Source organism: Acartia tonsa, chromosome 2, assembly GCF_053477335.1.
Source record: "Acartia tonsa isolate MP-2025a chromosome 2, ASM5347733v1, whole genome shotgun sequence".
In the NCBI taxonomy this organism is placed as follows: Eukaryota; Metazoa; Arthropoda; class Copepoda; order Calanoida; family Acartiidae; genus Acartia; species Acartia tonsa.
The window spans coordinates 51,080,098-51,368,455 of NC_137261.1; the positions used below are offsets into that span (position 1 = coordinate 51,080,098).

At 32.6% G+C, this 288,358-nt stretch overlaps 14 protein-coding genes and 1 long non-coding RNA gene across 17 annotated transcripts; 10 read left to right on the top strand and 5 right to left on the bottom strand.

Annotated features, from left to right (window-relative positions):
- Positions 1 to 498: 498 nt before the first annotated feature.
- On the top strand, positions 499 to 19,146 carry LOC145312854 (neuronal acetylcholine receptor subunit beta-3-like). The gene is made up of 12 exons (XM_080152090.1): positions 499 to 616; positions 892 to 948; positions 1,775 to 1,875; positions 6,050 to 6,115; positions 6,805 to 6,856; positions 7,137 to 7,171; positions 7,771 to 7,840; positions 11,669 to 11,716; positions 15,517 to 15,588; positions 16,012 to 16,091; positions 18,370 to 18,412; positions 19,007 to 19,146. The coding sequence occupies exons 1-12, from the start codon at positions 545 to 547 to the stop codon at positions 19,082 to 19,084; spliced, it is 774 nt and encodes a 257-aa protein (XP_080008216.1). The 5' UTR covers positions 499 to 544; the 3' UTR covers positions 19,085 to 19,146.
- A 2,317-nt stretch (positions 19,147 to 21,463) lies between these two features.
- On the bottom strand, positions 21,464 to 41,245 carry vap (RAS p21 protein activator vap). Its single transcript, XM_080151234.1, has 26 exons — positions 40,786 to 41,245; positions 39,524 to 39,567; positions 36,639 to 36,788; positions 36,016 to 36,123; positions 35,530 to 35,639; positions 34,963 to 35,157; positions 34,415 to 34,491; positions 33,814 to 33,899; positions 33,369 to 33,525; positions 33,074 to 33,235; positions 32,409 to 32,608; positions 31,856 to 31,964; positions 31,381 to 31,497; positions 29,393 to 29,563; positions 28,962 to 29,086; positions 28,123 to 28,299; positions 27,656 to 27,746; positions 27,250 to 27,311; positions 26,923 to 27,068; positions 26,337 to 26,503; positions 25,796 to 25,933; positions 25,204 to 25,372; positions 24,427 to 24,596; positions 23,957 to 24,024; positions 23,229 to 23,347; positions 21,464 to 22,888 (listed from the first exon to the last, which is right to left on the bottom strand). Exons 1-22 carry the CDS (start codon positions 40,813 to 40,815, stop codon positions 25,301 to 25,303), a joined length of 2,694 nt encoding a protein of 897 aa, XP_080007360.1. The 5' UTR covers positions 40,816 to 41,245; the 3' UTR covers positions 21,464 to 22,888; positions 23,229 to 23,347; positions 23,957 to 24,024; positions 24,427 to 24,596; positions 25,204 to 25,300.
- Positions 41,246 to 43,118: 1,873 nt separating this feature from the next.
- On the top strand, positions 43,119 to 45,379 carry LOC145312104 (putative gluconokinase). Its single transcript, XM_080151244.1, has 4 exons — positions 43,119 to 43,187; positions 43,612 to 43,702; positions 44,717 to 44,785; positions 45,286 to 45,379. The coding sequence occupies exons 1-4, from the start codon at positions 43,157 to 43,159 to the stop codon at positions 45,356 to 45,358; spliced, it is 264 nt and encodes an 87-aa protein (XP_080007370.1). The 5' UTR covers positions 43,119 to 43,156; the 3' UTR covers positions 45,359 to 45,379.
- A 57-nt stretch (positions 45,380 to 45,436) lies between these two features.
- On the top strand, positions 45,437 to 47,162 carry LOC145312107 (uncharacterized). Its single transcript, XR_013876902.1, has 3 exons — positions 45,437 to 45,549; positions 46,172 to 46,283; positions 46,686 to 47,162. It is a non-coding gene; the product is annotated as an uncharacterized LOC145312107 (long non-coding RNA).
- On the bottom strand, positions 47,072 to 111,964 carry Mmp1 (Matrix metalloproteinase 1). The gene is made up of 19 exons (XM_080151245.1): positions 111,856 to 111,964; positions 102,565 to 102,684; positions 80,120 to 80,191; positions 77,963 to 78,063; positions 77,422 to 77,486; positions 76,372 to 76,441; positions 75,590 to 75,626; positions 73,454 to 73,521; positions 72,416 to 72,551; positions 69,952 to 70,065; positions 69,341 to 69,447; positions 67,609 to 67,727; positions 67,225 to 67,305; positions 66,727 to 66,796; positions 66,216 to 66,339; positions 65,609 to 65,670; positions 64,760 to 64,880; positions 48,161 to 48,236; positions 47,072 to 47,206 (listed from the first exon to the last, which is right to left on the bottom strand). The coding sequence occupies exons 1-19, from the start codon at positions 111,862 to 111,864 to the stop codon at positions 47,199 to 47,201; spliced, it is 1,560 nt and encodes a 519-aa protein (XP_080007371.1). The 5' UTR covers positions 111,865 to 111,964; the 3' UTR covers positions 47,072 to 47,198.
- LOC145312106 (RISC-loading complex subunit TARBP2-like) lies at positions 49,273 to 54,445 on the top strand. Its single transcript, XM_080151246.1, has 8 exons — positions 49,273 to 50,440; positions 50,799 to 50,844; positions 51,298 to 51,443; positions 51,865 to 51,932; positions 52,084 to 52,117; positions 52,991 to 53,055; positions 53,877 to 53,934; positions 54,296 to 54,445. Exons 1-8 carry the CDS (start codon positions 50,369 to 50,371, stop codon positions 54,389 to 54,391), a joined length of 585 nt encoding a protein of 194 aa, XP_080007372.1. The 5' UTR covers positions 49,273 to 50,368; the 3' UTR covers positions 54,392 to 54,445.
- LOC145312335 (putative tyramine receptor 2) lies at positions 82,100 to 96,619 on the bottom strand. Its single transcript, XM_080151579.1, has 11 exons — positions 96,390 to 96,619; positions 95,679 to 95,783; positions 95,149 to 95,263; positions 93,586 to 93,713; positions 93,414 to 93,421; positions 93,190 to 93,284; positions 90,981 to 91,173; positions 89,984 to 90,149; positions 89,201 to 89,473; positions 87,249 to 87,329; positions 82,100 to 82,571 (listed from the first exon to the last, which is right to left on the bottom strand). The coding sequence occupies exons 1-11, from the start codon at positions 96,507 to 96,509 to the stop codon at positions 82,179 to 82,181; spliced, it is 1,677 nt and encodes a 558-aa protein (XP_080007705.1). The 5' UTR covers positions 96,510 to 96,619; the 3' UTR covers positions 82,100 to 82,178.
- Positions 111,965 to 121,851: 9,887 nt separating the features above from the next.
- On the top strand, positions 121,852 to 123,794 carry LOC145312855 (uncharacterized). Its single transcript, XM_080152091.1, has 2 exons — positions 121,852 to 123,523; positions 123,735 to 123,794. The coding sequence occupies exon 1, from the start codon at positions 122,216 to 122,218 to the stop codon at positions 122,801 to 122,803; it is 588 nt and encodes a 195-aa protein (XP_080008217.1). The 5' UTR covers positions 121,852 to 122,215; the 3' UTR covers positions 122,804 to 123,523; positions 123,735 to 123,794.
- Positions 123,795 to 131,857: 8,063 nt separating this feature from the next.
- LOC145312856 (uncharacterized) lies at positions 131,858 to 133,271 on the top strand. Its single transcript, XM_080152092.1, has 2 exons — positions 131,858 to 132,175; positions 132,719 to 133,271. The coding sequence occupies exons 1-2, from the start codon at positions 132,012 to 132,014 to the stop codon at positions 132,972 to 132,974; spliced, it is 420 nt and encodes a 139-aa protein (XP_080008218.1). The 5' UTR covers positions 131,858 to 132,011; the 3' UTR covers positions 132,975 to 133,271.
- LOC145312601 (uncharacterized) lies at positions 133,122 to 135,279 on the top strand. The gene is made up of 7 exons (XM_080151858.1): positions 133,122 to 133,236; positions 133,507 to 133,560; positions 133,696 to 133,754; positions 133,837 to 133,962; positions 134,175 to 134,502; positions 134,629 to 134,768; positions 134,887 to 135,279. Exons 1-7 carry the CDS (start codon positions 133,122 to 133,124, stop codon positions 135,178 to 135,180), a joined length of 1,116 nt encoding a protein of 371 aa, XP_080007984.1. The 3' UTR covers positions 135,181 to 135,279.
- A 94-nt stretch (positions 135,280 to 135,373) lies between these two features.
- LOC145312857 (uncharacterized) lies at positions 135,374 to 136,939 on the top strand. Its single transcript, XM_080152093.1, has 2 exons — positions 135,374 to 135,899; positions 135,996 to 136,939. Exons 1-2 carry the CDS (start codon positions 135,437 to 135,439, stop codon positions 136,616 to 136,618), a joined length of 1,086 nt encoding a protein of 361 aa, XP_080008219.1. The 5' UTR covers positions 135,374 to 135,436; the 3' UTR covers positions 136,619 to 136,939.
- A 15,968-nt stretch (positions 136,940 to 152,907) lies between these two features.
- Positions 152,908 to 156,971, top strand: LOC145312099 (uncharacterized). 3 transcript variants are annotated; one of them, XM_080151236.1, is made up of 7 exons: positions 152,908 to 153,040; positions 153,946 to 154,030; positions 154,764 to 154,880; positions 155,176 to 155,313; positions 156,123 to 156,308; positions 156,514 to 156,610; positions 156,945 to 156,971. In XM_080151236.1, the coding sequence occupies exons 3-5, from the start codon at positions 154,843 to 154,845 to the stop codon at positions 156,262 to 156,264; spliced, it is 318 nt and encodes a 105-aa protein (XP_080007362.1). In that variant the 5' UTR covers positions 152,908 to 153,040; positions 153,946 to 154,030; positions 154,764 to 154,842; the 3' UTR covers positions 156,265 to 156,308; positions 156,514 to 156,610; positions 156,945 to 156,971. The 3 variants fall into 3 exon arrangements, with proteins under 3 accessions (XP_080007362.1, XP_080007363.1, XP_080007361.1); XM_080151237.1 differs by lacking the exon at positions 154,764 to 154,880; XM_080151235.1 differs by lacking the exons at positions 152,908 to 153,040; positions 153,946 to 154,030 and adding an exon at positions 154,375 to 154,549.
- Positions 156,972 to 171,810: 14,839 nt separating this feature from the next.
- On the bottom strand, positions 171,811 to 175,884 carry LOC145312108 (arginine kinase-like). Its single transcript, XM_080151247.1, has 3 exons — positions 175,730 to 175,884; positions 172,553 to 173,496; positions 171,811 to 172,445 (listed from the first exon to the last, which is right to left on the bottom strand). Exons 2-3 carry the CDS (start codon positions 173,487 to 173,489, stop codon positions 172,315 to 172,317), a joined length of 1,068 nt encoding a protein of 355 aa, XP_080007373.1. The 5' UTR covers positions 173,490 to 173,496; positions 175,730 to 175,884; the 3' UTR covers positions 171,811 to 172,314.
- Positions 175,885 to 184,708: 8,824 nt separating this feature from the next.
- Positions 184,709 to 213,310, bottom strand: LOC145312110 (arginine kinase-like). The gene is made up of 12 exons (XM_080151248.1): positions 213,136 to 213,310; positions 212,701 to 212,806; positions 193,806 to 193,887; positions 192,402 to 192,532; positions 191,999 to 192,177; positions 191,589 to 191,655; positions 191,172 to 191,277; positions 190,341 to 190,506; positions 189,881 to 189,976; positions 189,503 to 189,631; positions 187,342 to 187,403; positions 184,709 to 185,834 (listed from the first exon to the last, which is right to left on the bottom strand). Exons 1-12 carry the CDS (start codon positions 213,152 to 213,154, stop codon positions 185,682 to 185,684), a joined length of 1,296 nt encoding a protein of 431 aa, XP_080007374.1. The 5' UTR covers positions 213,155 to 213,310; the 3' UTR covers positions 184,709 to 185,681.
- Positions 213,311 to 257,546: 44,236 nt separating this feature from the next.
- Positions 257,547 to 262,930, top strand: LOC145312100 (uncharacterized). The gene is made up of 3 exons (XM_080151238.1): positions 257,547 to 259,002; positions 260,525 to 260,882; positions 261,144 to 262,930. The coding sequence occupies exons 1-3, from the start codon at positions 257,713 to 257,715 to the stop codon at positions 261,665 to 261,667; spliced, it is 2,172 nt and encodes a 723-aa protein (XP_080007364.1). The 5' UTR covers positions 257,547 to 257,712; the 3' UTR covers positions 261,668 to 262,930.
- The last annotated feature ends 25,428 nt before the right edge of the window (positions 262,931 to 288,358 follow it).

Here is a 288,358-nt window from a genome sequence, read left to right on the forward strand (position 1 = left end):
TTCAAAATAAGTTTAGCTAGCTATCTGTAGAAGTAGGTATAGCATTACGAACAGACAGGCGTTAAAAAGTTTAGAGTTGATGCAAATAAGTCATAGAAATCGCACCATCACAAACTTAGGGCGAAACCGCTAGTTTAAAATAATTGAAAGGAAATGTTTTACAGGTCAACCAGTTTGAGAGAAATTAATTTTTGTAAAAGAATTTAAATCAAATATGACCAGTTTTTCATTTATATAGTCCATAGTGCACTCCATAGTATAAACTATTTGTTTCAAATAGATAGCTTCCAATTAAGATATTCACAATTGAATAGAAATAAGGAAAAATACAAATATATTGAAAAGTATACCATTTAAAAGAAAAATTATTAAACTAAATTTTTTTTAATCTTTTACCAAATTAAAATTAAATTAGTTTTTCTTTCATTGTATGCAAATTTATTTGCAGAAAAAATGGATAAAAAATCTGGAGCTATTGCACCATTGTGCATTTATTTTGAATTTGTGTATTTCAGTATTAGATTTGCATTGATCAGCAGGAACTATGTTAAATATATTTGTGTTGATATTTATATGCCTAGGCATAGCTAGGGCAGATGATAGCCCTATTTCACAGGTAACACAATAATTTATTTGCAAATTTTAAAGAAAGCCTGCAGGAAATACACCGCTCTACCTGCTGAAAGACTGCCACAAGTAGAACCAATACCCAAATTTAAAGCCTCCAACAAAAAAAGTTATAGACATCTTACAATGACATTTTAGAAGGTTGAAAAAAAATATTCATGTAAAAATTGTAAAGATTTTTTCAGCAGTCATAGCGGTGTATTTCCTTCAGGCTTCCTTTTTTATATAATTTTTAATTTATTTAAGTATTACTTTTTATTTTAGTTGAGACAAGCAGTGTTCTTTGGATATGACAAAAACGTGATTCCAATAACAATAGTGGTAAACATATATTTGTTTCAAATTTTAACCAACTGAAATAATCTAGGGGGGGACTGGTCATTGGGTTGTTTATTACACGAGGCTCGAAAGTTTATGATAACATTTTTTATTTGTTGACTTTTGACTTTAACATTGTATAGGCTTGGCAAGCGTCAAAGTACACCAGTGGCTCCACAACCCTTAAAGGGTTATGCCAACTATCTGGTACAATGTTGCATGGAGTTTTTTCTTGTAAAATGTCATTTTGTATCCTATATGAACTTGACTTGGCAACTAGGTGGAGACGCAGTTCAGTCAATTCCATGCTAGGTACCTATAAAATATGTTATTATGCAATCATTATTATCGTGCCCAAATCGGAATTATGAAGAAACTTAACCAGAAGAACCAAAGCAAAGATACTGCAATATAACCTTTAAATATCATATATTAAATAAAAATATGTTGTACCTTTGAGAAAAATAAATCTTATCTTATCTTATCTTTAAACTGCTAAAATAATTGGTTTGTAAAAATTTAACTAACAGAGGAAGAGGTTCCTTTGCAGTTTTCAATGAAGCATTTTAAGTCCTTTGCGTGTGATTTTTTTTATCGGGGCAGGGTAGGTACAACTAGAGAAATATCCATAGAAATATTCCAATATATCTTTTTTTCAAATTAATTTTCTAATTGAAATAAATTTTATTTGGTACAACAGAAACATTCAATAATTATCCGCCAATAATTTTCATCTACAGAGATGTAATTTTCTGTATCATAATTAAGGGTTTATTGTCAATATCTTTTCCCTTAAAATCCCCTCAAAAAAGTGATGTTTAATGTAAAGAATGAAACAGATATCGAGCCTATCCAAGTCCGCCTGGCACTGGCTCCAAAATGGATGGACATGGACAGTAATGGAATTCTCAGCATTATTTTCTGGCTCAGGTGATCTATTATTATAAATCTACTAGCGTATACTCCTCTAGGGGCATCTTAGGTGGGAGAGGGAAAGGAAAAGGTAAAAATCTTTTTGGGATGTCATATCTTATTTTAAGGGTGAAGATACCCTCCTCAAAACAGTTTTTAAAAACCCTACCTTGGACATATGTGAAGGAGAAGCATACCGGTTCAGCAGTTAACGAGATCCTTTGATACAGACAAAAAACTTAATACTATATAAAATAGGATTATCGTTTTGACCTTTGTGTGACAATTATAGAGTATCCACTAGTTGTTGGGGAGGCTTTGGTGCTGCAACATTTATAGTAAGAGTATGGGGAATACCTTCCCCGAATCAAGCGCAATTAAAGGGTTGGTTGTCCGAAATAGTTGGGATGTTCCTAAAAAAAATTAGAATTGTATTCTTTTAGCAATCAAAAGTATATTACAATATTATAGACAGCATTTTTAGACCTTTTTGAATGTTAAATTTTAGTTAATGTTATTGAAATCATCATCATCATCATCAGACGCATCTCTCTTTTTGACTGTGAAGGCCAGAGAATACGGACACCTTGTTCCTCCATGAATTCCTGCTGTCTTTGGCAAGTTTTTCAGCTTCTCCCCATGTTAATTCCAAATTAAAGAGGTCCTTTTCAGTGCTCCGCCTCCAGGTCATTTTTGGTTGTCCCCGATTACGTTTACCAGTGGTGGGGTTCCATTTTAAGCACTTTTTTGGAAACCTATTTTGTTCCATTCTGAGCACATGTCCTAGCCACCTTAGTCTTTTATATTTCACTTCTGCTTCAATACTATTGCACTTGGTCTTATACAGCTCATGGTTTGATATTTTGTTTGGCCAGAATATTTTGCAAATTCTTCTTAGGCAGCTATTGTGAAATGCATTAAGTTGATTTGTTTCAGTTTTCACAGTTCTCCAGCATTCAGCTCCATAGAGAAGAACTGATTTCACATTACTGTTGTAAAGTCTGATTTTTGTTTTCAGAGCAAGTTTCTTTGAATTCCAAACGTTGTGTAGACTGTTGAAAGCAACCCTAGCCTTATCAATCCTGGTTTTAATATCAGCTTTTGAGCCATTTTCACTGCTGATAACACTCCCCAGATAGGTGAATTTGTTGCTTTGTTTCAATTGTTCACCATTTATTGTTATACTTTGATCATGGTTTGTAGGTATATTCATAATTTCAGTCTTCTTGACATTAACAAAGAGCCCGACTTGTCCTGCATATTTGACTAGTCTATCTGTCTTGGCTTGTAGATGTTTAATTGTTTCTGAAATCAGTGCCAGGTCATCAGCAAAGTCCAGATCTTCTAGGTGTCCTAGTATGCCCAGCTGGAGACCACGTTTTTTGTCCTCTGTGGTTTTCTTCATCACCCAGTCAATGACCAATATAAATAGAATAGGTGATAAAATGCATCCCTGTCTAACTCCAGTGCTTATTTTAAAGAAATCAGATGTCTTATTGTTTCCAACTGAAACACAGGCTTGGAAGTTGTCATAAAATTTAGTTATCATAATTATCATCTTTTCTGGTATACCATAACTTCTTAGTATTTTCCAGAGTGTTTGTCTGTGTATAGAGTCAAAGGCCTTAGAGAAATCAACAAAATTTACGTGAAGTGGCTTGTTAAATTCAACACATTGTTCAATAACTGTCCTAAGGGTGAAAATTTGGTCAACACAGCCCCTTCCAGCACGGAATCCAGCTTGTTCTTCTCTCAGTTTATTGTCAATTTTCTCATCAATTCTGTTTAAAATAACTTTACATAGGACCTTGCTTAGGATAGAAAGCAGCATAATTCCTCTCCAATTATCACAATTGTTCAAATCTCCCTTCTTAGGTAGTTTTATGATTATACCTTTAGACCAGTCCGTTGGTATCTTTTCTTGCCTCCAAATTTTATCAAAAAGATCAGTTAGAGTCCTAGCAGAAAGATCTATGTCTGCCTTAAGCATTTCGGCAGTTATTAAGTCAGGTCCTGGTGCTTTGTCATTCTTTAGGCTATGTATAGCAGCTTTAACTTCTTGAATAGTTGGTGGTCTTATATCTATGTCTATTTCATGTCCTGGTTCTGGTTCAGCAGTAATTTCTGGTTCAGGTCTGTTCAACACTTCTTCAAAATGTGATTTCCACCTTTCAGCAATTGCTTTTTCTGTAGTGAGTAATTTACCATCTTTAGCCTTGATAGTTTCACCACTCTTTTTGCTATATTTGCCACTTAATTGCTTGGTTATGTTGTATACTGTTTTCATGTTACCAAAGTCAGCTGCTCTCTGGGCCTTTTCAGCCAGATTGTCAATGTAATCTCTCTTGTCTTTCCTTGTGCACTTTTTGACTTCTTTGTCTTTAGCAGTATATTCCGCTTTTAAATTGCTCATGTCAGCCAAATGTTGAGCATTATGGATTTTGTTTTTGAGCTTCTTTCTCTCTTCTATTTTGATCCATGTTTCTTCAGAGATCCAGTCCTTTTTCTCTGGTTTCTTGTGTCCTAGGATTTCCTTAGCAGTAGATTGAAAGTTTTCTTTAATTGAAGTCCATGTGATCTCAGTCTCTTCATTTAGGTCCTCTAAGACTTGAAATCTATTTCTGAGTTTTAAGACAAATTCATTCTTTATCACAGGGTCCTTTAATCTTGAAGAATCATATTGTCTACTAATCTCACTCTTTTTATCATGGCCAGTACGCTTTAGCTTTAATTTAATCTTACTGACAACTAGTTCATGGTCACTAAATATGTCGGCTCCTCTATAGCTCCTACAGTCTTGCATTGAATTGACCCATTTTCTATTGATCATAATGTGGTCAATCATGTTTCTTGTTTATTGAAATCATCCATTCCTTAAAAAATCCTTTACAGGCAACCTTATAACTACCATTATATAAGGGTTTATCATACTTTTGATCTATAATAAACCTCAGAAGGACACGTACTTTCTTCCCAAAATTTCTTTCTTTATGAAAATTTTCTTTAAAAAAACATAGAAAAGCAAATATAGAATTATGATAGGAACAAAAAATAATCTTTAACATTAATTTAATTTGTTGGGGGAGCTTAGAATTGGTCCTGGGTAGGTTAAAAACTAGGATCAATTGTACTTGAATATCCATGATGTCCACAAGAGTAGATGAATATCTAAAGAATTAGTCATGTGTCGTTAAATATCCACAACTGCAATCAATAGTAGTACTATATCCACTTGGACATTCAGAAACAGTTCAGCCATAAAAGTATAGATTTGAAACAGAAAAAAATCTCTTAATAGGGGTAGGGGGTTTGTTCCGCCCATCCCCTCTGGGATCATTGGCCCATGGAGATTAAAGGCAAAATAACTACCTTAGAAAACAGGGAGAGGGGGGACAATGGGCTGTTTATTACACTAGTCACTTAAGTTTTATAATAACGTTTTCTTATTCGCTGGGTTAACACCTTAGCGATTTTAGTGAATTAGGATTGGTTGTTTAATTAAGTTTAGTGTTCAAACGTTTCAACCATTAATGCTAATCAACAGAAGGGGTAATATTGTGTATAATTAATTCTATCTTTTTACATTCCTTATTTGCAAAACGACAGTCAACTCAAGGATTTCTCAGAATTTATAAGTCCAACTAAAAATACATTTCTGTCAATAATTGTTTTTCTTACAGACAAAAAATGCATCAGAAAAAATCAAATATAAAAAAACTTTGATATAAAAATAATTTTATCTACTGTGGATTACATTGGCTGTATCAGCTTTTCCATTATGGTTTCAAAACCGATTATTACACGTTGGATTAGAACCGGTTCTCAGCCATACTGAAAAAAATGTATATCATAATATTACAGACAATTTTCACCGAATATTATAATAAAGATCATAAAATCAAATACCAGTTTTGTTAGACTGGGATTACAGCCCATCAAGGATAACAAACCTGGTTTTAATCTTTAATTTATCATATTGATAACCGCGGAAACTGTCTATGATACGATGCACTAGATAATTATTATGCCATGGTCAGTTCATTTATCAAGTAGGAGAGGAGGGAATGGAATGATTTAGCCAGCTACAAGCTTCACTTTATTAGAGTACATGGATATCTGGTGCAACACTCACGTAATAATATAACCATTATCAAATATTCTTTTATAATTCTGACCTTATATTTATGTTTAGGTTAACCTGGAATGATCACAGGCTTACTTGGGACCCGGAGGACCATATGGACATCTCAACCTTCAGGTAAACATAATTTCTTAATTACATCCTTATTTAAAAGTAACATGATGTTTATGTTTCTTTCTGTAAGTAGCAAAGGATTTATCGAAGCGCTGAATCCTTATAGTTCTCCTTATAAAGCTTCGTAATTGTTTTTGGCATGCTACCTTCTTCCTCCAAAGTAAAATAGTAATGTCAAAACAGTGTTTGAAAGTGCCGCTAGCTGTCTCTAGGGACGTAGTAATATGTATTTCAACAATAAAGCTTGTCATTCTAGCTTGGGCTTTTTCGTGCATTTGAATAGTAACTGTAATTTGTTTGGGTAGCCAGGCTACTTTTTAATTCACTTTGTCTAGCTGTCGGTCAGTCCGTCCTTAACGCTTTTGGGGAAATGTGATTTTCTCCACTGCAATTTAAGATAGACAACTGAAATTTTTAATGAAGATTTTTTGTATCAATGAGCATCAAGTTTAAAATTTACTTTCTCCGTCAGTCTGTCGGTCTTTCATAAAAGACATTTAAATATTTTTTATTATCATTGGTTTCGTGATTTCTATGAATTTTTGCATATTTATCAACTAAACATTTTCTATGTGATTCAGTTTGTCCTTCCATGAATGTTTAATGCTTCGATACTTATGGATGTGGTCATCCTTGTTAATTTAATTATCTATTCTGCTTCTAACCTATACATATTTTATGTTTTTTTTCAGAATCACCCCAAGTGAACTCTGGAAGCCTGATGTTGCTATTTTCAATAAACAGGTAGAAAATAAAAAAAATAACATTTCATCAATTGATTTATAATTGCTTGTAGCTGGCTAAAACAATGATCTCTCTCATTCTCCCACCCCCTCCTCTTCTACTGGATATACGAGCTGACTAATAAATGAGAAATAGCAACCCAAATTGGAGACAATTTTTCCCTTTCATTATATCAACGTATATTCTACATCCATGATTCTATCAAAGATGACTTTAAAGTCAAATAAGCAAAAGTTTATTTTTCTGCAATTATTTCTAAATCCAACTTTAAATTTTTCAGGATTTGGAGAATGGAATTTTAGCTGCAAAGCCAAAGTTTGTTTTAAATCTTGAAATAAAAATCTACAATTAAGACGATAACATATGTAGATGCCAGATCTAAGTTTCAAATAAATTGAACATACGTACATCACTTTTACTTAGAAGCTACGCTTCCGAGATAGTGGTAGTCTAAATATATATCTATATATATTCATGACAAGCACACACTCACCTTGACATGCAAACTTCATGCAATTATCTTAAGCTCACACTCTAATTAACATGATGCAAGGCATACCTTTTCAAGCCAATAAACATGTCCTTTTTAGGCCTATTTTCAAGTAAAATACTTACATATATTCACACTACCACATAAATATTCTTAATATATGGAAATCCATTTAGCAATAATTTTTGTTATTACAGTTATATTTTAGATAGTATTATAGATAGTTTTTTGGGGACATTAATATAAAAATATAAAATAAAATTGTGTTAGTCCGGGCCTTATGATTTGATTTAAATATTAGTGGAAAATTGTCTGTAATACAATGCAATACATGATTTTTCAGTATGGCCAAGAACCAGTTATCATCCAGCGAAAATTAATTGGTTTCTAAGCCATACTTGAAATCGATTTATTTTGAAACTAGGAGTACAGATGTTAATGTGCATGTCCACAGCAACGGAAATATTCTCTGGATTCCTCCTGTCTCTCATAAGGTAAGGAATATGAATGGATGTAGAGTAGAATATATGTAGATATTAGGAAAGGTTAATATTGTCGTCAATATAGCTTACTATCATAGAACTCATTTAATGGTCAGTTCGTTCATCCAGTAGGAGGGGAGGGGATGGGGTCGGAAGGTAAATTGGGGGTAATAAAGTTTGAGGGGGTAAACATTAAGAGATATAAGTTTTCCGGAATTTTAATGTAGGGAGTAGATTTGAAATCTGCATCAAATTTTAAGGATTTTTTATAAAATTCGTTTTTTGTAAAATTCTTTATCTAAAAGCGAAAATACATTTTAAGTTAATTAATTTTGACCAATAGGATAGGTGGATTTTAAACTACCTGCGCTCTAATTGGTTGAATGATGTACGACATCCAATCAGAGCGCAGATTTTTTAAATCCACCAATCACAGATGCCAAAATTAATTAACTTAATTTGTATTTCCGCTTTTAGATAAAGAATTATACAAAAAACGAATTTTATAAAAAATCCTTAAAATTTGATGCAGATTTCAAATCTACTCCCTACATTACAATTCCGGAAAACTTATATCTTTTAATGTAAACATCTAATTATCCTACAATTGGAGTCCATTGGAGATGGGTTTAGTATTACTTTAGGCCAAATTAAAGTAAAATTCGGTACAGGTTTGCCATCCAGGAGTTAGGCATTAATAATAATAATACCATCTAGACCCCCTCTTTAATTTCAATTTTCGTCAAAAATAAAAGGTTTGAAAGGGGGTTCTGTGCTCTCTGGGAACATTGAGAGAAAGCACCAAGTGCATTGTCTTATTATGCAACACTCATTCTTTTATACAATATGAAAAAAAAATATTTTGTCAAAAAGATTGACATATTATTTAAATTAGCCAAAAACTGAAACTTTTTTGTGTGCTAGTGACATATTCCTCATTATGAATGCATTACAGCTCTGTAATCAAAAACATTGAAGAAAAAAAGTTGCTAATTATATAAAAGAAATTTAATTGAAAGTAAGCAAAGTTTTTGTGAGTTTAGGAACTTTATGTTTCTTTTCATCTGTAACACTCAACAAAGATTTGCAAACAATAACATCAAATTCAATTTTACAACATAGAAAAATTTCATTTCAATCAAATTTTCCAATTTTGAACAAAATATTGACATTGTCCATGAGTAGCGAAGCATTAATCAGGCTAGTAATGTTTTATATCAGTGGTGGACATTTGCAAGGGCAAGAGGGGGGAGAGGAGCCTTGAGAGGAAAAAATGGGAGAAAGCGATTCGCACAAATTTTGTATTTTAAACTTTAGAAACTGATTTATTGGGGACTTTGGTCATTTTACAGGGGTGATTTTTCTTGGGAGAGTGGAGGTACCTTCCTTAAAATAGTTGAAAACCTTCCATAAACCTATAAGAAGCTTCACTAGATAGCTACTTACACACATACAGATATTCTGTTACTTTTTTTATAAAGATTGAACAATATGCCATATTCAGTAAAAGAAATGTTTTTTTTTAAGAAAAGCAGGGACAAGGGAAGTTCTTTCTGATCAACAATTCTATTAAAATCACGCAACTAATTCACGAAACCTTTAAAAGTTTTGAATGTTTGGGATGATTCAACTATTATAAAAAAGGGTTTATAGTAAAGTAGATAAGAGTTTAAATTTGCTAAATCTCATCACTAAACCTCACTATTAGATAAGAAATTAGCAGACCGTTTTTCAAAACAAACAAAAGAATTCTTACCAAACAATTCAAAAGTAGGGAGATTAAAAAAATATTTTTAATTACTTCGTAAAATTTAAATCTTTAATTTTTTTTCTTTTCCATAATATTTGTAACTGATTAAAGACAAAAAACAAAATATTTTAATAAATTTTTACTTTGATGCATTTTCAAACACTTTTATTAACCCCTTAAAGCAAGTTAAGACAAAAGTTTCATATTGATTCAATGATTAAAATACATCTTACTTTAAAGCTCAAAAATAAAATTCCTTGTTCATTACTTATTAAAACAAGGATGACAACATTCATAAGCGAAGCGCTGAAATTGAAGGACAAACATACATTAACTCTAGTAGAGTGTCAGAACTGAATATTAATGCAAATGTCTACAAAATTGTGAGTAAATTTGTTGCAAAACTGATTAAATACATGTTACTGTTTAAGGACATAATGACGTTTTTAGGACTTTATTATAGAGATGCTTCGCTTATAACACTTTACCTTGTTGTAATAGGAATCAGTATTCAAAAAATCTGATGACTAGGATAATTTTAACATACAAAAATTTGTTGTAAAAAAGGTAAAAAATAAGCCTGTTTTAAATGAACGAATGAACTTTCTGGTAACGATTATAGAGTTGCTGCGCTTTCTAAGTGGTACCTAACAGCTATAGGAATTAGCATGTAAAGTTTGAATTGATAGGACAATTCCAACCTTTTTAAATTAATGGAAACAGCTAACTGTAATGGAAAGACGTACGGACTTACGGACCGACCATAATTATAGAAAAGCTTCGCTTTTAAAAAATAAATAAACATAAAATACTAAATTCTATTTGACGAACACCTTAATAACAAATAAGCATAAAAAATATATATATTGGTTCCTTACCACAAAGTTGCCTATTAGGCACTGATCCCCCTCCTTATTAAGATTATATCTTTTGGTTTCCTTAATGCTATACCAAAAGGACCCCCGCCCCTTTGATCGTTTACAATTTGTTTTAAGTTAATGGTGGGGAAAGGGGGGATTCTGTGCTCTACAAGGCACTTTGGGGAAAATTACCCATTTTTAAATTCTGTAATAAGTTTGTAAATTGTTAATATTCGAGAAGATTAGTTGTTTTTATGTTCAATATTGCAGGACATGATAAATCATTTTATGATTTCAGGGAAGCTCCTTATTTACATTTCCTAATTCGACACTTCCCTCCAACTTGTTTCGCAATTAGAGGCAAGATGTTGTCAAGAAATACCAAATTAAACCACAACATATATTATAAAATTTAGGATTTGGAAAAGAATAGTTATGTAGTTCAGAATTTTATTGATAGGTGTCGTAAAAACTTTTTTTATGTAAAATTTTTTGATGAGATAAATATCTAAACAATCTTAAATATTTTTGAAAATATTACAGCTATCCACTCTTTGGGATTTTCAATAAATTTTATTCACTTTTAAACATATAATTTACGAGTATTCTATGATTTAGATAAAATATGTAAAAAGCATTATTAAACTCGTTCATCTCAAAACTAAACATGGAACTAATCTCTGACTATCATTTTTGCATGGCTTGTAGTAAAGTGAGCAAAAACTAATAAAATAATGCTTGAGATTCTTATCAAATTCTGCCAAAAGTTGCATACTCTCATCATCTAGTTTTAACTGGAAATCTATGAAATCAGCTCTAAAGCATTGTTTGCCAGAATAGCCTTTCCTTGTCCCTGAAGAAAAAAAATGTTTTTTTTAACACATATTAAAATCATTTTATTCTGCACAATGTGTATGTATATTGTATATATCAAGGACGAGTTGATGCAAAGCAAGCAAGATTGCGTGGGAACTGTATGTAGACTTGATTTTATTAATAGACATAATATATCTAAATGGTCCATCGGACCCCAAATTTGTTGAATATAAATAGTCAATTACAGCACACGTTTATTTTATATTTGTTACACACGATTCTTTCTAATAATACCATCGACGAGGATATAATCTCCCGACAGTTACAAATTGAACTATTCATAGCTGACTCACATAGAATGCCTATTGGCTGATTTAGAGTGTGTCTCTAGATCATCTCTATTGTTTATTCTAGGTGCTCTGTGAAGGTGTCGACTATGACAACTGGCCCTGGGGAGTTCAGGTTCTTGCTGCAGGAGCACAGCTACTCTATAAATAGGGAATATACATATGTATACCCGTTGGTATGTGTGTCACTCCGACACGACGTAAAATAACTTTAGATTACAAGTTTTTGGAATTTTTTATTCATTCTACTTTCTGTTTTTTTTATTCTGGAGAACAGTGTATTGCTCGTTTTACTATCGTTAACTAAATTGAGGGTATACAATAGGGTGGGTCGATTTTGGACATTTTTTTTCTGAGGCCAAAGCGGGGATCTGCACTCAATTTATATAGATATAATACACCTCTGGATGATTTAAAATTTATCCTAAGTCTTTAAACCGCTGACGACCAGACATTCAATTGTATAGCTATTTGTAAATGGGAGTCAAAAATTTATTGAATCAGAACTATGGCTTCATGGTGCTCCCTGGAAATGCCTTGAGGAGCTGAGTCAGGAACTTTTGTCCGTTTCAAAAAATCTCGTTCCTAGCCTGAGAAAATCTAAAAAACCTCTACAAATTGGACAATTCTCAATAAACCTTAAAATTTTTTGGTTTTTTAGGGATTTCTAAGGCTAGGAACGAGATATTTTGAAACGGACAAAAGTTCCTGATTCAGCTCCTCAAGGCCTTTCCAGGGAGCACCATGAAGTCATAGTTCTGATTCAAAAATTTTTTTGAATGTCGTCTTTGCATACTAATAAGTAATGAATTATATTTTTAAGTGGTCGTGTTCTAAAACTCAAATTTTTAAAATTCTTCTTCGGTCAGAAATGTTTTTGAGGTTAATTTTATCTGTTGCATATACCCGCTTTGTCTAATTCCGATATGAACCCACCCTAGTATACAATATACATCCATTTATCGTCTATTGTCTTATCCCTATTTCAAAAAAAAATTGTATCTTTTTTTATCATTTACTAAGTACATTTGCGATTACTTTTCACGGTTGGACCCTCAGATGTCAAAACTTTATTTTAGTGTTTGGCCAAAATGACTTAGCAATTGTATCTGTAAGTACGTCTAATAACACCCTTTGCTATTTTTAAAATCCTAGAAAATTTTTTTTGCAAGAAAATTGCATAAATTCGCAACGTTTTTAGAACCACTACATAACTCGAGTTTTAAAACTTTTTATATAAAATCCTTTTTACAAAAAATATCAATAATTACTTAGAATTAAACCTGAAAGAAAAAAAATCTCATTACACGTGTTAATTTGCATGTTTTAGGTCTTTTTTTGAGGAAAGTATAACTTCACATTTTTGACAATAATATGTTTTTTTAACATTTCAAAGTAAAATATAATAAAACTAAAACGATTTTTCTTGAATTATCAGTTGAAAATTTCATCAAACATGCAATTTAAGTGATGAAAATTTAATAAAATCATTTTTTGAATGTTTAGAATTACCAATTTTCTACATTTAAAACAAAATGTTAACAAAATTTAAAATCATTTTAACATATAACTTCAAAAATCAATAACATTTTATAAAAAGATGTTTCAAAAAATAAATCATTAAAAGGTATTAAAATGCATTTGAAATTACTTAAAATTAAAACGAGAACATCTTTTTACATTGTATTCTGTGTAATAGAGTTTAAATGACATGATTAGTGAATGAAATATTTCCTAAACTCATTAAGCCTTTTTGTGACTATATTAAAAACAATTTATTTTGTTTTATATTGTATTTTTATTCAAATATTTAACAAAATTTTCCCTACATCAATAAAATAAAGTCAGTTTTTTACTGTTTCCAGGTTTTTCTTTATAATTATAACAATTAAATATAATATAAATCTTCATTATCTTTTATTTGAATTATCATACACATTAAAATGTAAAGTATAAGCTAGAATAGCACTTTTTTCAACGAATATTTTAATGACATTATATCAAAATAATTCCTCTTAAATATCACACAACATATGATTGGGAAGTATAGCCATTTCTTGGAGGTATAATATTTACAAAAATACCATTAATTCTGTTTTTATCAGAAGTTAAAAAAATTGAACAATTCTAAAACAATGGTTGGCTGTCTAGATATTGAGTACACTAAGACTACGGCTCTGTTCTATTGAAATAACGTTGCAAAAAGAGGGGTTCTGAAAGTAATCTACCTAATTTTTTTTAAAGAACCAACAAGTACTATCAGTATCTTTTTTCTTGTAATCTAGCAGACAATCAAATCATAACACAATTTTCATGATAAAATATTCAGGTTTCTACTTCACATTCTAAAAAATATACTGATCAATAAAATGTTCAAAATTTTACTTTGTACTAATTGAAAAAATATGTTGTAATTATTATTTTAAAGTTACATTTTTATCCCTGACAAAATCATAGACGACTTTTAAAGGCATCTTATCTAAACTTTTTGAAGAAAAACTTAAAAGCGTTAATTAAGTATGAAAACTATTTTCTTCGATTTTTCTGAAGTTATTATCGCATTCTATGGGTTTTTTATTATCATTTACTTATATCGAAAGTGCCAAACATTGTACCCTAACTTATTCATTTAATAAAAAACTAACCGTGTTTTATTTACTAAGTATATTTGCGATTACTTTTATTTAATGAAATCTTCCAATTTTTAACATGTACAAAACGGCCTGCTTAATTGCTTCAAGATCCATGTCAGATCTATATAGGAAATAAATGTCTATAAACGAGCTCAAGTTTTCCAAGGAATATATGATTAAAACTCATAGTGCTCCAATAATCCATAATAAACTCTCATTGCTCAGAACGATAAGACCCATTATTTAACTTTATTAAAAATAAATTCATTTTTTTCATTTCATGTTGCTATTTACCTTATATTGATGTATTTAATTTCTAATCATAAAAAAGAAAATTTAAATTTATAATATGATAAATGTAAGAAAACTATGTTTTAAAAGAATTCGATTGTGGCGACATTTTGTGTGTTCAAATATTAAACTAAAATTGTAATCATCATCATTAACCCTTTGGTGATGGTAATGTAAAGAAAAAATATAATTTAAAAAAATCTTTTAAAAATCATTTAAATTATTAAATATTTACTTTCTTTTAGATAGTAATGCCGGGTGAGGAAAATAGATTTATTGAGAAATAGATATGCATATAGAAAACTAGCCAATAGGGAGATAATTATATCGAGCCAACTCTAGTTTAATGAAATCTTCCAATTTTTAACATGTACAAAACGGCCTGCTTAATTGCTTCAAGATCCATGTCAGATCTATATAGGAAATAAATGTCTATAAACGAGCTCAAGTTTTCCAAGGAATATATGATTAAAACTCATAGTGCTCCAATAATCCATAATAAACTCTCATTGCCCAGAACGATAAGACCCATTATTTTACTTTATTAAAAATAAATTCATTTTTTTCATTTCATGTTGCTATTTACCTTATATTGATGTATTTAATTTCTAATCATAAAAAAGAAAATTTAAATTTATAATATGATAAATTTAAGAAAACTATGTTTTAAAAGAATTCGATTGTGGCGACATTTTGTGTGTTTAAATATTAAACTAAAATTGTAATCATCATCATTAACCCTTTGGTGATGGTAATGTAAAGAAAAAAATATAATATAAAAAAAATCTTTTAAAAATCATTTAAATTATTAAATATTTACTTTCTTTTAGATAGTAATGCCGGGTGAGGAAAATAGATTTATTGAGAAATAGATATGCATATAGAAAACTAGCCAATAGGGAGATAATTATATCGAGCCAACTCTAGTATATTATATACATAGATTATTAATGTATGCTTTTCCAATTTGAAACTGTGAAAATGTATTTAGGAATGCAGTCTTGAGTTCGGATCCTGGTCTTTTAATGCTGAACAATATGATTTAGATTTCTATGATGATGAGGTATAATAAGTACTATGTTAGCTATTTTGTAAATTCAACTACCATACAACACAAGGAACAATTAAATTAGAAATATTACTGTTGAGTTGGATGTTATACAATCGTCTACGCCCCTAGAAGCTTCTATGACACTGGCCGCAGCGCTCGTCCCCCTGGCCTGACTAGCCGCAGCGCTCAGTCCCCTAGCCTATAACCTAACCTATTTGTAAAAAAAATATCGTTCTCGGCCAGTGTCATAGTTTTTTTTTAGTGGAGAGGGGGGTGGGTACTAAAATTTAATAAAAATCTAAAGAGACCTATTAGAAGTTACCCTGTAAAGGAGAACCATATTATTTCAACGGTTAACGAGATCCTTTGTTACAGACAGACCGATACCCTGTTACTTTCATATAAAGATTATTATTAATCTAAAATTCTGCACAGGCAAGTATGGATCTGAAGCAGTTTGGAGACTACAATCAGTTTAAAATTCTCGAGCAAAGTGCTGAAAGAATTGAGAAAAGGTAAAAATTTAAAACTTCATAGATATTTAATGTTCTTATTTTTAAAAACAAGAATGACAATATCCATAAAAGAGAAGCTCTAATATCAGAAAAAAGGACAAAGAAGGTGTATCAACTTTTTTGCTTTTTATTTAAGATAGCTAGCCGGTTCTTTTAGTAAGTAGTAGATGTAAAATTTTTCATAGAATTCAGATATGCAATCGGTTTTTTTGTAGACCTCTTATTTTTAAAGTAATTTAAATTTTTTAAAAAAATAATTAAGTCGGTTTAAGGTACTAAAACGCAACAAAATAAAAGAAGAAAATGGCCAGTATGAACAAAAATAGTAAGATCTTTAATTTGACACCTTACTTTTAAAATTCTGTTGAGTAATTATTGAAGAAATCAATTTTTTTAACCTCGGTTTAATCAAAACTTTAAAGTAAAATATAATCTCCCACAGGCATAAAAAATATGGGTTCATATATATCTTTAGAATCAGAAAAATATTACGAATCCATTGTAAGCAAAATTGAAAAAAGTAAAAAAATAAAAATAATAAAAATGGCCTAACGTATTATTTTTTACAGGTAACACTTAATTGTAACTATTAAACTAGCGAATCACAAGTCTCAAAAATTGACTAATCGGGAAGCTTAACCTCAAAACCTCAACCAATAGAATTGGCAAAAAAAAAGGATAATGTTCATAGAATATATACAATAGATACTACAATGAAAATAGTGATACTTACATAACATGTAAAGAACGAAAAATTATGAACAAATATGCTTCAATCTGTTTATAAACTTCAAAACAATGCAGTTAAAAATGCTTTATTGTTTCTTGTGTTTAAAAAATATCTGTTACATTGTATGTATATTTATTTAGGTTTATTTCAAGTTTCAAGTTTTCAAGTTGTTCAACCCTTTAAAGCCGAAAATTATGATTCTTAAAATAAACTTATATTTTTTTATTATAGTTTTATAAAACTTTTTCAATTTAGCTTACAATGGATTCATAATATTTTTCTAATTCTAAAGTTATATATGAACCCATATTTTTTATGCCTGTGGAAGATTATATTTTACTTCAAAGTTTTGATTAAACCGAGGTTAAAAAAATTGATTTTTTCAATAATTACTCAACATAATTTTAAAAGAATAAAGGTACTAAGAAAGAGAGGGAATGTCTGATTGAGCCAATAGTAGAATCGCATCGGAATTTACATTGGATCTCATTGGTTGAAATTATGTACACATTTTCCTACGAAGGCATGTTTTTTTTCATTTCATACATACATAAAAGTCAGCTGTTAACAGTATATTTTCTTAGTAGAAAGCTTTGCGGAATCAGAATTAATTGCCCAAAAATTTCGTTTACAATTTGAAAGCTTGAAACAAAGTTGGATTCTTAAAAAAAAAGTTAGGCTGGCAACTCGCTGGTGAGACAAAATTATTTTTGTGAAAAATCCTCCAAAATCGAATAAAAAAATTTACAAAAATGAAATAAAATCTTAAGAGGGTTATTAACATATGATTTTGTTTAATTTTTGTAGATTTTTAATGTGCTTTTGGATGATTTTTCACAAAAATAATTTTGCCTCACTATCGAATAGCGAGTCTATCATTTTTTAAGAATCCACATCAGCTTGAGTCGAAAGTAAACAATACTTTTGTCTGCTAGGAATGTTCTCTCTTAGATTTGACGAAAAAAGGGTTCAGAATATTCTTCTACTCTTCTATTTCTATTTTTAAAAGTAAGGTGTCAAATTAAAGATCTTACTATTTTTGTTCACACTGGCCATTTTCTTCTTTTATTTTGTTGCGTTTTAGTACCTTAAAACCGACTTAATTATTTTTTTAAAAAACTTAAATTACTTATAAAATAAGAGGTCTACAAAAAAACCGATTGCATATCTGAATTCTATGAAAAATTTTACATCTACTAGGTACTTACTGAAAGAACCGGCTAGCTATCTTAAATAAAAAGCAAAAAAGTTGATACATCTTCTTTACAAAAATCTTGTAAAGTGTAATAACATTAATTAGTGGGTCTAAACAAAATTGTACACCAATTTGTTGCAAAATTACTTAATTAATACAGGATACAGTAAAAGGACATAATTTTATTTTAATGATTTGATTATAGATATGCCTCGCTTATAATATTGCACTTTGCTGTCCAAGGAATCATTATTTCAAAAGTCAGATAAATAGAATCTTACAAAAACTTATTGTCAAAAAAGTTAAAAATTAAAGAGACCCTAAAACTTCCTGTCATTAATTTTTTGTTGTAGATATGAAGGGGTAGATGAACCATATGTTAGTCTTAAATTTACCATCAGGAATTACATTTTAATATCTTTTAAAACTAATTTCACAAAAATTATGAGATTAATTCAAATTTTTAGTTTGTCCCAACTTTTTTACCAGTGATTTATCTACAAAAAGGGAAATTTGGTTTATTTGCAATTGAGGGTGTACAATACATCAATGCATTGTCAATTGTCTTATCCCTTAAGATCCCTGCTAATTGTTAAAAAGTTAGCTGGTTCAATTTTAACAATTAGACCATATTGCAAATAGTTATTCTTTATTTATAGTAGCGAAGCTACTCTATAATTCACTTTGTCTATCCCTCCGTCATGTTAGTCCGTTACATTATGGGGGAAATGTGATTTTCTCGGCTGCAGTTAAAGATCAGCTAAAATTTTTACTGAAGATTCCTATGACATAAGCGCGTCTAATCTATACTTTGATTTGTCCGTTTGTCGGTCATGCTTAAAAAAATGTAAACGTTATTCTTCGTGATTTAAAAAGATACTATTATCCATTTTTTCTCTGTAACTTACTTTGTCTGTTTGTCAATTTAATGTTTTTGTGCTTCGCTACTTACATATATTGTCATCTTTGTTTATGAATGAAATGTACTAAATCAGGCTGCAAAGAAAATATTTAGTGGACCAAAATCTTGGAAGAATAAACAACCCTGAATGGAACTCGGCAGAATAAATAAATCTGTACATTTCTAAATAATCTTATTTTTGGTAGATTTTTGTTTAAAATTAAATAAATACTCATATTATTTATGTTTTGTTTCTATGTTGAAATTATATAAATCTATAAAAACAAAATCTGATTAAATGTTTTGGATGCTTTCCTTCACAGAACCTGTCGAACACCGAACACCCACCCCCTTAAATTTGAAATAAATACGAGTTTAGGTTTGTTTTAAATGTCAAGTTTATTCTGGGGTCCCTAACCCTGTACCCATCATAACCTTACTAACCCTGATAGGGGTGTATATTTTGCACAAGATTCATTTTTTTCCCTGTTGCAATTTTTTTTATTTTTTCCCCTCCTAGATTTTTCAAGCAAGGAAGGGGATAAAATGGAAAAATATTTTCAGTCCTCATTATTTTATTCATCTTATGTCCCCTTCCACATATTTTTATTAGGGTAACGTGGGGTAATTCCGGTCAATTTTTTTCTTCAACTTAAATAAAAACATACTTCCCAAAAACTTTTTCCGGTTTTTAAGAGTGCAAATGAACGATATGGCAATAACGAAGAAGCCTGTCTTGGTCCCATTAAGATCTCGCAACTAGAAGTCTGTCAAAAATCGGTTTAAAGGGCGGCGGTTGGCCTATACCGGAATTACCCCACCGGTGGGGCTATTCCGGTCAGTTGACTTTGGGGGGGTGGAACACCCCCTTAAAATATTTTTTTTTTAAATATTAAACTATGATTAGAAAGCTGAGGTCATTAGCTTTCTAACAGTACTAGTCGCATGCAGATCAGACAATTTTTTGACAACATTTTCCCCATTTTAAAAAAGTCGGTAAAATCGCAAAAAAAAACATCAATTTTTTTCATGCAAACTTTTAAAAAAAAATCATACTTTTTATTATATGATTAGGTTTTTTTAAGCTTTATACATAAATTAGAGGCAATTTCTGATTCGCAGGTCTTGGAATTTCTTGAAAAAAGTGATTTTTTCCCAAAAAATTTTTAATTTTAAAAATCCTGCCAGTTTTGACAGCAGTTTTTGATACAATTTTTCTTGTCTCAAATTGGCTAGGATTGACCTACAAGGGTGGTTAAGGTGTCTAAAGATGCAAAATTACATGCCTGACAATTAACTCGAAATGATATGGGGTCTAACTCTAATATTTCAACACATTTTATGCAACAGGAATTTTGAAAATGCAAAATTTTGAATATGTACTCTAAATCTTGGAGATAGAACCCATATCCTGGGGAGTTTTTGTTAGGACATGCAAAGAGCTTTCTATAGACACCTTAAACACCTTTCTAGCTTAATCCTAGCCGATTTGACATAAAAAATCCAAACCGCGCAAAAATCGCGAACACCCTCTTATACGAAAAAGATGCAAGAGTTTCATATGGAATTTAAAATCTTCTAGCGGTCTTTCTATTAGACATACCCCTTCTTACATGAGCCAATGCAGCTGATACATCTTCAGGCAAATATTTAAGGCGTTCCTTTGGGTGATATACTCTTCCCATTACTATAAAAATGTGTCTGAAAAATTTTAAATGTCTTTACAATTTGAAAAGCTTAGGCAACAAAACATGTATAATACAAGCAGTAAAATGACTAATAATGTACATCTAACAACAGGCAAGGGAAGGTTAAAGCCTTTGTCATGCATTGGGGTTGTTCATGCTTCCAGATCACCTGAAAAAAACATTAGGGTATAATATATTTATAAATATAGTAATAAAAAAAAAGTAAAAAAAGTGACCGGAATTGACCATATTTTTGAGACGAAAAAAAAATTATGAAAAAATCAAGTTAGAACAACGCCTCCAATTGCAAACGATAAATGAATGCCATATCTTTCATTTTACAAAAACCCGCGGGTCAATAGGACTTACCATTTTTTCACAATTTTAGGCTGAACATGGCCTATTTTGAAAATTTTTTTTTGCAAATTTTTTGCAACTTTTTGAGGGCAAAAAAATCATAGAAGGAGTGATCTGACAAAAATTTTCTGAAGTAAGAAATGAAAGTATAGGCAATAAACTACAACTTTGCTTTTCTGAAGATCTCTCGCAAACGTTTAGAACACCGTTAAAAAACGGTTTTAAAAAAGTTGGTCGAGTGACCGGAATTAGACCCCCCTACCGCATTTACCCCACGTTACCCTAGTTTTTTTCACCAAAAAGGGGAGAAAAATGGGAAGAAATGCTTTCAGTCCTGTTAATTTTTACACCCCCCCCCCCCAACCACATATTTTTAAATTTTTTAAGGGGCATACAAATGACAACAAAACTCTTAATTTTTTTTGAATTGGCGGAAGAAGTGAAGACTAAATGCCTTTTTTTTCTTCAAAATGCATAAAAAAAAAGATTTTATTTATAAACTTTGAGTAGAAACTTTATTTGCAAGGTTAGTATAATAATAATAATATTAATAGTAGCAACAGCTAAAGGGATTTTTTTCAACTAAGCTTTACACAATCATTAAGTATTACAAACATTTTTGGTTCATTGAAATAAAACGAAGTTGCGGATTTCATCTTATTTTATTTTTTACAGTAGCTTTTGAAAGGTTATTTTAGGTTTAAGTAAATGTTAATGATTGCCCCGCAAGGTTAGAAAAAATGCTCCACAGGGAATAAAAATAGGAGAAAAGCTACTGTGAAAATGCGTCGAAACCCGCAACTTTGTTTTCTTTCAATGATCCACATTTTTTAATGTAAAATATCAACCCCTAAAAAGACAAATATTTTGGAAGGAATTCAATTCTGGGTTGTTTGAGTCTATCCCCAAATATAAAATAATATTTATTTAAAATACGAAAACTGAAAACAATCTGTTCATGATTGTTTGGAAGCAAAAATCCCCTATTCACTATTATATACCGAAAACATTAAATGTCGTCTTTTCTCGGAGACAAATTTTCTCTGCATGTATTTTTTCAAATTCCAACATGGTTTTCTTTAAAGAAGAATGCAGGGGTGTATATTTTCAAACCTTTTAAAATTTTTTTTACCCCCACTCACCCCACTCTCTAATTCTTACTAGGGTTTGGCCGAATATCCGGTCTGGCCAATTATCCTGCCGAATATCCGGTCATTTTCAATATACGGCAGGATACCGGATATTAAAACTATCAGGTTACATGATATCCGGCTGATTTTTGACGCCGGATATCCGGTAATTTGCCGGATATCGAACGTTGGCCAGATATCCGGTCGGAAACGGATATCCGGGTTTAAAAATCAGCCAGATATCCGGTATCCGGCCAAAAAAGTATCCGGCCCAACCCTAAAATTTCTTACCCCAATTTATGAAGTAAAATAAAAATATTTTCTTATTTTTAATCTCTTACAAAACCCCACCCCCTGGGGTGTGGGAGAATACAATTATGAAAATATACACACCACCAAAAAAAAGCTTAAGGAATTTTACTTCCAAACTATCACAATCGTACTAAGACTCAATATTTATTCACTAACTTGGTGAACATTTAATTTTATCCACGGCAAAAACCGGTTTTCCATGTAAATTAAAACGGTAAAATGGTAATAATCGTACAAAATAACAAGAGCACTCAAAACTAGAAAGACTTTCAATGATTGAAGAATATAAATAATAGATTCAGATTACAACAGGTTTTTAAAAAAAGTTTAATACAACAGTAGAAATACATCAACTAGGCGCATCATGATTTTTAACAGAGGTGGGCATAGGTTTATCATCCTTAAACATTTAATACAACTTGAACATTTTTGTTTTAGAAATAAGAAGTCCATAAAGGAAGAGAGAATCATCTATTTAGAGATCCTGTAAAACAAAGCTTTATTACAGTTAGAAATTCCCTAAAAGATTTCTTATTAACAGGTATTAATAACTTCTAAGAAGCAATTTTAGTTTACTAGAATGTTTTAAAAGGGAACTATGCATGAACGAGAGCAAATGATTTTAATTACCTTTTATCAGTAAACCTGCGTACTTTTTTTTGTGAAAATATGCAAAGTTTAATTATTTTAGCCGATATAAACATATAAAACATAAAGCTAGTATATTCAACAAAAAAAAATCAGGTTCACTGCTGGAAAGTGCTTAAAATCACTTGCTCTTGTTCGTGCCTAGTCCCTTGAACTAGGTTAACACTTTGATTTACAGGATTTCATAATGGTTCCATCCCTTCATAATGTTCATAAATATAAAAAAAAAGAGTATTAAATGTTGAGATATGAAGTTTAAAAATTTAGACTAGACTCTCATAGTTAATATTAATGGCTTTAGTAATTAAGTTTTTATGGCAAATATGTGTTTAGTATAAATGTATTCATAATAATTATACATGATACTTTAGATTTTAAATAAGAATTTTGATTTTTCATTTAAATTAACATACTTTCCAGAATAGCTATAAAACCGATTAATTTCCGCTGAATTAGAATTTAACAGGGTGGAAGCCACACTGAAAAATCATGTATAGCATCGTATTACAGTCAATTTTTCACGAAAATTAAAATGAAAATCATAGAAATTTTGTTCGCCCGGGGCTAACAAAACTGGTCAGTCACACATAATTTTTCATTTTAATATCCGCGAAAAGCTGTATATAATACAATGCATAAAAAACTATTCTCAATCTTATGAATTTTTGGTTAATGACATATTGAGAAAAAGCATTTTTGAGTAAAAAAATGAATTATCTAATTTCAGAAAGTAAATGCTACATTTTATACACCTAAAGAAAACACAACATAATGACATAACTTGTAGTAATATTATTTTACTTTTTTCAAATTTAACTTTACAATTGACAATTTTCATTTATGCTAAGCTAATGCATAGTTTATTATATCTAAAAAAAATGTCATGAAAAAAATACAAAAGTACCAAAAAAACTGGATTGATAAATAAAAAAACAACAACATGTATGTAAGTTAATAATAATGGAATGGTTACTGGTTAATATTTGAATTGTATAAAATACTAATATTTATTAAAGCATTTTGATCTTATGGAAGATCTGGTAAAAACTAGTTTATTTCTTATACATTTATTAGTTTATTTTAATGTCTTTTGTTAAAAACTGATAAAAAATATTTAACTATTTTGATTTTCAATTGTATGTAAGCTTTAAAACCCAAAGTTTAGAGTACAAATAGAATTCAGATGTATTTGTGAAATGATAAATGAAAAAGAAACCTATAACTACCTGTATACATAAAAATAATATAATAATGAATAAATAATGTTTAATTTAATTATCTGAGACAGGGACAATAATTCTAAAAAAAACCCAGATCTTATAGACAATTTCATTTGCTTTCAAGATATTGTTGGATTTTTTGGAAAATCTTTACCTATATCATTTTACACATATTTTTTATCGAATAATTGTCCCTATCCCTGATATAAAAAGTGTCTATTCAATGATGATCCCTAGAATCCCTGGCACAGAAGAGCAGATCCAGATCATTGCTTTGTGGCCACTGTTGCCACACTGTGGACAGCTCGTCACCTCGAGCTATACCTGAATTCAAACATTAGAGTAAAACACCAGAGTAAAAAAGGGTTAAGTAACTGTATTTCCCTATCGCAATCACCTTTTACCGACTCTCAATTTCGTCTTTGAAAATAATCTAATGGTAACAGGAATAGTAACAAAGCCAAGTAGCAGAAAATAATTTACTTGCAGACGAAAAAAGATCATTAAAAATTGGAAGGAGGTAGTTATCTGTATATACATCTATACTAGGTAAAGATCTGTTAATTAAACATTGTCAAAGTTAGCACTACCTATGGAATTGTTATTTATTGCATCGTATTATAGATAGCTTTTCGCGTATATTAAAATGAAAAATTATAACATTAACCACTCAGCGTTAACATAATTTTAATTTTCTGATATTTATTTCAATATTCCAGGAAGTGTCTGGAATACATGATATTTCAGTATGGCTGAGAACCGGTACTAATCCAGCGGATATCAATCGGTTTCGAAGCCATACTAAAATTGTTTACTAAATAAATAGATTCAAAAGATATCAGATGTCTAGGATTTTAGTAGGTACCTACAATAGAAATGGAAAAAACTGTAGTATAAAAAGCGGTTTTTAAAATTAAATCGTATTGTTTACCTGGAAGGGCACTGGCCTCTCCCGAGTCCCATGCAGCCAGGGTATCTCCCTGCCTGCGCCCCGCCACCTTGGACTGGTGGCAGGGCGTGGCGTTCTGTTAGCTGGCGCTGATCATTTCAGAATATTTTTGTTTGTGTTTAGTCAACATTTCTGTTACTGTTACCAGGGTCTAAATAAAAAAATGATTAATGAAATAAAAGGAAAAATTATCGTCAATTCATGTTGCTATTTCCCCTGCCATTTATACGTCAGTTCGTTCATCCAGTACGAAGGGTGGGGATGGGGTATCTTTATTTAAGCCCGCTACAAGTGTTACTTCGTATAAGGTAATCAGGTGTAAGATTCAAGTAATAATAAATCCATTTGTAAAGGATCTTAAGGGATAAGACAATTGATTATAATTTCATGATAAACATAATTACCACTTTTTTAATTAAGAATCTTTGGTTGAAAAGTAATGACTGCAGTGCTAACCAACCAATCACGATTCCATTAAAGTTTTTAAGGCAGCGAATAGGCTAGACAAAAATTTGGGTACCAGCGTAATTTGTAGCCCAATGTTTTCTCCATCTCTGAATAAAAAAATCAGTACCTTTACAGAATTCAGCTCCCTGCTGATGTCCCCTAGTTCTGACAGATGAGTTTCACAGACGTGGTGGACTGTTGCCAGGTCCCGGGCAGGATCACCCTTCACGCGGTCCTCGTCAGGGTAAGGCTTCTCACGTACACTCTAAAAAATTATTCTACTTGACAAAACATATAACAATATGTGAACTTGTGAAGCTAAACAAATATAAAAGTAATAACTTGTATGATACTTGCGACTAGAGGCACTTGAGTCCCCCCCCCCCTCTACCATACTTTTAATTTTAGTGTTTTAAAGTAAAAGTTAAAAAAATTGGGGGGTTCTTTTTCTATTGGCGATTGGCATTGGCAGAGGGAAAGGACATACCCCCTTTCTTTCCTATTTTAAATCAATTCTAAAATAGAAAATTTGAGAGATAGAATAAACGAATCTAAGGAGCCAAAATTACCATTCATCCAGAGCTGTCCGTTACGGACGTACCTACTGATTATATTAAATAGAAAAGCCTCGCTTTAAATAACCAAATAAGATTACAACTGACACATACCGAAAGATGATCCAGAAAGACAATCATTCTCTCTTTGTTTTTGAGTATGAATGGGTTGACAACCTCCATGTAGGGCTCCTTGCCGCCGAACTCGATGAGGTTGGCAAGGTTCTGCAGGCACTTGGCTATCATGACTAGGGACCGTTGCGCAGCAGGAGGAACAGGATCTACAGCAAATGAAATTCAATAATGAATCAGGGGTGTATATTTTCCAACCTAGTTGGATTTAATTTTCCCCATCCCTTCTCTAGATATTTTTTTTACTAAAATTATAAAGTTAAAATGTGGAATTATTCCTTAATTTTTGAATTTTAGTTATTTTATTAAGCAAAGACGACATCATCCGTTGTAGCAAAACACAAAAATCAAGCATAATTTTTTTGGCATTATAGACGGACAGACGGAATGAGTTTTTTTTTAGGAAATCAAAAATCTGGTAAATCAAACATTTTCTATAGAATAAAACAAATCATGTTTTTATTTTCTTTATAAAAAATAAGTTTTTTTTTCTCCCCAAATCATTTAGTTGGATCAAATCACTACCTTAAATGATAACATAATCAGTAAATTATTTATATCTCCTTACCTGAGAGTAAACCAAACTGTCTGGGATTTACAATGGCCGGACAAAGAAGCCGCAGGAAAATGAATCCGGAGACAACTCTGGTCTTGACCAACCTGTCCGCTGGCCACCTGTTCTGCACATCCTTCTGTAAACTGGCACATATATACCTAAATAAGAATAAGATTCGTTTCATAAGGTCCCTTGGCTCATACGAATGATGATGCACAAAATTACCCCTTCCAAAAATTACTCAAATTTTCAAAATTGAAAAAAAAATTCTAAGGGGATAAATGAATTATGTGCAGAATATTCATTATTATAAAAAAGGTTTTAATTTGTATATAATACCTCAAAGTTCTTGGACAAGCCTCTGATGACATAAAGATTGACTCGGTTATATCATCCAAAACCTAAACATTAAACAATGGATGTAGTAGGTAGGATCTACGATATACGTGGATGATATATTGACAGGATAACAATGTCGTCAATTTAGTTTGATAATAAAGGCCTTATTTATTGGTGAGTTAGTTCATTCAGTAGGAGAGGAGGGATGATGTAAAGAGGGTGGCTTGGGGGAATCGTTATTTAAGCCAGCTTTGAGCATCACACTTTATTAGAGTACACATAAAACGAAGTAATAGGTATGCGACGGATTAGAACCAGTTGTCAGCCGTACTGAAAAATTATAGAAAATATCAGCAAATAAAACTTTATAATTCTATAATACGATGCGATAAATAAGTATTCTTACCTGTAACAGAAACTCTGCGTTAGAACAAGCCTCTGTAGGAGACTCAATCATATTAGGATTTAATTCACAGCTTTGCTTTGTCTCCAAAATTCTAAAATAATACATAGGTTGTAATAGGGAAGGTGGGTGAGTCAGTTTTTGAAACCAACCCTAAAACACATAGAATTTCAAGCAAAAAGAAAAATACCTAACATGGCAGTTGCTTTAATGAGATACAATATGGAACTGCGGAGAAACGACGGTAGTACTGACGCTTCCGCCGAAAAAAAACCACCGTGTCTCCAAAATGCTTTGTTTGTTTTTTCTTTTGTCAATTAAATTAGACCATTTTAAAAATATGAGACAAACTTATTTACCCAGAAAAAAAATGCCGTGTAACCAAAAACATCGCCATTTTTGGTCAATATTGTGTAGTTATTAACAAAAATTACCTAAGTATTTTAAAAATTTACAATAAAAAACCCTACCTATGAATAGTTGGAAATAGTGCAGTATGAAGAAAATCTTGGCAAACACTCTTCATGTACAGATCCATGAGAGCCGTGGTGAGGCTGGCGCCACGGAACAAGGTAGAGGTCTCCTCCTCCCGCTCTATCTCCAGCCGTGCCAGGGAGGTCATCAGGTCCGCCTCCCGTTTCTCAAACCTGACAAAAATTATTGGCTGAAAAGTTTTGAAATGACTTAAGATTGGATCCAACGAATCTAAGTTCAATATAAGGTCCTAAAGTTTTGGGGCTAACGAATCAGATAACGTAGTTTTACAATACGAAGACTAACAACATAAATATTACAAAATAACTATAACCAAAAATTGCATTATAAAGTTAAATCATTTATGCATAGATCTCGTAAAACACGGTTTTTAATACAATGGCCACAACCTCTAGAGAGGGTCTAGTATCTATACCTGAATATTAGTGCAGTGGAGCTCTATCCTTATGTGTAAATGTCTGCAAGAGTGACAACAACCTCTAGAGAGGGTCTAGTATATCTATACCTGAATATTCTTAGTAGAGCAGAGGCTAGTAGAGCTCTATCCTTAAGTGTAAATATATCTGCTAGAGTGACCACAACCTCTAGAGAGGGTCTAGTATCTATACCTGAATATTCTTAGTAGAGCAGAGGCTAGTAGAGCTCTATCCTTATGTGTAAATATATCTGCTAGAGTGACCACAACCTCTAGAGAGGGTCTAGTATCTATACCTGAATATTCTTAGTAGAGCAGAGGCTAGTAGAGCTCTATCCTTATGTGTAAATATATCTGCTAGAGTGACCACAACCTCTAGATAGGGTCTAGTATATATACCTGAATATTCTAAGTAGAGCAGAGGCTAGTAGAGCTCTATCCTTATGTGTAAATATATCTGCTAGAGTGACCACAACCTCTAGAGACTGGTCCAAGATCAACTCTTTCAATGGGGAATATTCGTCCTAAAAAAATATTTCAATTTTTACATGGAGTTCAAAAAGCATTTTATTTAGCGGCTCTAAATCTTCTTCATTTCCGCAAGATACAAACCAGTTTTATATTGTCAACTGAAAGATTTTTCTACTTTTAGTTAATTAAGCCTGTGTTTATTAAGATAAGGGATAAGACCATGGACAAACTTTGTATACAACTCCAATAATAATAAAACAAAATTTTACCTTCTGTATATTGTTTAAAATTTAGACACAGCAGTCCCATGTCCCCTCCCCTCCCTCATTTCAGTCTGAGCTAAATATATAAATAATGACCTGTGGCATAATAAGGTCATGAAGGTACTTGGTTCTGATCCTGATGGTGCCCCAGTCCCCGATGGGAGTGACTCCGGACAGAGAGTACCAGTTCTCTGTCTCCTCTCCGCTCCTTAGCCCGGAGAGGTCAAGGATCTTCTCTGCAACCTCGGTGTCTTTACCCCGCTTCGCCTGAAAATAAGGAAAATGAATCAAAAACCATTGTAGATTTAGGATTGATTAGCCACAGTTTCTTATTGCTTGGATCTAGATCGTCAAGAAGTAGGTCAAGATACTTAATATATAGCTACAAGGGCCAGCTGAAGCTCTAGCTCATTATGACTTGACTTGCTATCTCTTTGAAGCTTCTCATTATTACTTCATCCTTGCCGATTATTGCAGGTGTCCGAATTAAGTAACCAAATGACGCTCACTGCAAAAGAGATAATATTTACCTTATTATATACAGTAACAGCTACAATGAGAACATCTGGTGGAATATTATGAAACTAATATTTACCTTATTATATACAGTAACATCTACAGTTAGGACATCTGGTGGAATATTACAGGGGTGTATATTATGCACAAGATTTATTTTTTTCCCCTGCTACAAATTTTTTTATTTTTTCCCCCCCTAGATTTTTCTTAAAAAGTAGGGGGGAAAATAGAAAAATATTTAAAGAACTCTATATTTTATTTATTTTATCCCTCCTACCACACATTTTTTTAGTTTTTTTTAACCAAGAAGGGGGGCGAAATGGAAAAAATGTTTTCAGTTTTCTTAATTTTTACATTTTTTTCCCCTCCAACCACTTATTTTTTATTCCCCCCCCCCCCTGAGCAGGGGATCCCATGCAGAATATACACCCCTGGAATATTATGAAACTAATATTTACCTTGTTATATACAGTAACAGCTACAGTGAGGACATTTGGTGGAATATTATGAAACTAATATTTACCTTATTATAACAGTAACAGCTACAGTGAGGACATTTGGTGGAATATTATGAAACTAATATTTACCTTATTATAACAGTAACAGCTACGGTGAGGACATCTGGTGGAGGTATTTTCCTCTTAGTATTATTTTTAGCGATTTCGAAAATTTGAGTAACCCCCCCCCCCCCCCCCCCCCGACAACAAAATAATAATTTAAGTAAACTATTATTAGGTTGGACAGGAAGGATGGGAGGGTATATAGAGAGCAAGACATGAGCCTTGCCTCCTTAGTCTACCATGGCAACCAGTTTAGAAACCCAGTTCCGCACTACAAGCCAGTCAATGGTAAACTAACATTACAAACTGTCACTACTACTGTTTATATACCCTCCCTCCCTCCCTTCCAGTCGAACATTCTGCTCTGGTATTCGCTAATAAAATCCAACCAATAACAGCCACTCTTATTGGTACTCAAATTTTCAAATCGATAAAAAATTTTCTAAGAGGATAACGCCCTGGTGGAATATTATAAAACTAATATATACCTTATTAAATACAGTAACAGCTACGGTGAGGATATCTGGTGGAATATTATGAAACTAATATTTATCTTATTATATACAGTAACAGTTACAGTGAGGACATCTGGTGGAATATTATGAAACTAATATTTACCTTATATACAGTAACAGCTTCAGAGAGGACATCTGGTGGAATATTATAAAACTAATATTTACCTTATTATATACAGTAACAGCTACGGTGAGGACATCTGGTGGGATATCATGAAACTAATATTTACCTTATTATATATAGTAACAGCTTACAGTGAGGATATCTGGTGGGATATTATGAAACTAATATTTACCTAATTATATACAGTAACAGCTTACAGTGAGGACATCTGGTGGAATATTATGAAACTAATATTTACCTAATTATATACAGTAACAGCTTACAGTGAGGACATCTGGTGGAATATTATGAAACTAATATTTACCTTATAATATACAGTAACAGCTACAGTGAGAACAACTGGTGGAATATTATGAAACTAATATTTACCTTATTATATACAGTAACAGCTACAGTGAGAACATCTGGTGGAATATCATCCAACTCAAATTCTTCATCATAAACAGGGTCAGGTCCGTTTTTCACTTTAGTTTTGGCAATACGAACCTATACAAATATTTGACATTAACTTCCTTGAAAAAATATAAGTGCAGATTTTTAATGTTACATCTTCTTTCAACAGGGTTTAGAAGAACACAATAGGTTTAGGAAATTGAGGATAAGGGCATGTTGCAAGAGTTAAGTAAAAGAAAATAAAAAACTCAACACTTTTTTTCAAATTAATTATAAAATAGGAAGGTGGGATTAGTGCTTGATAAGACACTTAATGGGAGACGCACCTAATTTTGAAACAAGTATGTAACCAACAGCAAAAGAAAGAAGATCAACAGAAACGTTTTTTAGACGAGTAAAAGTTATCCGAAATTTTAGAGAAGCTTTGATAAGAAAAAAAACTTTGTCTAACCTGATTATATGACACAACACAGTACGGGTTAGGCACAAGTTTCATCGGCAACCTGTGCGCCTCCGAGATGGACAGGGTCAGGCTACGCACCTCCCGCAATTTGGCAACTCTGTTTTGAGTAGTTTTTAATTGAATTGTACACTTGAACACGGAAAAATACAGGATTTGTTCTTTATTTTATTTGCAAACCAACCTAATTTTCTGTAGACGTTTAAAATATGTCATAAACCCATGATTGTCCATCAGAAACAATATCTAAGCAAGCAAGAATTTAGTTGTTTATATTTGAAATCCTTTCCTACCAGAATGTACAAACTTACTTACTAATGATGTGGCCGGATTGTTCCTACACTGTGAACTTTAGGTCCAAAATTGAAGGACTGATCACCTAGCTTCGTGCTTCGTGCTTAGCCTCTAAGGGCGGGCTGTGAAAGTTAAGAAAATAGCCTAAAACCATCCCACGACATACATAGCTAGAGCATTTTAGTTCTCAAGCATCAGAAAATAACCTTACTGCTTTATATTACAGGATTATCAAGATAAAACTACGCTCCTTGGTGATCTAACCATCTGTGGGACACAGAGCGGCTTGATGGCGGAGGCCCAATCCTCCAGCTCCGATGCCGAGTCCGCGGCCAGGTAGGTCGTGGTGGCCAGACACGGCAGCGCCCGCTCCACCAGCTGGAACACGTTGCGCTTGTCAAACAAGGACTCATGCACAGAATACATGTAGGCACATGAAAGATCAATCAGTCCTGATTTTAATGGCCTTTTGTTAACCAACTAATATTTTTTGTTACTGTAAAACCTTTCACAAAGACCAACAACTAGCGGCCAAAAAGACAAAACGTACATATTCCAGATATTATTTCTAGGAATATCAAAGTTACAATTCCAAAAACCACAAAAATGTAGATTTAAATATAATCAAGAATAACAATATCGTTACGATCTAAGCTTTACATATCAGATTGGCAGACAAAAGAACACTTACATTATAAGACTATACAGTGTTTATTTAATGGAGTTAATTAAGTATTTGTTCCATTAAAAACAAAAACACAAGTTGGCTTATTTATTCGTGCCTAATTGTACTCGGAGCCAACCAGAAAAGTTTTTAATCGTTTCCAACATTCAAAACATAAGTAGCGGACTTGCGAACCGATACTAAACGAAAAAAAGCTTCGCTATTGTAAGATATTGATTGAAAAAGACCATTCCTTTAGGCTTTGTTCTCTTGGGATGCTCATAGATGTACATATGACAATCTGCTCCCTCTTGCTTCAGTACAAAGTATTGAGACTTCCATTTCTCTTTCTGATCTTTCTTCTTGTTGAGGAAGCCTTGCATTTTCACACCCTTCTGCTTCTTAGGGTCAGCCTGAAAACAAAAAATAATATTTATCAAAAAGGAAAACAATAATATAAATATTTATTAGGTAGCTAAGTAGTAAGTGTTTGTTTGTTTGTCCGTTAAGATCACGATTAATTTGCCCAATTTATAAAACTAGTACCTGTTCCCTACACTCCCTGAGCGAGGCATATATTTTCTCTGCCGCAGATTCCTCTGGTTCCTCTTGGCGGGTGGGGAAGCTGCCGTCATCCTCGCAGCTCTGCTTCTTCACGTGACTACCCAGGGTGAATCCTTCCACAATCTGCTCAGTTTTATACCTGGGTAAAAAGATATGTTCTGTAAAAAAAGCATTTTTTTATTCATCTTAATTAATTTTATTGAGTAATAATGTTTTCCTATAATTATTTATAAGTAACAGAATGTTCGTTTGTGGTTGTGTATGTACTATAAGATCTCAATAACCACTAGGCCGACAGAAATCACCACTAGAAAGGTTCCCCTCCTAAAATATTAACAATCAGTTAAGTATTTTTTATATGGAATTTTATTTAAGGCAATGGATCACTCAACACCCCTCCCCCCACTAAAAATATAAATAACTATACCTGTTGATGACAGCATCCAGACAATCAAATATTCTTCCTCCCATCACATATTTTACTCCCTTCTTCTCTATCCGAAATCTCTGGATCTAAAATATTAACAGTTTAAACAAGGATGAAAACATCAATATTCAAGAAGTAGCGAAAATCATAAATTGAAAAAAAATGTGACGTGAGATGCTTACTGTATACGAAATGGTATGTCTTTACACAAAATTAAATTTTAGCCGGTTCATAAGAGACAAAATTAATCACATTTTCACTATAGCGTTACGGACTGACATACAGACGAAAAGTAAATTATAGAGTAGGTAGGTATATTTTGACAATTGAATTCAAAAAAAAAAAAATTAAAGTAGGGAGGGGTGGTGGTAAAACATTGGACTGTAAATAAAACTGGTCCCCAAAGTTTTATAATCAAGATATCATTCATTTGCTCAATAACTCTGATTGGAAGCTACAATACAAACAGTCTCCTAATATTTCTGGGAACTATTCTAATCTAGTGGGTAATTTTGTTTTTCATACAAAGTTCATGAAATTTTAATGCCAACCAGAGTAATTTCAGGTCCGATGTCCCCTACCACCTGGAACTTTTGGCTACCTGATTGTTAATATGGAAGAAAAGTGAATAATCTCCAGGAGAGTTATCACTTGGCCGAACGAGGAAACTTCCAGGACCTAAAATTATAGGTTAGTACAATAAAATTTAGAAAAAATATGAATATAACTGAATATTGTAGGTACAAGATTAGTTTTCATAATAGCGTTTTTTTGAAATAAAAAAGATTTCTTTTGTGCATAGTACAAAAAAAAAAAAAATATAAGCCTTTTTTTATTTAAACCAACTTAACTTATGGAGAGATTTTATTTATGTAAAAACAAAATATTCTTTTCGCAGACCATCAAGGGACATACAAATGACGAGAAACCACTGAACAAATGTTTACAATGTTCTTCATATATTTGTCCCCTATAGCATGACCGACAGACCGGCAGACCACGTGAGTTGTTTAGTGGGGTAAGTTGTTGTTAAGGGACATCTTCATCAAAGTAATCAGCTGTCTATCTTAAGGAGCTGCCGAGAAAATTATTTTTCTCAATAGTGTTACAGACGGACTGACATAAACAGAACATGAACTAATAATGCACCTGCTCTTACAAGCAACTCGACAGCCTCGCTCTTGGTTAAATTTCTGTGGAACCACGGGAACACCGCGTTAGGATCTATGTTCTCGTCCAGGTCAGAGAGCAAATCCTTGAAGACTAGACCCTGTTCTCCGGTCCTGTGGGCCGTCACCCACAGCCAACCGTCTCCGAGATCGTTGTGGATGAAGAATATGTCGCCTGAAAAGAATTTAATAAACTAAGAAAAACAAACTAGAACAATGAAGTCCATATGAAGACTATTAAAAGTAAAAAAGAAACCATCAAAGTTTGTAAAAATAATCACTCACAATTTTTATATAAACCTTACAGGTATGTTACTGTATGGTCCAAAAGTTAGAAAAATTCATCCAGTCTATGCTTGAGCAATAGCAAAATCATCAAAATATAATGCTTTTATTTATGTTACGAAAACTTGGTTGAAACGTTTTAAACTAACCAATCAAAACTGAGGAGGAGTAACCAACATATTAGTTAGACAAACGTCATTATCAAACTTAGGATACCAGTGTAATTAACAGCCAAAAGAACCATCCTTCTCAAATAAATTACCTTTTTGAAATGTTATTTCGTCGGTGTCTGGCATTTTTGTGTATGGAAGAATAGCGACCATCCTTTTCTTGTCATTGACAGGTTCCGCCGGTGGTACGGGATACTGTAACCTGCAATTAAGATTTAAAATATCAAGACATTCAATTACGGAATTTACTGACTGGAAATTACGAACATACTGTCAAAATTCAACACCCCAAACGACAAAAACATCGACAAGCTACAATTTTATCGGATTTAGATTCGATATATGTCAGAAAACCAATTTCTATGTCTTTTAATATTTCTGTTTTTGAGGTCGAAGAAGAAAAATCTGTATGCTTTGGATTCAAAGTATAGATTCAAAGTTGAAACTTATATATTTGGTATTCTAAATCTCTTTGTTTTGCATAGTTTAAGACATGAAACTTTTTGAAAATATTTGTACATCTCATGAAATACAAAATCGGATCCTAAATTCAATCCCCATCTCAAAATATATCTTACCTTTCATGTTTAAGAAGGTCTGAGATATGAGTATAGTATCCAATAAGATCTTGCAGTGAATCAAACTGGCGCCCACCAATGTAAAAATCTCCACATACAGCAGTTACCCTGTAAAAAGGTATATTTTTATTTAGGTACCTAGGTATGTTGGTTAAAATAAACTTATATTAGTAAGAGCATTTTATGTCTGTATGCAGTGTAACAAGGTCAAGCAATGGACGGTTAGACGATAAATACATGTACATCCCTCTTGATATTATAAAATTTCCCCTTTCCAAAATTTAAATTATAACAATGTAGATTCAACAACAATAAAATTTTTAATCCTACGAATAAGAGAAATAAAGAAATTTGGATGCCATTATAATATACAGCCAATTGTCTTCTCTCTCCTTGGAATTCTTTGCCACTTGAATTATTATAAGTCAAAATTTTTGGTATCTTAAATAGATTCTGTAGATTACAAACAGTTAAAACGTTTGGACACTTAACTTTCATGAACCAACCAATAAAAGTCCCCAAAGTTATTAAGCCAACTAATAATAAAACGGTATTATAAAACTTTGGGGACTATTGTAATAAATAATGTCCCCATCTCCCTCTCAGTGAATTATATAGTTTACCTGAAATGGTTGATGCCAGTCTTGCCAAAGTATGACAGGACATAGGATCCAGGTTTTCTATCACTTTCCCTGACAAGATAACTGCCATGTCTTTCTGCGAGGCGCAACCTCTCCTCTGACTCAAATCTGTCCAATCTTCCATGATACCACCTAAATATCATTTTTGTCATTCTTAAATTAAAGTAACAGGATATCTTTGTGTATGTATGTCTGAAGCGAAGGATTTCGCTGACTGCTTAACCAACGTATTTTTCCTGTTCTCCAGTAAGGTTTAAGGCAGAAGGTACCTAATACCTCCCAAGAAAAATTGCCCATAAAAAAATCTATTCCCTCCAAAAAATCTTTGTTTAGTACTCGATGAGTCGATTTTATGGAAAATTAATATAGCTCCCCTAAAGGTATATTACTATGATTCTACAACTTTCCCCCACCACCTATCAAATACAGAGCTCCTAGATGCGAAACTAATAATCAATGAAAAGAAAATATCTAAATTGAAAGTTGACAAATAGAAATTAGACAAAATAAATATTAACTAACATAGAAGATACCTATATGCAAACTATTTAAAATAGTATACTTTTGCTACATACCCAATTTTGGTCATTTGGCCATATATATGGCATAATTCTACGATTTTTTTTGTAGATTTTAATTTAAAACACCAATTTTAAAGAATAACTAAGAAGCTTGCAAGCTTAAAATGCATAGGTAATTAACCAAGGATCATAGGATGACAACATCAATAAAAGCGAAGCTCAAAGACTCCAGCTGTGAGGCAAAAGAACATAACCAAATATAGAGAAACAATGAAAATGCTAATTCTATGACCATAAGACTGATCACTGATGTTTGATTTCATGAAACCTACTATTCTGACATCCTAAATTAACATCACAAGATAAAGTTTACTAACCACGGATGTTCGACCTAAAGACTAACCAAAAATATAGGAAAGCTTTACTTTAATAATAGCGTGTAAATAGGTTAATATTATGTCTTTCATTATCTACTTTAAAATTATCCATAAAATTGTATTAAAAATACTTATTTTACAATTTTAAGTCAACATATTATTATTTTTTTGTGTCTTTGGTGTTAGTGCAGAATCTTTGTCATGTATTAGGTTATTTTTATCCTAAATAATAAAATATTTTGTTATAACCTCCTTTCAAAAAGGGGGAAAGACGTAAAATGTTAGTATTAAATAATATTGAACAAAATACAAAAAGCAAGTGGTTAGGCATATATAATAGAACACATCACAAATAACCTCATATTTGATTCAGTTAAAGTTGATACGGGCATTTCAGTTACTTTTTAACTAAAATCAAATGAATAGTTTAAAGATTTTTACTAAAGTCTTAAAGATTTTGACCAGACTAGGTACGTACCTAGTTTTTAAAACTTTGGACACCAATATAAAATAGAGTAGAAATTGTCTTGAACAAAGTATAACATGTAACAAAGTGGGACAAACAGATTAAGAGAGTGGGATTTAGGAAAACATGACGATAAAGCACTAAAAATAATTTTGAATTGGTGCAAGAAGTAAAAACTATATGCCTTTTTACAATACACCCTCCCTAGAGAATCTGGCTCTAGAAAATCTTAAATTTATGTGCTTAAAACTAAAACCTAAGGGGCTCTAGTTTACAAAATACAGTGTGGCCACAACCAAAAAAATACTGATACTGAAGAAAAAAAAGGAAATACTGAAAATACTGAATCCTAAAATAAGAAAAAATACTGAAATACTGAACATAAAAATATAAATACTGAATAAGTATTTTTTTATATGACTCCTCATTTCAAATTTTCATATATCATAGCTTTATTATTAGGGGGATATTTTGCCTTTTAATTTTGCCTAGAGCATAGACTCGACGTCCAACCTTTTATTTTGGGGTGGGGGTTAAATTTTTTAAAGGGGGGTAATTGGCTTTTCTTTTTTTGGGGGGGGGGGGAATGGAGCGCGAAGCGCGTCGCAAATTTTTTTTACCCCCCCAAAATTTTTACCTCGGGGGTAAAATTTGTTTGGGGGGGGGGGTTAATTACCCCCCATGAAATCTGTTGGCAGTGGTAAATTTTGTTTACTCCCCCCCAAAATTTACCCCCGGGGTAAAATTTTTTTTTTTGGGGGGGGGGGTAATTTAAATTTTATTAAATATTTAGTATTAAAAATGCGCGCGAAGCGCGCAAAAATTTTTTTTGTTAGAGATTTTTTATTTTTGGGGGGGGTATTTATTCCCTTAAAATTGTTTGCCTACGGGGTAAAATGAAAAAAATTTTAGGGGGGGTAATCGCTACTTTACCCCCCCCCCCCCTTGGACGTCTATGGTTAAGAGCATGCTAAAAAACTTTATCTTCAATAATTATGCAAAGTACTCACCTTAGATTATTCATTCTATTAATAGACAAAAAAAATATCTGAAAAAAATACTGTATAAAAGCATCTCAAATACCTAAAAAATTATATTTGAGATGAAATAGAAAAAAAATGTATATTACCATAAAAAAGCAAAATTAATGTACAAAGTTATAGGGTAATTTAAAGGAAAGTGAGGCGCGAAGCGCCGAAAAAAATCTGACATCAACTACCTACTTGAAAAAACATCTTATTTATGCAAAATTTTTTGGAATTTAAGAAATAATGAAAATACTGAATCATGAAAATTTCCAAAAACTGAAAAAAAAAAATAAAATTTTCAAATACTGAATATTCAGTATTTACTGAAAATACTGAACCCCCAATTTCCAAATACTGAAGAATACTGAATATTTTCAGTATACTAAAAAATGTGGCCACGCTGAAAATAAGATTAAATATTCGCAACTTATTATGTACCTAGGCACAATATAATTAAATAAAATGTACAACTTACTCTTTTTCTGAGGGCGCTGTCAATACTTCTGTTCGTTCATTTTCCTAAACGAAAAAGTAACTATCAAGAAAATATGTATCATCATAACAAAACAAACATAATACACAAAAGTAAAAGGATGTCTGTCTATCTTTAACTAAAGATCTTGCTGTTGGACCGATATTTAAGGTCCCGGAAAGATGTTAACTATTTGCGAGACCAGGGGGGGGGGGGGGGGGAAGTTCTGACACATTTGCGTAAACCTGGTGTATAGGCTTTATCTTTGGACTGAGAGGATAGGTTATTAGGGATAAAATCATTCTTATATGATAAATTTCCCCCAGATTTAAGCTTTTTTGGATAGGCCTCCAGGTTCCGGAGCTCCAGGCCTCCAGGTGGTCTCTGTACAGGTAAAAATTAAAAATAAGATTTTTTTTTGAAGAGTTAGAGGTTAACTTATAAAACAAAATATGCTTCTTTTTGATTGTTATTCACATATTTGAAGAAAAAACGTACATATTTTGTTTCATAAGCTGACATCTAACTCTTAAAAAAAAAAAAAAAATTTAATTTTTACCTGTAGAGAGACCACCTGGAGGCCTGGAGCTCCGAAACCTGGAGGCCTATCCAAAAAATCTTAAATCTGGGGGAAATTCATCATATAAGAATGATTTTATCCCTAATAACCTATCCTCTCAGTCTAAAGATGAAGCCTATACACCAGGTTTACGCAAATGTGTCAGAACTTCCCCCCCCCCCTTGTCCTTCCACAGAAACGTATACTTTTTCTTTTTAACACAAGACCTAAATATATGAGAGAGGGTTCAAACTCCCGCTTAGCCCCCAGATTGGGGGCCTCAGAGGGTGTATATAATTTGTTGGCAAATATAGGTGAAGGTCAGGGTTGTCTCGGACCGATAATAGTGTTTTATCCCGAACAAATTTAATCTATCAGTTTAAGGCCGCCTTTTATCAAACCATAAATAAGGGCAGTTTTACAGAGCATGTAAATCTTTAAGCTAATTTTTAAAGCAATGCCGGGTAGGTGAAAAAGGGAGGGGGAGGGGTGATTATTAGAGTGATGCACTGCGGTTCTAGAGACACCTTACGTCAGTTTGAATATATATATTTTTATAAGAGGCCGGGTAAATGTAAACATTCAAAGATTTGTACACTAATACCCTTGTAGGAAGGTTTAAACCCTTTTGGGCCATTGGTCCCTACCTTTAATAAAAAGTCAAGTGCAATTAAGTTCCCCCGTGATAAAGGTTGATAATAATTACCTGATCTTCCTCTAGCTCGTGGTTATCCATAATATTATTTTATAAGAATTTTAATGAAAATTACATCACACATACACCAACCCTAATTTCAAAACATTTTATCTAAAAGAAAACAAAAAATAAAGTTTATGGTCTGTCCGGCCGTAAAGATCTCACTAACCAATGAACCGCGCGATTGGGCTTTATATATGAGGAATGCTTAACATGATTCTTCTGCTAGTTTTAGGCTTTTCTATTTCTAGAAATAATTACAGAAAAGTCATCAAGAGATAGTTTTTATCCAATTGTAATAAAATATCAAAAACACAAAATATACAAATAAAATTTACCTACTTTTCAGCAGTTCCAACAAAAAAAAATATCTATAGATACAAAATAAATTTTAAAAATAACATCATTTTAATCGCCACAAAAACAGTTTTTTTTTATTTCATTCATCTTATTCTTTTGGGCTACACACACACACATCCACTCCCGTCCGGTTCCAATCAGATAATAAAGGGTTGTCAACTTTTTATGCCTGCTTAATTTTTTTTATAAATATTATTCTTTCATTAAAAGAGGCGGGATAGGTGGTGTGGAAGATTTCTCTTGAAAGGGTTTAAGTTACCTTCCTCAAAATAGATATAAAACTTCCCTGGACTTTTAAAAGCTATACGGCAAATTTGTACTACAAATTCCATAGATCAGTCCACTTAATGTATAACTTTTAATGTCCTACTGTTAGTGAGATCCTTCACTACAAACAGATAGACTGGCTGATATCCTGTTACTTAAGAAAATATCAGAGAACAAAAAATTGTCAACATATGACTCATTTTAACAATAAAATAAATTTTGGGAGAGAAGGCGGTCTCTCTGTTTTATTGTTTTTTTTTACTAGAGAGGTTTCGTGTTTTTCTACACTAAACATAAATTCCCATTAATAATAAGGAATAGGAAATAATAATTTTAACAGTAAGGGTAAGAATTGGACTGTACCCAAAGTTTTATAACACCCTGTTTTCTCATTGGATGACTGAAAAACTTTGCATTTTCATTGGCTGGTTCCAAAATACCAATAGCCAAACTTTTAAACTAATAATTTCATTATACAGAAGGGTAAGTTTGTTTATCATCGCCGGGGGTGAATATAAATTTATCGTCAATTGTCTTATTCATGATTATTCCTGCAAAAGGATTAATAAATATGTTCTAAAAAAAATGAAACATCATATAAAAGTGAAGCTCACAAAATAATATTAGACGTTGGTTAAAAAAATAGGATGTAAAGCTAAAGTTTTAAAACTCTGCCTCTAGCTTCGCCCCCAAGAGAGGGTTGAGGGTACACTTGAAAATTTAATAATAGTTAATTTAAAAATAGGGCCGTGAGCATATCTCCTCGAGTTATGGGGTTTAGTGTCCTGACGTTTCTAGACCATGTAAAACTTACAAGAAAATATTAACTTCAGCCTTTTGCTCATAGCCTATAAGGGTAAAATATTTTTCGTTTAGCTGAACCAAACCCGGTCCCAAGCTTTTTTAGATATGAAAATTACAAATTATTTTGCTTCGCTATACAATAATATGTATGTTGTGAGTTGCCATCCTTGTTAATTATAAAATATATGATATACAAAATGTAATTTAATATATCCATCTACAATATACAATATACATATAATAAAGGAAAAACATATGATTTTTAAATATAAACATATCATTTAAACACACATAAACAAGTTTGTTGCTTGTAAATATATTAGTTATTGAAAATAGAATAGTTATTTATAGCATCGTATTATAGAAAGCGTCTTCAGATATTAAATTGAAAATTAAAACCAGTTTAATTAGTCCCGAGTGGCTGAAAACTATGGCTAACAAAACTGGTATCAATTTTATGATTTTCATTCTAATAAGTAATATCTATCGAAAATTATATGTAATAAGATGCTGTATAACAGTATAATATGCTTTTTCAGTATGACTGAGGCCCGGTTCTAATCGGTTTCGAAGCCATACTGGAAACTTATACCAATTCATTTTTGTATTTAATGCATAATTACAGTTAAAACAAACTGAAGTTACGTGATAATTGTGAAAAAATCATTTCCAGTATGGCTTTGAAACCGATTAATATCCGCTGGATTAGAACCAGCCCTAAGCCACACTAATATCGTATTAATATTATAGCAAGTTTTCTATAAATATTAAAAAAAAAATCATAAAATTAATACCAGCTTTGTTAGCCCTGACATTCGGCCCCTCGGGGTTAACAAAAATGACTTAAATCTTATAATTCATGATTTTAATATTCGCAGAAAGCTGTCTATAATACGATGTATGCGATATATAACTATTATATACTGGAAATTTCTAGACTTATCTAAAAATGCCCAGAATAGTATTAATGGGCGTGTCAGGTACGTAGGAAGCTACTTTAGTGCCTATAAGAAATGACGTCATACTGGCCACCATTGGTCAATTAAAATGTATACTGGCCTGCCATTGGTAAATAGTATGTGTATTGGCTTATCATTAGTCATTTGTATAATATAAAGCGCTTTTTTATATGCACTATAAAAAGCTTCATTGGCGTGTCAGGTACATCCTTCATTTGAAACATATATCATGGAAAAGTCAATGGACGGTAAATTGATGTAAATCCGCGCCAATAATGATAAACACTCTAAAAAACTTTAGGGAATATCTATTGATTTGTTCAATATTTTCATCTATGAAATTTAATCTACATTAATTAAGGTTCTCCGTAATAGGAGATGCAGTATAAATCAAAACATCGTCGTTTATGTTTTATCCTTTAACTATTTTTACAATATTTTCTAGGTTGTGGAAAAACTACAATAGGAAACTCATTGGCTGCAGAACTAGGAGCAGAATTCCAGGATGGAGATTGGTTTCATACACAACATAACAGGTTTCAATTTATTTTCTTCTCAAATCTATTTTCTTTTGATTTTTTAAAACTAAAATATTATTTTCTAGTGTCGTAGCCACTATTAATATATTTCTGAAATAAAACAAGTAAAAGAATAGCTCCGACAGATGAAGATAGAGTTCCTTGTTCTACAGTATAACCTAACCTTACCTGGCATAGAGTAACAACAAATAAATATAAAAATACACACACCCTTATTTAAAATTTCATTAACTAAATCAAATTTTGAAACTAAAATAAATGGGGGGGGGGGGAGATACAACCCTCCACCTTCTTAAGGGCTAAATATATACAAACACACAGAAAACATCCTGTTACCTTTATATAAAAATGTATTTATGACTAGGGATAAGATTTGTAAAGGAATCTCTCTGATTGATGAGGACAGTGTTCTTTGGCTGCAAGCTATGGCGGCCTTCTGGGCTTCCCAGTACCCTATATATATAACCTAACAGAACCTGAACTAAATTAATAACAAACAAAAAGTATAACAAAACACTCCCTTATTTGAAATTTTATTAAAAAGATTTTTTATAGGGAGTTGGCTGTTTCTGGGGTAGAAAAGACACTTTGATTGAAATTACAGTTTTCATTTACAAAACTAAATTTAATGGGGGGATCGAACCCTCTACCTTCTAAATGGCAAAATAAAGACAGACATCCTCTTTCTTTCATATACAAATATATTTGAATAGGGATTAGATAATTAAAGGGATAGCTCTGACAGATGAAGATAGACTTCCTTGGTTACAAGCTCTGACCTGCGGGGCTACCCAGCACTCGTTATACTCTAATCTAATCTGTCCTATAGTAATAAACAAACAAAACGTAAAACCACACTCTATAGAGGTTGGGGGGAGGGGGCGAATTTTGCAATTTTTGCATTTCTTTTTTCAAAACTAATCCAACCCTTCACATTCTCCAAAGGCAAAATATATACAGACACACAGAAGACATCCTGTGACTTTCATATACAAATATATTTATGACTAGGAATAAGATGAGTAAAGGAATAGCTCTGACAGATGATGACAGACTACCTTGGTTGCAATCTCTAGCCAGGTACAATCTCTAAATTACACTGGTACCCAAAGTTTTAAAACAAGCTCTCTCTCTCTCATTTGTTAACTCAAAATCTTTGGCACTTTTATTAAATCCTGATGATTTGTTTTATCACGGAGTGTCCAAAATTTTTTACTAATAATTTTAATCTGGAGAAGGGGAAATTTTGTTTTAATCATTTGAGGTTTACTTCAATTTATCGTCCATTGTCTTATCTCTTGGTACACTGTTTTGAGACATCAGTATAGCTTTTCTTTCTATTTCTAACAAATTCATTCTTTGAGATGTTATAACGTTTGGTATTTGGGTAATACACTAAAGGCAAGGAAAATTATGTACATTAGTAGCGCAGCATTAAAAGTGAACTATAAAATGATGAAAAAAGAACAGTGAACTGTTATCTTTGCAGCGTTACTAGCTTATTTCATTAAATATATTTTACTTAAAAAAACATTTGAATAAACAAAAAAAACATGGGAATAAAGTTTTTAATTTTATAGAATTTTGGAAAGCAAAGAGAATGTGGTTTTGGCTTGTTCTGCGCTCAAATACACATACAGGCAGCAAATTTAGAATTTTTAGATTATCAAGGACAGGCAAAATTTAAACAAGTGGGGTAAAAATTATATAAGGGGGGGAGGGGGGGTATGTTTTTTTTCTCCTAGTCATGGGCAATACGTCCTAATTCAAAGCAAAAATATTAAAGCTAAATTTGCTTAAATAGAAATCTGCTTCGAGAGTGTGAACAAATAGTGAAAGATAAGGTTTGCATTTTTATATGCGTATCATCTCTATAAGTATCATCTAAGCCATTAGAGTATTTCATATGCGTATCATCTCTATAAGTATCTGCTTCCCTCACTGTTTCATTGACTGAATAAGTCCTTCGAAATTTTATACACCGCTTATTTAGTAAATACTTTAAAAGTTTAAAGCCATTAGAGTACATTAGTATATTTGTTAATTAACAACTCATTAACTTCTCAGATTTTTCCCTTTTATTTGAAGACAAAATAATTTAACTATTTTATCATTTTAAAATATATACGTTTATGCATCTATGCCCGTTTTCAGTATTGTTAGTTTTTAGAATTAAAGGATTTACTTACATAGTACAAATATTACTAGAGATAAAAAATATTTACAGAAAGCCTTTTCTGTATGCCTGTCCTTCGATCTGTCCCTCTGTCTGTGTGTCCTTCTCCGCCAGTCTATAGTTCTGCCTGTCTGTACTTTTGTCTGTCCTTCAGTCTGTGTGTCCTTTGTCTGCCTGGTCTTCTGTCTGTTTGTTCTTCTGTCTGTCTGTCATTCTGTGTCAATCTGTCTGTCTGTACTTCTGTCTACAGGCACAATTTATTCCTCCAAATAATATTGTCTTATACTCAGGTTCATTTTGTCCATCTGGTTGTTCCTGAGGCCGTCCTGCTGGAAAGATTGACCTCCAGACAAGAACACTACTTTCCACCACAGCTGCTGACATCGCAGCTCAGCTGTCTAGGTAAAATATTAACAGTAAAAGACGTAAAAAGTGATGGGGAAGTAGAAAGAAATTTGAAAAGAAAAGGGGAATTAATGAAAAAGCATTTATATGAGCGTTAAGTTATTATCATACCCCTGTAAATGAAGTCTTAACATTACAGACAGAATGAAAGAATGATATTAGAATTGTCCTATTGATCTCTGACTTGGCATGATTATTCAACAATCGTTTAAAACATGTTGATTTTTAACATTTTTGACCAAAATTTGTTATAAGACATTATTTGTCTTATTTATTTAATTTTTTGGAATAATGTTCTTTTGCTCTACAAGTGTTAATGTACAAATGTTTTAAGGGCTTCGCTTTTGTGGATGTTGTAATGCTTGTTTCTTCTATCATTCTAAACTGATTTAAATTTAGAAAGCCCCCGAGCTGACGAAGTCATCTATGCAATTGAGAATACCCAATCGGCAGAACAAATAGTTCAACTGATAATTCAAGCTTTAAATCAATAACACCAACATAATTTCACAAAATTACATATTTTATTTTCATGTGCTGCTTGTAAACGTAGAAAGCACTGTTTTTTACAATTTGGGTCGGACCGTTAGTCTGTGTTTACGTATAACCATCCGCCCACCGTCAATCTGTTTTTGTTATTTTAGGCATATTAGAATTGTTATATCGATTTCAAACTTGGCATTTTGATTCCTGTATTTGTTAGGTACACTAAGAGAGCGTAGCAAGTAACATTCATAATAAAGTCAATCGGTCCATTTTTAATATAACAAAACAAGAAAACTTAAAAAACAGATTTTATCTTTATTTAACTGTACATAACATAGAAATAATAATATATTTTGATTAATAATTGGTTAATATAATTTATTAATGTTTACGCATGTTTTTAACTCTCTTGTGATTATTCAACGATCAACTATCTGAAATTAATAAACATTTTTTAAAAGCGTAGCTTTTCTATAATAAAGGTCGGCCCGTCCATCTGTTACGGTTAGCTCTTTTCGCTAACTTATACATGTTAGGATTGTCCTATCGATTGCACTCTTTGCGCGATGATTCCTATAACAGTTAGGTACGATTTAGGAAGCGTAGCAACTTTATTATCGTCAATTTAAAACATGCTGATTTTCAACTTCATTGACAATTTTTTTTGTATGATATAATTATCCTATTCATCTGATTTTTTTTAATATGATTCCTAGGACAACAAGTTACAATATTATAAGCGAGGCATCTCTACATTCAAACCCTTAAAATGAAAAAATGTCCTTTTACTGTATCCTGTATTATATACTCAATTTTGCCACAAATTTATTTACAATTTTGTTTAGTCTTTTACATAAATATTTTACTTATTAAGTTCTGACACTCTACAAGAATTATTGTTCGTTTGTTTTCTCTGATTGTAAAGCATAATTTTTTTTAATGTTGTCATCCTTGTTTCATTGTCTGTATTATATATTTTTAGATGCATAGCATCTCTATAAATATCCCCTTCCCTCAATACAAATCATTAAATTATCAGACATTCGAATCTACCCCAGATATATGAATGCTTGTTTTTAAAAAGATTCTTTGAGTGTTAAAATTATAGTGAGTAAATTTCACAAAATGTTGAATCCCATCCTTTTTTAAAAATAACTTTTAACTAATGGGGGGAGGGGGTATTCTGTGCTACAATAGTTACTTTGAAGGAAACCGCTGTGATATGAAGCGCTGGAAAGTTTCATGTGTGACGTCATAAAAATATGTCTAAAAGGGAGGGAAAAGAGTATAAATGGTAAAGGAGGTCCCTAAAAAGATTGAATGGATAATAGAAGTATTTTTATGACGTCACACATGACACTTTCCAGCGCTTCTGTGATATTACTAACCTTGTGACTGAATACTCTGGCATCCAAACCACCAGTATCCGGCAGGGCGGGGAAATGAGGGGGTCCCTTCGTCAACCTACAACATAAGATCGAGTTTTATATTTAACCAACGGTTACGCCCCTAGAGGCCTCTTGGGATTGTTGAGTGGTAGACATCCTGTTACTTTATTACATCTAAGAAACTGCTGAAAAAGTAGCCTGAAACCTTCTCAATGCTTTAACATAAAGTAAATTAGCCTTAAACCATTTAGGGACCCCCTCAGATAACCAATTAAAGTTTTTAAAAGTAAAAGTAAAAATAGGGGGAAGGGGGTACTAATTTTTTCTAGGGGCAATTTCTCTTAGAAGGTTGGAGATAACCTCCCCCAAAATAGTCATAAACCTTCACTGTAAAGAAGAATTATACCGGATCAGTGATTAGCGAGACAAAAAAAGCTTACTACTTTATATTGTAGGATAATTTGACCCATTATCTCATAAACACCAAGTTAATTTCATAATATTTTGCTGAGTGATAATATTTAGTTATTGAATCGTTTTATAGACAGCTTTCCGCGGATATTACAATGAAAAATTAGAAGATTAAAACCAGTTTTGTTAGCCACGAGGGCCCAAAACTCGGGCTACAAAAACTGGTATTAATTTTATTATTTTTATTTTAATATTACCAGTAAATTGTCTGTAACACGATGCTATACATGATTTTTCAGTCTAGCTGAGAACTGGTTTTAATCCACTGGATATTTGTCGGTTTGGAAGCCATACTGGAAATTTGTTTAGTTTATGCTTAATTATCTGTAAAGCATATTGTAATATCAAACACACAACTTGGACTTTTTAAAAGCGAAGCTTTTCTATAATTAGGATAAGTCCAAATGCCCGTTACATATGGGGCTTATAGTTCATAAGGCCTATTAGAATTGTCCTAAATTACTTTAGGCATGATGATTCCTGTAACAGTGAGGTACAATTTAGAAATTTAAAAAGAAGTGTTGATTACCTGCCGATTTTTCGAATTTTAATTCCAAGAATTAAAAGTCTTATAATTTAAATATGTTCATATTGAGTGTGCCATAATTAAGTAATGTCAAGAAAGATTCATATTTTTTTTTAAATCGTGTAAATATTTAATGCTCTATATTTGTTAATATGTTCGTTTGTCAGACTGTCTGTCTTGTTGAGCTTTATTTTTATGTATGTTGTTATTCTTGTTTTAAATGATAAGCTCGTCATTTGAAACCTCATGTTAAGTTGTGAGTTAGTTACAATGCTTTAAATGTTCAGTTAACTAGTAAAAAATAATATATTATTATTTACATATAAAAATCTGTTCATTTGTATTATTAAATTTACTGCTTAAAATTGATGTACGGAAGTTTTAGTAAGGATAATAAAGTTGAATTGTTATTTATTGTTACAGGAATCATCATGCTAAATTTATAATAGATAGGACAATTCTAACATGCCTAAATTATGATATCCATTATGGATGTACCGACCCTTTGTAGAAAGCTTTGTATTAAAAATATTAAATACTAAACTTTTGCTTGTTAAACATTTTTTCTCCATTAAATAAAACGAAACTTTTCAAATATTAAAATCGATACGTAACACGTTCGTCCGTAACAGAGAGCTCTAATAGTTGACTTACTTAGCCATCTTATAATTGTCCTATCAATTTCAAACTTAACCTGATAATTATATCATAATTATCATATTTATCTTATTTTTGGAATACTTCTTCCTTCACACAATTTGTGCATAAAATTTTGTATAGACTTAAAAATTAACATTCTGTATATTCAATTCTGTTTGCGGAAGCTAGTAAAAGTGGCTACTTCAGATAATGACGTCAAAAAGATTAACCAATGAGAGGCCACTATAAATTTTACCATTGGTAAAATACAGTGTATACTGGCCCCTCATTGGTTAATTTTTGTGACGTCATAATCTGAGTCAGTCACTATTATTGAACCTAGTAATAGTGTCTAACTCTTTATCTTTGTGACGTAACAAAAATCCATCTCTTTTTTAGGGGTTTCCTTTCCCACCTCCCCACTCATCCTTCGATTTTTGTTACGTCACAAAGATAAAAAGTAAGACACTATTACTAGGTTCCTTTTATTAGCTTCTCGTTTGCGGTATCGTCTGACTTAAAAGCTATGCTTTTATGAATGTTGTCATCGCGGATTTTCTTGAGAATACAAGATGACAACAAACTATGTCGGTCAGCTGCAAGAGTTTTGTATGAAAAATGGACTAGGACAACCAGAATACAAAGTAAGATCTCCAGGGAGGGAAGGGACATTTGACTGTAAATAAATCTGCCAAAAAATATTTATTAACACGTTTTCTCATACGTTGATACTTTTAATAAATCATGTTTTGGTTGTACAAATCGGCAGAATCGAAAACCTACCACTCAAAATTCAAATTACACAAGCGGGACTTTTGTTTATGATAATTGAGGGTGTATTTCATTTTATCCCTGCTTTTTAAAAATGTATATATAAACACAGTGGCCGTAAATTAGACGGTTTCTTAGTAGCAGTTTACTATATTTCTACCCGAGCTATTAACTGTCAGTGTTGCATAAATTATGAACTTATTTTTCCTTGTTTTATTGTCTTTTTTTTAGGAAGAGTCATCCGAAGGTCCATCTCATTCACCCCAATTTGTGCAAAGTAACCTTTTATCCTTATATAAAAGTAATATGATGTTTGTCTGTCTATGTAATTGTTCCAAAGCTAACCGCTGGACCGATATGGTTCTACTTTACGATGAAGCTTCTTATAATTCGGGGAGGAGGTTTAGAACTCATTAAGGGAGGGATATATCCACACTTCCAAGATAAATCGGAATACTCGAAGAAATTGTTTTTTTACTGGTAAAACATTTGCTTTGGCATTTAAGTTAATAGGTTGATATTAAATAATCGGAACATGGAAAGAAAACGAAGTAGCGGGTTTCTTCGGTTTTGCATAGTAGCTTTTCTCCTATTTCTAGCTTCTGCAAGGGGGCTCTAACCCTACATTCACATACCTATCCTAAAATTACCTATCAAAAGCTACTTTGATAATACGACGAAACCCGCTACTTCGTTTTCTTTTCATGATCCAAATATTTTTTTGTGGTAGGTTGCCGTGTCGGGGCCGTGGTAGAAATAGGGGACAAATCCCCAAAGAAGAAGGAGAGTAACAAGTCGGCAGCTGCAAAATTATGGAACAGGCGGGATGAACTTCTCAAGCTGAAAGGCACTACTCTTGTTATGGATGTGGACGAAGTAAGTAAATAAAGTTTCCAGTATGGCTTCTCAGCAATAATGAAAAATCATGCATGGCTTCGTATTACAGATAATGCTCCACGAATATTAGAATAAAAATCATAAAATTCAGACCAGTTTTGTTAGCCTGGATTTTTGTCCTTAGAAATATTCATGTATCAAGTTTATTTTTGATGGATTTTAATTTTTCGGCTGAAAGCTTAAGACGATCTGTGTGATAATTGAAGTTTACATATCTTACAAACTAGTATGATGTGTCTGTTTGAATGGAATAGGTATCTTCTTTTTTTCTTTGGAAATTCATTTTTAATTTTACCTAGTTGTTTAAGGGTGTGTAAGATTTACAGGAAAGGACAGCTATTTCTTTGATTAAAAAAGGCCTCAGTTTTCAAAACTAATACTAATCTTGTTTTTTTGCTAGGTTTCCGAAGACTATACAGAAGAAGACAGACAAAGAATAGCTGTGCTCTCAGATATTTCAAACATAAGGTTGATTTTTATTCTTATTTTTATGTAAAGCTTTTAATATGCACTAGGAAAATAAAAGGGGGGAGGGGGATGAGATGTTTATAGTGGAGAGGAGAGGTGGGTTTTAAATATCACCCTAAAAAATAATTTTTTGATTATTTTTATATTTCAGAATAGAAACAATAACTAAAGAAGCAGCTAAAAAGGTAAAAAAGGGACATATTCTTTTAAAGAAATTTTATGTTGTATTTTTTTTATAGCATTAAATAAAATGGTAGTTGTTTTATTAGTTTTTTCTCAAACACTGAAAAATAGCATTTAGCGGTCAAGAATTATATTTAGATTTCAATGTCAAATATATTTGGTGGAAACACTTGCTTTATTAGTATTCTATGTTTTTTCTCGATGATCTTAAAGGATATGACAATGAATGATAAATTGATGTACATCCCCAATAATATTGTGGTAAAGTTTGACACTGCTTGTATGTACATTAGGATATATAAGTTGGAAGGAATTTTAATGTTAGGGGGAGATTTGAAATCTGCATCAAATTTTAAGGATTTTTTTTATAAAATTCGTTTTTTGTATAATTCTTTATCTAAAAGCGTAAATACAATTTAAGTTAATTAATTTTGACCAATAGGATAGTTGGATTAGAAACTGCGCTCTAATTGGGTGAATGATGTACGACACTTAAGCTTCTCCAATCAGAGCTCAGATAATTTTCAATCCACCAATCACAGATGTCAAAATTAATTAACTTAAATTGTATTTCCGCTTTTAGATAAAGAATTATACAAAAAACGAATGTTATAAAAAATCCTTAAAATTTGATGCAGTTTTCAAATCTCTCCCTAACATTAAAATTCCTTCTAACTTATATATCCTAATGTACATATCAACCAATGAAATTTGATAAGAACCCAAAGTTCTTGGGTCAATGAATGCGAGAGGATCTTTCTAAATTACTAGACCACGAGATCAATACAATAACCCACTGATCCAAGTCCCCCTTTATAATCAATTTATTTTGGCTTTATCACATTTAAACGTCATTATTTTCATTTTTTTTATAGGTTGCTAAATTTTATAAGGCTCTGCAAAATCAAGCTTCTTCCACACTAGAAAATATCAATATTAAGTATGTATTTTGAAAAATCCTTATACTAAAGTAACAGGATGTCTTTGTGTTTGTCTGTGTGTTTGTCTGTGTGTTTGAGTGTTTGTGTGTTTGTACCGAAGGATCTCGATAACTGCTGAATCAATCGGGTTCTCCTTAACAGGGTAGCTTCTCATATGTTCCGGGAAGGTTTATAACTATTTGGGGGGAGGGTACCACCACCCTCCCAAGAGAAATCGCCCCTAGAAAAAAATTACCCATCCCGAAAAAGAGACCTGAACGAAACATAAACCAATTATTTCTCTAATTAGATATTTTAAATAAAAAAACATTAAAAATGCCACTAGAGGCCTCTAAGGGCGTAGCCGCTAGTATAAGATAAATTAATAAAAATATAACAATCCTCAAATAAAAGTAGCAGAACGTCTATCTGTTTGTATGTATGATTTGCTATAGATTTTTTCTCAAATTTTTCTTACCTAAATTTATTGGTCATACAACCAATTTAGAAAACAGTTACCGTCTTATATCTGGATTTTTTGTCATATTTTAAACGATAATATATCAATTACAGTAAAAAATTATCCATCACTGCTAAATACGCCAAAATTAGAAAAGCACTTTGTAATATTGCAAAAGGTCACCTAATTATTTTGTCAATATAACAAATATACAGCAATATTTTTTTTCTACCTCCTTTGTCTCTGAAGAAGGACAGAAAGAAGAGGGAAATTAAATTTTTTTCTCCATATTGAATTAATAGAAAAATTGGAATACCCATTCCAGCTTGATTAAAATTACGACAATGCAACAAATAACTATTCTGTTGTTGTTTTTTCCAGTGAAGATTGGAACCTTATGGATAAGCTAAAAACTCTTGGTACATATATTGGGTTTCAGGTTAATACTGCTTTTTATAAAAACGAAGCTTTTCTATAATTAGGGTATGTCCGCACGTCCGTCCGTTCGTCTGATCAATTAAAGCATGTTGCAATATCCTATCGATTTCAAACTTAGCATGATGATTCATATAACAGTAGATTGACAACGCATAACAACTCTATAATCTTTATAATAGAAGTCCCTTAATCTATTTAAACATTTATACAAGGGGCCAAAGGACGGGCTAACAAAACTTGTATTCGTGGAAAGTTGTCTTTAATACGATGCTATACATGATTTATTAGTATGGCTGAGAACCGGTTCTAATCCAGCGGATATTAATCGGTTTCGAAGCCATATTGGAAAAGTTTTTTAAAAGGTATCAACGAGGAATGTAGAATGTGAAGAACTACCAGCTGACTACAAGCACACATGCACAATCAGGAAACAATACTTAAAAATAAAAAGCTTCTGAAAATATTTATGAATAAATTTATTATTACTTAGATCTAACACCAAATTATCATTTACTCTAATCACGGCTGGTTTTTTATTAAATGAATAAGTTAGGGTACAATGTTTGGCACTTTCGATATAAGTAAATGATAATAAAAAACCCATAGAATGCGATAATAACTTCAGAAAAATCGAAGAAAATAGTTTTCATACTTAATTAACGTTTTTAAGTTTTTCTTCAAAAAGTTTAGATAAGATGCCTTTAAAAGTCGTCTATGATTTTGTCAGGGATAAAAATGTAACTTTAAAATAAGAATTACAACATATTTTGTCAATTAGTACAAAGTAAAATTTTGAACATTTTATTGATCAGTATATTTTTTAAAATGTAAAGTAGAAACCTGAATATTTTATCATGAAAATTGTGTTATGATTTGATTGTCTGCTAGATTACAAGAAAAAAGATACTGACAGTACTTGTTGGTTCTTTAAAAAAAATTAGGTAGATTACTTTCAGAACCCCTCTTTTTGCAACGTTATTTTAATAGAACAGAGACGTAATCTTAGTGTACTCAATATCTAGACAGCCAACCATTGTTTTAGAATTGTTCAATTTTTTTAACTTCTGATAAAAACAGAATTAATGGTATTTTTGTAAATATTATACCTCCAAGAAATGACTATACTTCCCAATCATATGTTGTGTGATATTTAAGAGGAATTATTTTGATATAATGTCATTAAAATATTCGTTGAAAAAAGTGCTATTCTAGCTTATACTTTACATTTTAATGTGTATGATAATTCAAATAAAAGATAATGAAGATTTATATTATATTTAATTGTTATAATTATAAAGAAAAACCTGGAAACAGTAAAAAACTGACTTTATTTTATTGACGTAGGGAAAATTTTGTCAAATATTTGAATAAAAAAGCAATATAAAACAAAATAAATTATTTTTAATATAGTCACAAAAAGGCTTAATGAGTTTAGGAAATATTTCATTCACTAATCATGTCATTTAAACTCTATTACATAGAATACAGTGTAAAAAGATGTTCTCGTTTTAATTTTAAGTAATTTCAAATGCATTTTAATACCTTTTAATGATTTATTTTTTGAAACATCTTTTTATAAAATGTTAATGATTTTTGAAGTTATATGTTAAAATGTTTTTAAATTATGTTAACATTTTGTTTTAAATGTAGAAAATTGGTAATTCTAAACATTCTAAAAATGATTTTATTAAATTTTCATCACTTAAATTGCATGTTTGATGAAATTTTCAACTGATAATTCAAGAAAAATCGTTTAAGTTTTATTATATTTTACTTTGAAATGTTAAAAAAATATATTATTGTCAAAAATGTGGAAGTTATACTTTCCTCAAAAAAAGACCTAAAACATGCAAATTAACACGTGTAATGAGATTTTTTTTCTTTCAGGTTTAATTTTAAGTAATTATTGATATTTTTTGTAAAAAGGATTTTATATAAAAAGTTTTAAAACTCGAGTTATGTAGTGGTTCTAAAAAAGGTTGCGAATTTATGCAATTTTCTTGCAAAAAAAATTTTCTAGGATTTTAAAAATAGCAAAGGATGTTATTAGACGTACTTACAGATACAATTGCTAAGTCATTTTGGCCAAACACTAAAATAAAGTTTTGACATCTGAGGGCCCATACGTGTAATACTAATAAATTGAAACTTGTAGCTGGCTAAAATAATGATCCTCCCATCTTCTTTACACGATTCTCTACCCTCCTACTTGATGAACGAACTGCCCAATAAATGATGTCCATGTTAGCCAGCTAAATTGACGACAATAGTCTAAATATATATAATTTTCGGATCATGGAAAGAAAACAAAGTCATTCCTAATTAGGACAGAAGTCACTGGAAATTGGTCTAAGGAAGGCTACTTATGTCCTTCATCTAACAAAATCTAACTTAAGGGAGGTGACTTATGTCCTTTGTCTGACAAATTCTTACATTAGGAAGGCTGCTTATGTCCTTCAAGTTGCAAAACTTAGCTTTTCTGTCCTTCACATAGCAAAACCTCACAAAACATAGCATTTCTGTCATTCACATAGCAAATTCTTGCAAAACATAGCAAATTCTTGCAAAACATAGCATTTATGTCCTTCACATAGCAAATTCTTGCAAAACATAGCATTTATGTCCTTTGCATAGCAAATTCTTGCAAAACATAGCAAATTCTTGCAAAACATAGCATTTATGTCCTTCACATAGCAAATTCTTGCAAAACATAGCATTTATGTCCTTCACATAGCAAATTCTTGCAAAACATAGCAAATTCTTGGAAAACTTAGCATTTCTGTCCTTAACATAGCATTTTGGTCCTTCACATAGCAAAATCTCACAAAACATAGGTTTTTCTGACCTTTTTCTACCAGGAGATCAGAACTAAATCAGAACACACATAACAAGAGTTTTTACATAATACATTAAGATTATCAATTATGCATTTAACTCTGCATAAATTATGATAATTCATTATTATTACCCCTCCCCCCCCCTATTTAAAATTTACCCCTGCATAAATTATGATAATTTATGCTGAGTTAAATGTACTGTTTGAACTTCTATCTAACAGGATATGAGAACTTAATCAGAACACACATAACAAGAGTATTTACATAGTACATTCAGATTAACAATTATTCAATTGGCCCCTTTTTCAGTCCATCATATGACTTGGGAAGGAGGTTGAGGAGCATTTTATGCAGCCTTAATTCCACTACACTGTGGGCTAGAATTGAATCAAGACAAAAGTAAGTGCCGAGCCCTGGGACCTATGTATGGTGAAAATAGACATAAAACCATGATGATTCCAGGTAAAACCAAAATATTTCAGCGGGGTCTTTTTGTTTTATTTTAATTTTAAGTTCTGAAAAAAAAATGAAAAAAATATGAAAATCTTTAATAAAAAACAAACAAAAACTGTTTTTCTAAATTTTTTTTCACTAAAAGATACAAACAACTTATATACATACTATAAGCTTTAAAAAAATCAAAATTTTCAAATTTAGGACTGCCTTTCCAAGGTTAGAAGAAAAATCCTAACAACGAATTCTAACATATTTCTGATCAACATAGCAATAAAACGTCTTTTGCTAAATCTTTAACATCAAAATTAAATAGCACTTACTAAAGACTTTTTTTCATTTAAACTTATACTTTTTACATTATTTAACTTTTAAGATTGTGTTTTTTTAAAAGAAAGGTTGCGTGATTTTTTTTCTCATAATTGATTTATCTTAATATGCTGCATTATAAGTGACTGACATTGTAGGCTGTGATGGCTTAGAAAACTCAATACCAGTTTTGTTAGCCCAGGCCATCGGCCCCTCGGGGCCTACAAAACTAGTTTTAATCTTTTTATTTTTATTTTACTATCTGCTAAAAGCTGTCTATAATCCCATACAATAAATAACTATTAAACATACCAATTAAAGTGAAACAGGGATCTTAAGGGATAAGACAAAGGATGATAAATTGATTACTCCTTCTGTAGATTAATATTATTGGTTAAAAAGTTTGGACTTTGCATGTTTGAACCATCAAATCATTAATCAATTCATAAATTATCAATAAAACATACCAAGACTAATAGTATAAACCAAACAATCAAGATGAAAAATAAAGTTCCCAAAGTTTTTGAACCAATGAATGAGAAAATATTTATAAAGAACTTTGGGTACCGGCAAATTTTACATTCCAATGTCCCCTTGATCCATATTAAATCTACCATTTCATAAATTGAAGAATTTATTTATCAGTATAATTTAATTGTAAACAACAAAACAACAGAGGGAAGAAGGGGACATAAGAACTGTAAAGATTCTTAGAAATAGGAAAAGTTTTCTTTTGTGTGGACACTGCTAGTTTGAACCATCCAATTAAGATTTAATAAAAGACCAGTTAACTAATTAGATAACGTGTATATAAAAACTTTTGGTATTAGTATAATTTATAGTCACATGCCATACTCGGCGAGGGTGAGGTAATAAAGAGTAGCTCACTTGTGACAGCGGGTCAAGGTATAATATACTTGAGCGTGGAGCTTAATAGCCCTAGTGGCTAAACAAAAGTGTTTCATCCTTCTTCATTACTACTTAGGTCCAAACACTAAGAAACAATGGCTACACAAACAAATAAACAGTCACATTTTTCCTCCCTTCTTGCCGATTTGCATGTATTTATCATGTATAAAATCAATTATTTATCATACATTGGAGGTAGGGGGCTTTGGACTGTTTATAACACTAGTCTAAAAAGTTCTATAATAATAATTTATTATTCGTTGGCTTATATTTTATTAAAAATATTTTGTTTTGTTTATTCTAGGTTTTTTTTAAATGAAACTTATATGGAATGTGTCCCAGAAATAGAGAGGACAATTGACTGTTTAATAAACTAGTCTCTAAACTTTATAAAGACATTTCTTATTCTTTGACTTAACAACTATGGGTACTTTTGAATAGTTTTGTTTTTGTCTGTTTTCAGGGGAAATTTAATTTGTATAGCAGCTATTCAAGACAGACGGCTGCATTTTTTGTGAAGATTCCCTAAACAATTTACTTTGTATAACAGTCAAGGTCTATAAATATTAAAATTATAAAATACGCAAGAAAGGTTTCAGGATTTAAAGAAATTCTTTTTAAAACTGCTTGTCCATATTCCCATCTCATCCATGTTATTGATGTTGTCATCCTTGTTTCTTTCTTTCAGGGATCTTAAGGGATAAGACAAAGGACAATAAAGTGATACATGTAGATTTCCACAAATTATGACAAGGAAACTAACCATTTCTTATGTAAAATTATTGTTTGATTATATGTTTGTAAAATATTAGTTTGAAACCATTCCATTAATTTTAGTAAAAGTACACAATTTTTTTGAGCTAACGTGGGTACTGGTGTGATTTACATCCCAATGTCCCCTCCCTCTTATAATTAGCAAAATAAATTTTAAAACGGCATTCTGCTTTTCAAAACAGGATATTTAAATAATTTGTATGATAGAACAAAAGATCCTAAAACTCTAGACAAAAAGTAACAGGATGTCTTTCTGTCTATATATAAGTGTATGTTTAACGAAGGAGGGAGGGAGTGAACTGGACATAGAATTGTAAATCATATCCAAAGTTTTATAAACACATTTTCTTATCCTTTTGATAATTTATGAATTGATTAATGATTTGATGGTTCAAACATGCAAAGTCCAAACTTTTTAACCAATAATATTAATCTACAGAAGGAGTAATCAATTTATCATCCTTTGTCTTATCCCTTAAGATCCCTGTTTCACTTTAATTGGTATGTTTAATAGTTATTTATTGTATGGGATTATAGACAGCTTTTAGCAGATAGTAAAATAAAAATAAAAAGATTAAAACTAGTTTTGTAGGCCCCGAGGGGCCGATGGCCTGGGCTAACAAAACTGGTATTGAGTTTTCTAAGCCATCACAGCCTACAATGTCAGTCACTTATAATGCAGCATATTAAGATAAATCAATTATGAGAAAAAAAATCACGCAACCTTTCTTTTAAAAAAACACAATCTTAAAAGTTAAATAATGTAAAAAGTATAAGTTTAAATGAAAAAAAGTCTTTAGTAAGTGCTATTTATTTTTGATGTTAAAGATTTAGCAAAAGACTTTTTATTGCTATGTTGATCAGAAATATGTTAGAATTCATTGTTAGGATTTTTCTTCTAACCTTGGAAAGGCAGTCCTAAATTTGAAAATTTTGATTTTTTTAAAGCTTATAGTATGTATATAAGTTGTTTGTATCTTTTAGTGAAAAAAATTTTTGAAAAACAGTTTTTGTTTGTTTTTTATTAAAGAATTTCATATTTTTTTCATTTTTTTTTCAGAACTTAAAATTGAAATAAAACAAAAAGACCCCGCTGAAATATTTTGGTTTTACCTGGAATCATCATGGTTTTATGTCTATTTTCACCATACATAGGTCCCAGGGCTCGGCACTTACTTTTGTCTTGATTCAATTCTAGCCCACAGTGACTATGCTATGCCACTTTTCCTAAAAGTCGTCATAGCTGGCCTCTTTTGTGTCCATCATATGACATGGGAGGGGGTGCCATGTAGGAAAAGTGGCATTGCATTCTTGGGAATTTAGACTGCATAAAATGCTCCTCAACCTCCTTCCCATGTCATATGATGGACTGAAAAGGGGCCAGCTATGACGCCTTTTAGGCCCTAGAATGCAATGTCACTTTTCCTACATGGCACCATAGCTGGCCTCTTTTGTGTCACAACCTATGAATGTACTATGTAAATACTCTTGTTATGTGTGTTCTGATTAAGTTCTCATATCCTGTTAGATAGAAGTTCAAACAGTACATTTAACTCAGCATAAATTATCATAATTTATGCAGGGGTAAATTTTAAATAGGGGGGGAGGGGTAATAATAATGAATTATCATAATTTATGCAGAGCTAAATGCATAATTGATAATCTTAATGTATTAAGTAAAAACTCTTGTTATGTGTGTTCTGATTTAGTTCTGATCTCCTGGTAGAAAAAGGTCAGAAAAACCTATGTTTTGTGAGATTTTGCTATGTGAAGGACCAAAATGCTATGTTAAGGACAGAAATGCTATGTTAAGGACAGAAATGCTAAGTTTTTCAAGAATTTGCTATGTTTTGCAAGAATTTGCTATGTGAAGGACATAAATGCTATGTTTTGCAAGAATTTGCTATGTGAAGGACATAAATGCTATGTTTTGCAAGAATTTGCTATGTGAAGGACATAAATGCTATGTTTTGCAAGAATTTGCTATGTAAAGGACATAAATGCTATGTTTTGCAAGAATTTGCTATGTGAAGGACATAAATGCTATGTTTTGCAAGAATTTGCTATGTTTTGCAAGAATTTGCTATGTGAAGGACATAAATGCTATTTTTTGCAAGAATTTGCTATGTTTTGCAAGAATTTGCTATGTGAAGGACATAAATGCTATGTTTTGCAAGAATTTGCTATGTGAAGGACAGATAAACTATTTTATGCAAGATTTTGCTATGTGAAGGACCAAAAAGCTAGGTTTTGTGTGGTGAAGGGAGGCTACTTATGTCCTTCATCTTGCAAAATCTTTGTTAAGGGAGACAAGTTATGCCCTTCATCTAACAAATTCTCACATAAGGGAAGCTACTTATGTCCTTCCTAGGAAGGTGACTTCTGTCCTAATTAAGGAATGACTTTGTTTTCTTTCCATGATCCTAATTTTCTAATCAAAAGGCTTTATACTGAGAAAAAGTTTAAAATCATACACTACATTAAAACTAAAATACTGGCGTTGAAATATTAAAATCCCATCTTTCATCATTTTCAGGTTTTGGCAGTAAGTTTATTTAAGTATTGGGCTTAGCATTGCTGACTTTCCTGCTAATATTTATTTAAGTATTAAGCTTTACATTGCTGACTTTCCTTCTAATATTTATTTAAGTATTGGGCTTAGCATTGCTGACTTTCCAGCTAATATTTATTTAAGTATTGGGCTTAGCATTGCTGACTTTCCTGCTAATATTGCCTTTGCAGCTGCTGATACCGTCCAAATGGCTGAACAAAACGCTGCAAAGTAAGTTTTTTACTTGTTTTAAAGAAGCAGGATGTCTCTCTGTGTGTGGGAAGCTTATTAAAAGTACAAGATAGATTTATAACTATTTTGAGGGGGATTACCATTACCCTCCCAAAAAGCAACCACCAGAAAAATGACCCTCCCACAAATTCAAAGTGGAGCGTGATCTCTACCCCTTCTCTCAAGTGTCCCTAAAGGCCTTTAGATTTGCCATATAAAAGAAGCCAGATTTTTGCTATAAGTCTCTTTGTAACTAAAGATTTCGCGAACTGCTGAACAGATATGGTTCACCTTAATTTTTACTGGTTCTTGGTTTAAGCTTTGTTCCTGAAGGTGGAGAATCAATCTACAGCCCCCTCCCACCACTAAAACATTACACCCCCCCTCCCCCACAACAAAAAATAAGACGCCATGATGTTTTATTCAAAATAAATCATTGCATATTTTTTAAGGTGATATTAATTTTCAGGGCAGCTCTAATGTACATGAAGTTGATGACAAACACTTTGAAAGAAAAACTGCCTTCATCATAAAATCTCACCAATAATTATGTCATAACACTGCTTTAGCATTATGCCTTAAATTTATATATTTTATGTGATTAAATTAATATTGCTACCTTTTATTTAGTGGTGTGCACAATGACTCACCAAGGGTGTGTGAAACAATTAGGGGACGAAAAAAGGGAAAAACAAGCCCCATTTTTTTTTATTTTAGGAGTGCGTTGACACCCCTTACACACCCCTATTGCACGCCACTGCTTTGTTTGTTTTACATTTATTTATGATTTATGTTCCAACAGTTTTTGTTTAATTTTAAAAGAAGTTGTATCAACTTTTTTTCTTTTTATTTAAGATAGCTAGCCGGTCCTTTCAGTAAGTAGTAGATGTAAAATTTTTCATAGAATTCAGATATGCAATCGGTTTTTTTGTAGACCTCTTATTTTTAAAGTAATTTAAGTTTTTTAAAAAAATAATTAAGTCGGTTTTAAGGTACTAAAACGCAACAAAATAAAAGAAGAAAATGGCCAGTATGAACAAAAATAGTAAGATCTTTAATTTGACACCTTACTTTTAAAATTCTGTTGAGTAATTATTGAAAAAATCTATTTTTTTAACCTCGGTTTAATAAAAACTTTAGACCTAAATATTTTCCCAAACAGACATAAAAAACATGGGTTCATATATACCTTTAGAACCAGAAAAATATTACGAATCTATTCTAAGCAAAATTGAAAAAGTTTTATAAAACTATAATAAAAAAATAAGTTTATTTTAAGAATCATAATTTTCGGCTTTAAAGGGTTAGCTTGAATAAAACCTGAATAAAACCTAAACAAAAGACAATGCAATGTAGCAGATATTTTTTAAACACAAGAAACAATAATGTATTTTTAACTGCATTGTTTTGAAGTTTATAAACAGACTGATGCATATTTGTTCATAATTTTTCATTCTTTACATGTTCTTTGATATCACTATATTTATTGTAGTATCTATTGTATATATTGTATGAACGTTCTCCTTTTTTTCTGGCAATTCTATAGGTTAATTTTATAGATTAAGCTTCCCGATTCGTCAATTTTTGCGATTTGTGATTGGCTAGTTTAGTAGTTACAATTCTTAAAATAACTTTTTTATTTTTTCTATTTTTTATTACAATTTTTTTTAACTTTTTCAATTTTGCTTACAATGGATTCATATTATTTTTCTCATTCTAATGGTATATATGAACCCATATTTTTCATGTCTGTATGAGAAAATATTTAGGTTTAATGTTTTGATTAAACCGAGGTTAAAAAAATAGATTTTTTCAACAATTACTCAACAGAATTTTAAAAGTAAGGTGTCAAATTAAAGATCTTACTATTTTTGTTTATACTGGCTATTTTCTTCTTTTATTTTGTTGCGTTTTAGTACCTTAAAACCGACTTAATTATTTTTAAAAAAAACTTAAATTACTTAAAAAATAAGAGGTCTACAAAAAAACCGATTGCATATCTGAATTCTATGAAAAATTTTACATCTAATACTTACTGAAAGGACCGGCTAGCTATCTTAAATAAAAAGCAAAAAAGTTGATACAACTTCTTTTGTAAATAAACCATGTAACCTTAAAATTTTCCTGGACGGCTTCGAAATTATTAACTCTGTTGGATTAGAACCTTTTCTCACCCATGTATAGCAGCATCGTATTGCATTCAATTTTCCACAGAAAGCTGTCTATAACACGATGCCATATATAATAATCATCGCTATATTTGTCATTTAAGATATTGTGCATCTATTACAAAACTCGCTTTGTTTGTTCTTGCATATTTTTCTTTGCTTCGCTTCTTGTGCGTGTTGTTGTAATCATATGTAGTTTTTGATCAATCGATTAATAAAATCCTTATATAAAAGTAACAAGATATCTATCTGTCTGTAGAAAAAGATCTCGCTAACCGCTAAACCTATTTGGTCTTCCTTAACAATGAAGATTCTTATAGGTCTAGGACTGGTTTATAACTATTGTAATAGAGGGTACCAGCCACCATCCCCCATGTAGGTCTGTAGCCGCTAACAATGACAAAGACCAAATTACTGCAAAATTGTGTCAAAAATAATCCATTTGACGACATAAAAATGTGGGATTATCAATCTCTTTTTTATGAGTTTTCTTTCCCACTTCTCCTCTCACCTCTCTCATTTTTATGACGTCACATGGATAATTTTTTACACAATTTTGCAGCAATTTGGTCTTTGTCCTGACAATTAACTTACCTTAAAAGTTGCATCATTGAATCTATAATAAAGTCCGGCCTTGAAAAAGTATGTGTATCCGTTTCCATACTTGAGTGCATCATCAATATCGTCGGGTATACCTTCCCAGTTAGATATGGGCCTGCAAAAATGGATATAGTATTACTTGGATGTTGCACAAGATTTTCATGTACTCTGATTAAGTGATACTTGCAGCTGGCAAAATCAACGATGCCCCCATCCCCTACCTTTCTACTGAATGAACGAGCTGATTAATAAATGAGGTCCATATTAGCAAGCTAAATTGACGACAAAATTTCCCCTGTCAATATATCCATATATCTCCTATATCCATAATATTTAAGAAAGCATTTCTGATAAATTTATAAAGACTAGATGAACAATTCCTATTCCAATTCCAATTTGATCAATAGTAAAAGAGAGTTGTACAAATAATCCGAACATTTCGTCCAACTAGGTCTGTAGAATTAAGCTTTTTAAAAACAATGTCTCTGCTCGTATTGTGGGATTGAGTTATACGTGACTAATTAAAAACAAAAAACTGCTAGAAATTTCTAGAGACATATGCTAAGAAATTGCTTTAGTAAAAAGACATGAAAATAATATTATTTAGTATTTTTTAGGAATCTTAAAAGTAACCTGGATTTTGGACAGCTCCTGTGGCCGCCAATATTGATAGATCCAAAAAAAAAATTCATGAAAAGTTGCATATTTGAACTATTTGAAAAGTAACAGATTTTAACTTTTACTTTCTCTTTAACACAATTAAATTTAGAAAAGGGGAGGAGGTGTGGTTTAATAACCCCCCCCCCCCTTCCCCAAAATAAAGTTAATATGAATTATACTTACTTTGGATATGTATTTTTTACTGGTGGTGTAGAGTCTGGATCAAACTTCCAATACTTCTGACCCTAAAAAGTTTCATATAAAAGTAACAGGATGTGTGTGTGTGTGTGTGTCTGCCTGTAGCTCAGGATATCGCCTGCTGGTGCTGGACTGACATGATTCTCCTTTATAGTAAAGCTACTTTTAAGTACAGAGAAGGTTTATAACATTTTTTTAATTAACGGTAACTCCAAGAATTTCTTTTCTAATCGAAAAGAGTAATAGTAGAAATTAAGAGTCCAATAAATATTTGAAAAACAAGGATGACAACAGCAATAAAAGCAAAGATTAAAGATCATTAATTCGAATAAACCAACAGTAACATTTGTCAGCAAAATATAATTTTATTTAGATTCTGAAGAAAAAAATAAAAAGTTTGCTTGAATACAGCATGCATATTAAGGACATAATTACGTTTGATTAAGGAGATGCTTCGTTTAAAACATTTTGTCAAATCTTCAAAGGAATTATCATTAAGTTACATATCTTTCTTGTCTAAAATGTCAAACAATTGTCTAAAATATATTATTAAAGGAATCATTATACGTACTATCGATGTTTTAAAAATTACCTTGAAAAAGTAAACCTTTCCATTGCCGGACCATACAAAGGCTGCATCAATGTGGTTAGGAATACCTTCGAACCCTGCGGATATCAATTTGGGGTATCCGGGATCCTGCACCATATTTGAGAACCTTAAATTTATATAATTCGTTTTTAAAAAGTAACAGGATGTTTTTCAGTCTATATATGCTTCTTTCTTAGTGTAGCAAAGGATTTCGCTAAACGCTGATATGATATGCTTCTCCTATCCAGTGAACTTTTTATATTTTGGTCCAGGGAGGTTTCATGAAGGACATTACCTTCACCTTTTGGTGGGAAATTAGTCTGTACTATAGTTTGTAAACCCCAATCAAAATTTAGTGAAGGCACCAAAGTTTTCAAAGTATTCAAACCAAGGAATGTGAAAACATAATTTTAAAACTTTGGGTATCAATATAATTTATAGTCCAATGTTTAATTGTAGAAGGTGGCATAAACGTTATTGAACACACTTTATAATTTAAGAAAAACTTGCCTACCTCCAATAATATTTTCCTTTAAAGATGTAAGTTTTTCCATTAGACCATGTAAAAGCAGCGTCGAGGTTTCCTGATAAAGATTTATGAGATTTATTGGTGGCTTTCCTACCGGAAGAGGGGTAATTGATCATGTTTTTATTATTTAGGTTATATAAGGTACTGTTTTGCCTCTTATGTAAATTATAAATTTGTTAAAAACAGTGTTTCTAATGACCAATAATATACCAATGAAGACCCCCTAAGTTTTTAATCCAACAAATGAGATGTCGTGATTATAAACTTTGTGGGTTAGTAGAATTTACAGTCCAATCCAATGTCCCCTCCCTCCCTGTAAAACTCATATGGTAAAAGAGGGACCTTAAGTCGCTAATTTAAGTCAATTGGCCAACATTCTTATAAGCATGTTGTTTTTATTCACATTGTTTATTTAACTGTCATTAAACCGATGCCTTTTTTGGTAATTATAAGCCGTCGTTAGATTATCATTTTTTCATTTACCTGGAATATCCCAGTCGAGGGCAATAGACCTTGGATACCCTTCTGCAATGGCATCATTAGACAGCTTCCAATAAGCATCTCCTAGTTAGAAAAATATCTTTTGAACAATTTGATTTTCAATAAAATATTTTATCTAATATAATAATCATCTATCCTACAATTACAATCCTGTTATAAAAAGTAGAAGTTTTTTTTTCGTCTGAAGCGTCTCAATAACTACTAAAATTATTGACTTTTCCTTTTAAAAGAAGTTTTCCTTATCCAAGGATGGGTTTAGGCCGTTTTATTTTTGGATTTCATTCTTACCTTTGAATGTATAAGTATTACCATCATGAACAGTAACTATAGCATCAATGGTAGCATTATTACATAACTATTTCTCACCTTTGAATGTATAAGTATTACCATCATGAACAGTAACTATAGCATTAATGGTAGCATTGTTACATAACTCCTCTTGACTAATTGCCTCTTCTGTTGTTGGTATTGGAGATGGGGTTGTTCTAAAAGTCAACAAAATCAATTATTCATATAATTAGTGCAGCAGTAAAATTTTCTGTTTGAAATGGAATAAATTCAGGGATCGAATCATAGAATAAGGAGGAATAGAAATGAAAACCCTAAATATTTCTAGGAAATTTGAAGGAATCTTTGACTTGCGCAGTAAAGACAATAAAGCTAAAGTAGTAATCACAATGACTAGTTGGACAAAATTAAAAAAGTTTAATTTGGATTAAAACCTGATAGATACTGTTTAACATTTTTTTTGTGTTTAAAGGATTAGTCTTTAGAATAAATTGATATCATTTTCATTGGATAGCAGGTACTGTTTGACCCTTAAAACATTGTTGTCATACTGAGAAGACCACCACCGAAACACACCTCATATAGAAGTGGTTCCAGCATTTGATGCTTGTTCGTTTCATGATGAAAAGTTACTTGTTACTGTACACCTTGTTTTGAAAAGTATGATTGCCCACATTTATAATTTTTAAGTGTTAGCCAAATGGGTACAGCCCCTCCACTTCCCCTCCCCTACCTCAAGTTCATGTATGAATGTAGTTGCTAGTATGTATAATCAGCTGTTTGAAAACAGCATAGGAGCGAATCCTATCATATAAATGCTGGGACCAATAATTTTTGATAAAGTAAGTTGCTTACTTAATTAAAATTTTTAAGGCTTTGCACATAAAATTCGCTTTTAATCCATTGTGAATAGGGTAAAGAAAGGTTGATACACGGCTACAAGGCGTTTAGTAAATTATTGCAAAAGGAATTTATTTTGAATATTTTTTCAGAATAATTACTTAAATCATGTGATTTACTAACAGCCTTATAGCCGTTTTTGTCTTTCAAATGTTCCAATTTTAATTCAGGCTAGCCAGGCAGAATCTTCTACCTGGATTCTATTCTATACTTTATCTTCTTTGGATCGAATGGGATATGACTATGACCGATAAATTGATGTACATTCCCAATGATAAAACTCCTGTAGATTATGATCAGTGCAGTGGACACTCAACTAAGTGAATCAACCAATAAAAATTAAATAAAAATTCCAAAAGTGAACGAATAAAAAAACTTGTTTACAAAACTCTGGAGTAAATTTAATTTTCAAATTTTTTTTATCTATTTGTTAAATTTTATCATCTTTTAATTAAAAATGCTTAAATTCGCCATCAAACAAACTAGAAAATTGACTAAAATCGAGATAGCGAGTTGATATTACGTATTAGTTAAGGGAATTTACTATTTCGTCTTTGTATTCAATTGTCCTTATTTAATACTTATTGTCCTTAATGGCGACAATAAGTAGAACAAGCTCGAATGTAATGTTATGCTCTTCGTTGGGCAGTAAATGGGTTCGAATCTCAGCCCTAATCGCGTCATAAATTGTACCTAAAACAGGCGCAACACATTACAATGCACAGTTATGACTTCCAGCTAGAGGTCGTGTAATGAAGGAAATGGTTGGCCGCGATATTCGGGACGTTAGCTTAGTGCCTTGCTACCTTAATTAAAGGTCAAGTCATACTTTGTTATCAACCGTCAAAAGAGGTATAAATCAGGTATATAAACTCTTGTTATAAAGAAGCTGCGCTACTAAAAAGTTTACCCAAAAGATCTAGGCTGAAGGTGTATAGGAAGGATTGCCTTCTTGGGTTCAGGTTTAACTCCATACAAAGCCTGAATCCCCTTCTTGTCATCCTCGTGCAATATTATCTAAAAGTAATAAAAAATAAGTAGATATAGGATATACAAGGATATGATAACAGGGGAAAATATACCGTTAATTTATCTTGCTGATATGGAGGATCTAATTTATTGGTCAGTTCGTTTATTCAGTAGGAGGGGAGGGATTAGGTAAAGAGGGTTGACGAAAGGAATCAATGTAACTAGCTTCGAGTATTACTTTACTACAGTTCCGGAAAAGCTGGTGCAACATCTTGGAAATAATATATTGATTAATAATATATCAAAGACGATAACATCTGTAAGAAAGAGATGAACAAAATCATGGATGAAGAAACGGTCAAATTTTTCATGGGCTGGTACGCTCCCCCAAAATAGTTACGAACCTTCCCAGGAACTATGAGAAGTAAAGAGGAATCATATCGGTCCAATGGTTAGTGAGATCCTTCAGTACAAATACACACACAGACGCGCACAGATCCTGTTACTTTAATATAAGATTCAAATTATCTTCACTGCTAAAAGAAGGCATACCTGAGCTTCATACCCCTTGTAGAACGGAGCCATAAGAGCCGTGGGTATCTCTGAGTGGGACAGACCAAGACTGTGCCCAAACTCATGCGCCGCTGTCTGGTACAAGTTTGTTCCCTGTTTTGCAAGAAAATAAATCAGAGTATAATTTTTACAATTTTGTATAGTTTGATTAATCAATATCTAGCAATGGATATGGAATATACGTGAATTTTATGACAGGGGAAAAATTGTCGTTAATTTAGGTTGCTAACATGGACATCACTTATTGGTCAGTTCTATAATCTAGTAGGAGCATAAGGAATAGGGTAAATGGGGTGTGGATGGAAGATCGTACTTTAAAAAAAAATATGATCCAATCAATTTTATCTAAAATTGTCATGTCTGAATATAAATAGATTTACAAAACTGCGCGTTATTTGGGAAATACATTAATTGAATATATCACGATATTTTTATAAATAACACACGAAAACAATTTAGATAAAGAAATTGTGTCACTATAAATTACGCTTCAGTTCTTTAATTGTAGCTACTCTTGATTTCGATTGTTCGTTCCTAATTGCTAACACTTAGTCTGGAATGCTTTTGATAGATTTTTCTTCCATATTACCAGGGATTTAAAGAGATAAGACAATGGCCGACAAAATGATTTACATCCTCAATGATGATATTCAAAACAACCCCTTATGTAGATTACAACTAGTATTTAAAACGTTTGGACACTCAAGTTAATGAACCAACCAATCAAAATTTAATAAAAGTCTCCAAAGTTGTTGAATAAGAAAACGTTTTTATAAAACTTTTGGAACTGCTTTTCTGTTATCTTTGTTATTTATCTTAAAGATAAAGAATGTTTCATTTTTCAATTATCTTAGGGTATAAAACAAATGACGGTATATTTATGTAACTTTATAATTATGATAAACAAAACTACCTCTTTTCTAAATTAAAATCATTGGTTGAAAACTTTAAACTCTGCTAGTTTAATCAAGATTTCATAAAAGTACCCAAACAAATGAGTGAATGTATTTTAAAAACTTTGGGTACAAATATAATATACATTTAAATGTCCACTCTCTCGCTAGATAGGTGAATACACTCTGAATATACAATACATGTTTATAAACATCTTTATGACAGGGATCTAAAGGGATAAGACACTGGCCAATAAATTGATGTACATTCCCGATGATGATACACAAAATAACCCCTTATGTAGATTACTTATCAAACCAACCAATCAAAATTCAACAAAAGTCCCCCAAATAGTAAGCCAATGAATAAGAAACCGTTATTTTAAAACTTTGGGGACGAGAGCAATAAACAGCCTAATGTCCCCACACTCCCTGTTTTTTTTTGAGGTGCTTCAGAAACCTTACTATTATTATTATTGTACTTATTTTATAAACGTACAGTATAAAAGTCATCCATTCTCTTACTATTATTGTCTTCACACTAGTGGCTCCGCCCCTCATTTTATTATAATTTTATTTTAAAAAGCGAATTAATGTTTTGGATTATTTTACCCATCTCTATATCCTTCCACTTAATCAATCACAAATTTAAATCTACAAAAGGGGTAATTTTGTGCATCACAATTGGGGATGTAAATCAATTTATCGGCCATTGTCTTATCCCTTTAGATCTCAGATAATCAGATGTGTTAAATCATTAATAATAAGATCTTAAATGACATATGATAAACACATACAAATTACTAAAATAGCACGTTTAAAGGATTATGTATAAATATGTATGAATACTGATCAGAAATGCTCTCTTGTTTAGATTACCAACAAGAACCATCAAACTAACTATTAAAGGCCTTGTGACAGTCAAACTAACAATTAATATATCAAATCCTTTGTTTGTATATCTATAATACAAACTAGCTTGATGTCTGTCTGTCTGTTTGTCCGTCCGTCTGTCCCTTAAGATCTCGGTAACCACTGAACCGATCGGATTCTACTCTTCAGGGAATATACCTACTGGTCCTGTGGTGATTTTAGGCTATTTATTGGGGGGTGGGACACCCCAACTCCCCCAAAACAAAAATATCCCCCCCATTTTTTTTGTAGGAGATATCCTTGGTCCTTCTTATTTATATTTTTATACGAATTTCACCTTAAATTTTTTTATCATTTCTTGGGGCAAAGCCCCTAGAGGCTAGGGGCGAAGCCGCTAGTTGAACGTATAAACTGTTATCAAAAAAAGCTTTTCATAAGAACCGGGCATCTTAAGTTTTTGCAGGAGGGGGGGGGGGGGGACATTGGACTGTAAATTACACTGGTGCCTAAAGTATTTTAACAACGTTATCCTATTCACTTGCTCTTAAACTTTGGGTGATCTTTTATTAAGTTTTGATTGGTTGGTTTCAATATAGTAATATTCAAACTTATCACCCAATGATATGTTTAATAATTTAACTTCTTCTTATCCCTTAAGATCCCTGAGATGAACTTACCCTAGATTCATGCATGGTCCAAAAATCTCCGTTATCAAAATGCGCGTCTCCCCCATACACTGGAAAGTAGGCATGGGCCAGAGTACCGCCCTCGCCGTCAAAAGGATCACCGTCACCGTGTTCACCGTCTTCAAACCTAAAGGTCAAGAATTTTTTTTAAATGAACACTTTCTGCAGAAATAATGTTATCGTATCGTTGCTGCACTTTATTCCAATTCGTCCAATTTAAGGATTAATCATGTAATCTTTTTTCATGTACATATATTATCAAAAATTGACACACGGGAGCAATAACGGCACTTTAAAGATGATGTTTACTGTATAGGAGTATATTTACAATAAATTTTACGCATGGGATGGAGGATAGACAGACAATGTGAGTTATAGGGTAGTTTTAATATTCAAAGTGTTTAGTAAATAACTACTTAGCCTATGAGAGGACAATATGCACCATCAGATCTTATTTTAGTGCATCTCTTGACCAAATCTTGCTTAATTACTATGTATTGATTATAAGGTCACATGCAAAGGACAATCAACCTTTGTACGAACATTGTCTGGAAATGGTAATAAGTTGCGTCTGTTTTGGGCCGAGGCATTTCCCCATCTCTAACTATTTATGTCGCGATCCTGACAGAGCAGCAGTAGACATTACTTTAAACGTCTTTGCCTATGATGCGGTGTTTGGTCGAGATTCGAATCTATCACCTTCCTGACAACGAGCGGATCAGCTACGTGTTACGGACACACAGAAAACTGTCCCGAATTTGTATTAATTTTGAGGAACAAGACTCCAGTTACGTCATACTTTTTCTTTCCCGAAAAAGGGAAGCGGGGGGAAGAAAAAAGAGATGGGAGAAAAGGGGGTTTTCCCCATCTCTTTTGAAGAGATTTTCTTCCCCCCTTCCCTTTTTCAGGAAAGAAAAATATGACGTCACTGGAGTCTTGTTCCTCAAAATTAATACAAATTCGGGACAGTTTTCTGTGTGTCCGTGTTGCGACACAGTCGCGGGTTATACAATATACATAACTTGTTACCTGATTTCTATATGAACTCTTCCGGACCGTTCTTGTTTGAATGTTAAATCTGTTACATTTGACCAAACCTAGCATATTTATTTCTGTTATAATGGTCATGTCAACATTTTAGGTCTTGCTTATAAAGATGATTCGCTTATAAAATTGTGTCTAATGGTTTCAAGTAGCGTTGTCACATAAAACATTTTTTTATTTTTTTTCGTTGTCAAATTTGTTTACCTTCGGGTTTTACAATCATATTTAATGGGTGTAGAATTTACATGGATATTAATTAGGGTGGGTCGATTTTGGAAATTCACATTAGTAGGCATTGGCAAGGAATACTGGGCCAATATAAAACCCTGTTAAACTTGAAAGAGGTTTTTTAATCCAAAAACAACAGACGCGCGGGGGGTATAAAATGTGCCACCCCCTTATAAAATTAAAAATTGAAATTCCTTCAAACACAGGCATGTTGCATATCAAAATGACCGCATTAAAATGCTGATTATAAATCTGAAAACCGTTTCGAAAAATATTGATTCAGTCTGAAATGATTTTCAAATAACCTACTAAAATGAACAATTTTGACTAAATCAGCTGTTTTTCGGCACTTAATGAGATTTTATTCGAACTAGGAGCAATAGTTTTCAAAACGGTTTTCAGATTCGTAATCAGCATTTCAATGCGGTCATTTTGATATGCAACATGCCTGTGTTGGAAGGAATTTCAATTTTTGGTTTTATAAGGGGGTGGGCACTTTTTATACCACCCGCGCGCCGGCAGCCATAAGAGCCAAGTCACTTTTGAAACTTGAATGGGGCTTATCATACATATATATGACTTCCGCAACTTATAATAACAGTAAAATTTAAAAAAAAAGGGGGAAATGTACCCACCTTAACATTAATACAGAGGAAAAATTGTCGTCAATAAAGGTTGCTTTTTCTCCAGTCATTTTTTGTTTAGTCTTTTCATCTAGTAGGATTGGAAGTGAGGGGGTAAATGAGAGTGATGGGTGGGTCTCATTATTTTAAGGTTTACTTTATTAGAGTATGTGGTATGCTCCTTACTTTACCCAGCTATAGTGTAGCTTCGCTCCTTCAGCTCTATGTTAATTTTGTTGATCCCCTTGAGCTACGGGAGCAGCCGTTGTAAATACCCCCCAATCTAATTTATTATGTTGTTGTTTAGTTATCCAGCCCCAAATGTGTGTTTAATCATCTGCTGTCCCCTCACATATGCAGGGAGGGGATCAGCCCTAATTAATTATCATTTCTATGCATTATCTTTGCCATGTAATTATGATTCATATGTATCCCTAATTCCGTGTATTATCGATTGTTGTCCCATGTACATATTTAGTATATCTGTTACTTTACTCAAATAAACACCAACTTTGGAAATCTACCTTTAGTTAAATTGTTATGTATAAGATAAGCGAAGCTTATCTAAATTGAGGTTACACACATCTGCCTACAAATCCGTAACTCCGAACCCCTGAGGCTATAGCGGGGCCAACTCCCACAAGTACACGATAATCTGTTGTGAGATCCAAATAATAGTAAATCCATTTCTATTTATTATATCATTGGAATTTGACAGGTTTTAAATTGAAAACCGAGGTGATTTTCTCAAAGTGCCTAGCGAGCCCAGAAACACACCCCATTTATTCAAAACAAATTATTGAATGATAAATTTTAATCAGGTTAGGTTAGGTTATATTTGATAAAGGGTGACTATTAAAAAAATATCCCCCCTTTTATTTTCAACAATAAGTGTGTGTGTGGGTGGGGGGGGGGGCGGGGGGGGTGTTTCTGTGCTTGCTAGGCACCTATATTTTAGAAATATACCTGTCAAAACACGATAAATACTAAACAGGACAAGATAAGATAATAAATACTTTCAAGGAAATTATGAGCCAAGTGTTTACGAATGTTTATTAAACTTAATTTAAGGGGAAAGTAATTTTCCAAATGTAAACCCCGGGTAAAAAATCCGCCCCATAATGAACTGTCGACAAGAAAAATCAGAGCTATAACTATAATAAAGCTGAGAAAATCTCATTTCCCACAAAACTTTATTAATCGTCTGACTAAACGACTAACGGACAGACAAAGGGAATTATAAAGTAGATTCGCTTCTAAAAATCGCTACCATCAAAGCTTTTCCAATTTCTTCATCCACATCAGCACTAAATATTAATTATTAAGAGAATTATTAAGTAAGAGAATAAGGATCTTTTAGGGGTAATAATAGTTATTTATTTCATCGTATCAAAGACAGCTTTCCGCTGATATTAAAATAAAAATTACAAGATTGAAACCATTTTGTTAGTCCCAAAGCCTCAGGATAACAAAATTCTCAAAAAGCGGCCAAAATAAAATTTGATTTTTACCTTTTCCAGTATACCAAGACATGTGACTTTAAGGCTGTGCAAACCGCTTAAATGGGTATTTTAAAAAACCTGGGACTTTTTTAGCCTACCCGTGTATATAAATTTTCGGTGCTTTCCCTCAAATTTTCTAGCGAGAATAGAACCCCGCGGGGGAGGGGGCTAACCATGCAGGGCTAAATTATACCAAATAAAACATAGATTAACCTGACCTAACGCAAAACACATGAAAAACTAACAATCCCCCTAATTTTCAATTTATTAAAAAATAATTGACAAACCCCAAACTGTCCAGTTTTGAGCAAGACGATTCATGTGACGTCATATAAAAAGGGAAGGGGGGAAGAAAATCTCTTCCCTTTTCTCCCATCTCTTTTGAAGAGATTTTCTTCCCCCCTTTCCTTTTTCTTTCCCGAAACGTATATGACGTCACTGGAATCTTCTTGCTCAAAACTGGACAGTTTGGGGTTTGTCAAATAATTGAGTGGGGGGAGGGTACTTTGCTCGACAAGGAAATTTGAGGGAAACCGCCTATTTTTCTTACTGATCCATGCTGGAGAAGGAGGGATATTTGGAGATCTTGTATTTTATTTCATTCACTTTCCAGCGGGAACCTAAATTTAATATAATTTTCTATGTGCATTAGTAGCTTACATACTCTAAACTTACTTACACGCACCATGCCTTACACTCAAACATGTTTTATATACAATTAAATGGGTTTTTAAAAAGAGTACACATTTATAATACAGAGTAGAACGATGTCTGTCTGTCCGACTGTCTATCCGTCCTTCCGTCTGTCCCTTAAGATCTCGGTAACCAGTGAACCGATCGGATTCTACTCTTCAGGGAATATACCTACTGGTCTTTTGGTGGTTTTAGGCTATTTTCTTAAGGAGTGGGACACCCCAAACCCTCTCAAAAAAACAAAAAATCACCCTCAATTTATTTTCCGAAAAATTAGTGAAGGTACCTCTAATTTTTTTTATTTGTTTTTTTTTATTTTTTCTTATCTTTTTAAAATTACCTTTTTTTGATGCAAAGCCCCTAGAGGCTAGGGGCGAATCCGCTAGTCCTTATAATAAAGTAACAAGATCAATGTCTATAATAAATGATCTCCCTAACCGCTGAACCGATATGGTTCTCTTTTAATGTGTAGCTTTTCATGGGTCCTGAGCAGGTTTATAGCTATTTGTGGGGACGGTACCACCATACACCCGAGAGAAATCGCCAAAAATTACAAAATATTTTTCAATTCCAGCTAGGCGGCGCCATTGTATACTTGACTTCCCACACAAGGACGTCCAAAGGGGGTAAGGGGTAAAGGGGTGATTACCCCCCCCCCCACTCCAAATACAAATTACCCCCCACCCCACACAAAAAAAAATACAAAAAAAGCTTGGACGTCCTTGTTACTCCCAGTTTTTATTAAAAATACAAAAGTAGGGAGAGGGTCGACTACCCCCTCCCCCACTTACCTCTAAGCCTCTTGGGCCGTAGCCGCTAGTGAGGTAAAAGGATTTAGTAAAAAAATAATAATGCATAATGAAATTTGGTAGTAAAATCTACAAAAAAAAAACTAAATAAAATATACCTTGTAAAGCAAATCGTTTCTTCCTAACATGCACCTCCCTCCCAACCTTATCCTTGACTCCACATCTAAAAGTTAAAAAAAAATTTAGTAAAACTTAAAATCAATTATTTTTTTATATCAAATTTAATTCTACAACAACAGCAGAAACAAAAAGTTGGTGGGGAGGGGGGGGGCGGGGGTGATTAGATGATACCACAGAAAAAAAATTTGCCGTTTCACCAAATCCATAAAAAAAAACATGAAACTCTTAATTTTTAAAAAAACTAAAAATGAAGATACATTGAACAACAAAATGACCCCTGCTTTACGTCTTCAGATAGAAATATAAACATAAATGCCTGGAATAAGCAGATAAAAATTCACAGCTTAATTCCGCACAAAGTGGACATAAAACAATGATGACAACATTCATAAAAGCAAAGCTCATCAAATCATACAGCCCTGTAAAAATCCGCTTAAATCTATCCCAAAATTAATCAAATAAAAATTAAATTTTTTGGCTATAGAGAGCCTTGCTAATAGAATAATAGAATAAAATCACCTTGGCATATTCATAACTTGTATGGTTGAGGAATCCAGTTCTCCAGTTATTGGGATACCAGCAAATGATTGGAAATCCATCAAATAGTCGCGTAATCCATCCTTGGAAATCACAACAATACAATTAATCAGGGAGGGAGGGTACATTGGACTGTAAATTTTACTGGAACCTAATTTTTTTAAAACCCATTATTGGCTTTAAAACTGTGTACTTTTATTAAATCTTGTTTGGTTAGTTAAAACTAGCAGAGTCAAAACTTTCAAGATAACAATTTAATCAATAGAAGATGTAATTTTGTTTATCATAATTGGTAGTTTTGTTTCAATTTATCGTCCATTGTCTTATCCGTTAAGAATCCTGATATACTATATACATACATTCAAGCATCAAATCCATCATGAATATACAGGCTTTCTTTTGTTAAATGAAAAGATTCCTTCGATTTAACCCACTTATCCCTCAAATAAAATAATCATAACTAACAAAATATTTATATGAAACATTTGATAAAGAAAAAGCTGATAAAAAACCACCCCATACTTTTAAGATAATTCTTATGGTAAATATTTTGTTAATCCAAGCATTATTAGGTGTACTTAATTAAGCATACTTCATTATTATATACAGTGTTTTTATTAAGGCTAGGTTCTGATAGGTAAGACAATGGACGATAAATTGATGCTGATTAACAACCATACGCGGATAAAGGGGTGATTCTTCCCCTAAACTTTAAAACTTCTCATTTTACCCCATCAAAATTTTAAAAATACATTAGAATACCCCTACCAAAACTTTGAAACTCCTCACTTTACCCCCTTCAAAATAAAAGCTTGGAAGTTACTGTTTAGTTTACAACATAACCCATCTGTAGATTAAAATTATTGGTCGAAAGTAGCATATGTCCCCTCTCTTTCCCCTGTCATATTAAAGATATTTGAAGCTTAGTTAACTTTATTGGGGTCTTCTTGGAGGAGAGGATCTTTAAAAAAAGGCTGAAAACAGCGACATGTATCTATCTAAAAGGTGAGCAAACAAATACGGACATTTTCTAAATTATAATTGCGCGGCTTGTGTTATTAGTAGAAAAATACTATGAATACCGTTAAAACCGCAATGAACTTTATTTTTGGAAATATAAGAACAGTTCCTGTGCTCCAAATAGTTTAGGAGCTAGGGGGTAAAATTTCCCAAAAATTACTTGCAAGTTAAGTTTTTACTCAATTGGGACATTATACCACGTAGCTCCCAAACTATATGTAGCACAGGAACTGTTCTTGTTTTTCCAATGCGTAGTATTTTTCTACAATACACACAAGCCGCACCATTAGAATTTTGAAAATGTCCACATTTTATTTACTTGTATAATGATTTAGTATGATATTAAGACAATTATGTTGTAAAGTATTTTCTGAATTTTGAACATAATCATCCTCTTTTGTAATGTTTACATACATAAAGGATGGAATCAGAGAAGGAGGGGATATTGAACTGTAGAATGTAGATGTAATAAAAATTTTAAAACATGTGCATTTGTTGGCTTTAAACTTTTGATATTTTCATTAATCTCTTGATTGGTTTGTTTAAACCAGAGTGTCCAGACTTTTCATCCAATAATTTTAATCCACAAGAATTTATTCTAAATTCAATTTGGATGTATCCCATATAATCGATGATTGTCTAATCCCTTAAAATCCTTGTTATGGAATATGATATATAATATTACTCAAATATAAAGTAATGTTTTGATGCTAATTTATGAGAAAAATATAATCAAAATAAACACGTCATGAAGATTAGCGTAAAACAGCAGAGGGGATAGGGTTTAAATAACTGTATGTCCCCTTCCTGAGGACCATGTGTAGTCTTTCAATTGGGTCTTTAAAAATCAACCAATAGCGTCAGGAATATTGACACAGCCACAGCTACAAAAGAGCAGAAAGCAATTTGCTAGCAGACGAAAAAGGTCCTCAACAAGGGATCCCGGTAATTGTCTGGTTTGACATCTATACTTTAGCTTTATTTTATAAAGTGCCTGGAATAAAGGTATTATAATTTTGACAATTAACATTCTATCTGGAATAACAATCGAGAAATTCCCATTTCCAACAAAAGAACATTTCATTTTATGAGAACCTTTGCTAATAAAAAAACACTTACCCTTGATAAAAGATTGGCACTTTTAGTATGACTATGGGGGGTATCCATATATCCATATCTCATTAGATACATCTAGGTAAATATTTTAGTATGACTATAGGGGGTATCCATATATCCATATCTCATTAGATACATCTAGGTAAATATTTTAGTATTATATGGGGGTATCCATATATCCATATCTCATTAGATACATCTAGGTAAATATTTTAGTATTACTATGGGGGTATCCATATATCCATATCTTATTAGATACATCTAGGTAAATATTTTAGTATTACTATGTGGGGTATCCATATATCCATATCTCATTAGATACATCTAGGTAAATATTTTAGTATGACTATAGGGGGTATCCATATATCCATATCTCATTAGATACATCTAGGTAAATATTTTAGTATTATATGGGGGGAGTGTCCATATATCCATATCTCATTAGATACATCTAGGTAAATATTTTAGTATTATTATGGGGGGTATCCATTTATCCATATCTCATTAGATACATCTAGGTAAATATTTTAGTATTACTATGGGGGGTATCCATTTATCCATATCTCATTAGATACATCTAGGTAAATATTTTAGTATTACTATGGGGGGTATCCATAAATTCATATCTCATTAGATACATCTAGGTAAATATTTTAGTATTATATGGGGGGAGTGTCCATATATCCATATCTCATTAGATACATCTAGGTAAATTAATATGTGAAAACAAATAGTATAAAAAGGAGAAAACCCGAAAAAAAGAGAGAAAGCAGAAAATAATATTTTGTTTAAAACACTATATTTTGCTCGACATATCTTGATTATCATAAATAGATTATGTTTTATACAGAATAGAGTATGGCTCTGGGCACGCAGTTGTTGGTGCATTATTATCTAAAGACAGGCACAAACACTAATAGAATAGCTTTGCTACCAACAAGGACAAATATAATTATAAGTAAAAAAGAACATTGAACTTTTATATAAAAATTAAACTTTTTGGTTCTTCATAAAAAGTTTATATAACAAATAGTTGAGCCTAAATAAACTTATGTGTCAGAACATGTGTGTGATTGTAACAGTCTTAAAAGTTATGTATTATGTCCAAACAAACGGAAAGGCCATTACTCCAGAGTAGTTTTTATACTGATAATAGTTATTTCTCGCATCGTATTATAAACAGCTTTCCGCGGATATAGAATGTACAATTATAAGATTAAAACCAGTTTTTTTAGCCCGAGATGCCGAAGGCACGGGTTAAAAAAACTGGTTTTAATCTTATGATTGTACATTTTTATATTCGTAGAAAGCTGGATATAATACAATGCTAGACATAGTTTTTTCGTATGGATGAGTTCCTATCCAGCGGATTCGAATGAATACGAGAAAAAAACTTTAAATATTTTGAAGAATTCATATCTAGTATAATTTTATTTTAAAAATTTTGCAAGCAACCTTTCAAAAAAAAGTTATACATATGTATATCTAATTAAATAAATGTTTAATAAAATTTATTGTCTATTATATCTATTTAACAAGTGTAACATTTATATACATAGAGATTCAACAATATATTTCATACTATAAAAGTACTACAATATCACAATTCTTTATAAATCTTTGGATACATTTAATTTACACCAAGTTTAGGTAAATGTAATAAAACAAAGAACCAGGTGCGTGAACAGAGATTGCTGGTGGGAATGGGGGTTAAAAGGGGAATCCTAGAGGGGGATTTAAAAAGAGATAGTTGGTCTTATCATAGGGGTTACCACAATACTACAGTTAAAAATGATTCAAAATTATGTTAAACAAAATTGCTTGAATAAAAAATTAAAAAACAAATTTATATAAAAAAGGAAACATTTAGATAAAGATAAAGATTTATTTAGTTGATAAATTATATAATAACAAATGCACTAAAAATCTAAGTTTTTTTTCAATAAAAATAAATAAAAATATTTTATATAGAATATATTAAAATTTGGCACATTTTTTCAATTCTCCAATTGAACATTATAACTAGTTATTATTTTCTAATTGATTTCTCTGTAAAAATTAATTATACAGCAGCTTTAGCTGGAAATATAAGCCTTGCCATTCCATTTCTGATATCCTGATTCATAGACGCATAGATTATCGGATTAAGCCCTGAATTCAAATATCCAATCCAGGTTATAATATCTGCAACAAATGCATTGGTTTGTAGGAAATTTGAGATAGTTTTTGAATATGGCGACAAAAAGAACATGGCGGCAAAAGGCATCCAGCTGATGGCAAATGTTCCAATGATGACACCCATCATGAGTGTGATTCTTCTCTGCTTCTTCTCTTCAATTCTAAGCTTTCTTTGTGCGCGACACATTACTTTGTTCTTGCTACGCCTGAGGACGTGCTTGCTTTTTAGGAAGTTTTTCAGTTGGATGATTTCGTTCTCCTCCAAGCCTTCAACTCCCTAAATATAAAATAAAATTGGATATAATCAAACATTAGAATGTGATTTCTTTTGCATTATAATTCTATTTTAGACTCTGTCAAACCCTTTTATTTACTAAGTATATTTGCGATTACTTTTATTTAATGAAATCTTCCAATTTTTAACATGTACAAAACGGCCTGCTTAATTGCTTCAAGATCCATGTCAGATCTATATAGGAAATAAATGTCTATAAACGAGCTCAAGTTTTCCAAGGAATATATGATTAAAACTCATAGTGCTCCAATAATCCATAATAAACTCTCATTGCCCAGAACGATAAGACCCATTATTTTACTTTATTAAAAATAAATTCATTTTTTTCATTTCATGTTGCTATTTACCTTATATTGATGTATTTAATTTCTAATCATAAAAAAGAAAATTAATATTAATATAATATGATAAATTTAAGAAAACTATGTTTTAAAAGAATTCGATTGTGGCGACATTTTGTGTGTTCAAATATTAAACTAAAATTGTAATCATCATCATTAACCCTTTGGTGATGGTAATGTAAAGAAAAAATATAATTTAAAAAAATCTTTTAAAAATCATTTAAATTATTAAATATTTACTTTCTTTTAGATAGTAATGCCGGGTGAGGAAAATAGATTTATTGAGAAATAGATATGCATATAGAAAACTAGCCAATAGGGAGATAATTATATCGAGCCAACTCTAGTTATATCATAAAATCTACACATGAAAACCATTTAACAATGCCTAGTTTGACTCTTTGTACCTTGGTGTGTCCGTTTTGATATAAAGATTCGTATTACAACAAAGCAATTTCTATGCTTTACTTTGCCTATCTGTTTTTTAGCTGTTTTTAATAAAAATGTTTTTATTTCTGCCCTTTGCTACGTTCTATTGGATATTTTTTTCCTTAAGATAAATATTGCAAACAAAAAGGTAATGACCCTACATCTTTTGTCTATTGTATGAGAATGTACTACCTCAGGGAGGGATTGGACATTGGACTGTAAATTACACTGATACCCAAAGTTTTGGAAATTTTTTTGTCATGCGTTGGCTTTAAAACTTGTGTTTCTTTTATTAGATTTTGATTAGTTGGTTCAATCTAGCAGAATTTAAACGTTTCAACCAACACTTTAAATAAACAGTTATTTTTTTTTCATCTTCTTTGGGGATGTAAAACAATTTATTGTCAAATGTCTTATCCCTTAAGATCCTTACAAGTGTTCAGTGCTATACTATCTCTGTACAATATTATCTAATCAATACATTTTTTATCTTTTGTTCGTATATCAAATAATAGGAAATGAACTAAGAGGAAATTACATTGCAACTTTTATATAATATTTTTACATAGTTCCCGGAGTGGTTTTAGACTACTCTTTGTTAAAGCGAAGCTTTTCTATAATATGGATCAGTCCGTCCGTAATGGTTAGCTCTTTTCGTTAACTTAGACATATTAGAATTGTCCAATCAAATTAACACTTTGCATAATGATTCCTATAACAGTTTGTACGATCTAGAAAGCGTAGCAAATATTTTATCGTTACCAGAAAAGTCCGTAGCATAATTATCCAATAAATCAAATTTGTTTTAATAATGATACCTAGGACAACAGGGTACAACATTATATGTGAGGCATTTTTTAAAATGAAATTAATGTATAATTTCGTTTAGACGTGCAAATTGATATTCTGCTTATCAAGTTTTGACACTCTATTTAGAGCTTCGCTTTTATGGATGTTGTCATCCTTGTTTCATTAAAAGCTATAAATCTTTTTTTCTGCCTATCACGCTCTCTTGAAGCCTTTAAGGGCTGAGGGGGAAGTAATACTTGTTTTTAAGCAAAGCTATAAGAAAACAATATTTAATGCATTGCTGGTATAAATGGTATAAGATCATATCTTTAAACACATACATCAATGTGCAGTTAATGTTAGACTGTTTCAAAAACAAATATAAAAAAAATCTTGCAAATGTTTTCATGAAAAATATCCAAAATGTTTATGAAATTATATTAAAGTTTAACTACATTTTAAATTACTAGCGGCTTCGCCCCTAGCCTCTAGGGGCTTAGGCCCTATGAGGTTTGATAAAACCAAATTTTCGTATTTTGGATTTAAAAAGATTTTTTGGGGGGGGTTATTTTTCATTTTTAGGAGGGTTTGGGGGTGTCCCACCCCCCAAGAAAATAGTTCTAAACCTTCCCGGGACATATGAGAAGCTACCTTGTAAAGGAGAACCCGATCGGTTCAGCGGTTAGCGAGATCCAAACACAGACATCGTTCTACTTTGTATTATAGATAAAAATAAACTCTAAAGCACACAATGTCCTTTCGTCCGTTTTTTAAAAGCGAAGCTTTTCTATAATTAGGGTCGGTCCGTCCGTCCGTACGTCCGTCCGTCCGTCCGTCCGTCCGTCCGAGATAGATAGCTTTTATTTGTTAATTTAGGCATGTTAGAATTGTCCTATCGATTTCAAACTTTGCATGATGATTCCTGTAGTATTTTGGTACGATTTAGAAAGCGTAGCAACTCTATAATCATTACTAGAATGTCCGTACGTCCATTTTAAACATGTTGATTTTTCTATTTGTTAACAACAAATTTTCAAGTGTTCTAATTATCCGTTTGATCTGATTTTTGGTATATTGATTCCTGGGACAACAAAGAACAATATTATAAGCGAAGCAACTCTATAATCATGTCCAAAAATGTAAGTATGTCCATAAACATTATCCTGTTTTTAAGCAGTTTTTCAACAAATTTACTCACAATTTTGGTTCGACATTTATACATTTATGTTCCGATTTTTCAGTTCAGATACTATACAAGTGTTAATGTCCGTTTGTCCTACCGTTTCAGTACTTCGCTTTTATGGATGTTGTCATCCTTGTTACATTATGTAGGAGATATGGTTTACTCGGCTGTTGTTAAAATCATACAAATGATTTTAATAAAAATAATTATTCTCTACTCCTGTTAAAGTTAGACGGCTTTAGTCTTATGATTATCACTATGACAACAGCTCATCTATTTTATTAAAATACTATCCTTAAAGATAAGACAATGGAAATAATTTATTTTACGTCCTAATTAAGAAATAAAAATCCCGCTTCCTGTAGTTTTAGAGATTAAAACTAAAGTGTGAATACCGATAGTTTGAACCAACCAATCAAGATTTAGTGAACTATTTCAAGTCAACGAATGAGAAAAAGTGGGATCTACTGCAGTTCACGATAAAATATTGCTGGTAAGCAATATTTCGAAAAAAAATCTATGAATTTTGAAGGCTACTAGCTGCCAAACGGCTGAACGTACAGATCATGCCCGCATACTGTTTTAAGCGGCATGAGAAGGCCTACAAATAATCTTGAATACCCATAAATCAATAATGCATAATTATCTCGCAGTGCAGAGAAATGCGTGAAAAAGACCTATTTTACGCGTTTTTTCTTCAGTGAAGCTTTCCCAGTGCATAATTGGATCTTGGCTATTGCAGATTATTTGTAAGCCTTCTTATGCCATCCATATTAGAAATCACCTTATACCAACAACTAAATAAATTTTTTTAAATCACGAAACTTTTAAGTGATTTTCAGTTGTCATTGGTGGGCAATACTTAGTAAAATTGACAACATTTTTATCTGCTACCCAAATATTATTTTAGATTTATTTCGCTTGTTGGTTGTACCTTATTCATGGGTAGAATTGCGATTAAAGATCTCATGATGTCAAATGTTTTCTTAAAGTCAAAGATACCCAAATTCAACAACTATTTGGCAGCATTTTTGAACCAGTCTAATGTGCAATGTACATAATGTAAATGTGTCATTATATTTGTGGAAAGGGAATACACCATGGATCTTAAGGGATAAGACAATATACGATAAATTTATGTAAATACATCTCCAATGATGATAATCAAAATTACCCTTTCTATAGATTATGTTATTAGTTGTAAAGTTAAAAACACTGCTAGTTAGAGGCAACCCATCAAGCTTCAATAAAAGTACTCAAAGTTTTAGGAAGTTTTAAGACAGCTGATAAGAGAGCATGATCATAAATTATGAGAACCAACAAAAATTTGCAGTTCAATGTCCCCTCCATCCCTGGAAATATACATATGAAGTCTTAATAATATTGCATGCTATGACTATTATAGGATGCTATATTAATACATTATATGTTTATAAATAATGCAATATTTGTTTATAATGGTAGTTTTTGTACATCTTATTAATAAACATGATGTTAGAAAAAGTAATAAGAAAATACTTTTATTAAGTCTATGTGTAATTCAATTGTTTTTTTTTAATTTAAAAAAGGGTGTGGGGCCAGGGGCGTCCAAGCTTTTTTATTTGGGGGGGGGGGGAGATAAAATTATGAAAATAAAAATTTTGGGGGTGCGTACGGCACCAACAAGCTCATTTTGGGAGGAGGGGGGGGGGGGGTAATCTTTATTTTATAGATGCATTTTTTTCATTTGGGGGGGGGGGGGTAAAAATTAAAAATCCAAAATTTTGGGAGGGGATGGGTATTATTTTCTCATAGCCTTATTCCCCCCTCCCCCTTGGGCACCAATTCAAATAGTTGAAAAAGTGCCATGAACCATTTCAAAACGAGATTTTAGCAGACATCCTGCTACTTGTTTTTAAAATCATTTAAAATTTTGACCTGCAATTCATTTGTAGTGTCATTGTAATCAGTGGCGTCACCAGTTTTAAAACTTGAAATACTCTCTTGATCTGCTCCTCTCTAAAATACAACAAAAAAGTGAAAATTTAGTATTTATCGCCTCGTATTGTAGACATGTTTCTGCGCATATTAAAATGAAAATACAGAAATGGATATAGATTATACGTGGATATTATGACAGGGGAAATATTGTCGGCAATTTAGGTTGCTAACATGAACATCACTTATTGGTAAGTTCGTTCATCTAGTAGGAGGGGATGGAGGGGGGTACAGGAGGTAGATGCGAGGTATAGTTCTTTTAGCCAGCTACGAGTTAAATTGTAGAGTACATGAAAATCTAGTGTAAGATCCAAGTAATAATACTTCCATTCCCAGCATAAACATTTAACAAATATAATCAGGCTATTTGGGGAAGCTTTTTTGCCTTTTTTAGTTTTAAATCTCATAAACTCATAAAATAAATATAAATTAAATTATTAATTAAAATTATAATTATGTAATATTCTTTAATCATCTATTTTCTAAACTAAAAAATTACTTTATTAACTATTACATTATATTAAAATATAATAAAAATAAAGAATGTCAAAGTTCATTGATCCTACTTATTATCACTAATCCTTAAAGAAATCATAATTACTACGAAAACTTTTTTTAAAAATATTATAAAAATATTTAATTAAATTCTTTTTACTTTAAATAATTTGTTTTTATTACACCTTTTTAAGTAACGAAGTTTTTCCATATATAAAAGTAACACGATGTTTGTCTGTTTATATATACCTTTTTTTTATTAATTATAAAAATAAGTGCTGGGTCGCAATCATGATAAACAAAATTACTACCTTCTGTAGATTAAAATTAGTGGTTGAAACATTTGGACACTCAACTGCATAAACCAACAAATCAAAATTTAAAAAAGTCCCTCCCAGGCTGGGTCGTCTTCCCCTTCCCTCAAGATATAGCCGATAGTAATTATAAGAGTAAGAAGAACAGCCAATTAGAAAAATAAAAAAATAAAAAAGATTTTTTAATAGATATTTTGCTGTTGAAAAAAAGACTTGTAAGACGTAATTTTTTTAAGAACTTCGTATTATTTGTAGAATAAAATTTTTCTAGCAAAAATCTTTGTCTGCTAGAAATGAATCTTAAATTGGACAGATCATTGTGAATGACTAGCCATCTAGAGTAATAAGTCTATTATGGTAGATATCCCTTTGCATATGTGTATGACTAACCATCTGGAATAATAAGTCTATTAAAGTAGATATCTCTTTGCATATGTGTATGACTAACCATCTAGAATAATAAGTCTATTAAAGTAGATATATCTTTGCATATGTTTATGACTAACCATCTAGAGTAATAAGTCTATTAAAGTAGATATCTCTTTGCATATGTGTATGACTAACCATCTAGAGTAATAAATCTATTAAGGTATATATCTCTTTGCATATATGTGTATGACTAACCATCTAGAATAATAAGTCTATTTTGGTAAGTCTTTCATTGCATATGTAATCTATTCCCTTGACAGGTTAATTGTGGTATTGCCAAATATAATTTTCTTTTTCTCTTGCATCTACGTAATATGCATTTTGTACATTTTGTATAACCCAATTTTTTAATTAAAAAAAGAAAAAAAAAATTGGGAGGATATTTTTACGGGGTGGGGGGGGGGGGGTGGGATGTGATACCCTCCTCTAAAATAGTTATAAACTTTCCCAGGTCTTATGAAAATCTATGAGGACGAGGAGAACCATATCAGTCCAGGAGTTAGCGAGATCCTACGGTTCAAAGAAACAGACAGACAGACATCTTTATACTTTATACTTTATCAAAAGGAATTTAAAAAATAATGATGGGGGGTGTGTGGGGGGGGGTACTTTGCATCATCAGACAATTAAGGAAAAACATAAAAATAATCCTACCTGTGTATTACTGAACTGACTGAGCACCGTTACCGGCCTTCCCTCCACCGCAGGACAGGGTATCAGGTAGTCCTGGACGGGGGGATTTCCCTTACCCGCAGCTGCGGCAGGTATTTGATTTGGAAGTTTTTCAGTTTTGGCAGGTGTACATTGTACGCTGGTGCAGGCTGTTCCAGGTTCAACTAACTCCACCACATGTTGATCAACAAACTGCTGTTCTATAATTTTACAGGTGACTGGATTTGTAAAGCTGGTTATGGAGCAGTCTGCGTTCTGAAAATGTATTCATGTTTATGTCTTTTATAGACTGACAGCCTAAGTAAGTAATCTTAATTTATTTTATAGTTAAAATAATCAATTTAATTTCTAAGTCCGAAATCTATATAAGACAATAATATAGATAGATACAAGAGAAAAAAGTGATATCTGTTGATAAAATATAGATATTTTACAGCTTATTATTTTTTACCACATTATGAAAATAAACAACTAAAATAATACATTCATAAAAATACTTATACAACCAAATATGATTAAACACAATTTTATTTAAAGGTTTTTTGAGCATTTATGTAAAGCAGAATAGAAATAAATAGAAATCTCACAGCTTAGTTAACATTGATTAAAGGATGTTCGTTTACGGGGGTAGGGTATTCCTTCTTTTCCTACCCAAAAAAAAATTTACGTCCTTGCATCAAGTATACCATATAAGATAGCCTGTCATAAGATTTCATAAAACCCTTCTATTGAAAACATTCAGTACCCAGTCCAAATAAAACAAACCTGTGTCAATATAGTAGCACAAGTTGACCGGCGGGCTCCAGCATAGTTATCCTGCAGATCCTGGTGGCTTCCAGTCGTTGTTTGATCCTGGTGGCTGCCAGTGGTCGGGTGATCAAGGAAACCAGAATCGGGGGCTAAGGTTACAGGTTCAACTGTCAGATGAGTTCTGAAAAAAGTTATAATCATAAAAAAAATGTGTTTTTTCCTTCTAAAAGTAGGCGTCCGTGCGTAAATCTATTTTGCACTGTGTTTATTCTGTGAATGAAAATATTTAGAAACTTAATGAATAACAAAAATATCTGTAACTGAAATAAACACATAAGAAAAATACAAAAACAATAATAGCCACTCTAATTTTATATGTATATTAATATTATGATAATAAATATAGAACATTAGATGCCTAATATCTTAATTGGGCCAAAAGGAAAATAGAGAAAAAAAGCAATCCGACTATTTTAATGAATTATTGGTTAGAAAATGTACGAAAGGACAGTTATTTTTCATTTCATTCGTATAAATAAATAGTTGCATTTACTAGGAGAAGCTTTGGTTGGGGAAATCATAGCGTCCAAAAATTTCGTAACTTTGGATGATAAGCTAAAATAACCATCTAGGGTAATAAACCTATTATTATGATAATTGTAATATATATTGTTTATAAGTCAATATCATGAATGAATCAATTATTAAGTACAATTATGCAATATTAAGAATCATTCATTTTTTTCTCAACCCCTATATAAACAAAATCACCCTTTGGATCAAAATTATTGGTTTAAAGGTTTGAACCAACAAATCAAGATTTTTAAAAACTATGTAAATTTATAAGGAGTGTTTTAAAACTTTGGGTACCAGTATAATTTACAGTCCAATGTCCCCTTCCTGCTGTCTGTAGGTTAGTACGTCAGTAACACACTCACCTTGTATCATATTAGCGAGTGTTGCAACCATGAACGTCTGCCTATCGGTCAGTCTGTCATACAGTCACCCTCACCTTGAATTATTATTGTTCATATTAGCCAGAGCAGCAGCTGGACCTCCTCCTCCCCCTTTTGTGGCCACCTTGGCTCTCTTCATCCCCTTCTTGGCGAGGCTGATCTTCTCATTCTGCCTGGACCGCATCTTGAGGAATATGGCCGTGTACAAGCTGGTCAATACAACTGTAGGAACTATAAATGCCATGGTACCTGCAAATGGAAAATTATGGAGTAGGGTCGTTATTTTTTGGAGGGGGGATTGTGGATAAGTTTTAATAAGAGGGAAAGGTGCAAAAAAAAAGATGTTTACAACCACTAAAATGGTTACCCTGAGGATAAATATAATAAGTGTGATGTAGAAGCTAGTAAAAATGGCGGACTCAGATTATGACGTCAAAAAAAATTAACCAATGAGAGGCCACTATAAATTTTACCATTGGTCAATTACAGTGTATACTGGCCTCTCATTGGTTAATTTTTGACGTCATAATCTAAGTCAGCCACTTTTACTAGCTTCGTGATGTAACCTAACCTAGCCTAAGTTAAATAACATCAGAAAAAACTCCCTTACTGTATACATTATTAAAAATCAGGAGGGGTTTATGTGCTCGACTGAACACTTTGAGGGAGAACGCCATATTGATATCTTATTCTTAAATGCAAAACCATGAGAAGCAATATTGCCTGTGTAAATGGTAATAGAGCTATTCATTTAAAATTTGACGTCGTTTATCTAATGGATATAGAATATACGTGGATTTTATGACAGGGCAAAAATTGGCTTCAAGTTAGGTTACTAACAAGGAAGTCATTTATTGGCAAATTAGTTCATTCAGTAGGAGGAAAAGGTGGGGGGTAATAGGAAGTAATTCAGCCCGCTACGAGTTTCATTTTATTAAATTCCATGAAAATTTGGTGTAACATCCAAGTAATAATAAATCCATTATGTAATTCAATATTGAACAAGGAGGACAATATCCATAAAAGCGAAGCTCAACACATAAGATGACCAATTCATACTTATATTAAAAGATGTACGGAACTACTTTATATTTTATATTATTAGTCTGAACGAATAAATCTATTAATAAATTACTCAAATACAGGATACTTCATATGGAAATACTTACATTTCGAGACTATGTTATATGGATGCTTTGCTATTTTACACCTAATCGTTCTAAAAATCAATATATGGAAATACGGATTTTCTGATAATCAAATTTAACATCGATAGGACAATTCTAACATACCCAAAATTAAAAAAACGGATTTAAAAAGCATCGCTTTGAACAATCTAGGAATTTAAGAAATGTGTTGTACCTTACTGAAAATGTATCATCCTACATTGAGTGCATTTTTAAACTTCATATTCATCAATTAAAATAGTTTCAGGTAAACTATACAGGGAGTTAAGGGATAAGACAATTGGCGATAAATCATTGTACATCCCCAATGACAAAAGTGTCTCCTTTGTACACACCCAATCAGGGTTTAATTAAGGTAAATATAGTTTTTAAGCCTACGAAAATAAAACTTGGAGCACTAATATAATTTTGAATTTAATTTTCCCTCCTTTGCAAAAAAAACGTTCAAATCCAAGTTTAATGACATCATGGAGGGGACAATGGAAAATAAATCACATTGGTACCAAAATATTTTTTATAAAAATTTTATATTCTTTCGTTCTAATTACATCAAGAGAGGGGTAAGTTTCTGGTAGAATCCGTAAAGGTTATGTGTTATAAGTTAAAAACAGTAGTAGAACGATAAAAATTTATGTTAACTTTTTAAATTTTTTTTGTCTATAGTTCTTTTCAATAAGAAATACACATATTTAGTGAATATTATCGTTCTACTACTATTTTGAAGCCTTAAAACACACACCTTTACGGATTCCACCAGAAACCTACCCCTCTCTTTATCCTCAGATTGCTGTATACACTGAATTTGAAAGCAATTTGACTTTTACACGGCTTTTGATAGATACTTTAGACATAGGACATAAATATAAAAAACTGGCAGGGCTCTGAACTCTGAACACTTACTTAAACAAACTTAACCTAAAATAGAATTATCTCCACCCTTCCAAGAAAAATCGCGAATAGTACAAAAAGCCCCCATAAAATATTTTCTTTTAATGTTTAAAACTAGAAATTAAACTCGAGGGAAAACTTATTCCCTTACCCCTTCCCTAGAGGCCAATAGGGGCGTGGTCACTATTACCTGAATACAGAACATATCCAGCAGAAAGAGGATCTGTGGGTGTTGCACAATCTTCAACATGCTCTTCAACTGCTCGGGTCCAGGTAGAAAAATTTCTGATGGGGTTTATCCATTATATTTTTATTAAATTTAACAACGAATCAACGATAAAACGGTACCTACTGCTACTGTGTAAGGTGTATAAATCAATAGTAAGAACAAAAGGAATGCATTAGCCAATAAACAGGCTCAACTGATTAACATACAAAGTTAGAAACTTCAAGACAAAGGGTAGTTTATCAGTAGGGTGTTTGTATCAAAACGGCACAACCACTAATTTCAACTACAGAAGAGTTATAATAATTGGGGGTGTACTTCAATTTATCCCCCATTGTCTTATCCCTGGTTATAATGGACATATCCCTTCCTGATATTGATATACATGGGGAAGGAGATGGTGGCAGCTGTACACCATGCCAGCAGGATCATCAGGTTGGTGGCGCGGCTGCTAGTGTGCAGAGCGTACTGTACTGGCCGGTACACAGCTAGAAATAAGTAAAATGTTTAGGTGTTAAATAATTCTTGATTAACATTAAAGCTAAATTCTGTAATATGAGCATTGAATCCAGAAAAATAACTAAAAGTATTATATCAATAAAAAGCAAAGCACAAAAAAATCATGGACAAATGGTTAAAGTAAGCTAGAAAGCAGATGTTTAGTTGCTATAAAAATGTTTTTTTTTTTTTAAGCAAGACTGACAGACTGACGTACCAAGTAAATTATATACTTGATGATCATTTGTACAGGTAAGCATCACCAGAAATACCAGCTTTCTTAAATTGCAGCCGAAAAAAATCATACATGCTCTCTAGTTCAATAGACGGACTGACAGAAAGATAAGGTAAATCATAGAGTAGCTTTGCTAGAAAGATGAACAATGAATAGGGTCATTGTTTCGCGTAATTTTGACCTAATAAGCGCATTTGACTGAAAACTTGCACCCCACTTTACGGAATTACGCGAAAAAAATTACCCTCTAAGTAAGAATACAATTCATTACCTATAAACCTATCAATACTGATGCCAATAGGACTGTAAATAAAATGCATTACCTATAAACCTATCAATACTGATGCCAATAAGACTGTATATAGAAGCATTACCTATAAACCTATCAATACTGATGCCGATGAGACTGTATATAGAAGCATTACCTATAAACCTATCAATGCTGATGCCAATAAGACTGTATATAGAAGCATTACCTATAAACCTATCAATACTGATGCCAATAAGACTGTATATAGAAGCATTACCTATAAACCTATCAATACTGATGCCAATAAGACTGTATATAGAAGCATTACCTATAAACCTATCAATACTGATGCCGATGAGACTGTATATAGAAGCATTACCTATAAACCTATCAATGCTGATGCCAATAAGACTGTATATAGAAGCATTACCTATAAACCTATCAATACTGATGCCAATAAGACTGTATATAGAAGCATTACCTATAAACCTATCAATACTGATGCCAATAAGACTGTATATAGAAGCATTACCTATAAACCTATCAATACTGATGCCGATGAGACTGTATATAGAAGCATTACCTATAAACCTATCAATACTGATGCCAATAAGACTGTATATAGAAGCATTACCTATAAACCTATCAATACTGATGCCGATGAGACTGTATATAGAAGCATTACCTATAAACCTATCAATGCTGATGCCAATAAGACTGTATATAGAAGCATTACCTATAAACCTATCAATACTGATGCCGATGAGACTGTATATAGAAGCATTACCTATAAACCTATCAATACTGATGCCAATAAGACTGTATATAGAAGCATTACCTATAAACCTATCAATACTGATGCCGATGAGACTGTATATAGAAGCATTACCTATAAACCTATCAATACTGATGCCAATAAGACTGTATATAGAAGCATTACCTATAAACCTATCAATGCTGATGCCAATGAGACTGTATATAGAAGCAGATGAGAAGAGAACATCCAAGGTTACCCAGGTCTTACAGAACGTGGGGCCCCAGAACCATTTGCCAGCCTGCACGTACAAATTACAATTTCTAATTTTTTTTCTTCATATTTTGGCCTTAGTTACACTTACACCCACTTCCCCAATGACAATTTTATTTTCAAAAGGTAACGAATATTAGTTATTTATTGCATCGTATTATAGACAGCTTTCAGCGGATATTTGAAATGATTTATAAGATTGAAACCATTTTATTGTCCTTAGTTATCCCGGGCCTTCGGACCCCCAGTAGTAACAAAATTGTTATTCATTTGATGATTTTTATTTTAATATTTGTGGAATATTGTTTGTAATACAATGCTAAACATGATTTTTAGTATGTCTGAGAACCGGTTGTAATCCAGTGGATATTTTTCGGTTTCAAAGCCATAATTTACCATCCAATGTCCCCTCCCTCCCTAAATTGACTAATTGTAAATTATGCCTGAATTTTGACGACACTAGGAATCATGACAAACATGCCGACACAGAGGTCAGCCACGGCCAAAGAAATCAAGAACTTGTTGGATCTCACGGTTCGAGACCTCTCCTAGAAAATATATACATAATAGTTATTTATCACATCGTATTAAAGATAGATTTCCGCGGATATCAAAATAAAATAATAATTGTAAGATTGATTTTATATTTTTTTTATTTTAATATTCGTGGAAAAAGGTCTGTGATATGATGTTATACATAATTATTCAGTATGGCTGAGAACTGGTTCTAATCAAGCGGATATTACTCGGTTTCGTAGCCATACTGGAAACGTAATACTGAAATTAATTCTGATGATTCGCTTAATTTATGTAGCAAAGCAGCTCTATATAAGATAAATAAAAAAATGCGTATCACTGAATATATTTGTGAAACTACATTTCTTCGGAGTCTAAAAGATTTACTAAGCTGCTATATGGGATAGATTTCTGAAACTTATCTATATACCTCATAATTTTGTTTGTACGTTTTTTACATTTTAATACATTTTTAATATTTAAATATTTAGGAAGGGGGAGAGATTTTTTTCTTTTTCGATTCTCTTGGGAGGGCAGCGGTAGTTAAAATAGCCTTACCAGGACCTTAAAAGCTTTACTATAAAATTGGTTCAGCAGTTGGCGAGATCTTTCATTAACAAACTTTACCATAATTATACCTGTGAAGCTATGGATACAACTACCAGGATGTTGCCAAGGATAGTGGCCGCAGCCGCAAGGTACAGAACCATTATCAATAAATCCATTAAGATCTCCATGGTCAAACTATCACTTGTCATCTATTGTTTTATAAATTGATATCACTATTTCTTTTGTTTAAGAAAGCGTTAAGTCATCAGGAGGTTTCATTTTTGTCTCTTTTTGGATAACTATATTATTGTATCACTTGGGTAATTAAGAACAGCCCTCTTTTTATTTGTTAGAGGTTACCGGAGAACTGAATATGATAATCCAACTCGAAGGGGTAGTTATAATTAACCCCCCCCCCCCTACCCTCCCACTCCCTCTCTCTCTATTTCCGGAGGGTGAATTTATACTCCGAGAGAAGGGTAGGAGAAATATTTCCTAATTCTCTATCGTCGGAGGGTGAATACTCCGAGAGAGAAATATTTTCTAGGGTTGGAATGTTTGTGCGTATTTTTCGGGGAGGTTTCGCGGGCGTTTATACAACATTACAAAATAATTTTTAAGAAAAATAGTAAAACAAAATTATTATTTAGGTTCATAAACTGTTAATCTTAATATCAACAAAGACCATCACTTTAAATTTTAATATATTTTCTAAAACTCTAATAAATTTGCCATACTTAGGTTTGGTCAGACAGTAACAGATATCCCTCGTTAATTTAAGTTTGTTAGAATCTTCGTATCGTTTTAAACCTTTAAATCTGTAACAGTTAGATATAATTAAGAAATTATAGCAAGTTGAAAATTATTTCGAGAAAATCCATTTTAAACATGAAAAATGCTAATTTACTTTGAATAAAATGACAAAAAATTCCTTCAAAATGTGAAAACACCGAGTTTTGCGTTGTAAATCTAACTTTATCCAGGTTTCGGTAGTTTATTTTCCAGTATGGCTCCGAAACCGTTCTATTCCGCTGGATTATAACCGGTCCTGAACCTGACTGAAAAAAATCATTTATCCTAGCATGTTATAGATAATTTTCAACGAAAACTGAAATTAATCCTTGAGTTATTCTTAGGCTTATTGGCCCAGGCTTTCGGCCTATTTTCATTCTTTATCCACGGAAAATGTTTATAATACTATGCGATAATTAACTATTTAACAATGAAAATTTCACAAAAAAATTTAATTAATTATTATATTAAAAACGTGAGTTGATAATAATAAATGTATTATTATAATGATTGAATATGGTATTAAAAATTTCTACGTATTTGTTAATCAGGGTGTATTGACCTGACATTATTAATATTATTTTCATAGAAAGCTATTTTAAAGTCGTAATAAGTTAATTAAAAACTATGTTTTTAAGATTATTTTTAGAGGTTAGAGGCTACTCTCCATAATATTCACAAATAATAGGATGTTTTTTTTTTGTTTGAAAAATTCAGGATTCCAAATCATGTAGCTTTCTAAATCTTATTCGTTGGATTAAAATCTTTTGGGACTTTTATTAAATCTTAATTAGTTGGTACAAAATAGCACTGTCAAAAAATTGCCCACTAAAAATCTAAATCTACAAAGGGATTCAAGAGTTTGAAAAATATTATCAGAAAAGATATTCATGAAATAAGATATTTGTAATAGGGGTTAAAACAGGGATCTTAAGGGATAAGATTATGGACGTTAAATTTATATCCTTATACAAAAGTAACAGGATGTTTATGTGTCTTTGTGTTTGTACCGAAGGATCTCACTAACCGCTAAACCGATCGGGTTCTCCTTAACAGGGTAGCTTCTCATAGGTCCCGGGAAGTTTTATAACTATTTTGGGGGAGGGTACCACCACCACCCCAAGAGAAATAACCTCTAGAAAAAAATTACCCCTCCCAAAACAAATTTTTACTTTTTCTTTGAAAATCTAAAAAAATAAATTGGGTTATCAAATTCGACTCTCCCCTCCTGAAGTGTCCCTAGAGGCCTCTAGGGGCGTAGCTGCTATTACATAATGAAAATAACAAATTTATCCCTTCTATAGATTAGAAATATTGGTTAAAAAGTTCGATACTATTGGTTTAGAACTAACCTATTTAGTTTCAATAAAGAACCCAAAGTTTTTGATCCTACATGCTTATAAAACTTTGGGTACCAGTGTCATAAAAAGTCCAATGTCGCCTCCCTACCTGGAGTAAACTAACAAGATGTTATATAATTTGATAATCATAAGGTTAATCAACAAAATTGATTACGTGCACGAGAAATTAAACACCAGTAATAAAGGGATAGGAAAATATGTAAAAAAAGAAGATATTTTCAAAGTGTTTAATTATATTCCGAAGGGGCAATGCATATTTCATAAAAGTCCTCAACGTTTTTACGGTAACGAATAAAAGAACGTGGTTATAAAACTTCCTGGCTGTTTTTCCATTACATTCTCCCCTTTCTATTTTCGCCCTCTTTTCCATGTATTGGTGAAATTGAATAATTAAATTTACGCCTGAGAGTGTCAAAATTACATGACCTGGTACACTAACAATTCACTTTAATTCAATTAAATTTTGAAATAAATAACTTCCAACCCCTGCGGAGGCTCTAACCCTACGGTGATAATCCAACCTTTATTTAACCTAACCTAAACAAAGAGTCTAAAAAAGTATAAAATAACGTTTATGGTTTCAATGCATTAAGAGGAAACCCTACATTTTCATGAAAATTCATTTCACATTAAGTTAATTTTCAAAAAAGAGTTGTATTTTACAGGAATAGATATTTTATGGGAAAAAGTTGCTCTTTTCTATGTATTTTTAAAACAATTTACCTGAACCCGGAATCCTGGTCCAGCATTCAATATTTATCTGATTAAGTATCATCTTACATCCCTCATTCTCCCCTATCCTAGTAGCGAACCTACTCTATAATTGTGTGTATCCTTCTGTCAGTCTGTTTTTCAGCCCCGTTTAATATAAAATGTGATTTTCACGCCCACTATTCAAGATAGACGCTAAAATCAAGATAGAGATACTTATAATTTTGGTGACCTTTTGCTTACTTTTGCAAATATACCTTTTAAATCACATTGTCCGTTGATCTATCAACCCTGGTCTGCAATACAAAAATTTAATAGATGATGAATTTTATTATTTTCTCAACTAATATCACAGATAGAAGGCTTAATTTGATATGAAGATTCATGTGACTACTGAGAAGCTTTACAACTTTATTATGTCCGGATGTCTTAATGTTATACTCTTTTGCTAAGGCTTTGCTGTTCTTAATTATATTAGAAAGCTTTGCATGTTTTGGAAGTAGTTATACTTGTCATCTTAAATATTCTCTCGAGTGTCATTCAACAATTGGTATTAATATATATTAACAAAAGCGGCTGCTCTCCTAGCATCTAGGACACCTGTTTTTGAAGGAGTAAATAAGTAGAAAAATAACTTAAAACAAAACTTATATTCACAAATTAAGTAGCCTAAAACCATCCAGGGCCTATAAGAAGCTCAATCAATTCGGTATTTAACGAAATTTTAAGCAAAATGCAAAAAAAAATTACTACTTTATATAACAGGAAAACAAGGGTGACAACTAAGTAAGAGTAAAAAAATTTCCCTGAAGAGAATTTATCTCCTCAAAAAATTAATCTGTATTAGCACCCGATTAAATTAGCTTTTTATCAGTTATTATGCAGTAATTGTTTTTTAATCTGTTGTGATTTCTATCGAATGTAAAATGTAAACTTATTGTTATTTTATTTTAAACAGAGAGTTCTGATTAACTTAATTCTTAATTATAATAGAAAAAAAAAATTAATTGTTATAATATCGCATCGTATTATAGACGGTTTTCCGTGGAAAGTAAAATAAAAACAAGGATGACAACATCCATAAAAGCGAAGCACTGAAACGGTAGGACAAACGGACATTAACACTTGTATAGTGTCTAAACTGAATAATCAGAATATAAAAGTATAAGAGTCGAAGCAAAATTGTAAGTAAATTTGTTGAAAAACTGCTTGATACAGGATAATGTTTATAGACATACTTACATTTTTAGGACTTGACTATAGAGTTGCTTTGCTTATAATATTGTTTTTTGTTGTCCCAGGAACCAATATACTAAAAATCAGATCAAACGGATAATTAAATCACATAAAAATTTGTTGTTAAAAAAGTAGAAAACTGAACATATTTAAAATGGACATACGGACATTCTGGTAATGATTATAGAGTTGCTACGCTTTCTAAATCGTACCTAACTACTACAGGAATCATCATGCAAAGTTTGAAATCGATAGGACAATTGTAACATGCCTAAATTAACGAATAAAAGCTATCTATCTCGGACGGACGGACGGACGGACGAACGGACCGACCCTAATTATAGAAAAGTTTCGCTTTTAAAAATGAATTTAATTTCTTCCCTGGATGCTAACAAAATAAGTATCAATATTATTATTTTTATTTAATCATTTGTATAAAAAATTGGGGTATAGTCCTTTCCACGACATCCCTCCATAAGCAGCGATTCTTCGTATTTTTAAAATGGCTTTTTATAGGTTATTTTAGGTTAGGTTAGGTTATATTGTGTTAGGTGATTGCCCCACAGAATTATTCAGTATGGATGAGAACAGGTTCCGGATATTAATCTGTTTCAAGGCCTTACTGGAATATGAAAGTTAAACTACCAGAATGGTAGAAATGCAATGTAATTATGTAATGACCTTGTCCCCTATATGTAATCCTATTATTATTTGTTTATGTTATTATTATTATTCTGGCGATTTCTCTCAAAGTTTCTAGGGACCACGGGACCCCTCCCCTTGTCAAGTTTGGCGTAACCTTTAAGGGGGTGTAGAAAGCAACCCATAAAGGTCCTTGTCCAGTTAATTTTCCTCCCCCTCCACACACCCCACCTCCTAATTTTTAAATTATTTCGAAACTAAGGGAGGGGGGGGGGGGGGAGGGGCATTTTCAGTGCTCAAGAATTGATTTGAGGAAAATTACAATTATTCCTAATATGAATACGACCAAATATGTCAAAATATTGCATCTTATTATTCCCACATCACACACACATACACACACACAAAACACATGCATGCACCCCCCTTGATAATTAGTAGAAGCGCAGCTTATCTATAGTTTCAAATGACCGTCACTAAGCCCTTGCAAAATTATATGTCCATGTCTGTAAATGGTATTTTATCAGCATCTTTTAAATACAGAGCATAAAGTCTTTCATATGACATTCTATAAAATAATTCTGTAGAGAAAATATGATATTCTCGGTTGCTTTTTAAGTTAGACGTCTGAAGATTTTTTAATTGTTGGGCATCTACTCCAAAAATTAATTTGTGCTTGCCTACTTATGGAAGCAGTTATTCCTGTAACCTGTAACTGTTATTATTCACTACTTAATAACAAATAACAATATTCAATAACAAAGATATACAACATAAACAAGGAAAGTATTTAACAAAATATTTTTCATATTGTTATGAACTTAACAAAACATTTAATGGTTCATTTAGATTATCTCTTACGAGATCTTAGCTTACACACATTCATACAGACATCCTGTTACTTTAGTATAAAGAATGTTGATTTTGAAACTGATCATTTTAAAAAACATGACAAATAACTAGATATGAATTCTTCATTAAATATACAAAGTATAAAATATAAGGCACTTTCCCTTAAAGTGCCTGGTGAAACACAGAAATCCATTCCCCATGTTTTGAAAGAAATCGAAAATTGTTTGTTTATCACTTGAGGTCAGGTTAGGTTAGTTATTGTTGGGCACAGAGTAGCCCTGCAGGTTTAGGTTCTATAGGGGTTGGACATGAAGAAAAAAATGGTATCCCTTGCTTAAAATCCATTTTAAAAGATAAAAAGGGGAATGAGTTATTTATGTGCTCGCTAAGTACTTTTGGTTAAATCACTGATAATTATCATAAATAAGTAGATATAAATACTTCAATAAACAAAAATACGATAGTAAAACATACAAAAATACAGGTATAAAGAAGGTATTAAAATTTGGAGATACAGAAAGTGTCATGTGTGACGCCATAAAAATACGTCTTAAAAGGAAGGATGAGAGGAGAAGTGTAAGAGGAAACCCCTAAAAAAAGATGGATTAAGACGCATTTTTAAGACGTCACATATAACACTTTCCGTATATCCTATATTTTTGAAACTTACCATTGCCCCAGGAAGGTTACCATTATGGAGTCTGCTGTATGGGAAAGAATTTGATTGTTTGATAACTGATGCAAGGAAGCACAGGGTACATAACAGTTTTCTCCAGAAGGAAGAGCTCGACTAAAAAGAATAAAAAATATAGCCTTTTTTAGTAGATTTTTTTGGTAATAGTTATAACCGCATCGTATTATAGACATCTTTCCGAAAATATTAAATTGAAATTTTGAAGATTAAAACTATTTTTTTAGCCACGAAGGGGCCTAGGCTAACTAAACTGGTATTAATTTTATGATCAAGATTTAAATAATCGTGGAAAGTTGTCTGTGATTCGATGTTTTTCAATATGGCTGAGAACCGGTTCTAATCCTGCGGATATTAATCCGTTTGGAAGCCAAACTGATTTCTCTGATACAGGTTTTTACTTAGCATTGTAAATCTACTATGTATATCACGTGGTCTGTCGGTCTATCTTTACTGCTCTATAATTCAATTTTTAAAGATAATATTTGTTTTTTTTTGTGTGTAGATTCATAGGACTACAGACTTTACAACTTGTCTGTCAGATTATCTGTTATACTGTGTATGATACTCTGCTATATTATTAACGTTTCTAATCTACTTCCTTGGTTTTTTTTATATTCATAAGCTTCGCTACATTTGTATGTTGTCATCCTTTTTTCTAGAATTATCACCATTTCACCCGGCCCCTCCGGGGCCTTGCCGACACCTCACAAGCAGCGGTCAAATTGGACATCTCTGATAGTGGGAGGGGCGCGGCCCCTCTACAACCCCAAGCCCCAGTCAACTGTCTTGCCGGGAGATGTCTGCCTTCCCCTTGCTGAAGCTTACCCCACAAATATTCACCGAAACAGGGCTCCGCCCTCATCTCCCCGCACCCCCTTCTACCTAACCTATGTTATCATCTAATTGTGTATATATAGTAATAATCCTATTGTAAATGTATTCAGTTTAAAATATACCTTTTTAGTAGCAACTACTGTTAGTTACTTATTGATAGAATCTTTAACTCGAACTCGCGATTTGTAGGGTGAAACGCTTCACCTTACCACATAAACACCACATTTGGTAGAATCCATTTTTCTGCTTCTAGAACTATTCTACGCCCTCCCCCACCCCCTCTTCTCAATCATACATGGAAATTTATATCCAACCCATGCAAGGACTCTAAACGTGATGAATCTTTAGCTTTAGGCAAAAAAAGTATATTACAAAATTATATCATTCACTTGATTCCTAGAAGAATTAGGCAAAATATTACAATCAGAGCATCTATAACTAAAATGTAAGCATGTCCATTAGATATTTTCATGAAAATACCCTTTTTCGAATTTCAATCTTCTGCTAACCTAAAAAGTTACTTTAGGGGCCTAGAAATATATGTACAAAATTTCAGCTCTCTATCTCTACTGGCGACCTAGCGCCAGGCATGTAAAATATCAACAGATAACGGTAGCACGGTGGTTTTAACAATATCTCAGTAATGTGCAGGTTTTCAGCTCTTCTGCATATTTCAATTTAAACACATAAGGCCAAAGATATTATATCCCAAAAATCTTTTGTCAAAGTCTACTCTAGACCTAGCGCCAGTCAGTTTTCTAAAATCATGCATTTTATACCTGTGAAAAATGAAATCGCCAGCGCTAGGTGTAGAGTAGACTTTGACAAAAGATTTTTGGGATATCATATCTTCGGCCTTTTGTGTTTAAGTTGAAATATGCAGAACACCTAAATTCCCCTTCCAAGCCATTCTCTAAGCATTTTAATTTTTTTTGTAGAAATAACGGGATTTCAAAACTGCCTTTTGAAAAGGCCTAAAAAATATCTTTTTTTGTCCCTTTTTTCACTGTATATACAGGGTGTCCCTCATAAACTGGTTTTTTTTGAAACGCTTATTACTCCCTTAATATTTGAGCTATCTTAGTAAAATAAAAAGTATTTGGCAGCCTACTACTGACCATTTTATGGAGTAATGATGAAAAATCCACAAAATAAACAGGAAAAAATCTGCGAGGTATTACATAAGAGGTTCATTTTATTGAATATAGACTAACCCACAAGAAAATATTTCCTTTGTGAACTTTAAGATTAGTTAGGGTCCAAACAGCTGGAAGCTCAGACTTTCTAAGCACGAAAATAGAACAGACTTGACATAAAATACCAGAAATTCTCAATATTCAAGAATCTGAAGTGCAATATAAGTAAACAATATGTAAAAATAGGCATAATATTGATCTTCTTTGTTAATTTTTCATGTGAGCTTGCTTCAAATGCACACAAGAACCTGAAATATACCAGGTATTCTAATTAGACTACAATGCAAGTTCTTATAATGTCTGGAGTAAGTCTTTGTGATCCACCGTTTGACCACCAGCTGCTTTAAAAGTTAACTAAGGCATATTTTTCTTGTGGATTAGTCTTATAATCACTAAAATCAGCATGTTATGTATTACCTTGTAGATTTTTTTCTGTTAACTTTGCGGATTTTTCATCACTATATCATTAAATGGTCAGTAGTAGGCTGCCAAATACTTTTTATTTTACTAAGATAGTTGAAATATTAAGGGAGTAATAAGTGTTTCAAAAAAACCAGTTTACGAGGGACACCCTGTAGTTACAACTTATTAAGATATTATTTTCAGGTAAAAAAAAATTGGCGCTTCCAGCACCAAAACCGGCAAAAACAGGAAGTTAAACTTCTGAACCCCTACTTAACCCCATGACAAACCCCCCCTTTATCTTGACTCCTGTTACAGATAGAGACGTAAAACTTTTTTCTGGTTGTTCATGTGTATTTTTAGAGAATTACTTTTTCTAGTCATAGCGATCAGACCACTCCTTATCTGCTTTTTAGCGGCCAGCCGCTAAATATTAAAACAGCTGTAGAGCGGCCAATTTTAAAGCTAAGAAAACCAAATTTTATGACAAACTATTATTTTTTATAATAAAAAAATACCTTTTCTAACCATCACCGAAAAACGACAAATAACGGAAACCGCCAATTTAAAACGGCAGTTGGCGGCGCTAAATAATATTTTTATCTGTTTATAGTTACAACTTAAGAGACAACATTAATAAGTGATTAAATACAAACAAAAAATAGGATGACAACATCCATAAAGACAAAGCTCTAAGATCAGAAGTAAGGACAACTCTCTTGTAATTACTTTTGTAATATTTAATTAACCTTAGTAAAAAATAAGATGAAAATTATGTGTTCAGGTATGATCCAGCAGGATATAATCCTCCTAGTCTTCAAATAACTTTGAATGGCTCCAGTGTATTTACTTTTTTACTTATAGACTTAAAATTGTAAAATTAAACTTATCTTACATGCCTACATGACATATTAAATTTTTTTAAAATCAGCTGTTGTTTCCAGCTGACCGCAGCCAGTGGCGGCAGTCCATGTAAGCTTCAAATCAATTAAATTTTTTGATAAATATATATTTTATCAAATTTACATATTAATAAACATTTCAAGAAATAAGAAAATTACAGTCATTTAAGTTTTTATGTTTAAAAAGGACCTAAAAACAACGGATGTTTGATAAAGGGGATAAAGAAATATAAGACTTAATATGACTAATGATCTGATAATTCCTTATTAAATAGGAGGCCTTACATAATTTTAACCCGCTTGGTATAATATTAGTTAAGATAATTGGAAGAGACATTTAATGTTACATCCCCTCCTCCCAAACTGTTAAAAGACTGACTTATATCATGAATACCGTGGCTTCTATTACAGCTAGAGACCTTGAATTTTTTTTGTTAATTCTTGAGTAATAATAAACTTCCGTGAATAGTAAGGCCATGACTGTTTGGACACTCCTTGACCGATTTTTAACTGATTTTGTATTTCCTACCTGTAGTTTTGCCGTTTTTAAGCTGCCAGTAGCAGAATCTTAAAACAGCTCTAGACCAGCCAATTTTTGTATGTAGTCTTTATTGTGATCATAAACAGATAAAACTAGCGCCGCCAACCGCCATTTTACCGCCGAAATTGGCGGTTTCCGTTATTTGTCGTTTTCTGGCGATGGTCAGAAAAAGCATTTTTTTTGTTATGAAAAATAATTGCTCATCATAAAATTTGGTTTTCCTAGCTTTAAAATTGGCCACTCTACAGCTTTTTTAATATTTAGCGGCTGGCTGCTAAAAAGCGGATAAGGAGCAGTCTGACCGCTATGACTAGAAAAAGAAATTTAAGTAAAATACACATGAACCAACAGAAAAAAGTTTTACGTCTCTATCTGTAACAGGAGCTGAGATAGAGGGGGGGGGGTCTGTTATGGGGTTAAGTAGGGATACAGAAGTTTAACTGCCTGTTTTTGCCGGTTTGGGTGCTGGAAGCGCCAATTTTTTTTTAACTGAGAATAATATCTTAATAAGTTGTAACTATAAACAGATAAAAATATTATTTAGCACCGCCAACCACCGTTTTAAATTGGCGGTTTCCGTTATTTGTCGTTTTTCGGCGATGGTTAGAAAAGGTATTTTTTTATTATAAAAAATAATAGTTTGTCATAAAATTTGGTTTTCTTAGCTTTAAAATTGGCCGCTCTACAGCTGTTTTAATATTTAGCGGCTGGTCGCTAAAAAGCGGATAAGGAGCGGTCTGACCCCTATGACTAGAAAAAGTAATTCTCTAAAAATACACATGAACAACCAGAAAAAAGTTTTACGTCTCTATCTGTAACAGGAGCCGAGATAGAGGGTGGGTCTGTCAGGGGGTTAAGTAGGGGTTCAGAAGTTTAACTGCCTGTTTTTGCCGGTTTTGGTGCTGGAAGCGCTAATTTTTTTTTACCTGAAAATAATATCTTAATAAGTTGTAACTATATACAGTGAAAAAAGGGACAAAAAAAGATATTTTTTAGGCCTTTTCAAAAGGCAGTTTTGAAATCCCGTTATTCCAACAAAAAAAATTTAAATGCTTAGAAAATGGCTCGGAAGGTGAATTTAGGTGTTCTGCATATTTCAACTTAAACACATAAGGCCTAAGATATGATATCCCAAAAATCTTTTGTCAAAGTCTACTCTACACCTAGCGCTGGCGATTTCATTTTTCACAGGTATAAAATGCATGATTTTAGAAAACTGACTGGCGCTAGGTCTAGAGTAGACTTTGACAAAAGATTTTTTGGATATAATATCTTTGGCCTTATGTGTTTAAATTGAAATATGCAGAAGAGCTGAAAACCTGCACATTACTGAGATATTGTTAAAACCGCCGTGCTACCGTTATCTGTTGATATTTTACATGCCTGGCGCTAGGTCGCCAGTAGAGATAGAGAGCTGAAATTTTGTACATATATTTCTAGGCCCCTAAAGTAACTTTTTAGGTTAGCAGAAGATTGAAATTCGAAAAAGGGTATTTTCATGAAAAGATCTAATGTCCATATTAGGTTTTAAGTAATTTTGAGATAGATATATGAAGAGTTTTTGTTTTGATTTAAAAATCCAAATTGAATATTGAATATCAAATGCGCTGTTATTCTACATTTGTCAGTATGATTCACCGTCTGCTTTCTTGAGCTTCACTTTATGGATGTTGTCATTCTTTTGTATTAACATGATCCCATAAAACCTCTCTTTCTGTGTTTCATTTCAACAAAATAATAATTTTGCTTTCATGACGTATATGATGGTAAACGTATAGATTTATTTCCCTAGATGTTCAATCATAATGACAGACATAATAATCAGCCAAATTATAATAGAATTTCTAGCAGACATAGATTTTGGTTGATTTTTTATCTCATTTATATTATTCAATCCAATTTAACAAGAGACAAATAAGCTTTATTCTAAGAAATTCGTAGTTGACTATTTCTCGAATAAAGTGAAAAAAATAACTGCCAATTCGCTTACTAAACCACTGATTTTAATGGAATTTCTAGTATCACTTTGAAACCAATTGGTGAATAAGAACCGGTTCTCAGCCATACTAAAAAATTATGTCTAGCAGCGTATTATATCCAGTTTTCTATAAGTATAAAAATGTATAATCATAAGATTAAAAACATTTTTTTCGTCTGAATAAATGGTTTTAATCTTATTATTGTACATTTTTATATCCGCGGAAAGCTGTTCATAATACAATAATAACTATTCTGATGCTGAGATTCTATTGGTTCAATTAAGGAATTGTGGATCTAGACTTTCCATATTTATTGGTGAACGGTTAATGATTTGTAGCATGCAAATTATCTTAGTTTATTGCGAATTGTTTATCCCACAAATAATAAGAAATTACTTGTAAAATTTACGCATTTTCATATGTAATGAATGCTTTGTACTTTCTAGAAGTGAAGCTACTACAAGGTTTGTCCGTTCGTCAATAATAATAATATGATAAAAAATTGCCTAAAACCAACCCATGAAATTTATAGAGCTTCATTGAAAAGTACTCCCATTAAAACCAGCAATTTCCGAGATCTTAAGCTTAGCTAGAGGACCAGTTTATACAACATCCTTATAGCGGTTACCAAGATCTTAATATAGAGGCAGACATTGTTCCTTCTACTTTGATCATAGAAATAAGATTGCATAAATATAAATAAATAAATCCTTCTAAATGTCGTCATGAGTAGGCATGGAATGGAAAAATATAGTAGGAATAAGAAATAAGATTACGGAATGCATTTGTGAAACCGATTGATATCCGCTGGATTAGGACTGGTTCTCAGCCATAGTGAAAAATCATGTATAGCACCGCATTACAGACAATTTCCAAAATCAGTTCCGTGCTCAGGATTTTTCACGAAGCGCACACAATAATATTGACACCCCTCTCAATAAAAACTGCAAGGGTTTGCAAGCTTTTGGGAAGTATAGACCCTTGTCAGAGGGGATGTACTTATAGACTTGTGTATCAAACCTCATAAAATATATAAGGGGGGTGAATAACCCCTTGACCCCCTTCTGGACACCTTGGTTAAAAATGTTTAAATAAATCTTTTCCCTTGCGGTTCAAAAGGCATAGTTTTACAAGGATGACAATATACATAAAAGCAAAGCATAACAAAAAAGACGGAAAAATTATTGTAAAAATATAGATTTTAAATCGATAGGATGATTCTAAAAATCGTTACTGACGTACGGACCCTAAATTTTTTAAAGCTTCGATTTAACAAAAGAAAGGCACTTACAGATCTTAAGGGAAAAGACAATTGACCATTAACTGAAATATATCCCAAATGATGCTTAACAAAAATACCCTTTGTAATGTATAAGATAACGTAGGTACAAAACATTGAATACCAGTTTAATTTACAATCAACTGTCCCCTCCCTCCCTGCAGAAACTTAATGATATGCTTGTATTATATGATGGGAGTAAAACATAATTCTGTGTATGCAACTGCTTACGGTTTACTTTAGTAAGGAAGATGAAAATATTTCATTCCAGTAAGACTTCGAAATTGATTTATATCCAGTGAATTAGAACCGGTTCTCTGCCATACTGAAAAATTATGTGCAGCATCGTATTAGATCCAGTTTTCTACGAATATAAAAATGTATAATCATAGCCACGAGATGCAGATGGCACGGGCAAAAAAGGTTTTAATATTATGATTGTACATTTTTACATTTTTAAAAGAAAGTAAATAATTTCTAACTACCCAACTGCTATTTATCATTAAAAACTCGGAGACAATTTTCCTCAAGTGTCTTTTCGAGCTCAGAACCCCCATCACTTTTTAAATAAATTGAAAATATTAGGTGTTAGGAAATTCTTTTATTTTAGGTTAGTTCAGGTTAGGTTACATTGGGTTCTCGATAGCCCCTAGATAGGTTTAGGGCGCCTTTTGTATAGCCCCACAACGGTTATGCATATCAAACAAAGCTTTCCCTCTTATAATTGTAGAAATAAAAGAGTGATGGGGGTGTCTATTGCTCGATAGGCACTTTGAAGGAAGATACCAGCTCTGATTCACAAAGTAAAGATTCTTATTGACATTCTCATCTGGTTACAGAGACACAGTAGACCGAGAATATACGCAGGTTTATACAGTACAAGAACGATTAACTATGAAAATACTGCTTACAAAGTTTTATAGTTGGTTTTAAAAATATATTTTCTTTGTACATTAGTAAATAGACCCTCCTAAATATATTTGTACACTCTAAAAAACCCATACCGTCATACGTACAAAAATGTACAAAACTAACCCCTAAATTAGCCAATATCTACATACATCAATTCTTAATAACAATTAAACTTTTCAAGGAAGTAAAAGATACAAAAAAATTATTTGAAGCGAAAACGATGTCTATATTATCTAAAGTTGAAATTTAATGAAAGCTAAATTCCAATGAATATTTTTCCTGTATGGTTTCAAAACCGATTAATATCCGATGGATAAGAACTGGTTCCCTGCCTTATTGAAATATCATGTAAAACATCATATTACAGACAATTTTTCACGAAAAAAAAAAATAATAAAACAGGTTTTAATCTTGTTATTTTACATTTTAATATCCGTGAAAATCTGTCTATAATACGATGTGATAAATAACTATTAATAATAAATAAGTATAATTGGGAATTAAATTTTAAGATTATTCAATATTTATTGGTTCATGGATGTTGTTATCCTTGTTGTAACTTAGTTTGAATAATTATTTGAATATACAAATATAATTTTAACTAACAAACAACAATTAGCAAAATAATTATACCACAGGATGTGAAAATATTGATTGTTCTTATAGAAAAATTCTCTATTTTGCTTCTTTTGTTTTATAAAACCCAGGGAGGAAGGTGACAATGGACTGTTTATTACAGTGGTATCCAAAGTTTTATAACCCACTTATTACTCAGATACTTTGAGTACTTTTACTAAATTTTGATTGGTTTATACAAATCTAATCGTGTCCAAACGTTTCAACCAATAAAATAAATCAGCACTACACATGAAATATTTTAAACTATTAATGTTATTTATGGCATCGTATTACAGACCGTTTACCGCGGAGATAAAAATAAAAATAATAAAGTATATGTTTCATTTCTTTTCTGGTCACGCGGTGTCAAAGACCCGTTCCGACAAATAAAGTAAAAATTGTCTATAACATTGTATCTGATTGTCCTAGGAATCGATATTTTAAATGATCCGGAGAATATTATGATTATATCCCTTACGAATTGTTTTCAGAAAAAATTTGAAAAAGAACAATGTTAAAAATGGTGGACATTTAGACTTTCGGGTAATGATATAGAGTTGCTAGGCTATTAATTATACCTTATTGTTACAAGAATCATCCTTACCTTATTCATTTTGATGGTATTGCTGTGTTTTTGTTAATAATATGGCACAAGTGTAGAGTGTAGAATTTTGATTAGGGACTTTTTAGCTGCACATATTACATAGCTACTCTGAAACACAAGTGTAGAGTGTAGAATTCTGATTAGGGTCTTTTTAGCTGCACATATTACATAGCTACTCTGAAACACAAGTGTAGAGTGTAGAATTCTGATTAGGGTCTTTTTAGCTGCACATATTTCATAGCTACTCTGAAAGTAAATGTAGAATATGAATATACGTGGATATTATGACAAGGAAAAATTGTCGTCATTTTAGCTTGCTGACATGGACATCATTTATAGGTCAGTCAGGGGAGGTGATGGGGTAAAGGGGAGTGATGAGGGGGGGGAGGGCTCGTTATTTTAGCCTGCCACAAGTTAAACTTTATTAGAGCACATGATAATCTGGTGTAAGATCCAAGTAATAGAAAACCCATTACTCTAAAAAACAAGGATTATGACCTAATTTGAAGCTTCCAAAGAGAATATATGTGAATTGATTTGAAAAGTTAATCTATGATTGTATTTTGTATGTCTGTCGATAATGATAGGGATGACTAATTTTTTTAGTTTTATCCCTTCTTTAAATATAGAATTGTAAAAAGAAACTTTTGAAACAATTCAAGCAATTTGTGAATATTTCAATAGTTTCAACAACCATTTTATTATGGTTTTGATCAAAATTTTGAATTTGCACTATAATCATCTCTAGCAAGCAGAAATGCAGGGAGGGAGGAGAGATTGGTAAATTACACTGGTAACCAAAGTTTTATAACCTTGCTCTTATGAGTTGGCTTAAAAATTTTGGGTGCTCTTATGAATTCTTGACTAATTGATGGACTGGCTTTGTCAAAATTTTCATATATAATTTATCTATAGAAGAGGTATTTTTTAAAATCATCATCGGGGATGTACATTAATTTATCAGCTATTGTCTTTACTTCTTATCCCTGGAGAAATGATTAAAATTAATAATCTGATGATTGTAGACCACAGATATAATTTCTTTACAGACGTCAAAATTTATTTTTCTTTGAAATGATAATTCAATTTGAAGAATTATTTTTTATATATGATAGAGGTAAAATATATAGAGTTTTTTTTACAGTGAATTAGAAAATACTAGGTAAAAACCACTGTCCATCATTTTGACAGGTGAATAGTTATATATTACATCGTATTATAGACAGCTTTCCTGGAATATGAAAATTGAAAATTAAAAGATTGAAACCATTTTTATAAGCCACAATGGGCCGAATTAGTTTTTAGTACGGTTCTAATCCAGAGGCTATCAATCGGTTTCAAAGCCATACTTGAAAATGTTAGATTGAATAACATAGTATTTTTAAGTTTTTCTATTTGAAATCATTAAAATTAAAAAAAGAAAATTAAAAAGATAACCGATGAATAAATGTATAGGTAAAAATGCATAATCCAGACAACTACCTGCCCCAAGTCGCGGGGACCCTTTATTTCTGATAGCAAATTGCTGTGTTTATATTTCCGACACTATGAGATGATTTCAAAGAATCAATACAAAAACGGGACAGGGTCCATACCCTGTTGGTAGAGTTACATACAGTTCGTGCCCCCAATATTCTTTCACTATTGGCAGACCATTTTTCTAGAGGTCCTTGGGACCATACAAAAAAGGTATAGAAATTTAAACTATAATTGTAAATTTGTTAATGAAATTGTTTTTAAAAAAATATTTTTAAAAGTGCTTCTTTTAATTTATACATTTTTTCTATAGATCCTATTTGTTTTGTTTGCATGGAGTGTTAAACATAACTTATTGAAAGTTTCCTAGATGATTTAATTAACCCTCCTAATAATCTACTAGCAACTACGTCTTTAAAGGCCTTTAGGGGCAATTTAGGTAGAGGGGTGGAGGAGAAGTCGACCATTCTAATTTTCTATTTTAGTTTAAAAAAGAAAAAGTAAACTATTTGTAGGCATATTTTCTAAAGCCTATTTCCAAAAAATAGTTATACCTTTACAGGACCTATGAGAAACTACAATTTAAAGGAAAACCTTATCGGTTCGGCGGTTAGCGACTTTTATATAATGATTTATTATGTTGGAGGTGGAAGAACTCCCCCAACCCATTTTGGGGTTAAGCAACTTGTAATTTTAAAAGCTCATTTAAAATTCGAGGTAAAAAAACAAAAGGGGGCAAATTGAGGATTATAGTTAGAAAAATATTAAATGCTTGGTAAAATTTATCATCGTTTGATTAGAAAATATGCAGCCACTGAACCATCATAAATGCCGTAATAAGGAGGGAACTAAAGAAAATAAATATGAAGATAAATTTAATTGATGAATTGTTCCTTATATAAAAGTAACAGAGTCTGTGTGTGCCTGTGTTTTTCGAAGGGTTTCGCTAACCGCTGAACCGATATGGTTCTCCTTTACAATGTAGCTTGAGAAATCCTGGAAACTATTTTGAGGGAGGGTAACAACAATCTCTCAGGTGAAATCGAAAAATAAAAATGGGATGGGTCGAATCCCCCCCCCCCCCTTAAAGGTCGTATGTATTTGAAGATGGTACCACCACACTCCCAAGAGAAATCAATCCTGGAAAAAATTGACCACCCCCCTCCCCACCCCCACCCCAAAAAAATCAACATGTAATATAACTTAAACTAACCTGACCCAAAGAAATAAACTAACGACGGAAAAACTACCCCAACCCCTTATATTGAATTTATTTTTAAAAAGGGGGAGTTCAGTGTTCGACAAGGCGATTAAGGTAAATTGACTAAAATATTTTATACAAAAATGATATTGTACACCCTTGACCATTACAAAACAAAAGCAGAAATTATGTTGGAAAAGCACAAATTTTCATAAATATTTAGATGTCTTGCATTTTTGCAAACTAAGGGAGGAAGGGTACATTTGGCTGTTTATTGCACTAGTCCCCAAAGTTATATAATTGGGGTTTCTAATTCGTTGCTTTAACAACTTTGGGGGACATGAATTTAATTTTGATTGGTTGGTTCATTAAGTTAAGTGTCCAAACTTTTCAATTACTAATTGTAAGCTATAGAAGGGATAATTTTGTCTGATATAATTGAGGATGAACATTAATTTATCGGCTAATGTCTTATCCCTTTAGATCCCTGATTTAAACCACTCAGCTACAGAGAATTTCATTAATATATCATACAAAAAAAATGTTTTCCAAAAAACACTATTATTCAAAAGAAAAACTAGTTTAACTCTTAGAACTGTCATTTTTATATCTACTGAAAGCTGTCTGCGATAAATAAGTAACACGACCAATCCTGTAATGACTACAGAGTTGCGCTTTCTTAATTATACTGTTACAGGAATCATCACGCTAAGTTTAAAATCAATGGGACAATTCTAACATGCCTAAATTAACTTATGCGGATGCTTCGCTCTGATACATTTTTTTTGTACATTTACATTTATAATTCTTTTGTTGGCTAATCATATCAAAAATATCCTTTAATGCATTATTATTATTTCAAATATATTACTTTTTATTCTTCGAAGCTACTCTATAATTCGTATTGTCCGTCTGATTGAAAGGTTTAAGACAACACCCCTAAATATTTATTATCATCTACATTAGGGTGGGCCGATTTTGGAATTTCACATTATTAGACATTGGCAGGGGTTACTGGGCCAATATAAAACCCTGTGAAACTTGAAAGAGGTTTTTTAATCCAAAAACAACGGGCGCGCGGGGGGTATAAAATGTGCCCGCCCCCGTATAAAACCAAAAATTTAAATTCCTTCAAACACAGACATGTTGCATATTAAAATGACCGCATTGAAATGCTGATTACAGATCTGAAAACCGTTTTGAAAAATATTGATTCAGTCTGAAATGATTTTCAAATAACCTACCAAAATGAACAATTTTGACTAAATCAGCTGTTTTTAGGTACTTAATGAGATCTTATTCGAACTAGAAGCAATATTTTTCAAAACGGTTTTCAGATTCGTAATCACCATTTCAATACGGTCATTTTGATATGCAACATGCCTGTGTTTGAAGGAATTTCAATTTTTGGTTTTATAAGGGGGTGGGCACATTTTATACCCCCCGCGCGCCGGCAGCCATAATAGCCAAGTCACTTTTGAAACTTGAATGGGGCTTATCATACATATATATGACTTCCACAACTTATGATAACAGTAAAATCTAAAAAAAGGGGAAATGGGCCCACCCTAATCTACATATTATACATATGTAATCTTATTTTTCTGTTTTTCTTTTTTTTTGTACTTCGCTACTCATTTTCGTTATCGTCCTTGTTTCTTTTTCAGGGCTTAGCAGCCGCGCGTCAGCTGCCTGTAGTAATCCTAAGTGAAATCAACCTTTTACAATTCAAAACATCAGCTGGAAGTCTAAACCTGATCAAAATATGGAAATCCCTCTTTTAAACAAATTTTAAGCTTCAAAAACACCAAACGGGTTTAAATTATATTTTTAGTTGCTGCTGAAACGAGGCTGCCGAGCCCTGGTTTTTAAAAACAAAAACAACATCGCAAATAAAACACCGAAATTACTACTCTCAGCTTTTTTCAATTTGTGGTTTTCTTTTGGATTGCAAACAATTTATTTACAAAATTGGCATATTATTATTTGTTTGCAGGGTGGTTTAAAAGAATAAAAGTAACAGGATGTCTTCTGTGTATGTGTCTGTTGTGAAATACCTAGCTAACCGCTGAACCGATATGGTTCCCCTTCAGAATGAAGCTTCTTAGTATGTCAGAGGATGGTACCTTTAACAAAACTAAGGAAATCGCTCCTTAACCAACCAATCCCCAAAGATTATTTTTGTTACATCTACTACCCCCCCCCCTCCCCCCTCCGACTCCTTCCCTGAAGCAATATTTCGATATATCTTTAAAAATAAAGAGCTATTAAATAAACTATATTGCTAATTATAGTATTCAATTTCTTAAGTTTATTGTGTAATTTATTTATAATAAAGATTTTATTGTTTAAAGTCTGTTTATGTGACAAGAAAATTTACCATAATTGAAGCTTTCTAAATGGTAACATATTAGCAAATTAAACGGTTCAAATCATGGCCGGAGGGAGGAGACATTGGACTGTAAATTATACTTGTCCTCTAAGTTTCTTTAATTTGGTAGTCTTAAAAAGTTGAATTGGTAGCAAAAATTAAAAGTGTTCAAACGTCTCCACTGATTTTAATTTACAAAAGGGGCTATTTTGTTTATCATAAGTGGGTGTGTTTGTACAAAAACTTTCTTGTATCATCTTATCCCTAGAGGTCTCTGGTGTAGAAATAGCGAATTTAATTAAATTTCACGGTTCATTACAAAACTTAGATTCATTGACAACATTATGTTTTAAAAATCTTACTTCAAAATTGAAAATAATCTAGAAAATTTGATAATAATATACAGTCTGTTTTATATCCAATTATACTAAAGTAACAGGATGTCTCTCTGTCTAAGTGTTTGTCTGTCTGTTTATGTGTTTGTCTGTTTGTACCGAAGGATCTCGCTAACCGCTGAACCGATCGGGTTCTCCTTAACAGAGTAGCTTCTCATAAGTCCCAGGAAGGTTTATAACTATTTTGGGGGAAGGTACCACCACCCTCCCAAGGGTAATCACAAAAATCGAAGAAAAAAAATAAATATTCGTAGACTTATACGCAACTTATTGAGCGCAATATAAGATAGGTATCGTAGAGACGTGTACAAAAAACATTTAAAGTTCCACTAGAGGCCGCTAGTTTTATAAAAAGTATTACATTTTTCACCTAGATAATATAATCAGAGTAGAGATGAAGACTGTTCTAGATTTTTTATGATATAATTGTCCTATTCAACGAATTTTTGGAAAAATGATTTTTAGGAGGATTAATTATTAGGCACTAGGTTATGAGCAAAGCAAGTCTATAATCAAGACTTAGAATGTAAGTTAGTCCATATCATAAGCATCTTGTTTTCAAGTAAATTTGGGAATTTAGTTTAGACTTTGTTTTTATTGATGTTGTCATTCTTGTTTTATGTTAACAATGACTATCCCACTGAGATGATAAACAACTTGTTAATATAAATCAGACATATGTCTACTTGAAATCTATTCAATAGATCTTTGACGATGGAAATTTGAAACTCTCGGGTCAATATTTCTTTAATATTCCCCCTATTTTCTAACTGTCCAAAGTCGTTTATAATAATTAGGGAAAGGGTTGAATTTGGACAGGAAACCTAAATATTAAAATCTTTTCTAAATTTTTACGATCCTGAAAGTTAATATTTACTGATATTTTCCAATAAATTTTTTCGTTCCGTCAAAATTTGGAAAAATAGCCAATATGGCTGTCTAGAAAGAACACGAAACCTCTACACCTAATATTTTCTCAGTGTTTTTTTTTACTTTTTATACAATTTTTTTTAAAAATTAAATATTGATGAGTTTTTTATTTTTATAGAATGAATTATAAAAAAAATAATATTGGTTGATTGGTTTTTGCGATATCAGAACTCAGAACCATATCAGTTTTACTTTTAAACAATTCAATAAATATGAAAACTTTAAAAATTAAATATTGATGAGTTTTTTTTATTTTTTTAGAATGAATTATAAAAAAATAATATTGGTTGATTGGTTTTTGCGATATCAGAACCATATCAGTTTTACTTGTAAACAATTCAATAAATATGAAAACTTAGATATAAAATTTGTATAATAGATAAGACTCTTAAATAATTTATTCTCCCCTTTCTTTATTCCAAAAATCTCGATTTTTCTTTCATTGTCATATCCTAGTATTTATTATGTGTATTTGTATTGTCGTGTGAGTATGTGAGAGGGTTGTAAAGGATAGATAAATTACCACCCCCCCCCTCTCCCTCACATAGCTGTTAAGACTTAAGATTTTTTGTTTCAGGCTTTCAGCGTATCTACTCTATAATAATCCACCTTCCAAAGATCCAACACCCTACATTATCCAACCCTCCACCCTGCTTACTGTCTTCTACATTTCAACTCAACCATATATCAAACTTGCTAATATCATAAAGTGAAAGAAAAGTTAAAAAATAAACCACCAATAACCATTAAATAATGTATTAATCATTCTAACTCAAGTAATATGTACTAATTTATTATTTAACCTAACATACTAACAAAACAATAATCATAACTTTTTTTACTTTAATGAAATAAATAATCTAAATAAATAAATAAACTATGTTGACTTAAATAAAATGAAAATAAATATTTTTATTTTATTTGGATTGGAGTTAGTTTTGTAAATTGTAACGATTTGTCCTTGTTCTCTAAGGTCTCATATTTCCTGTATCATGAGTTGACCCTTAGCTTTATGCGGTCATAAATGTTCCCCCCCCCCCCAAAAAAAAAAACGCTTTTATCAATATACCTTGTATATTGGGGAATATTAACAAGGATTAAAACATCCATAAAAACTAGTACTGAAACTTTATGACAAACGGATACAGGAAGCAAATGCCTACATTACCAGAAATGAAAAAAGCTATCCGCTTTCTTACGGAGATTGACCAGCCCTAATTATAAAAAAGCTATTGTTCTGTAAGATTAAAACGATTTCTGAAACTGTATAACAAACGGATAATAACACTTAAATAGTTCAGAATAGTCGACAAATAGTCGACGGACAAACTGACCCTAATTATAGAAAATTATTGTTCTGTATGAAGATCTCATATTTCTCATGTGAGTTCAGTTAAGTTGACCCTTCCAGTTTCCCTTCCTTAATCAGGTGACATAAATTTTTCCTCCCCGCCCCCCCCCCCCAAAAAAAAAATATTGTACAGCGATTAAGCGAAGATATGTTAATTTTATTTACCATAAAAACGAGATTCAGATTTCAATTTGAGATCCTTGGTAGAGAGATATTAACAGACATCCTATTATTTTATTTTTTGGTTTTCAATGATAACTATGACATATATAGAGTAGACAGAACAGAAAAAGAGTAGTTTTTATTGCAAATCAAATATAATTTTTTTCATTTGTTTTTTATCCGTGGAGATTAACAGACATCCTATTATTTTATTCTTTGGTTTTCAATGATAACTATGATATATAGACAGAACAGAAATGTACAATCGTTTGATTATTAAAACCAGTTTTTTTAGCCCCGAGGAGCCGTTTAACTATGAAAGAAATAGATATCTGTCTTAAAGAACGAACGAATTAAAAAGTAAAAACTTTGTATATTTGTTTTATTCAAAAAGAGTAGGTTTTATTGCAATTAGAGTCTTCCAACTAATTCACTTACAATTTTGCTTCATATCCGTGTCATGTTATTTAGTTGACCCTTTTTAAAAAATTTAAATTTCCCTTCCTTGCGAAAGAATGTTTTTAAAACTTAAAACATATGAAATGATATTATCAGATATTATCATCAATCTATAATATAATTGGCCAAAAAGCCTTCATAAAGTGTTATAAAGAGAATATAGTATCACTGAAGATATCTATATTCCAACTTTCAATATGTAACTTTGAAGCAATTTTGTTTGTTTTCTACATTACCGAATACTTTGTGAAATAAATTCGTCTCAAATGTAACTTTTCTTAAAAATAGGTTTTTAAAACTTGAAATATAATTTTTAACTTTTCTTACCAATGAATGATGAAAGTATAAATTTAAGAACAATTTGAAATATTTACCCTCTAACGGCTAATTTATTTACTATAATTTCATCGTATTAAATCCAAATTTAATCTTGTTTCTCCCCCCCCCCCATCCCAATTATTACCATACCATTACCAGGTTGGTTACGATATTATATATTTGTTTTTTATCCGTGGACCGTGTGACATGAAAGATTAAGCATCAAATCCTCCCCCCCTCCTCAAAGGGGAAATTAGCAGAATTCTTACATGTCTACCTAATAAAACATACATAAGTAGCGAAGCTCTAAAATTATGAATAATAAATAGACCATTTGGAACAATGTATGGTTGTCTTTTGAAGCATTAAGCTAATAGAAAAACGTTAAAACTTAAACAATTGAATTTACAATTACATAATCCTAAATTTGCCTAAACTTAAAATTGTTTATTAATTATTTCTTATCAGTTCAGCATTTTGATTATTATTATTGTCAACTGTCCTATCCCCTCCTAATATTTATGTTTTTCCCCCTTTTTTTTTTGGGGGGGGGGGGGGAGCTAAACAGATATCCTATTACCTCCTAATATTTATTACATACAACACCAACCCCAATTTTAGGGGGTTACATGGAGAAAATGTTAAAAATTATGAGATTTTTACAAATTACACCTCTAAATATATAAAGATAGAATATAGTCCACTGTCCTATCCCCTCCTAATATTTATGTTTTTCCCCCTTTTTTTTTGGGGGGGGGGGGGAGCGCGCATTACCACTCCGCCCATATTCATAATGAGCGGTGAAAATGGACAAAAAAATTGTAAAATACGTGATAAAACATTTATAACAATCTTTTTCTATATATAACAATATAGTGTATTTCCGTAAAAAGACTCGGACGGAGGGACGTATGGACATACCTTAATTATAGAGTAACAAGGATTCTTATAATTTCATTTTCACTATGTTTATATATATGAGAGGGGGGGGGGGGTCACGATTAATTTTTAACTTGGGGAGTGGGTAAGATTATAATTTATTATACTAGTGTAGTCTCACCCCTCCCCTATTTGAAGGTTGACCGTTACAACTTACGATACAAATATTGACCCCTCCCCCCCCCCCCCAAGAAATAAGTTAACAATTCAAAACATATGGAAAATAGGAATTAGCGAAGCTTTTCTATAATTTGTGTTGGTTATAAACGTCAGTTAGTATTACTATTTTATATAATTTATAGACAGAATACTTACTTATAATTATACTTATGCATTTATGTTAATGTTCCCCCCCCCCCCCAAGAAACAAAACAAAACAAAACATATGGAAAATTCAAAATACTAGGAATTAGCGAAGCTTTTCTATAATTTGTGTTGGTTATAGACGTCAGTATGTTAGTATTTATATAATTTATAGACAGAATACTTACTTATAATTTTGATTATACTAATGCATTTATGTTAATGTTTTGCTTTAATGGATATTGTCATCCTTGTTAAAAATATTTCACACATCCCATTCCCAACATTTCATATTTGAAGATATCTAGAATATTATAAATCTTAATAATTTCTTGGAAACCAACAACAAAGAAAAATTTGTAGGGGGTAATTAATGATTCCTTGAAATTTCATTTGCTTACAGACCTTTGAAGTGACAACATTTGAACATTTGTTTTATTTTTGCTATCGTTATTATGGCGGAACAAGGACAGAGAGTCAGAGTTGGGCGCAGGCGCAAGCCGGTAGCGATGGATGACTTGGTTCCTTACTTCCCCCGTACTCTTACCTGCACAGATCCAGAACCAAGTTTATACCCCGACCTGATGCCTGGATGGTACGCCCATTATCAGGTCCTACACAGATATTTTAAAGATATATCTAACCTGCTTTACAGGTCGGGGTTTCAGAGTGTTCGTAATATGCAGGCGATCAGACTATTTAGTGAAGGAATTGGTATATACCAATTCCTTCACCAAGCCCTTCCATCTTCTCAGCGTACACGCGAAGAAAATGAACTTGTTCTGCAGCAAATGGAAGCCAAATGCAACGGTTACCGTGACGACGTTATCCAGGCGTTAGCTGTCTATGACCGTGCGATTAATTTAGATGGCACAGTAGATCTATCATCAGATGAAGACGAATATCCCGATATCTCCGGCGATGTAAATCCATCTTCCGATGATGACGATATTGACGCCATCCTGGAAGTTCTGGAACACGAAGGTGGCGCGAGCGAAGGTGAAGGTGATGACTCTGATGAGTCAGTGATCATTATCGATTGATCATTGATGTTGCGTTGAGTTGAGATCGCATTCCTGTGAATATTTAGTTAGATTCCACATAAATAACTTGACATATATATGCTATAATAATAAAACTATGAAAAATAATTTTCTTATTTTTATTTAATTTAATTTGTAATTGCGATGCTGCTCTATAATTTGAATTATAATTGAAGAAGTAAGCTCTGTTTGTCTGTAGCTAAGGATCTCGCTAACCACTGAACCTATATGGTTCTCCTTTACAGTACAGCTTCGTATAGGTCCTTAGATGGTTTTAGGCTAGAGAGACGTTTGATATAGTTAAAGTTTAGTTAGGTCGTTAATTAATATATGTTTACGAAATACTTATGTTTCTGCCGTGATTATTTGTGTACTTATTTTAACTTTGAATTGAAGACATAAATTTAAAATTATCAATAGCTATAGTATTAACTTTAACAAACAAAAACATTTAAAGTGCCACTAGAGGCCTCTAGGGGCGTAGCCGCTAGTAAACTTATAAAGAAGTAAGCTCTGTTTGTCTGTAGCTAAGGATCTCGCTAACCACTGAACCTATATGGTTCTCCTTTACAGTACAGCTTCGTATAGGTCCTTAGATGGTTTTAGGCTATTTTTCTGCCCTTTCATATCCCTTCGAATATAGAGCCTCTAAATGCTAGGGGCGCAGCCGTTTGTATCCAAGGAAGAGAGACGTTTGATATAGTTATTTGATATACTTAGGTAGGTAGGTAGGTAGGTTCGAATATAGAGCCTCTAAATGCTAGGGGCGCAGCCGTTTGTATCCAAGGAAGAGAGACGTTTGATATAGTTATTTGATATACTTAGGTAGGTAGGTAGGTAGGTTCGAATATAGAGCCTCTAAATGCTAGGGGCGCAGCCGTTTGTATCCAAGGAAGAGAGACGTTTGATATAGTTATTTGATAAAACTTAGGTAGGTTAGGTAAGCGTTCCACGTATTTAAAATTATCAATAGCTATTTCTTGCATCGTTAACGAATAAAAGCTAACTATCTCGGACGAAAAATCAACATGTTTAAAATGGACGTACGGACATTCTGGTAATGATTATAGAGTTGCTACGCTTTCTAAATCGGACGGACCGACCATAAGAATGAATAAAAAAGTGTATTATTTCGAGTTTCTTATCACATTTATTTTTATCACGAATATGAATATGAAATGAAATGAATGAAATACAAAATGAAAATGAAACAATGAAATTGAAAAACAAAAAAAAAACAGACAGACAGACAGACAGACAGACATATTTACATTTAGAAATATAAAGTAGATTTGCTACTAAAAAATGAAAATGAAACAATGAAATTGAAAAAAAAATTAAATGAAAATATTAAAACTAAAGAAAAGGGGTAGTTTCACGAAATGCATTTGAACTTAATTTAGTGAACCGCATATTTTATCCTGGTTAAATGGGTAAACTACATTTATATGGCATATATTTGAAATGAATTCAATTTTCTACCACGTAGTTTTTAAAATATCAAGACCTTAAAATTGTCTTTTTTGTGATATATGCAATTTAAAAAGACGATTTTCAAGTCTTGACATTTTAAAAACTATGTGGTAGAAAATTGAAATTTTTTCAAATATATGCCATATAAATGTAGTTTAACCATTTAACCAGGATAAAATATGCGGTTCACTAAATTAAGTTTAAAATGCATTTCGTGAAACTACCCCTTTAAAAAATCTGCAAATTTAGTAAATAAAGTATAAATATATCAAAAATAGTATATACAAAATTTGAAAATACAAAATAGATTTTTACAATTTTTATCCCCCCCCCCACCAATAAAAATAACCGCGGGCGCTCGGCCCCCTAGCCATATAACCTAACCTAGCCTAACCTAATCCAGTCATTTAGTCGGGGGGGGGGAGGGGGGTATAAATTTGAGAAAAGCCTAACCTAATCCAGTCATTTAGTCGGGGGGGGGGGAGGGGGGATAACACCACAAAATAGAAAAATAGTTAAATAGTATATACAAATTGAAATAATATTGCAAAATTAACAATAATCAATTTGAATTCTATTATGAAATAATATTACAAAATTATAAATATTAATTTAAATAGAATTCAAATTGATTATTGTTGATATTGACTGTTGCGTGCGCACCTATAGTTAAATTAAAAATAGCCAGTACGACACGCTCACGACGCTCACGAGGTTCTTGCTGTGGGGGGGGCTGTTGGGGGGGCTGTTGGGGGGGCTGTTGGGGGGGCTGTTAGGGGGGCTCTTGGGGGGGGTTTGGAATGGGGTCTGGTTGTTGTGGGGGGTCCGGCTGTTGTTGCGGGGGCTGTGGTGCTTGATGGGGAGCCGGGCCCGGAGCAACACCAACATTGTTATGGTTCCCCATCTGGACAACCTGTTGAGCATGACCTTAATAAATTAAATCAAAATTAAAATTAAAATCTCTCAGGAGGGTGGTCGATAGATCGATGTACATCCCCAGTGATTTTCCCTTCTGTAGATTACAATTAGTTCCATAAAAGCCAAAAAAAATACATTTTAATTAAAGAGCCAAAAAAAATACATTTTAATTAAAGATCCAGCTTAGATTTTTTGACGCATTTTTTTGGAGCTTCTCTTTTATGCATGTTTTCATCCTTGTTTTATAATAATCATGTAAGCAATTCTGTATGATATTTACTATTAATTTAAATGGTTAATTTTTCAAAATCATAAAATATCTCAACGCAGGAGTCCCAATTATATATAATACCTTGTCCTCTTGGAGCATTACGGCGTCCTCGACGATTCCCATCAGGCTGGGGTTCAACAGGAACGGCAGCCACACCTTAATGAATTAAATCTTATTTATTATTTCAAAGTAAGGGGACTGGACAAACGCAGGAGTCCCAAACGTCGGAGTGGACAAACGCAGGAGTGTTAAATTAAAATATTAATTTTAAGTATTTCTGTACAGGTTAGGTTAGGTTAATATGTACAAGATATATAAGACTTGGAATAGGTAATAATAAAAATATGATTATATATAATACCTTGTCCTCTTGGTTGAACAACCCGTCCATGGCCATCATCAACAGCAACAGGAGGAACAGCTGCCACACCTTAATAAATTAAATCTTATTTATTATTTCAAAGTCCCAAACGTCGGAGTGGACAAACGCAGGAGTCCCAAACGTCGGAGTGGACAAACGCAGGAGTCCCAAACGTCGGAGTGGACAAACGCAGGAGTGTTAAAGTATTACAACAGCCACACCTTAATGAATTAAATCTTATACACTAAATAAATTTATTAACTTAGTCCTATAGTTTATACAAACGGACAGTTTAACTTTAAAAAAGTTTAAACTTTACTACAGTAATATAATTAAACTAAAGAGTAGCTATACTTAAAACAACGATGACAACATCCATAAAAGCGAAGCACTGAAACGGTAGGACAAACGGACATTAACACTTGTATAGTGTCTGAAGTGAATAATTTAAATATAAAGTATAAGAGTCGAAGCAAAATTGTAAGTAAATTTATTGGAAAACTGCTTCATACAGGATAACCGATAATGTTTATGGTTATACTTACATTTCTAGGACTTAATTATAGAGTTGCTTGCTTCGCTTATAATATTATTCTTTGTTGTCCAAGGAATCAATATACCAAAAACCAGATCAAACGGATAATTAGATCACATAAAATTTTGTTGTTATAAAAGTAGAAAAATCAACATGTTTAAAAGGGATTTACGGACATTCTGGTAATGATTATAGAGTTGCTTCGCTTTCTAAATCGTACGTAACTACATCATGCAAAGTTTGAAAGCGATAGGACAATTCTAACATGCCTAAAATTAACGAATAAAAGCTAACTATCTTTGACGAAAAATCAACATGTTTAAAATGGACGTACGGACATTCTGGTAATGATTATAGAGTTGCTACGCTTTCTAAATCGGACGGACCGACCATAATTATAGAAAAGCTTCGCTTTTAAAAAGGTAAATTAAAAGGTAAAAAGGAGAACCCGATCGGTTCATCGGTTAGCGAGATCCTTTAGTATAAAGATTATTTATTCATTATATTACACTTGGAATAACTAAAAATAAATAGAATTCAATATATATTATACCTGGGTCAAGTCGTTGACGTCGTTCAAGTATTCGCTGGCTCCTTCGTTTCGTGCTGCTGGGTCTAGATTTCATTATTCGTTCGGATATTTATACTGAAATAAATTATTAAGGTAATAAATAATAATTTAATAATTAGTATTTTTCATAATGCAAATGCAGATATAATTAATTTCAATTTCAATTCAATTTCAAAACGTTCACAATATAAGTATAAAAACACTGCAAAATCAAATATTAAAAAATAATTAACTTTATAAGTTTATTTTATGCGTATATAAAAACTAATTACGCATTTAAAAGAAAGAGAAAGGCGGTCAAAAGGTAGAGAAAGCCATTAAAATAAAGGGGTTGTATGCAAAAATGTAATTTCCTCATTACCTTCCGATAAGCCGCTGAAATTTATTTTGCCTTTTCTCGGCAGTTTTCGGCGGTTGCGCCGCCGTTTCTTCTCCCCTTAGTATCCAAGTAACTTGAAGTTGGCTGGCCCATCTCTCGTTCGTCGCCAACCTACAATTTAACTTTAAATTACAAATTTGTAAAATGTAAATTATCTTTATAAACCAACCTAATGCCGTAAAATCAATCTTCGAATAAACCAACCTAATGCCGTAAAATCAATCTTCGATATTTATTATTTAGAAAATGTTAAGATTTTTAATTTGTTAATACTAATAGTCTAATAGCATGAAAAAATTTTATCTTTACATACCCTTTAAAATAAGTGGCATCCGCATTTAGAGCCTAGAGGTCAATATCATCAAACATATATGGGTGGGGGAAAAGGGTTTTACATGTAAGTAACAGTTAACACCTTTATAGTCCCCCCCCCAAAATAAAGGGAAGGGCAATGGGCTGTTTATTTTACACTAGTCTCCCCCCCCTCCCCTATTTAAGAAGGGTTGCTATATGAAAAGAAAGGGTTGAACTTGATTTTGAATATAACCCCCCCCCCCCCAAAAAAAATACAAAGAATAATCCCTTTATTTATTTAAATTTTCCTTTATAAAAATTTTCCATAATATATATATGACACCTTTATTATAACCCCCCCCCCAAAAAAAAATACAAAGAATAATGAATAATCCCTTTATTTATTTAAATTTTCCTTTATAAAAATTTTCCACTAATGCTGGGTGACGGGAGAGAGTTTTTTTTTTAACTTTTAAGAAAGGTTTATATATATGACACCTTTATAAATTATAACCTTATATTATAATGGCCGATAAATTGATGTACACTCCCAATGATGATGCACAAAATTACCCCTTTTGTAAATAACAATTAATAGTTGAAACGTTTTTACACTCAACTTAATGAAGCAACCAAGTCCCAAAATTCCCCAAAATTGTTGAGCAAACCAAAAAGAAAACGTTGGTATAAAACTTTGTTTTTAAAAGATATGAAATGATACAGATATTCATCATATCATTATCATCAATCTATTCTATAATTGGCCAAAAAGCCTTCATAAAGTGACATCAAAGCTGACAATAAAAATGGTAATCCTTGAATGTTATGTAACTTCCAATATGTAACTATGAAGCAATTTTGTTTGTCTACATTACCGAATACTTTTTTAATTCTATTCATCTCAAATGTAACTTTTCTTAAAAATAGGTTTCTAAAACTTGAAATATAATTTTTAACTTTTCTTACCAATGAATGATGAAACTTAAGTATAAATTGAAAAACAATTTGAAATATCCAGCCTCTAACGGCTAATTTATTTACTAAAATTTCATCGTATTAAATCCAAATTAAATCTTGTTGGTTCCCCCCCCCCCCCTCCTCCTAACCATTACGTTATGATGGGTGGAGAAAAAAAGATTACATATAATTATATTCAAATAAGAAGTGTTGAAAAAGGGGGGTGGGGCAGGTTTCAAATAATCTTTAATCTTTTAATCTTTAATCTTTTACGGAGGGTAAATTAAGTGTTAAATTACCCCTTCTGCAGATTAAGCATCAAATCCTCCCCCCTCCTCAAGGGGAAATTAGGAGAATTCTTAGTCTTACATGTCATATAAATATTTTCCAACACATCCCATGATTTCCCTCGTACTTCGTAGTAATTGGATACGGATTATAGTTATACCCCCCCCCCCACACTTTCTTTTATGTGTGTTTATTTTATCCCTTACTATTCCAAAAAATAAAATTATGGGTGGAGTTACTGTTAAGTTGTTAACCCTTTTCTTCCCCCAATCATCCAATGTAAGCGGTAACCTGGCCATTTTCACCACCTTAGGCTTAAAGTCATAAAGTCATAATTAATATTAATCTTTTTATTTTAGTTTTAGTTCAGTTACAACATCGTTAGAGAATGGCTGAGCCTGACTCTAATAAAGTTATAGGTGACGATGATGACAACATGTCCGATGTTTCGGATGTTATTAATATTGACAGTGAGGTTGTCCAAGCTATGCCTGACTCTTCAGTTAAGCGTAGTTTGCGTGAACGTAAGACGATCGACGATGCAAGCATACCCGATTTTTTGGATGAGGTTGACCTTGATATGTTGGAGGAAAAGGAGGGTTTGGGGTCCCCCCCCAAAAAAATAACCCCCAGTGATAACATTAGGTAATAATAATATTTTCATTTTATATTTAATAATGTTATAAAAAAACTAAAAGGGGTAGTTTCACGAAGTTTATTTATTAAGCTCAAATGCATTTCGTGAAACTACCCCTTATAAAATTAGTGGGTTTCGTCGTATTTTTACTTGTTATTTACTATTAAGCTCAAATGCATACCCCTAATAAAATTATAATAAATGGGATTATGAAAAGTAGTGGGTTCCTTTGTATTTTTACAGTAACTTTTTATCTTAGGGTAGGTAAATGTTATTTATTTATTTAATTTTCAGTTGCACTCCAGGGTCGGTAATGTTGGAGGAAAAGGAGGGGTTGGGGACCCCCACAAAAAAAATAACCCCCAGTGATAACATTAGGTAATAATAATATTTTCATTTTATATTTAATAATGTTATAAAAAAACTAAAAGGGGTAGTTTCACGAAGTGCATCTACCCATGCTAAAAAAAGTATAGAAATGGGATTTTTACAGTAACTTTTTATTTATTAAGCTCAAATGCATTTCGTGAAACTACCCCTTATAAAATTAATGGGTTTCGTCGTATTTTTACTTTTTATTTACTATTAAGCTCAAATGCATACCCCTAATAAAATTATAATAAATGGGATTATGAAAAGTAGTGGGTTCCTTTGTATTTTTACAGTAACTTTTTATCTTAGGGTAGGTAAATGTTAAAAAAATATCCTTACTTACTTTTGGTCAGGTTAGGTTGGGTCGCATTGAGTAATCCATCCTCCGGGGCGAATTCCTTCCATGTTCAGCAACTCTCGGTGCTCTACACACCAAGAGAGGCCATTTTTTTTTAGAATATAATCCCAAATTTGGTAAATTTGGTGGGTTCTAAAAAGAACCAGAGAAATTGAAAATTTATTTATTTATTTAATTTCAGTTGCACTCCAGTGGCTTCAAAAATAGCTGATCCACAACGGAAGCGCATAATAACAAGGTTGTGTTCACCTCCAAGGGTCAAGAAAAGAAGAAAAGAGTCTTCTCCCCAATCGAGGTAAAAAAAACAAGTAGCCAAATAATTTTTTTTTTTATTTTGTCCAGAGGGCAAGGGAAAAATAATATTAATTAATAATTAAAATAATAGGCTATTTTTTTAAGGTCAAAACCTGACAGCCCAGAACCTGAAAATCCAACTTCACCCCCCAAACCTTCTCCCCAATCGAGGTAAAAAAAACAAGTAGCCAAATAATTTTTATATTTTGTCCAGAGGGCAAGGGAAAAATAATATTAATTAATAATTAAAATAATAGGCTATTTTTTTAAGGTCAAAACCTGACAGCCCAGAACCTGAAAATCCAACTTCACCCCCCAAACCTTCTCCCCAATCGAGGTAAAAAAAACAAGTAGCCAAATAATTTTTATATTTTGTCCAGAGGGCAAGGGAAAAATAATATTAATTAATAATTAAAATAATAGGCTATTTTTTTAAGGTCAAAACCTGACAGCCCAGAACCTGAAAATCCAACTTCACCCCCCAAACCTTCTCCCCAATCGAGGTAAAAAAAACAAGTAGCCAAATAATTTTTATATTTTGTCCAGAGGGCAAGGGAAAAATAATATTAATTAATTAATTAATTATTTTAAGGTCAAAACCAGCAAGCCCACAACCAGCTTCACAAACAACACCAGATACATCACCAATGCGCCCACTCAACGTAACGCCGCCGCCGTCTCCATCACCTACAAGTACAACAGCCACACCTAAAGCCGCAGCCACACCTAAAGCCGCAGCCACACCTACAACACCAGCTGGAGACACACCTTCTTCAGCACAGTCATCCCCAGCTGGAGAAAAGCCAAAAGGGAGAGGTGGCCGTAAAGCAGGATCCAAGAATAAACCCAAGATGAACAGTGACAGTACGGAACATATGTTCATCAAAGGTAAGCTTAAATTAGTATAATTAATATCAATAACATAGGTAGTAACATTAAAAATTTAATTGACAGGATGTCTATTTGTCTGTACTTAAATAAAATACATTATATTATATTTATAATTAATAACCATACAATCTCAACCGTAAATACATAAATTTCTAGAATACTAGTTTGTTTTACTTTACCTATATATTAAATTAACTGTTCTATTGATTACCTAGACTGCGTGGGTACAGTACAAGGGGACACACACTCGCTCTATGACCGCCTTGATGGGAAGAGGATAACATATAGTAATGGTGATAAGGTACAAACATAAATACTAAAAATAATAATAAAATGTAGAGGGGGGGGGGGGGCAATTCTTGATGGGAAGAGGATAACATATAGTAATGGTGATAAGGTACAAACATAAATACTAAAAATAATAATAAAATGTAGAGGGGGGGGGGGGGGCAAAAGTGACACTTTTTGAAAGCAAAACTAAAAGTCAAGAAAGGAACACAACTAAAAAAAGAGTTACAGGTGTGAGATTATTAAATAAAATGTTTAATAAAATTAAAATTACTTCAGGTTTATGTCTACTTGGTTAAAGTGCTTGAAGATCATGCTTACATGATCCCCAACTACCCTGGAAAGGGTAAGCATAAGACCCCGTGGGGGCGGGGGTGCAAATACTGTAACTTCAATACCTGGGATGGCACATACCACGTGAAAGAATACCCCACAGATGGAAAAGCAAGAGAGAAATTTATACTGCAAGAAACTAACCTTCTTAGGTAATAATATTAAGTTGACATAAAATAACATGATGTATTAACGCAACGTGCCGGAGCCGTATAATTTTGATGCGGCTCCGGCTCCGGGGAGCCGTATTTGGAAATACGGCTCCCGGCTCCGGCTCCAGCTCCGGCTCCTACCTTAAAATTAATATATCAATTTTTTTTCATTATTGAATTTGATAAAATAAGATAAATAATATAAAATATTTTGCTTTTATTTGATTAAAGCTATATAAAAGTAGAAGGATGTGTGTCTATTTGTTAAGTAACAATAGTTTTTCAGTTTATTATATGGAAATAGACCGTTGCCAAATTATAATATTACTTTAAAAAATCATTTTTACCTAGTCCGGAGCCGGAGCCGTTTTTAACAAAAAATACGGCTCCGGATCCGGCTCCACAAAAAATGTTGCTGCTCCCGGCTCCAGAACACTGGTATTAAGTATTCATAAACATTGATTAAAAATATATACTGACGGACAAGGTGAATTATAGAGTAGCTTTGCTAAAAAAAATAATATTAATTGCTTACCTGTTTAGGAGGTTTACCCGTCACTGGATCATTGACCACAGAGATGTTTACCGAGAGTATAGGAAGGGAGTGAACCTGGCCAGCTTTCAGAGGAAGTTTCAACAGGCCCAGGCAGATGCTGAAGTTATCCATGAAGTCAAAATATACGTCACTGCCCTAGAAGCGCTGCGCCACATAACAGGAAAACTGGTTAATAATGAAAGTTTCCTTCGCTTTATGGTAAATGTATGTTTAATATTTTTGATCATATTTGCTGTTATCTAATGTCTCATACCTATATTTTTTTAAACAAAATTAATTGAAAATGATTGCTAAAATCGAAATATATCTTCATGTCAGTTAGAATAGTGTATTTTTTAAAAATAGGTTGAAAAACATACTAACTTTAAAAAATTCGCTTTAAGGATAAGGATGCCAATGCCTTTGACCATCTCATCGCCAAGCAGGTCGGTTTACTTGAGAAAGGCAAGAAGCAGGATGCACCCACCAGCAAACAGCTTCATAACTGGCTGCAGGGGCAGCACAAGTATTACATGGAATCCTTCAAGAAGATTTTAGAAAATAAAGGTATTAATAACTATTAACTATTAAGTATTATAATTTATAAACTAAAACATTACTAAATAATTTCAAAATCTGAAAGAAATAACAAATGATTAATTTAAATTATCTTCACTTCCGCGGGTGTGTACATTGCCGAAATCGAAGGAAAGGTGCACACCTGCGGAAAAAATGTTAATATTTAATTATTTTAAATAACAAATAATTATAATCAATATTATCTTTGTTTCCGCAGGTTTGCACCTTTCCTTCGACTTCGGCAATGTTCACCACACCGACTTCATTGCAGGTAACCTAAATAAAATAAATAAACTATTATTATTTATTAATGCAATTACAACTGCAGCAGCTACATAACCTGAATTAAATAAAGTAAAGTAAACTATTATGAATGAATAATATAAAAGAATTACTAATTTTTCAGTAACTGCAAACTATACCGATGCAGACGGTCCCAAAGAATTGTTGCTCGCCTGTGAACAGGTATAAGTTTAAAATTAATTCTTAGAAATTTAGAATGACCACAAATACCTAAATGATAATTTGATTAATTACTTATGTTTAGATGCCTAAACCCGATGCTTCCGGCCGCAGCATCTACGAATATTTCGAAGAACTGTTGAAAAGGTTTGGGCTTGAGCATTATCAACTTCTCAGCTCCACATCCGACTCGGCTGCCAACTGTGTAAAGGTAATGAAAAATTATAAATTATAATTATAAAATCATAACTATTTAATAGTTTTTTCTCGCATCGTATTTTAAATGGCTTTCCGCAGATGTAAAATGTACAATTGTAAGATAAAACCAGTTTTTTTAGATGAATATTTGAATGAATACGAGAATTAATATTCTAAAACAATACCATTAGAAAGTAAATCATTAATTTATTTTTCATTCTTTAGTCCGTCAAGATACTCAATGAAGAGCACGGGAAAACCCCCACAGAGTATACAAGTTTCATGAACCATGAGGATGAAGATGAGGGAGTCAGTGATGATGATGATGATAGTGATAAGGAAGACACACCTGAGGCTGATAGTGAAGATGAAATCCCGTTGGATATGGTTATAGAAGATTTAGATGAGGTTGAGGATGGTGTTGTAGAAGCCGAAGGTGAGGGTCAGGATGGAGGTGAAGAAACCCTGGCAGGAACAAGACAAGGCGATGGCGGCATATCAAGTGCGATTTTCTACAGGTCCATCGCCATCAAAGATCCACAACAAAGAGAGGGTAAGTAAAGTTAAATTAAATTCATTCCCAAAAAATTCAATGAATTACATTTAATGATTTACAGGGGTAGTTTCACGAAATGCATTTAACTAAATTATATTAATTTATTAAATTATTTCTTTTCAGCAATCACAAATTTCGGGAAACTAATAGAAGAGAACATCCAGAAAACAATGATATGTGATGAGCAGAAATGTGGACTTATAGTGGGAGGTGTTTGCCTCAACCACCAAGTGGAGTTGGCGTTGAAGCAGGCTGCCAAAGTTGTAAGTAAATTAATTAAATGATTAATAGAACCAACTAAATAACTTATACAGTAACTTAAAAAGTTAAATAATAAATTATACAAAAACGTGAAAATTAACAAATATTATATTTTTTTAGAAAGGGAAGGGGTACAACAGAACCATAATTAACCTGGCAAAGCTGGTCAGTAAAATTATGAATAACAAGAAGCTGCGTCGCATTTTGGTAGAGAGTGGACAACGTATGCTTACCAGATACGTGGAGACGAGATGGAGCTCCAGAATGAACATGATAAAGCGGTTCTTAGAGTTGTTTGACAACAAACAACTACTTCAGAAGGTGAAAAAATCCGTGCAGGATCAGAAAGGTAAACCCAAAAAAGTTAATTATAATTTAAACAACAATTTAAAACTAACAAAATTACCAACTTAAATTTCTCTCTGTCCCTTAATTAAACAAAAGAGAAAGGTAACAAATAGAAGTTTATTAAAATTTAAACTAAATAAATTATTTCTTCTCTCGTTCCCTTAATTAAAAATTAGAACTGTATATATCAATAGAATTAATTTTTAATTTTTAATTTTTAATTTTTATTTTAGTCAACAAGAAGTATGACAATCTGTGGCCAACACCTGACCAGGTTCTTGCCCTCAGAGAAGTCCTGCAAGTGTTGGAGTGTGTGGATACCATGCTGACAATTCCCGCACAAGCCCATGAGGCCACAATCGTCCAGATGTTCACCATGCTGGATACGGTGTTCTTTACCCTACGGACAAGTATGCCTGGCAACTTATTCGCTAGACGTGTATTCAAGTTCCTTCACCTGAGAGTTAACAAGATTGTCCGTACTAATGCAGGCTGGCAAGTCTGTCTCTACCTACACCCCCTGTCACGCAGTCATTTGGAAATGATTGCGAGTGGCACACAAAGCTTTACGGTGACACAGGATGAAGCAAAAACAATTTTACAACAAGCACCCAAAAATTGTAGGTTGTTGGGTGAACGGCTACACCGAATCTCACTGAGAGCCAACCTAAGTCCTGAAGAAAAGGCAGATGAAGAGGCCGACCTGCGTAGAGCTAATGCGGATGCCGACAATGAGGATTCCGAAGCTGACGAGTACGAATCTCCAGAAACTGCACCTCCCACAGGTAAAGATATACAATATTAATTAAAATAGATAATAATAATAACATTAGTTAAATAATTCAATTATCATTTTTATTAATTATATTTATGTATTACAGGCATGATGACACCCATCCAAAAGATGTTATGGAACAAACAACAAGAGTTCAAAGAAATTCAGGCTCAAGCAGCAGCCAAGAAGAAAAAGAAAGAACAACGTGACAAACAGAAGGATCCCCTGGACGTCATGAAGAAACACCTGAAAGCTGGGCTGAAGGATTGGAATAACATAGAAGAATCCAAGTTGCATGCCTTGACATACGGTTACCAACGTGAAGTCGCTAAGATAAAGGAGGAAATTGCGAAAGTCAAAAAATCTAAGTCCAAGGATTTCGATGTTGAAGAACGCCAGAAACTGTACAAACAAGGAGCAATGACCGCAAGCCACAGGATGCTTACTGCCAGGTATGAACATGTTGCAGAGAAGATATGTTATCCACCTGGACTTGTCAGTTTGATGACCAACTTCAACAACTTACCTGTTTCTAATGCGAGGTGTGAGAGAATTTTCTCACACCTCAAATTAGTTTACTCATCGAGGCGCTATAACCTAGAGAAAGAAACCATCCACGCCATCATGTTCTTGAAGATGAACAAGCTAGTCCCCAAGAAGTCCCAAGCATTTTGGGATAGACAGGTAAAAGTTACCAAGAAGACAGCAACCAAGGAACTGGAAAAGTGAAATAATTTTTGTAAATATGTTTATCATATTAATTATGTTGGAAAGAAATAAAGTAGAAGTAAAAGTAAAACAAATAATTTAATGAAATAATTTTGTGTTTTTTAAATATCTGTATCATTACCATTATAAAATAAATGTTGTAATAAAACCCAAAAAACTGTTTATTGATATATTTATTTTTTTTGCAGTATTGTTATTTAATTTAACAAGGATGAATAATCAATAAGTAGCGAAGCCAAAAACATTACTCAAATCATACTTGTCTTGTGTCTTTATGCGTGGATGGTCTCTTGCTCGAGGTTCTAGAGTAAATAAGTTGGACATCAAATGAAAGTAAATACTAAATATCCAAAAATAAGTTTGAATTTCAATTAAAGGGTGATGGAAAAAAATAAAAATGCGTACTTGCCGCTTCGCTTATATTATTGTACATTCAAACATCAGTAAACCAAAAATCAGACCAATCGGATAATTAGGTCACATAAAAATTTGTTGTTAAAATGTAAAAAAAATACGGACATTAATGTCAGAACTGAATTATCAGAATGCGAATATATAAGAGTCTAAGCAAAATTGTAAGTAAATTTGTTTAAAAACAGCTTGATAATCAGGTTTAATATGAGCGTACATTTAAAACCGAGTTTCAACGCAAAAAAACGCGGAGCCGAATCTAGAAATACGGCTGCGGATGTGTGTATATTTGGTAACATATGGTTTTTAAGTTTAATTTAAGGAAATAGACCGTTAAATCATATTATTACTGTAAAAACTCACTTTTAACTAATGTGGAGCCGAGCCGTTCTGAACGACGTAAAAAAATGCACGGAAATTCTTTTCGAACACAGGGATTCAATATTTTTAGGTAAGACTTATCGATAAAACACACCCGATACTTTGTAATTTTGGAACGATATAAAAAAATAAAAAATAAACATAATTAAAAACAAAGTATGGAGCTTGCCGAATTATTCACAGTATAAAATCTGTGCGTTTAAAATTGAAATTACCAAAAGGCAAAATAAGAATAATTAAGTTATAACGAACAGACTTATCACTTTATATTTACAAATTATTACAAAATCCTTACCTTAATATACAGTAAATGATTATGTGTACTGCCTTCCGAAATAGAAAACATAGCCTATTATTTTGACGTGTATGTACTCTTATGACATTCACACAAAACAATAGACTACAATAATTTTTTTCGGACGACAGTACAGAATTAGATCTTCTTGTGTTGACACTTGACTTTGTTTCTTTCTTCTTTTTTTTATAACTATGCAAATAATATTTATCACTTTATTTTATTGTATTAATATAATTCCATTTGAAGTTTTCACATTGAATATTAAATTTTTTATTATTTTTCACTTTTCTTTGTATCTAACTAACGCGTAGTATGACGTGTCAATACACTCTGAAATTCAAATAAGGACTGAAGAACTATGTGTGTGTGCACGAGGTGCACGAGGTAGAAATGTACATGGGTAATTAGAAACTTCAATATAATTTATTTCGTTATATTTACATTTTTTAAAATAAGATTTTTTAATATGTTTTGACCACGGTAAATAATAAAAATTTGTTGGAGGAATTTTTGTGTATATATTTATCCCTGATATAACAGCATACACCGGAAACGGATGATATCAAATAACAGGGAATCTATAAATATATTGTTACAAATACAATTACAAACTATTATAAGTTAACTTTAACATATTTCATTATCGTTATATACTTTTTTTACGTAATGCAAAATTATCCTTTTTTAATATTAGGAAGAATTTTTATTTTACCCTGTAAAAAAAGCAATGAAAAAAGTAAGACGTCTAAAATGTCGTATTCTTAACAGGTAGACTTTTTGGAGTAAGGAAATTATGTCATCACATTAATTTCATAGAAAGAACCTAAAAGTCTAATATATCTAGTAAATTTTATTTCGGAATTGTTTAACGAACATACTTAATTTAAGATTGCGTGATTTATTTCGAAATAGAAATATAAAACGTAAAAATTTATTATTTTTCAAAATCTTCTATTTATTTACGAAGTACTTCGTATATAAATATTAAGAAATTTGAATATTTAGAAAAATAGAAATAGGGATGTATTTTTGAACGAAGGGAGAGGGGAATAAATATCCTATTTTTGAAATAGAATTCTTGCACACGTATATAAATATTCCCCAATTTCAATATTTTCATATCTCTAAATTCCCTTCCAAATTTTCTCGAAATACGATACGTTTAGGGTTTAGAATAGTTAATATTTTAAATATCTAGTAGACACATCATTGATATAAATCAATTAATTCTACCAGATTTCATAACAAAACAACTAATTCCATCATAAATAAAAGTTAATAAAGGGAAAGGTAGTTTGAGGGTAAAATCCGTAAAGGTTGTGTGTTTTAAGTTAAAAACAGTAGTAGAACGATAAAAATTTGTGTAAACTTTAAAAAAAAAAATTGTCTATAGATCTTTTCAATAAGAAATACACATATTTAGTGAATATTATCTACTACTATTTTTAAGCCTTAATACACACACTTTTACGGATTTTACCCGAAACCTACCTTTCCCTTTCTAAATAAATAGACTCTTACTTGAGGGCAGGGGATAGCAGTCGAACGTCCACTTTTTATTTTTTTTTTCAAGTGGCGATTTCTCTTGGGAGGGTGAAGATAACCTCCTCCAAAATAGTTAACAACCTTCCTTGGACATATATAAGAATCTACTGTTAAGGAGAACCATATTGGTTCAGTAGTTATAGAGATATCTTAAGCTACAGATAGAAACGCATCCTGTTACTTTTATATAAGAATTTATTTGTAGTTAAACATTCTTGTTTATCTTTTTTTTTTTGAAATCTTTGCTTTTTCTAACTCTTTTTATCTATTAGGTTTTTGTCTTTCTTATATGATCCATTTGTAATTGTAGTGTAGCTACTCTTAAAATTGAATATGTCTGTACTGTACGTCCATCCGAAAGTCTTTCACTAACGAAAAGGTCGTCGAGAATAAGTTCCTATATACATACACTCCCCCCCCCCCCCTCACATACACAATATTAAATCCATACCACGCTAATTTTGATTGAAATTGTTCTAGTTTTCTCTCTAGTGGTCAATTCCAGGGAGAGAGGGAGGGGACATTGGACTAGAAATTTTACCTCGTACCCAAAGTTTTACAACAATGATATCCTATTTGCTGCTTCCAAAACTGTTGCTACTTTTACTGAAGTCAATTCCAAACTAGTAGTGTATAAACTTTTCAACCAATAAATACAGAAGGAATAATTTTGTTTGTCGGTGTATAACAATTTATCATGAATTGTCTTATCCCCTTAGATCCCTGTGACAAATCTGCGTCATTTGGTGAGTTTATTATGTGAGTCCCTATTTACGAGATTTGTACAGTAAATTTGTATGCTTACCTCAAAGCACTTAGTCGAGTATCCAATCCCCCCTCCCTCCCCCTATATAATTTAACATCGCAGGTATAGGCTCTGCAGGGTCATACACAAAATAATAAACTACCTCCCCTTATTCATAATTTGTTTAAAAAATAAAGGGGTGGGGGTTTGAGTGATAGCATGGATACTTCATAATTTTAAGTTAATTTTACTATTTCAATCAAATAAAGTTTGTGTAAAAGAAATCCAAATTACTTCATTCTGCGGGTTCTCTTTCAAATTAGGAACTGACCCTTTAAAGCCAAACCTTATCTTAAATAAGCATAAAAATACGTTTTCTTTTTTTTCAATTTTTTGAGGAATTTGTACAATGTGTACAAATCTTTTAAATAAATGTTGACAACCATATGAGTCTGAAATGGTAATTGCCATTATGTCACTTGTGATTTAATAATTAGAGTATCTCTTACACCAGGGAGGCAGGCAGGGAGGGAGGGGACATTGGACTGTAAACTTATCATGGTATCCAAACTTTTATGAACACACTCTCTCATTCGTTGGCTTAGACACTTTAGTTTGTTGCTTCAAACTTTTCAACCAATAATTTAATTCACAGAAGGAACCATTTTGTTTATCATCATTGGAAATGTAAATATTTTATGATATATTGTCTTATCCCTCAAGATCCGTGTTTCAACATGCTCTCTTTGTGCCCTAGGGGCATTTTATGGTCTAAACATATAAATCTGAATTTAGGTTTCTTAGGGATAAGACAATGGACAATAAATTTTGATAGACCAAATTAATTAATACTGTTGGTTTAAAAGTGAAACTGAAGGTTTGTACCATCCAATCAAGATTTAATAAAAGTATCTAATTCTTTTATGCTTTTATAAAACTTTGAGTACCAATATAAATTACAGTCCAATGTCACCTCACTCCCTGATATAATGTTAGCTTAGGTTACTCATTACAATTAAGTTGAGTTACATTTTGGCTTAAAGCATATTTGCCTGTAAAATGCTCAAGAATAATAGATATAGAATATATGTGGATAATATGACAGGGGAAAATTTGTCGTCAATTATGGTTGCTAACATTGACAGCACTTATGGTTCAGTTGGTTTTCCATTAGGAGGGATGGATGGTGAAGATCATTATTTTAGCAAGCTACAAGATTCACTTTATTAGAGTACATGATAAGATAATCTGGTGTAATATCCAAGTAATTAAAAGTGTTGGACTCATTAAAATAGAAAAAATGAGTTATAGAGCAAATGACAACATGTCAAAAAAATACTCAAATAAAACTATCTTAAATAGTAGCCGAATAAATTACATTTTTTTCCTTAAATCATATTTGCAAAATAGATTAATAAAATAAAATATTTGCAAAGGGCTTTTATCTTAATCATAAGCCAAGAATATATCTTTTTCCCTTATAATGTTTATAAAATAAAGAAGAATGTATAAACAAGGATGACAACATCCATAAGTAGCGAAGCACAAAATTTCGTGGATGGGAAGAACCGTCATGGTTGTTTTCTTCAAACAACGGGAAATTTAATTTTGATATCTAAAACAGAAAAAATTTTGAAAATCGGATCATAAACACCAAAGATATGGGGAAAAATGTAAAAAAATTGAAAATAGCCAAAACCCTGCAAAAAGGCAGTCTGACCATTATTGTTGTTTTCTTAAAACGACGGGAAATTTAATTTTAACATCTTTAACTGAAAAAAAATTGAAAATTGGACTAAAAACACCAAAGATATGGGGGAAAATGTAAAAAATATATAAAATAGCCTAAAACCTGCAAAAAAGGCAGTCTGACCTTCATAGTTGTTTTCTTCAAACGACGGGAAATTTGATTTTGATATCTATAACTGAAAAAATTTTGAAAATCGGTTCATAAACACCAAAGATATGGTGGAAAATGTAAAAATAGCTAAAAACCTGCAAAAAGGCAGTCTGACCGTTATTGTTGTTTTTTCCAAACGACGGAAAATTTAATTTTGATATCTTTAACTGAAAGAATTTTGAAAATCGGACCATAAACACCAGAGATATGGGGGAAAATGTGGAAAATCTAAAAATAGCCTAAAACCTGCTAAAAAGCCGTCCGACCGCCAGTGATGTTTTATAGTTAATTGTGCTCCTTAATGATGGGAATGTTGTCAAAAAATTTCAGAATTCTATCTTTTATAGGAGCTGAGTAAATCCCATTTCCCCCATAGCGTTACGGACTGACGGACTGACGGACTGACGGACTGACTGACTGACTGACTGACGGACGGACAAAGTGAATTATAGAGTAGCTTCGCTACTAAAAATGAAAGGAGTGCTGTTTGTTCTAAATATAGTTGAGACCATATAGAATTGTAAATAATAGGTGATACATTTAATTTTGACATTTTCAACTTATACAAATAATATCTCATTCTTTATAAAGGTAAGCATTTCTATAATCACGGTTGGTACGTACGTAAGGATATATCTTTTTTATGATTTAGGCATGTTGGATTTGTTCTTTCGATTTTAAACTTTGCATGAAAGTTCGTGGAGCAATGAGGTACAATTTAGAAACGCCTCTTTTCTTTGACAACCTTAAGAAAGTCCGTACGTTTATTAGTAGCGAAGCTACTCTATAATTCACTTTGTCCGTCCGTCAGTCAGTCAGTCAGTCAGTCAGTCCGTCAGTCCGTCAGTCCGTCAGTCCGTAACGCTATGGGGGAAATGGGATTTACTCAGCTCCTATAAAAGATAGAATGCTGAAATTTTTTGACAGCAATCCCATTATTAAGGAGCACAATTGACTATAAAACATCACTGGCGTTCGGACCGATTTTTAGCAGGTTTTAGGCTATTTTTATATTTTTCACATTTATCTATATATCTTCAGTGTTTATGGTCCGATTTTCAAAAATTTTTCAGTTACAGATATCAAAATTAAATTTCCCGTTGTATAAAGGAACAACCATGAAGGCCAGACTGCCTCTTCAGCAGGTTTTAGGCTATTTTTATATTTTTCACATTTTTCTCCATATCTTCAGTGTTTATGGTCCGATTTTCAAAATTTTTTCAGTTATAGATATCAAAGTTAAATTTTCCGTCTTTTAAAGAAAACAACCATGACGGCCAGACTGCCTTTTTAGCAGGTTTTAGGCTGTTTTTTATATATTTAACATTTTTCTGCATATCTTCAGTGTTTATAGTCCAATTTTCCAAATTTTTTCAGTTATATATATCAAAATTAAATTTCCCGTCTTTTAAACAAAATAACCATGACGGCCAGACTGCCTTTTTAGCAGGTTTTAGGCTATTTTTTGGTCCGATTTTCAAAATTTTTTCAGTTATATATATCAAAATTAAATTTCCCGTCTTTTAAACAAAATAACCTTGACGGCCAGACTGCCTTTTTAGTAGGTTTTAGGCTATTTTTATATATTTAACACTTTTTTCCATATCTTCAGTGTATATGGTCCGATTTTCCAAATTTTTTAAGTTAAGGATTTAAAAATTAAATTTTTTGTCGTTTTAATAAAACAACCATGACGGCCAGAATGCCTTTTATCAGGTTTTTGGCTATTTTTATATGTTTTACATATTTCCCCATATCTTTGTTTATTTTGATGCAATTTTCAAACTTTTATGGGATATAAGTATCAAAATAATTTTTCCCATTGTTATGAGCATCTTTAATATAATTTACTTCATCATGCAAAATAAAACAAGGTTTCATGTTTATTTTATCCAATAAATCTATTCTTGATTTTAGTAAAAACCTTTTAAATCTACCTGTACGTATTCCAATCGACGATTTTTTGTGCTTCGCTACTTATGGATGTTGTCATCCTTGTTTTATTTTTAACTTCCATGACATTAACTTTGTGCATGTTCAAACTGTCTTGATTACTAGGACGACAAGGTCCAATGTTGTAAGTGAAGCTCTAAAAATGTAAGGATTTCCTTTAAAATACATCCTGTATATAAGCAATTATGCCACATTTTACTATAATTTAGTGCTTACACTCGTTAAATGTTTATATTAGCCTGTCTGACTGTCATATAGGTTGAGCTTTATTTTTGTGTGTGTTGTTATCCTTGTTTTTTTTACAGGGCTCTTGTCTTTAAACAATGATTATAATATTAAATATTACACATATATTTTTGTTTTGTTTTTTGACATGTTTGAAATAAGAAGTTCGCCAAAGGCTTCACTTTAGAATTATCAAATTTAATACTAAACACTTAATTTCAAACACGATTAGTTTTCATGAAAAAATGATGCCTTTTAAAAATAAAAAAGAGATTAGAGGCCTTTTGTGTACAAATATATCAACGTATAAGATTTAGCTAAATAGTTATTTATCGCATCCTATTATAGACAGCTTTCATAAGGAAATTGGCCAGGATATGCCAAAGTTAAAAATATATGACTTAAATTAAAGTAGGTATACATGGTATTTTCAAATTTTCGCCAAGGAAAAATGTGTTACAAGACAGACACTCGGACAGAAATTTTTTTTGGAGACCACCTTTCAAGAGGTTACAATGGCTGCCTAGAAGGTATTACACATTTTTTTTTGAATTGTTAGAAGAATTAAAAACTATAAGCCTTTTTCTGCAAAAGGCATAATAATGAATGCAATTTTGATAATACTAGTCCAATCTGTTTACGTTTACTCCGGTTCTTTATAACTATGGTTTATTCGCCTGTCCTTAGGTTACCTAACGTTGATTGGTACATTTTATAATCTTGTAAATGACAAGCATATTCATAGTCCGATTGTGTACAGTTCACATTATGTGCAAAAGATTTATGTAAACGTTAATTTTCTAAATGTACAAAAAAAAAGATTTTTAAAATAATATTTTGAGCACTATGAAATTTTTTTTTGGAATGGAGTGTTGTACTTCTCTTACCCCCTATAAATAGGCTAAAACCTGCCTTGGGTGATTACTAAACTTGTTGTTGCAAACTATTTCTATACTGATCATGCTATTAAATGTCAACAATTCAGCGTTTTATTAAAGGACACTCATAAAGTTTGTTAGTTAAGAAAGCACAAATTTCTTAGGAAAAATATCTGCAAAATACCTTGATGAATAAGGCAAATATACATCTATAATTATAAATTTCAGGGATCTAAAGAGATAGGACAATGGCCGTAAAATTTGATGTACATCCCCAATGATGATACACAAAATAACCCCTTCTGTAGATTAAAATTATGTTTGAATACCCATCTCAACGAACCAACCAATCAAAATTCACTAAAGTCCCCAAAGTTTTTAAGCAAACTAATAAGAAAACGTTATCATAAAACTTTGAGGCCTAGTGTTATAAACCACTAGTCCATTGTCCCCTCTCTCTCTGTATAAATTTACTTCTTGGCTTGTCCCTTTTATTATGACACTGTTAACCGAAGATATAAATCTAACTATCACTGTACTCTGTAAGAAGGTATACAACAAAACATATTGTTTATAACAACTCACTATAACAACTGAGAGCTTCTCAAAATTTATGAAGATTTCAACACACACACACACACACACACACACATACACACACAGCAAATAAAAATGCTTATACGCAAAGTTCCATTGAAGCAGGGCTTACATTGATGAAAAGCGTAGCTACTCTAACTTCAAACTCACTATGTTTGTCCGTCCTTCAACCGGTCCGTTCGTTTGTCCGTCAGTGAGTTAGTAGCTAACTTTTAACTAAAAAAACATTCAGTATACAATTTATTTAGTCCGTCTGTCGTGCAATAAAAGACAACATTTACAATATATGTTTATCATACCATTTTCTAATTTTCTATCATTCTTTTTGCACTTTTTCCTTTTGTCAGTGAATTTTTGCGCTGAGATACTAATGGAGGTTGACATCTTTTTTATAAATGGAGGGCAACGGAAAATTTTAACAAATTACTTGCTTCTACATAATTTAATAGTTATTTATCGCATTGTATTATAGAAAGTTTTACGCGAATAGTTAAATGAAAAAAAATATTCCAGTCATTTTGGCATCTTGATTTCTCAGTATGGCTTTGAACCGGTCCTAATTCTGCAGAAATTAGACGAAGCCCAAAATACACAACTTTTGCACCACGTCGTCTTCCTGTGACGTCATAAAATGAGGGAGATGAGAGGAGAAGTGGGAAAGGAAATCCCTAAAAAAGAGATGGAGAATATAACGTCACAGGAAGACGAAGTTGTACAAAAGTTATGTATTTTGTGTTTCGTCAGAAATTATTTTTTTATGATTTGATTATATAGATACTACACTTTGCTTTAAAAAGATAGATTTTCTTATTGGTTTTCTTAAAAAGTTAAAAAGCACCAAATGCCTCGCTGATTATCTAATTCCGTGGTTTCTTTTTAGACATAATTTCACTTTTAAACAGACATTACCTGCGCAGTCAAATATTTAGCTAAACTTAAATACAAAATTTTGAGAGATAATAATGTATATCTCCAATTAACAAAATTACCCCATCTGTAAATAAAATAATTTAACGAAACTGGCTACAGTTTTTTAGATAACAAATAAACAGGGAACGTGTTTTTTAAAATTTGGGTACTGATATGATTTACAGTACAATGTCCCCTCCCTCCTTGAATAATTTTAAATCAACTTTACATCCTCCGGGACTTAACAAGGATGTGACAACGCCAATAAAAGTGAAAATAGACAAATAGATATCCATCTTAAGGCTTGGTTTTAATTATATGATTGTGCTTAAACGTTTTATGACTCATTATAAAAAATATAAATATTTTATTTTAATTGCTGCGTAGATTATAGTCAATTTAAGAAAAGTAATTTTTTTAATCTACCCAACTTATCAATGATGTACTTTTTAATATTTTGGTTTTTAATGTTGATATTTATCAATATTCATCATATTTGTGGAATAATTTTATACTAATTCTGACCAAAAATGTTTCTTTTGCTTTTGTACAGTTTTCTTTTACTAGTAGCGAATCTAATTCACTCTATCCGTTCGAAATAGGTAAAATACATTTTCTCGACTGTTATTATAGATAGACACTTTTTTGTTATGATACTCCTACCAAAGATCTTTCAGCCTTGGTCTGTCAGTCTGTCGGTCATTCTTTTTCTTATTCTCCCTGAGCACTAAATATCTCCTCTAGAACTCAACACGTCGGTCTGTATATCCATGATTTTTTGAAGCTTCTTCCTTTTAAATATTAACGCAATTTTTTTTTTTAAATGATGTTGAAGCTACGAAACTTTTGAATATTTTCATCTCTGTAATTACATCGATTACCATAACTTCTTTGGTCATTTTCTCTTTGAAATTACGATTTAAAAAAAATAATATGAAACGTTTGAATGGCATTTGAATATTTGATTACTAAGATATTTATCTATAATACAAAGTAGAACGATGACTGTCTGTCTGTTGGTTTGTACCCAAGGATCTCGCTAACCGCTGAACCGATCGGGTTCTCCTTTACAGGGTAGCTTCTTATAGGTCCCGGTAAGGTTTATAGCTATTTTCTTGGGGAGTAGGACAACCCCAACTCCCCCTCCCATTTTTTATTTTATTTTATCTTTTAAATCTAAAATACGAAAAATAAGGTTGATCAAACCTCTTGGGGCAAAGGCCCTTGAGGCTAGGGGCGAAGCCGCTAGTAATGTAAAAGTGACTGCACCCCTATACAACAGAGGCTATACGACAACAACCAATCAAAAATAGTTTTTAACAAATACTGGTTCTATGTGAATTAATAGCGGCTGCTAATTGTTCTAAATGGAATTGTGGCTGCCGACCCTTAATTATTACTATGCTTTACAATATCTAAATATTTGTTATGTTAACTTCAATGTAATAAATTACAGATTTCTGTAATAAATTATATATTTAAATTGCATGATTTAAAGTTCCCATGCATTCCAGGGAGGGAGGGGACATTGGCTTTTTAAATTAAACTAGTACCTAAAGTATATGCTTATTGGATCTTGTTTGGTTGGTTCCAAACTTTACAATCAATAATTCTAATTTACAGAAGGATTGATTTTTTTGTTTTTTTTTCTTGTGGATTTATTACAATTTATCGCCCATTATCCTATCCCCTAATCTCTATGCATATATACGTGAAATACGTGTATGCATGCACTTTGTTTACTAAAATATACAAACATTATAATTTTTCAGACAGTGGGGGTAAATTTATTTTAGAAAGCTTATAAATAAGAATACGACAATTAAGGATACGACAATGGACGATAAATTGATTTTTATATTTCATTAGATGAAAAATCAATGTTTATAAGGTAGTTTGAACCATCCAATCAAATTTGGATTGGTGTTAACTTGACTTTTTCACATGAAGGCAGGGGACATTGGACTGAAGGCTATACTAGTACCCATTGTTTTGTAATCATACTATCTCTTTTGTTGGCTCAAAAACTTTGGATATTTTTCTTTAATTTTGATTGGTTGGTTTAATCTGGCAGAAAAAAATTTAAGGTAAATGAGATTGAGGGGTAATTTTGTTTAATATCAGTAGGGATGTGCAATAATTGCCTTTTCCCTTAATATCTCTGCTAAATAAAAACAATTTAACACATGAATAGGGTAAAGATATAAATTAGTATTTAAGTGGGAGGGGGGGGGGGGGCAGATAAAAAGGTCATCATTGCTACTAAACGTTGGCCCCCCATTTTGCTAAAAATCACAAAACCTTTACAAGTATTTTTTTAGAATTAATTTACTTGTTGGTAACAGCTACATATTACATAGATATACGAAACTGTGTGAATTGTCCGAAGATATGTTGAAAGCTGTGGTACATAGAGATAGTTTATGGTTGATTTCAATTCTTACGGGACAAACAACACTTAATATACAACAATGGATATATTATTACTTGGATATTACACCAGATTTTCATGTTCTCTAAGAAAGTCAAACACACAGCAGGCTAAAATAACGATTCCTACCTTCCACAAACTTTGCCACTCCCCTCCTTCGTCCTCCTACTGAATGAACAAACTGACCAACAAATGACAGGGGAGATAGCAACCTTATTTTTCCCCTGTCATATTATCCACGTATACAACTAGGTAACAATATGATAAGCAGTGGCATGCACAGCGATTCGTCAGGTGGGGGATAGGTGAGCGAAGTTCATTCGAAAATTTTGACATCCCCTTAATCTAAAAGTAAAATTCAAATATTTATACTAAGTGAGCCTTATGGTGTTTTGATGTAAATTACTTTAAAAACATGTCTATGTACACAAACAAGGATGACAACATCTATAAAAGCGAAGCAATAAAAAGATGGGTCAATCATTAAAACTTGTATAGTGTCAGAATTAACTGAATAATCAGAATATAAATGTATAAGGGTCGAAGCAAAATTGTAAGTAAATTTGTTGTCCCAGGAATCACTATACCAAAAATCAGATCATTCGGATAATTAGATCACATAAAAGTTTGTTGTTAAAAAAGTAGAAAAATCAACAAGTTTAAAATTGACGTACGGTGGGTCACCTCCGGGTTCCAGGGACAAATGTAATCCTTTATCACTACTTCACAGGACTACAATCTCTCACCAATGTCTCCTTTCCAGATCAGCGACGCATTAATCCCTGTTTGACAAGTATATCTAACCTTAGAATGGTGGTATTATTTTACACCGATCCTAAACCCAAATACACTTAAGAGATAGTCTTTTGTTTATAAGCCCTATTCCGAAAAATGGTACTAAGACATTACTGATAACTTTATACTGTTATTTAGTCTAAGTATTTTTTATTCCTAGGTAACTAACTTTGCCAACACTTTTGGACTGAAAGTATCTACTGTGATTACTAGAGTCATGCGAACATGACTACAATATTCCGTTCTGCTGCCTGTATCCCCGTGAGGCGTGAAGTTCTTTGTTAGGTACCTTTGTCAGGTAAGAAAATCACTAGACTAGCTCCGAACCGATCTTCCAGAGTATTAGCAAAGTAAAACTACCTTTAAGACGTGAACTTATTCAAAGTTCTAATCCGAAAATGTTAAATTGTCCGAATAGATAATGATCTCCAACTTTCCTGGACTTCAGAAGCATGGGGAGGATCCGGTTGTTAGTATCGGCCGTCAGATAGCGAGCTATCATCAACCGTTGGTAGCTGAGCTACCACCGTATCTCCCTATGTTATCCCTATTTAGCCCCGTAGTGACTTGCGACTTATGGTGATACACGCGCTATTTACCCCTTCAATTGGAGCTGTCCTTCCTGAAAAATTATCAGCCATTGTCAATCCTCTCAATTGTCCACCTGAGCGTGGCTGGGATAGGCGGGAATGCCCTGACAAATACAGGTGGTAGAACCACCCTGAGCGGTGACGCTGTATTTGCGGGACTTTACAGCCGCGGCTAATAACTTCTCGTCTTTAGGAAATGCACACTCTGATTGTTTATTCTAAAAATATTTATAGGAGTTCTCTTCAGAACAAAACTTGGAGATAACTATCCGTCCGGATGCCTAAGCTTTTTAGGCCCCAAGAAGGCCTTACCCTTAAATTTATCTCAATTGACCAACATCAAAATGATATTCTATAATTTATTTAACAAAGTATTATGAATTTTATCTAACAAAACTTTTTATTTTTTAGGTATGTTTTAAATGAAAAATCCTAAGTTTGAGCCGCCAGGACCCTCCAGAAATTCCAAAGCAAGAGAAGGGAGTCTTCCCTTAAATTTTAGAATTTTTGAAAAGAGTCAGTGTGATATAGTAATTCCGTATAACGACTGACTGTTTCTCTTTTCCAGGTTTACTTTTATAGGCCTGAAGCCTAAGGAAAAAAGGGAGGCAGAAAGGATGACTTTGACTTTTATGTTGATTTTTATGTTTTATTAGGAATTGGCGACCTGATTTTTAAGATTTTGCATTTAATAGTGTGTGTATATCTCAACTAAATTACAATATTCATTTCATAAATTAGCAAGATCACATTTTATTTTATTTTACATCAAGAATACATTAAACTATTGGTTTCAAATTAGTTTTTCTAGAAATATTTTTTCAATGTCCTCTTTAATTTTTACAAATTTTCATTCTTTTAATTTAGTTTTTTTTATCACGAAACCTCTAATTTTATGATTCTTGTGTTGTTTTACTAATGTTAATTTTTATTGACAAAATTTGCTAATAATTTTTTAGCTGTATTATGACCATTCTATTAAAAGGGTTATTGTCTAACATTTCATTATAGGGTCTTCGTTTTTTAAATCTTATTTCCCCATTTTAATAAATAGGTCTTTATACATGCTTTTTTTTCTTAAAAATTATATTAAATTGTTTTAGATTTGTCTAATTTTGATAATATTTTTATAGTCTTTTATTTTCATTAGAAAAAAATACATAATTTAAAGTATGGGTTGGATTTTTCCCTAGTAAAGCTACTCTACAAGTTATTCATAGAATCGGTTCAAGGGAAAAAGACGATCCATGTACCCCCCTCAAAAAGAAAAGCTCGATTATAACACGTTTCAAGAGGCTAAAAATGACCCGTGTTTCATACAGCCTTGTTTTTGAGGTGTTTTAAATCATAGAATATTATTTGTTTACTATTTTAATAATTTTTTTGTGTTTTTTGGCACAGACGAATTTTTTTATATAATATTATGGCTTTAAGACATGATTTTAAGTTATTTTTCAATTAATATCTTTATGTACTACATTAAAAGTTGAAGGCTCTTAAAAACTTATACCAAAACATTAATGTCGTCTTACCTACATTGGTGAGCGCACTAATTTATGGATGCCGCGCTAAAATTTGAGTAGTTCTTTTTTACCGCATGGCGACACTGTATAGGTTTTAGACTACAAGCTAAAAACATTTTTTAAACATAAAATAAGGAAATATACGAGTTAAAAGTTGCTTCTTTATGCTCACTTTAAAGTGAGAAATAGTAATAAGAAAAGCTAGTTCATTTGTTGCTATAATTTGTCATTTTCCCTAAAAATTGGTGATAAATTTTAATAAGAGCCTTCGTGATATGATAAATATGAAAATCTTAGTTTAATATAAACATTGTGAATATTTTAGATTTATCTTGCTTTATGTCGGGTGTTGTCATGGTGAAAATGTGCTTAGTTTTGAAATGATAAAGAATTGATTAAAGAAGAAACAAGCACACTATTACTGGTAAACTAAATTTTGTTTATGTTTTTTTAAAGCTATAATTTAATGTCTTTTCATGCGTCGACTATTTAGCAAGTTAAACCAAGAGGTTTTCATAGACAATGGACATTCGGCTTTGAAACCGATTAATATCCGCTGTATTTGAACCAGCTCTCACCCATTCTAAAAGTCATGAAATGCATCGTATTACAGACAACTTCCCACGAATATTAAAAAAAATTAATACCTTCAGCCCCTAGAGTTCAACAAAACTGGTTTTATTCTTATATATTTTCATTTTAATGTAAGAGAAAACCTGTCTATAACACGATGCGATAAATTATTCTTACATCATTATATTATTTGTCTATATATTTTTTATCTCTTAGATATTAATCCACTCCTATCGGGAAGAGTTAAAAAATAGAAAGACATTCCATTAATTAATTATCTTTTATACAAATTTGGTCATTTTATTACTGTTTTATTCAAAAGTTCGTTTTTTAAGGTCATTAATCTTATGCTACGTTTTTATTATATAATATTTAGTCCTTCCTTTATCTCTCACTAAACAGATGTTTTTTAGACTAAATTTTATATGTATTTTTAAAGAAACAATATTTTTAAAATGTTGTTTTCCATAAAATTGCAATCATATTCCTGCATTATGACCTGAACATAATTATTTATCAATGATTGAATTTTATGTGTTTTAAAAATTGGATTTATTCTTTTTTGATTAGATCTAAAAATTGAATTTCTTATTTTTTCAGGCCCTTTTGCAGTAGTTTGGCTGTTTTTTGTTCTTGATTGTAGTCGTAGTTTGGGCTCTCAATTTTTGGTAAGTATCAAATTTGTAACTTTTTTATTTTTGACCTTTAAAACACTAGTTTTACTATATTGAACTAATGTCAAGTGGACAAATATGATAGCCTCGTCATATTCATCTCCTTTCTACTAGTTGTACATTATATAACATTATGTGTGTTGAAAAAAATATAAGGTCCACATCAACTTCTTGGGAAATTGTTTTAAAGAGCAGTTGGGTTGTTTCAGTTTATTTGTTATGGGCCAAATATTTTTCCAACAATTACTTTTGTTATTTTATTTTATTTCCATATCTACCTAGTTATAGAGTAGTTTTATTTAAACTGTTATAGTTCTTTTTACGCGTTAGCAAAAGCTACATATTTTATTGATTTTATCCTATTTTATAAAGTAGTAAGCCTTTTTTGTCTGTAGCGAAAGATCTCGCTAACCGCTGAACCAATATGGTTCACCTTTACAATGAAGCTTCTTATATGTCTATGGAAGGTTGTAAACTATTATGGGTGAAAAGACCTCACACATTAATTGCCCCTAGAGGCTTCTAAGGGCGTAACCGCTAGTAGGTATATGAAGTATTTTACATTTATCTCATAGTCGGTTCTAATTTTGTAAAAATTACTTAGATCCTTTCAGATATAAATAATAAACTCTTAAAAAGTCCTTTTATAAAAAAAAATAGCTAAAAACCCGACTATACAGTCAAAAAGACCCTAAAGTTAGTTGCTATTGCATAAATTTCAAGCAATATCATATTCCCAGTTTTGTTCTCACTTATTAGTTTCAATCTCTCGATGTCATGAGTCATCAGAAAGTTCCCAAAAGAGGCATTACTTATTGAGAGATTGTCATAGAGTCTTAATTCTTTTATTATTAATACAAGTATAAGTTTCCCTGGTAGCCATACTGTTTTATATTTAGGAGGAATCCAGTCAAATCACCCCACGAAGACTGAGAGAAGGCTTCCCTAACAAGACTAAAGTTTAATAATTTAAAATATGTCAAGGTAAAGTCACGCAACCTATTTCTTCACCACAGAGCAAAAATTAAGTGTCGGAAATAATGTTAATTACTTACAAAACTTAAATTTATACTAAAATGTAATTGTTTAATGCAAAAGCCATTTTTATTTTCAAATTCATTTTTAGCAAAGAATATTTAATTTTGTAGAAAATGAAAATGAGAAAAATATTATCCAATCTATATATGTGATTAACCTATGACGCGCAAAAGGTTCAAATCTCTATATTCGTTGTATCAGTCTAACGTCGCCCGTCGGCCATCTTACTTAAAACCAAGGGAAAACAGTCTACATAAAAACTTAAAGAAAATTGTTATTTTTTAGTACAGAATACACATTTAAATCAATTCAAAGCATTTATAAAAACAATTTGAACTTTTTTATTTCCAATTTTAGTAGTTTTCAACAACTTATTTTGTTTCTTTTAAGAAAAGATTGGTTAAATTAACTATCGTGAAAAAGTTTTCAAAATGTAATATTAAACTGTCTTTGCGGAGATACAAGGTAAAACAAATATTAAAATAGTCAGTTCATTTTCCCAGCGAAGCCGTACATGCAAAGATTTCATTTAAACCAAAATTGAAGATATGATTCCATTGAATTCACTGTTCCTATTTAATTGTAAAGAACCAATAAATGGGTACCGTAACAGCCTCCAAGTTAACTTTAAAAGCATTGTAGTCCATTAAAAGTTTGGGCTTAATTTGATATTATCAAGGCCTGGAATTAGCTGAACCTAAGAAGAGTGGATCTGTCCTCCCCATCTCTAGTGGAGAACTTTGTTGGTGCCCCTCGTGATGGATCAGAAGGAAAGCCTGAGCACGAAGAACCATAGGTAAAATGTTGTTGATTGGTTAGCTACCTAATGAAATTTGGAATCAAAGTTATAGTGTAGATTGCGGCCTATCCAAATATCACCTAATTATGTAATTAAGTTTTTCATTCCTTGACTAATGAACCATTGGATTGTTTTAATGAAATGCACTATTCTGAAAAGCCCTAAATCGAAAAAAGACTTTAAAAAGAAATTAACAAAGCAATGCAAACTTTAGTATTTTATTTATGTATTATACTTTATTGTTTTATTTGTAGTTCATTTATAACAACCTAATTTTGTTATTTTATTTTAGGTTGTTTAGAACCGCTGTATTCCACCTGAATAAACGAGTATTGAAAGCTTCCCTGACTGCTCCACTGTCAGTTGTTCATTCTGGGACACCTGCCGCACTGCTACATCTCCAACTAGTGGGTTGTGGTACACATACAAAGTAAGTATATCATTGCATGTAATGGGTAAATTATGAATGGGAAATATATATTATTTGAGTGTTTTTCACCTAAATTTTTCAGCTCTCTGTTGGGTTTCCTATCCCTATTTCCCTGATAGTTAAAAAAAGAAAGTTTTTTAATATTCTTTACAGGGGAGAAAAAGGTTGATTGAAGATATCGAAACTTTTAAATGCCGTCTTCTTTTTTGAATATTTTTGTTAGGAAGAGATAAAAATGGACCATTTCAAAATATTTGAAGTCTTTAGTAGTTTAGTCTTTAACAGTCATTCGTTGATTTTTTGTCTCAAGTATGAGACTGATATGGTTCTCCCTTTTCGGATCCTAGGAAATTGATGATTACTAGCTGTTTTTTCTGGTGTTATCCTATAATAAAAGAGTTAGAAACCTGAAATAAAATTATTAATTATTATTATTGTTCCAATTAAAGTAGTAGAGTGTGTATCTATCTTAGCTTTACATTTTTTAAAAACATGGATATCTTGATTTAATTTAGGAGGTGGTGTGGTAGTGTTGTGGTCCAAAAAGCTGTTTTTTCTTCCAATTTTTAAAGATTATTGAGCAAAGAATAAAACGTTTTTTAGATTTATGCACTGCACACCGACGACAACGTGATTAGACACCTTGCCAAGTTTTTTACATCATAAGAGCAACATCCTCTTTCACTTTTAAATTATAGCTTTTTTAATGATACAATAGATATATGGAGTATTAGACCGATACTTAAAAGATTGATTTTTCTAAAATTGTATAGCTATTTTAATATTTTTTAATTGTTCTTATTTTTCAGTTGTTTTGAGAAAGAAGATGAGATTTTTTGGGATTTGTTTGGGCCGCTATTTATCCGCCAAGACAACCTACATGGAGCAGAGTGTTCCTGTCCTGGAACAAGGTTCCAAGAAGCGTGGTGTTTGCCGCTATTTGTGGGATGACGATGTAGGAGATCCTTTCTAATTTGGTTTTGTTATTTTATTTGGTAAGTTATAATTCTTTGATGAATTTTTAAGTATCGAACTCATATTTAATATTGGATAAGAGACTGTGTTTCTTCAAAACAACTAATAATTTTATCTTGTTGTTAATTTTAAAATAATGGTGTTTTAATTACAAAGTTTTTTGGTTTTTTACTATTGTCTTATTCATTATTGTCTCATTTTACAATTATTTTTTCTTTGTTTTAGATTATCATGTAGCTGTTTAGCTATTTGTTCTGCCGTTTTCTCACTTATTGGGCTTTGTTGTTGGTGTACAAAATTTACTTAAGATAGCAGTTATGAGGTAATGATATTATCATTTAGACTCAATTTAGATGGGTATTAATTTAAAATATTTTATTTATTCGTAATTTATGAGCTGTATAAGTTTTCATAGAATGATAAAAAAATTGGTTTATATTTATAATGGATTTTATGATGAGAAAAAAAGTATTCTGAACAAGAGTAGAATAGTACAGATATTTAGATCCTAAGATTTTTAGATGTAATGTTTAAGTGTGAATTTCTTTTGGCTTATTTTCTGTGTGCTTTTCTTTTTTAAATGATCTTATTTACAGCTTATATTTTGTAGAATATTTTTTAGCTTGATTTAATATTTATTTTTTCTGTTTTTTCAGTCATATCTACTCGGCTCCCAGTTTTAATACAACAACTGTGGTTCCAACATTGCATTGCTGATCAAGTAACTGGTGAAAGACCGCCCTATATTTGATTGCAGACGGAGTAGCCTGTACACTGATTTTCTAGGTAAGTGTTCCTTTTGCTTCTATTTTGGTCCTTTAGGGCCTATGGTGCTCCCATCCCTTTTTATAGGATCGTGAAGCTAAAAAAAGACCCCTTAATTATTTTTTGGGGGATAAGATACATGCATGCTTATTCTTATTTTAGGTGAAGCAAAAGATTAGGCTTTGTTTAATGCAAACAGAATATGTGACTGATATATTTATAATTAGATAGTTATTTGCTTAGCAAAATAACTTCTCCCCCTTTGCAAAAAAAAATTTCGCTCAATTGGAGGGGTTTTAAAATAAGTTAGAGATAAATTTGAGAGTGATTTTTATTAGCTGCTTTATTTTTCAGTTCATTTTGTTGGGAGTTGGGAGGGTGGTTTATATTTTTAAAAACTTAAATTTATTTTGTTAATATCATTCTGTATAAAACATATAAGGCATTATTTTCTGTCTTTCTATAGAGTAATTGACATAAGAGACATTGGCCTTTTGACTTATAGATTTAAGACAAGAGTGAAAGAAAGTGATAAAGAGAGGGGTCGAGAGAAAGAGAGAAAAAATTAATATCGCTTTTTTGTTTTATACTGATAGCTTTGGTGTTTTGTTTTTATTAAGGAGTGTCGTGTAAGGTGAAAAATCAAGGTGTGTGTAAAAAAAAATATTGATAAGTAAAGTTTTAGTTTATTTATGTTGATTTTATTTTTATGTTGTGTGAAATGTGCATGTGCCATCCAGCTTGTTTGATATTTTCTTAATTTAGAGTTTTTTGTAAGTTTGTTTTAATAGTGTTGTTTTATTTCAGCTGTTAGCTTTTTAGCTATCCAGGCTAGTGTATGTGTGTAACCGATTTGGTTAGAAGAAAAATAGGCAGCTGATTTCTGCTTTCTCATTTAATTTTTTCTCAGCTAAGTGGGCAGGTGTGTGCTTGTCGCTGTTTAGTCTGGTAGAGTGTACTCTACAACTAGCTAGGCTGTGTGTGTGTGTGTGCCTAGGTGGCACTGGTTGTGCGTGTAGTTTAGTGGCCTAGCAATGTGTACTCTACAGCTAACTAGGCTGTGTGTGTGTGTGCTTATTGTTAGATGTTGAATAATGTATTTTAGAGCTATATAGCCTGCGTGTGTGTTCCGCCTAAGTGGCTTGGGAAACAGCTGAGTTGTGGTGTGTAAAATTGCTGCTTTAAAACATATATGTGTAGTTTCCCATTTGTTTTTAAATGACCTTATATTTTTTTTGTTCATTTTAAAAGTTTAAAATTTTATGGCTTAGCAATTGTAACTTTTTATGTATAAATTTACAAGAAAGAAGATTTATAAGTGAAGTAAATATTTTAAATGTAGCAAAACAAGGATGACAACATCTATAAATAGCGAAACACAAAAAGGTCATTGATGGTAATATTTACAAGTAGATTTGTAGTGTATTTATTAATTGATTTATTGGGTAAAATAAACACTAAAACTTGTTTTTATTTATATAATGTTGTCGGTCAAAGTAACTTACATAAAGGATGCTCATAACTATGGGAAGAATTATTTTGATCATGATATCTTAAAGAGTTTTAAGACTGGTCCAAAAATACCAAAAATATGGGGGAAAATGTAAAAAATATAGAAATAGCCAAAAACCTGCAAAAAGGAAGTCTGATCGTCATGTCTGTTTTCTTTAAACAACAGGAAATTTTATTTTGCAACTAAAAAAAAATCTGGAAATCGTACCATAAACACTGAGGATATGTAAAGAAATGAAAAAATTACAAAAATAGCTTAAAACCTATTCTATTACGCAAAAATTTTGATTGTTTTTATGCGCACGAAAACGAATTTTTCCAATAATTGTCTATTATTTTGCCAAAAATTGACAGAAAAATTATTCGGCGTTTTTATCTTCCTATTTTAAAGAGAATAAGAAAAAAAATTTATTTTTAAGTCAAATCGATTTAAAAACTGCTTTCAAGAAATGTTATAAAGTAATTTAAGATTAAGTTGTTCTAAATCTTAGAAATTGTTATTATTTTATCTTAGGCTTGCGTGTGTGTGTTTAAATATTGCAAGTTGTAGTTTCAAAATACGCATTATTTAAATTAAAAACTAAAACAATTTTGATGAGGTCTGTTTTCTATCTTGACATGTGTCAACTTTTTTCAACACTATATTTATGCATTTACACAAAAATTTTAATTATATCATTTCGGAGCAAAGCATTTCCTTAATTTACTATCTATCAGTTTAATAATATTAGAACCCTCAGAAAAGTTTTTATCATATAAAGTTTTTCAAATTTTACTATAAAAATTCAATTTACTTTCCATAAACAACTAATTTCAAAAAATAAACTGCATTTAGAAATATTCTTTGTTTAGGCCAAAAATATACAAAAAAAACTCGCCATTTCATCTACACATCCTAAGAAATACATGTTTCAAAGCATAAAGGCCCTATTCTTTACACAATGATACAACTATTGGCTGCGCCCCTATAAGAATATTCTTAGGGAAAAGCTTAAACTCATATTTAGGTTCTTAAAACCTTTTACAATGCCATAGATGCTTAGTGCTGTAAAAAGTATGAACAATATTTTAATTAGCTTATAGAAGAACGAAAGGTTGTTAATAGTTAATCATTTTAGCTTGCCACAATGCTATCTCTTATTTTAACATCGACTACAGCTATGATTTTTATCTCTAATACTACCCAACTATTGTAAAAATTTGGACAAGATTTGCTATAAGACTACTGATATCAATGTGTGAAAAATTAGGAAAAAGTATAAAATTAAGATATTTTTTACAAATCTGAATACAATGTAAACAAGGAGTTTGATACTTTTGCTTGTGATATTTTTCTACCGGGCGCGCGTGACCCCCGTTGTCAAAAACCTTAGCTCAAAAATGTAATGATTTACATTAAAATTATGTATTTTTAACACACATGTCTAAAAATCAACACATGTGTTCGGAACTAGGTCATAAACCTCAGAATTTATAAATTCATTTTCATAAAAATTATTAGCTAAAATTAGGCTTATTTTCAGGGATCTTAAGGGATAAGACAATGGACGATAAATTTGTTGGACAATTTTGCTACATAAACACATAATTTATGGAAATTGGATTTAGTTAGACTTTTCTTATGGAAATTTTTATTTCTTTTGGGATTAAGTTCATGCTTATTTAATAAGGCCTTGTAATTTTGGATGACACATTTCTGTTCATAAATTTTGTCAACTATTAATTTATTATTGTGTGGTGTTTTCTTATTACTGCAAAAAAAATCTTAATAGCTTTATCTATTTAATTGTTATTAATTCTTGTATTTTATTTTTAGGTATTGTGTCTGTAATTGTATTTGGAGATTCGAAATTTGCTGAGAAAACTGAAACTGTGAACTGAAAAGAAGATGGCATTGGTGACAGCTGAGAAAATTTCGAAATTCTTACCAGTTTTACTCTCCATTGGGGCCTCCTGTAATATGCAGATGTACCGGATTTGTCTGCAGAAGTGTGAAGGGCTTGTGGATACTAATGGAGGTATAGAAGGTAGGAATTTGTTGTTTTAAGCAAAATTATACTATAACTAAATTGTGTGTTTTCTGCTGTTTTGTGGAGAGTTATTTTATAATTTTGATTGTATGTTCTTTTTTGCTACAAAACTAGATATGTCTGTATTTGTTACAGACTAGATAGCGTATCTGCTCTAGAACTAGAATTGTCGTCTGTTGAGCTTTTTAATATTCTATTTATTTATTTTATTAAGCACACATATTTGCCCTACTTTATAATTATAATGATGTTTATTCTTGTTCAAACTTTTTATTATTTTTTCTTGCCTTTTATAAATAAAACATTAAAGTAATGTATATAGAGCAATAAATAGTATATGTAACAACCACCCCTTCTCAAAGACCTTTTACACAACTTTTGGTAGGGTCTTTGAAATAAGCTGTATCATTCAAAAATGTAAATACAGCCGGGTGCTGGCAAAAGAACCAAGAGCAAATTGCAAACTAATGTTAACACAAGGACGCCCAAGCTTTTTACTTAGCATGGGGGTAAAATGAGGATTTCTATATGTTCAAAGGGAGTAATGTAAGGTATTTAGAAGCTTGAGGGGTGTAAGGGATAAATACACCATTACCCCTTTACTTGGACATCTATGTTTCAGTTATAATGATTTCTGCATTTTGCCTAGTTAATTTCGTTTTTGCTTTGTTTATATACTGTTCATTTGTTAAAGATTATTTTGAAATTTATCTATTGATCTCTTGAAACTGAAAATAACCCAATACTTGAAATAAGGACATAGTTAATTTGCCACCCCCACAAGGGAGAGCTCAACCATTTATGGGAAAATAATCGAAAACAACGTAAATATAGGCAAAAATTAAATTTTGGAACATCTGCAATATATTAGTTCTACATTTGTCGCTAGATGTCACTAAAAACTTGATAATTTTGATTTGCTACAAAGTATTCACACTATTAGGAAAAATGTCTTATTAATCACAAATAACTAGGTTTAAAAATGCAGTATTGTAAATCGGAAAAGATGATTATGAATATAATGGCAATTTTAGATACTTCACATAAGTTTAGACTGATATGACAATTTTTCACAAAAATTGTCCCTTTCTTTTTCAAAAAGCAGTAAAAAGCATTAAACAGCTATACTTAGAAAGCAAAATTTAATGGAATTATTTTTCGTCTGCAACGCTCTAGGTCTTTGCAATTGGAAATAAAATAATATGCTCTTTATACATTTATACTATAAATTTATTAATGAAACTCTGTGTCTCATTGTATAGTTCTAAGAATGGGATTTGGAGATTCTTAAAACGTTTGGATAATGACTATTTTATACCGTATCTTTTTAGCTAGATAAACCCTAATATAATTTAAGACATTAATTATTTTATTTAGGGTTTTTATTAGACTGTTGCTTACTTTAGAGTAAATCGATTTAATTGGCCTAAACTCCGGCTTTGTTTCAAGCTTATTCATACCAATCCTGTTAGTTCCGCGTTCAGTCATGGCAATGAGTAATAATCTCTCATTTGACATACTAATGTATGCAATGATAAAAAATAATAAGCCAAATGACGCAAGAGTACTACCAATCACCATACTTGTTAATAGAACTAACATGATTGTCATGAATTTATTTTGAGAAGGAAAGTCTTCAAGATATTGGAGCCATGATAAAGCCTTTGTGTTTCTGGCCCCATTTTTCATGCACAATGTACTTTTAAAATCTGATTTTTCTTTAATTCTATTGTTTTCAGATATGTTAGTGTTGTAAGAGGACTGTGCAGTTTTGCAGTAGTCAATTTTCTGCTCATCTAAATCCTCAGGGTAATTTTCTTTGCTTTCTATTTTATTGATGTTTGTCTGTTCGTCTATTTCCTCTTTTTGCCCCAAAATATTTTCTAAATCGACTTTGCCTATTTGTACCTCTGGGCATAGCAATTGTTGAGGCGAATTAACGGAAATTTTATTACTAGATAATTTTTCAATATTTTGACTTATTTTTTGATCCGTCGCGTATTTAGGGGTTTTACTAATATTATCCAATTTTGTGTTAGACACATTTTCTTTTATATTGGTAATTATTGGCGGATTAATTTTATCTATTGGATTATTAACAATAGAGTTTTCTATTATTTTAAAATCATTGTTTATAGACGAACAGTTTGATGTTGAAGTATTAGATGTTTGACTTTCCATTAATATATTTTCTATTAGCTTATTAGTATTATTACTATTTACACTATTTTGGGTATTATTATTGACATTATTTTGGGTAGTCGAACATTCTAGTACTTCAACATTCTTAATTTTTATATTTTCATTTTGATAATCAATATCTGAATTTTTCAGGTTTATCTGAATGGACAAAGAGATGTTGATTTTGGGACCAGTTTGATTTAATGGTGAGGTTTTCTCTAGAATAGGGGTGCCGGGTATGTCCCAAGAATCCGTAACTTGTGGTATTTTTACTTGTAATTGTATGTTTTTGCTTTCTTGAGAAATACTCGGCTGCCCTACTAGTTTTTTTCCATTGTTGGCGGGAATTTGCACGCCGACAATGGATGGTATAGTCTTGATACACCATAATTTAAGCAGCGTGGGCATTGTTCTTTGGAGAGAGTGACATTAGGGAAAGTGAAACACTCCTCACTACCATGGGTGTCAGAATTACACAATAGGCAAACTGTACTGTTAGCTTTTTCTTTATTCTTTTTATACCACCATTCCATATTTGCTTTTTTAACTGCTTCATCTGGATGTTTTAAACAGTATCTAGAATAGTGAGGCTTTTGGCAATGCTCACAAGTTTTTTCCTTTTCTACTTGGTTTACATTTGCATTTTTTTGTCTGTCTAATTTTCTTTTTCTCTCAATGGCTGAGTTATAAAAGCTTCTGTTATTGCTAAACCAACTTAAGATTGTCTCTTTAGAGAAGTTAGGAACATTTGTGGATGTCAAAAATGCAGATTGCAATAATGGTGGTACCAAATAGGTACATATTTTTTCCCTAAGTTTAGCCATTTGATTTTCATGACTATTTCCTGTTTTTTGCAACATGGCTGCCAAATATATTATTATTTTATTTGGTCTGTTTTCATCTTCAGCAGTGAATCTATAAGTGTAGAATTGTTTCTCATATTCATGTGAGTTGAGTAATTCTGCACCTATGGTAGTTAGGATCGATTTTACAAAATCCTGAGCACTAAGGGCATTAGGATCTATTTCTAGCATATCTAGTTTATTTCTTGATTCTTCATTAAAATAGTGAATAAGAATATTGTTGTAGGAACTATGAGTAAAGGGAATCTCATATTCCTCCAAATATTTAAAAGTGCTAAAAAAAGTATAAGGGTTAGTTTTTTCTCCATATTGGGGTGGGATTTTACCCAATATTTTGACTTGTCTGTGAATACGTTCGTGTTGACAACTGCCCCACACTAAATTATTTGGTATGAGATTAATTATTTTTGCTGTATTTAGGTCAGTGATAGATGTATTTTCATGAAGAAGAAGTTTGAGTTGCCACATTTGAGATTCAGATAAGATATTTCCAAGTAAGTTATTTTCTTGTCTTGTCTCTCTATTTTTGTTATTTCTATTGGTAGATGGAGTCCTTCTATCTAACTCTGTATCTGAAGAGCTAGAACTAGAGCTAGGACCACTACTATTACTACGTCTATTCATTCTCCTTGGCATAGAGAAATTTTGTCTGTCTTTATGCCTGTTTTCTCTGTCACTATCATCTCTTCTATGTTGTCTTTCTTTGTTAGACTTAGTTTTGTCTTTATCGTGTTTATAACGATTTTCATGTCTATCATGATGTTGTTCATGGCGTCTCTGGTCCTCATTGCCATGTGGGTTAAGTGGATCATACATTCTGTCAGGCCTTTTATTAGAATGTTTTTTACTTTTTTGTCTGTCAAAATCCTCACTATAATAGCTAGATTCTGACTCATAACCCGAAAAATCTGAAGTTGGTTTAATTACTTTTTTATTTTGGGGTTTATTTCCATTATTTTCTTGTTTTATTACTTGAATATTTGGCTCATTTTCATGTATGGGTGGAATGTCTTGTACATGTATTTGAGGCCTATGTAATATGCGATTTTGTCGCCTATTGCCTAAGACAAGCATTGCTGTTGCTGAGTGAATCTCAGGCCTAACATGAACACTAGGTATTTCCTCCAGTCTTAGATAATGATTTACTGCATTATTTAATCCAGGTTCATATTCTGGATTATAAGGTGGAGGATTTAAAATTTCATCTTCTAATTGATCAATAATAATATCATCCATTTTAGGTTATTGCTGTACTACACATGGAATGAGGCCTAAATCAAAGATAAATGGAGCACCATTGTGCGTGGCCTATGCTCTGCTGCACTACACATGGAATGATTGTTTGTCAATGAAGAGCTGTGCTTTTATGGATGCTTTACTGGTAAGACTTATTTAGTGGCCTTGAGCCAATATCCCACCTAAAGAAAAAAAGTTAAATCTTACCTGGGTTTATCCGTAGGTAACGGAACCAATTTTATGGGTCACCTCCGGGTTCCAGGGACAAATGTAATCCTTTATCACTACTTCACAGGACTACAATCTCTCACCAATGTCTCCTTTCCAGATCAGCGACGCATTAATCCCTGTTTGACAAGTATATCTAACCTTAGAATGGTGGTATTATTTTACACCGATCCTAAACCCAAATACACTTAAGAGATAGTCTTTTGTTTATAAGCCCTATTCCGAAAAATGGTACTAAGACATTACTGATAACTTTATACTGTTATTTAGTCTAAGTATTTTTTATTCCTAGGTAACTAACTTTGCCAACACTTTTGGACTGAAAGTATCTACTGTGATTACTAGAGTCATGCGAACATGACTACAATATTCCGTTCTGCTGCCTGTATCCCCGTGAGGCGTGAAGTTCTTTGTTAGGTACCTTTGTCAGGTAAGAAAATCACTAGACTAGCTCCGAACCGATCTTCCAGAGTATTAGCAAAGTAAAACTACCTTTAAGACGTGAACTTATTCAAAGTTCTAATCCGAAAATGTTAAATTGTCCGAATAGATAATGATCTCCAACTTTCCTGGACTTCAGAAGCATGGGGAGGATCCGGTTGTTAGTATCGGCTGTCAGATAGCGAGCTATCATCAACCGTTGGTAGCTGAGCTACCACCGTATCTCCCTATGTTATCCCTATTTAGCCCCGTAGTGACTTGCGACTTATGGTGATACACGCGCTATTTACCCCTTCAATTGGAGCTGTCCTTCCTGAAAAATTATCAGCCATTGTCAATCCTCTCAATTGTCCACCTGAGCGTGGCTGGGATAGGCGGGAATGCCCTGACAAATACAGGTGGTAGAACCACCCTGAGCGGTGACGCTGTATTTGCGGGACTTTACAGCCGCGGCTAATAACTTCTCGTCTTTAGGAAATGCACACTCTGATTGTTTATTCTAAAAATATTTATAGGAGTTCTCTTCAGAACAAAACTTGGAGATAACTATCCGTCCGGATGCCTAAGCTTTTTAGGCCCCAAGAAGGCCTTACCCTTAAATTTATCTCAATTGACCAACATCAAAATGATATTCTATAATTTATTTAACAAAGTATTATGAATTTTATCTAACAAAACTTTTTATTTTTTAGGTATGTTTTAAATGAAAAATCCTAAGTTTGAGCCGCCAGGACCCTCCAGAAATTCCAAAGCAAGAGAAGGGAGTCTTCCCTTAAATTTTAGAATTTTTGAAAAGAGTCAGTGTGATATAGTAATTCCGTATAACGACTGACTGTTTCTCTTTTCCAGGTTTACTTTTATAGGCCTGAAGCCTAAGGAAAAAAGGGAGGCAGAAAGGATGACTTTGACTTTTATGTTGATTTTTATGTTTTATTAGGAATTGGCGACCTGATTTTTAAGATTTTGCATTTAATAGTGTGTGTATATCTCAACTAAATTACAATATTCATTTCATAAATTAGCAAGATCACATTTTATTTTATTTTACATCAAGAATACATTAAACTATTGGTTTCAAATTAGTTTTTCTAGAAATATTTTTTCAATGTCCTCTTTAATTTTTACAAATTTTCATTCTTTTAATTTAGTTTTTTTTATCACGAAACCTCTAATTTTATGATTCTTGTGTTGTTTTACTAATGTTAATTTTTATTGACAAAATTTGCTAATAATTTTTTAGCTGTATTATGACCATTCTATTAAAAGGGTTATTGTCTAACATTTCATTATAGGGTCTTCGTTTTTTAAATCTTATTTCCCCATTTTAATAAATAGGTCTTTATACATGCTTTTTTTTCTTAAAAATTATATTAAATTGTTTTAGATTTGTCTAATTTTGATAATATTTTTATAGTCTTTTATTTTCATTAGAAAAAAATACATAATTTAAAGTATGGGTTGGATTTTTCCCTAGTAAAGCTACTCTACAAGTTATTCATAGAATCGGTTCAAGGGAAAAAGACGATCCAACGGACATTCTGGTAATGATTATAGTGTTGCTACGCTTTATAAATCGTACCTTACTACTACAGGAATCACCATGCAAAGTCCAATAAAATTACCATAAAATCACCATTAAAATCGATAGGACAATTCTAACATGCCTAAATTAACGAAAAAAAACTATCTGTCTTAGACGTACGGACGGACGGTCGGACCGCCCCTAATTATAGAAAAGCTTAGCTTTTAAAAATTATCCTGAATATCATATTTATTCTTCATAGGATTGAATCATATGTGATTAAATAAATAAATAAATTTTTTGTCTGCTAGAACATAACTCATAAGTAAATCTTTTTCTCGTATTCATTCGAATCCGGTGGATAGGAACCGGTTCTCATCCGTACGAAAAAACTATGTCTAGCACCGAATTATATCCAGCTTTCTACGAATATAAAAATGTAAAATCATAAGATTAAAACCAGTTTTTTTAGCCGGTGCCTTCGGTACCTCTGGGCTAAAAAAATAATTTTAATCTTATAATTGTACATTCTATATCCGCGGAAACCCGTTTATAATACGATGCGAGAAATAACTATTATTTTCCAAGTTCTAAAGAATATGTTTACACATCTAGTTTTAATTTGAGTTTCATGATCTTTTTACTTAATACAATTGTGTGTAAGTCTGATTTTTTAAAAGCGAAGCTTTTCTATAATTAGGGTCGGTCCGTCCGTCCGTCCGTACGTCCGTCCGTCCGTCACGGATAGCTTTTTTCGTTAATTTAGACATGTTAGAATTGTCCTATCGATTTTAAATTTTGCATGGTGATTCCATTAGTAGTTAGATACGATTTAGAAAGCGTAGCAACTCTATAATCATTACCAAAATGTCCGTACGTCCATTTTAAACATGTTGATTTTTTTACTTTTTTAAATAGCTTTTTTCGTTAATTTAGGCATGTTAGAACTGTCCTATTGATTTCAAATTTTGCATGGTGATTCCTGTAATAGTTAGGTACGAGTTAGAAAGCGTAGCAACTCTATAATCATTACCCGAATGTCCGTATGTCCATTTTAAACATGTTGATTTTTTTACATTTTTAACAACAAATTTGTATATGACCTAATTATCCGATTGGTCTGATTTTTGGTATACTGATTCCTGGGACAACAAAGTACAATATTAAAAGCGAAGCAACTTTATAATTAAGTCCTAAAAATGTAAGTATGTCCATAATCATTATCCTGTATCAAGCAGTTTTTCAACAACTTTACTTACAATTTTGCTTTGACTCTTATACATTCGCATTCTGATTATTCAGTTCTGACATTATACAAGTGTTAATGTTCGTTTGTCCTACCGTTTCAGAGCTTCGCTTTTATGGATGTTGTCATCCTTGTTTAAATTTTATTTTGTAGATGTACAATTTTATATTTTTATTAGGGAAAGAGGGAACATTTGGCTGTTTATTACACTAATCCCCAAGGTCTTATAATAACGTTTTCTTATTCGTTGGCTTCACAACTTTAAGGGCTTTTATTGAATTTTTATTGGTTCGTTCATTAACTAGAGTGTCTAAACGTTTCAACCACTTAGAAAATCTGTAGAAGGGTTAATTTTGTGTAAAATTTTTGGGGATGTAAATTAATTTATCGGCCATTGTCTTATCTCTTCATATTCCTGATTTTTATCTTGATTGTGATGTCTCATAATTCTAAGGAAAGTGTGCAATAATATAAGGAAAATATTCACTTGGAAATATTTCTTTTTAAACATTTTCACATGGGTGGCTACAGATTAATGTAAAACAATAGAGGGGGGAGGGTTTAAATAACAGTATGTCCAAACTCCAAAGCCCGTGGACCCTGGGCTGATCTTTGAATATCAGCCAATCGCATTAAATGTATCTACACAGCATAGTCGCTACAAAAGAGCAGAAAGCAATTTGTTAGCAGACGAAAAAGGTCTCCAACACTAGATCCAGTTGTATCTGATTTATACATCTATACTTATAGATTTATTGGCTACAGCTTGGAGTTACATTTTTCCCTCTAAGCCGCACGATTGCATTCAGCTTCAACATTATTAAAGACGAGTGAAAAAGTGCGGCTGCTTGCATATGATGCGTCTGATGGTGGCTTAGTTAGGTTGATAAAAGCTCAGAGTAGTTTTGGCTAAGAATGGCTTGATCAAAATTTAATAACTGCGGCTGAGGGTGGCTTGAACTAAGGCTTGAAGTGACTTAGTCTTCCTTATTCGTGAAAGTCCCACAGCTGGCACGGCTGCAGTTACAGCTTCTGCGAATCCTCACTGATAATCGCAAATAAAGCTTTTCTACAAGCGGCTGCCAGTAAAACATGCTTTAGCACCAAAATGTCATATTTAGAGATTTGTTGACAATAAAAGCAAAAAATTATAACTGTTCTTTTATAAAAAAAAAAGTGTCTGAAAACCTTAAAATTGTGTAAATTCATCGTTAAAATTTACACGTTAATTTAAATTAACGCGCAATATTGTTGGTTACAAACAATTCTGCTTAAAATATTAAGTTGTACGTTTGGTGCCAATGGCAAATCTCTGTTTTTAACAGCAAAGCTTTGCTACATCTATAGTACGTCCATCCATCTGTCCGTATGGATAGCCTATCTTTTTAATTTAATCTTTTTAATAAAAATTGTCTTAAAATTGTTAATTCATCGTTAAAATTTACACGTTAATTTAAATTAACGCGCAATATTGTTGGTTACAAACAATTCTGCTTAAAATATTAAGATGTACGTTTGGTGCCAATGGCAAAATCTTTGTTTTTAACAGTGAAGCTTTTCTACATCTTTGGTCTTTCTAGCCGCTCTTCTCTTTAATTTAAGCATTTAAGAACTGTCTCATCAGTTTTAAACGTGACGCTTTACATTTAGGTACAATTAAGGAAGCATTGAAACTCTATAATCATTAACAAAAAGTCAGTATGTTCATTTAAAATGTTTTGATTTTTTTACCTTTTTATAATTAATTTTTGAACGATTAAGCTCTATGTTACAAGCAAAGCATCTCTATCAGGAATAAGGTATAACCAACAAGAGAAATAAATCTATAATAATATTTGGGGGGCAAATGGAGAGGTCGTCAATTTTACGATGTGTTGCCCCCCAACGACAGCTGAAAAACACGTATAGGTTTCGTGATTTTTTTAGAATAAATTTCGTTATTGGTATAAGCTGCATCTCTATAGCCTCCGGCGTTGAAGTAATTTTGGGATTGATTTATAGGAAATTTTGTTTTGAAATGTGATATTACTCTACTTATTATTGTTCGTTGTCTGACCTTCTTATTTTTCTGTGCTTCGCTCCTTGTTGAGATGTTGTCATCCTTGTTTTTTACTAAAATTTATAGTTAAACAATTGTAGATTTGTTATTCTTCCGTACGTTTCCCAACCATCAATTCATCAAGGGACAGTTCATTTTAATGACACATAAAAAAAATAAGTTATAACATTATCAATATGCTAGCGGCTACGCCTCTTATGGATGGGACGAAGCCCAATCTGTGCCACTTTTGCACCACTTTTGATTCATGTGACGTCATAAAATGAGGGAGATGAGAGGAAAAGAAAAGAAACCCCTAATGGAGAATATGACGTCAAAAGTAGTACAGATTGGGCTTCGTCATGGATAGAAGGGTAAAAGTTGACCCTTCACCTTTTTTCAATTTGAGTTTTAAAACGAAAATCGCAGAGGGCTGAAATATAGAATCCCCCCTCCCCATCCCCTCCCCTCCTACTAGATAAAAGACTGACCAATAAACGAGTTCCATGTTAGCAATCTTAATTGACGACATGTTTATTCTACATCCAATATTTTGATTTTACTGTCCCTTTAAATGATTTGACCATATATCTTGCTGTTCAGTGTTCACCACTCTATCTTGTGGTCTGGGAATATGAATATACAATGTGTCACAATAATTAAGCTATTATTCATTTTTAGTAAAATTCCTATTACTTTTTCATCTGTGCCTTTAGATTTCGATAACTGCTAAACCGAATGTATTCTTTCTTTAGGTTTTAGCTTATTTTATCTTTAGATTTTAGTTTTAGAAAGGATATAGGCTATTTTTCTGTCTTTCTCTACCCCATGGAATACAGGCCCCCTTGAGGCGCAGCTAGAGCAATAATCCAGATGAAAATCGTTTTCATACAAGATGGAGCAACGGCTTATGACATTGTGCCTAATTCTCCTACAAATCACTAATATTACTAGATAATTAAAGCAAAAAAACAAATAGATCATATTTTTTATAGACTCGGCTTTTTCTGGTAATGATCAGTTGCTACGTTTTCAACTTTACGCCTATCTGTTACAGTAATCACCATGCCAAGTTTGAAAACAAAAGAATTATTCTTAATTATATCATATTAATTAATAAATGTTTTTTAGTACCAGTTCGGCTGTTTTAAAATCTCCATTTTGTAGAGACACCCTTTAAAAGCAAAATATTGTTGTTCTTTCTTATTGCTTATTCAAATCTTCAGTTACATAATTTTTGCCTATTTGTACAATTTAAGATGAAAAATGTATTTCTAAATTTTTTCTAATAATCATGATTTTTACTTATCGCCGCCGTTTTCATACTTTTTTTTCGTTTTAAAGATGCGGTTTATGTATGTAATTAAATAATATGTTTATTAAATTTAGATTTTATTATTTGATTTCTAGCTAGCATAATAAATTAGAACATCTACCATAAATAAATGAATAAAAACTAGTTTTGTGTTAACATTTATTATTTTTTGTAAACATTCACACAAAAACTAAAATTCCCAATCATACCCACATGGCTGGATTTACTCTGACAACACAAAAAAAGAATAAAATCTACATTCCTTCACAATTGCCAGTTTGATAAAACAAAATTGAAGCAAAGCTTGATAATGTGGCTGCAAGTAGGTAGAGTAGGCAACAAATTATGCAAATAAATAAAAGGAAAAAAGGGCCATTGTGAAGGCAACATATTCAATTTAAAATATAAACATGTAGTAGTTAAAATTACAACTATCAGATCAGAATTAAACCATGCCCGGATGGGTTGTGTACAATGTTTTTTGGAGACATTACATGATTAGACAAGATGTTTTTTTTGATGTTTTTTAAGATTTTTTTTGTACACTTCTCAAAAAGGATGAATAAAAAAATGAACTTCAAGCTGATACGGATGTTTCTTCAAGTCATGGAAGTGGCTGTGTAAGGTTGTTCAAGTTGCATTAAACAACTTACATACCGTGCTTCTTCTGGAGCTCAACGTCCTCCTTGTACAGGGTGTTGACACCGTCAATCATGACCTGGACAAGCTGGACCTCGGAGTAACCCAGACGGTGCTTGTTGGAAATATCGTAGGTGAAACCTGAATAACAAAAGGATAATCAGTTGCAGGATTCAAATATTGAAGTCTCAAAGTTGTGCTTGAATGAAATAGTAATAAAATGAATTTTAAAATTGTATGAAACTTACCAGTCTGGCCACCAGACTCGCCTCTGGTGCCTCTGGGCTGAACGGCCAGTTCCTCGCATCTAGCCTTCAGCTTGTCAACGCCCTCCTTGGTCCAGCCGGGGAGGTCAACGTGCACAGAGGCGCGCATACCAGTGCCAAGGTTGGTGGGGCAGGAGTGGATGTAGCCGTAGCGGGGATCCAGAGCGAAGTCCTTGCCGCACTCAGCCTTGACGGAGTCACCGACGGCCTTGATACCGCGGGACAGGCGCTCGAAGACACCCTTGACGTCACCGCCCTGCTGCATGGAGATAATTCTCAGCTGATCCTCCTCATTGACCCACAGAAGGAAGGTCTTGGCATCGTTGTGGAAGATACCTCTGCCCTCGGGCCAGTCACGCTCCATACCAGCGACCTCCAAGTTGCGGTCACCAGACATGAAGAGGAAGTGGTCATCGACCAGCTTCTGGCGGACACCCTCGTCCATGCCAGTCAGGGGGTAGTAGGTACCGGCAAGATCGCCAGACAGCTTGGAGAGAGCGGAGTTCATTAGCTTCTCAATGTCAATTCTCTGCTGCTTGGTGATGCCGGGGGACAGACCGAAGCCATCAATGTTGCGACCAACACGGATACGGGTGGATTTGACGGGAACATCGGAGTTGATGTTGCCGTTGACCTTGGTGGGGTCCATGTCGGAGGTGTGCTTGGCGTCAGCGGAGATGCCATGGTACTCCTGGATCAAAGGATCGAAGACAATGGCGAAGTCCTTGTAGGAGTCCCAGTCACCAGCATAGATACCGCAATGCTGGTTGTCGAACTCAATGGCGCAAGCGCAGGCCTTGGCAAGGGTGAAACCACAGGTCTTGGTCTCAATATCCTTGAGTTTGTCCCACTTTTCCTTGGTGACGTGCTTGGCCACCAGGGAGTGGGTAGACTTGATAGTGGGGAACTCACCGGACATAATGGACCTGAAACAGAAAAACAAATTTAAGATTTCAATAGCAGATACAAACATTTATGCAACACATGTAACAAAACATTTTTAAATGTCTCGCCAAACATTGATCTTGTGAAAAAGTGTCTGAACATCATTATAAATGAAAGTTAAAAGAGAACAAAGAAAAAAAGGCTGGTCAAATTTGAGTGACTAATTGTTAGTGTAACATTATAATTAAATTTCAATTAAAAATGCATTTTTTGTATTGTAATTTAAGTACATAAAAAGTTGTTGCAATTTAGAACTTGCAAAATGCTGCTAAAGTTAAAAGAAATATAAAATAATTTTTTTGTCATGTCTTAAGATTCTACAATTATATTTTTGTCAGTGTGTTAATTAATAGCATGACTTCAAAGTAAAGAATGTTTCAGGCCAAATACTTTTAACTACAAAACTATTTCCCCCTCCCCCTTTTATTATTATCATTAAGCTTTCCCTTATAATTGCCCCCTCCCCCCTCCCCCAAGTAACAATTTCCTTTTTCCCTATTGTATATTTGTAAAAGTACTGTGACTGTAGCTCATGGTACGGTAAGAATGCTCGGAGCTTTCCGGCTCATAGCAAACATATTTGTCCTGTCCAGGTTTTCGTACCCTGGCCACAATGGCCATGCGCTGGCCTATAGAATGGCTACTCACTCCCCCCCCCCCCTACATCATTTTTTGGCCATTTTTGAGTCACGCATTGGTCAAATAATTGTGCCTGGGAAATGAAAGTATTCAGAAAAAAAATGCGCAGCAACTTTTTACTTGCGGCCAAACTGTTTCCATAGGAGAGAAAAAAGCGGCTCAGTGCAGTTTTTAAAATTCTCACTCTTTCCTGACATTTAGGAGTTTTGAATTACAGAAAATCTTAAAAATGTCTTTTATATGCAAAATTTTAAGGATTTTTTTCCGCCTTAAAGGTTAAAATAAATGTATAAAGGTTTCCTGTAAAACTATTTCCTATTGAAATATTCCACAAAGTTAAAAAATGTTAATTAAAAGAATTTTGTGAAGATACTAAAGATCAAATTTAGGCTTCAAATATAAATAAATGTTTTCAAAAACTCTTTTTCCCCCTTCATCTAAAATTTGCTTACCTAAGGTAAATATTAAGATAAACATCAAATTTTAGTATCTAACCAAAATTGAAATGCATTTTTGAAATAATAATTCTAGAGGATTTTTGGAAAAACTGCCTTGTTGACTTTCAAAGTACATAAAAGCTAAACAAATGATGTTTTGTCACGTTGCTAATGAATTTTATGAAAAAATTTATGCCCAAAAGGTTATTTTGTTTGTTTACAAGATAATAATTACTTTTTCTGTCCATGTTTAACATAAGGATTAATATAATTTGCTTCAGTTAGTAACATGAGATGCAATAGCTGACAATTTTTCCTCATTTCTTAGAAATGCTTTCCCCTTTCTCAGAATTGGAAGGATTATGCTTTGTTGCACATTTCAAACGTGAGAAAAGTACAAAAAGAAATGAAAAACATTTTTTGTTAAGATCAATAAATGAAACTTTGAGCTTTAAATTGAAGATATTATGGTTTATATGATCAACAAAGATATTAATTTTTATAGTAAAAAGTTCTTTTAGTTCAGTTTTGAATTTTAAGCTCTTTTTCAATTATGTAAATGTTTAGAATTTAAGCTCAAGAAATGTAAATAAAAGTAAAATCTGTAGAACAATTGCAAGTTTTCCTAAAATCATCTTATAAACATATATTATAATTTGGGTATCATAAAGACTTAACTTACTACTACTAGCTATATGAAAGCTATGCTTCTGTTATCAAAAAGAACTTTTTACACGTAACACATTACTAATAATTGAATCACTTAATTGTCTTCTATAATAATTGAATATTAAGTAGATTTAGTAAAAGTTATAATAATTAAATAGATTTGTAGTATGTATTAATTAAATATTTTCTTTATTTAAATTAATACATATAAACGGGTTTGGAAAATGGTAAAAAATATAAAAATATAAAAAAAAACTTAACAAATAAAATATTTAAGTATATAAATAACTAAAAAATCAGAAAGGCTTTAACTTTACTGCTTCCTAAACAATTTACATATTATATAATCACTGTAATATTCAATTGTTGTTGTGTTGTATAATTATATATTATAGAATACAAGAAAATGTTTCAAGTATTATAAAGTGTTGTTCTATACAATTATTAGGTTAACTCTTAATGTGTTTACCTTTAGGAGGATGTGACTGGAGTGACTTTGCTAGCGGTCAGATTTACCTCATCGACACGCGAGCCATGCTAGCCTACACCCCACCTCCCCTCCCCTACAGTTGCATTCTTACATTCCTTTACATCACGACGCTCCCTCTTTTCCAAAGTATTTCCTTGAACCCCCAACATAATGTTACCCTAGTAATGCATGGCTTTCTAATTCTTATTGTGTCTTGCCCTCACCCTTTCCTTTTCTACTTCCTTTTAAATATATAGATAGCTTTCCCTTGGGTAAGATTATTGCCTATGAGAGTGGCCTACCAATATCCATAATACTTACTTCTTGCCCTGTGTGTGTGTGTGTGTGTTTTCTGAAAGCGCTTTCCCTTTTCAGTCAGATTCCCCCCTATTTTGTTCTGCTATAGCCAGCGGTCAATGAAGCCTGGAGTTGACAGGCTGTGGCTGATTCAGTTCCTGGTCAGCAAACCTTTCCACTTTTTTTTGACCTCACACTTTCTATCCCCTTTGTGTGTGTGTGTATGTGTGTATATGTGTGTTTGTGTGTGTGTGTGCATATGTGCATATGTGTGTTTGTGTGTGTTGTCTCTAAACGGAAAAATTTAGTGAGCTGCGGTCAATTCTCTTTTTTTCTCCTTACCTTTTTTTCACATAACTCTTGTTCCCTTTGCTTTAAATTTCTCCAAACTCTTTACTTTTCAAACAAGGATGACAACATCCATACAAACTAATTAACATATCAGACGATAAGACAAACGAACATTAACAAATGTAGTTAGAGTAACTAAGTTTAATTTTCAATATTGTCTGAATTCCGTATTCTAAACTTATTTAAATATGCCTAAAAAGGACATACTTACATTTTAGAAGTTGCTTTATCATCCTGGAAATCACCAATAAAAAATCAAGCGAATGGGATAGTTGTATCATTTAAAAATTGCAATAAAAAAGAACATACTTACTATCTGTTAATACTTATAGAGTTTCTACACACGTATGCCATACTGTTACAGGAATCAACATGCGTAGTACAACAATTCTAACATGCCTAATTTAATTACAAGATTTATCAGTTAAGGACGAACAGCCTGGCCCTAATTGTAGAAATGCTTCGCTACTAAAAAGAACTCTTATGGTCCATGTATTCAACAATTTTCCTTCCCTCCTCCTCCTTTCTTTGAATATTCTGTAACTTCAGGCATTTAGATTGCTTATACACAATGAGGCGTTTTTGACAAGCAAATAATTTATTTATATTTTTTTTAACAAATATTATGTATATGCTTCCTATTTGTATTTTTATTGTACAATTTGTTGTAATATTTGTATTCTAAAGAAGCAATTCTTTTCTATAATTCTGGTTGCTACATCACTAAAGCTAAAAATGCCTATTTTTCTATTTTAAAGTTTAGCTTACATGATAGACAAACGGACAAAGAACAGATATAGTATAGATTCTTATGTAAAAATATACTTCTTTCTAAAATGGCAGTAGAGAAAATCACGTTTTCCCCTGGCTACTGTTTCTAACGGAAAGACAAACAGACAGATGGACATTTGAAGTTATAGAATAGCAATCAATTTCACATACAAAAATACAAATTTATATATGGATTTTAGAAATGCAGCTACTCTATGACTAGGCCTTATTTGTCTATTGTAGATTCCTCTACCTATAATAGTGCATGTTTGACCATTTAATATAATTGACAGCTAGTCCTATCTGAAACTGCTTTTAACCGCTTTTTTACAACGTATTATTTGCTTTTATTAATGATAGCCAGATTTACTTTTTCGTTTAGATTATATTTTTGAATAAAAAGATACAACATTTAATTCTTGATTGCCTTTAAAAACATGTTGATTAAGTTAAGGTGTTACATAGGTATGTTACTATTGTGATAATCTAATTAGTATATTTCCGCCCGCAGGGGTTAGGATGGGTCAAAATTTGTCCTACAGTGTATATGCAAACTATTATAACAAAAAAAAATCTTTTTCTCCTCTCCTCCACCCCCCCCCCCCCTAAGAATCACTTCCCTTCCTTCTCTTTTTCTCTTGCATAACATTTTAGAAGAATACATTTTACGCCAAGGGGGGGGGGGGGGGGGACAAGGTTAGCCCACCCTCAGTTTTAGGAAAAGTACAATTATTTCCATTAAAAGAATTACATTTAAAATTTTATTTGGAGTTTTTTGTGGTACCTTGTAATAATAGTATGTAATATTGCATTTAAAATTATTTTGACGCTTCGCGCCATGGTTTACATCACCTAGTTTTAAGAAATCAGGTGAATATAAGACAAATCATGCACCAAAAGTTTACCCGCTTCTTAAAAATACTAACTCTATCCCAGAACCTATAAAAAGCTTCACTGTAAAGGTGACCCATGTTGATCAAGCTATTATTAAGATATTTTAGTACAAATTTTTATAATAGTATAGTATTCAAGGGGAAGTCAAATTGTTGGGAATGGAATGAATCCCATTTAACCTAACCTAACCCAACCTAATATCATGATAACCTAAAACAGTAGGTGGGGGTCAAATATTCTTATCACAAAAATAAGGATTTTTCTAATTTCTTTTAATGTGTGACCGCTCGTCTGTGCGTTTTGTATGTGTGTTTGTGATCATTTGTGTGTGTGTGTGCAAGTGTGTGCGTGTGTGTAAGGGTGTGTGTGCCCCTGGCTGAACAAAGGTGGTGCACGTGTCCTGGTGGTCAACAAATTTTTTCAACAGCTGATCACTAGTTGCTAACTACTTCTATCCAAGGATAGCAGTGGATAAGACAATTGACATGAATTCACTATTTGTTGAGAAGTTTGTAACCAACCAAAAACTAAGTAGAAGAACCAAAAAAAGAAGCCAATGAATAAGAAAATGTTCTCATGAAATTTTGGGTACCAGTGAAATTTATAGTCCAATGTCCCCTCCCTCCTGACTTTAACTATCCTTTACTTTCTAACATTTTAATAAGTATCTATCTATCTTTTCTCAATCTGTATATTTTTAAAAGTGAAAATTTTCTGTAATTAAGGTATGTAACTTTTTTATATAATAATTAATAGAAACACAGGAGTCGGAAGGGTTTAGACTGTGGACAATAAATTTTGTACAAACCAAATAATTACAAACAAAATTTACCCTTATAGAGAAACAAACTATACAACGAATGAGAGAACGAGTTCATACAAATTGTACAAATACAAATACAAATTAACAAATAACTATCTGTTAGCAGTCCAATGTAACATGATTTTTTTGTCATAAAGAAACATTGTGTTTTATTTCAAATGCAAAAAATCAAAGATTAATATAAGATATAACTATTTATGTTAACTATTGTTGTAATTATCAAGGATCTATTGGAATAAGACAATGGTCGATAAATTGATGTACAGCCCCAAGTGTTATGATCAAGTTATGTTCTGTAGATAACAATTAGTGGTGGAATAGTTAGGACACTGAACATAGTGAACCAACCAATAAAAATTTAATAACAGTTATTATAATTTGATTCTTTATTTGTCTTAATTATTTACATAAAAAGTTTACATCTTAATTATAAGAGTTACTAGCGGCTGCGCCCCTAGCATCTATTGGTTCTATATTTAAAGGGGTATTAGCATATCAGGCCAAAATAGCCTAAAACCATCCCAGGGATTAAATCTAAATACAAAATAGCCTAAAGCTATTCCATGTCCTAAATGGAGCTTTCTTTAATAGGAGAACTTCAGTAGTTATTGAAATATTAATCTTCAGACAAAAAACCTTACTACTTTATTTAATAGGATTATAACAATATTGAATTAAAACTAATCCAAGATATTCTCCAAAATTTAATAAAAGTGCCCAACATTGTTGAACCAGTAAATAAGAAAAGAACCCAGTAATAGTGTCTAACTTTTTATCTTTGTGACGTAACAAAAATCGAAGGATGAGAGGGGAGGTGGGAAAGGAAACCCCTAAAATAGAGATGGATTTTTGTTACGTCACAAAGACAAAAAGTTAGACACTAATACTAGCTTCATAAGAAAACTATAAAACTCAGAAATAGATTTCAAGTCTTAGAGGACCTAAATGACGAGACTGAGATCACTTGGACTTCAATTAAAGAAAACTTTCAATCTACTGCTAAGGAAATCCTAGGACACAAGAAACCAGAGAAAAAGGACTGGATCTCTGAAGAAACATGGAACAAAATAGAAGAGAGAAAGAATCTTAAAAACAAAATTCATAATGCTCAACATTTGGCTGACATGGGCAATTTAAGAGCTGAATATACTGCTAAAGACAAAGAAGTCAAAAAGCGCACAAGGAAAGACAAGAGAGATTACATTGACAATCTGGCTGAAAAGGCCCAGAGAGCAGCTGACTTCGGTAACATGAAAACAGTATACAACATAACCAAGCAATTAAGTGGCAAATATAACAAAAAGAGTGGTGAAACTATCAAGGCTAAAGATGGTAAATTACTCACTACAGAAAAAGAAGTTGCTGAAAGGTGGAAATCGCATTTTGAAGAAGTGTTGAACAGACCTGAACCTGAAATTACTGCTGAACCAGAACCAGGACATGAAATAGACATAGACACAAGACCACCAACTATTCAAGAAGTTAAAGCTGCTATACATAGTCTAAAGAACGACAAAGCACCTGGACCTGACTTGATAACTGCTGAAATGCTTAAGGCAGACATAGATCTTTCTGCTAGGACTCTGACTGATCTCTTTGATAAAATTTGGAGACAAGAAAAGATACCAATTGACTGGTCTAAAGGTATAATCATAAAACTACCTAAGAAGGGAGATTTGAACAATTGTGATAATTGGAGAGGAATTATGCTGCTTTCTATCCCAAGCAAGGTCCTATGTAAAGTTATTTTAAACAGAATTGATGAGAAAATTGACAATAAACTAAGAGAAGAACAAGCTGGGTTCCGTGCTGGAAGAGGCTGTGTTGACCAAATTTTCACCCTTAGGACAGTTATTGAACAATGTGTTGAATTTAACAAGCCACTCCATGTAAATTTTGTTGATTTCTCTAAGGCCTTTGACTCCATACACAGACAAACACTCTGGAAAATACTAAGAAGTTATGGTATACCTGAAAAGATGATAATTATGATAACTAAATTTTATGACAACTTCCAAGCCTGTGTTTCAGTTGGAAACAATAAGACATCTGATTTCTTTAAAATAAGCACTGGAGTTAGACAGGGATGCATTTTATCACCTATTCTATTTATATTGGTCATTGACTGGGTGATGAAGAAAACCACAGAGGACAAAAAACGTGGTCTCCAGCTGGGCATACTAGGACACCTAGAAGATCTGGACTTTGCTGATGATCTGGCACTGATTTCAGAAACAATTAAACATCTACAAGCTAAGACAGATAGACTAGTCAAATACGCAGGACAAGTCGGGCTCTTTGTTAATGTCAAGAAGACTGAAATTATGAATATACCTACAAACCCTGATCAAACTATAACAATAAATGGTGAACAATTGAAACAAAGCAACAAATTCACCTATTTGGGGAGTGTTATCAGCAGTGAAAATGGCTCAAAAGCTGATATTAAAACCAGGATTGATAAGGCTAGGGTTGCTTTCAACAGTCTACACAACGTTTGGAATTCAAAGAAACTTGCTCTGAAAACAAAAATCAGACTTTACAACAGTAATGTAAAATCAGTTCTTCTTTATGGAGCTGAATGCTGGAGAACTGTGAAAACTGAAACAAATCAACTTAATGCATTTCACAATAGCTGCCTAAGAAGAATTTGCAAAATATTCTGGCCAAACAAAATATCAAACATTGAGCTGTATGCTAAGACCAAGTGCAATAGTATTGAAGCAGAAGTGAAATTTAAAAGACTAAGATGGCTAGGACATGTGCTCAGAATGGAACAAAATAGGTTTCCAAAAAAGTGCTTAAAATGGAACCCCACCACTGGTAAACGTAAACGGGGACAACCAAAAATGACCTGGAGGCGGAGCACTGAAAAGGACCTCTTTAATTTGAAATTAACATGGGGAGAAGCTGAAGCACTTGCCACAAAAAGGAATTCATGGAGGAGCAGGGTGGCCGTATTCTCTGGACTCCACAGTCAGAAAGAAAGACGCGACTGAACTGAACTGAATTCCATGTCCTAAATGGAGCTTTCTTTAATAGGAGAACTTCAGTAGTTATTGAAATATTAATCTTCAGACAAAAAACCTTACTACTTTATTTAATAGGATTATAACAATATTGAATTAAAACTAATCCAAGATATTCTCCAAAATTTAATAAAAGTGCCCAACATTGTTGAACCAGTAAATAAGAAAAGAACCCAGTAATAGTGTCTAACTTTTTATCTTTGTGACGTAACAAAAATCGAAGGATGAGAGGGGAGGTGGGAAAGGAAACCCCTAAAATAGAGATGGATTTTTGTTACGTCACAAAGACAAAAAAGTTAGACACTAATACTAGCTTCATAAGAAAACTATAAAACTTTGAGGACTAATGTAATAAACAGACCAATGTCCCCTCCCTCCCTTGGTAATTTTTGTTAATGTGTCATAATTGTATCTTTTATGACTTTGTTCATAACTTTCATTTTTTCAACATAGTTTTCTTTTAAATCTTTCCTTTTTCCATCAACTAATTTACTTTGCATCAAATGTTTTTCTTAGAAAAACAAGAATGAAAATACTCGATTAGGCCAAGCTTACAAAAGAAATTTATAAAATCAAAGAATGTTAAGTGCTCGATATTATTTAAATAAATTTAATAACTTTTTTATTTTCCATTCTTACTAAAAGCTGCTATGATTGAATTCCATATATCCTAAAGGATAAGACACTGGTCTTAAATTGGTCTACATAAGGATTCAAATTATTGGTTGAAAAGTTTAGACATTGCTAGATTGCAACAACCAATCAAGATCTAACAAAAAGTATACAAATTTTTTAGAAATCCAATCAAAATTCATTTTTTTTTGGGGGGGGGGATGAATTATCTCTTTATCTGAAGATGATGTTAAATAAACAATCATGTAAAATCTTACAAAATTTTTTCCCCAATTTTTAAAATAAATCTACTATAATGCAAGTTAATGAGAAGCTTTGCTGTTAAAAATGAGTTAGGGCAGCCTGCAATCTTTTTTTTCTGCAACATATGTAAATGCAATTTTCCTTTGCATATTTTGCATATTGTCTTAATTTAAATAATTATATATATAATGGGTGTAATAAGAAGTTTTGTAATTATTTTCACATTAACCTCTTTTCATGTATAACTAAACAAGAATAACCCGCGACCGTGGCTCAACACTTAGTGCAACCGCTCGTCGTCGGGGAAGCGGCGATAAGTTCAAATCAGGACTTAACACCGCGTCATAACTAAAGATATTAAAAATAGTTCCTAATGCTGCAGGTGCGCGACATAAATAGTTCGATTAGGGGGATTGAATTGGCCACAAACAGGCGCAACTCATTACCATGCACTGTTAGGATTTCTTAGACAAAGGTCGTGCAATCAATGGGTTGGTTGTCTGAGGGGCAAATGGACGCTTTACACCGTAATTAAGACGCGGAGGTCAACTAAACAAGAATGTCTACATCCACAAGTAGCAAAGGTAATATATAATGATATTATACTTTCTTCTCAAAGATAAAAAAAATTTATATACCTAAAACAAAACATCTTGAATATTTTCCAGAAGTGTCATCTACAAAACTCAAGGACTATCTCAAGCTCATTATAAAAAATCATTGTCCAGGATTTAAAAATAAGTTGTCTACTTCTGATATCACCCAAATAAGTCCAATTTTCATAAAAGAATTTCAATGTTCAAATAAAATATATTTGCATACACCGCTACGTATTTACGGACCAACACAATGAAAGTTATAGGAAACCTTTTTCTCGAATTCATTCTAATCCGGTGGATAGGAACCGGTTCTCATCCATACGAAAAAACTATGTCTAGCATCGTATTATATCCAGCTTTCTACGAATATAAAAATGTACAATCATAAGATTAAAATTTAAAACCAGTTTTTTTAGCCCCGGGGTGCCGAAGGCACGGGCTAATCTTTAATTGTACTTTCTATATCCGCGGAAAGCTATTTATAATACGATGCGAGAAATAACTATTATAATTCTGAAGTTTATTTCTTGGTGCCTTTGTTATTTCTTTAAATTAAATAGAAGACAAGGATGACAACACGCATAAAAGCAAATCTCAACAGATCAGACTTTGAGACAATCTTATCAGTATTTTTTTGTCTGAGGAAAAATGTGCAAGGTTATTAAAATCAAGATTTTAAAAAGCCGAAGTTAACCAATATCTATTTAATTTTGCTAAGACTAGCCAGTGCAAAAAGGCTGCCTGAACCCTTCTCTAATTCATATATGTTAATATCATGACAGGTGGATGGAAGTCTATTCAATATTTGATTTTGTATGTTATATATATTTTTTGTTTTACTAGATGAGTTTTACCAATATTTATTAAAAGGTTTATAAACTAAAATGATTTTAAAAGCAACTTATAACATAACTTTTTTGTTTTTGTACTTTTTAAAACTTGTGTACATTCTCAATTGCCTGATTATCTGCCATCGGCAGTTGTTATCTGTTGGAAACTGGTGATTTCCGGTTAACACACACACGCACACCCACACACATACACACAAACACACACACATCTCAGGTCATTCTCAGAAAAGCATTCAAAAATTTTAATTTTAATAACGCACATTTTCCTTCATTTTTCAACACTTAAATTGATTTTTTTACTTTTGGGACGTTTAAGAGGTATTAATTATCAACATAGACAGAAAGACATCATATTACTTCATAAAACTTTTAAATATATATCACTAATTTCAATAGTTTTGACATTAGTAAAATGTTTGATGCAAATTAAATTCTTTATTTCAAAAAAAACTAAAAATTTACAATTTTGAAAAAAAATTTATGTACAAATGTGTATTACAAGTTCCTGAGTTACCTAGCTACGTATTTACAAAATTAAATTTACTTTTTATGTACATTAAGTTTAAGTAGTTTTTAAAAGCTTAATATTTTTCTCCATTTTAAGATATTAGGGGATAAGAACAATAAGTAATGAATTAATTTACAAAATATTTGGTGCATAGACGTCCAAGGGTGGGGGTAAAGGGGTGTTTACCCTCCTCAAACTTTGAAACCTCTCATTTTATCCCCCTAAAAATAAGACTTTCATGTCCCTGATTTAGGGAAAAGTCTCTAAACTTTTTAAGCAAGCGAATATACTATGGGAACCATTATAATTTACAGTCAGTTGTCCCCTCCCTCCCATAGAATATCAAAATTGAATTTAAAAAGCCAAAATGAAAAATAGAAAATTGAAATAAAAAGTAAAATAAGATATTACATTTAGAAATAATAATAGAGCTGCTAATTCTAGTAAAGGCAATGATACAAGCCTCAAACATGTTAAACAAACAAATATGTACATGGCGCTTTCTCACAAAGTGAAATTTCGAGTTCAGAACCCCATACCCGCCACCATTTTTTGAAAAAAATAATGATAAGGGTGGTACTGGTGGGGTTAATTTTGTGTTTGTTTGTTTATTACTTTGGGTCAGATTTGGTTAGGTTATAATGGGTAGCTCCACAGGGTTAAGGTACCTTGGGTATAAGCTCAGTAGGATTAGGCACGTGAATAAAAAATTATCCCACATCAATCTATAATTAAAAAATTAAGGGTGGGGTTGTTCATTGCTCCAAACGCACTTTGAGTGAAAACACCAAATATACATCACTTAAAACAACAACAAAAGTTTTTAAAGTTTTCAAGTTAAATGTAGGTAAATCTCAAAATGCAAGCAAATAGGCTAAAGGTAAAGTTTAAAGAAAAAATTATTTTTGATAGATTAATAGATAATTGAAAAAAAATTAAATGTTTTTCTAATTTCATTCCGCTGGTTTTTCCTCATTTTCAGATTCTTTTGGCTCTGAATCTTTTTGTTCATGGTCATTTTGATCGTCATCATCTTTGTTCATGTTGTGCTTCTTCTGGAGCTCCAGATCTTCTTGGTATAGGGTGTTCACTCCGTCTATCATTACCTGGATAGATAGATAGATAGATAGATAGATAGATAGATAGATAGATAGATAGATAGATAGATAGATAGATAGATAGATAGATAGATAGATAGATAGATAGATAGATAGATAGATAGATAGATAGATAGATAGATAGATAGATAGATAGATAGATAGATAGATAGATAGATAGATAGATAGATAGATAGATAGATAGATAGATAGATAGATAGATAGATAGATAGATAGATAGATAGATAGATAGATAGATAGATAGATAGATAGATAGATAGATAGATAGATAGATAGATAGATAGATAGATAGATAGATAGATAGATAGATAGATGGATAGATAGATTGGCCAGTTCTTAACACTGATAGACATGGACATTAAAAGTTATGAAGTCTGTGTTGCAGCCATTTCAAATTTTTAAGATGCGTAAAGCATCAGGGTGGTAGGGGATATTTTACTGCAAATAACACTGGTACCCAAAGTAGGATAATATTATAATTAGTAGTGTTCAAAGTTTACAACCAATGATTTTAATTTACAGGTGGGCTAGTTGTATAATCATTTATCATCTTTGTGGATGAATTGTAGATAAATTTACTATCCATTGTCTTATCCCCTAATATCCCTGATAAAGCAATGATTTAGAGTTATGAATGGAATTAACGTCATTTCTCCCGGACAGACAGATGTCTCATTTTCCACAATTGTTTAATAGTGCACCTCTAGAAATCAGGGCTCGGCATCCGCGCGTCAGCCACGATAAAGGATTGAATTTAATCCCGTTTGAAAGCTTTAAAATTTTTTTTGGAAAGAGGGATTTCCATATTTGGGTCAGGTTTCGACTTCCTGCTGATTTTTAAAAATGTAAAAGGTGGATTTCCCAGAGGCGGCTGACGCACGGCTTCAAAGCCCTGCTATAGATCTAAATAAACAATTGTCCGTTTGTCAGTCCATCATAGACAAGATTTCCTCAGCTTATACTTAAGACAGACGACTGATATTTATGGAATAAAAAATTTGATTAAGATTTTAAATCGAGTATAATACTTTAGTGTGGTCCAATTTAATGAAAATTAATATTGCATTAAAATCTTAGATTTGACGTTTCCTTTAAAACAGCAAAAAGGATCATCACTAAATGTAATGAATAAAATATACAGATAGACAGATAGATAAACATTAAACAGATAGATAGACAGATAGATAGACATATAGATAGACAGATAGATAGACATATAGATAGACAGACATATAGATAGACAAATAGATAGACAGATAGATAGACAGATAGGCAGACAGATAGGCAGACAGACAGATAGATAGATAGATAGATAGACATATAGATAGACAGATAGATAGACATAGAGATAGACAGATAGATAGACAGATAGATAAACTGATAGATAGACAGATAGATAGACAGATAGATAGACAGATATATAGACAGATAGATAGACAGATAGATGGACAGATGGATGGATAATAGATAGATAAAAAGGTAAATAGATAGATACCTGAACAAGCTGAACTTCTGAATATCCTAACCGATGCTTGTTAGAGATATCATAAGTCACGCCTGAAATACAAATGCATACAAATTAGTTTGAAATCGATAGGACAATTCTAACATGCCTAAATTAACGATTAATCCTAATAATATCATCTTAATAATGTAGCAAAGGTTCAACAGCCGCACCCGCCAATCCGCCGCCGTAGCGGTCAGAGCGTAAACAATTTACCAACAAAGTACATTATGCAATATTTAATAAGAAATTCTGCAGGGATCTAAAGGGATAAGACAAAGGTCGATAAATTCATATATATCCCCCAATGGTGATACACAAAATTACCCCTTCTTTAGATTTCCATAATTGGTTGAAACATTTGGACACTCGACTTAATGAACTAAGTAATCAAAATTCAATGAAAGTCCCTAAATTTGTTTAGCCAACAAATAAAAAAACGTTATTATAAAACTTTGGGGACTTGTGTAATAAACAGCCCAATACCCCTTTCTTCCTGAAAATTCTTGATGATAAAAAAATCAGGAGGAAGGAAAAATCCTGATAGAAAAAAGTTTAAATATACAGTTTTTAAAAGATATACTTTATGGCACACACAGACTATTAAAAAAGTTATTACACTTTCCTAATGCAGTGTTTTTCTTTACAATTTAAATGATGCAAAAATAACCCATTTTTCACTTAGGCAAAAGTATGACTTGAAGTTTCTTTTTAAAAATACAAACAAATTTCAAAATAAACTTAGATAATTTTTATTATTAGTTTGCCTGATTTTTTACTTCATCTGATCATGTCTTACTTTCTGAATATTTTTTTCTCCTTCTTTTGTCTGTTTCTAAAGCCGTATTTAAATATGTTTGTCAGTCCGTAACTCTATGCGGATTTTCTTCTTTTTCTCTGTCTGTTTTTCAATTCTACCAATTTCAAGAAAAACATTTGGACTGACGGTATAATTTACATTTAGATTAGAATTTCTGCTAAAATTTTTGCAGATGAACTTTGCTGATCAGCTGATATTGTGACGCAGCTGTCAAATACTTTTAAGAATAGATTTATTATTCTAGATGGGCAGTTAGACTTAATAATCCGCCAAACTTCAAATAGAATTACTATCAGACGAAGAGTTGTTTTGATATTTTGTTTGAGTTCATTGCAAAATACGGCACGGCGGAATTTTTGGACGATAAGATTTCCCAAAAGCTATGTAAATCCAAAAAAATCAACTAAATGATTATTATTCTGTAGCCAATAATATCGCTAAACGCTTAACCGATATGATCCTCCTTTACAGTGAAGCTTTTTATAGGTTGGTTTTAAACTATTTTATTTTCATAAAAAAAATTAGGTATGAGTTTAAAATAAAGTAATTAGGTATAATTATAAAGAAAATCCTTCTTCTAAATGTTTACACGTTACCACCAATTATATGGCCAATTTTCCTACATTATGTTCTTATTGGTCCACTTAACTGATTAGATATCTAGATTCACTAACTGTTCTGTTAAAGTTCACGTGAAATATTTTTCAAAAAGTCAAAACAAAAAAGATGAAATGATGAAATGTCTCAATCATTCATTTTTATATGTCTACTATGTATTTCAATTATTATTAATTTAGAAAAGTTTTCTATTGTCATTTTAAGAAACTTTTCTCGTATTCATTCGAATCCGGTGGATAGGAACCGGTTCTCATCCATACGAAAAAACTATGTCTAGCATCGTATTATAACCAGCTTTCTACGAATATAAAAATGTACAATCATAGAATTAAAACTAGTTTTTTTTAGCCCCGAGGTGCCGATATATATCCGCGGAAAGCCGTTTATAATACGATGCTAGAAATAACTATTATTACTCTAAAGTTTTTAAGTCTATTTGGCGAAAAACTACACTATAAAGAAGATTCATATTATTTGAGCGGTTAGCAAGATCCTTGGCTACACATATATAGACATCCTGTTACTTTTGTGTTGGGATTATTTAAGAAGCGCCAGGAAGTGTAATGTGTGACGTCATAAAAATCCGTCTATTATCCTTATCCTTTTTAGGGATTACCTTTCCCACTTCTCTTCTCATACCTCCTTTTTAGACGTATTTTTTTACGTCATCCAAGACACTTTCCAGCGCTTTATTATTCCCCATGTGATGTATACCTGTCTGTCCCCCTGACTCTCCTCTGGTACCTCTGGGCTGGAGTGACAGCTCTTCACACCTGGATTTCAAGGCCTCCAGTCCCTCAGCAGCCCAACCAGGCAGGTCAACATGCACAGACGCTCGCATTCCTAAAAAATATGTAGATTATACTATAATATTTACTAGAGAATAGCAGAAAACCATCCTGGGACCCAGGGACGTTCAAAGGGGGTGGGGGGTCAATCGAATTTGGGTTGACTAAGAAATTTTTAAGAAAAAGTTTGTAATTTACTTCCCTCCATATTCAATTTACCCCAATCATTTAGGAGAGGGTATTTACCTTTATTTAAACTGGTTTTCATCCACCGGAAATTAATCAGAATCTAAAACTGGTTTACCTGTCCCAATATTGGTTGGACAAGAATGAATGTATCCATAGCGTTCATCAAAGGCAAATTCTTTCCCAGATTCTGCCTTTATTGATGCTTCTACCTCCTGATAGAGATGTTTATAAGATATAGAAATAATGGATTTATTATTACATGGATCTTACTCCCGATTATAATGTACTCTAATAAAGTAAAACTGGCTAAAATAACCACCTACACCCCTATCCACCCCCTTTACACAAACCTCTTCCTTTCTACTGAATGAACAAAGTGGCCAATAAGTGATGGCAATGTTAGCAACCTATATTGACTACATTTTTTTTTCCTTTTTCTACATTCATTAACGAATTTAATATCATGGATTAATTTTAATTACATTTTAAGATAGATAGAATGTATATCACAACACATTATTTTTTTGTTGCAGTTCGGGGGAGGGCAAAAAACTTTGTGACATTTGATAACCATCCCTTGATTCCTTTGGCCAGCCTCGCGAAGACCTCCTTGACGTCGCCGCCCTTCTGCATGGAGATGATCCTCATCTGGTCCTCCTTATTCACCCACACCATGAAGGTCTTGGCCTCGTTGTGGAATATTCCCCGCCCCTCCGGCCAATCTCGTTCCATGCCAGCTACCTGATTATAAATATATATTTGGTTTAAACCTTCAAAATTTCTTAGGCCTTGATTTTTAGGTCTTACCATTAGAGAAAAACAATAGAATGAGAAAATGGATAAAAAAACCTCCGCCGACTTTCAATTTGGTCTTTGAAAATCATCCAATAGCATCAGGAATATTAACACAGTCAAGTCTTTAAAAAGAGTAGAAAGCAATTTGCTAGCAGACGAAAAAGGTCCCCGACAGGGGATCAAGGTAGTTGTCTGGTTATATTTAAAGATTTATTGTCTCGTGTTTTCATTTAAAACTATCTAAGGAACCCCAAACTTGGCTAGTCTAGGAAATTTTATAGGATTTGGCTTATTATTTGTTATTTGCTAGGGGTAATCATTCTTGTATATAGCATCAGTTGGCTTAAATCTTTTTGAATCATAATGCCGTTGTTCAAACCTTCACTGTCCAAACTGCCCAACCAATTATTTTAATCTACAGAATGAAACATATAGTTTAGCGTAAATCAATTTATTGTCCATTGTTCAATTTCATTATGATCCCTAATAAATCTTTCATATAAAGCATATATTATATTAAATCTAGATTAATTGGTGCAAACTATGGTTAACATAGGTTTCAGAATGCTAGAGGCGGAACCGCTACTAATATAAAAACTAAGATAAGCCACCTGTAGATTAGGATCCCCAGAGACAAATAAGAAATGATCATCAACCAGCTGTTTCCGGTCTTTTTCATCCATGTTGTCCAGTGGGTAATATTTGCCCGCCAAGTCTCCTATACCAAAGACGACATTTATGCTTCAATTCTTTTAAAATTATTATCCTTTTATTAAAGTAACAGGATGTATGTCTTTCTTTATTTTAATGTGTAAAAATAGAAATAAAAATTTCAAAGAGGAGGGTCAACTTCCCCCCATCCTCTCATCCCCAAAAGTACTCCAATAAGAATATAATTTAAAATATGACCTTAAACTTAACTCGTACTTTAGTTTTTTATTTGGTTGGATTTAGATTAATATAAATTTAGTTCATTGGTGTTTTTTCTCACATGTCAATAATGTATCAGAGTTTCTAGTGTAAATGTCCCTGAAAGTTTCGAGAGTGCAGACATCATCAGTTTTTCTATGTCCAAACGTTGCTTCTTTGTTATACCTAAACAAAAAAACAAGGATGACAACATCCAAACAAGCGCTGCACTGGTCCGCAAATAAGGTGGTAAGACAAATGAACGACGTTACCAACCATAGAGTATGCAATCGATTTTATATTGAACATTATTTTTCACAAAATTATTTAAATACAGGATATGGAGACATACTTACATTTCAAGACCTAATTATTGAGATGTTTCACTGAAAACATTATACCTAATTGTCCAAGGAATCAATATAGCTTAAAACAAGAGAAAAGAATAAGTACATGTAATCATACATGCTGAGAAATCATCAAATTTAAAAAGAACATAATGATTTTCTGTTGCGTCTTTAAAATGTACCTGGAGAAAGGCCAAATCCATCAATATTCCTGCCCACCCGGATCCTGGTGGAGTGTACAGGTACCGCAGGCTCTATATCTCCAACCACCTTGTCAACGTCCAGGTCTGACGTGTGCTTCGCCTCCGCTGAGATGCCGTGATACTCCATGATGATCGGGTCAAACACGAGGGAGAATTGCCTGTACAAGGTAGCTGTCTATAGGGCCCTTGCAAAATAGGGATAGATGTCACAACATTTGACGTGCCTATTCTATTGACGTCATAAAATATAACCTATACCCCATCTCTTTCTAGGGTTTTCTCCCTTCCCTTTCTCTTTCCCCTTTACATGACGTCAATAGAACAGGTAAGCCAAACGCGGTGACATTCATCTTTATTTTGGTAGGGCACTATAGACAGCTACCTGTAGGAGTCCCAGTCCCCGGCGTAGATGCCGCAGTGCTGGTTGTCGAACTCTACGGCGCAGGCGATGGCCTTGGCGAGCGTGAAGCCACAGGTTGCCGTCTCGATGGCTGCCAACTGGTTCCAGACATCCTTAATGCACAAGCAAGAACATATTAGTTTTAGAGATATTTTTTTTTCTTTAACATGAAGGAAGATGACATTTTTCTGTTTATTACAAAGTTTTATCATAACGTTACATGGGTTGGCTTAAACAATTTTCTTTTTTTAAATTTTAATTGGTTGGTTCACTAAGTTGAGTGACCAAACGTTTTAATCACTAATTGTAATCTAGAAAAGGGGTAATTTTGTGTATCATCATTGGGGATGTACATCAATTTATCGGCCATTGTCTTATCCCTTTAGATCCCTGATAAATATTTCCTTTCTAAAATTGTCCATGTAATTTCAAATATTCGCGCAATTACATTTTTGTCATTAAGATATGTAGATGTAGAAAACACAAATAAGATTTCAAAATTCTTTTTATATGATTTAAGAGATTTTTATACAAACTTTTAATTTAAAAATTCAACATGCTTAATTTTAGTAGCGAAGATATACTTTTGATTTGTAAGCTTCGTTCGCCTGTCGATCTGTCAGACTGTAAGAAACAGTAGCTCATTGATTATAAGCCATTATTGATGTAAATTGTTTGAATGGATATATCATTACTTGTTTTAACGTACTCAAATAAAGTAATAATCGCTGCTGGCTAAAATAACGATACGCCCCATCTATCCTCTTTACCCCATACCCTACCGTCCTACTAGATGAAAGAACTGATCAATAAATGAGCAATAGCAACCTAAACTGATGACAAATTTTTCCCTGTCAATATATCCAAGTATTTTCTATATTTTTTATTACACAGACTCAGTAGACCGAAAAGGTACTTATGTTTACAAAGTATAGATACAATTTGCTATTAAAAGTCCTATAAAAATCTCTTTGTATTGTATATTTTAGTAAAAAAAAATAGATCATGAACTAGCCTTTGATTATCAAGAGTGATAACATCCATGAATTGTAAGTAAATTTGTTGCAAAATTATTAAAATACAGGATACTTTAATTAGGACATACTTAGATTTTAGTACTTTATTACTGAGATGCTTCGCTGATAACTTGTTGTCTTAGTAATCATTATTCCAAAAATTAGATAAAAAGAATATCATTATATCATTTAAATTTTAAAAATCAACGTGTTTTATATTGACTTTTTGTTAACGATTATTCTAAATCGTACATATTTGTTGCAGAAATCAACAAGTTCTAACGCGTCTAAATTAGCGACAAAAGCTATCCGTTACGAACGTACCGACCGAAACTTGTTAAAGAAAAGCTTCGCTCTTTTAAAAAGTTACCTTAGTAACATACTTGGCCACAAGAGAGTGTGTGGATTTTATTTGAGGAAATTCAACTGACCGCTCACGCTCCACTTCAGGCCTAAATAAATACATTTATTACTCTAGATTGCCAATCACACAAGATAATCTGTCCGATTAAATAATATTTCGGATCATGGAAGAAAACAAAGTTGCGGGTTTCGTCGTATTTCACATCAGCTTTTGATAGGTTAGGTTAGGTAAATATTATAGATTTCCCCACTGTCTAACCAATAATATTGTCGGATTGTTCTTACGTTGTTTTTATTAGCCAAATTAATGAATTGAGGATCTAAACTTTTTATATTTATTCCCAGATAAATACAAGGCAATTAAAGCAGGACTGTACTAATTAAAAATAAACATAATTTTATTTTGATATTTTCCTAATAATATGCAAAACAGTAAAATTTAAATGATAAGAAAATCTATGATATTGACGATATAAACATATATGATTATAATCATTACTTTTTTACTTTTACTATTGAAAATAAATTAAGTTTGGTTTTATTGTCTGAGCTTAATTTTAGTTCTCCATTTTAGGCAACCTTAGATACCGGGATGGTTCTAAGCTATGGCTGCAGCCGCTAAAAAGATTTTCATAAAAATATGAAAAATATAAATGTGTATTGTATTGTGTTACGTACTTAAATCAATGTTTTATACTTCAAAAATGTTAAAATTCTTTGATTTTATCAAAAATAGTTTCGGCTTGAATGACATTTTTACAAATTACAGCGACTTTCTCATTTATTCAACTCTTTACACATCAAAATGTAAATTTTATTCTTCTTTATAGTTAAGCTACTAACATGTCTAAAAAAGGTTTATAATTATTTTGGGGGAGGATAAAGGGGCCTCTAGGGGCGTAACTGCTAGTATTGCAAATTCTTATTTTATAGTTTTGTTGAAAACTTTTAATGTCATTAAATATTGCAGAGATCTTAGGAGTTTAAAATAAAAATCCAACAGATCTTAAAATCCTAACATTTTTTTTACAGCTATAAAGCTCTTTTAAATTAGTCAGTTTAGCCAGTTTTTTTAGAATGCAAATAAATTCAGGGAGGTAGGGGACAATCCAAGTAAAAATTATATCATTATTATGTCAACATAAGTATGCCATTAGACTGACAATATGTCGATATTATGTCAGCCACGACCACTTTTTATTAAAGCCATAGATTCGACATAAATATATCAGAAATAGCATGTCGATATTATGTTAGCCATGACTACATTTCCTTAAATCCATCTAGACGACATAAACCTTTGAAATTCTTTTTCCATAGAATGCCAATAGTTTTAAAAGGGGTGAAAATTCAAGTCCCTTTTTCACGGAGGGAGGAGATATTGGTCTGAAAATCATGCTGGTACCCAAAGTTTATGATTATTTTAATACTGGTTTAAAACTAGAAGTGACTAAGATTTTCCATCAACAATTCAAACTAATGAAAGGGTAATTTTGTTGATCATCAATGGGGAGTTAGTTTTCCCTTGTCTTATCCCTTACTATCTCTGGAGAAGAGTACATATCTACATATCTAGCTGCATTCCAGTGAATAAACAAACTCCTTGGGTACACCAGGGAGTTTGGGTACACCAGGGAGTTTGGGTACCCCAGGGAGTTTGGGTACCCCAGGGAGTTTGGGTACACCAGGGAGTTTGGGTACCCCAGGGAGTTTGGGTACCCCAGGGAGTTTGGGTACACCAGGGAGTTTGGGTACACCAGGGAGTTTGGGTACACCAGGGAGTTTGGGTACACCAGGGAGTTTGGGTACATCAGGGAGTTTGGGTACACCAGGGAGTTTGGGTACATCAGGGATTTTGGGTACCTCAGAGAGTTTGGGTACCTCAGGGAGATTGGGTACCTGAGGGAGTTTGGGTACCTGAGGGAGTTTGGGTACCTCAGGGAGTTTAAGTACACCAGGGAGTTTGGGTACACCAGGGAGTTTGGGTACATCAGGGAGTTTGGGTACCTCAGGGAGTTTGGGTACACCAGAAAGTTTGAGTACATCAAGAGAGTTTGGATACCAGCACCAGTTTGTTTGTATGTGTATTTAAAAGATCTCGCAATCGGCTGAAATATTGTTTAGATAAAGTAGTGAGTTTTCTGTCTGTATCTTCGATAACTACTGAACCGACTGAGTTTTCCATTTTAGGGAAGCCTTTAAGTTATTTTATTTTTAGATTCTCATTTTACCCATCTTAATTTTAAATAAGATACTTTAGTTTATCCCCAACAAACCTTTGAAACTCATTATTTCCCCCCCTCAGAATAAAAATATTGAAAAACCTAGTTGTTAAGTATCCATCTTCCCTGACAGATGCAAAATCTCCCGTGAAACTTTGCCTAACATAATGGATATAGGATATACGTGGATACATTGACATGGGAAAATTTGTCGTCAATTTAGCTTGCTAATATAGACCTCTTTTATTGGTCAGATCGTTCATCCACAAGGAAGGGCAGAAGGGATGGGGTAAAGGGGTGGAAGGGAGGTTTTCGTTATTATAGCCAGCTGGAAGCATCACCTTATCAGAGTACATAAAAATCTGATGCAACATCCATGAAATAATATATCGATTGCCTAACATGCAATTGTACAAATATTCTGTCTTAGTTTTTTTATGCAAATTTTCTACATTTTGTTAAAAGATATTCTCTAGCAGAATATGTTAATGTTTAAAATGATTTCAATAGACACGAAAGAGCTGTTATAATTTTTGAACTTATTAGTGGCAGCACCCCTAGCGTCTGGGGGCTCCGTATTCAAATAAGGGGGGGGGGGGCAGAAAACAGTCTTAAATAACACAAATACTCAAAATTCAAGATAGAATAGTCTAAAACCTAAACGGAGAACATAATCTGTTGAATGATAGGCGGGATCTTATAGGACAAACAAGCAAATATTATGTAATAGGATATTTTCATTATATGCTAGAAATTACTGTTTCTTCACTATTATTAAAGATATATGTTTATAAATTTCAAGGAAACATTTGTTAATTAAATATCATTTTGTTGATAATATGTCAGCTATTACCACTTTTTATTAAAGCAAAAAAGTCGACATAAATAATATTGTTACTTAATTGACAATTATATATTTATTTTTAAAGAATTTGATCAATAATATGGTAAATAATTGATATTTTCAATTAGCAATTATTAATATCTTCTCATATTAATCATAATACATTTATTATACAATTAAACAATATCCATAAAAACGAAGCTCTGAAACGGTAAGACAAACTAACATTAACACTTGTAGAGTGTCAGAACTGTATAATCAGAATTATAGATTATGATTTCGAAACAAATTTTTAAGTAAATTTTTTTAAAACTACGTCATTACGGGATAATTTTTATGGACATTCTTACATTTTTAGGACTTGATTATAAAGATACTTCGCTGATAACATTGTACTTTGTTGTCCTAGGAATCATTATTCCAAAAATTAGACCAATCTGATAATTTTATCAAATAAAATATGTTGTTAAAAAGTTAAAAAGCAACATGTTTAAAATGGACGGAAGGACTTTCTGGTAACGATTATAGACTTACTTCGCTTTCTAACTCGTACCTAACTCCTACAGGAATCATCATGCAAAGTTTGAAATCGATAGAACAATTCTAGTATGCCTAAATAAACGAAAGGAGCTATCCGTTACGTACGGACGGACGTACGGATCGGCTCTAATTATAGAAAAGCTTCGCTTTTAAAAAGCAATAATAGCTATTATCAATATTATTATAAATGTGTCTTAATTAATGAAAAATAAATATTAATTAGGTGTTTTTTTCTCTTTTACATATTAGTCATTTTGTTTAAATCCTTACAATTCTAAAAGCGTAGCTTTTCTATAATCAGGTTGGGTCCGTCAGCCGTCTTTCTTGAACTGCCGCAGAAAAAATTTAAGTTTTCCCCATACTATTTCTAACGGGCAGAGTTTTCTAAATATAGAGTAGCTTCACTACTTATAAGAGTAGCATAGAAGGAGGAGGGGGGGGGGGGGGGGGTAAATAAGAATTGTTCTCTACCCTAAGAAATTTGACCATGACTTGATCAGTTTTAGGGCGAAGACATTTTACATTGTTAAAATGTTTTAAATAGTATTATATACACTATAAAAGCTTTCATTTCTTGCATATATAGGTCTACAACTTTTGTTAGATTTATACTTATAAAGTTTTGTTTAAGATATTTAAGTGCTTAAAATGATGGCTCGGTTGCATAGAGATAGCTGCCAGCAAGCAGTTGGTTTACTGAAGTTTAGCTGCTAAAAGGCTCTTCAAAAAAAGAAGATTAAAGTCTTTATATAAGCAGCTGACTGTAGCCTTCAAACCGCTCTTTAAAATGCATAGTTAAATATATTTTTTAAAGCAATATTTTTATCTAAAATATAAACATTTATAATAGCTGTTAAATATTAGGAAAATATTTACTAAACTACAAGTATGATATTCAGGGATTTTAAAAGATAACACAGTGATCCATAAATTGATGTTCATACCCAATAATGATACACAAAATTCCCCTTCTGTGGATTACAAATATCGGTTGAAAAGTTTGGACAGCAATGTGTACCAATTAAGATTCAATAAATATACCCAAAGTTTCAAAGCCAATTAATGAGAGAACCCGTTTATAAAACTTTGGGTACCAGTGTAATTAACAGATAAAATTTATCTTTAAGCAAAAACTTTTTTAGAGTTGAAATAAAAGTAAGAAAATGGGCATGCACAGTTTTTCTAAATAAGATATGTTCGCCATTATAAAACAAACAAGGATGACAACAATGCACAAAAATTTTACAAACATACAAAGTGAGTTATGGATAAGATGTTTAAAGTTTGTAAAAAATATAACTTACTTTTATTTATGTACCCAAGAGCTTTACAGACAAACCTACGGACCAGCCTTTAATCGCAGCTGATCATTTATCATATTTAGATTAAAGGTCTTCAAGAGTATTACAGACATCCGAGAAACAAATTTTATTATAGAGTGGTTTCCTATTGATAAGCAAAATACTGAATTTAATGCCCATTATATAATTACTGATAGTCCGACAGGGAAGAAAATTTTATAATGATTTTTTCATTGATCAGAAAAAAAGTTCAGGAGTCTATCTTTATTAGGAGGAGAGTAAATCACAGACAGAAAAACAGATGGACAGTCGGATATAGAGTAGCTTCGCTACTAAAAACAAATGTTCCAAATAAAATACCTCGCGATTAAAAGTACAAAAAAACTTTATAAATCGATATATTTTTACTTGGATGTTGCACTAGTTTTTTCATGAACTCTAATAAATTGAAACTCGCAGTAGGCTAAAATTAAGATATACCCCAATCCCTCCCTTCTAACTGGATGAACAAACTGACTATTAAATTTCCATGTGAGCACCCCTAATAGACAACAATTTTTCTCCTGTCAATATATCCACTTGTATTCTATATCCATTCCCGAATAATGTATTTATTTGCCTTTACTAAAATTGTTATTTTATCCCTCAAAAATAACTAAATATGCTTTAAACTTTTCCTTAAAAAAAACGTAGTAAACATGGCCATTTCAAGATTACAGATTATTGATTTTCTGTCTAGCAGGGAGGGAGGGGATATTGGACTGTAAATTATACTGGTACTCAAAGTTTTATAACAGTCGTTGGCTAAAAAGCTTTTAGTACTTTTGAATTTTGATTGTTTGATTCAATCTAGCAGTGTTCCAGATTCCGTAATGGATAGCTTTTTCCGTTAATTTAGGCATGTTAGAATTGTCCTTTCGATTTCAAATTTTGTATGATGATTCCTGTAGTAGGTACGATTTAGAAAGCGTAGCAACTGTATAATCATTACCAGAATGTCCGTTCGTCCATTTTAAACATGTTGATTTTTTTACTTTTTTAACAACAAATTTTTATGTGATCTAATCATCGGATTGATCTAATTTTCGGCATATTGATTCCTTAAACAACAAAGTACGATGTAATAAGCGAAGCAACTCTATAATCAAGTCCTAAAATGTAAGTATGTCCAAAAAAAAAATATCCTGTATCAAGCAGTTTTTCAACAAATTTACTTACAATTTTGCTTTGACTCTTATAAATTTATATTATGATAATTAAGTTCTAACACTATACAAGTGTTAATATCCGTTTGTCCTACCGTGTTTTGCTTTTATGGATGTTGTCATCCTTGTTTACTAATACTTTTAATGTACAGAAAGTTTGATTTTGTGTATCAACATTGATTTATCTCTATTGTCTTATCCCTTAAGATCCCTGGTCTTTCCTTGTTTTTATGAGAGCTTAGCAACAAAATATCTACATGCTAAAATGTCATATTTTTTTAGTAGCAAAACTACCTTATGAATAACATTTGAAAAAATTGCTATTTAGGATTTAATTTAGGTTAAGATATCCTAAATACATAAACGTCTTTCAGGTTTGGCTTCGAATCCGATTAAAATCCGCTGGATTAGAACCGGTTCTCAGCCATACTGAAAATTCATGTATAGCATCCTATTATAGACAATTTACCACGAATATTAAAATAAAAATCATAAAATTATTGTCGGTTTTTTACTTTCGGCCCCTCGGGTCTAACAAAACTTGTTTTAATCTTATAATTTTTAATTTTGATATCCGCGTAAAGCTGTCTATGATACGATGCGATAAATAACTATTCTATGACTTACTTTGTCCTTTTGTCTGTCCGTTTTAGATAGGATTTATTTATGTGCTTCGCTACTTATGGATTTTGTAATTTGTGCATATTTTTTTAATTTTTAAAAAGGAAAGCCATTGAGTTATAAGCTGAGAACTTTACCCAGTGAGGGAGGGAACATTGGATTCTAAATTATACTGGTCCCAAAAGTTTTATAACGGAGATCTCTCATAGTTCTGCTAACAGGTCTATAGTATACATGTATATACAGACAACTACCCCCCTTTCTTTTTCAAATACCTCTTTCGTCTGCTTCTAAATTATTTTCTGCTACTTGACTGTTTTAATATAAGCGACAACATCGGTTGATTTTCAATGACCCAATAGAAAGGTTGCACAAGGCGGTTGCGATGGGGAGATACAGTTATTTAACCCTATCTCCCTCTAGTGTTTTACTCTAATGTTCTGCTTGATAACTTTGGGGAACTTTTATTAAATCATGGTTGGTTGGTACAAACTAACAATGTCTAAACTATTTCACCAATATTTTAAAGCTACTTAAAGGATAAATATACTTGTTGATGTACATTAATTTATCGTCCATAGTCTTATGCCTTAACTTCCCTGAGACTTTACATAGATAGTTTATGACGTCTTTGAATATATATTAATTCATTACAAGTAAAAATATTAAATATATATCACTTGAATTTTAATCCTTATATAAAATTTACAAATGACTATCTTTTCATGACAAAAGAACATAAATCTATATTTTTGTCTATAACTACCTTTGTATATTTGTTATTTCATGCTTTGTTATAATCGCAACTTATAGACATTGTCTATAAAAAGTTTGATTGAATAACCTCAATAATATAAACAAATTTCAGAGGGGGGGGGGGGGTAGGGGGGGTGTCGAAAATTTTGGCTCCCTGTTAAAACCCTGTGCACACCACTGATGCCAGTGTAATTTACAGCCCATTGTTCCATTCCTTCCTGAAATTTTTTATGGATTTAAGGCATGAACATTATAAATTTTGTAAACAATTTACTGGATTTAAACTTCCCAATTTTCCTTAAAAAATTAATACAAAGTTATCATTATATTTTTGTTTTTCCTGCTCAAGCTACTTTTTTTTACTTTTTCCAGGGCAAAAGCTGCAGTTTCCTTCGGCCAGGCGGTTACAGAAGTAACCCAATTAGCCTAACTCTCAGCCGCAGATATCCAATATAGCCATACTCGCTCATAGCCACCAGTAGCCGTCCTTAACCCCCTTCAGCCGCAGCCGCATTTGTGCTGCCATAGGCGCGGCTGCCGACACTTTTCTTTTTTTCCTTTGTACTTTTAGTTAGATTATCTGTTGTTAACTAATAAATGATGTAGTGTCCATCTCCGCATTAATTAAGAAATAGTCTCGTGTCAAAATATTCAAGTTCAACTTTTTTAACAATTCAAGATCAGAGCAACATTTTTGACATGTAGAAAGGTATTGGAAATTATTTTTTTTAAAACAAAGGTAGTCAAGTAAGACTTCCTGGCGGACCCTATTGGAAAAGTCCATGTTTTAATAAATAAAGATGTTAGGAAGGTAGTGTAAAGTTTTCCAATAGAATCGACAGGAAGTCAATGACTTACTATCTGGACTTCCTGGCGACCTTATTGGAAAGGTCCATGTTCATATAAACAAAGGTGTTAGCAAAGAAGGTCGCCAACAAGTTCTCCAATAGAGTCGCCAGAAAGTCCATGACTTACTACCTGTACTTCCTGGCGAACTTATTGGAAAAGTCCATGTTTGAATAAATAAAGATGTTAGAAAGATCAGCAAGGTCGCCTAACAGTCCTTCCTGTCTCCTATTTTTTCTTTCATAAAAAGTTAATGGGTATGGGGCGTATCATTGCTCTTGAATTGAGTTGAGGTAAATCACCATGTGATATTCAATTTCCAAATATTGTTCCATTTTAGAATGTACCAATCCAGATATTAAAAACACTAACATTTTTCCAATCAAGTTTTTATTAATAAGTCCCTATCCCTTTTATTTATAAAAATGACCGCCAGGAGTCTCTAGGTGTCAATTGTCCAGGCACAAAATATCAATTTTAAAGTGTCATAGCAACACATTTCTTGCGGTAAATACGGAAAACTTTTTGAAGATAATTTTGGTGAATTTACTTGTTTTCTAAAATCCCCTCAAACATAACCATCAAATTAACAAGCTTTTATTGTGTATGGAGAGAAATTGCACCTGTTAAAGGTTCAAGGTATGCCTTACAAAATCGGGTAATAAATGTGACACCCTAGAATATCTCACACAATTACGAATTCTTTGACACAGGGCACACAAAAGTTGAAACAAATTTCTTAAATGACTTTTATTTTTTTTGAGATGTTTCAGTAACTCTGTGTTGAAAAAAAAGAGCTATTTGCCCTAGGAAAATGTTTTAAAACATGATTTAAACAAGGATGAAAACACCCATAAGAGTTATTCAAATCATAAAGTTTATTTTCAGTTTCAGTGAAAATTTGTACAACTCTCTCACAAAATTAAATTAAAGTTGTTTTCAAACTAAATTATCATGTTATCGATCGTAAATATAACATGTCTAAATTAACGTTAAAAGCAATACTTTAAGGACTGACAGACGGACCTTCATTAATAAAAGCTTCGCTTTTGTCAATATAATTAAAATTTCTTGAAGAAATATTATTTTGCAGGGATAATTATTTTGTTTTTTAAACAGATATAATTTTAAAACTTAAAATATGAAAGCAAAAAAATTTAAAATAAAATTAGTCTGTAAATGTTACTTGTCCCCAAAGTTTCATATAACTGGTCCCTCATTCTTTGGCTCCGATACTTTGGGAACTTTTATTAGATCATGATTGGGTTGTATATAAACCAGCAGAGTAAAACTGGTTTTCACAATTCATGTTCATTAGTTTATCGTCCATTGCCTTATCTCTTTTATTAATTATAATAAAGGTTTTGTGATTTTTTTCTGATATATTTACACACATTTCTCATAAATTATTCAGTGACTTTTTTATGAATATAGTAATAAAATTTATCTTTTTACATATTCTTTTTCATTTAGTAACAACTTATAGTTTTATTCTTTTAGACATTTTTATTCAATTTTATGTATATTAGGCTCAATAAAAGTACCCACAAGTTTAGATTATGGGTATGCTTGAATTATTTAAATTCTTTTATACATTTTATGTGTACTATACTTTCTATGTGTAATTTAGAAAGGATAATAAATATAAAAAGTCTAGATGATAAATTGGACCACTGAAGTAAAAGAATAGAGAGAAGACATAAGCTATATGTAACTCTGTTCACAGGGCAGGAAACCTGTACCGATTTTGTTTTGGTTTTAGAGTTCATATAATAGTTCTACCAGCAGAAAAGGGTCTCTACAACTTGTGCCAGTTAGTTGTCTAAACAGTAACAAGCCACTTCACAGGGGGGGCATAGGCCGCTGACATTTGTCAGAGTTTCTGTAACAATGTGGCTTTTTTTATGGATATTGGATAGGGTTGTCAGCTCTAAGCCCTATGATTGTTATGTAAAGCTTCCATTTACCCATCAGACAACCAAACCTTTGATTGCATTCCTTTTGTCTGAGAAGTCCTCACTGTGCATGGTAGTAAGTTGCGCCTGTTTTGGGCCAAGGCATTCCCCCTACTCTAACTATTTATGTCGCGCACTTGACCTAGCAGCAGTAGGAACCATTTTTAAAGTCTTTAGTTATGGCGCGGTGTCGGACCGAGATTCGAACCTACTACCTTCCCAACGACGAGCAGATGTGCTACGTGTTGAGCCACGGTCGCGAGTGAGTTAGTTGTCTATATATTTATTATTAGACAAATTATCTCTAGTTATATAATCATATCTTGAATGCATTAGGATAGAAATTTAGTTGTGGAAATTTAAGCGACTTAAAATATCCTAGCTCGCATTAAAGGATTTATAATCATATGTAACTAAATAACAACATAATAGTTGATTCACCACTTGCTTTTAGGAGGGATCGGGATGTCAAGAAAATAGCCTAAAACGAACCTAAGACAATTAAAAACCTATTCTGAAAAGTACAACCAATTTGAACCAGCAATTTCAAGGAATTTTAGTTTTAGACAAAAAAAAACTTACTACTTTTTATTATAGGATATCTAGGGTAAGTCTATTAAATAATACAAAAGCATCATGTGAATTAACTGGGCTTATCAATTTAAAAACATATAAGAAGGTAATTTTTAAATTGAAATTAAATAAAAGGCCATCAACTTTTACTATAATAGTTATTGGAGTTTTGCAAGCATTTAAGGGATAAGACATTAAACAATAAATTAAAGAATATCCCAAATGATACAACATTTATTCTTCTGAAGATTAAAATTGGTAATCTTTGGAATCTTACTTCAAATCCTCAGATAAAAACATCAATCTGAGAATAATAGTAGCATATGCTCCTACAGAACAAGCAGATACAGAGGTCAAAAATGAATTTTATGACCAGCTTGACTCTGTATTTAAGAATGGTCATAAAGAGAAGGACCTGACCATGCTCCTAGGAGATTTCAATGCTCAAGTGGGGAGTAATAATGAGAATTTAGAAGAAGTCATGGGCAGATATGGCCTAGGCTTAAGTAATGGCAAGGAAAATGACAATGGTGATAGACTTGTAAGTTTTTGTACTGAAAACAAACTTGTCATAGGTGGAACCATCTTTAAACACAAAAAGATTCATACTGCCACCTGGAGATCACCAGATCAAAGAACCTTTAATCAGATAGACCACATCTGTATATCTAGACGTTTTAAAGGGTCTCTCCTTGATGTCAGGGTTGAAAGAGGACCTGATGTTAATTCAGACCATTATCTTCTATCTTCTAAAGTTCGGCTTAGATTTAAAAAGCAGGACACAAAGCCTAATCCCAGGAAAAAGTATAATTTAACAACCCTTCAAAACTCTGAAAAGCTACAAGAGTTTAAGCTCACTCTAAAGAACAGATTTGAGTTGTTGACTCTTCAAGAGGATGATGGAGTTGAAGATATTTGGCAAGGTATCAAAAAAGTTTATAATGATACTAGCCAAGAAAAATTAGGTTTCAAAAAGGCTAACCAAAAGCCGTGGATCACTCAAAGATCCATTGATCTCATGGATCAAAGAAGAGAGGTAAGACAAAAGACACTCTCTAGAAACTCTCCAGAAGATAAAGACCTGTATAAGATGCTTAGCAGGGAAATCCAAAGAAGTGTCAGAATTGACAAAAAAGAACACTTGGAAAACCTTGCTATGCAAGCAGAAAATGCTGCTAATCAAAATAGAATGAAAGATGTCTATGAGATTACTAAGAGCATTGCAGGTAAAGTACACAAATCAGGATCACACATCAGGGACAAGGATGGTTCACTCCTTAAAACTGATGAAGATATTCTAAATAGATGGGCAGAGCACTTCACTGAACTGCTAAATCTTCCAGTTCCAGAGGAAGAAACTGAGATTCCACCCTCAGATGCACATGACATTGACTGTCGAGCGCCAAATCTATTGGAAATCAAGGAGGCCATTAAAAGTTTGAAAAATAACAAGGCCGCTGGACCTGATAACATCCCAGCTGAGGTCATAAAAGCAGACCTAGATACATCTGCTGAGGCATTCCTACCTTTGATCACAAAGATATGGAATGATGAGTTATGCCCAGAGGACTGGAAGAATGGACATATTTCAATACTAGCCAAAAAAGGAGACTTGACCCAATGTGGAAACTACAGAGGGATAATGCTCCTTTCAGTACCTGGCCGTATCCTTAGTAAGATTCTTCTTAATAGAATAAAGAAGAAGGTTAATGAAAAGCTAAGACCTAATCAGGCTGGATTTAGACCAAATCGTTCCACTATTGATCAGATAACCTCTCTAAGAATCATCATAGAGCAATCCAAGGAATGGAACTCTGAGCTTTTTGTAAACTTCATTGACTACAAAAAAGCATTTGATTCTTTAGACAGAAGATCTCTCTGGAAAATCTGCCGACACTATGGCATTCCAGAAAAGATAATCAATATCATTAAAGCTATCTATCATAAAGGAGGTGGAAATGTAATGTATAAAGGTAAACTATCAACCTTTTTTGAGATTGTAACAGGCGTCAGACAAGGATGCCTTCTTTCTCCCTTCCTTTTCCTCCTTGCCATTGACTGGATCATGAAGAATTGTGAAAGTAATGATGGCATTCGCTGGGAGCTATTTGGCAATCCCAAATATTTAGGAGATCTGGACTTTGCTGATGATATTGCTTTGTTAACAAGCAATAGAAGTCAAATGCAAAGAAGGACTAACAGGATAGCTGAAACCTCCAAGAAAATTGGACTAGAAATAAATGTTCCTAAAACCAAAATACTCAGATTAAATGCAAATTCCCAAGAACCAATTACTATTGGAGACCAAATTCTTGAGGATGTAGATTGTTTTGAGTATCTTGGAAGTAAAATTGATGAAGCTGGAGGCACTTTAACAGATGTTAAAGCTAGAATTAACAAATCTAGGACAGCCTTTGCCAGCCTGAACAAAATTTGGAATTCCAACAACATCTCCATAAAGACTAAGTTAAGACTGTTCAAGTCAAATGTTCTCTCTGTTTTGCTGTATGGGGCTGAAACTTGGTTCCTAAACACAGCAGTGGTCTCCAAGTTACAGACATATGTCAATAAATGTCTCAGGAGAATCCACAAGATCTTTTGGCCAAATAAGATCACAAATGCTGAGCTTCTAGAGCGCAGTGATATGTCAGACATTAAACTGACAATAAAACAGAGAAAGTGGAGATGGTTGGGGCACACTCTAAGGAAAGGTCATGATGATATAACCAATCAAGCCTTGACTTGGAACCCCCACATAGGAAAGAGGAAACCAGGTAGACCAAAAACAACCTGGAGGAGGGAACTTTTAAGTGAACTGAAAGCTAAGGATATTCCATCTTTCAGCAATGCCTCAAAACGTGCCGAAACAAAGGAAGATTGGAGAACCATTGTGCATGGCCTACGTTCTGCCGAGAACTAAAAGGCAATGATGATGATGAATCTTTGGACACTGCAAAGTTTTTAAATGAATGAGATATTGTGCTTATAATTATACAAGTATAATTTACAATCCAATGTTCGCTCCCTTCCAGAATAAATCTAGCTAATTTTCTTCTTTAAATTTACATAGTTTATACAAAAAGCTTAAAATGTTTAACATAGAAAATACAAAAATAAATAGTGACAAACTATGTATATTGAAACTATTTTTGGCGCTTTCTCTCAAAGTGACTATCGAGCTTTGAACTACCCCCTCTGCTTATATTTTAGATAATTTAAAAAAAAGGGGAGTGGGCAGTTTTGCCTGCTTATTCATATCACAATCCTTGTGGGCTACCCAGTTCCAGGTAAGGAGGGGATAGTAGTCTGTTTATTACACTAGTCCCCAAAGTTTTATAATAACAGTTTCTTGTTCGTTGGCTTAACAACTTTGGAGACTTTTATTGATATAAGTTGCGCGTCAAAACGTTTCACTTTCAACCATTAATTTTAATCTAAAGAAGGGGTTACTTTGTGTGTCATCATTGGGGATGTACATCAATTTATCGGCCATTGTCTTATCCTTTTAGATCCCTGACCAAGTACCATATAAAAAACCAAACCTAACAAAAAAAAAAAAAAAAAAACTATTCCGTAATTATTTTCTTAAAAAGTGGATGTGGGTGGTTTGTGTGCTCGACTATACACTTCGAGGGAAACCACCCTATTTTAATTTTGAATACTTGCTGTCATGCAAATAAATGTTTAATTTCCAGTTTAGTTAATAAAATATGTTTTGTGGTTTAGTAACCAATAAATATACAAAGTATAGATGATCAACTCATCAACTGGACCAATAGTAACACAGTATAGAAAAAATCTGAACACATTATTGGTTAGAAATTGTATACTTTTTGGTAAGAACTCTCTTATTTATATTAATTTGAATTTCAAAGGAAAATGCTTTTAGGGGAGGGGGGAATTCCGTCCTTAATATAATGGGATTTAATTATGTCCTACTATATAAAGTAGTAAGTTTTTTTAATCTGTAGCACAGGATCTCAATAACCGCTGGGCCGATATTTTTCAACATTACAATGTAGCTTCGCATAGGTCAAGTGAAGCTTTATAACTATTTTTGGGGAGGGTACCACAAACACCCGTTAAAGAAAAATCGCCCCCAAATAGATTAGAATTTAAAATGGACTTGGGTTTCTCCATTCCCTTCCCCAAGTTCTCCTAGAATGCTCTAGGGGCGAATCCGCTAGTGTAACTCAAATGAATAAAAATCTTTGTCGGCTAAAAATTCCTTATCTAAGTTTTGACGTATTATTAAAGTCAGATTGGTCATTTAGAGCAATAAATCTATTACTGGTGTGAATCTACTTCCGTAACATTTCACATCTCTATTTTGTCTTCAAGAAAATTAATAATTTATCCTAAAGCAAATAAATTAAAGAGTGTGTCTAAAAATCGTTAATGAAGCAATGAGGAAGAATTAGCTTTAAATGATGTTGTAATAATGGGAGGTTATAATCTATAATACAAAGTAGCTTGGTGTCTGTCCGTCCGTCCGTCTGAAGCTTAAGATCTCGGTAACCACTGAACCGATCAGATTCTACTCTTTAGGGAATATACCTACTGGTCCTGTGGTGGTTTTAGGCTATTTTCTTGGGGGATGGGACAACCCCCCCCCCCCCCATTTTTTTTGTAGGAGATATCCTTGGTCCTTTTTTTGTAGGAGATATCCTTATTTTAGATATTTTTTTTACGAATTTCACCTTAACTTTTTTTTATCATCTCTTGGGGCAAAGCTCCTAGAGGCTAGGGGCAAAGCCGCTAGTGATTTGATAATGTGACACATATGCTGAAATGTTTGCACAATAGTTTAACCTGATGAAAAATTATAATTTGCTATTCCCCAACACATTAATGTTTATTTAAACCAACAAACTTTTCACTCTTAACGGTCGGGGGGGGGGGGAGAGGGGGGGGGTGGCGTTGAACGCCGGTTTTTTTCTATCTCATTTTCTGTGTCTGAAAGATAAGGGGCTATAACTAAGTGAATTTTTAAATATGGCTATGGCACATAACTGAAAGTTGGAATTTTTTGAATAATCCCATCCTGGCGGGCACAGGATGCCAGCAAGCTTGACAGGGTCATCCAGGTAAAGAGCAAAATTTGTTTTTGACTTAAACTAAGCATTTTATATTACCAAAATGCTTAAATATCCTCTAGTAGTAAATCCTTTTATGAAATAAAGGTGTTCAAGTCAATTTCAGGTTCCAGGTATGATCCTGTAGATCCTGATCGTCCAGGTCTCCTGAAATCTTTAAAAGCCTCCTGTGATCGCAATTTTTGACTTAGCGTTGAACGCCAGCTCCCCTCCCCCCTCCGACCGATAAAGGTGCGGCAAGGGGCCCGACTGATAAGGGTTAAGAAAGTTTACCCAATGTGAAATTTAAGAAATTTTTTGGCTAGTCTGAAAAAAAATATCTTTTTAAGTACACAGCGCTTATTACATTATACTAGTTGCTTCGCCTCAGCATATAGGGGAAGGTGGGTTAGAAAAACCTAGCCTAAAACCAACTTAAGTCATCACATTCGCAGCATTAATTTCAGAGATCTTTTGCTTTAGACAAAAAAAACCATACCATTTTTTGATATAGGATTATTTAGAACTCTGAAAAAAATCAGATGTAAATCAGCGTAAGAAAAATTAATTAATTAATTGATATGGACAAATTAAAATTTTAAGAATTGATTATAGAGATGCTTTGCTTATATCATTGCGCTTATTTGTCCCAGGAATCAATAATTCTAATGAATATGATTATCTTTTAAAATTGTTGAAAGTTTCGCTTTAATTCTATAAATATTCATGTAAAAACTATTTCACAAATTAAATTAATAATGCAAATATTTAGAAGTATGTCAAGGTATGCAATAAAAAGTTGAATATTTTCGGCAGCATAGCTAATCTATAACTAGGGTTAGACTGTTAGTCCTATGCTTTAGGATTTTTTTTCTTTACAATAGTTAGTTCTTGTTGTTTATTTATGCTTCAGTGAAAATTGATTCTTTTTACCGGAGAAGCTACTCTGTAATCTAAAGTGCTCGTCCGTAGGTCTGTACGTAAGAAACCATGGAAAACGTGATTTACTCAGATCCTATTTAAGATTGAAGTATGATTTTTTTTTTGTAAAGATTCACTTTACCTATGGGCATATAGTGCATAATTTACCTAGTCCGTTGGTCAATCAGTATTTACACAGCTCCTATAAAAGAAAGTTGACAGTTATTATCTTTTTAAAGATTCCTTTAAGTGTAAAGCATCTGCTCTATAGTTTTATTTGTCTTCTGTCGTTAATGTAATTAAATTAATTTGAAAAATTCGATTTTCTATTTGTTTTAATACATTTTTAAAATTCTCTTGTTGTTCAGCTTTTTTATGATTAATGATGTCTATCTGTCCATCCCGAATACTGTAAGGGGAACATACCTCTTAATGCATATCAATTATGAATGTTGTTGCATCCACTCGTTGTCGGAGCAGGATGGGTTCGAATCTCGGCCCGACACCCTGCGTCATAACGTTGGACGTTAAAATGTTTCCTTCTGCTGTGTGACTTAAATATTTAGAGTAGGGGAATGCCTGGCCCAAAACAGGCGCAACTTATTACCATGGACAAGTTAGGATTTCTAAGACAAAGGTCGTGCAATGAAAATATTGGTTGACGGAAGGCCGTATGACCCTATAAACATGCAAAGTATTATAAGAAAGGGTTGATTCACTATATAATTAGATCTCGTGGTGTTTCTCGTCTATCCGAGGCTTTACTATGGAAGTTGTTATCCTTGTTTCTATAATAAAGAGTAAATAATGAAACTAAAGAGAGACAAAAAAAACATTTATTTTAAAATGCAGACGGTGGTAACATTTTATAACTTTTTTGCCCACTATTAATAGTCATTTATCGCATCGTACTGTAGATAGCTTTCTGTGGATATCAAAATGAAAATTGTAAGATTAAAACCTGTTTTGTTATCTCCGAGGGGCCGGAGGCCTGGATTAAAAAAACTGGTTTTAATTTTGTAATAGTTGAAAATTGTTTGTAATACGATGATATTCATGTTTTTTTTAAAGTTTTGCTGAGAACCGTTTCTAATCCAGCGTATATTAATCGGTTTCGAAGCCATACTGGGAAAACATTTTATTACACCTTCTGTATTTAAAATGCATAAATTTGTTGTCAGTCATAATCAATTCTATGTACTTGGCATAGCTGCAAAGCTTTTCTAAACTTTGGATGAGTCCGTTTGTTTGAATGTAAGGTTCAGCACAAAGCTTTGATTCAAATTTAGACATGCTATCCTTGTTTTACTTATTTCAATCCTTTAATGATGATTCCTGCTATGATATAGAATAACTAGGAAGCGTGACACCTTTTTACCAATTATCAGTGAGTCCATTTGAGACATAAAGGTTTTAATAGTTATTTCTCGCATCGTATTATAAACAGCTTTCCGCGGATATAGAATGTACAATTGTGCCTTCGGCACCTTGGGGCTAAAAACTGGTTTTAATCTTATGATTATATATTTTTATATTCGTAGAATGTTGGATGTAATACGATGCTAGACATAGTTTTTTCGTATGGATGAGAACCGGTTCCTATCCACCGGATTCAAATGAATACGAGAAAATATTTTAAACAACTATTTTGTCTTATTGAACAAGGGAAATAACAAACATCAAAGCGAAGCTTAACAAAGTTGAATAATCAAACAGACAAAGATTATCAAAAATAAAGTCATTTGGAAAACTGTCACAAAAATGGATATATTAATACTTAAATCTTACATCATATTTTTAAATTCTGTTTTAAAATGAATCACGCAGCAGGCTACAATAACAATTCCCCTCTTCCACTCCTTCCTCCTATTAGATGAACGAACTAACCAATAAATGAGATGAGTTCCATGTTAGCAAGCTAAATATTCTCTGTCATATTATCCACGTAATTCTAAATCCATTGTCACAAATACATCGCTTAAAATATTTTACATAAATTTTCCTCCATTATCTTAACCCTCAAGATCTTTGATTATAACTTACTCTTTAGGTGCTGAAGGTTTCGGCGAGGCTGGGGGAGGAGTTCCAGATGTTTTTACAGCTGTTTCTTGAGTGGCTGCGCCACCCTCCTCTGCGGGTAACTCATTACCTGACAACGATTAATGACATGATAACCAAAATAAAAAAGAATATTTTAAAATCGGACCATAAACATCAAAGATATGTGCAAATAAGTAAAAAATAAAACGGCTAAAAAGCTGCTTAGATATTACATATTGAAATATGCTCCATAATGATGGTAACGTTATCAAGAAAAATCATAGGTTTAGATTAAATGGCTGCAGAGTAAATCACGTTTTCCCCATATCGTGTCTCGCGGAGGAACAAACGGACGGAAGGACATTTGATATTGTAGTGTAGCTTCGTTACTTTTTAAAAAAATTAATGTTTTCCGCGGAAAAAAAAATATATTTTTACCTGAACATGCGTTACCCATATTTTTCTAATTTTCTGTAAAAATTCTAAAAAAGCATGCACGTAAAATCACAAAACCACTAAAACACACATATTCTATTTGAACAAATTTTGGTATGAATATGTACAAGGTTGAACTGAAATAAAAACTATTTGATGTGGCGCTACGACGCTCAATTATGAACAAATATGCTTACAACCTCGGTGAGTCGGTATATTTAAAAGGTTGTGATATAGAAACGGAAAAAACTCCCCAAAATTTCACTGTGGTCAAAAATAACCAAAAATTTTAATATATTTTTCAAATATTTTTTTATTGATTTTAAGAGCTAAACTTCGTTTAGTTAGGTATGTTAGAGTTGTCCTATTGATTTTAATTATAGTGTTTAGGATAATAAGTGAAGCATCTCTATAAACAAGTGTCTATGTAAAAGAATCTTATAATAGATAAGGCAGGGGTTAAATAACTGCATGTTCACGGTGGAGGGACCCTATGCTGACTTTCAATAAAGTGTTTGAATATCAGCCAATAGCATTGGAAATATTAACACAGCTAAGTCGCTACAAAAGAGCAGAAAGTAGTTTTTTGCACAGGGGAAAAGGTCCCCACTGGAACAAGGCAGTTGTCTAGGTTATACATCTATACTTATAAATTTATTATGTAAACTTTATATGTAATATTTTTTCCTTTTGTAAGTGGTCACTATAATACAAGCTTAGAAACTGTATCATGAAATCACAAGTTTTCAAATCTATTAATCCAATAAATTATTTCTATATAAATGATAATTTTACCAGGGAAACCAAGAGATTGACGATAAATTGATATTCTGTGCATATCATTGATGGGCTGGTGGTTTCTTTAACCCGATTAAGAATTGACAAAGTCCTCATAGTTTCTCTGAATCTGTTGGTATTAAAACTTTGAGGGATTTTATTAGCTATTATTGAATTTTTGGTTGGTACAAACTAGTAGTGTCCAAACTTTTCCACCAATAGTTTTGTCTTGTACATAGATTTATTTTCCATTGTCTTTTTATCCCTTAAAATCCCTGTATAGATATTTATCCTTTCTTATCAAGTAATTCGATTTTTTGTCCGAATTTTAAAATTTTATCAACCTTAGAACCACCTATTGAGTTCTCCCTTTTAGGGAAGCTTCACATAGGTTCCGTGATGAATTTAGGCTATTTTTCTGTCCCTGTGTTGGAATGTATTTCTTGTATTCCCTGGCAAGTCCAAACCCATTAATTCCCTTTTCCTTACACCAGAGAATGAGTGTGTTACGCGGCATTCCTAACTATCTCCGCGCGTCGCTTGTAAACAAACAAAAAAGACGCGCACTTTTCCTTTGATGATTCCCATGTGAGGAGCTACGAGAATGAAAATAATGTATTGGTTGAATATACATGCGCTCTAATCCGTGGAAGATCTCAAATAAGCCTTCCTGCTTAGTTTGACATCATATGTGGTAAGAATTTATCTTTTAATTCTTAATAATAAGCGTAGAATGGTACAATTTTATGAAGAAATTTAAATCATTAATTTTTCAACAAATAGACCATTTAACTGCTAAGTTTTATCATACGAATATTTTCCTTAATTTTATTGATCATTTGAATCTAAAATTATCAATTTCTGATGCGATTTAATATGTTTCGTGCCAATTTAAAGTTTTTTAGAAATTTTATATTTTTAATTAAATTGAAATCACGCAACCTCGATCTTACAAAAATAATAACCATTAATTTTATGTAATTAATTCTTATATTTTTGTTTTAGACTTACTGTTTTCATGGTAATAAATACACATTCGTAAACTTCACTATGTTGGTCATTCGGAGGGCTTGGAGATAAGATTTCGAGAACGGCTAGGTATTGCGTTCCGAAACAATGAAAACAAGACAGAACAGATGCGGCTAAGAACAATCTGTGAAGTTTTGTGAATGTGTTGGTTGTGATACCTTACCACACATTATTATAATCGTAATCAGTACAGTTAACTTTAGTGACAATCATGGGTCCTAAAAAGAATAAAGGCGCTCAGTTGGGATTGCGGCTGCGCCCAGCCGTCGAGGCCCTAACCAGTGAACTAAGTAAAGTGATGAAGTTGGTCAGTGAATCTTCAGAGCTTGACGTTAGACATTTCACTAAGGAGTCAATCCTTAGTTCGAGACATTCGATAGCATCATGGTCGGTTTTAGCAAGCTTGGTGTGAGAATCCAAGAGCTTGAGGAGTTTAGTGACATTTATTCTGATATAGTTACTGTGCAAAAAGATTATAGTGCTTTGAAGGATGCTCTAGATGCTATAAAAGAGCTTAGTGACATTCAAAGTGTTGTTGATTTAGTTGGTGATAATTTGCCTGACCATAAGGCTGAACTATATGATCGATGCTTAAAGATTGTGAAAGTTATTAAAGGGTCATACTTTCCCTTACCTGAACCAATTATAAACACTTTGTCTGCTTTGATGAAACGGCTGGCTGAGGTTAAGCTTGAACCTGTGAAGCCGCCCACAATGACAGCGGGTGCCTCGACAGCATCGCCATTTGTGTCACCGTTTGGCACACCACAGTTCGGCACCGGTTCTATGTTCACGCCAGGATATATGAATCGTGTCGACGAACGTCTTCTTCCCAGCTTTGACGGCCAAGAGGCAGCCTATGTAAGTTTTAAGGACAATTTTAAAAAGCTTACTGTAGGACAGGACCCGTCATATTTACAGTTATTGTTGAGCAGTGAAAAGGTCTGTAAAAATAAAGAGTTGAGACTTCAGTTAATTCAGATTCAATCGCATGAATCTCAATGGGCTTACCTTGATGCACGTTTTAAGTCCAAAACACGTCAGATGCTCTGCCTTTTCAACCAATGGGAGAAGAAGTCTAAACCGTCGGACTCCAACCAGATTGTGACTGTGTTAGCAGAGTTTGGTGGTGCAGTTAGCCAGCTCGAGCAGCTGACTAAAGATGATGATGATGATGAGGTTACCACAAGCCAGTGGTTGACCGTGATCCTTCTGGAGATGTTATCCAAGAAGTTGCCACGTGATTTTCAAGATAAGCTCAACCTAGCGTTGGGCTCGATGGATACCCCAGATGTTCCAAAGCTGTTGAAGATTATAGAGGAACAGAGGGGCGCCATTTTGATGAGGTGCTCGACTGATGTAGACACCCCCTCCAAGAAGAAAGGTAATCCTGCGGCCGCAGCTACAGCCGTTGGTAAACCTGGGTCTCCAGCTAAGACCAAGAAGAAACAGCCTTGCCCGTCGGAAGGTTGTAGTTCTGATCACCTGTTGTTTAAGTGTTCCAAGTTTAGGGATATGTCTGTTCCTGAACGTAAAATCTTCATCAAGAAGATAGGAGCCTGTTTGCTCTGCTTGCAAAAAGGGCATAGGGTTGCCGACTGTCCTAGAGCCGATAAACTTGGCAGCTGTACCATAGACAGCTGCAATCAACCCCATAATAGTTTGATTCATGAGACTGTGGCTGGACAAGTTGCGGCAGTTTATGAATCACAGTTGTTTAGCAAGAACAATTTTATGCTGATGTTGCAGCAACTCCCAGCATTGGCGGCTGACAAACGTCAAGTCACCGTCAATGCTATGTGGGACTCTGGAGCAAATCTGACATTGATTTCAAGAAGTATCGCCAAGAAGTTAGAGTTGCCATCAACTGGTGGCACAGCTACTATTTCTCTGGCAGATGGAAAGAGCCAAGCATGTCCTACAGTTAAAATCTGCTTGGTTGACCGCAACCGGAATTCCCATATTCTGGAGGCGGCGGTAGTGCCCAGCATTGGTACTGAAGAAGGGTTACGTTCTATTGATCCTGCAGCCGCCGCCGAAATTTTCAACATGAAGCCTGATAGATTTTCTATGTTCGATGGTAAGATTGATATTCTTATCGGCCATCTAACACCAGCTATGTTCCCGTGTGCAGATAAAATGGTTGGTGATTCTAGACTGTACAGAAGCTTATTTGGTACAGGCTATTTAGTTGTGTCTGCAGACGGCAGGACTGTTACTAATCCTGTCGCTTGTAAAGCTGTTAAGTTGGAGGTCAGCAAGATGGAGTTCCTGAGTACAGAAAGTTTGGGGATACAGCCGCCATCAATGTGCAGCGGTTGTAAGAACTGCCGTCATTGCGCTGCCATTGCCGCCGGGCAGTCCGCCTTGGACGTGCGTAAGCGGCAGCTGATTGAAGAAGGTTTGACGTTGGATCTTGAGAACCGTATCTGGACGGCCTCATATCCTTACAAGCAGCCGCCAAGTGTGTTGTTTGAAAACTCAGAGCAGGCGTACAAGATCTGCTTACGTGACCGGCAGAGGATGGTCAAAAAAGGTGAATATGACACCTTCTGCCAAGTGTTCCAAGAAGCTGTTTCTCGTGGAGTGTATACAAAAGCTTCGCCAGAAGATCTAGCTTATACTAAGCCCGTGTATTATTCGAGCCTAGTCTGCGCATATAAAGAATCTATTTCCACGCCGTTGAGGATATGCGCCAATTCTAGCCTCTGCTGCAAGGGGCTAAGCCTCAATAGTATTATGATGGACGGGCCAGTTCCATTATATTCCCTGATGCACAATCTTATTCGGTTCAGAAGTTACAAGTGTGCATTCGTGGCTGACATTCAGAAGTTCTACAATTCATTGTTAGCTACCTATGAAGATTCTCAGCTGAAACGTGTTTTTTTCGCTGATACAGTTGATGGAGAGCCGGAGGTTTATCTCACCAAAACCATCAACTTTGGTGAAGCCTTGGCCGGCGATATGGCCGTGACCGCCCTCAGACTCACTGGTCGTATTTTTGGTGGACGTTCCCTGCAGGATGTTCAAGATGTTTATGGATCTGAGATGATTAGAGGTTCTGATGTTGTAGCCCAGCAAGATGTGTGGAGAGATGTTCAGCAACCACTCAGATCTGAATTTGTTTTGTATCAAGATCCTCCCTCGGTCAAATTGGAGACTTGTACTTACGTGGATGACTGTTTAAGCGGTCATAACAGTAAACCTGAAGCTGTCCAGCTGGTCCAAGAGCTGGAAGATATGATTGCACCTGGAAATTTCAGATTTAAATCTGTTATTTATTCTGGAGATGATGTTGACAGTGTGAAAGTTTTGGGCCTTGTTTGGGACCCTAAACAGGATAAATTGTTCCTGCCTGTCAGAGCCAACCACGGCGAGAAGATTAAGGGTAGAAAGCTACTAGAAGACCTGGATCTGGAGGATCTCTGGAGAAGTCTACCTGAGTTGATAACTAAACGAGAAGTTTGGAGAATTGTGCAACAATTATACGACCCGATGGGTCTTGCAGCACCTTTGCTGCTTAAATCCAAGCTTTGTCTGCGCTCAGTCTGCATACATGGATGCAACTGGGATGATGTCATACCTGGAGAGTTGAGGTCAGAGCTCGTGAGCAGCCTCCAGGACCGTGCGGCACTTGGAAATGTGTCGTTCAGACGTTCGATGGTTCCTGATAAGCCGTTGGGGCTTCCAATGGTTGTTGGTTTCTGTGATGCATCAAACCAGGCCTATGCAGCCATCACCTACCTGAGATGGCCAGTTCCTGGAGGATTTGATGTAGTTTTGTGTTGCGCCAAGTCACGTGTCGCACCAGTGAAGATAGAGTCTATACCAAGGTTAGAAATGCTTAGTTGTCTAATTTTGGCAAGGCTTGTGGATACAGTTGTCAGAGCTCTACCTTTCAGCATTTCTGGCAAAGTATTTTTTAGTGATAGCAGCTGCGCCCTGGCTCAGCTATCCAGTGACAGTGTTATGCTAAATGTTTTCAACAGTCATCATGTTTCCGAGATACAACAGTTGACGAGCCCTGAAGATTGGAGATGGGTTCCAACCCAACACAACATCGCCGATCTGGCGACGCGTGGTTTGTGTACGATTGAGGATGTACAACCTGGATCTACATACCAGGAAGGTCCAAGCTGGTTGCGCCTGGAACAGGACCAGTGGCCCGTTAAAACGGCGGGTGAGGTTAATGCATCCATTCCCGAGAGCGAGCTAAATCCCAAGATGGCGAAGCTCAAGGTAATGTTCACACAAGTGGTGGACAATGATTTCTGGAGGTCCCTGGCAAGAAGGACCTACAGGCAGGCAAGGAGGACTGTGACCGCAGTTCTTAAGGCTGCCAACTGCTTTAAAATGTTGCTTGTCAAGAAACGTGGTGTTGCAACAAATGAGGATGGTGTTAGCAACAATGATAGTTCTAGGTACTATGAGAACTATACTTTCACAAACACATACATGGATTCTGTTTGTGACCTGTTTTTGACATCCTTCAACCAAGAGAAGGAGATGACCATGGACGCCGAGGGGAAATTCGACTCCCTTCAACCCTATCATCACAAGGTCCAGGTTTGTTGGCCCATAGTGGGTCATGATGGATGTTTTCCTCTTAGGTCATTCACAATATTGAAAATGGCCGGAAGAGGAGATGAAGCCCTTGAGGCCGCAGCTGGAGGCCCCAGGAAAGTTATGAAGGACAGCCCAGGTGTTGTCTTGCTCAGCCGCCACAACAGGCTGGCGAAGCTCATCCTTCAACAGTCTCACGATGAATTGGGACATGGAGGTCATCGTAAAACATTGGCGCAAAGCCGAAGGTATGCTTGGATCACACATGGCCGCATGGAGGCTATGAAAGTGGTCAAAAATTGTGCTGCATGTTCCATTGAATATGCCAAGCGTTCGAGTCCCGCAATGGCTAATATTCTGCCAGACCGTGTTGAACCCTCAGTGCCCTTCCAAGAGGTGCATATGGACCTTGCGGGGCCGATAGAAGTTGTGAAGCCTGGCGTTGGCACCAGGAGTTCCAAGACTAAGTACAAAGTCTGGTTGTTGATTGTAGCCTGTAGATTTACACAGGCTGTGTTTGTTGACATGTTGACCGATTATTCAACTGAAGCCGTGCTGGTCGGCTTGAGAAAACTTCAGGCGTTTTATAATATGCCTAGAAGGGTTACTACAGATAGAGGCACCAATATGGCTGGTGCCAAACGTATTCTAGATGAACTTTTGAAGGATACCAGGATGCATTTTGAATGGCATCTTGTGCCCACCGCAGCACACTCGTTCGTAGGTACTGTGGAGAGGCAGGTTGGGCTGGTCAAGCGTGTGTTGAACAAGAAGTTGGCTGGTGCCACTGTAACCTTCAATGATTTATTGGTGTTGTGTGCTGAGACCGCCAGAGTCTTAAATTCTAAACCATTGACGTATACCACCCAAGGAGATGACGTCAATAGCTGGAGGATAATTTCACCTGCTGATCTGTTAGGCGGCAGGACCAATGATGCAATCTGCACCTTCGAGACAGGTTGCAAGGAGCCCATCACCAGGAGGCTGGAGAACTTGGAGGAGTTGACCCGTCAGTTCCATCAGGTGTACAAGGAGCAGCTCATGCCCGAGCTACTCAAGTCCGTCAAGTGGCGCCGCAACGAGGTGCTGCTCGAGCCGGGAGACGTGGTGCTGATCGATGATAGCACAAGTTTGATGAAGAAGTTCAGATTGGGACGTGTAGAAGAAGTGCGCCCAGGTGGAAGGACCGTGGTTTGCAAGTATAAATTATCAGATGACGCAGCCACCACGAGTAACGAGACTTCCACAAGACGTCTGCTCAAGATCAATCTACCCAAAGTTTAATATAAGTATTGTTCTTGTTTAACTTTGAAATTTATTTTTTACGGTAGATTTATCAGATATTTTTTTTCGAAAGACAAAAAACGCAATTTTTGACACAATTTCGTTTAAACTTTCAAATCGACGCAAGATTTTTTTCATTTGAAATGCAGACTTAAGTTTTTTATACGTTTACGCAAGTTTTTTCAATGAATTAAGTCTTTCCGGGACCAGGGATTTTTTCGCGGAAATTTTCCTAGGTACCTACGCAAATACGAACATTTTTATCCTTGTTGGATTGAAATTTAATATGATAAGAAATTAACACAATGAGATTTTTTACATCATTTAAATATTTCTTTAAGATTTATTATAATCACATAAATAATTTAATATTAAATGCATATTAAAATTATTACTATTTACCTTTTAACCGATGTACCTAAAGAAAAAATGCAGATTTTTTTCGCTTTGAATAAGTAGATTCTTTGAGTTTCGAAGATTTAAGCTTAATAAGACCGCTCTACGGTGTATCTTAGCTCTGTTTCCTCGGCCAGACATACCGCAGAACGGCAAAACTAAAGCATAAGATAATTTTTTATTCCGACGCTTTGATTGATGATTTAAAAGTTTCTTTGAATTATTCCATGATTTTTTTTATTTTAATTTGATTTAAACATCACTAATTATGTTTATTTTCAGTTGATGCAGCCCTGCGCCAGAAATCCTGTTGGAAATTATGCAGTATCAAAATTTGTGATGGAAAGACATAACGTCCGACAGGATAGCTGGAACATGGCAATTATTTATATTTGATGGATTTGTTAGTTTGTATCTTGAGGGATTCATTCTGACTGAGGCCCAAATTGCCTTAATTATGACTGTTTGAATATGTGTAAGTTGCTTTCTTCTCAAAACAGAGAAAAATTGCAAACTCAGCATTTAGAGAAGTTCTTTTCTTATATTGAGCTTTTGTTTTATTTTGGTAAATTTAATTTGCATATTTCAATTGCAATTTTTATTTTACGCAATTTTGATTCACGAAGATTTAAAATTATGAAATTTTAATTTTCCGAAGTTTGATGATTTTTTACAGTCATATTTTATTTAGATTTAAGTATCTATTTTATTAAAACATGTTTAGATTAAGGATCTTACCTATCTTATCTGAAAAATGTTTAGATGTAAGCAAGTATTTTTCCGTCGGAGAAAAAATCTAATTATTGAGAAGTTTTTTATGAAATTTTACTTTTCTTTTCTAGCAAAAAGATTTAGTAGAAGAAATGTCATTATTTAATCTTTCTTTCTTTTGATGAAAAAAGTTTGAGTTGATTATTTAATTATTGATGCGATTTTAATATAAAAATCGTTTGCCTATTTTATTATGTAGGTACCTAATCAAAGTTTAGGTACTATTGATTATTAATTCATGTATTCGCAATTACATGGTCTGTAATTCTAAATTTATTGAGATTATGAGGCCATGATATAATGAGATGTGTGAGTGGTAAATGTGCATTTCATGAATGTTGAATGCTTTTCCCATTCCTTATTCCTATCCTTATGTGGTAGTGGAGTCGGTTTGAGTTATTGTGGTGTTCGTAAGTTACCATAATTAATTTTAGGCCTGATGGCCATGCCATTTTAAACTCTTGTAATTTATGCGTTATGAGATTGTGATTTTGTGGACACTGTCTGCACGCATGATGCTAAGATGAGTTATTGTGTTCGATTCCCAGTGACTAGACGGGTGTGTGTTGGAATGTATTTCTTGTATTCCCTGGCAAGTCCGAACCCATTAATTCCCTTTTCCTTACACCAGAGAATGAGTGTGTTACGCGGCATTCCTAACTATCTCCGCGCGTCGCTTGTAAACAAACAAAAAAGACGCGCACTTTTCCTTTGATGATTCCCATGTGAGGAGCTACGTGAATGAAAATAATGTATTGGTTGAATATACATGCGCTCTAATCCATGGAAGATCTCAAATAAGCCTTCCTGCTTAGTTTGACATCATATGTGGTAAGAATTTATCTTTTAATTCTTAATAATAAGCGTAGAATGGTACAATTTTATGAAGAAATTTAAATCATTAATTTTTCAACAAATAGACCATTTAACTGCTAAGTTTTATCATACGAATATTTTCCTTAATTTTATTGATCATTTGAATCTAAAATTATCAATTTCTGATGCGATTTAATATGTTCCGTGCCAATTTAAAGTTTTTTAGAAATTTTATATTTTTAATTAAATTGAAATCACGCAACCTCGATCTTACAAAAATAATAACCATTAATTTTATGTAATTAATTCTTATATTTTTGTTTTAGACTTACTGTTTTCATGGTAATAAATACACATTCGTAAACTTCACTATGTTTGTCATTCGGAGGGCTTGGAGATAAGATTTCGAGAACGGCTAGGTATTGCGTTCCGAAACAGTCCCATCTTACCCATTTCAACAAAGGGTTTCTATAAACTACGGGCGCAGCTGCTATTATACTTTAGATTAATAAATAATTAAGTGTTTGAATGATCATTTCTTTGAATTAAATCTATTTTTTGTCCCTATGTTAGACCAGTGTGTTTTGAATTTATTTCAAGTTGACTCTGGTGTGTGTGTGTGAAATGGTGTGTGTGTGTGTGTGGGGCTGAGGCTTTTGCGGAGTGTGTTACCATGGTTTGGGAGCCGCGACGGAGAAAGTTACAACCACTTATTCTTATTAAAAGAACTTTCCGCGGTAAAAATAAATTTTCAAATAAAAAAATTTCATTTTATGTCCTATTATAAAAAGTAAGTTTTTTGTCTGAACCATATGATTTTGATAACTACTGAACCGATTAAGATCTTTATTTTAGGGAATCTTCACATAGCTCCTGTGGTGGTTTTAGGCTATTTTTTTATATTTTTAATTTTAAGCCTTTTTTCAATCTTTCAATAGAAAGCTAGGGGAGGGGGGCACTTATAATATAATTATGGTTTCGGGTTTGATTATTTAATTTAAAAACTCTTTTTACCACGGATAGACTTTTTAACCTCTCTCTCATTTCCTTTTTTCTCTTTCTCATATGTATTTTTCAATGCATCATAATTGTATAACTTGTATGTCTGTCTGTCTGTCTGTCTGTACTTTTTGTCTATGATTGTCTATCCTTTTATCAGTCTGTCTCATCTATTTTGTGTATTTTTTTACCTCTCACAAAAAGCAGGGCTTTTCTACGATTAGGGCTTTCTACCTAAAACTAACGGATAGCTCTAATTGTTGATTTGGAAATGTCTTTTATATTGATGATTACTATAATATTTAGAAAGTGTAGCAACTCTATAAACATTACAAGAAAGTCCGAAAGTATAAAAAAGAAAAGTTTCAAGACACTTCGTTTTGTGTACATCGAATTTTTTGTTCTTATATTTCCAAACAAAAACGTTCAAATATGTTTGGTCAATGAATTGGAGCTTCGTCCATATTTGATGTTTCATCCTTGTTTATAGTGCAGTTACAAAATAAATAAAGAGTATGAAAATTTTCCTTCATTAATAATGGCTTATAATAACTTAAAACCATTCTAGGATATATATCAAGTTTTTCCAAAATAGTAAACCAGTTCAGTAGTTAGTTAGATATAAATTCACAAATTAACTCTATAACCCATAAGGAAAAAAAATATAGTTAAATAATGTTACCTTTAGACCAGTAATTAGACATTTTTTAAGACAAGGATGAAAACATCATTAAAAGCGAGGCTCTAAAATCTGACAATGGGAAAAATAAACATTAACCCTTGTATAAAGTCATAAATTGTTCGCTTACAACAATGCTTGTGTTGTCTAGGAATCTATTAGTCCAAAAATCAAATTAATATGATTATTGTAAGTGAATAAAATAAAGATGTTCTAAATAGACCCATCTAGGACTTTCTAGTAACTATTATTGAGAGGCAAATCTTTCTAAATCGTACCTAACTGATCCTGGAATCATTATGCCAAGTTTGAAAACTATGGGACAATTCTATAAAGCCTGAAGTACCGTTACGGTGTACGGACAGACCTAAACTATAGAAAAGCTTCGCTTTGAAAAACAAACATTTATTGGAATATTAGACCTTGGAATATCAATTTATCATCATCTATACCCAATTAAGTACACAACTAAAGGTTTCTACTTTATCAAAACCTTTTTAAAACTTTCAATTCTTTGATAAATAGTAAATAGGTTTTTATGTTTGTTCTTTAAGATCTCGCTTACCACTGAACCAATGGTTTCAGGCTATTTATTTTTAAATATAAGTTTTGGGATTATTTTAGACAAGTCTGAAGTAAAAAAAAAAAGGATGGCACATCTAGTACAAAGCACTTAAAACCATTAAATATGTCCATAAAACATTCAGAAAATTATAAATTGGAAATAGAACGACGGGAAAATCAGACCATAGATATAGGGGAAGAAAATCTGCTAAAAAGCAGTCTAATGACATTTGGGATTTTAGAGTAGCTTCGCTACTGATAAAAACGAACTGGAATATCGCATCTAAAGAAAATTATTTGGCCTAAAATTAACTTGCCTGTCTTAACAGTCATTAATATCATGAACATTGTAAAATACCAAAAAAAAGGGCACATAAGTTTTTCTTTAGGTCACAATTATCTCAATAAATAAAACAAGTGTTTTGATGACATTAAAGAATTATTGCAATTATAACCAATAATGATTATGCTATTATCGAAATCTCATTAATTTTAGCATGCAGCGGTTTCTTTATATTGTATATGGACCACATACGAATTTATTAAAGAAAAAAAATTATTTGATGATAAATGTTTAAGTATAGATGTATAACCCAGACAACTGTTAACTGAAAATTGCTTTCTTCTCTTTTGTAGTGTCTTGGCTTTGATTATATTTACGACGCTATTGGTTTATTCAAAGACCCAGTTGAATGTCAGCACAGGGCCCCTACCCCGTTGGTAAAGTTACATATAATAGCTTGTGCCCCCTCTATTCTTTTACTTATATATTTTGATACTTATCTTAGGTTAGGTTAGGTTAAGTAAAAGAGAAGAGCCCAGCATGGTTAGAGCCTCCAGCACATTTTTTCCTTAAAATTGAAATTTTAGGGTGTGGGGGTTGAGCGCGGTCAATAACTGGGTTTGAGGGAAAGCACCCAATATTATACATTTATTTCCTATAGGTATCGATATAATGGATATATTATTACTTGGATCTTCCACCAGATCTTCATGATCTCTAATAAAGGGAAACAAGCAGCGGGCTCAAATAACGATAACCCTCCTTTCCTTTACCCCATCTCCTGACCAATAAGCTAGTTCCATGTTAGCAACCTAAATTGATGATATTTTTAGCTTGTCATAATATCCACATATATTTTACATCCATTCATTATTGGTATATATACCTCCAATATAATAAATATTAATACTCATTCATTTTCAGGGAACCAGGGGACATTGGGCTGTAAATATAACTGGTACACTAAGCTTTATAAATAAGTTCTGCTATTCGTTGGTTTAAATGGTACTAGAGCACCTAAATCTTAATAAGTTAAAAAAAGAGGTTTTAAACTCTTACACAAAAAATAATCTACAGTACACTTGGGATGTACATCAATTTATCGTCCATTGTCTTATCCTTTCATACCTGTGTTAATTTTATAAATATATAATGAGCAACATACCAAAGTAATACATAATCAATGAAACTCATTAATATTTGCCGACAGTAAAATTTCTATGTTTAAAAAGTAAAAGAAAAGCTAATATAACTTTTTTTATCAAATTGGAGAAACCCTGTCCCGATTTTTATTGGTATGTCAGCTGATATAAGCTGTTTTTATATAGTTTCTATGAAGCTCATGTATTAATTTCAAACTTTGAAGATGATTCCTGTAACAGTTAGGTACTATGTAAATTTAAAATATGCTGAGTTTTAACTTTTTTGACAATACTTCTTTTATGATTTAAATATCCCATTATTCACATTTATGATGTAATGATTCCTAGGACAACAAAGTACAACAGTATACTATATTTTGCAACAAATTTATATACATTTTTGATTAGACTTATAAATCTATATCATGCTTATTATATTGTTAATGTTCGTTTGTTCTACCCTTTTATTTGAATCCTTGTTGCCCATGAGCCTTGACACAATTGATATTAAAAGTATTTATAGTGGAATGTGGATTATTCCCAATGTCATTAATAATCATTAGACAAAAAGTGTAAAAACAATGGATATATTATTATCTGGATGTTAGACCAGATCTTCATGTTCTCTAAGTGAGTGAAACCCGCAGCGGGCTGAAACAACGATAACTCCCATTCACAACCTTTACCCAATCCTCTTACTGTATGAAGGAAGTAAGAACTGACCAATATAAGATGTCCATATTGGCAACCTAAATTGACGACAATTTTTCCCCTGTCAAAATATCCAAATATATTCTATATCCATTGTAAAAATACACAAAAGTAAGTGGAATTTTAAATTAACATGGCCTATATGAATGGATATAGAAAATACGTGGATATTATGACATGGGAAAAATTGTCGTCAATTTAGGTTGCTTTTTCCATTGTCATATATTGGTCAGTTTGTTTATCCAATAGGAAGGTAGAGGATGTGATAAAAGGGATGGATACAATAAATTAACACTATTATCTGGGTTAAATAAATGAGGTCCGTGTTAGCTATGTTGTCAATATATTCACATATGTTATATATCCTTCGATTTCACTATCAAAATGATACAAAAGTAAAAATAAATGTCGTCCTATTTAATAAAATCTTAAAAGATCTTTTTTTAATTAAAATTATATAATCATCTTAATTATCTTTCTTTAAAATTACACTACATGCTAAAGGAGCATCTAATCTATAATTTACTTTGGCTAGCGGCTCCGCCCCTAGCATCTAGGGACTCTGTATTGAAAGGGAAGAGAGGCTAGAAAAATAGTTGCAAACCATCCCAGCATTCAAATCTTAAAATAAAATGGCCTATAACCATCAAGGAATCTAAGTAAAGACATGTTAAAATAGAGAACCCAATCGGTTTTGAGATCTTAAGCTTCAGACAAAAATCTCTAAGTACTTTATGTAATAGGATGGTTGAATATTTATATCATTCGCTACTCATGGATTTTGTCATCTTTTTTTTGACAAAGTCTTTTGAAACATAATTGATGATCATAAAAAGAAACATTATCTCTAAATCAGTAGCGTCAAAACTATATGAAAAAAAACACGATAAAAATGAAACCGTTATAACAATACATACTTTAGTATCATAACTTTTCTATATAACATGGTTGTCAGTGCGAAAGGAGCAGGGAGGGAGAGGATATTGTGTTGTTTATTACACTAGTCCCCAATCAACGTGTTCTTATTTGTTGCCTTAACAACTTTTAGGACTTTTATTGAATTGTGATTGGTTGGTCATTAAGTTAAGTGTCAAAACCTTTCAAGTACTAATTGTATTCTACATAAGGGGTATTTGTGTATCATCATTGGGGATGTACATTAATTTATCAGCAGTTGTCGAATCCCTTTATATCCCTAGAAAGGAGGACTTCGAAACAGCTCCTTAACAATATAATATGAGGAACTCTAAACATCAAGGTTTAACACCCCCCGGGTTAATTGCTGTGCACGCCTCGGGTTACTCATCCGATTTAAGATTGCAAACTTTATTCTACTTTATGAATTGTAAAACATCATAAAGTTAAATGAAGTTTCAAGTGTTATACAGTAACATAATACTTTTTTTCAGTTTTTTTAATCACTCAACCTCTTATATCAATATTTTAATAGTGAATTAATGATAGCCTGCAAATATCTATTCTTTATTGTATATTTATGTTTAATGAAGTTCTTTTTCAAAGAAAAAAACTATTAGCTGCAAATATACTGTACTAATAAGTTTTTATTAATTATTTGATATACATAAATTATCACTAAACCTCTCCATATCAACAGCGATCCAATAATTGATATATTATTAATTGGATCTTACAACAGATTATCATGCTGTCTAAATATCAAAAATCGCTGCGAGAAAAAATAACGATACCCCCAACACCCCTTCCACCCCTCCCCTCCTTATGGATGAATGAACTGACCCGTAGGAGAGTTCCACGCTAGAAACCTAAATTGACTACAAGTGATATACATACATATGTGGTATCCGCCTAGTATAAATGGCAGACACCAGAGTTCAAATGACTACGGCAGTGTGAACAGACGTGGACACCTATACTATAGAGAAGCTACGCTTCTCTAGCAATCACTAAATAATAAACAGGATCTATTCAGTTGTTCCTTTATTGAAGGTCTAAGGATTACTAAAGTTATATACAACAAACAATAGCTACACAGATAGGAATAAATAATCATAAATAAAAGCAATATAATACATATACAATAGTCAGTTTGGGCAATAATGATCCCCCATCCCTGGAAAGGGTGGGGGGAATTAACAATACAGCTTAACCATAATAAGGCTGTCAGAATCAATCATTAATTTTAGGCATAGGGAGGGGGTCGGCAGACCCCTTCCCCAGGACTCGGGGGAGGGCCGTTGGCCCTTCCCCGAACCCCGGTCAGGGTTGCCATAGGCATGGCTCACGGTTGCCGAATACCACACATACAATATACATAATTTAATTTTTTGTTGACAGCTACCCAGCAGTCCAAGAAATTTAGTTGATTTATACATTTTAGAAAATCAACTTTTTCGTTTAAAAACACGATAAAAGTAAGTACAAAATATTTTTTGTATAAAATTTGTACCTGAATTATTTTCATGTCATCGACTTTTTTACTTGCCTTCTTTCCAAGATAAAAAAAATTTTATTCAGTTTCTATTTTTTTCCCAGGATAAAGTAAACAACAGGAATAAAGTAATATGCCAATAAAAGTTTAATAATTCTGTCAATAGAAATATATCTGCCAAGAGCATGTTTATAATAAAGTAATTATGGTTGTCCTTGAAGGGAACAAAATAGTCTAAAACCATCCCAGGATCTATGTAAAGTTTCCCCAAAATGGAGAACTCATTAATCGGTTTAGTTAATATCGTAAGTATTTAAACAATTCGAATCCGGTGGATAGGAATCGGTTCTCATCCATACAAAAAAACTATGTCTAGCATCGTATTATATCCAGCTTTCTACAAAAATAAAAATGTACAATCATAAGATTAAAACCAGTTTTTTTAGCCTGAGGTGCCGAGGTGCGGAAAGCTGTTTATAATACGATGCGAAAAACGACTATTTTTATATTGGCCTCTCTCTATGTCCCTGACTAATAAAGGAAGTTCTAGATTTACATCAAGAAAGAAAGCGTTGTTTGTTAGGGGCCAAAAACTTCAAAGACCTATTTTAAAACCTTTTTGAAACTCTAAATTTAATCGTATTTTCTTATGATTAATATAACATACCTACCTATAGTTTTAAAGTTTAGGTTTAGATTTTTTACTTTTACTGTTTACTTTTGATTTTGAAGAGACTATTTTAATTTTCATGGTTCATGGTTGATTTAGAGTAAGATTTGTCACTTTCACACAAGGTGTCCTGTTAAACACTATCACGCCCCCTCTCTCTTATTTTTAAAATAAAGGTTGGGTAGTTTTATATTTTTTGGTTTACTTTAAGTCAGGTTAGGTTAGCTGTATTGGATACTGGGTAGCACCTCAGTATTAGTTAGGTTAGCTGTATTGGGTACTGGGTAGCACCTAAGTATTAGTTAGGTTAGCTGTATTGGGTATTGGGTAGCACCTCAGTATTAGTTAGGTTAGCTGTATTGGGTACTGGGTAGCACCTCAGTATTAGTTAGGTTAGCTGTATTGGGTACTGGGTAGCACCTCAGTATTAGTTAGGTTAGCTGTATTGGGTACTGGGTAGCACCTCAGTATTAGTTAGGTTAGCTGTATTAGGTACTGGGTAGCACCTCAGTATTAGTTAGGTTAGCTGTATTGGATACTGGGTAGCACCTCAGTATTAGTGCTCCCCGCAGTGGTTGGTCACAGGAAAAATAGGAGGGGCGGGGATTACCAGTTTTCAACAGACACTATGTGTGAAAGCACCTAAGATCTTAAATTAAAGATCAGATAAGAGCTCTGTTTGTTTTTCTTTTCAGTTAAAACCAGGGCTCGGCAGCCGTGCGTTATCTTCGACTAAACCTCTAATTTAAACGCGCCTGGACGTTTTGACAATTTTTTTGAAATGATGGATTGACCTATTAGGACATGTTTAGACTTCAAGCTTATTTTTAAAATTGTAAAAGGTTGATTTCCCTGAGGCTGGCATTCGATTGACGCATGGCTGCCGAGCCCTGGTTTAAACAAGTATAACAACATTCCAAGGCGCCAACCATAAATAAATAAAAAGTGACAAATAAGAAGCAAAGTATTATTGAGAAATCCTAATTATAGTTTAAATAAGACAATAATATCAAGTTAAAACACTATCTACTGTATCCCAGAAAAAGAGCCTAAAACAATCCCAAGGCTTAAATTTCAAGATATAATAGTCAAAAACCTTCAATGAAATGGAGACTCCAATCGGTTCATTGGCTAGCGAATTTTTAACATACAAAATCTCAATGTATATATGATCGCATGAAGACACCATAAATTTACAGAAGCTTTCCTCTCGAAATGGTCTTACTATCATAGCTACTATATAATTAACATCCGTCCTTTTGTGTAAACCTAAAAGCCATTGCTATTAAGTCATTGCTTATTGTCATGCATTTACAGTAGTTATCAATATTATTAAAGTAGTAAGGTTTTTTGTCTGTTGGTTAAGATTTTGATATCTAACAGATTGAGTTATCCTAATAGGAGAAGTTTCAAATAGGTCCCGGGATGGTTTTAGGCTTCTTTATTTTAAGATCTAAGCCTTGTGACGGTTGTAGGCTATTTTTCTTCCCTTCTTGTTTCTCCTTTGAATACAGAGCTCCCAGATGCTAGGGGAGTAGACACTTGTATAATATAACGTAGTTTTTTTGCTATTTTATATTTTTATATTTTTTTTTCTCCATACTCAAATACAGAGCCCCTAAAATTATTCGGAATTAATCTTTCAATAAGTGATACTAATTGATTTTTTTGACAATAGCTGCTAGAAATTACTTTTTTGTGCTACTAAAACCTGTGCTGCCTATGGACGCAATAGTATTTGTTTTTTCGTTTACACTTTCCGTAAATGTAAAAAAAATTTTGGGCAATTTCCTTCATTTTTAGGGCAAGTTGGCGAAGGGGGGGGAGGGGAGGGCGCGGGGGTTGTAGAGTAGATGACATATTTATTTCCTTACCTATTATCTAGATCAAACTTTTTGGGAGGTATTTGTCAGTTTGTTTGTCTATCTGTATATCAATTTGTTTGTCTGTTAGTTTGTATATCAATCTATCCATCTGATTGTCTTTCTGTCTGCTTGTCGGTTTGTTTCTCTTTTATGTATAAACTAGCGTCGGCACCCCTAGTAAAATGAAAGTAAAATAGCATAAAAACATTCAAATAATTAAATGTTAAAAAATATAGCCTGAAATCATTCCAGTATCTGAATGAATCTTCCTTAAAATGAAGAAAACAATCTGTTTTAATACAAGACTAACCTCTAAAGCAGAATTCAATTGATTTAACGGTTTTTAAGATCTTGAGCAACAGACAGACATACTACCTCTTATAGACGTCCAAGGGGGGGGATAAAGGGTTGATTACCCCCCCCCCCGCTTAAATTAATTTGGATTTTCAATTTTAACCCCCCCCCCCCAAATAAAAAAAATGCCTCTATAAAATAAAGGTTACCCCCCCCCCAAAAAAAATTTTATTTTCAAAATTTCAACCTCCCTCCCCAAATAAAAAAAGCTTGGACGACCCTGCTACCTCTTTAATATAAGATAATTTATCTGTAAGTGCTTCTAAAAACTAATTAAATTGTTCTTTTTCGTGTTGATAGTCTTTGCTAGTGCAGCTAATTATTCATTGGACAGAGGTATTAAACAAGAACAATTATGTACATGAGTAACGCAGCAATTGAAACATTTATATAAAAACATTAGTCAAGTATTATCCTATTCTATTATATAAAGTAGTAAGTTTTTTTGTCTAAACCTTTTTTTGATAACAACTATACTGATTAAGTTCTTCATTATATGGAAGCTTCTTTTAGGTTCCTGGATGGTTTTAGACTATTTTATTCTTGCATCTAAGTTTTGCTTTAGGCTATATTACTACTTTCCTTACTCCTTCGGATACATTAATCCTAGATGCAAGTAGAGCATTTGCTTGTTATACATAAATATTATAAAGTAGTCTGATTTTGTGTGTCCATTAAAATCTCACTAAACACTGAACAGGATTTCTGCCAACTCCCTCACCTTTTCAAAACAGAGCGCCTAGATGCTTAGGACAGAGCCATTAGTTTATATATAAAAGTTTAAGATGATTTAGAATGAAGACTTATTATTAGTTTTGGCAGGTAATATCATTAAATCATTAAATATCAGGATAACGAAATTCAAAAGTTATTGGTATTATAAAAAAGGAGAAAATCTAAGATAGTGGTGACTTTTAGAATAGCTTTACTACAAAAATTAGAATCCTTTAAAGCAAATTAAAAGCATTATATATGTAAAGTATCTAGGTATTTATCTAGGTTAGATATCTATCTATCAACAGTAATAAGGTTTAGCTAACATCCGGAAAAAATCTATGATAATATTTGGGAGGCAGATAAAAAGCGTTGCCCCCCAAGATCACGAAAAAATCTGCTAAAATAGACAAATATTTTTCGAATCAATTTGGTTACAGATGATCTATCCATCTATCTCTCACCCAGTATAAATCAATCTAATTATCTATCTATTTAGCGGTATAATAAAATTGATTACAAGGACTATTCCCAAAGTCACTTAATGACTTCAGAATAACAGCAGAGTATCTAGCTAAATCAGAGTGTAACCCTTCTGTCATTCTTTAATATTAAAAATCCACAGGAATAGTATTCATTTAGATTAAAAAGCCCATCGGCTAAAACCAATGACTAATTTTAGAGAAATTAGAATTGAAAATGAAAAGAAAAACAATTTTTAGGGGGTAATTTTTTTCTAGAGGCAATTTCTTTTTGGAAAGGATGGTACCCTCTCTCAAAATAGTTACAAACCTTCCCAAAACCTACACGAGATCTATATGATTAGCTACACTGTAAAGGAGAACCATATCGGCCCAACGGTTACCGAGATCCTTTGGTACATACTTTTTAATAAGGATTTATAAGGGATAAAACAATGGACGATAAATTAATGTACTACATCCAAAATAATGATTTGCACAGTTTCCATTTCATGTGGTTAATAATTTTGGAAACTATATAGTAGAATGGACCTAATGCACAAAAATTGATAAAAAGTAATCTAAAGTTTTTAAATCAACGAATTACACATCTTTTGATAGCTGACTCATTATCCAAACTAGGAAGATGATTAAAGTCCCTCAACAGATTATGACGTCAAACGATAATAACAAATGAGAGGCCAGCATAAATTTTACCATTGGTTAATTACTGGCCTCTCATTGGCTATGCTATTCTATGGTATGACGTCATAATATGTGAAGGAACTTTAATCATCTTCCCGAACAAGATAAAAAACAACTGTCCTTCCCTGACAAATCAGTACAATTTTTAACCAATAATATAGCAGGATTATTCCTACGCTGTTTTCCTATTGGCTGATTTAGCGAGTATGTATCTCGATTTTATATATTCTTTTCCATATTAAATCTGAGGTGGATTCTTAAATAAAATTAGGGTCGCTTAGTGAGGCAGAATTATGTCTGTTAAAAATCTTTCAAAATCGCATAAAAAATCTACAAAAATTAAATAAAATCATAAAAGAGTTCTTAACATAAGATTTTGTTTATTTTTTGTAAATATTTTATGCAATTTTTTTAGGATTTTTCACAAAAATAATATTGCCTCACTAAGTGACCCTAATTTTTTTTCAAGAATCCATTTCTTTTGAAGAAAAATGAAATGTTTTATTTCATCTGTGTTTTGTGTTCTTTTTTGTGTGTGTATGTGTATAAGGGTGTGTGTATGTGTGTGCATGTGTATAAAAGTTTATGTGTGTGTGTATGGCTGACTGCCTTTCTCTACAATTTTTACCCAAGCCAATTAAAGTAAAATTGGTCTTTTTTTGCTTTTAAAATATAGAGTAACTTTAGATAATTGTCTCTTTTATTTTACTTTACCCTACCTTAAAATGGATAAAATTATAGAATGATAGATAGGGAGATAGCTAGTTAGCTAGAGATAGATAATCTTTATATTTAAAGTAATATGATAGACAGACAGACAGATAGAGCGAAAGATAAATAGATAGAGATATCAAAAGGAACAAGATAGACAATAGATAAAAAGATAGAGTGGTAAGTAGATCACAGTGGGATCTTTTGAAAAAAATCGGGACATCCAAAAAATCTAAAATCGACTTTTATCTATCCTAGGACCTAATAATGGCTGTAAGTAGACAGCTAGAAAAGAAATTTTTAAAAAATAATAATTTTTGGCGGGTTTATGCCATTTTTAAAAAAGGTAGTGAAAAATTTCTTTTCAGTTTTGATGATTTTACAGATTTTTTTACACAATTTTTTCAAAGCAACAAAAAATACATTTATGTTCATCTTATGAAAAAAAATTTATTGAGGTACTTTTCAGATACCTGTACCAATGTCTAATTAAAGAAAAAATTTAAAAAAATATTTTTTTGATGGTGTAAATTGACATTTTGTGAGAGAATTTCACCAAAAATATTAAGATTTTTAACCCCAAAAAATCAGTTTTCTCCATTTTACCCAAAAACGGACAGGAGGCCCCGGGTTTTGCAATAATAATATCAATATACAACATGTATTGTGTATAAAACAGTTTTCACAACCTGGGGCCTCTTGTCCGTTTTTGAGTAATTGAGCATTTTACATTGCATGGTTTGAACAATTTCGTTCTTGTTAATTTCAAATTTTCCCCCGTTAGAGGGGGAAGGAGTCATTTTAGAGCCCAAAGTCATCTTTGCAATGTTTTCAAACTTTTTGAGGCGGATCTTACTTTACTTCTGCATTATTTGCCTCCGGCCAACCGTTAAGCCGTTATTTGCCGCCGTTGGCGAGATTTTTAACGATTTTTGCCGTTCTCGCGGTTTTAATGGACATTTAAGGGTTAAAGGAGTCGTTAAATAAAAATGACTTATAAATACTTTTATTTTAGCAATTAAATTTGCTAAATTTCATGTGTTCTAAAAAAATTTGTATTTCTAACTGGTTTTGGTCCAGCAGAAATTCAAATTTGCGAATTAATTATAATATTGCAAAAACATTATATACGCATCAGAGAGAGAGAGAGAGAGAAATATACGTTTGAGAGAGAATATAATAATTGTAATTATGTTTATATTCTTATACAAACTTTAAATGAAGATAGCTAGACTTAGAATAAAGGTATTAACACAAAATCAAAAGTGTTTTGAAAATTATGTTATTGTTGTTTATATCTGTAAAAAAAAAACATTTGAAAACATGCCTTATAAGTGTCCTATTTTACTTATACTGGACCTATCTAAAAATGCCGGGACTCGAACTGGGTGCACCTGACGCTATATTCATGTTCACAAACATTGTTTGCATTGAAGAAATATTTACATAGACGTTGATTTTGTTAAAATATTCCTATCCTAACTAAAGTTATGAAGTTTTATAGATTTTTTAAAAATAGGGTAGCTTCGCTCCTCCAAAACAGCAAGACGTACATACCAAATGCACAATAGAAGTTAACAGGCAAAATCTAAGTTATTTCCGAGTTAAAGCAAAAGAAATTACATCATTTCTTCAAATACAAGCTTATTTATTGAAGTTTACTTTTGTCTACTCTAAATGTCCCGTTTTTTGGCAAAAGATCGCACTGTGTAGATAGCTAGATAATCCTTTTCGCTAAAGTAACAGGATATATAATAGACAGAATTACATAGATAGAAATAGTGTAGTAAGAATAGATAAATAAATAAAAAGATAGTTGGATAGATTTAGATAGATGATATTTTAAATCTATTTCTTTAAAATGAACAAAAAAAACGTAGAGCACGTCATAAAATACTCTTGACTTGGTCTAATGGTTTAGGATATTTGAGATTTGTCAGCTTTAATTAAAGACTGCTCGTGTTAAAGTTAGATAGATAGATAGATAATTATATAATTAGAAAGAATATAGGTCAACTAATACGTAGAAAAAAAGTAATTTGCTGAGTTAAACAGATAGTAATCTCCAAAACCGATACGTTTCAGCTGTATCGAAAACCAGTTCTGAGCCTTACTGAAATAGTTTTTTTATATTGCATCATATTATAGACAGCTTTTCGAAGAAATGAAAATAAAAATTAATTTTTGTCAGTCCCAAAGGCCCGTGCTAACACATCTGGAATCAATTTTATAATCTTTTTTCTAATATTTGTGAGAAATTGTCCTTGAAAGAACCTATTCTAATCCAACAGATATTATTCGGTTTCGAAGCAGTACTGGAAAAAAAACATATATTGTATCAAGTTATAAAAAAAAGTTGGTCCTTCTTTTCAAAGTGCTTATAGAGCACAGAAAAACTAGGCCTCTCCATTATTAAAAAAAAAATAGCAAGGGTTGGGGTAATATAATGTAAATATGTATAGTTTGTTCTAAATGAATAAATTATTTAAAAACAAAAACATTCAATATTTGTGATCTTGGCCATCCTTGTTTGTATTGTGTAATTTAGGGACAATGTTAGATAAATAATACTTTTATGTTAACAATGATAGAACGAATATTCAATCTTTAAATCTTTGACATGCGCTGTGTAAGACAGGTGAACTTAGGGTCCGATTTTGTACAGTAAATATTCTGTACATATGAGTTTTCTTGAGTTCTACAAATTTATCGTAATACTAGTAGTTATTCATCGCATCATATTTTGGACAGCTTTCCGCGGATATGAATATGTAAAATTTTGAGATTAAAACCAGTTTTGTTATCCCCGATGGGCTAAATGCCCGGGCTAACCAAACTGATATTAATCTTATGATTTTATTTTGATTTTCTTGGAAAATTGTCTGTCATACAATGCTAACTATGATTTTTCAGTATGGCTGAAAACCGGTTTTAATCCAGCGGATATTAATGAGTTTGAAGACTTACTGGATAAAGGTTTATTTCCTACTTAGAAGAATAAAATTTCTAATAGTAAAACTAGTTTTAGATGATAATTTTACTTTATACTTTTAAAACATGCGTACATTCTAAGACTACTTGGTATCTGTCACCGAGCTAAGAAATGAAAAGGGAAAAGTACAAACAAAAATTTGGCTGAGAACTGCAGAACAGACTGTCTTCCCACAGAGGGAGGGGACATTTGGCTGTTTATCATACTAGTCCCCAAATTTTTATAATAACTCTTTCTTATTTGTTGGCTCAACAACTTTGGGGACTTTTATTAGATTTTAATTAATTGGTTCATTAATTTAAGTGTCCAAACGTTTCAACCACGAATTTTAATGTACAAAAGTGGTAATATTGTGTACTTACATTGGGGATGTATATCAATTTATCGGCCATTGTCTTATCCCTTCATATCCCTGCTCACATAGCGATTCTAGAGCAAGAAACTTTAACTTTCAGCAATCAACAAACGAAAACTTCAGTCCTATGTAATTTTGGGTCCAGAATCATAATCTGTTAAAACTAAAATCCTATGTCTTCCTATTTGCAATAAAATCGCATTAAAATTGCAACAAATATTTGCGATACCTTATTTTCATCTTATAAGAAATAATAATCTAGTTTGCTAAAACTAAAATTAAAGTTAACCATTTATCAAATACTTTCATATCTTTAAATTTGCAAAAAAAAATATTTTTTGCAGAATAATGCCATTTTTGTCAGCGATATAAAAAGTCTCCTAAAAAATAGATTGTTAGAAAAAAAAGTAAATGTAAGGATTATAATATGTTTTTTCTGAAGTCATTTAATAAATTTATACAGTAAAAACCAGAATTGTGCAACTTATTTGAATGAAAAGCCAAAAAACGTAACTTGCAAAAAAATTGCAACCCCTAAATCACATAGAAAAATTAACTTTTAACCAATCTAAAGTAATATGTTTTAAAAAATATTAATCTTTTATTAAATGAAGTTTTTTTGAAAAGTTATAATTAAATAGAACAGGGCAAAATAATTTTTTCAAAATGTAAACATACACTTAACTATGAATATTTCTATAGTTTTTCTAAAACTTAAAAATCAAATTGTACTCAAAATCAATATTTTGTTTGTTAAATCTTCTTGTGGCGAGATTTTTAAATGTTACTTTTTCATACGTATTGAATAATAAAAAATAAAAAAAAAAATTGCATTAAGCCGATTCAAATATATTAAATATTTCCTTATTAAGGCAGCAAAATAAAAAAAGGTGTAAAATAAAAATAATTTATTTTTATTTTTTAAGCTGTCTAACTTTTTAAAAAAATTTATAACACGATTTTTGCAAAAATAGATAATTTTTCATTAAAAGGAAGTTTTGTTTACTAAATAAGCTGTTATCAAAGAATATACAGTTTTTTATGTTGGGCTAAGAATAGTAATTTCAAGGGATCGACAGCCGCACACAAGCCTCAAATTCCGCAGGTGTGCAAAATAAAGATTTTAATAAGGAGAATGGCTGTTAAGAAACATTTTTAGATATCCAGCTTAATTCTAAAGTTAGAATATGACGATTTCACTGATGCTTACCCGCAGCTTCTAAACCCTGTTATTTCAATTAAAAACTATATTTATATTAATAAGATTAAGTTTGAAAATTGCATTAACATTCTTGGATCATAAATTTAGATCGCACTCTTATTTCAATTGTGTGAAAAATGAAGTTATGCCCCCTGTTCCCTCCAAACAGTAATTATTTGGACGCCCCAAAAATAGACATTAAAAAACAAGAATAACAACATCTATAAAAGCGAAGCTCTGAAACAGTTGAAAAACGAAGTTTAACACCAGTAGATTGTCAGAACTCATTAATCAATATATAAAAGACGAAAAAATTGTAAGTAAATTTGTTAAAAACTGCTGAAATACTGGATAATAATTAAGGACATACATACATTTTTAGGAGGTGATTATAGAGATGCTTATGGAATTGTACTTTGTTGTCCTAGGAATCAGTATTCCAAAAATCAGATCAATCGGATAATAACATCACATACAAATTTGTTGTTGAAAAAGTAAAAAAACGACATGTTTAAAATGGACATACAGACATTCTGGTATTGAATATAGTGTTGCTACGCTTTCTAAATTGTACCTTACTATGAAAGGAATCAACATATGAAGTTTAAAATTGATAGGACAACTCTAACATGCCATAATTAACGAAATGAGCTATCCGTTCCGGACGAACAGACTGACCAACCCTAATTATAGAAAAACTCGCTTTTAATAATGATAAAAAAGCTTCGCTCTTTGTATATACAAGCGGCTGCGCCCCTAGCATCTAGAAGCTCTATTCTAAAGGATAAATAAGGGCAGAAAATAGCCTTACACCATACCCAGACTTTATCTATAAAATAGAATAGCCTAAAACCACCTCAGGACCTATAGGAAGCTTCAGTGTAAAGAAGAACCTTATCGGGTCAGCGATTAGCAAGATCCTTCGCTACAGACAAAAAAAGCTTACTACTTTAAATAATACTAGCGGCTACGCCCCTAGAAGCCTCTAGGAGCACTTAATTTAGGAGGGGGAAAAGTCGACCTCATCCCATATTAAATTTGAGTTTCAAAAGAATAAAGAATATTTTTTGGGGGGAGTGGGGTGAAGACACCCTCTCCAAAAATAGTTTAAAACCTTCCCAGAACCTATAAGAAGCTTCACTGTAAAGGAGAACAATATCGGTTCAGCGGTTCTCAAGATCCTTTGGGACAGACAAAAAATGCTTACTACTTTATTTAATAGGAAGATAATCACATTTTAATTCAATAAATTATGGCCTTTCAATTAGTGTTAAGAGGGGGGGGGGGTGGGGGGAAGTTCTGACACTTTTGCGTAAACAGTGATTATAAGCTTTGTCTTTAGAGTGAGAGGAGAGATTATTTCACACAAAAAATCCTTTTGGGATGTAGTTTTCCTATTTTAAAAAAAATAATTTATTTGGCCTCCAGGTGGATTTTAGACAGGTAAAAAAATTCTAGTTAGAAAAAAACTTACTTTATAGATAGTATGAACTGATTTGAAAAAAAAATTAAAACCAGTTTCAGGTACTGCAGGGCTCCAGGTGGATCCTGGACAGGTAAAAACTGAAAATTTTTACTTTTGAAGTCAGCACAAAACTTATTTAACAAAAGTTGCTACTTTATGTATGGTATGAACAAATTTTAAGAAAATTTTGAAATTAGACTCAATGTTCAGATACCGCAGGCCTCCATGTGGATCCTGGACAGTTAAAACCTAAAATTTCTACTATTAAATTTACTGGCGGCTTTGCCCCTAGCCTCTAGGGGCTTTGCCCCAAGAAGTAATTTAAAAAAATGTAGTACATGGGGTGGATCTTCATCTTCATCATTTGCATCATCAAAAAAATAAAATTGAGGCATTGGCTCTACATCTTTTTAAAAAAAATGAGGGGGAATTTATTTTTATTTTTGGGGGGGTTGGGGGTGTCCCACGCCCAAAGAAAATAACCTAAAACCACCACAGGACCTATACAGGTATATACCCTGAAGAGAAGAATCCGATCGGTTCAGTGGTTACCGAGATCTTAAGCTTATTAGGTAAACTAGCTAAAAAGTAGCAGGTTTTAAAATAAGGTTTGTTCTAACTTAAATAGTAAAAATTTTCAGTTTTTATCTGTCCAGGATCCACCTGGAGGCCTGCAGTAACTGAACATGGAGCCTGATTTCAAGATTTTCTTCAAGTTAGTTCATACCATCCATAAAGTAACAACTTTTGTTAAAAAACGTTTTTTTCTAGCTTAAATAGTGAAAATTTTCAATTTTTAACTGTCCAGGGTCCACCTGGAGGCTTGCAGTACCTGTACATGGAGCCTGATTTTAAAACTTTCTTCAAATTAGTTCATACTGCCCATAAAGTAGCAACTTTTGTTAAATAAGTTTTATTCTGACTTCAAAAGTAAAAATTTATAGTTTTTACCTGTCCAGGATCCACCTAGAGGCCTGCAGTACCTGAACCTGGAGCATGATTTCAAAATTTTCTTCAAATAAGTTCATACTGCCCATAAAGTAGCAACTTTTGTTAAATAAGTTTTGTTCTGACTTGAACTTTTTTTACCTGTCCAGAATCCACCTGGAGGCCTGCAGTACCTGGACCTGAAGGCAAATCCTAATTTTTTTGAATAGGAAAACTTCACCCCAAAAGGAAACTTTTTTGTGAAATAATTTATCCCCTCACTCCAAAGACAAAGCCTATAATCACTGTTTATGTAAAAGTGTTAGAACTCCCCCCCCCCCCATTTATAAAAATTTTAACATTTAACCTAGATAATTCAAACTATCCTTTCTGACTACTGCATCTGGGCCCTATTTTTTCATTTGCAAATTGAATACATGTTTGCGGGAGATAATTTAAATTTCGTCTTGGTTACCGCAATAATGCGGCACTGCTATGATTGTAATAAAAAAAAACTCCAATGCTAATTGCCTAATAACACTTTTTTATAAATAATTATATCTTATAAAATCAAATACGAACGCTATTACATTAAAAATCTATTATAAATTACAACAAATTAATATTATTTTTTTTTACCACTGGGAGTTGTTTATGTGAATGTTATGAACATATTAGCAGACAATTATTTATTTCAAATTTACAAAGGTAAAATTTTCAGGGATATAAAAAATAAGTTTAGAATTTTTTTCATTTTGAAAGATAATCTAATTAATTGTCAATAATCGTATTTCAATATAATATATTTTTGATAGGCAATATATTAATCCTAAAAATTGAAAGTCGTCTTAGTGATTTTCATGATAAGGATTTTAATTTTTTTTTAAAAACTAAATATCTCTGAAGAAGGGGAAAGAAGGATTTAACTGTAAATGAAAATATGAAATATAGGCCTTAATTTTATCGCCTCACTTTGCGGATTCTTGCGGAAAGGTGTGGATAGTATAATTCGCCTCTGCATCTAGGTGTGCTCCTTTCCTCTATATACATATAGATAGATGGATATGTAGAAATATAAATAGATATTTAAATAAATAGATAAAAAGATGGAAAGATATATGGAAAGATGGATAGATTTGTAGATGCACAGACAGACAGATAGGTTCTTTGAAAAAAAAGAGTAGTAGATAGATCCACTTATAGCTAGCTAATTCAGAGCTGGATCTTTAAATGTGTAGCCGTTGCCGTAGCCGTAGCCAGAGGTACAGCCACTAACCTAATAGCGATCTTTAAATCAAATTTATAAATGTTTCATATTTTAAATATTTAAAAAAGATCTTTTAAAATGTTTTATTGGCAGCACTGATAGTGGCGACTGCGATGGCTACGGCTACGACTACGGCTACGACTATGGCCACGACTACGGCTACAGCAACGGCTACACATTTAAAGATCCAGCTCAGGTAGACAGATAGGTAACAAACTATAAGAAGATCGATTTTTGAAATATAAGATTCCACTTTTGTCTCTCTTGTTGAAGATATCTTCACCAAGAGAGGCAAAAGTGGAATCTTAAATTTCAAAAATCGTATCGTCGTTTAAGATATCTTCACCAAGAGAGGGGAAAGTGGAATCTTACATTTCAAAAATCGTATCGGCGTTGAAGATATCTTCACCAAGAGAAGGGAAAGTAGAATCTTACATTTCAAAAATCGTATCGGCGTTGAAGATATCTTCACCAAGAGAGGGGAAAGTGGAAAGGTAGATTACAGTTTTAGAAGGTCCAAACCATAATCATAGATTATATTTCTGCTACTATAAAAATGGATTCAACTCCCTAACTGTTAAATATTATATTATAACAAAGATAATTTTTTAAACAATCTATAGCAATTACGAAACTTCAAATTAAAGATTATTTTGTTGAAAGCATAACAAAAAATGATATATTTCTATTTTCTTAGACAATCCATAGTATTATTTATTCTATAAAACTTCAAAATGAATATTATATTGAAAAAATGAAAACAAAATGATATAATAATATTATTTTAGATAATCAATAGAATTATATAACTTATGAATCATTAAATTGAATATCAAATTGTTAAAAAAACAAATAAAGATTTCATTTATTTTCCGTTTGTAGATATATTTTATCTATGAAACTTCAAATTAAATATTATATTGTTAAAAACATAACAAAAGATGGATGTTTCATCACATCCCCATTGTGCATATCATCATCAAATCACAAGAACTGTAGTATTGCCTAAACTGCCTCTCTCCCTTTTTATATCACTTCCATCACTAAATACCCAATGTATTACGTTTGGTATTATGTATCTTTTTGCGAATATGAATGTGATGTTATGTGGAATTAATGGGACACTATAAAGATGCTTTTCTCTTATTTTCAAGCCTTGTAAAATAATTGTCTTTTTTTGCAAAATGAAATTAAAATTCGCATGCAAATTTTCTATCTATCTATCTATCTATCTATCTATCTATCTATCTATCTATCTATCAATCTATCTATCTATATATCTATCAATCTATCTATGTACTTACCCCCCCCCCTTTAAAAAATTAGAAAAGGATATTATAGTATTTCCTAAAATCTTTAAAAATCCACTTCGTACAGCTTTAAGCATCGAAGCTAATCCAATATAGGTTTAACCAGTTTGTAGGTTCGATGCTACTATACTATTCTTTCCATACGTCGTCGATAAGAAACAGCGCAGGCTATGTAATTATCTCAGATGCTATTCAAGATATAATTACTATCTTTTGGGTTAAAAAATCCTAAGAAAAATGAATTTTACTTTGTTTTATTTAAGATTAATAATTCTGATATCCAAAGTTCTTTTATTCGTTAGATTACAACTTTGAATCTTATTTTTTTAATTCAAATTTACATTGTCCAAACTTTTTGTTATTCCTTGAAATTCCTATATATTAAATGTCAAATTATTTGATTCGCTCCTAGCATCTACGGGAGGTTGAGAGAGTCCAGAAGAATAGCCTAAAACTAGCCCAGGACTTTAAGCTTCCCTTAAAAAAATACTACCACTTCGACCAGCAATGTCCGATACCTTTAGCTACAAACAGCATATTTTACTAATTTGTATTACAGTTTATCATACTTTGAGCGTCTGGATGTTGCCATCCTTGTTTTTAGTTCGACACTTAAGATCTTGCTAAATAGAGGATATGTTTTGTCACCATTAACAAGAAAAGTTCATTTCGAGTGGGCGCAGCTTTTTTAAAAAGTTGGAAGATTATGTTCGCGAGTAGCGAAGCTGTTTTTGATTATAAGAAGTCATATATCCCTAAAAAAAAGTAACAGGATGTTTGTCTGTGTGTTACCAAAGGTTCTCGCTAACCACCGTTCTCCTTTTAACGTGAAATTTAAAGTTATAGTTCCATGGAAGGTTTGTAACTATTTTGGGGAGTGGACCTCTACCCTCCGAAGAGAAAAAGTCACGGAAAAAAATCCTCACTCAAATTTTCTAGTTTTTTTCTTTTTCTTTTTAAAACTAAATTACAGTGTAAGCGAGTTACATCAGATCTCTGCTATTTTTTTGACAAAATGGAGTTAGTTTTAAGTACTAGTGTGCGAAAATTGATAAAAAAGATAAGTTAACAAGGACTATTTTATTTAATAGTAGCGTGGCAATCATACTTAGGACAGTATAATTAATTATATTTAAAATCGACATACGGACATTTTGTTAATATTTATAGAGTTGCTACACTTTCTATATTATACCTGTAATGTTACAATAATAATCATGCCAAGTTTTATATCGATAGGACAATTCTAACATTCTTAATTAATGACGTATGGACTGAGCCTGATTGTAGAAAAGCTTCGATTAAAAAAAATGAATTACTGGAAGTGCGAAGGTTAACATCCTTTCTCAGCCCCTAAATTTTTAGTGACATGTTTACAAAGACATAGTTTTACTCTAACATAACAGCACAGTACTAGTCTAGTTTTGCTTATAAATCTATTGTTATAACTATGGGTAACAGCATCTATGAAACCCGACGCTTAAAGAAAGTAAGAGTGTGAGAAAAAAATTGTCAATGGTGATGATTTTAACCCCCCCCTCAAAAAAAAAAAGGAATAGGGATTAATTTTCTAAAACTAAAATTGCAAGATGCTAACTTAATTCTACTAAATATTTATCCCCCATTATTAAAAACATAGGGATTGGAATAGCTGCCTTAAAGATACTGGCCAAAAAATACCCCCCATCTACCCCCTAATATATTTTTTCTAATTGGGTAATGATATTCTGGGGCACATTGATTCTATCCCCCTATTTAAAACTGTATAAAAGATAGACTTTTTGGAGCTTTACAAAGTGTCTCAAAAGATTAGCCGTGTGATGTCATAAAAATGAGGGATGTGAGGAGAAGTGGGAAAGGAAACCCCTAAAAAGATATGGATTTTTATGACGTCACACGGATGGTCTTTTTGAGACACTTTGTAAAGCTTCAGATTTTTTGCATTAGGGGTAGAATTTTTTTTCACATTTTTTTTGTAGAAAGTTTATCTGCAGCACTAGAAAATGTTGTAAAAAAAGGAAAAGAGATTTGTAATTCCTTTAAATTTTTAAATTAGCCTTTGTTTAAAAAAGGATGTCAGATAGAGAGAGATAGATAAATGGATGTATAAATGAATTGGACCAATGGATGTATATTGTATAAGATAGATAAATGTATAAATATATCTATAAAAAGATAGAGATGGAGAAAGAAAGACATATAAAAATAAATAAATAAATTACAAAGTACTACATGGGATTAGTATTTAGAAGAAAAAAATCTTCATTAAGAACATTAACCTTCCAATGTCTTATCCGTAGATTTTTGTATAACAAGGATGACAACATCCATAAAAGCGAAGCACTGAAACGGTGGGACAAACGGACATTAACACTTATATAGTGTCAGAACTGAATAATCAGATTATAAATGTATAAGAATCAAAGCAAAATTGTAAGTAAATTTGTTGCAAAACTGCAACAGGATAATGTTTATGGACATACTTACATTTTTAGGACTTAATTATAGAGTTGCGTTGCTTATAACATTATACTTTGTTGTCCCAGGGATTAATATACTAAAAATCAGATCAATCGGATGATTAGATCAAATAAAAATTTGTTGTTAAAAAAGTAAAAAAATCGACATTTTTAAAATGGACTATGGACATTCTGGTAATGATTATAGAGTTGCTACGCTTTCTAAATCGTACCTAACTACTAAAGGAATCACCATGCAAAGTTTGAAATCGATAGGACAATTCTAACATGCCTAAATTAACGAAAAAAGCTATCCATTACGGACGTACGGACGGACGGACCTACCCTAATTATAGAAAAGTTTCGCTTTTAAAAAGGCGCGTGAATCTATAGGAGTCATATTTCAGTCATTATATAGTTAAAAGGAGGTTTTGGTCAGATAAGCAAATGGATGTAGAATATATCTGGATATTATGACAGGAGAAAAATTGTCGTCAATTTAGCTTACTAACATGAAACTCACTTATTGGTTGGTTAGTTCGTTCATCCAGTAGAATTAGAGGGGATGGGGTAAAAAGGGTGGAAGGGGGAAATTATTATATTAGCAAGATTCACGTTTCACTTTATTAGAGAACATGAAAATTTAGTGTAAGATCCAAGTAATAATATATCCATTGATAAACAGTATTAATACTACTCTATAACTATAATGTATCTGTCTATTTAAGTCTTCAATTTTTCGATTGTGCGCCAAGTTAGAAGTTAGCAAGTCTAAGTGTTTTATTACTGTGTAATGGTTAATTGTTATTTTTTTATTTAAATGTTGTTAGATCGTCATTACTATGCCACTTATGAAAATAATTTCTTTATTCAACACATAATGTATATTATATAAGTGTCAATTTACTCTTATATTAGTTATTAAAACAAGGATGACAACATCTCTAAATAATAAAACTATAAACTAAAAATGTACGTTTATATCTTATAGCAGCCAAGTAAATTTCTGGTAGCGTGTTGGAAAGACAGTTTCACTAACAGAAAAATGGACTATAGAATGAATAATCATTAATTTGTAGAATATTCACAAAAAATGTAACATACGATGTTACTTATAGAGTGACCTCGCTACTCTAAGAGCATATGTATTAAAAAGATAGAAATATGATCTATTTTCTTTTATAATTGACAAATTATAGAAATACGATCTATTTTTTATCTTTTCATTATTGTATAAAGAAAATATTAGCCTATATGTCATAAATAAAACTATTTAATTCCATTATTCTAGATGCTAACGGCTGCGCCCCTTGCTGTGCATTCTAAGCGAAAAAAATATTGGCCTAAAACCATCTTAAGGTTTTAATACAAAGTAAAATAGCCTAAAACCATCCAGGGATCTATGTGAAGCTTCTATAAAAGGAGAACTTAACCAGTTCAGTAGTTATTGAAATTTTAAGCTTCAGAAAAAAAAACTTTACTATTTTATATTATAGGATATAACAGAATGTCCGATGGACCGATTATTTTTATATGGTTAGGAGTGAGGGGGATAAAATTATCGACCACCTTGAGCAAAATTTACAAACTCCCAAAATAAAAAGTAAAAAATTAGCAAATTATATTTTTGTAACTATGCCAGACGGACATAGAGACAAATATACGAACTATAGAGTAGCTGTGCCAATGAAAATACCCTTATCTGTCTTTTTTTAAAGGTTTAATAGGTTATGATAAAAAATGTAAAAATTCTTTAGGGACGGTTATAGAGAAATTAAAGTTAGGGCAATGACAGTTTTATGTAAAGGGTAGGACAGATAAATATGGGATAAAACGATATACATATGTTAAATTCATGTGAATCCCTGATTTGGATAAACATAATTACCCCTTGCTAATTGTACAATCAAAACAAGATATAATAGAAGTCTTTTTTTTATTTTTAGGTTCATAAAACATTGTTTACCAGTATAATTTACAGTCCAACGTTCACTCCCTTCTTAATTTTTATAAGATATATCAACAGCAGTAAAAAATTACCATTCCCCATATTTTAATAGAAGTGGCTTCGCCCAGAGCCCCTTGAAGCTTTGCTTCAAAGAGGGGGCTGGATAGTAGCAATCAAATTATTTTTTGTGGGCATTAAAAAATGATTTTGTTGGGATGGGGGTGACCATATTTTCAAGGAGGGGTATTAACCTCCCCTCCGAATATTCCTTGTAAAGTTGTTATATACCCAATATTGTGGTTGCCTACACTATATTACTTACACTGTTAATCACCCCGAAGGCAGAGATTGTGAAAGAGAGTGTGAAAAAGGTTTAAATTAGTTTAAACGACAAGTTAGATGTAATTTTTAATAGCAAAACTTCTTCATAAATCCCTAATATTCACATTTGAGGTACTCCACTTCGGCCCCACCGGGATAACAAATATCCGCGGAAAGCTGTCTATAATACGATGCGATAAATATAACTATTTTTAAGACAAATTTGTTGTTCCTAGAAAAACAGTTATATGATAATATGTGAGTAGATTTACAGCCTGACTAACCCTGCATATGATCAGTTACACTACTAAATATAATTATTCTTAGAAACCGCCTGATAAATTGAGTGGTATTAATATCCTTAGCATGATGGGGGCTAATTAGGATCCTATTTTGTACTAAACATAATTTATATAAAATTTGGATATTTCTCGAGTTTTATATAAGGTTTATTTTCAAAACAAAGATATTCCTAAGTCAAATATTAACTTACTAGCCTTTACATTCATAGAGGCCTCTAGGGGCACATGAGGAGGGAAGAGTTGATATCGACAAAATAATTATTTTTTCCAGGGGTGTTTTCTCTCGGAAGAAGGTTGGTATTATTCCCCAAAATAGTTATAAATCTTCTCAAGACCTAACCTAACAAGAAGCTAACCTGTAAAGGAGAACCATATCGGTGCAGCGTTTAGCGAGATACTTCGGTACAGAAAACAGAAATATTTAAACAAATATATATATTCTCGGTGTACTGGGTGTCTGTCATACTTCAGCATACCAATCTCAGTTGGAACCATTGGAAAAATAATGTACTAATCAAAGCGCTTCTTTTATTTTTTTCTGAGAGTAAAGGGACATAAGAACGTAAATTTTAATTGGATTTTATATCATTATATAATTTAGAAAATTTATTAAATTTGATTGGGTTGCACAAACTAGCATAGTCCAATCTTTTCACAAGTTTTAAAATTGAGGCTGTCCTTTAATTTGTCGTACAGTTTTCCTATCCCTAAAGATCCCTGATTTAAAAAATATCTGTCATAAAATTTCTTATATAAAGAGTTTTAACGGTAATGTTATTTGAAATATATCTAACTAGGGGCAATTTGTTTTGGGAGGTTTATTTTTAATTTATAAACATTCCCTGGATTTATAAGAAGCTTCACTTTAAATAAGAGTCATACATGTTTAGTGGTTATCGATATCCTTTGCTACAGACAAAAAATTCTTACATGGCATTTATATCCTATCCTATTATATAAAGTAATAAGCTTTTTTTATCTGTAGCGAAGGATCTCGCTAACCGCTGAATCGATTGGGTTCTCCTTAACAGGGTAGCTTCTCATAGGTCCTGGGAAGGTTTATAACTATTTTTGGGGAGGGTGTCTTCACCCCCTTCTCCCCAAAAATATTTATTTTTTATTTTTTGAAACTCAAATTTAAAATAGGATAAGGTCGACTTTTCCCCCTCCTACCTTAAGTGCCCCTAGAGGTTTCTAGGGGCGTAACCGCTAGTATGATAAATAGAATGAACGACAAACTAAGTTTAAAATAGTCGATATGTTTATTAAAAGCCCTGCAATTTATTGATTTTTATAAAATAATTTTTTCTCTCAATTTTTACAAATATTTCAGATGAATAGGATAATCATATCTTAATTATGTATCATTTCTGAATTTTACGGAACTAAAATCATTAGTTTCAAATCTGAACAATGATTCTAAATTAACGATCAGCGCTTTTCATTACAGACGGAACGACCTTAATTGTAGAAAAGTTTTGCATTTGAAAGAAAACAAATTAAAATAAAGGGTTAGCTAGATAGATGGCAATGAAAGGAAATTGAGAAAAATCAAAAACCGTTTTTATTTGATTTTTAATTTGATTGACAAAATAAGACAAGGATGAAAAGCATTAAAGCATGACAAAATAAATTAATAAATAATATAATATTTGTGCAATAGTTTTTGAGAGGTAGAATTATGTCTCTCCATACTTTTTAATTTTGCTAACCACTGTTTGATTTTTTTTAGATCAACTTCTTATTGACCCAAGGCAGGTTTTCAACTATTTTTGGGGAGGATATGTCGACTAGAAGAAAAGAAAATTTTTTAAAAATGTCTTCCACTTCATGAGAAGTGGAAATAAAGTAAAATGATGTTTGTTTTTCTGTTTGTTTGTACCGAAGGATCTCGCTAACCGCTGACCCAATCGGGTTCTCCTTAACAGGGTAGCTTCTCATAGGTCCCGGGAAGGTTTATAACTATTTTTGGGGAGGGTACCAACACCTTCCCAAGAAATATCGCCCCTATACAAAATTACTCCACAAAAAAAAGTTATTTAATTTTTTTAACTAAAATTAAAATCTAAAATAAGAAATTGGTTTATCCATCAAGTGCCCCTAGAGGCCTCTAGGGGGCATAGGCGCTAGTTTGAAAATATAGACAAACAAACAAAAATTCAAGTAAAATATAGATTAGCCACGCTTCTCAAAAACCGCGCGAAAGGATTTGATAATATTGTGTATGTTAAGAGATATAAGTTTTCCGGAATTGTAATGTAGGGAGTAGATTTGAAATCTGCATCAAATTTTAAGAATTTTTTATAAAATTCGTTTTTTGTATAATTTTTTATCTAAAAGCGGAAATACAAATTAAGTTAATTAATTTTGGTATCCGTGATTGGTGGATTTAAAAAATCTGCGCTCTGATTGGATGTCGTACATCATTCAACCAATTAGAGCGCAGGTAGTTTAAAATCCACCTATCCTATTGGTCAAAATTAATTAACTTAAAATGTATTTCCGCTTTTAAATAAAGAATTTTACAAAAAACGAATTTTATGAAAAATCCTTAAAATTTGATGCAGATTTCATATCTACTCCCTACATTTAAATTCCGGAAAACTTATATCTCTTAGTGTATGTGTGTGTGTGTGTGTATTGGGTTGTGTGTTTGTGTGTGTGTGTGTGAGTGTGTGTGTGTGTTTGTTTGTGTGTATGATTGACAGATAATAAGATACGGTAGGACAGGAAGCCCCTCCCCGCCCCCCAACACCCTTACAAATTTTTAAAATCACATCTCCTCCAAATATTTGTAAATTTAAATACCCAACCCGTTTTCTTTTACAAGTTAGAAAAAAAGCTGTTGAAAAAATATGACAATTTTATCCAAAAATAGCGAAGAAAGAAAACTTTGGCGTTTTCTCTCGAAGTGGCATTAGACATAACCCCTTATTTTCAAAATTATGGGGTTGGTTTCAGTGTTTGACAGGAATTTTGGGGGAAAGCACCAATGATTTTCTGAATATGAAAAAAAAACTATTTTATTTAAATTATCTATTTTTATTTATTTGTCAAGAATAACTGTAAGATTATTGTTGCTGCGCTTTACAGGCAATATTGTCTTTGTTAAAAGAAATTAAAGGAGAAGAATCGAAGGAGTATGAGCTATATTTAACGGGTGGGGACCCTATCAATATTTTGTATTTGAAGTCTTTGAAATCAGCCAATAGCGTTGGAAATAGGAGCAAAAGAAAGAAAGCAATTTGCTAGCAGACAAAAGGGACTCCAACACCTGAGCCAGATAGTTGTCAGGATTATACATCTATACGTATACATTATTTGAAATAATACATTTTAATCATTTCTTGAAAACAAATTGACAATATCAATAAGAGCAGATCTTAACCAAAAAGATATCAGGCAAAATTAATGTGAGAAGCTAAATTACTATCATGTTTAAAACTGAATATACTTATTTTCTGTTCATGAATTTCCATGCATTTTAAATCATATCTTACTGTCACAAGAGTCGCCATATTATTTTTATTGGTTAGAAAAATTCTAACACGCCATAATAACTACAGACTGGTCTTAGTTATAGCAAAGCTTCGTTTTAAATAATCCTTCAAATGTTAAAACCAATCTACAAGATAATATTAACATATACTGTTGGTTCCAAAGTCTTTAAATTACAGCTTTATGACATATTAATTGAAGGTGTTTTTCTGCTGTTTTCTTTAGAATGAAATTGTAATAGAACCATTCTATCCTTCATACTATGATAGCCTAATTCGGGGTCCAAATTTGTACAGTATATATGGATTTTTCTCGAGTTTTGAATATTTTTTAAAATGTTTATTTGCTAAACTGTAAACAAATACTTCTTATGAACAATTTAGATTTATAAGAGTTTTACTGCTAAAAGATTGTTACATAAAAATTGAAATATTGCAACATTGAAATAATTTAGTTTTGTATGTTTTATTAAAAACTATAAAATGATAATATATATAGCATTTTATTATTAATTTATTTGAAAACTTGCTACAATTTTGGTGTTGTTTTGATGATTCAAGCAACAAAAATTTTCGAGGAAACGTTAAGATAGCTATCAAAAGGAATAAAATTTAAAATATCAGTACAAATTTAGCTTATTCATTACATCTTTAGAATCTAATAAAAGGTAAAAAAAAATAACGATGTATTATGACGAAATCAACTTTAAAGTTGCGTACATTCTCGGTGAACTGGGTTACTGTGATCCTTCATATTACTGATTTTTATCAACACAAGCAGATTTTAACACAAAATCAAAGTAACGACAAATTGGTATTTTCATTTTGGGATAGAAAGATGGATAGATGGATGGATGGATGGATGGATGGATGGATAGATAGATAGATAGATAGATAGATAGATAGATAGATAGATAGATAGATAGATAGATAGATAGATAGATAGATAGATAGATAGATAGATAGATAGATAGATAGATAGATAGATAGATAGATAGATAGATAGATAGATAGATAGATAGATAGATAGATAGATAGATAGATAGATAGATAGATAGATAGATAGATAGATAGATAGATAGATAGATAGATAGATAGATAGATAGATAGATAGATAGATAGATAGATAGATAGATAGATAGATAGATAGATAGATAGATAGATAGATAGATAGATAGATAGATAGATAAATAGATAGATAGATAGATAGATAGATAGATAGATAGATAGATAGATAGATAGATAGATAGATAGATAGATAGATAGATAGATATAGATAGATAGATAGATAGATAGATATATCCTATTTATTCGTTATCGAATAATCATGTATGTGACCCCCTACGGAGAATTTTCAGTGAAGCACAATGAATTTTGACAAACAAATTTACCTAACAATGATAGCTTTATCAAATACAATAATTTTAACAAGGATGACAACATCATTAAAAGCGAAGATCCGATAGACAAACGAACATTATATTTATGAAGCTAGTAACAAAATATTTTGTCTTTACAATGTACCTTCTCATAGGTCCTGGGAAGGTTTAAAACTATTTTAAGGAAGGGTACCACCAAACTCACTAGAGGAATTGTTAATATATCCTAACTATATGGTTTGCTTCATACGGATATACTTATATTTCAGTTCTATATTATAGATATGCTTCGTTTGGTGCTAATAGTCCTAAGAATCATTAGTCAAAAAATAATATGATGAATTAAATAGGATTATTAATTATATTAATAAAATTGTTGTTTACAAAAAGTAAAAAATCTACAATAACATGCGTTAAAATTAACGATCAGAGCTATCCGTTACAGATGTAAAGGCCGACGGACGGACCTACCACAATTATAGAAAATCTGTGTTTTGTCCAATCAAATCTCCCAAAAGGATACTGTTTCCAGAAACCTTACCAAAAAAAGAAAAATACGATGTTCGTCTATCCGTTCGTCGAGAGCACAATTTAGATGATACGACTTATCAAGGGCGTACAAGCTTTTTTTTTGGGGGGGGGGATAATTTGTTTTTTCGGGGGTAATTTAATAATGTAAAAAACTACCAAACTAATAATGAAGTACTATTAAATATTTAATAGTATGATTCTCCTTTAAAGTGTAGCTTTAAATAGGTTCTGGTAAGGTTTTTAACTAGTTTTGGGGAGGATACCATCACCCTGGCAACCTGCCAAGATAAATTGCCCCTAGAAAAAAGATTTTGATATTTACTGAAATATTGATTGATTTGATCTATCTATTTTATTATTATTGATTATTATTTTTGATTCAAACATTATTTTACTTCTTTGATTAGACATTGTTTAGGCACACCCAGTGCATTGTTTAATTAAAAGGCCATTACAAACCATGTATTTTTATCATGGTTAAGAACTGTTTTAATCTGTTGGAAGGAACTATATATAGTCTTTTGATTTTGGGCGGCGGTGGTAAAAAATCTTTATAGTGGAAGTAAATTTTTTTTTTAAAGATTATTTATTATTTTTGGGGGGGTACATACCCCCTCATAAATGGTTGGGGGTTAATTTTATATGAAAAGGGGGGGGGGATAATCACCACTTAACCCCCCCCCCCCTTGGACGTCCTTGCGACTTATCAATCTAAAAAATTGACTATAAAAGGAAGATTTTTAACATTGAAACAAGGATGACAAAATTGTGTCAAAAATTAGCCATATGACGTCATAAAAATGAGGGATTACCCATCTATTTTTTAGGGGTTTTCTTTCTCACTACCCTCTCATCTCCCTCATTTCACATCACATGGATCATTTTTGACACAATTTTAATACAATTTGGGCTTTGTCCATCCAGAATAGTAAAGCTCATAATTTGAAAAATATAAAACTTCACAAATAAATTTGATGTATTTGAGATTTATAGTGACAGGATGTCTATTCGTCCTTCTGTCTGAATGTCTGTCCGTCTGTATTTATTAAAATCTCGGTAACTGCTGAACTGACTAGGTACTACTTGGAAATATAAAAACTGGTCTTGCAATGGTAATAAGCTATTTTGTTTTTATATTTTTTTACAAAATAATCTCAAAACCTTTCTTATTATGAAATCACGAAACTTCTCTAAAATTATTATTTCATAAGTAAATTTAAATGTGTGTTTTTTTGTGCTTTTAAGGAAGTGTTCTATTGATCATGGTGCTTTTTAAAACTCTATGTCTGTTAATTAAGAACTCTTACATGGCTTGTGTCTGCATATGTAACTTAAGCACAGTTAAACTGTTGAACAACTTATTCTATTCTTTACAGTGAAGTAATTTCAATATTGAATCTGGACTTAATAAAACTGTACTTATGTCCCTATCTATGTGTGTTACATAAGATCTCTAAAACTAATTATCTCTGTATATGTGACTTAAGTGCTCTAAAACGGTTGAAGAAAAAGTTTAATACTTTTCAAGCAAGTTTTTTATTAATCCGAAGTATGTGTCTTTCTGTGTGGTACTTAAGAAATCTAAAACAGCTTGTATTCATGTAACTTATAGAATACTAACGGTTGCGCCCCTAGTATCTAGGGAATGTGTGGGAATAGGCAAATTAGCCTTAAAATTATCCCAAAAATTAAATCTAAAACTTAAACTGCCTAAAACCACCCCGGGACCCAAGTGGAGCTTCCCTAAAAAGAAGAAGTCAATCAGTTCAGTAGATATTAAGATCTTTAGCTTCAGACATAAAAAACCTACTTCTTTGTATAAAAGGATATAAAAATTAAAACCCTGCCTTGAGTTTTATGTTGGTTTTGATCATGTTTATAAGCTAATTTTTGCCTGTCTTCAATTAAAGAACTCAAAAATGGCAGGAAAACCAATAAAAGAAATGTTTAAATAAATAGAATAACTTTAAAGTCGCCAAACCTATCACTCATAAATAAAATTGCTATTTAGTTCGTGTCAAAATAAGAAATTTTTGGGGGTATGGGGAGGTTCCCCCCTCCCTTTATGTTGTCTGTTTCGGTTTCTATCTGTCTATCTGTCATAAGTCTGTTTCTCACACAAACACACACACACACACACACACACGCACACACACAATGCACTTGTTACATGAGAGCAAAAAAAAAGAGGGCTTGGACAAGGGAAGGTGGTGGGGGGGGGGGGCAATAAAATGATGAGCTCTGATTCATACACATACACACACCCCCTTATTATGAGAGGGAACAGGGGGAGGGGGAATTGTCACAAACACCGTAATTTGGGAGGAGATTTACCCACCCCCCTTTCACCCCGCAAAAAGGGGAGTGTTAAAAACCCCGTGGAAATCGCGTAAAAGGAGCCGAATTTTGACCCGTAAATGGCGCTCTTGAACACCGATTGGACTTTTATACAAATCGCGCCCCATTTGAACTATATGACCCCATTCCCTTTCTGTCAACCCCCACCTCCCCTTGCTGAAGGCCCCAATATATGTTGTAAGAAAGCGCATCTCATTCAATAATTTTGTAATAAATTAAAGTCAGTCTTGAGCTAATCGTCTTGCCAACCAAATCCACGCAAAATTTGTGATTTTTTATGAAAAAAAAGTTATTTTTAATATCAGTATGAAAGATATTACGTAAATAACAGAAAGATTATTATAATTTTTAAGTGAAGACTATAATGTTAAAGCATTGTCAAAACAGTTCAGTGAGATTACACAGACGTTATAACAATAATAATTCAGCTGGTAATACAGCTAACGGCCAACAATTGGACACAGTGAGCCTGGCCTCGAGCGTAGCAACCTCTATACGCAGCACCCATGAGAAGAGTGACAGTACGTCCGAGAACTCCTCTCTAAATTCCTCCTTTAGCATGCAACATTCTAATGCCATGTATAACTTGCGCCAAGCCATCTATGATCAAAACCTGCACGCTGCCGCCCAACATAGCAGCGGCGGAAACCACCTCCAACCACCCCCTTCCCACCCACACCAAAGTTACGGGACTCGAACCCCCGACCCGATGTCGTTATCCTCTCGCACGTCCAGCTACAGCAGCCTACTCAACAACGGCGATTTAAACCCGAAAACGGCGATAAAAATCTACGCCTCTTGTCTGCGCAGTGATATAGACTATAAAACGTTGAGCGTAACAGCCACGACAACCGCCAAAGAGATAATATGGCAGCTCCTGTCAAAATTTCGCATGAAGCACCGCGACCCAAAACTATTTTTTCTCACCATGGAGGTTGTCATCCAAAAGCCGGGTCGCGACGGCCTGACCAAAAAGACCCTGGTTTTAGATGAAGATTCGCGCCCGGTCGAACTTAAAAACTGTAATCCGTGGGGCGAAACAAAATTCACCCTCCAAATGCGCAAGGGCGGCCTAGTTAAAATACACGACTCAATTCTAATGGAGGAGAGTCAATACAAGTGTTTGTTAATCAGCGATGAAACTAACGTTGAAGAAACGATAAAGTTGCTGCTCTACTGTAACGGTTTGGAGAAGGTGGAACGGCCAGAACGTTATTGTATGTACGAGCAGTGCTCAACACAACGATACCAACGAAAACTGTTAAACGACGACAAGCCGTTGGCCATACAGGCGTTATGGCCGGGGCCCACGCCATTTTCATTTGTCCTACGGCGGAGTCTTGCACGGATTGAGGATAATGTGTGGGGCAACGGCGGTAAAATGCCGTTACATAACGGCGGTGCCCGCCCGGCGGTCAGAGTAACCCCAACACAAACGTACAACATGGATTTTCACAATGGAAGCTCAGGATCGTCGCATAACGGCGGCGGTTATAACGGTGGCAGCAGTGCTAACGGCGGGTTTAATCATCCGTCTTGGGCCGAGTGGGGTCTGGCAGACGATAAATCGTTCTACACGACCGTTTTGCCGTCCCAGAAGACAACTCTCCATGTGGATGGGCCTACAAGGGGACATCACTTTAGTCAAGAACAGGTGAGAAAAAAAACATTCTGAGCTACCAAAGGCAGAAATTTGTTATTTGTTAAAATTTAGGGGTGGATGATATTGTTTTAAGAAGTCTTAGCTTGGGGGAAAGATAGAACTATTTTTTCAGTATATTAGTGTAAAAAGAGCATACTATAGTTGTAATCATAAAAGAAAAATGTGTATGTTAACTGCCTGAAAAGTTGATTGTTTTATGTTTTTCTGTACATGCAGTATCTATATAAAGTAGTAAGGTTTTTTGTCTGAAGATTTCAATAACTACTTAACTGATCGAGTTCTTCATTTTATATAAGATTCTGATAGATTCCTGGATGATTTTTAGGCTAATTCATTTGTATGTTTAAGTTTGGTTTTAGGCTATTTTCTTACCTTCCTTTCTCCTTTAATACAAAACAAAGCATCTAGATGCTAGTTCACTAAAAGTAATTTGATATACCAAAGTATATTTCAATATTACAGCTTCAAATTTAAATTTCTCCTGAACATTTTTATTTTTTTTTACCAAAGATTTTTTTCTTCTTCGATATTTTGATAATTTTAGCCTTCTTGAATTCAAGATATATAATTATTTTTGATGTTTTAAAGCATTTCTATAACTATTTCATCCAGTTTTTACCCATTTTAAAGCACTTATTTTCTCTTTTAGCAAGGGCAATTATGTTTATTAAAAGCGCAACATTTGAAATTGAAAAAATCTGACAATTTGACCATAATGGATAAGACAATAAATTGATGATACAAACAAAATTACCCCTTCTATAGATTAGATTAATTGGTTGAAAAGTTTAGACACTGAAGTTTTCACAACCCTTCAAGATTTATAAAAAAATACACCAAATTTTTAAAGCTAAAGAATAACAGAACATGCTTATCAAACTCTTACAGTCCAATGTCCCCTCCCTCCCTGCAAATTAAAGAGTAGCTTAAAATTCTAAATATCTAAATTTATAACTAGTTTCAATATTTTTTTTAAATGTTTAATCAACTAAAATAATCTATAAAAAATTAATGTGAAGTAGTAATTGTGACCAGTTTTCTGAAAAACAAAATTTGCCTTAATTATGTTTTTTTTAATGGCGGAAAACATTGAAGCATTCAAAAGTTATGAAAGCATTATTGGATTAGCGATATACTTGGTAGATATATATTTTTAGTAGTAATATAATATAATTTGTAAAATTTTGCCTATGGTAGATAGCTAATATTATTTGGTTAAAGATTGATTTGTAGATTAAAAAAATGCCATTGTTCCTCCCCTTCTTGTCAATATTTGTTTTTCTTATTATTTGTCCAATTTTATAAATATTGCATAATCAGGATTTTGATAAAATTACTCAATCAGTAAGAATAACTTAAATTAAAAATATCATTTTTTAGTAGCGCAGCTACTCTAAATATGGCCGTACGTCAATCCCTAAAGCTATTTATTTATCATCTTTATATATGTCTGTCTATCTACCTATTTTCTATATATATATCCAATTATCTATTTATATCTATATCTTTTAAGGTTGTACCGCGACTGTTAACCCCAGAATCGGACTACCACACGAGCGGCGAAGAAAACATGTCCGCCGACAGCCCGCCACCACCGCCGCCCCCTCCAGAAGTCCGCTTTCCCCGCCAGTCATCAGCCAGCACCTCATACACCCCCCGCCAAACCCCCCTTGTGCACTCCCGCCAAACTCCGGCCTCCCAAAGCGCGCCCGCACTCCGGCCGCGCACCTACACGTCAGTACCGGCGGTTGTGATCTCTGGGGATGAGATGGGAGCGGCGGACAGCTGGGGCGAGGGAGATAAAGACAGCGGCGAGGAGATCAGCTGTTCCAGTGGGGGAGAGGATATGGATACAAGTCTTTCTTCATCTGGTAAGTACATTAAGATCTTTAAAACAGCAAAGAATACACAAACAGCTCTCCACACAGTAAAACAATATTAACTTAGTAACTGTTTTGTTGGCTTCGAGGATATCTATAATATTATCTTTATCTCATTTTCTACTTAATTGTCTATCATATGCATTTATCTAACTACGTATCTATTTAATTTTCTGATTATTTATCTATCTTTCAAATGTTTTTCTACATATATAGAAATGTTTCTATTTTTTTATTATTTTTCTGTTTTAGATTCTAGTGGCAGTGAAACATCTCCGTTACCGCCAAAGATGCCATTAACCTCAACGCCAATGGCGGGTGCAGCTGCGACAGCCAACAAACGCCTCATAAGCGGCCAACCGTTAAATTCCTCAACGCCAAAACAGCAACAAAAGCCGAGCATGTCCTTCTTATACCCATCGCCGGACTACGAAACCTTCCCTATCAAATCGGTCCCGCCAAATCGGCCGTATTCTGCGATGTCTACAGGATCAAACGGCGGGGTTAACGGGACTGTGATCACGGTAACAGCCCAACAACCGTTACCCCGTCCTCCCTCAGTCAACAACAACACAAAATCCTCTGCCAAAACGGCTCCCAGTTTGCCGCCCAAACCACAGAGCCTAGTCTCTCTATTTACCGCCTCAGCAGCGGCAAATGTCGCCGAAAACGCCAGCAAGAAAAGCTCCGCCTCTTCCCTAGCCGGGACGCCTACCTTTGGTCATTCTGAGGCGCACAGCGGTTTCCACGATTATGAAAACTATTTCTACATCTAAAGAATGGAGTAACAAAAAATTTGGGGCGGATAATTGAGTAATTGTTCCCCTAAAAACACAAGTAAATTGAATACAAAGATTTAAAATTGCGTCAGCCAAATAATCTGTGATAATGCCTTGATAATCAGGGGGGATATGTCATTTGAAGAAAAACTATTATGCCCCAATTTTCCCCAATTAATAGTTATTTTTTATTCACAGAAAATTTTTCTTCAAATGAAATAATTCTCCTTTAAATAAAAATTAAGATTGTATATTATTAAAATTAAAAGCTTTAATTCAATTTTCTAGCATTAGAAAGACTTTTAAAAACATCTATAATCAAAATTCAGTGAACGGATTTAAAAATTTTGAAAAAATCTTTCATTGAAAACCTTTATATTTTTACTGCATTAGCGAAGCTACTTTATAATTGTCCTTTTTGCGTTTTGGTTTGTTGGACAGCCAGTTATGCATTTATTGAGAGGGGAGGGATGGGTATACACAAAGTAAAGGAAGGGAAACCATTGGAAAGGGGGAGGTGCATAAATAAAATAAGGGTAAGGAAAGCCATTGAATTAGGGTATATGAATTAAGTTAAGGGGAAGAAAAATCGCAGGGCTTTTAATTATTCTAATTCATTTGTTCAAAAAGCTTTGCTACAATGAAACGTATTCGTCCTTTTTATATTTTCCGCTGACCAAAAAATATTTTATTCTAAACTGTGAGATCTCATAAGCTTTAAATAATGATATAGGGATGGAACAACGAAAGATAAGTTTAAATCTTTTTCTTTATCGGGGAAAAATTTTCAATTTATTAATAATGGGGTAAAATTAGATTTCTCTATCATTTAACTATCCCTCTATCTATGACAAAATACTCATTTAAAACTTTCTTTTAATATCTTTTTTTTATTTATTCGTTATAGAGTAAATAATTAAATCTATTTTTTTCTAATCTACAACTAGCTACAATTTTTTTTTCTTCAAAATTCAGAGTAAATGATTTTTTTTTGGGGGGGGCATATTAAAGATAATTTCCCAAAAAAGATATTAAAAAACATTCATTATACTTTTCTTTAAAGAAAAACTATTCTGCCGATAAAATCTAATCATTTTTGAAACAAAATGTATCGTTATTAACACAAAAATACAAAAATTTTGGACTTGAAGATAAGATAAAAATGGGTTTTCATAATATTTTTTAAGAACATTTAAAATATTGTTATATGATTTTTGTCTACTCTAGTCATTATAGAAAATATATATATTTTGAAAAATTTGATTTTTGTTTTATCTTACTAGCAAAGCTTAGCGAAGCTACTCTAAATAAAATACTTGTTGGTCTATCAATCAGTCATATATGTATACTGCTGCTCAGTCAGTTACGTGATTTTGATTTTTAAAGCAGAAAATAATTGGGGAGGGAGAGTATATTGTAAATAATGCTGGTCCCAAAGTAAGGTTTTATCCTCTTAGAAATTATTATGAACTCTGGCCGCAGCGCTCGGCTCCCTAGCCTAAAACCTGACCTAAAATAGTTGTTCGTCGGTAGTCGGGGGGGGGGAGAGGGGGAGTATAAAATTGAAAAAAAAATTCTAAGAGGATAACGCCCAAAGTAAAAAGCTGGCTCAAAGACATTGGGGGCACTAGCTGTGTCTAAATTTATCCACCATTAATTTTTATGTACAGAAGAGGGTGAATTTGTTTATCGTAATTGAATGTTTACATCGATCATCCCTTGTCTAATCACTTAAGATCTCTGAGAACGCCCTATAGACTTGCCAATAAAGGTCTTGCAATCAAAGGGACGCTAGCTTCAGCAAGAAAACATATACGCAGGGATCTAATGAATAAGACAACAGAGGATATATTGGTGTTAATATTAACATGCAATAAACAAAGTTATCACTTCAGTAGTCTACAATTTTTGGTTGAAATGTTTGACATTGCTAGATTGTACCAAACAATTAAAATTTAAAGAAAGTAATTAAGTTACTTATCAACAATACAAGTACTTTTTGATTGCACGATATTTGTTTTGTAAATTAAAATGTTTAAGGTAGAAATATAAGCCAATACATTCCCCGTATCAACAGATCTATAGTATAGAAGTATATACAGACAACTACCTCCTTTTCTTTTTCAAAGACCTCTTTCGTCTGCTTCTAAATTATTTTCTGCTACTTGGCTGTGTTGATATAAGCGACACCATTGGTTGATTTTCAATGACCTAAATAGAAGGGTTGCACAAGGTGGTCGCGATGGGGAGATACAGTTATTTAATTCTTCCCCTTCTAGTGTTTTACTCTAATACCGTGTTAATAATCATAAATACGCGCTTTACTGTTTAAAGTCTTTAATAAGATCTGACATGACAACCTACTTTTAGCTTCTTTGCTTGGCCGTTTACAAGATCTTAAATAGCAACAACAACCCCTGTATAATTTAATGCATAATTTTCCTCCTTCAAAAATTTCATGAATTTTTGACATTCGACGACAAAGGTTGCGAAATTAAAGAGTTGGAATCAAGGACAAAGTCATTTCCGAATTGCAAGGCCAGCGGTGAGGGATACATGTTAGGAAAATAAAAAAATGTATGTTTTATAAACCTATGCATGAAAGTAAGATGATGTTTGTCTCTGTATTTGTACCGAAAGATCTCGTTGGCCGATATGATTCTCCATTACAGCGAAGCAGGTCCAGGGAAGGTTTATAAAACAATGTGGGAAGGTACCTTAACACATCCATGAAAAATCACTCAAAGAATAAGACAAGGTACAAATGTTGCCATAAGTAGCGCAGCAACCATCTTGATAATTAAATTTTTTCAGTATATGTTGAATCAACTGAATGTTTTACTAATTTAAAATATTTTCAATTTTAAAAATCCATTACAAACAAGGAATAGACAGTCATTTTACGTTACCTGTCAAAACGAGAAGTAATTTGTCGACATGTAATTTGAAAGTGCTCATTTCTGACATACTATCATCACTTTGACCATATACTACAATAAATTTGTCGGCTTTTTGACAGGGCGACATAATCCATATCCAAAGTTTGAACTCAAGGAAAATTTTGAGTGAGGGGTCAGTGATATTTAAACCATTAAAGATAAATGCCAACCCCCTCGGGCCTCCCCCCCCCCAAAAAAAAAAAATATAAAACAATGATAGTATAATAAAATTTAGTTAGAAAAAATACCCTAAAATAATCCTTTTAGGTAAATCTTAAGGTGGTTTTAGGTTATTTTATTACAACTAGTTAAAAAAGGCTAGAAGGTGTGTGTGTTTGTTAAGATCTCATAAACAGCTGATTACTTAAAACCCTACAATTTTTATAAAGCCTAGAGAAATTCTAGACAGGTTCTTGGCTAGGGGCGAAACCTTTAATGGGAGAAAAAGCACCTTGAGCAATATGGCGAAACTCTTTTTTTTTAAAATGAGGATTTCAGATTCACGTATTCTCACTTAAGTGTCACGAATTCTTGGAGGGTGGTTCTAGAGTTATCTCACTCCCTAGTGTCACAGTACACGATTTCAAGGGGAAAGGGTTTTAGGGTTCTTTCACTTTCTAGTGTCACAGCACAAGATTTCTAGGGAGATGGGTTTCAGGGTTCTCTCACTCCTTAGTCTCTTAGCATAAGACTTTTAGGGGAGTCATCACACACCCTAGTGTTCTCTTACCCTCTTTTGTCACAGTACAAGGTTTCTAAGTGGTATTTTCGCTATTATCTGTCTGTCTGTCAATCTGACTGTTAATTTGTCTGTTTATCTGTTTAGTAATCTGTCCGTCTTTTTGTCTATCTATCTGTCTTTCTGTCTGTCTTTCTTTCCTTCTGCTTGTCTGTCTTTCTCTCTGTTTGTCTGTCTTTATATTCATGTATCTGTCTGTCTATTTGTATATCTTTTCCGTACATTAGTTTGAACTATATTTTGTCCATCTGTTTTTCTATATCTGTCTTTATCTGTCTGTCTATTGATCTATCTATGTCTAATTTGTTGTCTATATGTATGTCCAATTATCTATCTGTCTATCAAAATAGTAATATTCAATTGATATTAATACATTGAGTTTTGTTAGGGTTATATGGACTCTTAAGCTACTTAAAGAAGAAAAAGTAAGGACTACAAAACCCAGGTGTAAATTAATAAGAAAAAAATTGTCAGGGTTATTATGTATTGTAATACTGCAATGATGTTAGGACTATAAAACTCTGGTTTAAATGAATGAGTAAGTGTTAAAAATATTATTTCTCAGGTGATAGAAGACAAATATTCTTTAAAAAATAACAAGGGCAATAACGTCTAAAAACATGAATCCCAGCTATTCTCTAACAACGAATGTTTGTCAATCATTATATTCCTGTCGGTAGAATGTAGGTTTTTAAAAAAAAAATATGCCATTAAAGAAAATTCACGATAAATTTATGTTTATCCTAAAAAAAAAGCATTTTGTGGATTAGAATTATTGGCGGAAATGTTTAGAAACTTAAACACGATTTTTTATAAAGTCTTCCAAGTTATTAAGTCAACAAATGAAAGGGCGTGTTTATAAGACTATGGGGTCCTAGATTTAGACGTCCAAGGGAGGGGGGGGTGCCAAAGCCACCCCCAAAATTTTTTTCATTTTACCCCCTCCCCCCATTTCAAATTTATTCCTACATCCCGTAGGCACCTCCAACCATCTAGGAGGGGGGATACAATTTTGGGGGGATACCCCCCGCCAAAAGAAATAATCCTTACAAAAAATTTTTTTGGGGGGGTAATATAAATTTACCCCTGCCAACAGATTTCAGGGAGGGTAATTACCCCTCCCCCAAGCAAATTTTACCCCCGGGGTAAAAAAAAGGTGCGTTTACCCTACCCCCGAATAAAAAAGCTTGGACGCCCCTGAACCCTTAGTATTATTCAGTCTATAAAACTTCAAATTAAATATTATATTGTTAAAATCAAAAGAAAATATATTTTCATTACTTTAACCAACCCTTAGTATTATTTAGTCTATGAAACTTCAAATTAAATATTATATTGTTAAAAACATAACAAAAGATGGATGTTTCATCACAACCCCTCAAAGTATCTAATTATCAGATCTCAAAAACTGTAGATTATTACAATTGCCTAAACTGCCTCTCTCCCTCTTTATATCACTTCCATCACTAAATACCCAATTTATTATCTTTTTGCGAATATGAATGGGATGTTATGTGGAATTAATGGGACACTATAAAGATGCTTTTCTCTTATTTTCAAGCCTTGTAAAATAATTGTCTTTTTTTGCAAAATGAAATTAAAATTCACATGCAAATTTTCTATCTATCTATCTTTCTATCTATCTATCTATCTATCTATCTATCTATCTATCTATCTATCTATCTATCTATCTATCTATCTATCTATCTATCTATCTATCTATCTATCTATCTATCTATCTATCTATCTATCTATCTATCTACCTATCTATCTATCTATCTATCTATCTATCTATCTATCTATCTATCTATCTATCTATCTATCTATCTATCTATCTATCTATCTATCTATCTATCTATCTATCTATCTATCTATCTATCTATCTATCTATCTATCTATCTATCTATCTATCTATCTATCTATCTATCTATCTATCTATCTATCTATCTATCTATCTATCTATCTATCTATCTATCTATCTATCTATCTATCTATCTATCTATCTATCTATCTATCTATCTATCTATCTATCAAATCTATCTATGTACTTACCCCCCCCCCCTTTAAAAAATTATAAAAGGATATTATAGTATTTCCTAAAATCTTTAAAAATCCACTTCGTACAATTTTTAGCAGCGGAGCTAATCCAATATAGGTTTAACCAGTTTGTAGGTTCGATGCTACTATACTATTCTTTCCATACGTCGTCGATAAGAAACAGCGCAGGCTATGTAATTATCTCAGATGCTATTCAAGATATAATTACTATCTTTTGGGTTAAAAAATCCTTTGAAAAATGAATATTACTTTGTTTTATTTGAGATTAATAATTCTGAAACCAAAGTTATTTGTTCGTTAGATTACAACTTTGAATCTTATTTTTTTAATTCAAATTTACATTGTCCAAACTTTTTGTTATTTCTTGAAATTCCTATATATTATATGTCAAATTAGTTGATTCGCCCCTAGCATCTACGGGAGGTTGAGAGAGTCCAGGAAAATAGCCTAAAACTAGCCCAGGACTTTAAGCTTCCCTTGAAAAAATACTACCACTTCGACCAGCAATGTCCGATACCTTTAGCTACAAACAGCATATCTTACTACTTTGTATTACAGTATATCATATTTTGAGCGTTGCTACTTCTGGATGATGCCATCCTTGTTTTTTGTTCGACACTTAAGATGCTGCTAAATAGAGGATATGTTTTGTCACCATTAACAAGACAAGTAGCCAAGCTGTTTTTAATTATAAGAAGTCATATAAAAAGTAACAGGATGTTTGTCTGTGTGTTACCAAAGGATCTCGCTAACCACCGTTCTCCTTTTAAAGTGAAATGTAAAGTTATAGTTCCAGGGAAGGTTTGTAACTATTTTTGGGGAGTGGACCTCTACCCTCTGAAGAGAAATAGTCCTTGAAAAAAAACCTTATTCAAATTTTAAAGTTTATCTTTTCTTTTTAAAACTAAATTACAGTGTAAGCGAGTTACATAAGATCTCTGCTATTTTTTTGACAAAATGGAATTAGTTTTAAGTGCTAGTGTGCGAAAATTGATAAAAAAGGTAAGTTAACAAAGACTATTTAATTCATAAGTAGCGGGGCAATCATGCTTAGGATAGTATAATTTTTTATATTTAAAATCGACATACGGACATTTTGTTAATATTTATAGAGTTGCTACACTTTCTAAATTATACCTGTAATGTTACAATAATAATCATGCTAAGTTTTATATCGATAAAACAATTCTAACATCTTAAATTAATGATTAAATATATTGATTACTAATGTACGGACCGACCCTAATTGTAGAAAAGCTTCGATAAAAAAATGAATTACTGGAAGTGCGAAGGTTAACATCCTTTCTCAGCCCCTAAATTTTAGTGGCTGGTTTCAAAATACATATTTTTACTTTAACATAACAGCACAGTACTAGTCTAGTTTTGTCTATAAATCTATTGTTATAACTATGGGTAACAGCGTCTATGAAACCAAACCCTTAAAGAAAGTAAGAGTGTGAGAAAAAATTGTCAATGGTGATGATTTTAACCCCCCCCCCCCCCCAAAAAAAAAAGGATAGGGATTAATTTTCTAAAACTAAAAATTGCAAGAATGCTAACTTAATTCTACTAAATATTTATCCCCCATTATATTAAACATAGGGATTGGAATAGCTACCTTAAAGATTCTACCCCCTAATATATTTTTCTTAATTGGGTAATGATATTCTTGGGCACATTGATTCTATTCCCCTATTTAAAACTGTATAAAAAGGTAGAGTTTTTGAAGCTTTACAACGTTGCTCAAAAGATTCGCCTTGTGATGTTATAAAAATGAGGAATGTGAGGAGAAGTGGGAAAGGAAACCCCTAAAAAAGAGATGGATTTTTTTGACGTCACACGGATGATCTTTTTGAGACACTTTGTAAAGCTTCAGATTTTTTGCATTAGGGGTAGATTTTTTTGCACATTTTTTTTGTAGAAAGTTTATCCGCAGCACTAGAAAATGTTGTAAAAAAAGGAAAAGAGATTTGTACATCCTTTAAATTTTCAAATTAGCCTTTGTTTAAAAAAGGATGTCAAATAGAGAGAGATAGATAAATGGATGTATAATATACGTAAAAATTGACAGGAGAAAAACTGTTGCTAACATGGAACTCGTTTTTTAGTCAGTTCGTTTATCCAGTAGGAGGGGAGTATATGGGGTAAAGATGATGGAAGAATGGAATCATTACTTTAGCCCGCTGCAAGTTTCACTTTATTAGAGAACATGAAAATATGGTGTAAGATCCAAGAGGTAATGTAATTTCTGTATTATTAAAAAGGCTAAGAAATGTTGACACATGGATGTCACATATGATAGAAGATTAGAAAGACTTTCAAAAATTTAAACTTAAGATGAAAAAATATGAATTTGGGAGGGGGTAGGGGAAATTTCTCTTGGAAAAGCTTCATTGAAGGAGAACCATTTGGTCCTGCGGTTAGCGCGATCTTCTGGTACACACAGACATAGATATTTAAAGACATCCTGTTACTTTTGAATAATGATATGAAGATATATAGAATGTAATAACTCAATAAATTTTATCTTATAGTCAATATATCTTATGGACTTACTTATATAGTTGCTACGCATATTTTCAAAATCGGATTATTTTAAATTAATCATAAACATCTATACAAGATTTATAGCATCTACTAGAGCATATGAAATAACATAAGACTTTTAAGAAAGATAATTAGTTTTATAATAATGTAGTAATGGTTAGGAATTTTTAGGGATAAGACATTGGATAATGAATAGATGTAAACCTATATACCTTTTTAAGCAAAATTACCTGGTATGAAGATTGAACTATGGGTTCTAAAACCCAATTAAGATTTACTAAAATATGGCAACAATGAAAGAACGAGTCTATGAAACTTTTTTTATCTGTACCGAAGGATTTCGCTAACCACTGAACACTGAACATATATGGGTCTTCTTTATATTGAAGCTACCTTTAGGTCCAGGAAAGGTTTTTAACTATTTTATTATTAAATCTCCCTTAGAAAAAAGACCCTCGCCTTTAAAGAATGATCCCCAACCCCATCTAAAGTGCTTCTAGAGGCATCTAGGGGCGTTGTTTATAGAATAAGCATATATCCGTCCATCTGTTCTTTTAATATTTATTTTACATTTACGACGTACAGACATAATATAGTTATATATAGATTAGCTTCGCTACTAAAATTTTTGTTTAATGAATCATAAGTAGAATTTCTATCATGCGTAAAATCAATTTTATTTTTAATTCGTAGATTTTTCTATAACTAGGCTACGTCAGGGATATAAGGGATAAGACAATGGACGCAATTTTTATATAAATACATTTAACATGGTGATAAGCAAACTATCCTTTAGCAGATGGTTGTAAAGTTTGGACACTGATAATTTAAAACTGTCTCAACCATGACACTTTGGTTGAGTATGACTTCCGAATTAGCGGGAAGTTCTCGAGATCTGTTGGCGAACATACAAACCCCCAATACCAGGAACCATCAAGTTTCAACAGCAGGTTTGAATATAGATTTATTGATGAAATTATTTCAAAGTCCTGAAATTACAAAATCAATTAGTTCATAATTCCAGTTTTTTATAACCACGTAATCTTAATTGCTTTTTAAAATTATTTTTCTCTACGGTTAAGAATCTTTGGAAACTTTGGCTTTAAAGGAAAATTATTTGGTTTAATAAATCATTGTTAAATGCAAAAATAAAGGCACATAAAAAATAACTAAAACATATATTAATCATAATTAAGTTTCATGCTTAGCTGGCTAAAGCCTTTTTAAAACTACATATAATCGTCCTATACACCATTCTTCTTAATAAAATTAACAAATTCTACCTGAAGTTCTTATGGTTTCAAATCCCTGGTATACTAGGGTCGTTCACACACTATGAGACCAATGATAGGCCCAATTTTGTTCTCCGAAATCTTCACACACTCATATCTCATTCAAAAGTAAGAAACGTGGGCGCATATAAACAATCCATACCGCGTCACTTTATGAAGGGAAAGTCAAAAAAGACGACATTGCGCTTAATTCTAGGATAATGATAAGGAATTAATTTCGAACTTGATAAACACAAAGCTTCCTCGAAAAGAGGTTAAGACACACCCCCCGTTTGAAAGTCAAATTAACTTCCTTAACGAGATTCAAGGTTTTTTTGCGCTGAGCACTAGCAACATTTCTCACTAAACTCAACTCACCATAATCACATGAGAATGGCCACATCCCAAAAAACGTGACAATTTTTGCTCCTAACTAAATGAAACCCCGTGAAATGCATACACAATATTATACTCCTCACTAGGACTCATAATACCTCACATTTTAGGATAGAAGGATGGGGATTGGTTTGTACCATACAACATTCCATGCACATGACACTCACAAGATCACATACACAAATCCTAAAATGGATAATCCTATTAATCATGATGTTGCAAATATAACAACTTATACTAAATAATAATCATTTCATAATCAATAGGTAATAAATCATTATTAATAAATCAATAAGTACCTACGAAATCAGGTTGAAATGTAAACAATAATGGTAAAATAAAACGAAATAAATCTTAGACAAGAAAATTAAGATTTATAGGTACTTAAAACTAAATTTGTTAAGCATCAAAAAGAGTAGTAAGAAAAAATGTTTCAAAATCCTTGGGCAGAAAGTTTTTCAAACTTAATGAATAAGAACTGTACTATCTTAATCAACAATAAACTTTTCAATACTTAATAATAGCAAAATAATAATATTTTCGTTAGAATTTTCATCGAAATTGTGAAAAAATACCAATTTTTCTTTGTAAAAAATATGAGACTTTAAATATGAATTTTCAATCATTCCTTGATCTGAATAAAAATGTTTTACTTGATTGAAATTCATATATAATTTTAAAAAAATCTGCTAAAAAATACTTGATTTTTTTCTTAGAATAAATATCGAATCACGCAACCTCGACACATTTATTCCTTTTTGGTAAACTTTTCAGGTAAGTTTTATAATGAATTGTACTTTTGAAAAGAAATTAAACTCATTAAAATTAAATTTGAGCATATGAAATAGAATAAAATTTAATCGCATTTCGCTTGATTCTTATTTTAGGCATAAAAATAGGCATATGAAAATGTAGCTTTTTACTAAAAAAAATGTTCTCAATTTTCATAAAATAAGAATCAATTATTAATCACAATTTTTAATAACCGCTTTTATTTTAATATCTGCGATAAAAATGAAGGAAAGGTTAATTTAAAATATGCATAGTTTATCTTAAATTAACTCTGTGATATTCATATAAATAATAATCAATATTTTAATAATATCATACATTGTGTTCAGTATTATAAATGCTTATCTCATAGAAAATAGAGTTTACATTTTTAAACGTGAACGAAAATATATGTACCTAGGAATAATTGCTATAAAATACTTTCTCAAGGTTTAAAATTGTCCGAAGTCGCTAGGTACATATATTACTACGAATCTCTGCTCTCGGAATGAAGAAAAAATCTTTACGCGTGGATTATTAGGAATCCTTGCCTCCGGAGTGAAAGAAAAACCTTTATTTGCTTGCAAATTAAAACAAATATCTTGATTTTTTGCGATAATCTTTTTAAAATAATAATAAGAAATATTTTAAACATTATCATAATAATTTTACATGTTGTGTTCTTTACTTTAATGCATTATCTCATATGAGAATCTGAGAATAACATTTTTTAAGCAAACGTGAACCATGAAAAAAATACCTCAAAAAATAATTTTAAAAATCTATTTTTCTCAATCTAAAAAAATCTGCAAAAATCATTTGGTAGTTAATACACACAACTTTTGCTTTTCGAAGTCATACTTAAAGAAACAAAATCTTTTAAAATCTGCTTTAAAAGTCTAAACAATTTTGTAGAATTTTTGTGCTTAAATATGAACAATAAAATTAGTTGAATAATGAATACTTATTCTTTACAGAACCCTTTTAGGTTCCCTTCACAAGCTTAATATATAACTTGTATTATTTTTTCTTTAAAAGATCATTTTCACACATAAATAGTTTATGTTGTAAATTAGATTTGTGGGTTGGTAGACTTTCAATAACTTTCTGGCGGCAACACCCGCCATATTGCAGGCCCTTTACCCTGTGTCGGGCGGCCAGCTTGGCAGCAGCCAGGTCGATTCTTGATTCACAACAGCACCAACCTCATTATCAGAACCGGCTGCAACATAACCAACAGCGTCAACTGCAGAAATAACAGGTTTATCAACAACAGCATCACAAGCAGAACCAACAGGTTCATCATCAACAGCTACGGCATTGCTCGCCCTAGCAGTGTTGCCAACGGCTGTGGCAGTATCTTTAACATCAGAATTGACTGCAATACAAACAACAGCATCAACTGCAGAAATAACAGGTTTCTCAATAACAGCATCACAAGCAGAACCAACAGGTTCATCATTAACAGCTACGGCAGACCCAACCGGTTCATTATCAACAGCTACGGCAGTACCAACCGGCTCATTATCAACAGCTACGGCAGTACCAACCGGTTCATTATCAACAGCTATGGTAGTACCAACCGGTTCATTATCAACAGCTATGGTAGTACCAACCGGCTCATTATCAACAGCTACGGCAGTACCAACCGGCTCATTATCAACAGCTACGGCAGTACCAACCGGCTCATTATCAACAGCTACGGCAGTACCAACCGGTTCATTATCAACAGCTACGGCAGAACCAACCGGTTCATTATCAACAGCTACGGCAGTACCAACCGGCTCATTATCAACAGCTACGGCAGTACCAACCGGTTCATTATCAACAGCTGCGGCAGTACCAACCGGTTCATTATCAACAGCTACGGCAGCTTTATACACAGATTTCTGCTGACCAGCTCCATAGTCAGCACTTGTACAGATAAAACCACTACCAAAAATGGTTCGCCACAACATAGACTGGCCCACTTTCTGGTAGGTTGATGGAAACACGTCAGGATGTGTGTTTCCAATGATGATATCTAAGCCTCCACTAATATATGTAAATCTTTCTGGCGGCATCTTAAATATTTCGGCGGCGGTTTCCGGATGGACCGAGCGCATCTCATTGCCACCTCCGAGGTTAGGCATAACAGCTGCCTCAAATTCTCTCAAATTACCGTCCCTGTCCTTCAGATAGAACACCACATTGCGGCAGGATGATTCACTACCGTCAGCTACAGAAATGTTTGTATATCTGCCGGTAGATTTCAGCTTCAACTTGCTGGACAACTTCTCAGACACAAGTGATAGATTTGCACCAGAATCAAACCTGACGGCGGCATGGCAGGCGCCGCCGCCAGGTGCTACAACTGGAACTATTTGCAGCAGGAAGGTACATGTGCTAGGCGCAGAACTTGATTTGTAGACTGTATTCACACTAGCACTAGCCTCATGCAACATACGACTATGATAACTGTCGCAATTATTGGTGCCACAGACACCAAGCTTATCCGAGTTAGATGAACGACGTTCCATCTCTCTAAGCCTTCGGTACATATCACGTACTTCTTGGCGCAACTCCATGGAAATTTTAAGCACTCCCATGTCCATCCTCACCTTCTCAACGACGTCGAGGTTCCTGGGGACAGTGCTCGACCTCACGTCGTCTGAATCATTGTCAAGCCAGTGCAGAATTTTCGTACACTGCTCCAACGACGCATAAACTTTATCTGCAACAGTTTTCTGTTCACTAGCTTCATCCAAATCACGCTTGAACTTGCGCATCTCACTAGTCTCCACGGCAGATTTTAGACTTTTTATTAGGTCAGATTGGTCCTTGACCTCACTAAAAATGTCACGAATTGATTTTAAATTCACATTTTCACATGAACTAAAACTTTGGCAGGCTTTTAGATTTTCATAAAACACTTTTATCTGTTCGTCAAACACCTCTAGCCTTTCATTGCCAATAGCGATAGCTCGCTCAATTTTCTGCTTTTTAGTGAGCACCATATTGATTCACTAGGTAATTATTTCACAGAAAAATTGTCAATGTTTTTTGCATCAATACACTATATGCTATTGATTTATTGAAGAATGCTAACGCCTATTCTTCAGATTCTTTGAAGAATGCTAATGCCTATTCTTCAGAACCATTTGAAATTGCTTGTGCAGCTCCTTCCAACATCAGGTTATTTGAAATTTGCTAATGCCTAAACTTCAAACTTCACTTCTTTGAAATTGCTTGTGCAGCTCCTTCAAACATCAGGTTATTGAAATTTGCTAATGCCTAAACTTCAAGTCCTTTGAAATTGTCTCAACCATGACACTTTGGTTGAGTATGACTTCCGAATTAGCGGGAAGTTCTCGAGATCTGTTGGCGAACATACAAACCCCCAATACCAGGAACCATCAAGTTTCAACAGCAGGTTTGAATATAGATTTATTGATGAAATTATTTCAAAGTCCTGAAATTACAAAATCAATTAGTTCATAATTCCAGTTTTTTATAACCACGTAATCTTAATTGCTTTTTAAAATTATTTTTCTCTACGGTTAAGAATCTTTGGAAACTTTGGCTTTAAAGGAAAATTATTTGGTTTAATAAATCATTGTTAAATGCAAAAATAAAGGCACATAAAAAATAACTAAAACATATATTAATCATAATTAAGTTTCATGCTTAGCTGGCTAAAGCCTTTTTAAAACTACATATAATCGTCCTATACACCATTCTTCTTAATAAAATTAACAAATTCTACCTGAAGTTCTTATGGTTTCAAATCCCTGGTATACTAGGGTCGTTCACACACTATGAGACCAATGATAGGCCCAATTTTGTTCTCCGAAATCTTCACACACTCATATCTCATTCAAAAGTAAGAAACGTGGGCGCATATAAACAATCCATACCGCGTCACTTTATGAAGGGAAAGTCAAAAAAGACGACATTGCGCTTAATTCTAGGATAATGATAAGGAATTAATTTCGAACTTGATAAACACAAAGCTTCCTCGAAAAGAGGTTAAGACAAAAACCTAACTATCAAAAATGAAATTATAAAACTTTGGGTACCAGTCCAATTTACAGTCCAATGTCCCCTTACCAAACCATGAATTATCTTTATACCGCTGTAAAAGTCATATATAATGATTTATTGATGATATACGCTTTAAACTTGTTTGCTATTAATATGTCCTTTTTCAACCTATTTGTAAAAAATCTTTTTTTCTTGTAACAACAAAACATTTTTACGCTGATTAAATGATAATAATTTCATTCATTTGTTTTTTAAAAGCAAAGCTTTTATACATTTGGAGTCTGTCCGTGCTTACATATTGATCTTATCTTTTCTTAGGGTACGTTGAATTGTCCTTACATGACAAAACTGGGTTCAATTTAAAATTTTTCATTTTAATACCCGCGGAAGTAAAAAGTTCTTTTTGTATTAAGCTTAGGATCTCAAAAATTGCTGTACCAATGAGAATAGTTATTTCTTGTATCGTATTATAAACGGATTTCCGCGGATATAGAATGTACAATTATAAGATTAAAACTAGTTTTTTTAGCCCCGTGGTGCCGAAGTCACCGGCTAAAAAAACTAGTTTTAATCTTATGATTGTACATTTCTATATTCGTAGATAGCTGGATATAATACGATGCGAGACATAGTTTTTTCGTATGGATGAGAACCGGTTCCTATCCACCGGATTCGAATGAATACGAGAAAAGTCTTTAAATGTCTTGTGTTGTTTTAGGCTGTTTTTTTTCTGACTTCACCCCCCGGCCTTAGGGGCTAGGGGTAAAGCAACTAGTTCAATTATATAAAGTAGTAAGATTTTTTGGTTGGTCTTAAATCTTGCTAACCTATGAACTGATTAAATTCTCCATTTCAGGGAGTTTAACATATTTCCTGGTATGGTATAATAGTGTTTTTAATTTCACATGTAGCCTCTAGTTCTAGTATGTAAAGTAGTAAGATTTTTATTCTGTAGCGAATGATCTCTCTAACCGCTGAACCAATATATGGTTCACTTTAGCAGTGAAGCTTCTTACAGGCCCTGTAAAGGTTTATAACTGTTTTTTCCTTCGACGAGAAAATAGCCATAGAAAATAAAAGGGAGAGAGGGCAGCCGACTCCCCCCCACCTTCCAACAACCTTTAGTGGTTCTAGGGTCATAATCTCTTGTCTAATATACTTTAAGAAAACTTATACCCCACCGTGGATAATGCAATTTCTGGAAAAAGCAGACAAAAACATTTATATTTGTTTTAAAAATGCACAAATATGTTTCCTTTCATCATAAACAGTGGCGTGCACGGGGTTTTGCTAATGGGGTGCACCATTTTTTACATTCCCTTTAATTAAAAGGGAAATGTGACTTTTATAAATTGACACTGTCTCTTAGTCCTTTTAGGTGGATGTAAAACCGTAAAAACCTTTCAAAGTAGTTGTATCAACACCCCTTAAATTTGCCATGGGGGTGGGTAATCCCCTTTTAATTATAAATTTAGTGCATTTCAATGTGGGGCAAATATATAAAAAAAAGAGGTTTTGATTATTTTAGGCTTATTTTGGTGTTCTTTTTTTTACAAATTTCTTTTTTCCTTTAGTTTTTTTAACCAAAAAGAATTTTAAGACTCGAAGCTCCTACATAAATGCCTTTTTATAAAAAAAAAACTCTATAATCTTATTTTGATAAATTAAAATAGTCCTGTAAATAGTTACATTTTTTAATTTGCCCCAGTGCAGTGTGTATTTTATGAATGTACAATACGATTGTGTATGTATGTATGTATATATAGATTTAAGCCTAAACAATGTTTGCAAAAATATAAATTTCAAGGCAAAATTTGGCATTGTCGCTTTTATTTAGATTGTCCCTTCCTCTACCCCTCTATAACACACCCACTTAGATATCCTATTTTTATCAGCGATTCTACTCTATTCCTCCTAATTAATGTCTATCATCTAAGTCTAGGGGCGAACCCGCGACTTTAGAGTAACACTTACAGCTTTTCGATGGGTTTGAATCTCGGCCCAAACCGCATCATAACCAAAGACTTTAAAAAATATGACAAAGCCCAATCTGTACCACTTTTGCACCTTTTTTGATTCCTGTGACGTCATACAAATTAGAAAAATAAGAGGAGAAGTGGGAAAGAAAATTCATAAAAAAAGAGATGGAGAATCCCTCATTTTTATTACGTCACAGGAATCAAAAGTGGTGCAAAAGAGGTACAGATTGGGCTTCGTAAAAAATATTCCTTTTGACGATGTTACAGACGTGTGATTTCAATATTAAGAGAGTAGTGGAATGTCTTGATTAAAAACAGGCGCAACTTATTCCCATGCACTTTTTTGACTGGCTGACAAAGGTCGTGCCATTAAAGGGTTGTTTGTCTACAAAAGTTGAGATGTTAGTGCATTGAATCGATATATTATTACTTGGGTGTTGCACCAGACTCTCAAGTACTCTAATAAAGAGATATTTGCAAGCACCCCCTTCACCCCATCCCCTCCTCTCCTCCTGAATGAACGATCTGACCAATAAAGGAGGTCCATATTAAAAACCTAAATTGATGACAAATTTGCCCTGTCAATATATCCACATACTCTATATCCATTGTGCCTTAGGACTTACTACAAAGGTCTGGCTCTAGGTTATTATCAACCGTCTCAAGCGGTATCAATCAGGAAGGTGATTTTCTCAGCTGCTACTTAATATAGGGCTTAATTCTGCTTACAAATAATCTACTATAAAACTCATTAGTCCGTTAGTCATTCTGTAATGCTCTTTGGCTTACTTTATATTTAACAGCTTCGATGCTTATGTATGTTGTCATCCTTGTTTATTAGAAGAAGGTACAATAAAAAAGTGTATATCAATCTAAATAGGAAAATGTGGAAGCATTTAAATTGAGTTATTTTGATCTGAATTTTACATTTTTTTTCCAATTTCATTCTTTAAACAAATCAAAAGCATTGATAGCCGGAAGGGATAGGACAATGTAATATTTATTTTTTATCTAAAATCTGCTTTATTCACAGGGATCTAAAAGAATAAGACAATAGCCGTATTTATATACATCCCCAATGATGATACACAAAATTACCCCGTCTGTAGATTACAATAAGTAGTTGAAACGTTTAGACACTCAACTTAATGAACCAAACATTCAAGAGTCCCCGAAGTTCCAACGATATAATTCATTATTTTAATTTTAATTGTTTAGTTTATAATTTTGTCGTTAGGTGACACTAAGTTATTCATTTTAATTACTTTTATTTGTTTTATGAATTAAATAATAATCTTTTCATTTTTGTATAATTGGGGTTTTAAATAGACGGAAGTTATTCTGGTACCTATCATAGAGTTGATGCGCGTTCTAAATAATACGCAACTGTAACAGGAATCATCTTACAAAGTTGAAATCAGTTGGACAAATTTTTAATGCCTAAATTAACAATAAAAGCTATCTGTTACGTATGTACGGACGGAAAGACCCTAATTTTAGGAAAGCTTCGCCTTCATTAAGATACATAGATATGTGTTGCTTTAAGAAAATGTTATTCCATGCTTTATTTAATTTCAAAATTATATACATTAATATATCTTTCTAAAAATTGTAAAAATTACGTAATCAACAACAAACAAGGACAATTATGTTAATTATCAGTAGTCAGAGAGAGAAGGGACAATTCTTATTCGTTGTCTCTACAAATTTGGAATTTTGATTGGCCATTGTCTTATCCCTTTAGATCCCTGATCAGTAGCTCAGCGATATTTAATCTGTTTTGTTTATAGATTTCAATGCAAATAAGGAAAGTAAACTGGAATAATTCACACCCAGCCTAAGCAAGCCTTCCAAATTAAAAGGGGGGTAGATTACCTCGTATGGGCGGGATTACAGTCCAGGACCTTTTCGACTTGGAGTACTGTCTAGGTCCTGGTCCAGCAATCCAGGAGAACTAAGGACTGTTACGCACCCTTATTAGGTTAAGTAACATCCAACAGACAACCAACTCTCTGTGATGCACGACCTTTGTCTGAGAAGTCCCAACTGTGCATGGTAACGAGTTTCGCCTGTTTTGGGCCTAGGCATTCCCCCTACTCTAACTATTTATGTCGCGCATCTGACATAGCAGCAGTAGGAACCATTTTAACGTCTTTAGTTATGACGCGGTGTCGGCCCGAGATTCGAACCTATCACCTTCCCGACGACGAGCGGATGCGCTACGTGTTGAGCCACGGTCGCGGGTAAAGGGGGGTAATAGAAAGATTGCATAAATCCATACCACTTTTTGTTGCTATTGTTATATCCATGTTCGCAATAAGTTTGATGAATCATGTTTTTGTTGAAAACATTATTACGTAAACTTATCCTTTTTATAAAAGTAACAGGATGTCTGTATGTCTTTGTGTACAGAAGGATTTAGGTATCTGCTGAACCGATATGGTTCTCCTTCACATGTAAATTCCTATTATATTAAAACCTCAATTTTATGAATGTTGTTATCCTTATTTTACTTTAAAGATAATATTGGTTTTCAGAAAATAGATAATTTAACATTTTTAAGTGCTTTTAAATTTAAATAATTTAACGCTTTTAAATACCTTGAAAGCATAGCTTTTTAATAGTTTAGTTGATTTGGTTTTTACCAGAAACTCCGTTCGTTCATTTAAAACATGCTGGTTTTTTTTTTTTTTTTTGACAACATTTTTTTATTTGCTATTATAATCCTATTCAGCTGATTTTGGTATAATGATTCTTAGGACAAAACGGTATAATATTATAAGCGAGCCAACTCCAAAACAAATCCTAAAAAAAAAAACATTTTGCAAGAAATTTATGTATTTCTTCTTTCAGATTTTATAAAATAAATTTACAGTCCAACTGTCTAATGTTCCTTTACAATTTTTTTTTTTAATTATTAAGATATTTTTTTCAAGTATTTTTCTAATGGATGTTGTCATCCTTATTTAAAAAAAAAAAAATTTATTGTTAATTTAACTCATCCATTACTTTTTGAGTTATGAGTAATAAGACAGGGATGACTGCATTCATAAAAGCGAAACTGTGAAATTAAATAGTAGAACAAACGAACATGAATATTAAATACTTGATTTTAAATAGAAAACAAAGATGACAAGGTTTAAAATCGATAGGACATTTTCTATACAAAAAATTAGGTTAAGTAAAAACATAGAAATATATGCCGCTGAATTTGTTGCAATCCTTTATGGTCTTTCAGCATCAGCAAGAACTCGATCTTAGATTGAGTTAATTGCCTATTGCCCCATCCCTACATAACCCTTATTTTAGGAATCTTAAGAGATAAGACAATGGGTGATAAATAGAAGAACATCCTTAATTATAAAAGAGACGTTAATGTTATCAATCTGTAGATTATAACAAGGATGACAACATCCATAAAAGCAAAGCTCTGAAATGGAAGGACAAACGGACATTAACACTTGTATAATGTCAGAACTGAATAATCAGAATGCGAATGTATAAGAGTCAAAGCAAAATTGTAAGTAAATTTGTTGAAAAACTGCTTGATACAGGATAATGATTATGGACATACTTACATTTCTAGGACTTGATTATAGAGTTGCTTTGCTTATAATTACATACAAATTTGTTGTTAAAAATGTAAAAATAATCAACATGTTTAAAATGAACGTACGGACATTCTGGTAATGATTATAGAGTTGATACGCTTTCTAAATCGTACCTAACTATTACAGGAATTACCATGCAAAATTTGAAATCGAAAGGACATTTCTAACATGCCTAAATTAACGAATAAAGCTATTTAAAAAAGTAAAAAATCAACATGTTTAAAATGGACGTACGGACATTTTGGTAATGATTATAGAGTTGCTACGCTTTTTAAATCGTACCTATCTACTAAAGGTATCACCATGCAAAATTTGAAATCGATAGGACAATTCTAACATGTCTAAATTAACGAAAAAAGCTATCCGTTACGGACGGACCGACCCTAATTATAGAAAAGATTCGCTTTTAATTATTGGTGGGAAAGTTTGGACACTGCTATTATGTACAAACCACTGAAGATTTGATTGATATCCAAAATTTTTAGGCCAACGAAGCAGAGAAGGTGTTTATAAAACTTTGGGGACCAGTATTATTTACTGTTCATTGTCCCCTTCCTCCCTTATAATTAGGTATATTAAAAGTCTATATTTCAGTTTTCTACTATTCCTGTATTTGGACCCAAAACATTTTAATGCTACTAAATGCAAAATTCCATATGTAAGAATTAGAAAGAAGATCAATTTATTTTTCATTGTACTATTATGGTAATCCTAAAATTGGGGAAAACTGATGTATCTTTCATAGTTGTATCCCTCAATCCCTGGCTTTAAAACGCCTAACAACATTATCTATTGTAATGCAAAGTAATTTTATTTCTAGTAGAAGCAAAGCTACTCAACAAGGCTAGATTGTCTGTATGTATGTCTGTATGTATGTCTGTATGTCTGTCAGCTTGTAATGTTTCAGCTCTTTAGTTATTAATTGCCTTCCATTTTTATCCCTTTTTTCGTCCCCTATTTATTGAAAAACAAGGATGACAAAATCCATAAAAGCGAATCTCTTAAATAGAACAAACGAACATCAACTCTTGTAGAGTGTCAGAATTGAATAAGCAGATTATTATTTCATCAGTATAAACAAAATTGTAAATTTGTTGCAAAACGGCTTAAATACATAATACTGTTTAATGACATTCTTAATTTTTAGGACTTGATTATAAAGGTGATTTGCTTATAACATTGTACCTTGTTGTAATATGAATCAGTATTTAAATAATCAGATGAATAGGATATTTTTTACAACAAAAAATGGTTTCTTTGCTTGTTATGAATAATGTCATCCTTGTTATTTTTTGTTAAAAAGGGGACAGAGTTAATTTTTCCGTTTATCCATAAATCGCGTTTTTGTAATAATATAGAAAAATACAAAGCACAGCTTTTTTTAAGGGTTAAAGCAGGGATAACGGAATGGGACAATGGATTTGTTTTTATTTTGTCTGTTGCTTTAGATCTCGCCTACCACAGAACCTATTGGATTCTTCATATTAGGAGAGCTGTATATAGGTACCAGGATGGTTTAAGGTCATTTTATTTGAATTACAGTTAAGTATTGGGATAGTTTTAGGCTATTTCTTCAAAAAAAAAACATAATTATCAATAAACCTCAGAGAGAGAGCTATCCGTTACGGACGGAACTTAAAGTGTTAATATTTTAGCTAACACGCCCCTTTTCATTTTAATGGTAATTGAAAATAAAATGTCCTTAACAAGATGGTATTTCAAATTAAAATTCTTTTTTTTAAAGCAAAGATATTCTACAACTTCTATAATACTTTTTATTTTGTTTAGGTTGGCTAAAATGGACCTTCTTTTTTGATCAGTTCATTCATCCGGGAGGGGATGGGTTAAATGGGGTGAATTTGAGAGGAGGTATCGTTATTTTAGCCATCTGCGAGTATCACTTTATTCTTCACTACAGACAAAAAAAGCTTACCTCTTTATACAATAGAATTTTTGAAATAAAATTAAATATCATAGCATGCATGGACATGTTTTCTTGTTTTATTCTGTGGTGTGCAAAGGCTTTGGCAGGGCGAGGGGTGGTTGAATCTTGAAGGGTTGAAAAGAGGGAAGACAGACCATATCTATAGTGAATTTTTTTTTGGCGTGGGTTGCTAATGCCCTTCTTATATAATTTTTTTTAAAATTTAAGAAATGCGTTTTTACATAAATCTCCTTGAATAAGCAAATATTTTTAATACATATAAAGAAATTATTAAATCAAGTGTTTGGGCCGAATTCTTTTAACATCTAACACTAGTTAAATATTAGGGTAAATTTTTCCAGGGTAGATTTCTCTTCAAAGGGTTAAGCTACCCTCCCCTAAAATATATAAAACACCTGACCCACAGAAGCTTCCATGTAAAAAAAATCTAGCTCTTTTAGTACTATTAAACAGATAAGCTCCAATAGATTTTGATATTGAAATTTAGCTTACTAATATGGACCTCATTTATTGGCCAATTCATTCATCCAGTATAAGGGTTTGGGATTGGATAAATGGGTGCATTACGGGATATCGTTATTTTAGCCAGCTTCGCGCATAACTTTAACAAGGTATATGAAAATCTGGTGCAACATTCAAGTAACAATATATCGATTCCAACACCTTACCCCTTTAATAGAAGAAATAATACTTATGAGAATATGGGCTGTTGATATTTTATCTTCTAAATCGATTTTCTAATTTGGTAAAGAACGTGAGAAAAAGAGAAAAAATTGATGAGAAACGCTCATATTTATATTTCAATTTATCTTTTTAACTTTTTATTAATGCAAAACTCTCCTATCTATCTATCTATTTCTTAGACTGTATTTGTTAATTTTATATCTTATAATCAGGGAGGAAGGGGACATTGGACTATAAATCAAAGTGGGACCCAAGGTTTTTAAAACATGTTCTCTCATTACTTTGCTTAAAGACTTTTCAATTTATTCTAAATAAAGGGTTATTATGTTTAACATAATTAAGAGTGTACATCAATTATACGCCTTTAGTCTTATCCCTTAAGATACCTGATTTCTATCCCTTTTTCGATGTACTGAATTTTAGTTTCCGAAAGTGTACCTAGCATCCGCGTCTTATCTCAATATTTACTACTAGCTAAAAAAGCTTCAAACTTCCAAAAAAAATCTAAATTTGAAAAATTAAAATTTTGAATGTATAATGTATAAATCGTTTATACATAATATCGCTTTTCCTTTTGACCGGAGTAGCTGAAAATAGCGTTTGCAATAATTAGGTTATCTGCAGTACACTTTTGGAAATTATTGAAGAAATAGGCAATCCATTTTCAGCATATCCTTTTTCTGTATATCCATCCATTTATTCTAGCTATTAATCAAGAGAGAGGGGACATTGGGCTGTTTATTACACTAGTCCCCCAAAGTTGTATAAATTAGGAGACTTTGACTGGTTAGTTCATTAAGTTGAGTGTTCATATGTCTCAACCACTAATTTTAATCTATAGATGGGGATGAACATTGATTAGTCGGCAATTGTCTTATCCCTGCATCAATAGATGATTCAAAGAGGTTTTAAAAAGATTTAAAATCTAAAAAGAAAGATATATTTAAATGAACTTGAAAGCCATAGTGTGGCACGTTTTTTGCCAAAAATTAAAAAATTTTTGGCTCTTCTCTTTCACGATTTTTTTACTTATTATTTTAAAGCAAAAATTTATTTTGTGTGATGTTAAGGAGGGAAGAGACAATGGAAATTATTCCACCCCTAAACTTTAGGGGTTAAGCTGAAATCTTGATTGAGATGCAAAAATAAAGCAGTGTCCAACGATTTTCACCAATTAATAAATCTATTTAAGGGGTGATATAGTTTATCAAGTTAAAGGGGTGGGGGTATAATAATTTTTCGCCCATAGTCCCATTTTTAAGGCTAAAAATATATTAAGCATTTTATTGTCACGCCTATATAGAAAGGACTTTTGACCTTACTGAGCTCTCCTTTTAGCGGGTTCCATACAGTTTTAATATGTAAGTATAACAATAGAAATATAGAAAATTTCTCATTGTTTCTCTGCTGTTATACCTCTTTGACTGTTTAACTACAGATACAATGCCGTTAAGATCCAAGCTATTCTATATTTAGGGTCGGTCTATCTGTCGGTTAAGGAGAGTTTTGATCGATAATTTGTTAGAAATGTTAGAATTTCCATATTAATGTCATACTAACGTCTAATTTAAATGCACTTTAAATGTCTAAGGTCTAATATAGAACATTTTATACTATTTTTTATACTACAATAAAGGCCTGTAGGGTCAATGATAACGGTTGAAGGGGGTATTAGCCCTCCAAAAAAAAGTTATGAACCTTCCCAGGAACTATGAGAAGCGTTAATAAAATGAAGAATGATAGCGATTCAGAGGTTAACGAGATCCTTTAGTAAAGAAAACAGACACACACACACACACAAAGACATCCTATTACTTTAATATAAGGATAATATCAAGTATTTTCATTCTTATTGGGGGTCCTAGGACAACAAAAAGGTGCCACTTTTTTATGTATATTCATCATTTTTCCGACTGTCTGATTTGTTGAGCTTCGTTTTTATGAAGATTGTCATCCTTGTTTATTCTATTCCTTTATGAATGTATTTGAATGGGTGTTGCTTTTTTGTTTTGCTTGGCCGATTTTTAAAATTTAACTTTTTATTTTTAGTAGATAGAACAATGGACGATAAATTGATTTTGGTTTTTAAAAATTTGGACACTGCTACATACAAAATTTTTCTTTTTGTAAAATATATTTTATGATACTTCAAGTTTTTACCAACCAATCAAATGTTTTAAAGTCAACGTATTTGTTATCGTGTTTATAAAACTTTGGGTACCTGTATGATTTGTCGTACAATGCCTTCTTCCTCAATTCTGCTGAAATATTTCTCTTTAAAAACCTAAACTCTAAAGTGTTTGAATATCCTAAAAATAAGACTCAAAAGCAACACATTGTTTGCGTATGTTGATGCGCTTTTGTGGCTGTCTCTTTTTATTCATTTACTAGTTGCTTTGCCCCTAGCCTCTAGGTAAAGTAGGGGCTGGTCAGGAAGATTGTCAAAACCACCAAAGACATAACTAAAGCTTCATTGAAAAGTATAACTTCGACGAGAATTTTTTTTAGATCTTTAGCTTCAGACAAAAAACCTTACTACTTTATATAATAGGATACCAAAATGCATGGATGTATATCTGTATAACATAAAAGATCTCGTAAACGGTTAAACGGGAGGGGACCTTAGACTGCAAATTATATAAATTTCAAAAACGCAATCTTTTATTTGTTGGCCTAAAACGTTCTAACATCTATAGCAAAGCAACGCCGTAATTAGAAAGCATTCAAAACTATGAGAAAAAATCAATTAGAATTATTCATTTCAATTTCTGACATTTATGTCCGCACGTCTTTTTGTCTGTTTGTCACTCACTACCGGAAACAAGTTGACAAACATTCTTATATGGTGTTAGGAAGCCTGTACAGGGATCTTAAGGGATAAGACAATGGAAAATATATACATGTCCACCATAATTATGATTAACAAAATAACCATTCAAGTAAAATTATTGTATAAAATTTGGACACTGCAAGATTTAATAAAGGTCTCCAAAGTTTTCGTCCCAACGAATGTATTTAGTACCAGTGTAATTTAAGACCCAAAGTCCCCTCCCTCCCTGGAAGCGTAGCTACATAATAATAGTCTCTTTGTCTTTACGTCATTACCGGAAATTGTTGATGTGCATTGTTTGAACAATGTATAGTGTGTTTAAAAATAGGTGCTTCTCCTCATCAAGCCTAAAGAACACTGAACCTCCTCATCTTTAATAATAAATTAATAATATTTTTTTTCTTTTATTTATCCCCTATAGCGGTGCCCTAACCCTGCGGGGCTAACCAGTACCCAATACAACCTAACCTAACCCTGACCTAAAATCAAACACACAAACTAGATCTATCTACCTATCTATTTTTACCTGTATATCTAACTATTCATTCTAATGAACAAGGGGGACAAAATTCTTAAAAATAGGGGGGTTATTTTAGGTGTCCATCTAGCTATCTATATATCTTTTCTATCAATCTATCTACTTATATTAAGGGATCTAAAAGATTATTACTATATCCGATAATTATGTGTACATCTACAATGATGATACACAAAATTACCATTTCTGTAGCTTACAATTAGTATTTGGTACGTTTGGACACTCAACTAAATGAACAAACCGATTAAAAATGCATAAAGATCACCTAGGTTATTAAGCCAACAAGTTAAAAAAAAACGTTATTATAAGTCTTGCTTTGGGGACTAATGTAACAGCCCAATATCCTCTCCCTACCTT

What these genes read in the sequence shown, in the direction of transcription:
- LOC145312108 (XM_080151247.1), bottom strand. Translation starts at nt 173,489, where the DNA reads ATGTCCGGTGAGTTCCCCACTATCAAGTCTACCCACTCCCTGGTGGCC. An exon ending in CGAGTCTGGTGGCCAGACTG is followed by an intron (nt 172,446 to 172,552) that starts GTAAGTTTCATA and finishes TTTGTTATTCAG; the next exon opens with GTTTCACCTACGATATTTCC.
- LOC145312857 (XM_080152093.1), top strand. Translation starts at nt 135,437, where the DNA reads ATGCTGACAATTCCCGCACAAGCCCATGAGGCCACAATCGTCCAGATG. An exon ending in AGAAACTGCACCTCCCACAG is followed by an intron (nt 135,900 to 135,995) that starts GTAAAGATATAC and finishes TATGTATTACAG; the next exon opens with GCATGATGACACCCATCCAA.
- LOC145312855 (XM_080152091.1), top strand. Translation starts at nt 122,216, where the DNA reads ATGGCGGAACAAGGACAGAGAGTCAGAGTTGGGCGCAGGCGCAAGCCG.
- LOC145312856 (XM_080152092.1), top strand. Translation starts at nt 132,012, where the DNA reads ATGATCCCCAACTACCCTGGAAAGGGTAAGCATAAGACCCCGTGGGGG. An exon ending in CAAGAAACTAACCTTCTTAG is followed by an intron (nt 132,176 to 132,718) that starts GTAATAATATTA and finishes TTACCTGTTTAG; the next exon opens with GAGGTTTACCCGTCACTGGA.
- vap (XM_080151234.1), bottom strand. Translation starts at nt 40,815, where the DNA reads ATGGATAACCACGAGCTAGAGGAAGATCAG. An exon ending in GCTCTACTTAGAATATTCAG is followed by an intron (nt 28,300 to 28,961) that starts GTATATATACTA and finishes AATTTTTGTCAG; the next exon opens with GTTTGAGAAACGGGAGGCGG. An exon ending in ACGCAGAGTTTCTGTTACAG is followed by an intron (nt 27,312 to 27,655) that starts GTAAGAATACTT and finishes TTTAATGTTTAG; the next exon opens with GTTTTGGATGATATAACCGA.
- LOC145312099 (XM_080151236.1), top strand. Translation starts at nt 154,843, where the DNA reads ATGGATCAGAAGGAAAGCCTGAGCACGAAGAACCATAG. An exon ending in CTGAGCACGAAGAACCATAG is followed by an intron (nt 154,881 to 155,175) that starts GTAAAATGTTGT and finishes ATTTTATTTTAG; the next exon opens with GTTGTTTAGAACCGCTGTAT. An exon ending in GGTTGTGGTACACATACAAA is followed by an intron (nt 155,314 to 156,122) that starts GTAAGTATATCA and finishes CTTATTTTTCAG; the next exon opens with TTGTTTTGAGAAAGAAGATG.
- LOC145312110 (XM_080151248.1), bottom strand. An exon ending in TCCAACCAATATTGGGACAG is followed by an intron (nt 189,632 to 189,880) that starts GTAAACCAGTTT and finishes CATATTTTTTAG; the next exon opens with GAATGCGAGCGTCTGTGCAT. An exon ending in CAGAAGTTCAGCTTGTTCAG is followed by an intron (nt 185,835 to 187,341) that starts GTATCTATCTAT and finishes CTATCTATCCAG; the next exon opens with GTAATGATAGACGGAGTGAA.
- LOC145312854 (XM_080152090.1), top strand. Translation starts at nt 545, where the DNA reads ATGTTAAATATATTTGTGTTGATATTTATATGCCTAGGCATAGCTAGG. An exon ending in ACTGGCCCTGGGGAGTTCAG is followed by an intron (nt 11,717 to 15,516) that starts GTTCTTGCTGCA and finishes AAATGTATTTAG; the next exon opens with GAATGCAGTCTTGAGTTCGG. An exon ending in GCTGAAAGAATTGAGAAAAG is followed by an intron (nt 16,092 to 18,369) that starts GTAAAAATTTAA and finishes TTTTTGTTGTAG; the next exon opens with ATATGAAGGGGTAGATGAAC.
- LOC145312601 (XM_080151858.1), top strand. Translation starts at nt 133,122, where the DNA reads ATGCCAATGCCTTTGACCATCTCATCGCCAAGCAGGTCGGTTTACTTG. An exon ending in CCACACCGACTTCATTGCAG is followed by an intron (nt 133,561 to 133,695) that starts GTAACCTAAATA and finishes CTAATTTTTCAG; the next exon opens with TAACTGCAAACTATACCGAT. An exon ending in TGTTGCTCGCCTGTGAACAG is followed by an intron (nt 133,755 to 133,836) that starts GTATAAGTTTAA and finishes ACTTATGTTTAG; the next exon opens with ATGCCTAAACCCGATGCTTC.
- LOC145312335 (XM_080151579.1), bottom strand. Translation starts at nt 96,509, where the DNA reads ATGACAAGTGATAGTTTGACCATGGAGATCTTAATGGATTTATTGATA. An exon ending in CTAGTGTCGTCAAAATTCAG is followed by an intron (nt 95,264 to 95,678) that starts GCATAATTTACA and finishes TTGTACGTGCAG; the next exon opens with GCTGGCAAATGGTTCTGGGG. An exon ending in ATGAACAATAATAATTCAAG is followed by an intron (nt 90,150 to 90,980) that starts GTGAGGGTGACT and finishes AACTTTTTTCAG; the next exon opens with AACTCATCTGACAGTTGAAC.
- LOC145312104 (XM_080151244.1), top strand. Translation starts at nt 43,157, where the DNA reads ATGCCCAGAATAGTATTAATGGGCGTGTCAG. An exon ending in TTTCATACACAACATAACAG is followed by an intron (nt 43,703 to 44,716) that starts GTTTCAATTTAT and finishes ATTTATGACTAG; the next exon opens with GAATAAGATGAGTAAAGGAA. An exon ending in TGGTTGCAATCTCTAGCCAG is followed by an intron (nt 44,786 to 45,285) that starts GTACAATCTCTA and finishes TTAATTTTATAG; the next exon opens with AATTTTGGAAAGCAAAGAGA.
- LOC145312106 (XM_080151246.1), top strand. Translation starts at nt 50,369, where the DNA reads ATGACAACAAACTATGTCGGTCAGCTGCAAGAGTTTTGTATGAAAAAT. An exon ending in TTCACCCCAATTTGTGCAAA is followed by an intron (nt 50,845 to 51,297) that starts GTAACCTTTTAT and finishes TTTTTGTGGTAG; the next exon opens with GTTGCCGTGTCGGGGCCGTG. An exon ending in TTGTTATGGATGTGGACGAA is followed by an intron (nt 51,444 to 51,864) that starts GTAAGTAAATAA and finishes TTTTTTTGCTAG; the next exon opens with GTTTCCGAAGACTATACAGA.
- Mmp1 (XM_080151245.1), bottom strand. An exon ending in GAAACGATTTGCTTTACAAG is followed by an intron (nt 76,442 to 77,421) that starts GTATATTTTATT and finishes TATTAAATTTAG; the next exon opens with GTTCCCGCTGGAAAGTGAAT. An exon ending in TAATACTTATACATTCAAAG is followed by an intron (nt 67,306 to 67,608) that starts GTGAGAAATAGT and finishes TTTTCTAACTAG; the next exon opens with GAGATGCTTATTGGAAGCTG.
- LOC145312100 (XM_080151238.1), top strand. Translation starts at nt 257,713, where the DNA reads ATGTTAAAGCATTGTCAAAACAGTTCAGTGAGATTACACAGACGTTAT. An exon ending in ATCACTTTAGTCAAGAACAG is followed by an intron (nt 259,003 to 260,524) that starts GTGAGAAAAAAA and finishes ATATCTTTTAAG; the next exon opens with GTTGTACCGCGACTGTTAAC. An exon ending in TACAAGTCTTTCTTCATCTG is followed by an intron (nt 260,883 to 261,143) that starts GTAAGTACATTA and finishes TTTCTGTTTTAG; the next exon opens with ATTCTAGTGGCAGTGAAACA.